The sequence below is a fragment of the Dermochelys coriacea genome, chromosome 1 (assembly GCF_009764565.3).
Source record: "Dermochelys coriacea isolate rDerCor1 chromosome 1, rDerCor1.pri.v4, whole genome shotgun sequence".
Taxonomy (NCBI): Eukaryota; Metazoa; Chordata; order Testudines; family Dermochelyidae; genus Dermochelys; species Dermochelys coriacea.
Window position 1 is genome coordinate 152,880,419 of NC_050068.2, and position 280,720 is coordinate 153,161,138.

The 280,720-nt window shown below is 45.0% G+C and overlaps 2 protein-coding genes and 6 long non-coding RNA genes across 15 annotated transcripts; 5 read left to right on the top strand and 3 right to left on the bottom strand.

Annotated features, from left to right (window-relative positions):
• Positions 1-11,768: 11,768 nt before the first annotated feature.
• On the bottom strand, positions 11,769-80,870 carry BCOR (BCL6 corepressor). 8 transcript variants are annotated; one of them, XM_038387111.2, is made up of 15 exons: positions 80,356-80,870; positions 59,597-59,727; positions 57,959-58,037; positions 53,979-56,801; positions 53,241-53,294; positions 52,655-52,838; positions 42,358-42,639; positions 41,669-41,920; positions 32,321-32,649; positions 31,488-31,625; positions 24,272-24,438; positions 16,217-16,362; positions 14,589-14,666; positions 14,221-14,371; positions 11,769-12,888 (listed from the first exon to the last, which is right to left on the bottom strand). In XM_038387111.2, the coding sequence occupies exons 2-15, from the start codon at positions 59,680-59,682 to the stop codon at positions 12,594-12,596; spliced, it is 5,064 nt and encodes a 1,687-aa protein (XP_038243039.1). In that variant the 5' UTR covers positions 59,683-59,727; positions 80,356-80,870; the 3' UTR covers positions 11,769-12,593. The 8 variants fall into 8 exon arrangements, with proteins under 8 accessions (XP_038243039.1, XP_038243033.1, XP_043361732.1 ...); XM_038387105.2 differs by having other exon boundaries at positions 41,669-42,022; XM_043505797.1 differs by lacking the exon at positions 80,356-80,870 and adding an exon at positions 64,078-64,214.
• LOC122458227 lies at positions 65,193-68,712 on the top strand. Its single transcript, XR_006278143.1, has 2 exons — positions 65,193-66,608; positions 67,136-68,712. It is a non-coding gene; the product is annotated as an uncharacterized LOC122458227 (long non-coding RNA).
• Positions 80,871-81,619: 749 nt separating the features above from the next.
• On the top strand, positions 81,620-83,125 carry LOC122458229. Its single transcript, XR_006278148.1, has 2 exons — positions 81,620-82,477; positions 83,007-83,125. It is a non-coding gene; the product is annotated as an uncharacterized LOC122458229 (long non-coding RNA).
• Positions 83,126-89,876: 6,751 nt separating this feature from the next.
• Positions 89,877-104,823, top strand: LOC122458165. The gene is made up of 3 exons (XM_043505495.1): positions 89,877-89,972; positions 90,881-91,831; positions 103,501-104,823. Exons 1-3 carry the CDS (start codon positions 89,877-89,879, stop codon positions 103,534-103,536), a joined length of 1,083 nt encoding a protein of 360 aa, XP_043361430.1. The 3' UTR covers positions 103,537-104,823.
• A 3,965-nt stretch (positions 104,824-108,788) lies between these two features.
• On the bottom strand, positions 108,789-132,334 carry LOC122458228. Its single transcript, XR_006278147.1, has 2 exons — positions 132,280-132,334; positions 108,789-110,584 (listed from the first exon to the last, which is right to left on the bottom strand). It is a non-coding gene; the product is annotated as an uncharacterized LOC122458228 (long non-coding RNA).
• Positions 120,447-127,557, bottom strand: LOC122458226. Its single transcript, XR_006278141.1, has 3 exons — positions 122,886-127,557; positions 121,818-121,883; positions 120,447-120,729 (listed from the first exon to the last, which is right to left on the bottom strand). It is a non-coding gene; the product is annotated as an uncharacterized LOC122458226 (long non-coding RNA).
• Positions 132,335-132,751: 417 nt separating the features above from the next.
• Positions 132,752-137,450, top strand: LOC122458230. Its single transcript, XR_006278149.1, has 2 exons — positions 132,752-132,812; positions 137,187-137,450. It is a non-coding gene; the product is annotated as an uncharacterized LOC122458230 (long non-coding RNA).
• A 91,381-nt stretch (positions 137,451-228,831) lies between these two features.
• Positions 228,832-235,793, top strand: LOC122458234. Its single transcript, XR_006278158.1, has 2 exons — positions 228,832-229,144; positions 232,061-235,793. It is a non-coding gene; the product is annotated as an uncharacterized LOC122458234 (long non-coding RNA).
• The last annotated feature ends 44,927 nt before the right edge of the window (positions 235,794-280,720 follow it).

Here is a 280,720-nt window from a genome sequence, read left to right on the forward strand (position 1 = left end):
TAATGCATGTTTGGATGAAAGTAATGGTATAAGATATTACTGTATTATTACTAATCAAGCTATGAGATATCTTTAAAAGACGTGAGCATATTTAAAAAATAAGGAACCACCTTCCTCCTTTAATGGATTAAGGTGCACTATTCACGAGTTTTCCACATTGATACTACATAATCATATTCTAAGTCATTTAATGCCCATCCCTAGTGTGTAAATAAATCTGATTTTAATTATATTGATTTTTGATTTAGGTATTTGTATTTGATTAGCCAACAGTGTTGCAAAACTGATGGCATGGTAAATACGAAACTTTATCCATTGTATAAAGAAAAGGAGTACTTGTGGCACCTTAGAGACTAACAAATTTATTAGAGCATAAGCTTTCGTGAGCTACAGCTCACTTCATCGGATGCATTTTCCACCAAATGCATCCGATGAAGTGAGCTGTAGCTCACGAAAGCTTATGCTCTAATAAATTTGTTAGTCTCTAAGGTGCCACAAGTACTCCCTTTCTTTTTGCGAATACAGACTAACACGGCTGCTACTCTGAAAAGAGCATTATTGTCAACTTTTATTTTCACAGGTCTTGTATATCATGCCAGCCCACAGAGATATGTGTAAAATGCACTGTTAAAATGAATACCTGGAATCTGTAGCTGTTGCCTTGAAGTTACCCGGGATACATCATTAAATCCGTAGCACTGGGGTTAGGATTTGCTGGCTCTGACTGCTATGGTTAGTAACTCTGAGAGTCTACATTTTAAGGTTAATACCAGGAAATCAACTCTCCTTGTGTCATGGGGTTAAAAAAATACCTGATAAGTAAATTTATTTGACAGGTTTATTTCTTTTACAGGGAGGCCTGGCACTGGAGGAGTCTTCACTGTGTATTTTAAAAGTATATCTTCCATGTTCACTCACAGAAACCGACTAAGATGCTGAATCACTTTTGGGGTTTCAATGAATAGTGACAAAAAAGGTGAAGAATTAAGATAAGTAATAAACTAGCCCTTTATTGTGATTAAATAATAACTATTGGGCAGGGACTATCTTTTGCACTATGGCAGCAGTGCCTAACACACTTTGGGTGTTTCTGAAGTATCAGTAATAATATTGCAAATGTTGTGCTGCAACACACCATAACCTTGTTAAAAAGCAACTCGCCCCTCAAAACTCCACTGAATTTATATATATATATATTACACACACACACACACACACACACACCTGGAAAGGGCAGATTAGTTTATTTTAGCCATGAACACTCATCTCAGAAGTAAGCCCATCCTGGAACTGGGCTTTTTTCAGGGCTCAGTCTTGTTTCGTTTTCATTGAAACTCCTTATATATTCTGGAAATAATGAAAATATGAACATTTCAACAGCCTGATGCCCAAATGGGTAGATTTTCTTTACTTCAAACAGCAGTTGTGTGCTATGAAATAATCTTGGTGACAGATAAACTGTTTTGTCTACATCAAGATAAGATCTGTTCTGAATTGCCAGTGTCTCCCAAATAACAAACCCTTTCCTTTTCTGTGCTTTCCAGCACCAACAATCACTGCTTGCCTCGAGGAAGGGCATTTACTTTGAAAATAACAATGTGCCTTTATAATGCATTGTATTGACATCTATTTATTGACTTTGCTAATCAAACTTATTTCTTTGTTCTCTGGACACATCTACCATTTCAATCACTGTAGAGACTGCACACCTTGCACCACTGGAGCTCTGACAATTTACACCAGCTGTAATTTACACTAGCTCAGGTCCCTGCAACACTCAGTGTCTAGAGTCACTTGTGACATGGTTCTGTTTTGATCCCTTGGTGCTGACAATGGCCATCCCCTGGTAAATTGCCTTTAATGGTGAGGAAAACTACGTGAAGCCAGCTAGTGTTTGATGTCACTGGTGAAGTGGCTGTGCTTAACTCTATCCCTAGAGTTAAGGATCTGAATTTTGAAATGGTTCTAATAACATCCAGGGTAAGGCTGAACTGTAATTGTAGTTCTCCGCCATGATGAGTAGGTTAATGAGACCAACTGACAACTTGCCAACTCCACCTACATAAAGAACTCAAATAAGACCCCCACACCACAATTTACCAGGAATTTAGGGATATCATCAAATCCTTCCCCAAACAACTGGAAGAGAAACTCTACAAACTCATCCCCCACGAACCCACCCCAGGGACTTTCTACATGCTTCCCAAGATATACAAATAAGGGAACCCAGGCTGACCCATCATATCGGCCATGACACTCTTACTGAAGGAATATCAGGACTCATAGAAATAATCCTCAAACCACTCACCACACAAAGGGTCAGTTTCCCCAGGACACAACTGACTTCCTCCACAAACTCCTCAACATTAACAACCTCCCTCAGAACACCAGCCACACCACCATGGATGTCACCTCTCTATACATCCCTCACAATGACGGCATAGCTGCCAGCTTCAAATATTTACAAGACAATGGACAATCTTCAGATATCCACCCCAAACACATCACCAAACTCATCGATTTCATCCTCACCCATAACAATTTTACATTCAAGAACAAACACTTTGTCCAAACCCTGGGAACAGCCATGGGTACTAAGATGGCTCCCCAATATGCCAACCTCTTCATGGGCCACCTTGAAGAAGAATCTCTGGACAAATGCACCATAAAACCAATGACAGGTTTCAGAGTAGCAGCCGTGTTAGTCTGTATTCGCAAAAAGAAAAGGAGTAATTGTGGCACCTTAGAGACTAACAAATTTATTAGAGCATAAGCTTTCGTGAGCTACAGCTCACTTCATCGGATGCATCCGATGAAGTGAGCTGTAGCAAACGAAAGCTTATGCTCTAATAAATTTGTTAGTCTCTAAGGTGCCACAAGTACTCCTTTTCTTTTTTCATAAAACCAATGATATACCTGAGATACATGGATGCTATTTTTATCTTCTGGATGGACGGCTTAAACTCCCTCATAGATTTCCACCACAATCAGCTCCCACAATGAAGCCCTACAAACAACTGTATAAAAGAAACCCACAGATCACCACATCTACCTGGATAGATTCAGTAACCACCCCAAGCACACCAAGAAATCTGTGATCTAAAGCCAGGCACTCAGATACCATACCACAGAATATGCTTCTAGGAGAAAGTCTGGGATATACACCTTAACACATGTAAAACTGCCTTCACCAAACAAGGACACGCCACCAGAGAAGTAGATCACACCATGGAATGGGCCACTCAAATACCCTGAGAGAACCCTGCTTCAACACAGAAATAAAACCTTTTCCGATTGCACACCCCTAGTTGTCACCTATCACCCCCACACTGGAACCCACACGGAGTAGCATCAAACACCTACCCAATGGGGGCCCCATCCTGAAATAAATCTTTCCTGAATCCCCTCCTCTGGCCTTCAAACAATCCTCCCCCTCTCCCCCCCTCCACCCCTAAACCCCTAACCTCTCCAACTCATCCTCAGAGGCAAGCTCACACAGCCCAGGATGCACCAACTCAGAAATGCACCAGCTCCTGCCAGAACATCAGATGTGAAACCTGCAGACATCTCTCCACTGGTACAACAGTCCCCACAACACACCTTTCAGGACCCTGGAGTCCTACACATGCCTGTCACAACATGTAGGGTACCGCATCCAGTGCACCCAATGCCCCAATAACAACTATGTGGATAAAAGCAGACAATCACAACACTCTTGAATGAACTCACAGTAAAATGATAAAAGACAAAAGCCCTCTTGCCTGTTTTTGAACACTAGTCACAATGCGATCACGCTATATCTGACCCATTATTCCTCAGCCTCAAAGGAAACCTGCACAATGTTTTTGAAAGATGAACCTGGGAGTTTAAATTCATAACTTTGCTAGACACTAGAAATCAGGGGCTGCACATAGACACTGGATTTATGGCTTATTACAACAATCTGTCACCCCTAACCCCTGCTTTTTGTCCTAGAATTGCAGTGGTGTTAAGGGGCCTCTCTACCTTGAATGGGCTCTTAGGCTATGTGCTAACTACTTACACTAAACAATCTGCTACACCTTGCATTTAGCTGTGACACTCAGTCTTGAAGAAGAGTTGTGTGTGGCTCAGAAGTTTGTCTCTCTCACCAACCGAAGGTGATCCAGTAAAACATATTACCACCTGGATCTTTGTTTCTCTAATATCCTGGGACTGACACAGCTCTGACAGCACTGCATACTGTAATCACATAAGGCAGTTTCAATCCTCTTCTGAAACCTTGCGGCTGTATCTACAAACTCATCACTGGCATTGTGACTGAGAAGAATAAATAAAATATGAATAACTCAAAGCCTCACTTTAGGTTCAATTTTTGTACTTTACTGTACAATGTCCTGTGGTAATATGGCCGGGGCAATATGGAAGGGGTGAAGTGGTACGCGTAGCTGTGAGATTGGACCTAGCCATTGGTGGGCCAAGTGTTGAGAAGCAGGATTTTGGGGGCTAAACACAAAAGTATTTGGAATTGATAATCTCAGGGTGGGGGGTGGGGGGGAAAGGGGTGTCATGTGATGTCTCAAACAGTTTAAAGCCAGGTTTGTGCCTTTGTAGTGTTATAGTGATTTTCAGCCACAGATCTCAATGCAAACCATTATCATCATTTTACAGAAGGGGTATCGGCAGGACAGAGAGGTTACATGATTTGCTCAAGATCACACAACAAATCTGTGGCAAAGTTAGGCTTAGCAACTAGGTCTCCTGACTCCCAACACCATTCTCTATCAATAAAAACATAGATGCCCTTTACTCAGACTACTTAAGAGCTATTCAAGACTAAACCAGACTATTTAAGAGCCTCATCTTTTGACCATTCTAGCTATGGAGTTACATTTGCATAGTATATTTGCCAAGGGTTATTAATGTTGATGGGTTGTTAAATAATCTGCCCTTTTCATTTCAGAAGGCTCTCAGGACAGGCCTTCATGTAAATTGTACATCAACAACGGTTTTATGGCACACAGGCACAGGGCTTTCATTACAGAGCCTTTTCCCTGAAATGTCTACAGCTACAAACACTGAACTGTAGCTCTGACACCATGAATGTCTGGTCCCTGTGTTGACTAGCTCTACATCGACACCCACAGTACATTAAAATGGCTCCAACCAAGGAGCCCAGGAATCAGCCCTTATAACCACTGACACTGAACTGTCCCAAGGAAGAGCTCTGTGTCAGCTCGAAAACTTGTCTCTCTCACCAACAGAAGTTGGTCCAATAAAAGCTATTACCTCACCCACCTTGTCTTTCTAATAAACAAGCTGGAATTCCTACCTCTACTGGAGAAAAACCTAACAGATTAGATGAAGATAAAACCATCTGCACTTGAAAACAAAATTATTCTCCTTTAGAGAAAAAGCATGGAGATGTAAAGGTTGAAAATGTTCTTTAAAACTGCCCCACCTTGCACCATGCCCCCAAGGATACAACCTCTGAGGGAATGCCTACACTACAGCAGCATACTAGACACTTCCTACATAGATGGAAGGGGTTTGTTCCATCAGCGTAGTTAATCCACGTCTCTGAAAGGTGGTAGCTAGATCAATGAAAGAATTCTTCCATTGCTCTGGCCTCATCCCAAATACAGTGATTAGTATGCAAAATTTTTCATTGCTGAGAGATGTAGCTAAATAGATCTAATTTTTAAGTGTTGGGGAGACCTGAGATTACAGTTCTAGAATATGTTCTTCACAGAGGGTGAAACTACATCCCACCAAGGCCATAAAGTCCTTGGGTATCTTGAGATTAGTCAGCAATAGAAAACCTCAATCTTGAAAGGTTTGGGAGTGCAGACTGGGCTTGGTTTCATGTCTAAAAGAAACTTCACTTCACCTTTGACCTGTGACTGGTACAGAAATGGTGGGGGCTAAGACAGAGGGCGCCAGAAAAAGGAAGAGCTGTAGGGAGCACTTTCCAGTCGAATAGTTGGATAGCTCTGCAAAATCATCTGGAAATTCTAAGGAGAGAAAAACAACATGTGACAATTGAGCAGAACTTTGCAGTAACCAATGTGTTCCCATGTGCCCAGTAATATTCATTATCTTATCAAAGTCACAAAGCCAGAAAGAAACTCAAATACAGATTTAATGAGGCAATGGTGAATTTAGAGTTAGTGGGGCCCTGTGCTCAGCTTCATTTTTGGGGCCCCTCCTTGGGACCCAGCCAAGAAAAAGAACATTCTGTCTTCTCTCTCTCCCGCCCCAGTTTTTCATTCTTTTTTTCCTTCATCCTCCTCCTATAAGTAATAGGAAGTAAATGAAAATAAAGTGAGGTACCTCGATTGTTCTTGTAGTCTAACTTATTTTTCCATAAACCACTTGAAAATCGCGGAGGGTCTCGATGGACCACTTAATGATCTTTCCAAATATTGTTTGTACCGTTAGCTAACGATTGTAAAGCGCTTTGGATAAGAGCACTTTGTAAAAAGACACTGGGGTGCAGGGTCTGGCCAGGAGTTAGGGTGCAGGAGGGGGCTCAGGGCTGGGACAGGGGATTGGGGTGTGGAGCACTTACCTGGGGCAGCTCCCATTTGGTGTGAGGGGTGCAGGTTGGGATGGGGGGGCTGCAGGAGTCAGGGAGGGCAGGGAGTGGGGGGGTGCAGGAGTCAGGGAGCTGGGGGTGTGGGCTGGGGTCTTTGGGGTGCTCCCAGCTCCCTGCCCAGAGCAGCTCACGGCAGAGGGCGGGGGAGGGTATGTGTAGGGGGAGTGTGGGGGCCTCGCCTTTGCTCTGCCCTGCCCCGATTCCACCTCCTTCCCCAAGGCCCTGCCCCTGCTTCTTCTCTGCCTCCTTCCCTGAGCACGCTATGACCCCACTCCTCCCTCTTCCTCCCGGAGTGACCTGAGCACTGGCAAACAGCTGTTCAGCGTGGGGGAAGCGCGGGAAGGGAACGCGGCATGCTCTGGGGAGGAGGCGGGGAGCTTAGCTGTCAGTGGGGGCAGAGCCTGCAGCAGGAGCCCCAGGACCAAGCTTCTGTCCCCGCAGCTGCCCAGCCCTGGGGCCTCCTGTTATTGCGGGGGAGGAGGGCCTGTGCCAGGGCACCCTGTGTTTTACTGTAAATCCGCCTCTGTAATGAGGTATTTAAGAGGGATTTCAACATGCACCAGGCCAATGAAGGAACCATCCCATCACCCTCATTTCTCAACCTCAGCTGAGTCCATTTTGTTCTTCTTTCTCTGTTTCTAAAATGCTGGCCTTGCTCAGGGAGAAAGAAAGCTGGTGTTTTTCTGTGTTTAAATCGGCCAACAGACAAAGAAAGTGTAAGTAAGATGAAAGTGACTAACACAGATTACTAGCTGATGAACCACAATACAGCTATTCAATACATAGCCCTTCATACACATCCCATCTCCTCTCCCCCAGCATGGGCCAGTAGAGTTCAAGTGGCTATTGAATTTCTGAGTTTTTAAATTGATTTTCTGCAGAACTTAAAATAATAATGGTGCTTTAATAGCATATTCTTTACACATGGGCATTTTCCCTTATTTCGCTCACCCACCCTGCTTGGCATGTTATCAATGGTCAGGGATGAAACACAATTACCCAGCACCCTGCGAGTTAGAAGGGACACTGCAGCTAGCACCATCTCCCCAATCCTGACTGGTGTATAGGCCTCAGATCCTACCTGTGGCTGAACCTTAGATTTCTGAAGGGCCAGCCACTCTAAAAAAGCTGAGCTTTATTTTACACTGAATACATTGCCACCACCATAATGGTGGTCTAGTCATATGTACTGCTCTCCCTACGTGGGACTGACTTAACAGAACAATAGTAAATGTCAACAGGTTCCATGGAGGGAGTGCCTGACTGCAGAGATATGGGTGAGTGGTGCAGGTCCCTGCGTAGCTGTGAGTGAAACATTTCCCCGTGCCAGCAAAGGACAGGCTATAGTGAAGTGAGAGTAAGATGAAACTGCGGAAACACACAGTGCCTGCTGAGCCTTACAGTTCAGTGGTGAGTAGCTTCTTATCAGCGGCGCTGCGTGCTACAGTCAGGCTCCTGGATGGGTGTAGCTGTCTCTCTCCATTTTAAAAACAGACACCACACTGAACATGTAACATCTGTGAGAACCCTGACAATTGTTTGACAAGCGAGATGGACGTGTTACACTTCTCTTCCTCTGCCCTCCCAGCACTGATGTATACTTTAACCATGCTGGACAGGGCAAAAGCAGTACCAAACTTGTGATTGTAAGTTCAGTTTGCTGGTCTGAACCATATAGTCCAGTAGCAACTAATCTGCCTATTGCTCACCCCACTGTTGAAGAAATTCTGCTGTACTCTTGCTGATGTTGCCTGTATAATATTCATTAGCCAAAGTTAAAAGGTATAAATTGATTCTTGTATTAAATAGATATTCCTGTTCAATTATTGACAATTTTGTGAATGGCTTAGTATTTCAATTATTCTGATTTTTTATATTACATTATTTTATAGATGCATATTTACTTTAAAAAAAACCACACACAACTACATCTATTAACATATTTAAGAGGAAAAAAAAAAAAAACCATCCAGGCTGCTGTAATGTACTGTGTAGCATTACTTTGGGTGCTTCCTAAGCTAGGAAAATCTTGTTTAATAATAATTTCCTCATGAATATGTAAATCTGCATCAGTGTAATACTTCATTTCTGTCACTATTAATGAGTTGCAAATTAATGTGACAACAAAAGGAAAATCTATTTAGTGGCAGAACCGTATTGCATACCTGGTGAAAGAGAGCAGCCAATTCCCATCACTTCAATCTCATGGAGTGTACGTGTGTGTGTGGGTGGGGAAAGTTAACATCTAGACTAACACTATACTACACTATTTACCCAGCTGTGAGTTAACACTTGTATAGCACTTTTCACCATTTTCAGAGCCCTTTACAAAGCATTATCATTCCCATTTTAGAGATCCAGGAAACTGAGGCACAGACATTGCTGGGAGGAGAACAAAGAAATGTACCATGTAGAATGAGGCAAGAATTATAGCTGTATAAAGCATCAGAAGTAACAAAAGGTTTCTAAGAGACTTCTTAGTGAAATCAAAGCTGAAAGGCAATGCTTTTTGTACCAGTTCATCATGGTTGTTACTTGCAAGATGATACAATCTCTCCACTCTGCAGTCAAAGTGAACCAGTTTGGAATACAAAACTAGCATGATTAACCTAGGAGTGAACATTATATTAATTTTTTTATATATATATATATATATATATATATATATATATATATATATATATATACATACACACACACACATACACACACACACACGTATTACATGCAACATTTCTTTTAGATCTGTTGGGGTGTTTTTCATCACCTAATGAGCCAAGCTAATCTCATGGTGTGTGTCCTGGCTGATTCCTCCCCGAAGCAGGTGTATCTCCAGAATATGTAGAAATGAAATAGTGTAAATACAAATCTGTCCCAATAAAATATCAAATATTATATAATCATATTTGTGGCATCAAATCTTTTACCATAAATTCCCCTTTTCTGCCTGTGAATCAATATTGACGTAAAAAGATAGTGCTCACAGACAATTTTAAACAGACACTTTTTAAAACTACTTTACATTATACAAGTTAAAAATAGTAAAGCCTTTAGTTTTCTTTTATAAACTGAAATAATATGAGTGTTTAAAGACTTTCATCAAGTATTACAGAATCTGTAGGGGACTAGAGCTACTGCTGCCTATATTTACCTTACTCTGACTTACTGATCAGTTCACATTAATGCTTAGTCCACAGATCAGTTCTCAAGTACATCTTGTGCTTGGCAAAGAAATGAAGGGGGAAAGCCATCTTCATACTTTCTCTATTGTAGGATCAGCATGGCCCCTAGTAATGGTTAGAGCAGATTCAGGGCTGCTCTATTTTACCCTCTCCTTCCTGTGGCCCCGTCTCCTACACTGGGAGCTACTACAGGACTGCTTCAATAGCTGTGTTGTGTGGGTACTCCCTTACATGGAGTGCACTCCCCAAGGGCCATTTTCACCACCTTGAAAGGTATCTGGTGGCTTAGATCTCAGATTCTTTTGTGCCAGTTACTATGTCTATAGCTAGAAGTGTTGCTTTCAAAGTTCTTTGGAACAGAGCTTCAGCCAGGCGGCAGAATTCTGGAGTGTGTGTGGATGAAACAAAACCCCAAGCCAGCACCCTTTTAGGGGAGAAAGACCCCAAATGGAAGATTGCATGTGTAGCTGGGGACCTAAATATTCAGCCCTGTTGGGAGTCGGAGGGAGCAAAAGGTAGGTTTAAGTATCACAGAGCTGAGCTTCCTGCATCACTCGAAGGAACCATTTCCAGGATCAGGCTTGTTCCCCACCTAGCCTGGATCAGGGTGTTTTCTAGACTTCCTCAGCTATCACCAAGTAAACGCCACCAAAATAAACTGTACATTGAGAGAGCTGTGAGAACAAAAGTAGCCACAGGCACCACCACAGCTCCCACCTGGTTTGTAAGCTGCTGAATCTGACTAATTACTGATGGGAATTGAGGGAAACTGTCGTGGGCAATGCCAGATTCTGAGCAACATGATTCCAGACAAGCAGGTGGGCAGACTTGCAACTAGAGAGCAGCTCCACTGCCTCCGAAAGATGTTGATCGAAGACACCTGGGCCAGCAAGGTCACCACAGCACATTCTGGCAGGTGTTTAGAAAGGAAGTGGTCCTACATGCTGCATCATAGAGAACAATTTTTTTTTTTAAACCGCATTAGGGGATAAGTGTTATAAGGAAGTCCCCTACCTTTGCTGTATTTACATAGCGTAGACAGGTCCTTAATGTGCTCAAAACACTTTGTTACAACAGCGCAGGTTTCTAACTGAAATTGAAAAAGTCCTGATGTGGACAAGGAGTGGGTGTATACTGAGCATTATGAAAGGACCCCATTGGCTGATGCTGAAGGTTCTGACTAGGCAGATATTTATTCTGAGCACATTTCAGACCATTCCGAAGGAGGTGGTTCAGAAAAGGAAATATACTTTCATTTCCTGTTTACCCACTGAACACGAAACCCACAGAGATTTCTCTCTTTTACACTCCATGCCCAGAGATGTGGTCTCTGCCAATACACCATAAAGTGGTATACTGCTGATACATACCCAGAAATCACCAGCCAATCAGCAAGCAGCTGACCAGAGAAAACAGGTCCAAGAAACGTGTTTTTAATACTTACACACAACTTAATTTCTATGCTCAAACCCTACTCTTGACGTGGAAATGAGAAGAAATGTAATCAGCAATTAAGAACAAGAACTTGCCACTTTCAGTTGCTGGCAGACAGCTGAGCAAAGCAAAATGCCTGTTTCCAAAATCCAACTGCAGATTATGCATTCAAAAGAGGAGCTCTAAAACATATACTTTTTTTTTTTTAATTAAACAGGGGAACTTGCATTTTAAATTTATTTGCTTTGGTGCAAATACTGTAAAACTGCTTCAGTGAGTGCGTTTCTGCTCTGACCTTCCACAGGCATCTTGACTTCCGCCACATGTGGGTGCTGGGCCTATTTCTACTGTTTTTTAAACATCTGTCCCTGTAAAAGGCTCATGAGATATTTTTCTTTTGACCTTGATCGTAGAAAGCTAATATAGATTCAACATCATATTTTATAAATGGCTCCCCAGCACCTGCGACATTCCTGCTTGGCTCCAGTAAATGATATCAGATCCTCCTTTTACAAACTTTAATAAGTTAGTTTGATTTATAAAATTGTGCACAGAATAAAACTCATTTCAACATCTTCATTTTCTCAGTTTTATTGCCTTTAAGAAATTTTTTGTAAAATATAAATACAAAGGCAGGAGAATTTACTTACAAAGTTAAAACACAGATTTCAAACGTAAACACACAATTCAGAAAATTTTAGTTTATGTACAGTTTCAAGCAACTTCAACATATGTTAGTTTTTCAATATTTTACAAGATACAGAAAAAATAGTTCAAAGTCTTCTTTAAATAAAGAGCATAAAATGTTTAAACATATATAAACAATCCGGTTTGATGTGTGAAAACTAAATTTCACAGCTTTTAAATTAGGATATAAAAGTTCATACAATTAGTTGGTGTATATGGATATGGTTTTAATTTATATTACAAGCTATTGAATTATATTCAATAGTGCTTACCTGGCCGAAGCAGGTAATTCTGTAAACAAAAATAATATCATGAAGTGCCTTACCAAATTCTATCTCCCAAACAAGCCACATGACTTTGATCACATCACCTATAAAAGTATGTTCTGTGTAATCAGTGCTTTGTGTGAAACAAAGTCAATGTGTGGGTGTGTTATATTTTTTAAATGTGTTCCAAGTAAAAACAAAAAGTATCCCAAAGCCTGTGTGCATTTAAAGAAACATTATATAACAATTTTGTAAAAACTGATTAAAGTTCTTAAAAAAAAAAAAAAAGTCCCAAAGTCCATCAAAATGGAATTCAAATCTCTTATATAAAGGAAAAGATATTTTAATATTTAATAGTGTCCTTTCTTTACAGAACAATTGCATTTTTAACACATATACATAAAGAATTAACTTTATATGGTACTATACATTAAATGGCCTGGTGGCTCACCAATGGATATCAGAGAGATCATCATCATCTGGATGCAACCACTCAAGTGAAGATCCAAGTAAAGTCTGAAGTTCACTTGTAAACTCTACTAAGTCCAAGAGTTCCTTGCTTTCTGGATTAAAAGCTTCAAGGTCCTTAGCACAAGAGAACAACTGACTCAAAGACGTCTGTTTGTAAAACTCTGCCTCGGTGATTGAGACAACTTCTACATTAGGGAAGTTGCAACGGAATATGCGGGATGACATTTTCAGCCTCTTAACTATGTCTGACAGCAATAGCCAATTTCGTGGTCTGCAGAACAAAAAAAAGGGCTTAAATAATTGACCATGAAGTTATAATCATCCTGGTTATGTAAGCAGTAGCTTTACATTGTGTGTCAAATCCTGCTCACCATACTCCTGCAAACACTTTTACTGGCATCAATGAGACTAGCTGTGGGATTAGAATTTAGCAGTGTCCAGCTGCATGTAGACAGACATACACGAATACTAATATCATCCATGGCTTTTGGGTGACTGGCTGGTCGCATGATGTATCAACATAGGCCCTGACTCCGTAAATTGCGGTTCATAATTTTACACAGGTGAAGAGTCACACTGACTACTACTCACATGTGTAAATGTTTACACAATGAAGCCTTGCTTTTTAGCAGTCAAGAGTTAGCTTACAGTTAAATAATCAGTATTTTGGACAGCTATGCATTCTAAAAAAAGCAATTAATGGGAAAAAAGTGGATTTTTCAGATTAATACTAAATATTAAATATTAAATTCAATTTTTATGTGTGTCAAATTTTGATTAATGGGCATTATTTAACCACAGTCAGAATAAGCTAGTCCGACATGGCTTATAAACTCTTCAGAGATAATAGGTTGTGAAAAAACACTGTAGTTTTAAATTATGCAACTGTTGCAAACTATGAACAGTTGTTTACTGAGCTGATTCACATTTAGGAGATACTACACAACTAAAACAGTCCAGGTTTCTGCTTGTGATTAACAGTGTTCCTATATCTGTATACAACCAACATGCTATAAGCCATTTCTCCATGTGTTTGATCCAATGCATTATTCATAGGTCAAATCCAGCTTTGCACTGGAGCATTAAAACTGTAGTAATGATGCCATGTTGTCACTCATGAAGTGTCTATTAAGTGATAAAGAGATGCAAATTCACAAGGAAAAATTTCAAGATAAAATGTTAACTTACTTAATATTAATCTGCCAGAAGCAAATGTGTTATTTTGGGACCGTCAAGATCCTTTTTTGGGTGATGGGAGGACGTTTGATATGTCTTGGGTTAAAACAGTTATTCACTCTTTTCTGGCATGTAAAGCCAGCTATCTATGCTAACAGCATTTTGTAAAGTACTTTATACTATGGCAAATACAGTTAGCACAAGCAGAATGTTTAGACTGCAATTTCTTTGCGTACCCTTACACTTTTGGAACTCCACCCGAGAACTGACATATCAACTTTCTTCCCTACCACCTCACAGTGCCACACGGTATGAATAATTGTACAGAAATATAACAGTTTAAATTGTGCTATTCTAAAAGCAGCATTCAGGCACTGACTCCTGCTACCCCAAACAGATTATTTCATAAATTGATATCAGTTCTTACCCCTGAGAGAGAGACACTTGGATGTTGTAACATGGCAAGAGAGGCCCATCTGAAAATTCAAATTCAAACACATCGCTAAAGCCATCTTCATCCTCATCACTTGGGCCAGGGGGATTTGCCAGGATGTCAAAACCAGATTCATCTTTTGGATCTAGTTTTAAAAAAAAAAAAAAAAAAGGCAGGTCCAATCAGCATTAGGAGTATATTGAAAGGCTTGCTTTATCATCCTGTAACTGACGCAGTAAATAAAACTAAACACTTCCCTTCAAAACTTCCTCTGGCACATAGCAAAAGAAACCCCCCCACATGCTAGATAATGTTTTGAAACTTCTTCACATACAAAAAATAAAAGGATAACATTTGCTCACCACACACAGAGCTGCCATAGAAATCCCAGTACAAACCAGGGTCATCCACACTTCGACCTTGCAGGTCAGTTAAATACTCTAGAGAGGGAAACAACAAAAACAAATCAGAATGGAAAGTTGTATGATACACTGCCCGCTAGGCTTGCCAGAGTCACAATATGCATTCTTCATACCTCCCATCTAAAATCCACAACGTATTCTTGATGCACATACCATGAAGAATACCATTCTCGTGACTATTCCTGGAATATACTTTTCTCATCTCGCCCCAAGTCCCCAGGGGTCCCTTCCACCCCCCTCAAAATCCTCATCAAAACCCAACCCTTTGCAGAGACAAATTTTGACCCATGAATTCCTGAGCTTTAGACTGCAGCACCTTAATTTTCTGAGAGATGCAATCTTGAGCCTTGAAAAAAAAAAAATCAATTTTTTCCATTCTCCACAATTTTCAAAGATAAGGAATTTGGGAGGTAAGTAGCAGACATGAGAAGGGAAAAGGTTTTCACACTACGGGCTGGTTTTCACTGTGGATCCAGGCTGCTGAGATCGACGCAGCGGCGGTTGATTTAGCAAGTCTAGTGAAGACCCCCTAAATTAATGGCAGAGCGCTCTCTGGTCAATTCCAGTACTCCAGCTCCCTGAGAAGAGTAAGAGAGCATCTCCCATCGACGCAGTGCAGTGAAAACACCAGAGTAAGACAACCTAGGCTATGTCGACTCCAGCTATGTTATTCAGGTAGCTGGAGTAGCATAACTTAGATAGACTTACCCCAGTAGGGAACACAAGCCCTAAGGTTACATAACCATGAGGCAGTATTTAGTTTGTGTATAGCCTTAATTTTGTGGCATTTACCAGTGAATAAGACGGAAGTACATTAGGATTAATTTGGGAATGCCAACCCACTGGACTCCAATACAGTCCTAAAGCAACTAACGATTCCGCAAATAGTACCATTTTGTATTTATACACAAGTACTTAAACTCGTTCATTACAAACAATAAAAGAATAGGATATTTTTCAGTTGTGAGCCAATGAAATGACAAAAGGATTTTCAAATTGTGTTTACCTTAACAGGGAAAGTGAAGGTATTAAAATACTTCCACACCTACCCACTCCATTTACATATTCAACTCCTTCATATCATAGCTTTTTAAAAAAATAAAATTGTAGGTTGAACTTTTATAAAGGTGAAAACTAAGGGGAGGGGGATAAAAAACATTCTCTAAAACTTGACACTAAAAGGTAAAAAATCTGTATCACGTGAATAGCGGTAACTAATTATACTTAACATATTGCTATAACATTTGGTAATTTTATTTTAAAGCAAAATTTTATGTACCAATAGAAACTACACTGATCAATGTCCAATTAGCTGGTCTCCAAACCATAAAATATGATGGCAACGTATCATACATCCCACATAGCATATAAAACGACAGTATTCATAGACACGTTTCTGATTTCTACCACTCAGTGTTTTCTTGGCAGGCAAAATATAAAGTCACTTAAGTGTGTTCTAGTAATTGTTATTTACATTGAACAATAAAACTTTGGTTGTTTGGCACCTAGGAGGCAGAGACAGGAAATGTCACATTACATTCACAATAGCAGAGTATAGAGTTACTCACCGGTTAGAAACGTTTCCATCAGTTCACTGTGTGTCATTTTCACAATAGTTCTACCTGAGTAGGTAGCAAGTGTTGGATCAGCGCCATAAGAAAGTAACAAGCGGACAATTTCTAAGTGATCGTTTTCTACTGCATCATGGATAGGCCTAGAAAAAAATGTTAGTGTTAAAATTTTAGAAACAGTGGGCCAAGTTTACCCCCTTTCCCCAGTGTAAATAAGGAGTGACTCTCCTGACTTCAGATTATATATGGTATACACACACTTAATACACACACACACACACACACACACACGACAAATTAAAAAATCAACATAGAACTATCAAGAGATCTACCAGTCACTACCTTGCACCGTTTGCCTGTGCATCATCATTTCATCTTTCCCCACAGTTTCTTTTCAGAGCAAAAGCAATTTGGAAACAGCACTTTTGCTATACACCTGTGCATTGCCTAGCACCTCTCAGTTGTTACTGTAATAATTACACTGATACAATGGAGTGCAGAATTTGAACAAATTTGTATCACCACAATATACTTCACTATAAGCAAAGTACAAAAACATTCCAAATTTCAGCCAATTTAACTTAATTGGATGTGCTGGGGAGGACACTCTTACATATCTACCCAGAAGATAGCTGAAAGACAAAGTTACCCAAAGGTTCTAACTTATGTACATAGGAGCCATCTGTTAAAACTTGCCATGAATTAAAATGGCACAGTATATTTACTTAAGTGGTAGTTTATATATTCACAGCATGATTAATAAATTCCACTTGCAGAATACTATTAATCTAAAAGTCAAAAATGCTGCATTAAGATTAATATATAGCGTAAAGTTGTACAATAAAGTTAGAAGTTTTACAGCAACAAACATTAAGAATGTAAAGAAAAACTAAAAATATCCTTTGAGCCTACAGAAGCAGTAAATTATTGTGCATGCCTATAATTCTAAGTTAAGACCCCCCCTAAATTGTAATTAATATCTGTCTTTAAAAATACCAAGTCCATGTAACTGGAGTTATTTGAAAGTCAACGTACTACACCATTGATCTAATGAGCAATAGGTCTTAAAATCCCAGCTTTTAGAAGGAAGTGAGTAGAGGAGGCATGTAGATCCAGAAGAGGTGTTTACTTTCAACAGACTCTAAAGCATAGTAAATTCACTTTCTCCAAGAGGTAAGAGTCCTTTTATAGACTTCTACTTTTAGACTACCAAAGTGGAGCATTGTTACCGCTAAACATGACACACAAGGGAACTTAAGCATTCAAACTCAAGTATTTCCAGACACAAGAAAAAAATAAGATACTGTTTACAATTAGTATCGCATATAATCATTACTTTCCAAAACCCTCAGAAGATTATAGTCATTAAAAAATGTGAAACCAGGAAAAACAGCAAACATCCTTAACTCTGACTCTGCGTCCCAACCTGCTGTGCCCTCCTCACGAGTAACTGAGTGCGAGATTCACCCCCATGCAGAGGGCCAACAAAAAAAAAGTGTCGAGCACCATTTACATCCTCAAAATGGGGCTTAACTGGGACTCTGGTGATGCACAGGTTTTGTGCAAACCTTCCACACAGGGCTGAAGTCCTTCCTGGATTAATATAGTCATCTTATGGTGCAGTTTCTACGTAACTTCAGGAGAGGATGTGAGTATATCATAATGGTGTACCATCAGAAGAGCTGGAAAAGGAAGGTACGGTGCTATCTTCCAGCAACTGCATAGGTTTTTCTGGTGGATGAAGTTAACTGGGTTGTCCAATTTAGAGCGACAGGTTTCAGAGTAGCAGCCGTGTTAGTCTGTATCCGCAAAAACAACAGGAGGACTTGTGGCACCTTAGAGACTAACAAATTTATTTGAGCATAAGCTTTCATGAGCTACAGCTCGCTTCATCGGATGCATTTAGAGTGTAACTATCAAAACTGTGCGCGCTTTTTATTCAAGTCTACACTATACAGTGTCTTATACTACCCTCATCAGAGTAGCATCCAAGTACCTTCCAGAAGCAAACGATGCAATGTGACTAACATCCGTCACATGTAATTCAGTCTCTATCTCATTCCCCAAATGGAAAATCGTGTTAGTGTGGTATCTTATTTTTATAAATTTTATGAACACTTTTCTGTGTGTTGATATTAGACAAGCAAGTGGAAGATGTGCACCTTGCACTTTTGTAGAAATTGGTGAGGTTTGAGGTGGTTCTTGGTTCCTGTGGAAGCTGGTCTCCCAGTTTTTCCACAGGCCACTGAGAAAACTCTGCCTCTACTATACAAACGAATTTACCCTTTCAATGGACAGCTAGATGGTTCTGGAGGAATGGAGTTGTCAAGTCTGGTCCTCATCCCACAGCTTTATGAGAACTTTTAGATATCCTGGCCCCAAACCAATGAATGCCTTGAAAATGAGGATTAAGACCATGAAGTTGATATGGTATTTTATGTCATATCATAGATTTTTAAAGCCAGAAGGAACCATTATGATCATCAACTCTGACCTGCATAACACAGGCCACAGAACATCACCCAGTAATTCCTGTTTCAAGTCTGTAGCGTAGTGAGCAGAGAACCAGTTCAATCTGCTTCTGGTGGCCCATGCAGCTGAGGCTGTTACGGAGAAGAAGAAATTTTGGAGTTTCTTGCTTCTACGCTCCTCTGGCGCAACAGAACTCTGTACAATAAGCGCAAAGCCTGTCTATGCTGGAGACAGAACTTTCTCAAGGGCTGGTCTGAGACAGTGGAGTGAACTCCCCCAGAAAGCAAGGATCACCACAAACCTCACCATTTTTCACTCCAAACACAAGGTGCATTTCTTTGACCTGGCTTTCTCCAACCCAAAACACATAGCAACATGCATTAAAAAGAGACAACCAAATATAAAACCCTACCAAAACAAGACACTCCACTACCCACGCTTTTCCTGCTGGGGAGAACAAGAGAACAAACAACATGTGAAAGATGTGTAGCCAAGTGGCTTAATGTACTACTAGAAGGCATTCCAATACTATGGTAATGAACATGGTGTAAGAACATGCATAGAAAGAAGAGAAGCTGAAGTCTGAGTCATTGGCCTATATGTGATTGTTGAGCTATTGTATACATCTGTATTGATAATAGTTCAGAGGTTGTCCCTTCTGCTATGTTGAAAATGCACAAGGTCTGGTACCCGTAGGGGACTAAAACAGATACTTGCTGGCTAGAGGGGATGAACACTGATAGCAGGTCAGAGTTAGACTGTTTGCAGACATTAAGTACAAATTTTCTATTAGTGATTTATTGGAGCCTTAAACTTTGAATTCTTTGGCTTTCAGTGTCTTATGATTTTCTAACAATTATTTTTGATATTTATTTACAATCTTAACTATGTTTTAAAGAAGTGGTTTGTCTGAGATGTTCCTCAAAGCCTGTCCAGACAAGGAACATTGTGCAAAAGTTGCACTAGTGTTACTAAATCAATGTAGTTGCCCTGAGGGGGCCTCCGCAGGGGAAGCAGCATCAGATCTGCTGTACTCTTCTATGGAAGCGTGCTACTCCTGCTCCATGGGTCACCCAGATTGTGAAGAGGTCTGTCACAGCAGGTCTGACTGAGCATAGGAAAGATCAGAACACCTGCTGCATTCAGTGTCACTCCTCTGGGGGCAGCTTGGCTGAGGCTATGAGCAATGGGCTCAGAGGGCCATCCCTGCTCCTCTATCTCCTCCCCGCTACCAGCCTGTGATGATTGCAGCTTGCTGTGCAGAGCAGCTGTCTAATTCCCTTCCCCCCCACCCCCGCAGCAAGTGACCTGGAGGAACTGCTTCCCCTACTTTAGTGCAGCAGGAAGCCTGCACAGGAAGCAGCTGCTCTTCAGGGCCTCAGAGCCCTATCTTCTTTGCGCGCACACACCCCAGTGGCAAGCAGAACCATCTGAGCTTCCTTACCCTCCCTGCCACGGAGAAGCGCCTCTTTTTTGTCTCCCGCAGCTGCCCGCAGTTGGGTGAGAGAGAGGGAGGTAAGGAGGCTGCTTTTTTAAAAAAAAAGTAGAAGGAATGACAAGTGAAGGTGGCTTGAGAAAAAAAAAAAAGACCATGAAGAAGGGGAGGGAACAACACAGGGAAAGGTTGAGAGGGACACAGGAGGAGGAGGAGGAGGAGGAAATGAGAAATGGAAAAAGTACACCACTCAGAACAAGAGGAAAATAGATCTAGAGATAGGGTAGATAAAGAGGAGGAAAGATGGGAGAATAAAATATAGACAGTCGTAGCACTGTAAGCATACGGGGTTAGCAAATGAAGTCCCTACCAAAACAGTGTAAAGGCACAAGCAGGTACTAATATTTATACTGATGAAGGGGAGCTATAAGGAGATTTCCTGTTTCTAGTGGAGTTTATTGCCCACTCTGTAAGCTGCTAAAGTACTTCTGCCAGGGATGACAACTTTTACCTCTGGTCTATAAAGATACACCAGAATGCATGAAATAGTTATTTTACAAAAAGTTCCCTTGGCATCCCCATACAGGGCTTTATTCACTACCACCTCCCAAAAAGTATTTATTTTATGGGAATTTCAAAAGGAATTGCTACCTATACCTACGGGTACAATTAAAGTGGTACAACCTGAGTGTAGACAAGCCCTTACAAAGGCAGGAGGCCCCTCCCTTTGGAACAGGGGTGGGCTGCCAAAGCAGTAGCATCCTACACAAAAGCATGGATTCAGATTCTCTCCCAGGTATCACCTCTTCTTCTCTCCCCTTAAATTAGGGAAATTTGCAAGCAGGGGTTTATAATTCCATCACTGGGTGCTCGCAATACACATGCTATTCAAGTTTTGTGCTCAGTCTTTACGACGCCATCAGAATTCCCTTGCTGCAACGGTAGCCCTGTAATTTAGTAGTTTGTTATTTGATTAGGCACTATAGTGTCTCTGTGCCATATTTTTATTTAAATACATACCTTTATATAAGGGGCTACCCTATAGAGCATATGAGGCGCAACCTGCTTGGAGGGTGGCTACTCCAGTTGAAGTTCCTCTAGTAAAATTAGCTGTTACAGGAGATCATCTTGTCAAGATTAACACAGGAAAAAGCATAGGAGGACACCAGTTTTGGCATAGTCCTTAGGAAGAGGACTGACTAAATTCAGCTGCTAAAAGAACAAAAAACTGACCGTGAAGGGTGAGTCTAATGTCCTAGAGAACTGACCACAGAATCTGTGATGAGAGAGAGAGCCTTAAAGATCTCAATCTTTTCTACAGGTTTCAGAGTAGCAGCCGTGTTAGTCTGTATTCGCAAAAAAAAAAAAAAAAAAAAAAAAAGGAGTACTTGTGGCACTTTAGAGACCAACAAATTTATTTGAGCATAAGCTTTCGTGAGCTACAGTAAAAAATGCATCCGATGAAGTAAGCTGTAGCTCACGAAAGCTTATGCTCAAATAAATTTGTTAGTTAGTCTCTAAGGTGCCACAAGTCCTCCTTTTCTTTTTTGCGAATACAGACTAACACGGCTGCTACTCTGAAACCTGTATTTTTCCCTGTAAGCTTGTATGTGCCCAAAAAAAAAAAGGGGGGGGGGGAAGAGAGATTCTCAGCCACCTTGTGTTTTTCATCTCTTCTGCTACTGAGTAATGTTCTCCACTTATCAGATCAGGAACAGCAGTCAAATACAAAATGTTGACTGCCTTATTTTTTACTGAACTAAATATGCATTATTGCCCTCTGACGGGGAACGCTGATGTTGCCAACCAATGATTCTCAGAGTTCCATCAGATTGCTGAAGTGAGTTTGTTAAGGCCAACCCACAGTGACACATCTACGTGCACTATCTGTTTCTCTGGTTTTCAGTGGAAAATGCATCCGATGAAGTGAGCTGTAGCTCACGAAAGCTTATGCTCAAATAAATTTGTTAGTCTCTAAGGTGCCACAAGTACTCCTTTTCTTTTTAGGGAAAAATACAGTTCAGGCTCCAAGGGAGAAATGGCATTTGTCTTATGACCAGCACTATCTTAAACTCAGATACAGGCTTGGCTATACAAGCCAAAAGGGAGGAGGAGATGATCCTCCTTAAGGAATCCTTCACAGAAACTTGTGCTCTGTATCCTGCTGAACTCCAAGAAACAACCCAGGCAGATCTGATTTGGAATACGCTTTCCTACTCAGAAGCCTTTGAAACAGCTAAGAGAATCTGCCACCAGGAAGCAAAGGGAACCACAGGATGATTTCTGAGGGCAACACCTATGAGTAAGCTGTTAGACAAGATGATGATAAATTGTATTTTAAGACACATTTTTTCCAAAACACGTCAAAGGAATATGCACTCAAGAGCTAGTCATATGTACTAATATTTCTTCCCTGTCATAACTGGAATAATCTCCATTTGTGACTTTGAACTTATACATACTAACAACTGTTTGGAAACTTTCTTAAGTCATTTTTCTATACGGATTATTCTGGCAAGTGAGCTAGAAACCATTTAGGATTCTTTTTTATGGCGTGACTGATTTAGGGAGTCCCAGAGATGGTAGAAAACAGTTTGGTGGAGGGTTTTTTGTTTGGATGTTTAAGATCTCCCCCTTTCTCTCCCCTTTGTATTTTTAAGAAGTGGATCATGGGAAAGGAATTTTTACTATTCAGCCCTAGATTAAATGTTTCTCCAGAAACATCTTTCCAAACTGATGGGCTGGTAATGACAGACCATCATGGACTTCTAATGGACCATCTCTAGCAGGACTCTTGGAGCTTTGTTTTTCTGAATCCTCCTGCCAACTATTTCAAGTTGATATGCAAAAACTTTAAAAACAAAAAACAAAAAAAAGAGAGACAGAGTCACAGTTATGCTAATTTTATGTCCTGGGTAGAAGGTGGGATCTGATAAAACATTCAAGTTAACTACCTGCAGAAGCACCTTCCCCCTAGGATTTTTAAAAGAAATAGAATATAAAGTAACCTGCCCCCAAGAAATCATGCTCCTTAATATATTTAAGAAAAGTTGTCTCCAGATCAGAGGATGAACCATTTACGATTAAATTAGATAAAGAACTTTCTTAGCACAAAGATATACATTCAAAGCTTGAGAAATCATGCATGGCAACTTCCTCAACCCCCACTTACAGAAAAAGGCTCAACATCTACTCAAAACAGGAACTAAATGCATATGGGGATTTTGAGGAAGGCAAAATATGCCAGCAGAGGAACCATCAACTCAAAACACCAAAGGAACAGACCTACCTTAAAAATAATCTTGTTTGCTAAATTAAAAGGAATTTGTTTTAAATTAAAAATAAATCAAATTAGAGTATCAAGACACACAAATATAGCTAATGCAAGAGGGGCTCTCAAATAGGAGAGAGTTGCTGGGCACAAATTTTAATGGAGCAAACACACAACTTTAGCAAAAATAAAGGATGTGGAACGTATAAAGAGGATCATAGCCTTCAGGTATCGTTTCCTCTGAAACTTCAGAAAACTCCAGAAAAGTATACTATTTCCTAGAAAAATACCAGTATATCAAACACTATTAAAATTCATAAGTAAAACAAGCGGTAAATCAAACAAGCCACAATACAAAAATGTGTCTCCCACAGTGGAAAAGAAAGTGACAGGAGTGTGAAGATTCTCTCACATCAGTTTTGGACAACAGGGAAAAAAAAAAAAAAAAAAAAAAAAGAAGAATTGGCAGAGGCCAGATGTGCTAAAGAAACATGAAAAAGGAGTACTTGCGGCACCTGTAGCTCACAAAAGCTTATGCTCAAATAAATTTGTTAGTCTCTAAGGTGCCACAAGTACTCCTTTTCTTTTTGCGAATACAGACTAACACGGCTGCTACTCTAAAGAAACATGGTGTAACTATTTCACAGGAGTTCTAAATTTCCCTGTGTATAAACTTTAGCTAACTCCAGAACTTACAAGACCAAAGAGTGATAGATCTAGAAAGGACACCAACTTTTGGAGAAATTAATTTTCTTTAATCATTCTTTCAAAACAGCTAATACCACGTATGTGACATTTATCCCACCATGTGTTAGTTCATTAATGTGCCACAAAGCACTAGTTATTTTATCTTAGTAACTATAACATTGCTAACCTGGTTCCATCCTGAGCGCTGCAGTTAACATCAGCCCCATACTCTAGAAGATGTCGCACAATGTTCAGCCAGCCTCTGGCGCACGCCTCATGGAGGGCACAATAACCTGCATTGTCACGATGATTTACATCGCAGACCCTGTTTTCCAAACAATACAGAACCACTTCCTGAAAATAGAGAAGGGGGGGAAGAATAGATAGGTCATGTTATTTGTTGCTGCGGAGATGTGCATACCTTTAACATGTTTGGGTTATCTCTGTTTGAATGGGCTGTCTCAGGTTGGAAAGAAGTGTGTGTGAGAGAGAGAGAGTGGGGGGGGAGGAGGAAAGAATCGTGTGGCTCTCATCCCCACAGAAGTAAAATTTTAAAAAAAGTCAAAGACCGCTGTTTTTTCACAAGCAAGGCAACATTGTATTGCGCAGCACTAAGATCTCTATGCACACCAGTGGGATTTTCTGCATTAACTAATGGTAGAAAACAGAGAAAGGATGTACCCATTTCACACTAAATTATGGCTTCTGTTTCCTCAGAATTTGCTTGATGTAAACTGTTAGAAAGGTTATTAATCTTATCCCGTGTATTAAAATATTTATACGAAAATGTTCCAAGCACAGCAGCAATGCATTCAATGTTAGCTTGATAAAGAAAGTTTGTAAAGACATGAAGGACAATGGTTTCCATTAGAAAACTAATCATAAGAAAATCCTAGCTCCAATGAAGTCAATGGAGCTAGAATTTCACCCATAGTGATTTTCTTCATTCAGAACTAGAGCCAGATGCTCATTTCCAATAAATAACCTATCACTGTGGGAAGCCATGTGGATTTAACACAATTCATCTTGCAGTCAAATGTACCATGGTTGAAGGCCTAGGCCATCCTCAGCTCTGTGCTCTCATGCAACCTTGAAACAATGACTGCTCCATCAGTCAACCAAAAATCTGGGAATAGTGCAAGTTTCATTTATTTGCGTGAGAGGCACAAACAAATGATGCAGTAAGTAAAATAGCTCATGTGCTCTAAGATTAGCTGCAATCCATTAATTTTGCATTCTCTGCCTTTAAAGGTCAAGCAGTGAACTATCCGCATGTTTATTTGGAAGCATTGTGGGGTAGTTTCCTTTCTCAGACAGAAAGAAATAGAATGCTGGGCTCAATGCATAATATTCTTTCAGTTTCAAAATCTACCAGAAACCCTACAATAATCTGTGCTCTTGGTATACCTGACCTGAGAATTGGTATCTAGGATACAGCATGAAGCTGTTCTTTTAGCAGGCCCTCACTAACCAGACTAAAGTGGATGGCAGTAAGCTAATGAGCTGTCTATCCCAGCCATGGAAAGAAACCCAGTCACATGACATTGGGATCAAGTGCATCAGCCACTTACTGCTGGTGCACAGATCAATTTACCTCGATCTCAGCAGTCTGGTTTCTCACCAACCAAAAGCTTTATTGTTCCTATTAGTAATTCTGAAGGCCAAAATCAAAGAACTATGGTCTTTACCTGAATTCCCCCACGTCTACCTGAAAGGGTCTGTATAATTAATTCTGGAACTTGAATTTGCTTTAAAAACATAAAAAATGTTGATTGAAAATTTTCAGACTAAGGGGTTTTTACTTTGGTAGAAATTCATGTGTGCGTGCAGACACACATTTTAAGGGACATCATAAAAGGGATTGATAAATGCTACAACAAACCATTTTCTTTTATAGTAATTTTTCCACTGCAACAGGAAAATAGTTAATAATGTTGGTTTCAAATATAATACTGCTCAACTGTATATAGTTAACACACAAACACAATGGGCCAAATTATGCACTCAGATTTGCATGTGCTTATTCGAAGGTGGAATGTGGCACAATCCTCTTTAAAAGATGAGTAGCATGTAGCCCACTTACTGGACTAAGTACGAAGCCGTTATTGGTTGCAAACTAGCTGACTTTTAGCTAACAGCAGTTCCTATAATATTGAGCTGTAGTTTTAAAATGCAGTTACCCTTTAAAACAATTTTTAAGCCTCCAAATTTAGTTTTTATTAATTTTATTTTTATTTTTGTAAAAAGGAAAGACTTTCTAGGACAAAACATTTACTGGACCAAAAGCTAATTTTGTTGGACAAGTTCATCTTAAGAGGCAACAAGAAGAAGGTTATTAACCACAAAATGTAACCATGAAGACCATAAAACTACATTGTTAATTAATTATATGCCTCATTAACATTTTTTTTTAACATCATTTACTCAGCTCGTAGAAAATTTAACCATCACTGCTGAACGTATGAACAAGTGGCAGCACAAACATTTTGGATTCATAAGCCTCCTTCTCTTTAACCTTAGAGAAAGATTGTGAAGCTCGCATGGCCTAATTTAGACATATTCATGTGGCCCATTTAAACCAGTGATCTGAACATCACATGCATAATAAATCCAAAGAACCAGCTAGCTTGCCACCAGCAAAAGCTATACCATAGCTGTTTTCACTGCCTGCAGTTTCTTTAGCTAAATAGTAAATAGTAATGTTAAGGAAAACACCACATATTTAAAAAGCTTTAAGTTTTAATTCCATCCTCATTATAAAATGTAAGCAAGATGCCCACCACAACTTTAACATTTAAAATAAAGATGGCAGATCTTCCCCCCATTCCCAGATCTTAATGGAAATCTCTCCCTTTCCACATGAAAATGCAGGTCAGCTTTCTCTGTGCAACATGTTCTCTCGCCCTAGACCTGCAGATGGCTATATGGATTATCCTCCACCCAATCCAGTGTGGAAGCCACTGGATAAAACAACACAGCTGAAGTCTGGATTCCCTTTTCTGCTGAGCCACTCTGCACCATGGAGGTAGCCTCTTCTCGACCTTATGGGGGGAAACCCAGGGGAAGCAGCCAGCACAGCTCCAATGCAGCCTCATGGAAAGGGGACTAGGGGAGAACAACGTGTGGCTGAGAGGTGGCACAGAAGCACAAGGCTCTGGGAAGATGGTCCTAGCCTGCAGGGCATCATGGGGATCCACAGATTGTTCAGGCCAAACCTCCTGCATGATCCATAACGAGGCAAACCCCATCCTCTGTCTCCACTGAAATAATGGGGAGAGTCCCCAAGGGGAATTTCTGTCCTCTTCTCCCAGGCTCCTCCTGCATTTATTGCCCTCCACTCATCAGCTATCAGGGGTCTCCCTAATGCTGCTGCCTCTCCTGGCATGATGTAATCCTGAACTGACTTAGGGCGAAGACTGTTGAAAACTTTCAGGTACAAACACGAACTAAAAGCACCAAGCAGAATGAAAAGGAGTATTTGAGCTCAAATCAAATTCAGTACGCAAGCCTTTAGTGTGTGGCTTTCTGCTCCCTACAGGCAACAACAACAGCAGCAGCAAAAAAGATTGTACTTAAAATTGTACTTAAGTCATTTAAATAAATATTTATTTAATGGATCTGGTACAGAATGTACTGATAATACTAATATCCTAGTTAACTAAGGGCCTAATCCAAACCGCCTTGAAGTCAATGGAAAGACTCCCATCAATGTGCTTTGGATCAGACCCTAAAGACATAGGGCCAAAACCTACTCCTTTAGCCTATTGCTTACGTAGCCCTATTGGCTGCAGCCAGGCTACACATCTGCCCAGATGATAGCCAGATTTATCACTAGATACTTTATCCCTGTTTCACGCACACTCACATACACAAATAAATACTCCAATCCAGGGTAAGTGACAGTCAGTCCTCTACACTGTACTACGCAAGAATTAGAATTGAAAGTGTTCAAATATGGTCAAGGAGGTAAAGTAAGCCTTCATTTGAAGACAAGCAAGTGGACAATCTGGGTAGGGGCTTGCAAAGATTCTAGAGCTTCCAATGCTACTCGGCCCTATTGCAAAAAGAGACCCCTTTGCTGCCAAACATAAACCACTAAACTTTCTGAAATTCCAGGCATGTTCTTTACACTAGTCATCTACAACAGGGTCTGATGGCAGGATTATAAATCATCATTCAGAATGGCAAGGTGTTGTGGGAGAGGGAAGACAAAAACACATTACCTGCTAAGAAAGCATAGAGGGAGAGAATAATTTTATCAAAGGCTTGTAAGCAGTGTCAAATACATTGCCTTCATTTAAAATATTGCATCAGCGTTGTACCCCCTTCAGTATTATTTGGATTTGTTTACACTGCAGTAAAAAAACCTATCACATAGCCATGGCTGGCCTGGGTCAGGTGAATTGGGCTTGTGAAGCTCAGGCGGTGGGGCTATAAATTGGACATTTGGGTTTGGGCTGAAACCTGGGCTCAGAGACCCTATGAGGGGAAGAGGGTCTCAGGGGCTGGGCTCCAGCCCAAGTCCAAACATCTGCACTTCTATTTTTAGCTCTGCAACCCAAGCCCGAGTTAGCTGACCCAGGCTCTGAGATGCGATGCCACAGGTTTATCATCGCAGTGTAGACATACCATTATAAACCTGAAGGAATCCTCCCCACTTTCAATGTCATGTGGCTGCGCAGAACTGGCAAGGGAATGAGTAATGACAACTGAGAGCCTCTATCTACAAGGACACTGAAAAGGGAGTTCCAATAATTTTTCTGGATGAAGCTAAATTCCAATTTTCCAATGAGCCTCTCCTACTGTTTCACTGAGTACAAAGAGCAAATAAGAGTTAGATGTAACATAAGCATAATGGGGTTCTTAGACTTATGCTATGATCATTCAACTATACGTCTACTGAAGACTCCCTCCATGCACATATAATTTATTTCAGCAGATGCAGCCCCAGAACATGGACTACAAAAGGAGGACCTGGTCCTAGGTGGAGAGGAAGCTAAAAAAGGGCCTTGTCGTCTTGCTTTGCACAGAGCTCTGCAAATCACAGAGCTAGTCCTGCATAGAGACAGATGAAGTGTCTTTTAAATATATATTTGGAGTTATTTGCTGATGACTTACAGAATGATACACTGAGTTCTCTCAGTATAGTTGGACATATGCTCTCTAGATCAGGGGTGGGCAAACTACAGCCCGCAAGCCAGATCCTGCCTGCCAGCCATTTTAATCTGGCCCTCGAGCTCCAGCTGGGGAGTGGGGCCTGGGGCTTGCCCTGCTCTGGCACTTCAGCTGGGAGCAGGGTCGGGGGGCTGCTCCGCGCAGCTCCCTGAAGCAGCAGCATGTCCCCCCTCCAGCTGCTATGCATAGCGGCTGCTAGGGGGCTCCACTCCGTATGCTACCCCTGCCCCAGCACCGCCCCCGCAGCTCCCATTGGCCGAGAACCATCTGGCCTCGCCTCCACATTGGAGCTGGAAGCAGGGGGACATGCTGCTGCTTCCGGGAGCCACTTGAGAAAAGCGCTACCCGGAGCCTGTTCATCTTACTATAGGAGAGAGTTTTAGGCTCTGATTCAGGGCCATCCTTACCCATACACAAAGTATGTAGCTGTGTAGGGCACTAGGAAATTTGGTGCACCAAATTTCCTGGTGTCTTGCGCAGCTGCGTGCTGCTCCGGCCCGCCCCTTCCCTATCCCAGCCCCGCCCCCACTCCCCTGAGCTCGGCAGCTGGGCTGGGCCAGCACTCACCAGCAGCCAGAGTGCAGCGACCCGGCCTCAGCTGTACTGCCGGTGAATGCTGGGCAGTGGTTCCTCCCTGCCCTTCAAGCCAGCCCCGCCGCACCCCCCACCCCGCAGAGACCTGGAGCCAGCCCTCTCGCTTCCACACACCCCCCCCGCAGCAGCCTGGGGCCCCAACCCTGCGGCAGGGCTGCATAGGGCCCCAGAATTGCTAGGGACGGCCCTGCCCTGATTCTACCCAGACTTATGCATGTGTAGTCCCATTGGCTTCAATGAGACGACTCAGAGCGCTCATGAGCGTCACACAGCAGTCTGATATGGGAACTGTGGTTCAGAGACTCAGCTACTGCAAGAGCAAGAAAGACTCTGGAGCATTAAAAAAAAAAACTCCTACATTTAAAATTTCAGGTTCCATGGGAACAGAAATAATGCAAATTATGAAGATTCCCACAGCAACTTCATAATAATATAACTTCTAGCTAAAGTAAGAAAACCCAGAACTAGATTTGTCTAGGCTAAATGTGTTTGTCTAGGCTAAATGAAAGATTTTCCAGACTAAATTCAGCCTTCCAAAGTTGGAACAGGCTTCTGCCTAAACAAAGGTTCCAAACAAGACAAAATCTTTATGGGCTAGAGCAAATCTTTCAAGCTGGACAGGCCTCTGCTGAAACCTGGCTTCCAGGCTGACTCAATCTTCAAAACTGGAGCAAGCCTCTGTCTAACCCAAGCTCCCAGGCCAAACTGCCTCTTTCAAAGCTAGGTCAAGTTTTATAGCTCCTTATCCCTGCTCTAATACCATCAAATCAGTAATCACACTTGTGATGAACCACTTTTGTCACAGCAATACTTCATAAGATTGGGACCCTAATATGATATTACAAAATGCCATTATATTTTCTCCTCCCCCAATAAATAAAACCATATTTCTGAGACCGCAAAGATAGTGGCTTCAACAACTGATTTTTGTAGAAGACAAGTCTGTTTGTTTAGAGCAGTATAAATGCTGAGAAGCGTCAAACTCTAAAAAACATTCAGAACACTTTCTGCAATATATCCAAACACGCAAGTGGACACACCAAACATTACGTTCACGCTCAAAATATCAAAGCTGTCCATTTTCTTTTGTAAATTACATGCCCTTAGGAAAAGGAAAGCAAAACCACAGCTCATTAAAGCTTTCCATATACCACACGGAACATTATATTTGTGATTTTGTACAGTGTCAGATAATATAGCGGTGGGGTTTCAACCCCTTATAAAACCTTCCTATGGAGGACTCTAGTTCTCAAGGCCCTGCATGGCCCTCCATTCCCAACAGGCTGTAACAGGAGTTCAGGGTGCACAGCGCCACAGGTTTAGGCCTGCGCTGAACACTCTATAACCAAGAGAGTTATCCAGCTTTTGCCCCTCACCATCACTGTAAACATCCAAATTAAATGATGCTTTAATGCAAAATAATAATAATAATAATCACCACCAACACCCCAAAAAGGAGTAAAAATGCATAAACTACAAATCTGTTTGTAGCTGCCTCATCAGTGCACCAGGATTACATAAACTAGAATTACAAAGTGACTTTAGTCCTGTGTACAAATAAGATTTTTTTTTTTTTAAAAAGAAAGCAAACAGCTCCCGCATCTCAATTCAGAGTATTTAAAAGGGATTCTTGCCTCATATCCCAGACGAGCTGCCCTTTGCAGAAGAGTTTCACCAGCATTCTTATTGACAATAAGTCTTCGTGCTTCAGGCGGCATGGGACGACTTGGGGTGGTCTCCTGAGGGGTGCTTGCAATCTGCAACTGCGAGGGCTGAGAGACAGGTAATAATGAGGAAGTCTGCTGCAGGCGATCATACAGCTTCTGCTCATATGATTTGGCTGGTGAAGAGTCACAGTCTGAAGTAGGCTCTGGTCACTTTCTGAATCTTCTTGTTACTGTGACCTGTCAAAATCATTATTGGATTTCCCCCCCCCCCCTCTTTTTTTAACAATACACTGATGGGAATATATTTGGCCAGTTAAGAATTCCATTTCTGTTCTCATTACAAAAAATCTACTACTGTTACTAAATTTACAACTGCTCAGTCTTTATGCCCGCACTAGGCTTTATCTCAGATAGACAAAGAGAACAAATTCATAATATGCAAAGAGTAAAAAGGGGGAGGAGTTTGAATAAAATTACAGTCCACCTTTGCTAGAACATCCTTCATAATAATGACCCTTTGGCTAGAATGACCCTGATCCCTAGATCCACCTCGACCCCTGCCGCGAGGGCTGACAGCATAGCTGGAGGAAATCTCAGCCACCCTCCTGCCCCGGAGGCAGAACTTTTTCCGCTATAAAGAACCCCTAGCTCTAATGAACAAATGATTTGGATCCCAATGGGTTCATTACAGCGAGGGTATCCTGTATTTGTACATGGCACCACAACATGTTAGCTTGAGTAGGCTGGCTCTGCTGTACACTCTGTGTGGTTAGTGGATGATTAAGTTTAAATAAAGGTACCTTATCTTCAGCGTTTTCAATATCTGTGGTGTCATCGCCTGTCAGGGATGACCTCCTTCTCCTCTCCTGTAGTGCCAAGTGTTTGGTTTTACATTGACGTTTCCCTGATGGCTTCTCACACTCAGAATATCTCTGCAGCAGGGATGTAGCTTGGAAATCCTCCTCTTCATCTGTGCACAGCACATCTGTATTCCGGATCTCTTTAATTTTCTGCTGTTTGGCAGTCAACCTCGAGGCTGGAGTACAACTTGGTTGAGTCTGCCTTTTGCTGTTTGCATTGGTGGATGAAAGGCTCTTCACTGGCGGAGAGACCATGAATAGAGGCAGTCCTGAATGGGAGGAAAGGCATTACATGTTGCATGGTGTGTTGAGAGGAAAATGCATAGTTAACACTTAACACTAACTCCTTTCCTGTTTAACAGACTCACCAATTACATTTTCAAGTCATTAATATTTTAAATTTCCACATTCAAAATGTAAAGATGCTAAGTTTAAAATAGTTGTAATTGTCTGATAAAACCACTACAGGAAAGTCTCTATCACTATTGTGCCTAGGTATTGCAGAGGCCTATCGGTGTACCGATATGCAACCTACACACTGGAACTTCTAGCCCAAAAGGCAAAACAAGGAGCAGAAAGTCTCAACTGTGAATTTCCTGGCTTTGGTGGGTGTAAATGACAAAATTAGTTTCCTTACCTGTAATTGTCTTATCTGACTGGGAACTCACCTTCTTCTTCAGGCTGGGAACTGCTGGGCTTTTCTGCCTTTTCCAAGTTTAAGTGGTAGGCAAGAGGTTTGTTGTTTGGTTGGGGGTTTTTTTGGGGGGGGAGGGGGAGAAAGAGGTTGGGAGGGGAAGATATTTTGTGTTCTAGTTAAAGAACATAAGAATGGCCATACTTGGTCAGACCAATGGTCCACGTAGGCAATAGATAGGCAATACCAGATGCTTGAAAAGGAATGAACAGAATAATCCTCAAGCAACACATCCCACCATCTAGTCCAAGCATCTGACAGTCAGAGAGGGTCTTTGGCGGAGACCATAGAGGGAAGACTCAAAGGACTCTATCCTCAAAGACAACAAAGGATGAAGAAACCAGCATGTCAGTGTTTTAGCCCTTTCCAAATAATTCTGAAATAGGCTTGCTGTGACTTTCTGCCTATGAAGTAGATGGATTCCTAATGGAGTGAGCAACTAGATCTTCAAGACAACTTTGATTAGATGCCTTGTAAAACTGGAAGATGAATTAAATAAACTATCTACATACAAAATATTGTGATGCTTTATCCCCTTTCTACATTTCCCAGAGCATTGGGCTTCCTCAGGCTTTAGTTCTACAGAAGTAGAATTTCACATGTAAAGTGTGTAGTTTTTCTAGGGTGCAAAGAGGTCTAGGATAAAGTGAGGGCAAAGAACATGATAATTTTAAACAGAAATCTGAATTTCTCTTAGGAACAGAATTGGGGCTGACCTCTGAACCACCTTCTTTGGAAAAAAATAAAGCAAAGCTGTCTGATGAAAGGGAACAAAAGTTTCCCATCCTGATGGCTACAAAGAAGGAAAACTTCAGTCAGATGTTATTGAACCACTTTCTGAATCACTGGGGGAAGTGAGAGAGATTGCAATTCTTCTTCCTAGATCCACAGGTTTTAAGACCAGAAATGACCATCGTGATCATCTAGTCTGACCAACTGTATAGCACCAGGCACAAAACTTCCCCAAAATAATCCCTATAGCATCTCTTTTAGAAAAGCATCTAACCTTGAATTAAAATTTTTCCATGACGAAGAAGCCACCACAACCCTTGGTATATTGTTCAATGGTTAATTGCTCTCACAATTAAAAATGTACACCTTATTTCCAGTCTGAATTTGCCTAGTTTAAACTTCCAGCCATTGGATTGTGTTACAACTTTCTCTGCTAGTCTGAAGAGTCCATTATTAAATGTTTGTTCCCCATGCAGGTACTTACAGACTGTAATCAAGTCACCCCTTAACCTTCTCTTTGTAAACTAGATAGATTGAGCTCTGAGTCTATCACTATAAGGCATGTTTTCTAATCCTTTAATCATTCTTGTGGCTCGTCTCTGAACCCTCTCCAATTTATCAGCATCCTTCTTGAATTGTGAACACCAGAACCGGACACAATATTCCAGCAGCGGTCACACCAGTGCCAAATACGGAGGCAAAATAACCTCGCTACTCCTACTCAAGATTACCATTTATGCATTCCAGGACTGCATTAGCTCTTTTGGCCATGGCATCACACTGGGAGCTCATGTTCAGCTGCATCTTCCATGACCCCCAAATCTTTTTCAGAGTCACTGCTTCCCAGGATAGAATCCCCTATCCTGTAAGTATGGCCTGTGTTCTTTGTTCCTAGATGCATTTATCCATATTAAAAACGCTTTTAATGTTTTAAATGTTAATTTTTAATGTAAACTGCACCCAGTTTACGAAGTGATCCAGATGGTTCTGAATCAGCGACCTGTCCTCTTCATTATTTACCACTTCCCCAATTTTTGGGTCAGCTACAAACATCATCAGCAATGATTTTATATTTTCTTCCAAGCCATTGATAAAAACATTAAATAGCATAGGGCCTAGAACCGATCCCTGAAGGTCCCCACTGGAAACAGACCACTGGATGATGATTAGGGCCCTACCAAATTCATGGCCATGAAAAACATGTCACGGACAGTGAAATCTGGTCTCCCCCCTTGAAAGCTGGTCTTTTGTGCGCTTTTACCCTATACTATACAGATTTCACAGGGGAGACCAGCGTTTCTCAAATTGGGCATCCTAACCCGAAAGGGAGTTGCCCCGGGGAGAGGGGGGTGTCCCTGCAAGGTAACTTTAGGGGGGTTGTGGTATTGCCCCCTTACTTCTGCGCTGCCTTCAGTGGCCAAAGAGTGACGGCTGCTGACTGAAGCCCCAGCTCTGCAGGCAGCAGCACAGAAGTAAGGGGGGCAATACCATACCATGCCATCCTTACTTCTATGCTGCTGCTGACTCCGGCTCTGCCTTCAGAGCTGGGCTCCCAGGCAGCAGCCACCGCTCTCCAGCTGCCCAGCTCTGAAGAAAGAGCAGCACAGAAGTAAGGGTGGCAGTACTGCAAAGCCCCAGCACCACAGCTCGTTTTTGGATCAAGCGCCCTACAATTACAACACTGTGAAATTTCAGGCTGAAATCATGAAATTTATGATTGTTAAAATCCTACGACTGTGAAATTGACCAAAATGGACTGTGAATTTGGTAGGACCCTAATGATGATTCCCCATTTACAGTTACATTTTGAGACCTAACAGCTAGCCAGTTTTTAATCCATATATGCCATGTTAATTTTATATCGTTCTGGGGTATTTTTCTAATAAAAATGTCATGTGGTATCAAGTCAAACACCTTACAGAAGGCTAAATCTATTGCATCAACACTAATATCTTTATTAACCAAACTTGTAACCTCATCTTAAAAAAAAAAAAAAAAAAAAAAAAAGATATCCTGTCAAAGTAACAAATGTTGATTAGCATCAATTACATTGCTCTTGTTTAGTTCTCTATTAAAACAAATCTTGTAACAACATAATGGAGGAGCTGTCTGGGTTCAGTGTTAGGCTGATGAACCTATAATTACTAGGGTCATCCGATCACTGAGGCTCTGTTGTTCCCAAGGGCCTCAAATCAGGGCTGTCTGAAGTGATGATGCTTTCAGAAAGGGAAATGTGGATGAAGCAAGCTGGAACTAGAATAGAGAGGACATGTGGCACCCAGGATAGAGACCTGCACTTCAATCTAGAGTCTTAGGAGAGCCATCTAGTAGGTTGTTCAGAATCTCTTTCGGGATTGGTCTTCTTTCAGTTACCTATATAAACTCAATTTGCACAGGCTTTCTGGATTTGAGAAAAAAGTCAACCAGCTCTTGAGAGTAAAATGGCCAAACGTGTGTCAAACATATGGCCCATGGGCCAGATCTGGCCTACCTGATGTATTTATTGGCCCATATGATGCAAAAATCTATGCTTTAAAAATATATATATATATTTTGAAGTTTCTAGGTTTCTGGGCTATGAAAACCTTCCAAACATGAACAGCACATAACCAATGGGGTGTTGTCTTCCTGAATTTGCAGACAGACTGAAACAGTAACTTAGGTACAAACTCTCCTTCCCCTAAATAGTCTCATTCGTGTAACGTGTAAAGCCCAATAACATCCTTCAATGTCATCATTATCTATTTAATCACCAGTTGTTTTAATGGGGAGAGAGGGTGAGAATAAAACTGAATGGGGATGCAGTGAGAAGATGGTGGAATTAGGAATTGCTGCAGATAAATAAATAGAGATAGAAGAATAGAGAAGACTCTCAGAGATGGGGAAGAGGGAGAGAAACACAAAAAGGGAGGACAGAAAAGGAAAAGACAGAGGCTGAAAAAGCAGTGGTCCCAAACAGAAGGTCTTCCCACTGAGTGATGCTGAATGCAACAATAAGGTGCTGATCAAATGAAGTTTAGTTACTACAATAAAGGCTAGGTTCTACTCTTTAATTTTGCACAAACTTCCCACTGATAATCACAAAGATCCTAAATCTATACATCAGCACATGAACTATTACAAGTTGTACGAGTTAAAGGGCCCTGGTGAATAAGGTCACAAGAGATTGGCAGTATCCACAGCAGACATGCACATCAGTCTGGGAAATACAGGGCCACCAAAGGGTGATCAATCCTCCATCCCTGTCTGATCTTTCTGGCCACTCTGAATTTGAGGGGAAGAGTGGACAGGAATATCCTCAGACACCCAGACAAGGGAATAACCAGGTATTGACCCTATGTTGGCGCCAATTTGGTTCTCTTTTTGGTGGACTGAGTTGCAAATGGGTCTGCTTGTGAAAGGAACCACCTCTGTGTAATCTGACTGAATGGTCACTAGTTTAGCATCCATCTTAGAACTGCTGAGCCAGGCAGACTGTTGGACTTGCTGTGGATGTACAAGACTGAAGGGTAGATTCTGGTATTCTAGATACAGAAGAATCCTCCTGGCCTCTCTATTCTTTTGGGTTTTTTTGTCTTGCCCACGTGGCAGTAATAAACCACAGTGGTTCTGTGATTATCCTCCATATAAGTAGCTGCAATTCTCAGAGGGACTCTTGAAACAAGGTCTATTTCATTCTTCACTGCCAGTAACTCCAGGAGGCTAAAGCTGAGCTGGGGTTCCTGGGAAGACCACTTGCTCTCACCCACATCAGGACCCATCTGCGCTCCCTATCCTGAAAAGCCAGCATTGGTCACCATGCGGATTGCTAATAGCTCTAGCAAAGGTCCGCCCCAGAAGAGAAAATGGAGTAGACACCATCATTAAAAAGGGACTTTCAATGGACAGTCCATATCTTAAGTCTGGAAGCTTCAGTGCCTGATCAGGAAGGGGGAATTGCCCCATAGGCCACCTGGTGCCAACCAGTTGAAAGTACTGGCATGCTGTTGACTAGAAGGGCCTGGGGAATTGCTTGATGTGGGCTAGAATTTGGTCAAATTTCTCCTCTGGAAAAACCATGAGGCCCAGGTTGATTTTGAACAGGGCTCCCAAATGCACGAGTCTTGAGATCAGATAAGGAAGCTTTTCTGGTCATGTTCTATGAATCTAAGATGTTCCTGGACCAAATTTGGCAAGCATGTTGTCGTCACTTCATATGACTGAGCAGTAGGTTACGCATGTAGTGACAGATCTAGATGCCCCGTTGTCTCAGTCAAGCTCCCCAGGTGGCCATCACCATTACAAACCCCACAAAGAGGATGACATGTCCAGGGGCACTGCCTGGAGCTGATAATGTTTGTTCCCAATTGCAATTGCCCCAGCAGTGCAACACATGGAAGCTATTGGGTCGCAGGGACATATAAGATAAACTTGCTTGAGATCCATGAATCATGAGAAAAGTTGGGGGACTATTGGATCAGAAGAGCTACGGCCAACTTTCTCCTCATGCAACTTCTGTGCATGGAGAGGCCTATCTAGATAATGATGGGGAAGAATTTCCAAGCCCTGGTAAATGGAGAAAAACAAATCAAAGAATTTACAGTTCAGTGTGGATGGAAGTAACAGTTGCAGCAAAAATGACTTGAAAGCCCTTAAGTGTCTCTTGAGAATGGGTGGGTCGGGCATAATTTAAATCAGGTCTAAGGTGCTATTAAGGGCTTATTCTTGTTTCACATTGTCAAAGGGCGCCAGGATGCCTCTGGAAATAGCACTGGAATCTAAAACCACATATTTCTTCAAGCCAAAATGTTAAAGAGAAGAGAAGATCTGGCAATATCATATCAGGCATTGCAAAGGAAAGCTAGCATCAACATTATAGAACCCAGCTTTCTGGCCTCCCCTCTTTGGAGTCCTACAAGACTACTACCTGAAAGGGGGTTTCAAAGAGGATGGCTCTAGACTGTTCTCAATGGTAGCAGATGACAGAACGAGGAGTAATGGTCTCAAGTTGCAATGGGGGAGGTTTAGATTGGATATTAGGAAAAACTTTTTCACTAAGAAGGTGGTGAAACACTGGAATGCGTTACCTAGGGAGGTGGTAGAATCTCCTTCCTTAGAGGTTTTTAAGGTCAGGCTTGACAAAGCCCTAGCTGGGATGATTTAACTGGGACTTGGTCCTGCTTTGAGCAGGGGGTTGGACTAGATGACCTTCTGGGGTCCCTTCCAACCCTGATATTCTATGATTCTATGATTCTATGAAGACCTCTTCTTCTGAGAGCACAAGAAGGAGCAGAAGATGGACAGGTTTGTCTGAGCCAGTGCCACACACACCACAGTAGCTCACAAAGTAATAGAAAAGAGGCTCTGACTCTTCTAAGACAGCTGTCGAACTTCAGGTCCACTAAAACCTACCCCATCGATTAACATCAAGATCTCCATCCCCACCGTGAACAATCCTGACTGAGATGAAGGATAGACAAGATAATTTTTGGGACTATTTGGTAACTTTATCCAATCGGACTGGATACCATTTTAGAGATCTTATTGACTGGACTTTTTTGTTGGACCACCTGGCCTTAGCAATTCTCAAGAGATTCGGTATGGGGCAAGTGGAGCAGCTTTTCCTATGCCTCATCGTGACGGGGTCCTAGCTGAGGGTTGGTTGAGTTGCAGGTTTGGTTATCTTGAGGGTGAAATGTATCAAATCAACCAAGTCTGTTAGTGAACAAGCAACCTGGGACATCTGATTCAGAGTGCTCAGAGCAGGTGGGAAGCTCCTCTTCATCCTCCAAGAACTGGGGCAAATATTAGAGCTTGTCTATGTTTAAAACACTGCAGCAATGCAGCTGCACCACTGCAGCTGTAGCAGTTCTGTGAAGACTCTACTGATGGCAATGGCAGGGATTCTCCCATCGCCGTAGGTAATCTGCCTCCTGAGAGGCAGTAAGTACTTAGGTCAGTCTCCCATCGACATAGTGCTGTCTACACTAGAGGTTAGGCCAGTTTAACTACGTCGCTCAGGGGGGTGAAAAATCCTTAGCAACGTAGTTATATCGACCTAATTTCCTCATGTAGACCAGGCCTTAGTTACATCTAGGAGAGTCCTCAGAAAAAACAGACTAGATTTGCTTGGGGGTGGGAGGGGGGAAGGAGGCAATACTTACAGCCTTTGATCTGCAAATCCTGAAAGGGAGAAGAAGAGCTTCATCCTCTACTTTTAAGAGTGTGATGGAGGGAGAAGGAAGAGCTATGTGAGAATATGTGGAGGGTCTGTAAGCAGAAACAGCCACATGGTTTGGGTTTTCAGGATGCCAGTCAAGGCAGCACAAAGCATGTTGAGGATATCTAAGTGCAGCTGAGATTTTAAGTTGCTTAGGTTTGTGGAAGCAATGCCTCCTCAAATGACTGAGGTAACTAATCACCTGAGGTTTGACAGCCAGGGAAGGGGAGAGAGAAGACAAAAATGAAGCAGCAGGTGAATGGTGGGAGGGAGGGGCAGAAAAACAGGGTAAGAGCCGTACTGCTTCGCCCCTCCCTGGAATACTGTGGGCAGCTGAAGCTGGCCACTGTGACAGTTCAGGGGAGGTCTCTGGGAGCACACCTCTTCCACCCACTGGCTCAACACTTGCTGGCTGCCACGATGATGGAGCAGAAATAACAGAAGTGAGCAAACTCCAGACTGGAGTAAGCGGGGAAACAGTCCTGCTTAGGAGAAGGCACCAGAATGAAGTAATAAAACAATCAGGAGAAGACTGCCAGCATGTGGAGCTAAATACAGGAACAGGAGCCTTTGATGCTGCTGGTTGGGCCTTGCTCAGCTATTGAAGCAGTTGTGGAAGTGGGGAGGAATCATACTGTTAGTCAAGGGGAATCCCTAGATTCGCTCAAACCCCCCCCTTCACCACAACCTCTCGGGAGCCCTTTGAGGGCAGGTCTACACTTAAAATGCTTCAGTGATACAGCTGTAGCGCTTCAGTGAAGAGCTTCTCCTGCCGGCATACTTAATCCACCTCCCTGAGAGGCCGGTAGCTATGTCGACAGGAAAAGCCCTCCCATCAACATAGCGCTGAGGTCGATATAATTGCATCACACAGGGGTGTGGATTTTCCACACCCTGAGTGACGTAGTTATGCCGATGTAAGTTTACAGCATGGACCTGGCCTAAGATGCACAGTGAACTAGAGGAGCAGGAGAGAACTAGCAAAATATCCTGAAGAACAGAGCCCTCAGTGAGTCACTGAGGGAAGCTCAGCGCATGCGCATGGAAGAACACTGGGGAGCAATGTCAGGGCAGTTCATCAGGCGTGTCTGTAGAGAAAGCAGACAGGCAGACCGCACTAAGGGAAAAAAACAGGGGTAAACTCTTGACTGCCTAAGCCTTTGAGAAAGCAGAAAAACTCAGTAGTTCTTAACCTGATGGAACAGCAGATTCCCATGACAGAGAATCAGAGTCTTCATGCTACTCATACTGGACTTCTTGTTTGTTTTTAATTATACCCAAAAAGCACTAATCCATTTAGCTATACATACAGTAAGTATTTTTACATGGACTAAACCTGAGATTTTTTTTTTCCTAAATCAGAACTATTCCTGAATTATAAGAATGCCAAAACATCTGCAGACACAAAGCTTCAACTTTAAAGTCATTTAAACCACAATTTAAAAACAAACAAACAAAAACCACACACGCACCCCCGTCTGACAAATTTTAGCTAGTGATTTTTTTTTATTTGTTTTTTTTTTTTTTTTTTAAATAGTGGAGCTGTAAGTCCTTATACATGTGGACTTCTATAAAAACTGCTGACGATTCCTTAAGAGTGGTGGCAGCATGCATCACTACTAATGCTATGCCAGCTGATGTTTCCCTAGTAGTCTCTGCATACCTTGTTCATTGTCACTTGTTTTGAGGGACTCTTCAGACCAACTTCTATTGCTTTTGACCTCTGACCTTTTCCTGGTGTGCCTTTCTTCTGTGCAGTCTTTGACCTTTGCAGTGGCCTCTGGCTGAACAGCCTCAGCTAAATCTTTCCTGCTTTGCCGGCCCAACTTGCCGGATGGGGATCTCTCTGGTGACACCTGCTGCTCCCATAGTTCCCTAAGATGCTGCAGGTGACGCTGCTTTTTGGGATGGAGCCCTGTTAATTCAATGCACACCTTCAGGTTGGTCACCTCATTACAATTGGGCTCTTCTAAGTGGTTAGAGGAATTGTTTGTCATTTCCCTCTCAGGCCAGTCATCTAATGGAAAAATAACTAAAAATTAATCAAAAAGCCCCCTCAACTTAAAACAAAAGCTACATTTCACTTGCGGGGCATATAGTCTCAGCTTTACCACCACACTATGCATTTTAAAAAGTTTGGTCATTAAGGGTCACATGCACTAGGGTCATTTGCATTGCTATGGCTACAGTGTCCAATGACTAGTGCTTTACCCTCAGATACCAAGAGATTATTTTAAGTGAAATGACAGTGCTCAGATTGGTAACTATCAAGTTCATAAATGGAGACATTAATTCATAGGGATACTCCTTTCACAAGAAATTCCTTAAGGGAGACCAAAGCAATGGGGTTACCTTTGGAGCTCCTCCTCTTTTTTGCCTTTGACACAGCTTCATCCTGCAGTTCATCCACATAGTTTTCATTTTGGCTGGCCCCATTCTGTACTTTCTCGCCAGAGTGTTTACGCTTTCTATCCAGACGTGGGCATGGATGCTGACTGATATCTTCTGTTGACTGGTCCCCTATATTTTCATAGAGAGAATGTCTCTCCAGATAATATTTCTCAGTTGGAGCATCTCTTTCCTTTGAGGTTTCAAGAAAATGATCTTGGTTGTTTTCTGCACTATTAAAATCACCTAAAAATAATTAAAAACAAAACAGAGTCTATTGTGAAATAACTCATTTCTGATCTCTTCAATTTCTATCTCCTAATAATATATCCTTATGGATTTCTGAACCAAACAAAAAATAGTTTATTTTAGATCTAATTTTGCTACAGTCAGCTGTAAAACAGCAACTTTCCCAGCAGTCAAGTTGAAAACCAAGCACATCTTCAAATTTTCGGCCTTCAATTTTTAGCCAGCATCCAATCAGGCACTTCACCATACAAGTAGCCGTAGAAATGCCACAGTATACTTACCTTTCTCTTTAATTCAGGGTTTTTCCATGACTTTAAAAAGAATCACCTTTAGATATCAAAAGCACATACTCTTTTGAAAGAGTAACCTTAAAAATCAGATAGCAATGCAAGCTTCATTTCTGCAATGACTTTTATAAAATTAATTTCAGCAGCTCTGATACTTTAAGTCAATGCAAGACTAATCATGCCAAACTGCAGAGCCTGATTACAAGAATTTAACCCTGCTACTGTGTGTCCTTGGACGTACAAATGGAAAAACACAAGTGAATGCACATTCTAGCACTCACTCTTTGATAGGAAAAACACTTCAAGAATAGCTGTGAAATGATAAGACTCTACCTGAATTTATTTTAAGGTTATATGCAGCCCTGTACACCGTAATAATCTCCCAGTCACCGTATAGCAAGTTCCCACCATCTCTTCCTTCAAAAAAAATCCAGCACTCGTTTCATGAAGCTTTCCAGCTACAGTGACCATATAAGTCTTGAAAAATTTACCTGATGCTACTTGAGTAAGCAAAGAGTCCTGTAGCACCTTAGACTAACAGACTGTTAGTCTACAAGGTGCCACAGGACTCTTTGCCACGTTTACAGATCCAGACTAAACACAGCTACCCCTCTGATACTTGAGTAAGATTACTAGACAAGGAGAAAAACGCCTATGCTACCATGTCCCTTCAAATTTAAGGGCCTGATTCAGGATCAGCTTAAGCGCATGCTTAATTTCAATGGGACTTAAACATTGTACAGGGATTCTTTGACTAGAGATTATTTCCTGAAACAGAACCTAAAAAAACAAAATAAGTGCGTACTACTTATTATGCACTATACTTAAGTAACATATCAATCAACTTTGAATTTTTAATACTATACACACACACACACACACTTTTATATATTAGAGTTTACATCTCTCATAAGTCTTACCCTTCCTGGCTCGCTCTTCTGTTGTCTTCCCCCCCCCCCCCGCCCAAATATTGTTTATAGTCCATTTCCTCTTTTCTTTCTCCCCCATCTGCCAACATTTCAAATCCCTTTTGCTTCCATATACATTGTCATGTATTGCTCAGCCCCTCTATTTTCAGTTTCTCTCCCATTTCTCCCCCTCAAAACTGCTCTCACATACACACACACACACACACACACACACACACACGAAGTCTACTTAGTTTCTAATTTATCCCATCAATCTCTTCTCTTCAACCACATCTACTCACCCTCTACCCTCTTCCTTTCACTCACCCTGGCCCCATTTACCCATCTCCACCCATCCCATCTACTTAGTCATGTTTGTCCCATCTTACACAGGGCTTGACACATTTTCCAGAACCCCAACTATCTGTGAACTAGATTAAGGGTCCCCAGTCTCCTTTTGGCAATGCCCAGGCAAGAAGCTAAGCCAATCCCCATTGACTGGGAAAGGCAGAGGGTAAATTGAGCTGGCTTGCCACCATTCCATTCGCCAGTACTTCTCGGTGCCTGCCTCCTTTGCTCCTGAACTTAAATTTATTTTTAAATGAACGCTTAGCCCTTTAGTTCCTAGCCCTCATGATTGCAAAGACAACCTTCAAAATGTGAATCAGCTACAAACCAACGCAATCACGTCTGCCTGAATCTGCAGACAGAATGAAACAATTATGTGTAGTGCACAGTATTTCCTTAAATAGGTGCTGGTTCTGAAGTCTCATGTTGACATTTACATAGTCTTCATTATTTACTATTTTACTGCTGTTCAAAGCACACAAAGGAGGACTATCCTATTATGAAAATCTCAAAGGTCTTCTACAAGCAGCATCTCATTGTGCAGGGATAGTAAATTTGTGTGTCAAGGTCCAAATTTCTTGGTCAACATATAGTCAAGGTCCAGACTCCAGAAAAAAAAAAAAATAAAACCCAACAATGATAAATAAAACAAAATAATAATAATAATAACAACAACAATGAGTAAATAAAAGGATTTCAGGGTCCGTTCAGTCTGGTGGTCTGGATTTCACCCATGGTCTACCTATTGACTACCCCATCATAGTGTGTCATAAGTGACTAGAGCTTGAGAAAGGTCTTCTTCTCCCGAGGAGTTTATGCTCGTTTTCCTACCAGAATGGTAGGAACCTGGACCCTGCTTTGGCATCATCTTTTGTAGCCTTGAGCTAATAGGTTCCTGACAAAGCCAAGCACCCATATAGTCTGGCTGTTGGAAGGAAGGGGGCGGGGGGTGAAAAAAGTGAATGTGTTCCCCCAACCTCTCCTCAGAACTCTCCAACTACTACAAGGATGGTATCTGGTCCTTCCTTAGGTTTTGTCTATGTTCTGCCACACTACTGAGCAGCTCCAAAGCTACCATCTCCTGCTGACCACAGTTCTTCCCAGCTGAAGCAAAGCTAAATTGACCTCATGTTTGTCAGTTTTACTGCTGCCCTTAGAGTTTCCTTTAGCAGCAGTGATAGTGAAGCAGCCCCTGGTCAGTTTCCACTTACTGCAACTTGGAAAAGCTCTAAGCAGCAGTTAAGGCGTTTCAGCTGTCTGCAGGCTCCAGAAAAAACACTGCATAAAAGTTTAAACTCCATTTAGGTTACAAACTCAACCAATAAAAGGACAAGAGGTAAAAGCCAGGGGCACTTTCTCAAGAAAGCACTATATTTGTCCTGTGGAATGTTCATGCCCTGACCATACTTCTCTGTGGTTGTTTGGTGCTGTGTGAACCCATTTTTTAGATTGTTCATCTTGTACATAACACTGATACGTCTTTTCCTTTTATAAAAAATACAAAGATTGGAAGAGTGGAGCAGCAACCTTAATTTATTATACTCTTTCTCCAAAAAGTTACCGTCCAAAATCAAAATGCACTTGTAAATATTAGACACCTGCACATGTGATAACAATGTACTAAGAGTATCCAGCCACATATAACATCAGCACATCAGATTTGTTCTGCACAAATTTAGAAGAAGTTGGACCGGCAACATTTTAAGTTATCACTTCAAAAATGTCTTTAAAAACATAAAATAAAATCTGATAGTGATCTACACACTCTCTCTCTCTCTCATCATTTTGTGCTTAACTCCCTGAACAGACAAGTCAAAGGGCATTTCAATCACATTTCTAGTAGTTACATTTTTTAGGTGTTCACCCATACCAGAAATTATGTAGCGTCTTTTAGATTGAAAAATCACTGTTATGGAACGGTCTCCCTGTTGATAATGCACTTTGGAATAAGAAAGGGCAGGAACACCCTGATTACCTCCTAGAGATCCCTTGTAAGGACCTGGAGGAGCAGCAGTCCTTATTATGACCATCCAGAGATTGCAGATGGGATTTGCAGGGAACAGCCATTTAGCACCCCCTCGTTACTAATGAAAAAGTGACATCAAATTCATTCAACTCCCTAATTCTTTTATTTCCAAGCAGGATCTGACCTAGAAACCCAGAATGCCATGCCTTGCAAAGAACTGCCCCAAGAATGAAGAAGTGGCAATGTTCACTTTAGTCTCATTATCATCAGTCCTTCCTTCACACAGTTTTTCTGGTGCATTGTTTCTAGAGAGACGAGCAAAATTACCACCAATGCCAGTCCACATGTCTGTGGCAAATAGCTGATGGGAGTAGTTCCACTCATTCCTGTCCTCTCTCTGATTCTACCACACAGGCAGTAGGAAACTCAGTGATGCTCCCGTGATGGCAGCATGATAACCTATTACTGCCAAGCTAGCAGGCCAGTCCTTTACTGACCTATTTTAAAAGATTAGGAACATTAGATGTTCAATGTATATAAAATGTGTGACATTATAATCTGCCTATGCCAATATTGCAAAGTGAGGGAAGAAATATTCAGGCAGAGTTATAAAGTTTTGGGAAGCATACTGACTATGCTGTATTTGCAGATTACCAAAAATACACTTTTCTACAATTTCACTTAAAAACTAAAGACTCATTTCTGTTCAGCAAAATTCTACAAGTGCCTAAGTGAATGACAAATCCACAGGAAAAACCCGAAACAAAAGTCTGGGCTGTCAGATGGCCCAAAGTTTGGCACCATCTTCTCAGGCACGTACCCTGCATCAAAGCATTATCGTTATGGGGTCTAGTTATGCCAAATGCCAAGAGGTTGTTACTTTTTGTTTTTTGCTCAGAACAACTGCAGTATTTTCACAGAACACAACTCCTGTGAACTCTATTCATATTTTACCACCAGATTCCACTCTGTCCTGAATCTGGTTTGGAAAGCCATCTGGACCAAAAAGACACAGGACTCCCAAAATCCAGGTATGAATATCAAAGAAAAGTGCATTAGCACAAGGACAGTCTCCCCTCTTTGGGCCCATACGCAGAGTTTGGTCTTCCTCAGGCACTCATGCCTCCCTTGTACCCTTTACTCTGCTAAGAAAGCAAACAGAAAAACACACTTTGGAGTTTTCAAATCACCACTATTCAAATAATAAGCAGCAGAAAGAGACTAATATAATAATAAATGCTAGTTTTCATATCAAACACATCACATAAGAAGGTTGACTCTAAAACAACAAACGCTGCTACAGTAAGGGCAACACTTTCCTGACATCATTTGCTAACCTCAGTCCAGTCATACTAACTCAGCAACAAAAGCCATCTTTTACTATCCTTTAAAACGGGAAACTGTAAAGGACGACGACTCTACACATATTGTTTTCCACTTGAAGCAGTATCCCCAGTGCACTGGTAACACTATGTAAGAAAGAAATGGTTATTAAAAACTTTTCTTCATTTTCTCCATCTTCCTTTTCCTGCCAGCACAAACTCTATTTAACGCCACATCTCCCATACAATGTGAACAGAAAACACATACCTTAGTTTTTAAACTGTAGTTCTTTCTTTATAGATAAAGTGGCAACTAGAACCAGCTTTTCCTCTCCTCTTCAGTGACTTCTCACTGCAGGCATTTAAGTAAGATGCCTTTTAGTCCTCATCCCAACTTTTCACAGGACACTTTATCTGAACATGAACTAGCATTCATCACCAAGATCACAACAAAAATAGAACAATTCAGCCAAGCCAATTGTCAGGATAAAGCAAGCCGTATTCTGACTATCCCATGGGGGGAAAAAATTCACATTGTCCCTCTCGGGATGTCTTTTCCTGGATATTTTCCATCCTTGTTCCCTTCACCTAAATCCATTATATTCAGAATCATGAGGCTTTTTTGCACCACTGCCAGTCATTGCAAGGTAATGCTGACCAGGCCAAATGGCAACAACAGAATGTTTGCTGTTTTGATCTTTCATTACTCAGCATGTATACAAGCAAGAAACTGAAGGATTACCTATGCTGTGTGCTAAGGAACATAGACAGCTAGCAAAGAGGCTGCAGATCAGTTCTTAACATCTGAATTTTAACCTCCTTGCAAATAAAAGGTATTATACTTCCATGCACAGAATTGCCATAATCTCCTCCTCACACCCATATTCCCCAAAAATCTCTGAACATACCAGTTTTTATTTTTCTCTATTAAACAGCATCTCTCTACTGTAATATCAGAGGAGCAAAACTACCAGTTTGTCTATCAAGACATTTGCAGCTTGTAGAATTTATTTACCCTTACATATTTTTGTATGATGTTAGTACTGCTCAAAAATTATGGTTATTTACCAACATGCTTGCGTCACATGACCTACACTGAAGTAAATGTAGGTATCTGTATGCTTAAATCACTTGATCACTGAACATTTCTATGACTCACGACACACGCATCCAATAATTTATTGTGTTTGTGCTATGGAAATGCTCCATAGAAGCATTGCCACAGCAACATTTACTAGTCACCTTAGCAACAAAGCAGCTTCACTACTGTTCGCATATTTCCCGCTGAGTCCTAAACAAGATGGAAGAGTACTAAGACACTTACAGTTTATGCCTCTATTTAACCAAGTTTGAATCTTTGTACTCTTCTGCAGAGAGAGAGCGCCTATTCCTAGCAATAGTCTGCATTCTAAACACTGAAGAAATGTCTTAGAAGTCATTAGACAATGTGAACCAGTTTATTAAGTTATCATGGAGTTTTTTGGGATGGCAAGGCTTTACCCATGTGCCACTTGACTAAACCCCCAAGACAGCCCAGGCTGTCAGATGGCTGTACTAATTCATTAAAAAAAGGCAGAGTGGCAAAAATATTCATTATACTATTATTATTGCTGTAGGAGGCAAGGGTTATAGAAGTAGTGTCTGAAACTGCCACTAGATCTTAAGGCAATGATCCTGTATTGCGTTCTATGCACAAAGACTACTGTACCCTGCACAGGGCCCCACTGACATGACTGGGGCCTTGCAAGGTCACAGCAGTTGAGCTGCATACCACATTACAGGATCAGGCTTTAAATTGTATTTGTTTTTCTTTCAAATTCACGTTAGCCAGCTAAAGGTTCACAGCAGGGTTCAAATTTAACATTTTACCAGAAATTACTGATTAATCAAATAATTTTGTTCATGAATTTCCTGCTAGCATCTGGAAGGTCTACTGCTGTAATATTAGATAGAAATTTATGAACATTATATAAAACAAAATGTAGCATCTTTTCAGCATCAAGATCCAACATAGGAGGCAGAGCATAAGCTAGAAGAAGTTCTGAAATACAGTTGTTTAAAGTTCTATTCAATTTTAAACCTTTCAGCAGAGATTAGGAATTGGATGGGGGGGGAGGGGCGTGAAGGAATGAGAGTATTTACATTTTCTCCTGTGAGCATGGTTGTTGAAAGCCACAGCTGGTAAACTGAGGAGAACACTAGGCAAAGTTTATCACATCTTTGCCAGTTGTTATTCGGTTAGAGAGACTGTCAGGATTCCCCAGCAATTCAAGCTGCACCAGAGCACCAAAAATACTATGCTAGAGGTATTCAAGAAGTGCAAAATTCATATCCCTGATTTAATCAGCTGCTATATCAAAGAGTAGAAGGTGAAACAGGGCAGTAAAAAGTTTTACTGAGACCAGGGCTATCCTATAAACTTACACCGGTATCACTAAGTCACTCAGGAGTATGAAAAATCCACACCTTTGAGCAACTCAGTTATGCTGACCTAACCCCCGCTGTAGATAGTGCTATATTCTCCCATTAACATAGCTACCGCCTCTTACGGAGGTGCATTAAACTACACCAATGGCAGAAACTCTCATGTCGGCTAGTAACATCTTCACTGAAGCTCTACAACGGTGCAGCTATGCCGCTGCAGCACTTTAAGGGTATGTCTCACTACAAAAAATATGTTGACTTAAGTTACATTGAAGTACAGCCAATGCAGTAATTAAATCACTTTTGCATAGCCACACTATGCTCCTTGCGTCGGCGGTGCACAACCTCACCAGGAGCACTTGTGCAGATTGTACTGTCGGTGTGGGGCATTGTGGGATGGCTTCAGAAAGTCAGCAACAGTCCATATAAGCAATGCACTGACACTGTGTCGACCTAACTGCTACGCCTCTCACAGAGGTGGAGTTATTAAGTTGGCATAGCGGACCAAGTTACATCAGCAGGAGCAACATTTTAGTGTATATGCTTACAGAGTTAGGTCGTAAGCTACCTTACATCGACCTAACCCTGCAGCGTAGACCAGGGCTAAGTGCAGACCTGCCTTGAGAACCAAATTAGTATCTGCAGGTGTAGTTGCTGCAAAGCCCATCATGTGCAAGTGAAACTCCCTTACTAAAAGAAAGCTGCATTTGGCAATTTTAGCAAGCCTATAAAACTTCCCATTAATTCATAGCTAATTAATTGCGCACAAGAACGTACTCACAAAACGTCATAATACCCTCCCCACACCCAGCAATTCTTTACTAGTTCCAAATGCATTTCATCCAATGGAGTCTCATGAGCCAGAACACTGCTAAGTTATGGATTTGAGAAAACTGCAAATTGTACGGTTTGGTTTTATTTTTTGCTATTTTCTGCATCATCAAAAGTGTAATTTTAAGATTACATTTATAATAGTGAGGGATAATCCTCAAACAAGTGAGATGTGCATCTGAAGAAACTTTTCTCTCTCCTTCCCTCACCCTCTGAACTATTCCCCGTTTTCTCTCTCATCAACCAACTCCAGCTTGATCTACTTTTGGCAATAGCCTGTTCTTCCCTTCACCCTACCCCTGTGAGAACTTAGGTGACCTGCCCTCCCTCCAACAGTGGCATCCAGGTGGCACGACCCAGATGCTGCTGCTCTTACATCACTTTGATGTTTCAGAATGTGTGTGGGATTTAATGGAGGGCATTACAAGTATGCAGTGCACTCTAAGGTGTGAGTAGTGCTGGGAACTGAAAGCTCTAGCAGCAGCACCCTGTAGAAAGTCTATCATGCTTCTGACCAGGCAACGGGATACTGTAGAACAACAAGGCCTCATTGCTCCTGAAAACTCACTCAATACACCTTAGGGAACAGGACGACGAGTTTATAGAAGCTACGCTTGGTTGCCATTTTGATATTAGCTGTAGGTTAACAATGAAATCTTCACTGTTACTTTGTCAAGCTACTTTTTTGTTCACATTTTATTTTAGTGGCCGCAACACCACAGTAACTTGACTTAGGTGAGGAACTGAGCAGGTGCAAATCATCATCCTGTCCACCAAAATTATTAAACAAAGACCAGGACAATAACTCACAATTATTAAATTGCTTAGATGACATTTTCTACCAGCCCTACTCATAAGTTCCCGATAATGCACATCAACCCAACAAATTATACATATACTACAGACCATCCAGTGTTCTATTAACGTTCTTCTTGAATTGCAACTTTGAATTTTCTGCAAATACGGAATAAAACAGTGATCAGATCCTTAATTAATTTATTACAAGCTGTTGCAAGGAAAACGGTTTGGAGACTGATGGAACCCACACCACTTGCTATGAATTAGAACTAAATTTTACAAATATACATTAAAAAATTAATATGACTTAAGAAAAAAAGTGCTTTGTGCTTTTTGCAATAGAGCTCAATGACAGTACTTCCATACTCTGTCCCACGCTACTGCAAAGTCTCTTGCCCTTGGTCCAAACAACAATGGCATCACCAACAGACAGTTTCACAGCATGGTGACTGCCCTTGAGGACTTCTGATGGTCTAACACATACATACCCTGCCACAGTAATAAGTGGAGGGGATGAGACAGTTACACATGCATTTTCAATTTCACAGCTACAGTTTATTTATAAATGAAGTACATGTGGTAGATTATATTCTTGACTTCCCCTGCCACCCTTCCATTTTGCCTGTCCCCATATAGTGAAGGAAAGCTACATTATGGGAACTTAACAGTGCCATCCGTTTTTAAAAAGAACGTCACAAAAGGGAAAACCAGAAAGTTCTACTTAAAAACTGATGGTGCAATAAGAGCCTGGGTTTTTAGTTTAATCTGTTAAGGTACTTGTTCATCTACTGCAAAGTAGATCCATTTAGAGCGATAACTACTATGACAACCTGCCGAAAGGTGCAACTTTCAACTGACATTCATAGATCAAAAAATATGCATGGAAAATGGCAGAGGTCACAACTCTATATATGAAAATGTGACTAGATACGGTTATGTACATTTGTATTAGTTACTGCTGTCACTATTAATCATTCTTTTATTTACAACATTCTGTAGTGATAAAAATTCTACTAGTTTCCATGTATTACGTAGTTTTAGGACAAACTGCTATAGTATATACACACACACACACACACACACACACACACACACACACACTTCAAAAAGCCTTCTAAATGTGCTTACATCTATCATTGTCATTTTGATCAGCAATGGCATCTTCCAGAGTGACAGACTTTGGCTTCTTTTCATTATTTCCTTTCAAGTTTTCCCAGTCTGCCTGGTTGAATCTGCAGACCTCTGAGTCTTTGGTTGCTGTGTGGCCTTCTCTCTCTTTCATCTCCAACTCTGAGAAGCGCATCATTGCACGCTAGAAAGAGAATTGATATGAAAAAAATCTCACAATAAAAGCTACTCCATTTACCTTACCTTATATGAAAGTATTTCCAAAGAAAAATCTGCTCAAAACCAAGGTTTGAGATATATATCTAATATATAAAGTTTAAAATATCTCAGTTGTATAAAAACATTCAGAATTTCTAGTATCTATATGTAAAAATCCACACAATTCTTTCATATATAAAGATATACTGTATATAAACAAAAACATTCCGTTTTGGAGGTATAAGAAACAAAACAAAAACATAAAAACAGAAACTGCACAATGAATAAAGACGACCATGGCCCACAAACTTCCCTTTGTGTATTTGGAAATGAAATTTAACTCAAAGGTTTATGTAAGATTCTAGTAATAAAAATTTGAAGAACTGACCTCACAGTAAGCAGCAGGTAGACATAAAATACTGTCCTCTTGTAATCCTTCCATCTATGTAATTAAAATGGGCACTCAATGGATCATTTAAATAATTTCATCCATTTTTATAAGCATAACCAATTCTTTTCTTAACAATGCACAACAATTTGGTTTAACTCATCTTTTAATTAAAAGTAAAGTATCTTAAGGAAATTCCTATACAATATCTGTCATCGCTCAACATCAAATTCAATACTGCTTCTATTCCTTTACTACATTCTTGATTGGTGAAAAGGTTGCATAAAAGTTGCATAACACCCACCAACACATGGCTGCTACTCCTCTCCATCAAATGTCACGTATGGTATACTAATCAGAACTTCTGGATACCCTTTGCTATCTTACAGTACAAGCCTACTGAGAAGCTAAAGCAACCACTAGTCTAACATATCATGCATTCTTCAGCTTCCCTAACTGCAGAATATTTAATACTTATGTTATCAGCACTTTATCAGTTCTCATTTAAAGCATTTTTTAAACTGACTAGTGAATACATATAGTTCACATCTACTACTATTCACATAACCTGGCTTCACAGTTTTATAAACAAAAAGTTATTGTTACCATTTCTGGCAACATCTAGACCAAATAACATATTCCCCACCTGTGTAGGATATATCAAATTTAATACTCGACTGTGACTTTATAAACAAAAACAGAAAAAAATGCTTTGGTAGTTAAACCTCACAGACTCACCTGCAGTGCCCGCTGCTCTCGGCTGAGTTGACTAGAATCTGCATACAGTTCAGTTGTAACACACTTGAATCGATCACCTACATAGCCAGCAGAGTTTGCAATTCTTTTTGCCAATTTAGATGGCTTGGGTTTCAAAATTTTGCCATCAGTAGATTCTAGATCATCAGTTCCATCTTTGGTATATGTCTGATTAGATTCAATATTTGACTGTATATTTCCCATACAAAGTTGTTTTGCACCATCCTGTACTTTGCCAAAACACATAGCTGGACCATCACTCCCATGAGTATTCTCTAAGAAAGCAGAGGAAGGCTGAACTGGTAATCTTTCTTTATTTTGGCTTCCTGATACATCCTCTTTCCTTAAATTGAACAGTGATGAATTCTGAGCCTGTTTAAAATTATAGGTTTCGTGGAAATCATTTCTTCCAAACTCTTCTCTCATTACAATAAAATCTCTGTGCTGCAACACTTGTTCTACCTTGCGCTTTGTGGCGTCACTAGTCTGATTACTGCTTTCAGTAGTAAAGCCAGTTTTTGCTACATTTGTTTCACTTTTCACATCTTGTTCATCTCGCAGAAGATCTGAAAAGATGTGTTTGTCACTTTTGGGCGCGTTCTTACTATGACTTGAACTTTGGTGTGATTTTGTGTTCTTATCAATAGGTACTTCATAATGTGTCTTTGTACTGGTTTCCAGCATCTCTGGCAATCTATTTCTTGTAGCAGGATCCTCATAGCGGAGTCTTTCATGTGACCTAGATCTTCTTTCTGATTTTTCATCCTTATTTATTTCCAAAACTGAATGCTGTAACAACATAGGATGTACCATCCCCATCCCCAGGGCATCCTGATAGGTCATAAACTCTCCTCTAGCAGCTGGCAGGGTGTATGGAATGCCAGGTTTTGGTGCCAGATGCCCAGGGAAAAGACTGCCATTGGGTAACAAAAGTGGATGAGGATACACAGGTCCTTTTCCATGTAAAGATAAAGGGCTTATAGCTATACCCTCTGGAACAGGAAATGGGAGATAACTTCTTGGATACGGCAATGGTGGAGATCGGAATGCCTCATTTGGAGGTAAAAACATGGAACTTGATGCAAGGGCATTCTCATTTGCTTTGAAACTAGATTCTTGATTATTGGATTTAGTCACTTTACTGCTATGTTTTGCAGACGTTGCTAAAGGTTGTCCTATATGCTGTATGACAGACGCAGTACTTTCCATAGCACTCCTGTTTGTCTTGGTGCAGTCTACATTGGCATTTGGAGCTGGTGAAGCAGATGCTGGCCGACCTCCACTTGACACAGACCCTGAAATATTACTGACTACTGCTTCTGTTCCACCCATCCTAGGGCAAGAAGAGCTTCTCTGTTGTGGTATCACCCAGTCTAATGCTTTGTTTTTCAACTGCATGTTTTTACCACTGGTATCTTCGTTCGGACTTGGACCGGGAACAACCCAGGATGAGGGTGCAGTGCTAATTATTTCAGGTCTATAAAGAGGACAACCATTTCCTGAAGGAAAAATCGTTTCTTTCTGAACATCGCTTCCAGGTAAAACTATTCCACTTCCACCTCGGCTATGAACTAAAACAGTTGGTGCCATTTTTTTAATAAGGTCAGATTTGGTTGTCTCTGCATCAACCACTTTCGATGACAAGTCTAGTGGTTTGTCTATGACATCTTTGGCAGTTGTTTGTTTTTCTAGTGGCAGAGGTGACCGGCTGTCCTTTCTATCGTGACCTGTTTTTCTTACATGTGTTGTAGCTTGCTGTGAAATTTCACCAGTGTCGTGTGTTTTGGGAACTTTTCCATTAGACAGTCGGGAAGGAGGAAATTCATTACTTACACTCACATATGGCTTTGGGAGTGTAACTGAAGAAGGAGACGTTGAAATTCTGGAAAACTGTTTGTGATACTCTGAGTAGGTATCCCCAACTTGTGTGGGAAGATGAACTCTAGGAGATGGTCTCGGCGAATGAGATAACAAGATAGCAGGGTCTGTCGACATATTACCAGCAGCTGACTTTGCAGATGGGACTCTGGGCTGTTTGCTGTTCTGAATATGTGGATAGGCATGAGAGTCAACAGGATTTCCAGGACTAACTCCCATCTTCCAAGACAAGCTTTTATCTGGACAGTGTACTAGTGGGGGAATTGCTGGAGATGCTGAAGCAGCTGAGATCCTCATTGGTGAAGCTAAAGATGATGGAATGTGGGGAGTAACGTAGTGAGAAGGCGGCAGGTATAAAAAACGTTCACCATTTGTACATACAGGTGAATATGTCAGATGTTGTGGTAAGCTGTATGTGGACTGCTGAGGTAGCAATGCCTTATACATGTTCAATGAATACTTATTTGGTGAGTCAAGAAAAGGATATAGAGCGGGCGTTGCACCCTCCATATAAGGATTTACCCAGGGAAGCCTTAGGTAACTAGCACCATTGACATTAAGAGGACTTTGTTTATCACTTGAAGTTCTGTCCAAGCCTAGCGTTTCCCCTGTTGGAACAGAATTTTTTTGTATTCCAGGTGGTGTTTTATATATAGCACTGAAGCCATTTGGGGGTTTTCCAGAGACAGATGCATTTTCTATTGCTTCGGAGGGATTCGATTTGAACTGTATCTCTGGATTTCTTTCAGGAGTAAATCCAAGACCAGCTATAGAACTTGTAGCATCCCGTGCTTTCTCTGAGCCAAGTCCACATAAACTGGAATAGACAATACTACTGGGGACTCTAAGTCCTTCCCGCATAAGTCCAGACCTGTCCATGCTCAGAGCTGCAAGACTGTCAATGCGATGTGCTGTAGTTGCATCCACCTTTGCAGAATAAGAAATGTGTTATTTTTGCATGTTGTTAAAATAAAATTACTCAACACTATAGATACATCTTTAATTTTCAAGAGAAACAATACTAATACAAATACATTGTTCATTGTTAAAATGTATGTAGGTTGATGAACTGGTGAACACAACTGTCGGAAATAAATCTAATTAATTAAGATGTTGGCTGCTTCGTATTTGTCTTGGAGATCCTGACTAGCTGTAAAGGGGCACCATTTAGTAAAACAAGTTTTTAAAATGAATAATTTGACAGATGTGTTGACCCTTTTACACTTGGAACCTAACTACATTAATACTGCCTTTAAATAATCATCTCCTTAAATTTCCACTGCTCAGCAGAAACCCTTACTACAAGGCAGATGACAGCAACTATGTCATCCCAAAATGCAATCCCTTCAGGGACACAAGCCTTTTGAAATATCCAACAGGCATCACTTTTATAAGTCTGTCTGCAAGGGAAAATCCAAGATAGGAGGCTACATGTGCTCCACACCCAAACTCGCCACCCCTTTTCTACAAAAGTAGTAGTAGGAGAAAAAAAAAAAAAAAACAAAAAAAAAAAACCAAAGAAACAATCTTAAACTTATTAACAGAATTATATAAAGGGGTTGCCAGTGATGGCAAGGGGCTGGACTCGATAACCCAGGAGATCTCTTCCAGTACTATGTCTCTATGAAAAGTACATCAATGAAACAGTGTTGAAATTTTTTGATTTCCACTTCCAACTTTTTAAACAGATTAATCAAAACACCAGCTATTTAGCGACTTTATAAACTAATCCTGCCAGAATCACAAGTGTGCCACAACACATTATTCCTAATGGCTTAGAAATAACAGTGTTGGTGTTGTACCACTCTGCATGCAAAAGAATTAACAAGATAACAGAACAGAATGAAAGAAATTATTTCTACCATGAGGCCTTCTTCACACTTTTGAAAAATAAAAAATAACCTTTTACCACAGCTTGAAGAAGGCCTCTTACCTGAAGGAACTTGTGACTTAACTGTAGTCCTTGCTGCACTTAAAATATTTTAATCATTTATTTAAATGAAACGTCACACAAAAATGAAATTAAAAAAAACAAAAAACAAAAAAACAGATGTTATTTCAGTCTAAAGCTATTAAACTCTTACCACACTGTGATTCAGGTGATTTTCTTCCCTTAATTCCAATCTGCTTTTCGGAGCATCGCCATCATTTACTGGAATTTTCCTATTAAAAATGTAAGCTTACTATTTGAAAATATTCCTTGCATATAATATTAATAAAAGATTGTAAGGCTCCATATTTCAATTTTCCATAACAATCCCATATGAAATTGTCTCTATCCTCTACATTAACTCACAAAAAATAATGATATTTAAATACTGCCTGAGAACAGATTCAAGGTAAAAAAGGTTTTGACATTACATTAAGAAAATATTTTAGTCCACTTCAAAGAACGTATCCCAGAAGGCAGGTGACTTCTTTGTTAGTTTTTTTTTTTTTAATTCATATCTAGTGATAATTATGTCATTTAACGTACCATATTCACATACCATCTCTAAAATGTTAGAGAAGAGAAAATTAAATACACACTAACATCATGCAAGTGTCACCTATTCCATGCTAAAGAGGAAGCTCCACATCTGCACCATACCAGTGTTACAGGGCTGGGACTTTTTAATCACGGAAAGCACTGATAAAGAATACACTTTAGTGCCAACTTTCAAATCCCACAAATAAAACAGCTGACATGAAGCAGAAGGAAAGTTTCATCATTACCCAGAAGAGACAGTTTCAACCATCTGATATTTAAAGAGCTAACAACAACTTGAAAAAAAATTGAAATTACACTTCTGATTTTTTTAATCAGTTACTGATACAAATAACCCCTACTATTACTATACCTGGAAGCAATTAGGAAAAACAATAGCAAAACTTTTTTCCCCAGTTTCTTTACTTTGTGTTTGCACAGAGCTGGCAAATAGTCACTTTCACTGTTTCCCCCTGCATAGATTGCAAACCCCCTGCTTCTGAGGGGCTGTCAGTCAGCTACAAAGAAGAAAGTTGTTTAAAAACAGAGGAGGAGTGGGGAAGAAACAGGAAAATATTATTGTTAAAAAAAATAAAATTTAAAAAAAAAATCCACAAAAGTTGGCTGGGCTACTCAAAGCTAAGTGTAGTCTCTGAAAGTACTGTTGTGGCTTATTGTTTTTAAATAAACTCGATTTCAAGTTAGTGGTGTCCCTTTAGCCATAGAGTCCACTTGGAAAATATGCAGTAAGAAGCATAACTAAGATTCTAGAAACAATGGTAGAAGAAAAAAAATAACATATGGGATGACAATAAGGAATCCAGTACCTAGATTAAAAAGGCTATTGTTTCGATTTTTAATCACTGCAAGCCATTTGTTTTAAGGCACCGAGAGGCAAATCAGATGGGACTGGCCTGCCTAGCATTTAGAGTTAAAAGAATATGTATTTGGATTAATACTCCTTCATATGAATGAAAAAATAAATTAAGTGTAAAAGTGCATTTAAAGGCTGCTTAGGGGAGTAATATTTTTTAAAGGGCGCTACTGCTTCACTGAACCAGGTTGCCTGTTAAACAGTAAATCACTGGCTGGTCTACTGCTGTCACGCACATGTCTTTTTTCCCTCCTAATGCTGGCCTGATCTCGATGCAAGAAGGCAGCTATCTACTCGGGCATTAGGAAAGGGAATGAACTCTGAAATCTCACATCACAGAATCTCAGCGCGGTTTAATTTGCCAGAAGCTTAAATATTTACCTGTCTTCATTAATTCCACACATGCGGACCCTTTCATTGCTCATCCAGCTATGAACGTTGCTATACAGGGGAGTTGCAGAAAGCATGTCGTCGTCTTAAAAAGCGCTGCTTTTTCTTCAGGGTTTTATATTCTGTTAAAACAAAAGTTAAGAAGATTGGTCTAGGAGGAAGTGCAAACAGCACAGTGGAGCAGCCAGCCAGCCTCCCTCCGTGTAATTAATAATGAATGCAGGATTGGTGTGGGGAGTGAGCTGCCTACGCTAAGGGACAGCTACCCTGCAATAAAGGAGCAAATTGAGGGCATTTATAGGTCAGAGGAGATGGATCTTTTCCCTAGTGCACAGCCACAAAATTAAGAATCATTCCAGGCTATCGACAATTTAAAAAAAAAAAAAAAGTTTCTCCAGTGCATTTAATTTGAACTGAGAAACAATTCGACTGGCAAAGCCTACGCGGATCCCCAAAAGTGCTCCATGCACCTTACGTACACCCAAATAAGGAGAGATTCTGCGCGCTGGATAGTGCGTTTTAAACTGGGGAGAAAAAACAAATCTACGCTAGGAATACCCAAGAGCAGAAAGTGCATTATAATAACAAGTATATACCTTCTATATCACCCACCCTACTAACTGCTGAGAAAGCTCGTACAGTACGAGTTAAACTGAAGAGGCGCTTCTGCGGAAAGGAGCTAAAAGGAAAACTCCCTTCTAACGTTTGCACATGGGTTAAAAACAGCAAGTGGGTTGCTGAGCTCCCCCCACCCCTTGATTTGATTAAGCACCAAAGCCTGATGGCTTTTGCATTGGAGCTGCTGCGAGTGCTTTCAGTGATTCAAATGACGCCTGCTTACTCCAGGGAAGGGAAGCATTAGCAGGCTCGCTGGAGGAGTATTAGCAGCCCGCGAGCATAGGCGCGGTGTGGCGCAGTAGCAAAGGTAGGTGAAAGGTAACCGGATTGTCGCGTCTAGCGACGGAGGGGGAATGCCTTTTCTTCCTTTCTTCCCTTTCTAATACCATCGCCACCCCCATTAAATTCTAGTTTGCTGCATGAGTGAAGTGTCAGGACAAGCTGCGTTTTATTAACAGGATTATCGCGGCGCATGATTTATTCCAGTGCAGGATTTTAATTGCTCTTTGGAGGTTGAGTCGTTTCTTTTGACTGAGCTTCAGCCTGCATCCTGCTGTTAAATGCTGGGTTAATAAGTAGGGGGAGACTTTAATGCACAGGATATCCCTCAGCTCTTCCTCTCTTACAAAAATAGAATCCTTCAAACGGGAGGCACGACACTCTTTTTACACATGCAGACAAGCCAGTAATGGATGGTTGACCATGGGGAATTTAATCCATAACGTCTCCCAGAGCATATATGCTTGTCGAGTAAACTCATTTCCTTTGTCCGAGTCCACGATATGCAAATGATTACTTTGCTATTTAATGGGGAAGAATCCCAGCTTATGTGTTTAACACAACACTTCACACCCACTCAGAGAGATTCAGGAAATAAAACGGTAGGAAAGCCCCGTGTTCTCAAACATTTTTCCCTCCTCTCCTTAGAGAAGTCTTTTGTGTAAAGCCCTATGCCTGGAACAAATGTATATTAATGAAATAGCATGTTTCCCCTCCTCCCTCCAGAACGGTTAGCTTTCAATAATGAAGTCCACAAAACCTGCGGTGAGGACACAAAAATCTGTAGAGATCAGATAGTGCGCTATCATTCAAAAGGAGTTATTTCACTGGAAAGACGGTTTCTGGACAGATTTACTGGTTTCCAGATGCACGGCTCGTAATGTTTTCAATAGAGCAGCAGCATGGAGAGAGTGATTTAGGGTTTTACAGACGGTTAGTAGCCGCCCCGTGCGCTGCCTCATCTGTAAGGAATGGACACAAAGTCCAAATAGATATGGCTGTGTGTAAAGGGGCCCCCTGCTCTCCCTTTTTTAAACGGAGGGCACGAAAGGCAGCCTGATATTACTCATTAGCGGAACTGCTAATGCTCCTCGTTTCCTCGCTGGAAGTGTATCATTATTAACATCAGCTGCGGTGCCTGAATTAAAGCCTGTCAAGCCCCTGCCATTTGCAAAGAATGAAATACTAAAAATTACGTTCGCGGCTTCAAGGTTCACTCGCTGGATCCGGCAAGACGAGAGAGATCAAACTCAAAGGGCCCAATAATAAGGCAGCCAACGCCCGAAGTATTTAAAAAACACACCCTACTTTTCGACTGCAAGCCAAGAACCTCCCCTCATCCCCCAGCTGCACGAAGTTTGCCTGAGGCCGAGGTGTCCGTGCCGGCAGGCTGCGTGCGGCTGGAAGCACAGACCTGCTACTGAGCGCTTGCAAAGAAATATGTTGCAATCCCCTCTCCAAAGCACCACTGCAGTCCCCTGAGTGAGCGAAGACACGTCCCCCGCGCGCGCGCACACTCACACACACTCGTTTCGCGTGTGCAGCTGAGCAGCTTCTAGAGGGCGTGCAATATTAATGCCCTCCAACAGGGCTACACTGATCCCAGTTACCCTTTCGGAGCGGAGGCGGTGGCTTTGCGATCGCTTTCGGGGGCGCGCTGTGCTGTGGATACGTACGTGTGTATGTATTTATAATCGCCGCCCTGATGAACTTTTTGTGAACTGTTTAAAAGTGGAGGTCTGTTGAACAAAACAGCGGCGCCACTGCCAGCCATAATTTCATTGCAACAAGCAAGGAGACTTAACTCTTCCGACTCCTTTTTTCCCCTCTGCAGCCAAGGGGTCGCAAGATGAAGGAGGTTTCAGAGTAGCAGCCGCGTTAGTCCGTATCCGCAAAAAGAAAAGGAGGACTTGGGGCCCCTTAGAGACGAACGCATTTATTTGAGCATAAGCTTTCCTGAGCTACAGCTCGCTTCATCGGATGCATCCTAACCGATGAAGCGAGCTGTAGCTCAGGAAAGCTTATGCTCAAATAAATGCGTTCGTCTCCAAGGGGCCCCAAGTCCTCCTTTTCTTTTTAAGATCAAGGAGGGTGACCCACCGCCCTCGGCGATGGCTCCCCTCAGCGTTACAAATAATCCACCTCCCCCCAGCGCCTCATTATCAGCAGGCAAATCCCTCTGTCGCTTCCACGAACCTCGAAGCCTTTAATACGCAAGGGGGGCGAGGGGGCTCCTGGCCTCCATTTACAGCGGGTCCGCCACCCTCCCCGCAGGGAGAGGGAGAAATCCGGCTCCTCTGGTATTTTCCTCCGCGGCTCGCCCCGATCTCTAGCCTGGAGCGTTCGCGGCCGCGCTCCAGAACACAGAAGCGTGCGCACGTGTGACTACAGCCAGGGCAATAAAGGACGCGTTTCAAGCCTGGCCCGCCCCACTCGCATCCACTTTCCCGAGACATCCACACCACGCCCGGCTATTTCCAAGCTGGTCTATCCAGTCCGGAGTCGGTCGGTGCGAGACCCCGCCGCCTCCGCACGAGAGTCAGCGCTGCAGCTGCTGCCATGCAGCTCTCGCGTACGTACCAGCACGGACTGGAAAGCCCCTTCCCCTCGGGGGCAGGAATTGCCGGTCGCTGCTCCGCCAACTCCTCGGAAACTAGCCTGCTACCGGGGTTGCCCAGCAGCATTCAGCCTCATGTGAGACGGGGTGGAATTTCCTCCTGGAGGTGGCTGGCGTGTCGAGCCCTTTGGTGCTATATATAGAGCATGATACACGCACAATGGCAGAGCACTGCCGGCGTGTGAAAAGCACTTAGAAGCACTAACCTGGCTCCTTTTTCCTCTTGCCCCCTTCCCCTCACTGCCAGGCAGCCTGAGACGGCAGCGCTGGTGCCCGGAACACCCAGTCCTCAGCGCTCTCCGCACGCAGCCAGAGCTCCGCGATGCAGAGACAGGCACAGACACACACAGCGCTGTTTGGGCATTTGATTAAAAAAAGGGAAACGTTTGGGTCTCCCTCGCAACGTCAACAGACTTTTGGCAGCCATTGACGCCAGCAGCGGCGGCGGCGGCGGCGAAGTTTTGTTAACACACTCCTGGCTTGGAAACTAGAAAAACCCGATGCCGGGGGCCAGGGGACGCCGCCGCTCGTTCTTGCCTCTTGGGCAGGGAAGCCAGTGTGGAGTGGTAGCGCCTTGCCCCTCCCCCTGACTTCCCTTGAGTCACTATTGTGAGGACGTCTTCTTGATTAGGAACAAGTGGAAAAGGTGAAAGCAGGGTAAGGAAAGGAGAGGACGCCCGGCTGGAGACTGGCAGCTGCAGAGAGCCAGGAAGGGGAGAGAATGCAGCGGCGCACGAGTTCCCTTTTGGCGCCTTTACTCTTTCCACCTCCAGCTCCTTCTGGCAGCTCGCCAGTTTCCACTGCAAAAGCCACAGACCCACCCTCAGTGGGACTGCAGGCGGCTAGAAAGCTTCATGGGTTAAAGTCTGCAAGTAATGTAGTAAGCAAGTGGTACCGACAGAGCGAGAGGTAGTTAAACAATCTGGCCTTCGGAAGTGAAACTAGTGCAATAAATTACCCCGTCCTGATTGTCTCCAGGCCACTGGAATGATCCTTTCTAGGTCTGTGAAAATCCTTAAGAGAAGTGAAAAGGGATTGGGGATTCATAGCGATCGACTTCGATTAGACCAAACTGGTCAGCCGGACTTTGATTTATAGAGCAGCACTCCTACAGTATTTAAAAGCCTAAATACGGACAGCTGCTTGTAAACGTGTTTAGCCACCTCGTTTCTCTTATACGTATGGCTAATATATTTACAAGTTATACAATTACCTACACCAGTGTTAGAAATTACTTTAAAGACACCATATTGCGCAGTTTGATACCGAGTGTACAGCTTTGGCAGCGGCGGTCCAATATTAGACCAGCGGTTAAAGGGGAGGCGTTTTTTTAACTAAAAAATATCCGAGGTATATTTTGCAAGATCTATATAGCATCACTGATTTGACACACATTTGGCAAGCCAGGCTAGGAAGCAGCAGGCTAAGTAGCCGCCGCATGGATCTGGGGATTAGAAAAAGAAGTTTGACCTTTACCCGGGACGTGTGGCATTTCATTTAACCATAAAGCTAAGTACAAATGTGCCAGCTAGGTCTCTAAACCGATTTAAAATACATATTGAGTCATGCATAACACTAGTGCATTTCGGTTTAAGAAACACACACGAGGGTCGGTGTCTATTTTAAGATTTTAAAACAATCCCTTTCCTCTGCGTGTTGACTCCTCTTTCCTGCCGAGGCTCCCACACAGTCACGTGTAGCGAGGCTATCAGGACTTTCTACCGTGTAAACAAAACGCGGCGGAGCCATCTGAGGGCAGTCAGAGCTGCTGCTCGGCATCAGCTACATTGGGAACAGGACGGGGACAAGGGTGCGCCCAGAGGGACTCCACCCACAGACAGACAGACAGACGCTGCAGCCGCGGGAGGGGGAAGTGGGGAGGCAGAGATGACTGTGGCCTCTGTCTGCGGCTCTCCAGCTGCTAGCGATTGGATTCGCGGGGGAGGGCCGCAAAGGGCAAGCCCCCGGCCCTGGGGCAGACAGGGAGGATCAGAGGGGTAGGAGGGATTAGACACTAGGGGGCCGAGGAGGGTGTTTCCCGCTGGGGCGAAGGATACGAGGGGCTCCCGGGGGCGGGGGACATGGGCAAGGAAGGCAACGAGGACTTCATTCACTGCCAGGCCCTGTCCCTCCATGCCTGGCCCCAGTGACGATTCCCTGCCCCGTGAGGGAGCCCTTCCGCACGCACCACTTCCTGCGCCTCGGTGCGGGATCAGGGGCGCGGGCAGGGGGACCCTTCAGCGCCAGACGCGCCCGGGAGGAGGCAGAGCAGCAGCAGCGCTCGGTTCACGTGCGGCGGCTCCGCTCGGTCTTTCTCGCGCGTCCGAGCCTGCCCCAGAAAGTAACTCCGCGGCGCAGCCCCGCTCTCCCCCCGCCCGTAGCTGCCTACGCTACCAGGCGAAGCGGTGCCGAGCTCTCACCGCCATTTGCAAATAAAAGTTTTAAATTAATGATAAACCTGGGGATCGGCGGAAGGGCGGTGGAGAGGAGGCCAACGAGGGAAAGTTAAAATGGCTGGCGAGCCTTCAAATAACCCTGGCCGTCTCACCCACATACGCGACACGGTCCCAGCCTTCCCTGCCAGCGCTGATCCGCTGGGGAACCACCCCACCTATTTTAGGGGGACCCCCGCGGCCCATGGGGCGGGGAAGGGAGCAACCGGCTCATTTTGGTGAGTTGACAGAGGTGCCGGCGTCTGCAGGTTAATTAGATCTGGAGCGTGGGGCACATGCTTGACCCTCCCCTCCACTGAAATACATCGAGGAGGTGCGGGGAAAGGAGGCTATTTTATTTGCTGAAGCAGAGACACGGCTGGCACCCAAGCTGGGGTTGCTTAGGGTGAAGAGGGGCCTTGACACAGGGGAGCTGACCCTCCCCGGCCCACCCTGGCAGAGTGTTAGAAGGGTCACCGCTGAAACGTGTACTTGGCGAGCGGTGCGTGGCGACAGCAGTTCCATTGCGCTTCTGCGTCTCTCCCCCCGCCCCCGCCACACATTTCCCTTGTGTGAATGGCGGAGCCGAAGCGGAAAAGGCTTCGGCTCCACGCGGAGAGGAGGGGGGGTGTTCTAGAGTATAAATCGCGAAGGGCAGCTTCGCATTTCATCCTGCCACTTCTCCAGGAGCGACATTAATAACGCCCCCCCCTCCTCCTCTGGGGAGAGAGGCAGCTAGGCGGACGTGCTTGCCAAGAGAAGGCAGCTCCTGCACCATACGCCACAGAGCCACTAGATCGAAACCCCTTTTATCGATGGCCCTTAGCCGCCGTCTTGCCCCCCTTTCCAAGCGATAGTTTAGGCTCCCTCTGTCACCGACCCCCCGTCTGCATCTCTCACTTCCTAGACCGTCCGCGCCATTTTAGAGAGACACAGAGGAGCGAGGCTTTCCGCTGCTGCTGCCGCCAGAGACAACAGGCAGCAGCCGCGCCTGAGCTGCGCAGGAGAAGCAGGAGAGAGATAGGTACAGCCGGCCTGGCACAAATGTGCATTTCAGGTAATTAAGCGAACATTGCATCCGCCGAGCGGAGTCTCGGGGAGAAAGGAGAGCGCGCAGGGCCGGGCTCCCTCACCCCATTAACCCTGCAGAGTCCTTACAGCTCAGGAGCTTTCCATGTCGGGTTGATTTAGCATGGCTATTGCTTTTAAGAAAGAAAACAAGCAAACACCGTTAGCCACCTTTCCCTCCACACACACGGCTGGCTTTGGCGACGCTCGCTGTGCACATCTAACTCAGCTCCCTGAACAAACGCATTTTCCATCCCACCCTTCCCACTTATTTTGCCGACAGGAAACTTCAGGTTGGAAAAAAATACCCCTACACAGTGAATAGATAAGTCCGCCTGTTTCTGTGAGAACCGAGCGAAATGGTGCACTCATTTCCGCAGCATTATCTGGCTATAAATACCACCGTTCCGGGCCCCTTCTTCTCCCCACACAGCACCCCCTGCTAGAATGATTAATGGGACATACGCCCTTGGTTTTCCTCTGACCGCCCCTGATCCACGTTGCTTTCTCTCGCAGTCACCAGCTCACGCTGTACCGTACGGTAGGGGAGCACCCCCCGACCCCCCGCAGTATCCACAGGGGACGTTAGCAGATATTGATCACGGAAGAGTTGATTTTGCATAATTGTGGCTGACAGTGCCTGTGGTTCCCTCATTGACGGAGCAACAGCTTTGAGAGGCTGATGGATTAGGAGCAGCTCCCCCACCCCTTTCCCCAGACAGACACACACACAACCTATCACCAGGAGGAGGCAGTTTGAAGGCGAATCTCTCCGGAGAGTAAAGCAGCTACTCATTATACAGCAAATGGCCGGCGCGCCTGCAGCGAGATATTAAACTTGCTCCTCTGTCTAACGTTTTATCTAGCTCAACTAGCCTGAGATCCTTCTGCTCCCCGCAGGACTTTGTCTATGCAGCAAGGTTTGTTTGGAGGGGGAGGGGGATCATCTGCACGGTTTTAGGCACAAGATGGACAGTTATATTCAGCGATCATTTAAGAAAAGCGCTTGGGAAGTTGGAGCGGCTTACAAACAATTCAGTCGGCGTATGCTTAGCAATACTTGAAGAGTACCACCCGCGCCTCCAAATGTATATCGTGTTTACAATGCGAATGTTTCCCCCTCCTGGGAAGTACTTTCCGAGTACTTCTGAAAATCACGGAACATTTTAGACAGCAGTTATAAACAAGGAGCTGCGCGCACATCTGTACTTTTCTACATAACTACTGGTCCCAAGCCCTCACATCATCTTCTCCAGACCGTTTAAAGAAATAGTTATCCTATAGAGAGCAGATAGGCATGTGCCAGTCATCTGATTTTAAGACTCTTCTTCAAACAGCAGAATGGTACGTTTATTACGTGAATCCGAAAGTTACTGTAAAAGCAAAGTCAGGCTTTCTATACAAAGTTTTGAGATGTTCCTCTGGGTTAATTCCCCACAGTTGTACGACCGATGTCTGTGTGAGTCTTCCTACAGGGAAACACTAAGGACCATTGCAATCTCTGCTTTTTCGTCTTAGAATTCGGCACCAAAACAAAACATTGAAGCAACTGCTATGCAGATGGGCGGCTATGAATTTTTGCTGCTGCTTAGAGCTTTAATTACTCGCTCTTGATCCGTGGGACTAGGGCACTACACCGCCAAGGTTAAAATGCCCTGAACAGCTCTGAGCAGATGTGAGCGAGTTGGCAGACGCGCAAATGAGGTCTGCCTCTAAGCACGATAACAAGTGACTAATACATTGCATATCTCTGAAAGAAAATTATTTTTCTCTAATTTGCATTAGCTTTTTTTAAAACCAGCGACAGTCCCTCCGCAGATGCAGCACTATAATCCTGGAAATACTGTTCCGTGACTTTAAAAGATTTGGAAGAAGGAAGAGAGTGCCAGTATTTTGGCAACGTAGACTTTGTTTATCTTTCCGCCTTAGCTTCAAGGCGAAACTAGTTTCGCAAGCAATGTTCCTACAGAAATGGCATACGTCATATAAAAGATTAATTTATAGCATTGACGCTAAGATTATTGAATTACTATTGGAGTAATTTCCACCGTCAATAGCACAAATTTATTCATAAGGACCCAACAGCATAAGAAGAAAAAAAAAAGGAGACTGAAGAAAGATAATAAAGGCAGTCACCCTTAAACAAAAATTATACACACTATGTGAAATTAAGTCTTTCTAGAGAGTTCCAGGCCAAAGGAAAACAGAATTAAGAGGTTACTTTGTGTGTAAAAACATAACAATTCTCTGTTGCAGTTAAAGCTACCTAATTTGAAAATACAGGCCCGATCCTACAGTTCTTAATCATACAAAACTCCCTCTGACTTTTGGGAGACTTCCATAAAGGCTGCGGGCTGAGTTTCGATACATAAGAAAACCTTAAGGACAGACAGAAATAGGTAGTGAATTTCTTTCAAACGCCTTTGTTTTAAGAGTGATAGCCTGATCAATTACTTTCTCATTTTTACTTGTTTGGAGCTGTTTTTGACCCAGAATCTTACACACTTTCCTGACAACATACAGTCTAGTTGAGCTGAGAATGCCTACAACTGATTTCAGGATAACAACTTTGTTTTAGGTTTCAGAGTAGCAGCCCTGTTAGTCTGTATTCGCAAAAAAGAAAAGGAGGACTTGTGGCACCTTAGAGACTAAAATTTATTTGAGCATAAGATTTCGTGAGCTACAGCTCACTTCATTGGATGCATTTTACAGCAGCACCTGCATTAAAAACAAACAATGCAATTCAGCAATATTCAGCATATTGTTTTGAGAAATGCTATCCAAGTTGGAGTCATCTCACATAATCAGCTCAGTCTAAGGGAAATTCAGAATATCATCCTCCCATGTGTACAATCGCCTGCACCACAGGGCCTGCTTTTCTTCTCAGGGAATGCAACGGGAACTTTGCTATTGCCTTCAATAGGATCTGGCCCGGTATATGCAAATTTCAGCACTTCCAGGAAAGGGAGCACGGCTTAGTAGCCAACATATTTTTTTGCCAAATTCCGAGCTGGTTTAGACTCCAAAGCAGCCCGCTGTTGTCAGTGCGTTTGCCCTTGCTGACGGCCAGGGCAGAATTTGACCTTTAGACTCTCTCTCTCTCTCTCTCTCAAGTTTAACAAAAGGAATTGAATTCATATTTATAGTCTCTTGTTTTAGAGAGACCTTCCACTCCAGGAAGAGCTTTTCCCCTACAGGTGTATTACTCAACTGCGATATCCAGGGGTCTGTCTGAAATTTAGCCCAGGTCCGTGCACACAAGTTGTGATGAGAAAAATCACACCTCTTGCGAACTATTACATTAAAAAGCACCTCCCTCCCCCCCCCCCCAGTTCATTAGTTCTTAATCCGCGCGGCCGCTATCTGTGCGAGCGCTCTGCAGTGCTACTGCTGCCTACATAGTGAGAGCTTTGTTGTAGGTGCCGAAGAGGCGCGGGCTACTCCCGCTCCAACAGCTGTCACATTATTTGCACTAGCTGTAAACAGCCTTCACACACACCCCCCCCCACCGCATAGTTAAATCCAGACTAACAATCCACAGTTCGAGATCAAACCAACAACAGCAGCATTGTGTCTGCCTTCAGTGCTGTAGCATCAACTACTGCAGCTGGTTTAGTCCAAACAAGGAACCCCCTCTACCCCACTCCTACTGTGGAGAGGACTCCGTTTATTTCATCCGATTTTTCCAACAGAATCTTGCTGCTGTCCGATACAGCGGAGTTTCTTTTATTCATTTCCCCACCAGACGATATTTCGGTTTTTCTCCAAACTCCAGACAGACCAAGCACGCGCGCGCACACACACACACACACACACACTCTTCTCCTTGATAATAAAAGTTTTGTCACAACTTCAATTGTTTCTGATTTCCCGTCAAAAGAAACCCCAAAGTACAGCTGCAGCTTTGACTTCTCGTGTAAAGTACGCCATGCCTCTCACTATGTCTCGGTCATTGTAGCGTTTGGAAGCTTAAGGCCCCTTGTTCTGCTGCAGAAATGTCACGACTGAATGGATACCAGTAACTGCCCCCATAGGGGTGAGGACAAGTTTCCTTTATTTTGTATTAAACTGACTTTCCATAACCGTCAGTATCGGTGCAAATTGCGCCCCAGCTTGTCTTTAAGTATAAACCTCACTTTATGACTTAAGACATTTTTGTTATAAAGTTTCCCCCATCATTAAGGCCTATAGTAAGGAACAATCCTCTTTAGCTGCATTACAAAACCGAATCTACAATATGGACCAATCCAGATGGCTTTGCTCAGGTTGATATCCCCAGTGACTTTTTGGAGTGAGTAAAGTAACTACGATTAGATTTTAAGATATTGAGTCAAATCCGTTTGCCTTTAGTTTGACATAGCAAATTAAGAGGGCTGTGCGTCATACTTACATGACTACCCTTGGGTTTCCTGCACCCTTCCACCTCCCTCTTGCTTTTGAGCTCTGCACATTTATTGATTATCCCACAATGGACATCCCTTATTGTCCCAAACACTTGAACAGAAGAAGTACTTTATTTTCTATCTCCATATATCCAGTTAAAATAAACGGTCACCTCTATTGATTCCACTCAAGTCTTAAGAATGTTTCTAAACGGAATCTTAAATCATGCACGTGCAGTTTCTCTTTTCCTACTTTAAAAATCTACTATTCTGATGCAAATCAGACTTTCCTTGTGAAATACTCTGTACAATAATTAAACAGCAGGTTAGCTATAAGTTGCCTGCTCTTTCATGGATTACACTTGTGCTAGTATCTCTCCCATTCTGTGTAAATGTTCTGTTGCGAAGGGAAAGATGGAGATTTCGCCAGAACTGACTGAAAGTATATCTTCTCCCTTTAATTTATTCTTGGCTAAATTATGTATGATTAATTGGAATGTATATCTTTACAGAAATGTTTAACAGTAAGCGTATTTGCCTAAGAGTTTTTAAATAGATTAAATTTGATAAAGAGACTACGAGAACCGGCCCAGAGATGCACAATATATAGCTTTGTGACCGGCTGCAAGAAAAGACTGACGATTTTTTGTTTCGTTTTAAAGAGCATTTTCATCTCGGCCCAAGTATTGCTAAAGGTTAACGTTTCTCAAGGCAGGCACAGTGGCTACTACTGACGTGGTAGGTCTGCATTGAACTTCCCAACCAGCTTCCCTGTAAATTATTCCAGTAGGTATTTGCAGGTTGGTGGCATCGACTATTCATTGCCTGTACGGAGCTAAAAATCTGCTTGCCTGGTAAAACCCATTGCTAACAAAACAATGTCAGCAAAGGCTGCAACACATTCTTGTGAGAGACCAGCGATTCGTGCCTACTGAAGCTCTTTCAGCACAAAGGCTTTTAGAGGAAGAAGAGAGAGAGGGAGGGAGGGAGAGCTCTCGTGTTTCAGGGCTGCTGTCCCCTGGGAACCAAGAACCAAGTGTAGCTTCAATCAAATGCTCACTTCTCCTCCGGGAGCTCAGTCGGAAACCTGATCTCACTAGCTTATGCCTGCCTCCATGCATATAGGCTTGCTTTTCTTTCATACCAGCAATTTGTATAAAGAGGAGAGCCAATACAGTTTATTGAAAATGCGATCTCATAGTAACGGGTTCTTTCTATAGCTAAAATAAAACAACCTTGAAATGTCTGCTCAGGAGGGCCCTCCTCTCTCTCCCCACCTCACTAACTTATGAGGAAAGTGATAGTTTAAAACTTACATCTCACATATTTACTTCCCGACTGGATCTTCTGACTTCAGCTACCAACAGCTACTTTTTAATGGGCCCTTTTAAGGTCAAGTCACATAGCCATGATAGTGTTTACCATTAAACACATTGCAGCTCTTTTTAAAAAAAAAGGCAGATGTATTTTGGGTCAGCTTTAGCTGAAGTCTACCTCAAACATGCCTATGCCAACCTTCCACTCAGGCCCTCTGGCCAAGCTGTGGGAGCTCAGAACTTGCCCATCCTCCCGCAAAGATGTAGGCCTTGGGGAGGACTTGCTAAAACGGCTGAAGCAAATGTTGGCCACACATATGGTAGATCATAATTCACTGGACCAGAAGAAGTGGAGAAATGAGGAGAAGACCACTTCCTGCTTCATAGTACTGTTCTGAGCTACTGAATTGCTTTGGCTGGAATTAGGACATGGTATTTCCCCTGATTTTATATCCAGGCAGACCTTGGAAAGGGAAGGTATATGAGGCTGTTTTGAGTACCAAATGGATAGCTCTATGGTTAATTGTGTTAATGAAGCCCCTACATAAACCTGTAAAGTATTCTGATTGATATATTTGGGGATGTATGTAAAAGGTATTGCTTCCTGAGGGGCCAATTAAATTTGACCCTAACAATGTATAATAGCTGGGAGTGACATGTTAAAAGTAGTTCACACAATGAGGGCTAATTCATCCCTGTATCCAAATGTATGAGGTAAGGAGATTCAGAGTGCAGTTTGTGTGCAAGCACACACACTTCTGTTCACAACTATTTTAGTAGGCACACTATAGTACCCAGATTATAGGTGATTTTAAATACCCTCCTAAATGTTCAATAGTATGACTCTAAAAACATGTTACTGCCTGTCTTAGCAATAATATGTGCATTAAAAGGTCCCTACTTCTATGAATTTAGATTCTATTGCACCAGTGGGTGGATTAAGGAACCCTAGTGGTACCTATCCAAAAGTCCTAAACTATCATGTGGAAGATTTTGGGTCACAGCAGCAGCAGATCTTCCAGTGAAAATGGATTTCTCTCTGTCCCTTCTAATACCATTCAAAAGTTTTCTGAGAATTCAAAGCAATACTGAGAATCTGCCTCTCAATCCTTAATTCACTTCCGTGTGTCTATATGCTGCAGCATAAAAAAAACACCAACCAAAACAGATTAGCTAATATCCGACCTTAGCAGAGGAAGTACAACTAACCAAATATAAAACTGGATGAATTTTATTCTTTCTTCCTTCCCTTTGGTGCACAAAAGAAACCCGCACACAGGTAGTGTTTTTGTTTGGGTATTAGTTCTAATACAAAGCATGAACCTAGATGTAATTTTAATATTTTCTTAGTTATTTAGGTAAAATGTCTATATGGTTTAGTTCCTATACTATAGAACTACTGACTGGTTGGACTTATACAAAAATATGAAAACATTCCTGATGATGTGTGAATGCAAACATCAATTACTTTGGAGTACTCATTTGTTCAATTGTCCCATTGTCTGGACTTTTAAAACTAAGAACACAAGCTTAAGTATTTTGTGGTATAAAGCTATTTAAAGGCAAGGGTCACTAGGTGATACATTCCAGAGTATTTTAAATGAACACTTAGGGTAAGAGTTTAATCTATTTTAAAAGTTGTGACAGAACTCTTACAAGTAACTGCTTAATGGAAGTATTGACATACCATACTAAAATACATTGAGACTTCTGTAAAGTGAATGACAGCATATAGCTTTGTTATGTTGTTGCAGTTTTCAGTGGCATGAGAGTTCTACATGTTTGCTAAGCATAGTTTAAGGGAAAAATTAATTTGTGGCTTCCTGGATAGAGCACTGGACTCAGACTCAGCAGACCTAGGTTCTAATCTTGTCTCTTCCATTAATCTGCTGGGTGAGCTTGGGCAAACCACTTCACCTCTCTCCTACCTCAGTTCCCCCAACTGTAAAATGGGGATAAGGATGCTGACCTTTTTGTAAAGCACTTTGAGATCTACTTATAAAACACACTATATAAGAGCTAGATATTATTAAAAGTGATCTTGCTGATACTAAATTAAGGTGATAAAACATGCATGAAATACTTATTGGTGTGAGTGCTGAGGTAGAGTGGAACTTTTAACCTACTCTCTTTCTTAAGGGTCACACTCAACTCTATACAAAGAATTTCCAGTGTAGTTGGTGGAGTCTATTTTCTACTTTAATTGTCCTATCCAAATAAAGCTTGTGTGTGTTTACTGTCACCCTAACAAAACAAATCACAAAAGGGTTTGGGGGAGGAGCTTTTAAAAAAAAAAAAAGCAAGGATTTTATTATACAATTTTTTAAAAAAAAAAAGGTAACAATCCTTACATGAAATAGAATTGGCATATATACTTTCATTCAGAACTGGGTATTTACATTCCACTTTCTAAGAATATGTATTTTTTTTAAAGGGACTAGCAATGTAAACATCTTTCCCCTCCAAGTTTCAGATTCTTGAACTCTACCTTACACTTTAACAGGTCTTTTAGTTTGTACCTAGACAATAAATTTAGTTTAATTTAGCTTCCGGTCTTTAATTTTAACAGGTCTCCTCTCTGCATGCAAATCAATATGGCAATTACCATCTAAAAGCTCGCCCAGCCCCAGGTCAATGTAAATTGATCATTGTCCGCCTTCCACAAAATAACACCAGGAGTCTGTGGTGCATAATGAGATTATACTGGAAACTGTCTTTCAGATCACAAATTATATTTTATGCTGTCAGGGTCTTCTCCAAGCGGACTTCCTTGCATGCCTAATCACAGGGCACCAAATCTATTAACATATAAAGGTAAATTTCATACAGAAAAATAGCACCAAAATAACCTCTACACCATCTCAGTATGTGTTTGCTATTTCTAAATATATATGTGGGCAGGTAGTAATGAAAGAATATTAACCTGTCCTACTGGTAAAAGAGATATTTTGAAAAATCTTAATAGTACTAGTTGAAGGTTCTTTTGTTGTCCGGCAAAAAGAAAAAAAATAGAAGCACCTCCTGCAAATTAACAGAACTTCTCTCAGGGAAATATTTTCTGTGAGCTGGTGGCCTTCTTGCTTTCTGTCCCTAACTAGTCAACTCATCCATTAAAAGGTGCTACACATGACAGAGAAACATTCATTAACTTCTGCGTGAAAGATCGTTCGAGCTAAAGGTTCACGTCCTGACAGCCGAACAGGTCTGAGGGAAAGGTCGATTCAGAGTAATACTCCCATATCAGCCTCTTCGGTGAAAGGCCACAAGGGATTACATGTAGGCAGTGCTGCTCACGGGCAAGGGAACTCCCCCTGCCTTCAGATGAGGCCTCCTCTGCCTCTCATTATACACACACGGTAAGAGCTTTTCGACGTAGTTAAAATGGGTTAGTCTGGCTCGCTGGAAGGAATCGACTTGATCTCTGGAGTGGTTAGATTACTGCAAAAAGCAAGAAGCATAACCTTCATTCTAGCTATCAAACATTCATTCTAGCTACCATTCATTTTTAAACATCAGTTTAAGGAGGAAGTATTAAGCCTGCCGTTCCTATCCTGTGCACTGCTGTTTAAAGGCCCACACTAAAATGTGCTATAGATGTAGGCGTGAGAGACGGTATCACATGTCAACCGTGTAATGAAGTGTATTGCACTATCCAAGTCCTACAAACAGATAGCTGAGTGGCCTTTTGTGTACATCAGCAAGATTAAAAGGCCTGAGTAAAACAGGAATTAACTCCCTTGTCAATGGAATTACAATATTTTTACACACCCCCCCCCACTACCAGGAGCAAGATGAGGCCTTAGACCGAATTAGTCCTTTAACCACTCAATTTTCAAAGTCCTATGGTTCTTTGGAAGAAAAAAGTCACAGATTTTCATTCCTATAATTTAGACGTTAGTGTGGGTATTGTTTATTTTTTTTAAATGGCAGACTTACATTTTTTATGTCCACAAATTAAGGACCAATGGGATTTAAACCTTGTGTATTGTTTTTCAATCCTAGGACTAACCAAAATTCTCCATCGGTGATTCTACCGAATCCTCTAAACACTGTCTTAGAATGGCTATGAACCATCCTGATTTTTTTTTAAAAAAGCCCCTGTTTATGAAGAAAGTGAACTGTTTGGGGCAGGGTTGTTATGAAATTAGCCAAATCGCAAGGCGTCTATAGATGAGGATCACATCCTAGTACTGAAGGATAGGGAGGGACTCAGTGTGCATAGCACTCTAGCCTGTGTCCACCAGACTAGTATAGACCCCAGAAATATATTAATAACCACTCAGTACACTGCAGTTTGAGCCCTCAGTTCTCATATGTTAAGTACTTCTTTAACATTAGAATAACCTCAGAAGAGATCTGTGTGGTTTATTACGAGGTTATTTCAGTTCAGCCTCCAGGTTCTTGACTTGGTTTTCATGGGCTCTTTTTGTGGTGGTGGGCGGAGGGGGGGGAGGGGAGAAGAGGGAAATTCTGTAGGGTTTATTGGTACTCGTCTCTATTAGATATGCAACCAATCTACCGTTTCCGGTGTTGCTTCTATCTAATTAGAGATGTATTTAGATGTGAAGTGTAAATAAACGCAGAGCTGCCTGCTGCCCTGGCTCTGCGCTGACTCCTCGGGAATATTTCCAATAAGGCTGGAGCGCCCTGAGCCAGGGCTCAAACAAAGAGGAATGAGGATGGTCTGCGCTGCAGGCAAATCCAACACAAACCAGCTTTTATCTACGGCTCTGGAGCCTTAACTCCTTTTAATCTGCACCGCATAGGCTTACACAACACGGTCGCCTGTATTTCACTGACAACGTCTTATTACAAAAGGAAAACCCATACGCCACTCAAAGTAACCCAAACAGGAACGCAAGCCTTAGTCCCTGTTTGCCTTTTCGGGCCACGAGGTATGACCCTCCCTGTGAAGTCCGCTGTGCTTCAAAACAACCTGAGGTAGGTTTGCCTGCCTTTCAGTGTATACATTAAACAAACCGAGGGCAGCCCGGTGCTATAAAACAAAGTCGACTCCCTCCCCACCCCCAGGTCATTAGGGCTCCGGGGTGGGAGGGAGAAGTTGATCCGATCTGAAAAGCTCTTGCGGAAACTCGCTTTCCTTTCGGTATTCGCCCGGAGTGGTTGTGAATCTCCGCTGTGGGTTTTCCATCGTGACCCGGGGGAGGGGGGCGGAGAGAAGAGATAGGGAAACACGAACTGCGTGCTCCGCTCGCTCGCTCGCTCTCTCTCGCGGGGCCCCTTGCAAGCCAGGCTCAGCCTTTGTGCGCCCCTCTGTGTTTGTCTGGCCCCGCACCAATCTGACACAGGGTTAACGCGCTCCTCGGAGTTTCTAAACAGAGGAAACTTCTGGGAACGAAATAATCTGGCACTCGCCTCGTAAACTCTTTTCCTGTTGTGGGAAACAGCTCTTAAAATGCAATTAGATGCATGGGGTAAGCCCACGATCCACAGCGCTGCTCCCTTTCCCTCCGGCCTCCTTCCAATCGTTTCTCGGGTTCTTTTAACCACACCAGCCATCTAGATTTTCCTCATCTTTAAGGGTTAACAAAAAATATCGTGGTGACCTTTTCCTCTCGGTCTCCCCCACTCTCCCTTTCAGGCTCCGGTTCTTGAGCTCGCAGGGAGCCTGAACGGCTGTCTAGACCGATCTATCACAGACGGACAAACAATACCAGGAGAAGCCCTTTCCCGGTCCCTCAGCCTCCGCCACTCACCTTAGAAATGGCGAAGGAAATAAAGAAACAGTGTCCGCAACATAATCCTTCACTGTACATGTGTAGCCTTCAAAACAGCCCACCTTCATGCCTGACAAATAGGATTTTGTCTGCTCTTTTAGCGTTTGCTACGGCACACACTTTTTCTATTCCACGACCATAACACTTAGCTCAAAGTGCCAGGGCCTTCCCCGCCCTTCGAGAAAGACAGGGTCAGTGTGGAAGGCAGAACAAGAACAACCCCCTCCCCCAGCGAACAAACCTATTAACCTGAAAACTTAAATGTTTCTTAATCACGCCCTTTCACACCCATCTATAGTCAACCGAAGTGTTGCTCTGTCTCTAGCTCTCCCTAAGAGTTGCGTATTCAAGGGGGATGGTACTAGAGGTGGAGGTCCAATCCTGCAAAAAACTGGGGAATAGCTAATGAGCTGTGCAACTCATTGATCCAGAGCATACTCTCAGTCACATATTTGTGACAGCAATTCAAAGAGCTGAACTGCAACCCCTGCCTGAAGGCCCCCCCCCGCGCCCATACATCCGCCTTCCTAATCCCCCTAAAAGCAGTTAAGGTACCCGTAGCCTTGTCTTCCTCTCAGAAAAACCGACGGCTTCCACTTAAAAACTGAAAGGAAAATTAATCCGTGTGCACCAATGCAATTGCACTGAATCCTAGACAAATATATAAGCACCAACGTCTCAGTGAAGAAGCTACATTAATGGACTCGCGTGACAGAAGCAGCCAGACACGATTCTCCAAGGTTAACAGAATGTAAATGTTCTGCGATATGGGGAGGGGAAATGCAATTCTGTTGGCAAAGCTGAATTAAACACCCAGTAACATTTGATTTCGGTGGCTGGTGTCTGTTTCCAACGCCACGGCAAGAAATACTCAAGACTGCACTTAACACCACCTTATGGGGAGGATTCCTCCTTTTTATCTTTGTTCCCAGATTGTACTAGTAGGGTCGGCTACGCAGCCCTTTGCCAATCCCCACTTTATAGGGAGCGATGACCTCTTCACCACGGAAAAGTTAATAAAGCCTTGAAACAACCAGGCTTTGCTACCACATTGTAGGCGGGCTAGGCTCTTTTCGTTTTTAATACAAAACACGAATGCAAAGCTGCAGGCTCCGAGGAGCAGATGAAAGCAATGAGCGGACTTTCTGCAAAAGATTCATTAGAAGAAATTAATGCTGCAACAAGCTCTGAGGCAAGACCATTAAACACAATCCCACAGTTCGTCAGTGTTACACCAGTCATTGGTTCCCCCCCCCCCCCTCCTCCCGCCCGCCTGCAACCTCGGATCCTACACACATCGCGGAAAGAAGAAAGCAAGGAAGAGAGAGAAAAAAAAGAGGAACGCGAAACCTTCGCAAATATCGTCCCTGGACTCGCTTCACGAACATCAAATACATGCCCCATATGCTGCGCAGACCAGCCTCGGAGTTGGCAAGGGCTTGCAGAAAACAGACCTGTCTGTCCTTCCCCGATTAGCCTTTGATAGCAAGTTCCTATCCTCCCTGTAGTTTTCTTTCCACTAAAAACTAGATTTAAAACGAATAAACTTCTACATCAGACTGGACCCCACACCAGCAATGATCTTTGAATGGGTAACCACGGTGACTGGCTCCCTTCCTCCCCCCGCCGCCCCCAGCTTCAAAGAACAAAACCCTTTTGCATTCGCAAATCAACGAGAAAACCCCACGCAGCAGCTCCTTTAAAAACAGCGTTAAAAGTCCACCCTTTACCTGGCTCTGGAACAAACAGCGCCCGAAAGCCCCTGCCTATTCCCCGTGAATGTTGCTCTTCTCGCTTGGTCTTCTCCACCAGATGCACTGGCGTAGAGGGGAAGCCGAGTACGTGCCCTCCCTCCCCCCTGATTTAAAAAAGTGTCCCCCCAACCCCTTCCCTTGGGAGCAAGCCGTGGCGGCTGCCAGAGGTGGGGCTTTCACAGCCCTTTCCAGCTCGGAAAGCGAGACACGACGGGAACCCCCCACCTCCTCTTTCCTGCTGCGGCGCAGGCAGAGCGCGACCGGCCGCTTCCCCTTTGCTTACCCCACCCTGCCTCCCCGGGGGCATCTTTAGCGGCCAGCTGTCGACAAACTTCCACTCCGCGGCACCCACGCCCGCGAGGCTCGCCCCAGGAGGCCCCCCCGCCCCCAGCGACGGCTGCCTGCCACCCATTTCAGCGCTTTGGGCCCCGCCACAAAGGGAGCCCTCGCCCCACGTCCCGCAGGGGAGCGCCAGGGCCGGGCCGCTCCCCAGAGCCCCGCCGCCCGGGGGGGGAAGGGACGCTCCGGACTCCGCGCAGCACTGACCTTGCGCTCCGGCTGGGAGAGCAGCAGCGCCGAGTGCGGCCGCCCGGGTCCCGGGGCTGTAGTCCCCTCCTCTCCCCGGAAGGGAGGCTCAGGCTGGCTTGATGCAAAAAGTTTGCTGCTCCCCTCCCCCTCTCTCGGGGCGTGTGTCCGCGCTGCGGCGCTGGGCTGGGGCGCTCCCTGCCGCGCGGGGGGCAGCAGCAGAGGCTGGCGGGGCAGGTGGCCGCGGCGAGGGCGGCGCCGCCTGGGCTCCGCAGCGCACCAGGGCTCACTCGGGCTGCGGGCGCTGGGCTGGCAGCGCCATGTTGCTGGCTGCTCCGGGCTGAGTGTCCCCTGCCGGCGCCGGCTGCCCGCCTACATCGCGCTCCCGCCGCGGGGCCGGCGTCTCCAGTGGCCTGGCCGCGGCTTTGTGCGTGTGGCTGGGGATTTAATCCCCCTCCGCCGGGAAAGCCGCTCTTCCTCCCCTTGCCGCTGGGAGCCCGGGCCCCGTGTGCTGCACGCCGCGCTCCCCTCACATCCCCCCGCTCCTCCTCCTCCTCCTCCTCCAGCCGCCGCCTCCGCCTCCCCCCCAGCGGGCGGGCGCTGCGCTCAGGGAGCCGCCGCCAGCAGCAGCAGCAGCAGCAGCAGCAGCGCCGCCGCGCTCTCCCGGAGCAAGTTACCCCCCGCCCGCGTTTCCCTTCCGAGGCTTTTCTCGTCCCTTAATTGATTCTCTCCCTGCCCCCGGCCCGCCGCTCCTCGGGGCTGGCTCCCCCTTCCCGTCCCTGCGGGCTGGCGCACGGCCCCCGGCCCCCGCCCCAAAGCTGAGGGCGTCCCGGGGAGACTCCGCGCTCTCCTCAGCCCGCCGCGGCTGAGAGGAAAGTGCCTCCCCCGCCCGCGCCCGCGCCCGCGCCGCGCCGCGGCTCCCCTCGCTCGCTACCCAGAAGGCCAGTGGAGCACCGCAATTACCATAAAGCTCCGCTCACTCCGCTCCGCCAAGCCGTCAGAGCCCGGCGGCGGCCGCAGCTCGCTCAGTCAGACAGCCCGCCGGACGCCGCTCAGCCCCAGCACGCTGCCGCCGGGGAGCTCCGGCCCGGCCCGGCCCGGCTCGGCGCGGCTCGGCTCGGCGCGCTTCCCGGGCTCAGCCCCGCTCCCGCGCGCGGCGTGGGCTCTCGGGCCCTCTCTCGGCGGCTGCCCCCGCCGCACACCTTTGCGTCTCCTCTCCCCCCCCCCCCCCGTCACTGCTCCACGCCGTGTCGGAGCAGCCCCCGGCTCGCCGGTCCGCCACCCAGCCACTCGCAGCAGCCCCCTTCCCGAGTGGCTGTGTTGGGGGGGGGCTCTTCCTCCGAATCGCCCCCCTTGCTCAGGTGAGGGGACCCCCCCCCGCCGGCGAAGCGCTCTCTTTCTTCAGCCCCACCCGCAGCACCCCTTCCCCAACTGGAAGTGCCCCTTTGTTCCCTCCCTCCCGCTCGCTCTCCTTGGCACTCCCGAAGTACACGCTTTCCTTATCAACCCCCCGCTGCCCTATCAGACTCTCCAGTCTCAGTCACCCCCCCCCCGCTTTTCCGTCCCAAGTGCTTTCCCCACCTCCCCCCACGCCACAACATAGCCTCCTTTTAAATTCTCATTCACAATCGTCCTTCCACAATCCAGTGGAAGATTGCCTTTATCCCCCCCCCCCGCACACACTTTCCACTTCGCTGCCCCCCTTCCCGCACCGCGTCCCTCACCCGGCAGCCCTTGCCCCAAAAATGTCTTTCTCCACATCGCAACGCTCAGCTTCTCCTTCTCAGCACACGCACCCTCCACTGGACTGCTCTACTTCTCCCCACATTTCCCCTCTGATCCCTGTTTTTAAAAAGCACCGTTTCTCAACGGCTTTCCTTTCGGCGTGGAAATGCCACCCTAATTATAAATCTGTTGCCTGACCCAAGTCGGAGACTCCTTAACGCATTTTCATAGCGTGTGAATTGTTTGGAAATAGTGGGGTGGGGTGGCGCTTGGAGAACGCAGTTCTCCTTCCTGGATTTTCTACTGCTGATTTAAGATTTCTGCATAGGTTTTGGAGCCCTTTAATCGTTGGGTTGGTGGTTATCTACTGCATCTATTTACTTTGGCAGGGCAGCTTTTGGCTCAGGCAGCTCAGCTGGTACATTTCATGTTCTTAACGCCCGACTTGACAGATACTCATACATTTGGTTGCTCTGCGTTAGCGGTATAGGTATACAAAGGGCTCGGTCATTTTTCATAGTGTTAGTAGCTGAAATTAACAGCAGAAGAGAGACTACAGCATAACCCTACCCCCATTTAGGGATGCTGAGGGGGAAATCCTGCTCGCTTTACTCACACAAGTAATCTTTGGATCCCGATACTGGCCCCATAGAAGTGACTTGGAGTTTTGCCATTGCATCTAATAGGAGCAGAATCGGGCCTTTATTACTACTATTCTTTATTAATTCTGTCCAGATAGAGCACGGTTAACGTAGGCAATTTAACCCATTGTATTTTTCATCTCTACGTGGAGGATTCAATGTGAGAAATTTAATAACGTGTTTACTTTAGTACTTTTACGCACCCTTAACCTTGACTAAAAAAGGTGTCTATTCAATAGGGGGAACAAAAGGTATTGGGTTCATAAAGGTTTATTTTGTAATGACAGGAGTGACTTGTCTTTAAAGGTGGAAAAACAGAAGTTCCCTAAAGAAGACTGGACTAAAAAACAACTGAAGTTGTGAATCTTAGTTATCAACAGCGTTTTACCAGTCAGATAAAAAAAATTAAAAGTTCTGACAATAGAGTTGGTATTCTGTGAGATTTTATTCATACTCTTTTAGCTTTTGGTATGTGTCTATTTAAAAATATCGACCCTTTCAAAGCAGAAGTGAAATATCAACTGTTTGAAACCCGAAACTCTAGACACACAACTGAATTGCCTTCAAGCCTCTAAAAACAGCTGATGCAAATGAAATGGGATTTTTAAGTAGTAGGTAGATATCTAGGCTTAAGAAAAGAGTTGCAAGTGCCTTACGCATCTACTGAGCATCTGAAATGTTTTCCACTGTGATGATACCTAGAGTTCACATTCAAACACTGAAAAAAGTTTCTATATTTTATTCCAGGTTTATTAGGTTTACATCTGAAAACTATCACACAGGTTTTTTAATCTCGGATAACAAGCAGAAGGACACCTGGCCTATTACCTTGTAAAGCTATTTTTTTATAAAGACGTTTTAGGGCTAGACATTAAAAGTTATTAGACTGAACACACATGAGTTACAGACACAGAGCTGGAGGAAAGGCCTCTGGTATTTTTGTTCCCCTGGGGAAAAACCTAATTAAATTGCTTTTTTTTACTTGAAAAGTAGAACTATAGGTTCCCTCTCCTTGTGGGTAAAGTCTGCAATTGGATTGAGTTAATTCTCTGTAAAAAATATTTTCTTCTTTACATTTCCTGATTCACAGTGTATATGAAATCTACATGTTGTAATGAAACAGTTACCCCGTCCTTAGTTTAAAAAGGGCCCTGTTTCACACGTATTTTTAGAACTATTCCGTTCAAATTATCTTGAGAAAAGACCAAACTGATCACTCTTCTATTTTTTTAAAACTACTTTCTTTAACTTTGTTCGTTGTTCGGAGGAACAGAAACGTATTTGTTCTTCTGTCTGCTTTATTGTTGTTTTTTCACGTCCCAAAGCTTTGCAATTGGAGAGTGGCAGATGTGATCCACACTTCCCTGCGAAGCCATTGGAGCTGCAGTTCAATCCCTCAACCGGGTTGGCTCGGTTCTTCTGAACACACAGGGCTGCATTTCCTTCAAGCCGATGAAGGCAACGCCTCGGTATATTCGGAGCCTAGTGTTGCCTACAGACTATCAGGCCGCCTTCCCCCTCCCACGAGCCCTTAAGGGAGCTGACCTGGAGGTCAGGCCGCTGTACACTGCACTCAGTGAAGGGAGGATTTCAATGAAAGCTTAGAGAGAGCGCCGCCGTACACAGACGCTGGGGTCGTTGCGCTGATGTTTTTATAAAGTATGGTGAGAATGCGTTCACAAACACAACTGTTCCAATAACGTTAAGCACTTAACAACCTCGTAAAGACAAATCCATTGTTAAAGGTAGAATGGGACTTCTAACATGAGGCCTGAAAAAGGGGGGTATTTCACTCCCTCTTTCATTTACCTGCCATTCCATGAATCACAATAGTACAAATAATACCTTAGTCTGAAATCTGTGTGTACCTCGGTTATCATTCTTATTTCTAGACTAGAAGGTGACAATCCCATACCAGCCCTCAAAGAAAATCTTATGGCTAGTGCACTAGATAGGGACTTTAATCTCTGTGTGCCTCAGTTCTCCATCTGCAAAATGGTAATAATAATACTTCCCCACCTTACAGAGATACTGTGGGATACATTAAATAATGCATTTGTGGTGTTCAGAAACTATGATTAGTGCCATGAAAAAGCCTACAAATAACAGATCACTATCCTGAGCTTTGAATTGTCCTGCCAGTGTGTGTCTTAAACCAGACCTTTATCCTTGCAAATTGTAAGTCTGTTTTTAATGGACGTGGAGAAATCTGAATAACAAAGCAAGACAAGCTTCAGTCAGCCTTATGCAGGGTCTATACAGTAGTTCTTTCAGGCCTGACACAATGCCAGCATATTGTTACAATATCCTACAGACACCCATTGAAATCAAAGTGAGTTTTCATATTACAGCTCCTATAGTTGTATTTTGTAGCACAGGGCAATTCTGTTCATATTAGATCCATTTTTAGTTCCTTATGGCTACTGTCTGAGATTGTTTCCAAAAGGAAATGACCAAAATATTGCTTCACATCTTTCCCCCACCCAATAAAACAGTATAGATGATTTTGACATCTCCCAACTATGTTTTAAACCATCTTAACTAACAACAAAAGATTCAGTTTTATAATTTGTGTTCCAGGTTTAGGTCTGATTACTTGGTACCTCACAGTTAAAAACCCTGAATAATAACTATTATAATGGAAAAGTCTATGGCTCCTACAGATCAGCATCATTCAATAACCAAATAGGAAAAATATGTTTAGGTTTTATCGAAGTTGTAACACTCATCCTCATCAGAGAGAAAATTTAAAGTTGAGGCTGTTTTTCAATCCTTAATTTATAATATTAAGGAAACAAACCCAGCAAAAGCCTTAAGGATAGTGTGTCAGCCTTGTTTGTCTGTTTCCTGGCTGTTTTTGGTACATGGCAGAAACCACACAAAATTGTAACAAACTAATTTAATACTTCCCACCTTCCTGAAATACTCTGTAGTCACCAGACTAGTACCTCCATCATCTTATTTGATGATGTACCCAGACTAGTACCTCCATCTATCCCTCCATTCTCTCTATGTAGGCAGTTTTATGTATCATATACCTGATCAGCTCTTTGAATAGGTCAATTACATAAAGATACGTGCTTCCTGGACAAAGAAGGCTGTCCCTTCGAGTTCTTCTTTTAGGAAGCATATTGGGAAAACCATGATTCATATCTCCAAAACAAAACCATATATAGCGAGTGAACAGTAGCCACTTCTTGAAGTTCAATATTTCAGCCATTTTGACTGTTTGTTGGTTCAAAACACTAGAAATAGTTAGGGAAGGCACTGGTGAGCAAAGAGTAGCTTTTTCTGCTGGCACACTGGAGAGCAGAGTTGTGTTATCAGACTCTGCCTGTCACTTCTGGGGTGCCGGGGAAGCAGCAGCATGCCCATCCCGAGGGGGAGGGTTCGCCTCCCAGTGCTCTGACAACCAATCAAGGAGCGATGTTGACAGGTTCTGAAAGGACTACTGTCTGAAATCCTGTCCAGTTTTCCTGGCAGGAAGATGCAGCTGCGAAGCAGGGGGCTGAAGGGAGGCGGGGGAGGAGAATTCTTAAAGGGAATAAAAAATAGAATACGCTATTTCGGTTTTACAGCCCTTTTTATACTCGAGGTCGCAACGCAATGATCAAAATATTGGCAGCATACACGGACTGGGCATGCAGACACTGAAAGTACTACGGAGAGCATCTGAGCTCGGAGCATAGCAATTCAATCTCTGTGCGCCCTAATCGCTTGCTAAAATTCGTGTTTAAATTAAAGCCCTTTGCGTCTGAGTCTGCAGCTAATTTTTGCAGTTGATTTATAAACCCTCCACGTTGGGGTTTTATACTGAAAAGACTGATCAGACCCTTCAGAATGTACCAGGCATCTCTGTAATGCGCAATACACAGCGCCTGGAACCCCAGCCATTAGCGGCCTGCATGTGACACAGACAAACGACCAAATATCCACCAAGCTCCAGAGTTTAAATATCATACAATGGAAGGTGGAAACGCCATTATTTTAAAGCGTGTTTTTGCAGACACTAGCTTGTATGTTAATAATTTGATACAATCGGTGAATCACCTCCAGCTACCTTGTTTTAAAGGGAAAGCCATGAGCTAATCCTGTTTCTGAACAGCCAGTACAATTCTGCTATTGGTTTGATAAACAAGGAGTTTATTCTATCTATTTTAGAGGTGACTGTAAGTTCATACTTTGGAATTAAATGTGAAAACGACAGAATGCACCAATGACTCGTCCTTGTGGGCTGACTGGTATTAAGTGACTGGATTTTCAGTTCAGCTGCAAGCCCAGCGGCAGCGGTTTTCCTAACTTGGATGCACACGTTTGAGATGGATATGTGCAGCCTTAAAGCACGGTGGAGGGAAAGCATAGGAGGGTTTCTGTGTTTGTACAGGTTTCAGAGTAGCAGCCGTATTAGTCTGTATTCGCAAAAAAGAAAAGGAGGACTTGTGGCACCTTAGAGACAAATTTATTTGAGCATAATGCATCCGATGAAGTGAGCTGTAGCTCACGAAAGCTTATGCTCAAATAAATTTGTTAGTCTCTAAGGTGCCACAAGTCCTCCTTTTCTTTTTTGTGTTTGTACAGAGAATATCTCCAAATTTTTAAGCAGAATTATTTTCATGGAAGACACCGAGAGATTCCTTAGTCCTGTACTTAACACTTCTCAGTGTTTTTAGCAATTAAGGCAAGAGGGGGGTGGGTACAAAGATAAGCCACTTTTTTTTCCCTGCAAGTGTGAAAGATAAGATAACAGTAAGCTGGGGCAAAACGTCCGTTTACAACCTCTCCCCAGCGATTTGGATCTGTCACCTCTTATCTCTGAAATGTTCATTTCGAAAACAGCTTCAAAAAGCCAAAGGAAAATAAAAGTATTTTCAGTTTAAAAAAGGCATTCACAACCAAGTTCCCTTCCACCGGTTTCTATAACTAAAACAAAGCAGTAGCTCAGTCAGTAAAGGTTTCAGAGTAGCAGCCGTGTTAGTCTGTATTCGCAAAAAGAAAAGCAGTACTTGTGGCACCTTAGAGACTAACAAATTTATTAGAGCATAAGCTTTCGTGAGCTACAGCTCACTTCATCGGATGCATTTGGTGGAAAAAACAGAGGAGAGATTTATATACACACACAGAGAACATGAAACAATGGGTTTATCATACACACTGTAAGGAGAGTGATCACTTAAAGGTTTTCTTCTAAATGTGTCTGTTGGAAGCCAGAATTATTCACGTAATTGATTAAATTAAATAAAACTAGGAATAATTAAGATTTACTGTGCATCAGAGCTTTTGTTCTCACTCACTACACTGAGCTACTAGCCAGGCTTTTATTTTAGTAGTTAAGGGATTTGTCTTTGTTTTACTAACCACTCACTGAGTTGAAACTAAACAGGTAGTTGTATTTGGGAGGGTCACATAACAGTGTCAACATATGGTGATTGTTAATACAAAATAAGAGCCTCTACTGACTTTTTACAGGCCTTTTTAGAGTTAAAAACGGGGGAAATGCCATAGGACTAGCTGCAGATTGAACTAGTGCAGAAGAAGATTTAAAAAAAAAAGTCGTTCACAAAAGAGAGGGCTTTCTCAGATGTATACATCTAGTTAAGTTCTACAATTTCACCCTATTTTATATGCTATCTGCTTCTCATTGGAGCTAACACAAGGCGGCTTCTTCCCATCCCCTGTTGTAGGCACATCCCCAGACACCGAGGTCTGGAATAGAAGTAGAAGGACATGCAGCCCCTTTCTCCAGCCGGACAGGCCCAGACACGCAATTTCTCCATTGTAACTTTTAGAGACATTCAGCACCTCTGAACTTGCAAGACAGTGCGGAAAGACGCAGGAAAGACAGCCCCCACCACCAGACACACAGACATAGGACAACCTGCCTGGAATATGAAGTGACACTCCTCAGAGCACAACCACCCCCATTCCATCTTTCCACCGGGACAGAATCGGGCCATGTTTATCCCTTCACGCATCCCCTAGGCCCAGACTTTAAATCCAGGAAGAGCCGCACACTGCACATCTAGAGCCAGGCATCTCCTCCCCCTCCTCCCCTTCCCACACATGCTGAGAAGAGGGCCCAGGCATGAAGACATCCTCTCCCACCACTCCAAGAAGCCGAGGCCACAGGGCCTGGTCCTGCTGAGTCTCCGCCTTCACTTCTCTCCCTCCGGTCATGCCCCGCAGGGTGCAGCTCGCAAACCCTGGCTCAGCCCAGACAGACAGCGCAGCCCTCCGCCATAACACACCCTCCCCACACCCCGTCCCCTCCTAGTTGGGAGCGCACACACGGAAGCCCACCGAGCCCCGCCGGCTTGGCAGCCCCGCCGAGGCAGTTGCTGAGGGCGCAGAGCTGATCTCCGTGCGGAGAGAGGGGAGTTCCCTGAGGCCAGGCGCAGCCCCAGTCTCCTTCTCAGAAACCCGCCGCAGTTATTTTCTCGTAGCGAGTGGGTCAGCAGCTGATGACAAAAAAACACCTCGCTAAGCCCTAGCCCTAGGCGATTAGTCATCCCCAGAGTTCCCCTAAGTCACAGCAACTTGGCAAGCCCCCAAGCCCAGCCCTTAGCAGGGTTCCGCGTCTCCTGGCTCCCCAGGCACCCTCAGCTACTGAGTCTGGGGCGACTGCGACAGAGGATGGGGGGCTTCACGGGGGGCAGGAGGGGGTGTTGGGCTCCTTCCCAGGCGTTTCTCGCTCTCAAATGATTGCGAAGCGTTTTCTCTTCACAGTCACATCAGCAGCTAAAGAAGCTCGGCGGCTGCAACCCACACGACTCTTGTTCCCTGCATTTATCCTTCAATAAAAGCCGATTCCTTTATTAGAAACAGGAGACTTGTCTCCTACCCGCCCCATCAAATCCCAACCGGCAAGGCGCAGCCGACACCTCCCCACCCCCAGACTCACACACACAGCCCCTGGCCAGGGGCAGCCCGCACTCCCCATCAACTCCCCAACCTGGGGCAGCCCACACTCTCCCCCATCAATCCCCCCCACCAGGGCCAGCCAGCCCTCCCCGCATCCAATGCTCCCCCACCAGGGCCAGCCAGCCCTCCCCGCATCCAATGCTCCCCCACCAGGGCCAGCCAGCCCTCCCCGCATCCAATGCTCCCCCACCAGGGCCAGCCAGCCCTCCCCCCATCCAATGCTCCCCCACCAGGGCCAGCCAAGCCTCCCCCCATCCAATGCTCCCCCACCAGGGCCAGCCAAGCCTCCCCCCATCAAATCCCGACCACCTGGGTCAGCCAGCCCTGCCCCCACCAAATCCCCCCTCACCAAGGGTAGTGGCTGCCCCCGTCTAATCCCCCCTCACCAGACGCAACCCACGCTACTTTCGTTCCCTGCATTTATCCTTCAGTAAAAGTCCTTTCCTTTATTAGAAACAAGGAGCTGTCTCTCCCACCTCCTATCAAATACCCCTCGGCAGGCGCAATCAACACCCCCACACCACATCCCCCCTCGCCCCCAGGCGCAGCCCTCCCCGCAGAAAAATTCCCCAGCATGAGCGGCAGCCCCCCCCATCCCCCTTCACCAAGCGCAGCCAACACCTCCCTCCCCTTCTCTCTCGCTCTCAAATCCCCCATCACTAAGCGCAGCCAACCCAACCCCCTCCTTCCCCCGGCTCAGCCAACCACCCATCAAATCCCCCTCACCAGGCTCAGCCCCCCCTCCCCCGCCCCGTTTAAATTCCCCACCCACCCCCAGGCAGCAGCAGGTCCGCGAGGCGGCCGCGCGCTTGGCTTGTGTGTGACTCGTCGGAGCCAGAGCCGCCGCTGCCTGACCCGGCTGCGCCAGGCTTCCCCGGGCGAGCCAGTGTGCAGGGCGCCCGCGAGCTGCCTGCCCCTCCTCCCGCGCCCCGGGGCGCGCTCCGTATGGCCCGGGCTGCCGCGCCTGGCTCCAGCGGAGGCAGGTGATTCTGCCAAGCACAATGAGGGGTTTGAGCGCTGGATAATAAAGCGCTATTCAGGGGGCTGTGGGCGGCGGTGCCGGCTCAGGGGCGGTAGCTCTCGCCCGGAGAGGACCCCCCCTCTCTCCCCCCCCCCCCCACACACACAGGGTCGGGCCCCAGAAGCGGAGAAGTCGGAGCGCACCCCACCCTCGCCCCGCCGGGGAGGAGGCTGCAAGGGCTGGCAGCAGCCGGAGCGGGGCCTCGGCTCCCCCTCCCCTAGCAGGGAGCGTAAAGCTCTAGGGTTGCAGCGCCGGCTCCTCCTTTCCCTGCTGCCGGGCGGGCGGGCGGGCGGGGATCGCCCAGCTGCTTCCCCGCGATAAGGTGCAGGGTGTGAAAAGCGAGAGGAATCGGGCCTTGGCTCTGCGCCCCCCGCTGTCGGAAGCGGTGACCGCGCAGCCCACCCCTGGGTACGGCAGGGCTCGGGCTCGCCCCCGGGGCCAGCTGCGCAAAGCAGGGAGCGCGGAGCTCCCGCTCCAGGGCCGAGTGCCCACGCAGCAGCGCTGTGCCACGCAGGGAGGTCGGGCCCGCGAGGCCGCAGCTGCCCCCCACCCCGGGGCCTGGCTGGCCGCGCTCCGGCTGGGGCAGGCGTTGTTTTGCGACCTGGCTTTGCAGCGAGAGGCTGAGCGCCGGGATCACGCGGAGGGAGGGAGGGAGCTGCGGGCTGTGTGGGCGCGGGGCTGGGAGGGCGGCTCCGCCTGGCTGCCTGCTAATCGCACGTTTTCCGCTGCTAAAAAGAAACCGAGAGACACCGTGGCCGAGCCGAGCGCTGGCTGTGTGGCTGTGCCAGGAAAAGATGGCGCTGTCTCCCCTCCCCGCCCCCCGCTCGGCTTCCTCTTCCTCCCCGCCAGGCCAGCTGAGCCGGGCAGGTTTCCGAGCCCCCTTGGTCGGCCGGACCCCACTAGCCTCCCAGCCGCGCGGCGCGTCTCCGCCTTTCCCAGCCCGGTATTGGCGGATCCCCTTTTCTCTGCAAGGCTCGCCTTTGTCTGGCGCGCTGCTCTCTGGCCGGGGAAGCAGATTGGACTGGGGGGGGGGCGGCAGCTTCCCTCCCCCCCATTTCCTTCCTCTCCCCACGGGCAACAGGGAAGGGGCCAGACCTCGCGGCCGGAACCTTTGGCGGGGGATCTGGCTGGGTTTGAGACACAACGTGACCTCGCTGGGCTCCAGCTGGCTGCTGCTGCTGCCCTGGGCTTTGTACGTGACGGGGCTCCCCCTCCTCCAGTCTCCATGGTCTCCAACACCTTTATTGACGGGGGAAAGATCTAGTGTGCGTGGGGGCGAGTGGGCAGGAGGGGTGCAGCGCTGGTGGCCTGCTAGTGCAAGAGGCACGCCAGGCTCGGAGCAGTTTTACCTGCCTGGAGTTGTTTTATGGGGCTGCACACAAAAGGCGGTCCTGGCGCTTTGCATTTGGCCCTGTTAAACCTGCTCTGCTGGGCGGACTCGCGGCAGGACGGTGTCACCCTCCCGGGCAGACGGGCTCGCTGATCTAACAGTTCTGGGATTTCTCTCCCCCTCTACGGCGCCCTCAGAGTTGCCCAAGTGCTAACTTTTTTTTTTTTTTAAGTCTGCACATTAAATTCAGCGTTGCTCTCTCCGAGTCCTGTTCTGTTAATTGCACATGGCATTGGGGCGCTGCTCGCCAGGGAGGCATGAAGGCCTCAGAGATTAGTTGCAGGCTTGTTCCAGCCCTTCCTAATCGGACTTTTCTTAAAACAGCTCTGAGTTGTGACTGATTTTTCAAGGCGTTTTCGCGGATAATATATGCTCTAGGGACGTGGGTTTTGAGTTAGCCGCTTGCCCAAGCTTATAGCTACGATGTAGGGAGAGGTCAGGTCTGCAGGGGCTTTGTGTGCCTGCAAATCTATTTGTGTAAAGATGATTTGCATTAAAGGAGCACATATTCGCTCCCCCCCTTGGATGTAAAATGCACAATCAGTGCTGGTGTTTCTGGGCAGAGGCTTTGTACCACAGTGTGATCTCACTGAAGGTGTCTATTTTGCCTTCTGTGTACAAAGAGAAATAAGACACTTTATCAATTATTTCTGGCGCCACTATCATAGCTAATTGTGTTTTATCGTCGTTTAAATCTGGATAGCATGTGATCGTTCTCACATTCCCTAGTCTGACCAAAGGTCTTTTATTTTTTGTGCATAGTCCGTTGTGACTTTAAAATTAGCCTGTCTAAATCGGCGGCAGCGAAAGGGTTTGCATGTGGCCTTTTCAAATGTTTCCTTTAGCCGAGGCCTACTTCATCTATTTGGTGATCAAGAAATGGTGTGTGGAGTGACTGAACCTAATAACTTATCCACTTGTTCATTTCAGGGACATTGATTTCTGGTTCCAAGACACTCTGTTTTAGCACTGGCTACTGCTACGGGGCATTTTACAGATGGCCTTTAGCCTAGACAAATATAAGCAAGAATGTGAAAGTTATTAGCCAAATAAATAAATCATTAACTTATGCACAGTGTTATTTTAGCATAATTTCCAAAGAGAAATTATACCCAAGTGGCAGAAGGAAAAGCAGCACTCCGGGATACTTTGTCCTATGTGTTGGGTTTTTACTTCCTCCATTTTAAATTTTGCCAAGAGCCTGACTGGCAAACTCAGTTGCTAAACGAAGGGAAATTCTACATCGTCTAATCATGCGCTGTTTAGAAAAATCCTCGAGACGTTTCACTAACCTGGTCTCTCATTCAAGATTGAACATTAACAAATCTCGACCCCCTGCGGCACACCCGGAGGCCTTGCCTTTCAGACCTTTGTCTGCTTTTGGCAAGGCAGACACCAAGCCCTTTCCTCCTTAAATGCAGTTGGGCTAATATGATTACAGCAGGGCTAGTTTTAGATAATTTTTAGATTAAAAATTATGCGGACTAACCCTTGGAGCCATATTACTGAACTGATACGCTTACAGGGGCAAGTGGCTTGTCTGTTGACTCAGTTAAATGTTCAAAATCCCATTTGCATTTGCTTCTCGGCATATCATAAAGGTTTGATCAAACTCCCTGCGCCTAAGGAAACAGGGGCAGTAAATAGCCGAAGTTTACACAGCTAAACAAGCACAGGGTAGGCAGGTTTTGCCTGCAAAGTGGAAGGGGAAAGAGTCACCCAAACCTTCACTTAACTACGCTGCACCCTGCTCAAAAGTCTCCAAAGAGCTGCAGTAAAACCATGATTTGGGAGAACTACCAAGCCGATCTCGCTTTGATATTCGTCGCCACGGGGGGTTCCTCAGCTGATCTGTAACCAGGAAAATGGGAGCTGCTCTCACGCTCACCATAATAAACAGCGAACGCATTTCTGCGGGCTCCCAGAGTAAATACTGCATAGAAAACAGACTGTGTTGGAAAGCAGAAATCTTCCACTTCTTAGCACTTAGCAACCGAGGGAAGCGTTGTACGCTCTCCCTTGAGCCAGGCTCGATGTGATTTACTTTCTGGTTGTGAGGCAGATATTCGCTTGTCAGTTCAAGGGCAGGACAGAAACGGTGCGAGCGGAGTTTTCTGGACAGAAATCTCTCCTTTCCAAGGCTCTGCTCTAGCCCCAAAAGCCACTCTCCGTCTCCAGCACCTTTGTTCTGCGCGCAGCTGCCTTTAGTTTCACCGTTCTGCCCTTCTACCTACGTTTCACTCCCTCCTCCGAAGGGTTCAGGGGGCTGGGGCGGGGGGGTTGATTATAAATGACAGGGGAAATAAGAGCTGAAGCTACAGCGAGCAAACAGAAGCGGGCTCTGCTCTCAGAGGGCCCAACCCTGTTTATAGCCATGGCAGTTTTGCCTGTGTCATGAAAGTAGGATGGGGCTCTCTACACGCAGCCTGGATTTCCCAAGCAAGAATTAACATATTTAAGTCACTTGGCCTGGCTATTCGGTGCCAGGTTTATCTTTGTGTTAGAGGGCTGCTTCTAAAAAAAAATGTCGAAATAAGTGCTAATGACTTATCTGTAGGGCCCTACCAAATTCATGCTCCATTTTAGTCAATTTCAGGGACATAGGATTTTAAACATCATACATTTCATGATTTCAGCAATTTAAATCTGAATTTTCAGAGTGTTGTAATTGTAGGGATCCTGACCCATACATGAGTTTGGGGGGGGGTCACAAGGTTATTGTAGGGGGGGTTGTAGTACTGCCACCCTTATTTCTGCGCTGCTACTGGTGGCAGCCTTGGTTCAGAGCTGGGCAGCTGGAGAGTGGCAGCTGCAGGCCAGGATCCCAGGTCTGAAGGCAGAGCCACTGCCAGCAGCAGTAGCAGCACAGAAGTAAAGATGGTATGGTAGAGTATTGCCACCCTTACTTCTACACTGCTGCCTTCAGAGCTGGGTGCCCAACCAACAGCTGCTGTTCTCCAGCTGCCCAGCTCTGAAAGCAGCACAGAAGTAAGGGTGGCAATACCATGATTCTCCCTCCCCCCCAAAAATAACCTTGCAACCCCCTGCAACTCCCTTTTGGGTCAGGACCCCCAATTTAAGAAATGCTGGTCTCCTCCTGTGACATCTGTATAGTATAGGGTGAAAGCACACAAAAGACCAGATTTCACGGCCTGTGAGATGTTTTTCCTGGTTTTGAATTTGGTAGGTCCCTACTTATCTGATATCACAGTCACTTCAGGGCTTGTGCTAAAACCAATCTGAATACAAGAGCACCCTTTAAAGAGCACTAAGGTTATGGCAAAAGCCAAGGAACTAACATTTAGGACTTAACCTCCTTATCTCATGCACCGTTGTCTTTGAAAAAAAATCTGCTTCCAAAATGATGAGAAATTAAAATTATTGGGATTTTTGCCTGAATAAGGTCTGCAGGAGGGACCAATTATTTAGGGGCTGACTCCAGCTTGAGACAAATAGTATATTGCTTCCCAGTACACTCATTGGCTTGAATGGGACTAATCACAGACTAAAGTACTAGTTCAGCAATGAGTAGGGCAGAATCACAAATCTTCAGCAAGGCTGGGTTTTAGCTACCAGAGTATGACTTCTTCCAACTTTTACATACATTTCTTCTTGGGAAAGCATGCAAGGTTGAAATGTCTCTGCAACAAGTCCATAGACATAGGCCAAAACCACACTTTTAAAAAATGGCTAAGGAGCTATTATTATTGGCTGTTCATCTTTATTTCATGGGTTGTTTTGTTCTTTTCACATCTGTAACATGGCTGAATGGATTCTAAGCACTACATCTGGGGTGCAGAGGCACAAACAAACACACCTGGTAGGAAGAAAAGGAGTACTTGTGGCACTTTAGAGACTAACAAATTTATTAGAGCATAAGCTTTCGTGAGCTACAGCTCACTTCATCGGATGCACCTGGTAGGAAACACCCTTTCGAAGGAAAACCTTCAACTCAAACTGTTTTTTTCCAGCTATGCTTCTGAACAGGTGAGTTTGTTATGAACACAACGACCCGTTAACTGTAGCAGGGAAATCGGGATTACATCATATATCTGTTCTGGGGTGAAAAGAACAGGAGTAGTTGTGGCACCTTAGAGACTAACAAATTTGCATCCGATGAAGTGAGCTGTAGCTCACGAAAGCTTATGCTCTAATAAATTTGTTAGTCTCTAAGGTGCCACAAGTACTCCTTTTCTTTTTGCGAATACAGACTAACACGGCTGCTACTCTGAAACAAATTTGATAGGCACTAACTTTATTCATAAAGCAATGCTCAACGACCAGTTATGGGATAGTTCCATTTAGTAGATTGTTACAGAAAAGATTAAAGAAAGTGGCAGTGTGACGCTGAAGGAGCAGAGATCCTTGGGTGAAGTATTTCTCTGCACTAATGCGAACCTGCTATTTAATCCATTTATACAAGTCTTCGTGTGATTGTGTCAGCAAAGTGGTTGGTGAGGACTGGGAGGCTCTGAGCACTGGCTAGGAGGAGGCTATGTTAGCAATGTGTTTGCTACGTGACACATATGTCACCTAGTAAGAGCACAGAGTAATCCACAGAGGTACCAAATGGATAGTGACAGCCGGGGGCGAATGTGCTCCAGTGTCCTTTCAGCACCGGTAGTCTTCGCTGGCTTGGCAGCGATGTGTCTTGCAGCAGCGTGGTATATAGCTAGCTCTCACTCTGTGGCAGGAGCCTCTGACTGGCATTTGCTTCAGTCCTCGCTGAAAAGGGAGGATTCAGCTGGCATCCCAGAGATGACACACTCAGACTTCTAGACTTTTGTCGAGTATTTGTAGAAACACGGCGCCTTAACGAATCGACTCTTTGGAGCCCCCCTTGTTGGACTCTGAAACTAGAGGTTCTCGCCTACTTCTTGCACCATTGAGTTCTGAGAGAAACGTTTGACTAATTCTATGGTGCCCCACGGGGAGACTCTTGGGGGAAATGATCTGCCTTGTTTAAACTGCATTTGTTGTCGCATAAACACGAGATGTTGCTGACTACCACGCCCTCTGCTATCAGCAGCTAATTCAAACTATGCATTTAACCTGGAGCCTTTTTCCGGAGCACCCTGATTATGGGTTGGCATTCCAAGTCATTAGCAACAAATGGAGCTGGTTCTTCAACAAGGCAATGGCCCTCAATGATCTAGCCTTCCTGCATTTTCTGGGGCCCGACGCTATGCCCTGCATAAGGCTTGCAGTTCTCCCAGTCAGGCCTGGAGTGCTTCGGAGTAGGAACAGCTAGCTAAGCTAATCTATTTTTAATTCTTTTTGTCCCATGAGGTCAAAGTTATTTTTATAGCCACATCTCCAGATCTCCCTCTCTGGCCTCCAAGGAGGTCTTAGACCAAGTAAGTAAACAGACACCACTAGCCCCAGATATTAAGTCCAGTTGAAGGCCTATGTCATGCCCAGGTTCTTAAGCAGCAGGCTTGTCTTATTATTCTCCAAATCCTGCAATTATGCAAATGTTCAGGATGTTTTCCCCTTTGATGTGAACTTCCTCAAAATTATCCCTTCTCATTACGGAGCATGAAAATGCCTCTTGGACATGTAAAATGAACTACAGAGCTCTTTTCATCCTCTTGTGTTGTGTTCCTAACAATAGTCTCTCAAGTCCTGCAATTTCAAATTCTTTGAAATTGATTGAAATAAGCTTCCCCAAAACTTCTCTGCCATAACTATGATAGGGGCCACTCTGTGCAGCCTGGAGGTTTTGTTTGGGGAAGGACTGAAGGATCGTGTCCTGACCTAGGTCATTGACTTGGATGTAAATTTTACTTCCTGCTTACTCCTCCAGTTCCCAAAGGGCGTGGACTCTTGCATTGTTATTCTGAGAGCAGCATAGATTTATGGTAGTATGTTATGACAAGTTGATCTGTGTTCTCAAATTATGTACAACTAATGGGTTTACGCCCCTATCCAGCTAGGAATTCACATTTGCTTGTGCTGTTTTCCATCACCATTGACCTCCCTATCTCTCCCATGTGCAGTGAGTGTAAGTTGATACCCTCTTATCTACTAAGAGAAGCTCATGAACAAGTCACTAGAGAGCATGAAGCTGACCAGAAGTTGGTGGTCAGTCATATTAATTTTATCCAAAGTGGACAATTTGCTTGGTCTGCCTGCCTGGTGAATCAGGCTTCCCTGACATCATTCCCTACTTCACTGTTTGCACATGAAACACTCCAGTGTGTGTTTAAGACATCAAATCACAGAGCTCAGTCTCTGAGACACTTTTAACTCAGTGTTTTGTTGCACCAATTACAATCTCTTGTTCTATTTCTGATTAGGAAGATTAACAAGGCACTGAATGTACCTTATATTTAGTATCTCCACAGAACAACAGGTATGATTTACAAGACCCCTGAGAGTCATAGCAGGTTTTCTTCATATAAGGGACTAGAAACCAAGCTGTGCCTTGAAAACTTACCTCCTTCCTCCCCCTTCAGAAAAATGTTGTGGTTTAGTAAAGACAATTGGTTGGAGGTATTTTTATGAAACCTCAGGAAAGTTAATAGCTTAAATAACCTCAAGAATATCTAGGAGTCTCTCTATACCCCCTTACTCTTTCCCCTGCCACTCATGCAGACAAGCTGCTTTAGGCTAAATACCATCCTGTGAGAGAATGGATTTCTATCTTTAAAACAGGTCAAATTGCTGTTTGCCTTTTTCTGCTTCTTTGTGATGTATAAAGAAGGGCTGGAAGGAAATTTTATGGGGCAAAGGGGTGGCACTCAGGGGTGTTGGCTGCTTATTTATTTATTTATTTTCATTAACATTTCAGCTCTTACATAACCTGTAATATTATGGCAGTTAGAGAACTAGTGAAATTGTGGCATCACAAGACAAAGCTGCACAAATGGGAAGTGGTTTTTGTCAGACTGTTCTAGAATTCTTTGTCCAGTTTGTTAACCACTATTTAACTCCATTGCCCAATGAATGTTTGAAAGAGAAGTCTATTTTAAACAGATGTAACACCCTTGCCTATTTACAATTAAGATCTGAGTGTTCACAATACACATCTTTGAGACCTTTTGGGAATATCAGGGATTAAGAGACTTGAAATAGCTAATTCACAGATATTAAGGCCAGGAAGGACCATTATGATCATCTACTCTGACCTCCTGCATAACACAGGCCAGTGAATTTCACCCAGTCATCCGGCCCATAACTTTTGCCTGAACTTTTAGGAAGGCATCCAATCTTGATTTAAAGACTTTAAGCACCAGAGAATCCACCATATCCTTAGGTAAATTGTTCCAATTGTTATGTACCGTCATTGTTAAAAATGTGCCTCTTATTCCTAGTCTGAATTCATATCATCAGCTTCTAACCAGTTTATCCAATTATGCCTTTCTCTGCTAAAGTAAAGAGCTCTCTAGTATCAGAAATCTCCACCTCTAGATACTTGTAAATACCATGTCAAATCAGCTCATATCCTTCTCTTGGGTTAACTAAATAGATTGAGTTTCTTTAGTTTGTCACCCTAAAACAGGTTTTCCAGACCCCAAATCATTCTTGTAGCTCTCTTCTGAACCCATACTCATTTCTCAACATCCAGTTTAACATGCAGACACCAGAACTGATCACAGTATTCCAATAATGGTCTCATTAATGCTGGAAACAGAAACAAAGGCACCTCCTATATCTACTCTATATTCTCCTGCTGACACAGCCAAAGAGCTGTAGCTCACGAAAGCTTATGCTCAAATAAATTTGTTAGTCTCTAAGGTGCCACAAGTACTCCTTTTCCAAAAATAGTGTTAGTCTGTTAGCTATGCTATCACACTAGGAGTTAACATTCATTTGTTTTCCAGCATGGCCTTTAAAGTCCTTTTCAGAGTCACTGCTTCCCAAAATACAGTTCCTCCATGCTGGAACTGTAACCTACATTCTTTGTCTCTTAATGTATGGCATAGCATTTGGCTATATTGAAACATGTTGTTCAAAGTGAGTCCAGTTTACCAAGTAATCCAGATCACTGTGTAGAACAGACCCATCCTTACAATAATTTATCACGCTGCCAATTTTTGTATCATCTGCAAACTTTTTCAGCAATTATTTTATATTTCCTTTCTGATATTACTAAGATTTAAAAAAAACCCAGAAAACAATGAAACAGAAAAAAAACTTTGTTTTGAGAAATAAAGTAAAGATAAAAAGAAAAGTAGTACCTGTGGCACCTTAGAGACTAATACATTTATTAGTCTCTAAGGTGCCACAAGTCCTCCTTTTCTTTTTACGGATACAGACTAAGACGGCTGCTACTCTGAAAGTAAAGATGTCATTCAGACCTTCTTTCCCCAGGATAAAGAAGCAAATGAGTCCAAATCCATGTTTAAAATCCTTTAGAGATCACCTTTAATAGTTGTTCTCTGCAATATAGACTCTATTAAAAACACTGACTTTGTTTACAAGTCACCCATCTGCATGCAGGATATTGTTTTCAGCATATTGGGCATCAGTTGATTAAACTAAGGAGCATTTGTTTTGCGAGGTAGGCATTATTTTACAGAGGTTGACCACCATAAACTTTCACAGTGGCTGCAGAAGTCTGACAGACAGAGTGAAATGCTTTTCCCTCAAAACTAGTTATTTACAGGGCGTTCAGCTTAGTGCTAACCCATGAGATTCCTTAATCTATTGAAGCACAAAGAAGCAATTGCAGAACTCCTGCATTTTTTGCCTTTCCTCATCAGTAACACCTGAACCCAGCTGTAACTGTAAATGATAAACATGAGAAAAGAGGTGATAGCTGACATTACTCAACAAACCCTCGTTATGTTCATCCTTTTTATATTCTGGGTCATCTTCTGGACCTAAGTGTGACCTTATCTAGGGGCTCAACTTGCCTGTCCAAGTATGTGAGAATATCAGTCAAAGGTTCCCAGAGGATAGATGTCTTAACTTCACAGCACCTACTTCCCTACTCCTCTCTTTATTCTCAAGCTACACCTGCAGTTTTAACTTAAAGACAGCTGAACAGGTCACCTCAATGGATGCCAAAAGATTAGATTCACCTACATAAAATACATTATGATTGAACTCCAGCTGCCTCTTATTATTTGTATAACAGTATTTCCTAGACACTCTTATCAAAAATCAAGGCCACATTATGCTAGGCACTGTACAAACATACATTGAGAGAGTCTCTGCCCTGAAGAGCTTTCTTATAAATTACTGTCCTGAGTCTCATAAACAGGCTTCCTCTCTGCCCTCATACAAATGTTGCTTCTTTAGCATACACAGCTTGGACATACATTAATATTTATAAAAAAGTACTTGTGGCACCTTAGAGACTAACAAATTTATTTGAACATAAGCTTTTGTGAGCTACAGCTCTGAAACCTATTAATATTTATATTACCCTTTCTACCAAATATGACGGAGACTAAGTTTTGTTCTAGATTGGTTCTTTAGCTCTTTTTAGAAAAATTACCCATTCAGGGAATGAGTATACACTCTTATATCATGGTCATACACCATCCTAGAGACGATTACAATCAATACTAACCTTATTGGCCTAGGAATTGCAATCTAGACCAAGAGTTCATATATTCACAATGGACCAATAATGCATATATACTATGTCAGAGGTCTTAGTACAGATTGGAGACTTTGGCCAGATCGGTTGGTCTGGTGTGGCTGCACCACTCACATGGTCTGGCAGTAAAGCTGGTTTAGCTGGCCCAGGAAAGCTCACCCTACATAAGGGTGATCATCCAGCGACGCAGAACTAGAGTCTCCTCTGCAACTCATCTTTCCTGCCGCTTGTGTATCCATGTAAATGGGATGTGGCTACCGGAGAGGGGACATGGTACACCTGCATTATGCAAATCCCCAGATGCATCTTTGTCCCCAGTGTAAAGTAGAGGAGCCTCAGGCTTCTGTAACACCGCACAGAGGGATCAGCCAGCACAGGGCAGCACCAGGATCAGGGCAGTGCAAATGTGAGGTTTAAGCCACCTTTTTGTACACACACCTGTTATACGCTCTGTGTAGCATAACTACCCCAGAGGTTCTGGGCCATTATATTTGCACATGTAGGGGAAATTACTTTTGCAATGACACATGGTACAGCTTTCAGCTCCTAACAGCACCAATCATTCAGATACCCACAGTTTATGATGACTGAGTCATACAGGTCTGGTCTTTCTACATACAGCCCAAACTTTCCTAGCTAAGAGAAAGGTTGTATCTATAGATATATTTGTCTATCCTGATCATGGACATCCTCTCACACAGTTGTTATCACTGCCCTCTAAATCAGTGCTACTCAAAGTGGTGGTCTGTGGACCAGTACTGGTCCTCGAGCCATTGGCTGCCGGTCTGCGTGCACATCGGAAAAAAAAAATGCTGGTCCCCCACATCAGATAGCTTGAGAAGCACTACTCTAAATTACTGTTATGCAGACCTCACATTCAAAGTAGGTTCTTAGTTTGCCCTCCCTATAGAAAGTGAACATGGCGTAGTCACCTTTGTTATAAAGCCCCATTGGGTTGGAGGTAAGTCACATAGACTCCACATTAATTTCTATGCATCAAAATGCAATTTGTAATTTTATAAAGCTAAAAAGCTAAAAACTAGAAGACGTGCAGTTTTGGGTCTCTGTATGCTCAGGATCATTTCTATCTTTTCTAGTTTACCTATTGCTGCACATAGCCAAACTGCTCATTACAACATGTTCTTTCTTCCATTCAGCTATGAGGAAAGTTATTCTAGTGTGATTTACTGTTTCTGGGCCTGCTCCTGCTCCCATCTAATTCTCTGGAGGTTTTGTCAGTTTCATGGAGAACAGGATTGGGATACATGTGTCTAAAGCCAATATTGGCATACCCTTGTTTAAATATCTTACATCAGAGGGGCCCACAGGTACCTAGGCCAGAAAAACTGTTCCCCGACAAGCTATTGTTTCCTTTTTAAAAGCACTGGAGACCTAACAGTCTCTATGAGGTCTACTCATCCAACACAGATCTGTACTGTTCTCTGCAAGCTGTTGGCTGGCTGATGTAAGTGCCACTTAGCCAGTACAACTTTGCAGAACTTTAGCCTTCACTGTGAGTGAAGCTCACCCCTGAAGGCTAGCACTAGACCTATGCCTCACTTAAGTCCTGTTTTGAAGGTGTAAATGGGTCTTAAGAGATGCATAGGCCATGTGCTTGCTCTCTGAACAAAAGTGAGTTTCACCCTGTCTTTATTTTTAAAAAATGTTCAGTGTTCTCCTATTAAAATCATATAAATAAATAGAACTCCAATTTATCTGAAAAATTAATTAAGATACACATCAACAAGTTCAAAGTTTTTCTGTGCCTATGGAGGTGTCTGAGCTTAATCCAGTCACCTCATAAGAGAAATTAGGCCAGAAAGAAACTAATGCTCCATTTAAATAAATGGGTAAGCATTGGTCTTTGAACACCTCTATTGAGACTGGTTGTACTTTAAGTTGTTTTTCTTTAATTTAGGGGCAGACAATGTCCACAGGCTTCAGAAGAAGATAGTCTGTTCCTCAAAATGGTGTACATCTGATCTCCATGCTTCTTCCCTTCTGTTTTCTCCCTGTACTGTGAGATCAGACCACTTCAGCATGAGGATAGGTGGGGCCTCAAACTGAGATCAGGCTTTCAAGTGGAGGAAACAATGGGCTGGACTGGGAGGAGTGGGCAGAAGAATCAGAGAAAGGGGAAGGAGATAAGAAGCACATGTTCCTTGGTGTCGGGATGACTGCAGAGTGTCTGTCTTCATCTGAAACTCCTGACTGGACCTGGCATTAAAATGAAGGTAATAGCTCACAGTTCCCTGCCAGATCTCAGAAGAATCTCAAGGAGATTTGAAAATGCCATCAGGGCATCAGGGGACAGTAGTGGAGGACTATCTGAACCACTCCATTCTGAACCATTGTAGTACAATCTGTGCTGGCATTAAACCAGTGCAGGCTGAATTGGATCAGTTGAACTAGCACCCTGTTGAAAGCATGTTTAATCCAGGGATTTGGAGCTGTGCTCTGGCTCCGCTCCAGCTCCAGGCAAAAACCTGCAGCTCCACTGCTCTGGAGCTGCTCCGTGCTCCAGCTCCGGGCTCTGCTCCAAAGCCCTGGTTTAATCCATCCAAAGCATGCATATAAACCAGGTGGATCTGATGTGTTTTACAAGTGTGCTAAAAAGGACCACATGGTTCTTGGCAAGGTAAATTTCTCTAGAGTAGTCAAGGCCTAAACTCGTGGTATAGGCTAGGGTATTTAGGTTGGACTGTTAAGGCCAGGGCAAGAATTTTGAAAATTTTCTGCCTCTTAGTCTGCCATTTTCTTTCTAAATGCTACTTCTTTTTGATAATCATCATATTTAAAAAGAAAATAGACAATTTTTATTGTATTGGGGCAACCATAGTTATATCTGATGATGTTGTATGACCATGGCAAAATAACAGCTCTCTTCAGGAGGCCAGAACAAGGTGCATAGACCCTAGAGGTGAATTTCAGCCATAGCCCTTTTCATTACTCAAATGTTCAGCTACTGTCTTATCAGTGAACACTGAGACTTGGAGTGGACACTGCCGAGAACAAGAAAGAGGGGCGTTGTCTTCTACCATCTTGAAGAAGGTTCACTGCCAGGGACATGCTCTGTTGCTCATTTACTCTACCTCCAGATTCTTCATGTGCTCCCTCGCTCACGGGTGTGTGTTCTCACACTCTAATATACACACATCTATTTCCGTGTCAACATACACACGTTTGTTTCCATGTCATAGATTACATTACATTTTATCGTAGATAAAGTTGTTTTAACACCTTTTTTGTGTTCATGGCTCTATCTTAAATTGATGCACATAGTTTTTCTCTCTCCCAGTCAGTGGCAGCAACATATGATCAAGGATCAACTGTTCCTGCAACCTGTTCAGTTACATTGCACACCTGGTCTTTGTGCTTTAGACAAAGTCAGTTTCCTCTCCCATTACAGCTATTTCTACAGCTCTGGCACAAGACACATCTGTGGCACAAGCGCTAACCTGGGGTGCAACAAGGGCCCTTAAGTTATTTGTCTCTTAGCCAGGCTGTCTGTTCTGCTCTGCTGAGGATGACCCACTCTTGCTAGGTGTTCTTAAGCAATGTATAGAAATATGGGGCTGGTTATAGATTTTTGTCTCTCTCTCGCTCTCTTAGGTTTAGTAGCTGTATTCATAAGGCGCTTTTGTTTGTTCATTTGCAAGGATTTGTCAATGGCTGATGTCTTCCTTACCTCCAACCCATAAATACCCTCTATTCTTTAAACTGGACCCTCTGTTATATAGGTAGCCTTATATGAAGAGGCAGGGATTTCTCCCCTTCCTAGAAAAGGGCTCTGAAACACAGGAAGGAGAGAATCCTCCTCGCAGCACGGTAACTGCTGGGGTGCCAGCCAGTAGAGAATGTTGTCCATTCACAGCTAATGATCGCCCCAGGCACTTAGTGATGGAAAATCCGGGAAGGCTGCAGAACTTGCACAGCGCTGCCCAAAATAATTGTACGGACCAGTTCCACGTGTCCAATTTGTGCAAGAACGTTCTCTCGCCCCCTTTATGTGTTTCAGCAAAACTAGGAATTTTAAACAGGATTATTTGTAACAAGTGCGAAGCTAACCAGCAAGCTCCTCCAATGTGCTAGGCAGGCATGAGAAGTCACTTTGCAAGGGACATATAATTCACACGTTCTGCGCTTTCCCCCTGAACCTTCGCATATGGAAAGACAGAGGAGCGCTGATAAAACTGTAATCGAAGGAAAGATGGAAGCAGGGAGGGATGTTAGCAGGAACACTTGGGTGCCAGACAAAAAGGCCAATGGCAACTCTCTGACGATGTTCAAGTGAAATCATAAGGCTAAATCTCGCCCGTGTTATTGCAGCCAATGTGATTCTTTGCAGTACTGGAGCCAGCTGAATTTGGCCGTGAGTCTATTTCCCCTGAGATTTTTTTTCTGTCCAGTTTCTTTAAGCCTCAGCAAGTTAACATTACAAATTAGGTTTCAGAGTAGCAGCCATGTTATGCATCCGATGAAGTGAGCTGTAGCTCACGAAAGCTTATGCTCTAATAAATTTGTTAGTCTCTAAGGTGCCACAAGTACTCCTTTTCTTATTACAAATTAGAAGACCCACCCCCCCCCACTCTATAGCACTTTCCTGACATGATCCAGTGGCCTAGTTTTTTTCCATCATAATCCTTAAAAAACATTAGATTTTCAGTGATGCCCTATCGAGATAATCAATCAACAACCAGAGAAGTCAGGTTTGTGGCCATTATATCTGCTTGCCTGAGTTTCATAGCAATAAGCCGCTAAAGGAACATGCTGTTATCCTTTGATGTGTGACATTGTCTGTGAGAAAAGCCAAACTACTGTCTGTGCATGGAGTCTTTTCAAAGGAAGAGTTTTGATTGTACTAGGTCCTTGTTTAGGTAGCTAAGAGTAGGAAGTAGCAAGCTTGGGCTACCTCAAAGGTGTTTATTTTAATTATCTTTTGGCTGTAACTTCCATCGTTCTTCTTTGTATTATCGCTGCTAAAGTTTATTTGCAGAACTAACTCGAATTATTTTTTGTTTTTGTTCTCCACCGTGTGCTTGTGTTACTTTTGTACCATGTGCCTTTGTCAGTAACCACCCTTCTATTGCTGTATTTACTTTATCTCAAGTTAATTCTTAGTTCAAGAGGACAGTGTGTACATTAACCCTCTGGGTGCTTGTCTTTTTTTTAGCCAGGAGATCCTTCTGATCATGTAGAAATTCACAGATGTTTAGGTCAGAGTGACCATTCAGTCTGACTGTATCCACAAGCTGATTTCATCCAGTGATTTCTGCAACCAGTTGGACACTCTGTAGTCAGATGGGGTCTGATTCTCCTCTCACAGAGATCTAAATCCGAGTGACATCATCCATGGCAATGCAGTCACTCCAGTGTAGAAATTGGTGTGAAGAGACTCAGGCCTTCAATCTCACAGGAACTCTTGTCCAGTTTGGCTAGTTTGAATTCTACATGAGGTTGAGAACGTTTACAGATTTGAAACAGCTGCTGGTCTTGCTTTGGCTTGCCTGCTAAAATATGCATATCTCCTTTTAATCTGTTTCATATTCACAAATTAAGCACTTAGTTTAGGCAATAAATCATTAGGCAGTTTACGAGACTAGCATGAGACAAACAAGTGAAAAGGGAAAACAATCACCTAAAAGTATATTAAAGGTAACTGGAAAAACGCGTTTGGAAAACCCTGCCTGCATTCCCGTGGGTATATAATGCACAGAGCAAATCCTGTAAATTCTGACATCCTGCCAAGAAACACTTTCCCGCGCCCCTTGGACGGCGCTTGTCCTAAGAAAACTGCAAGCAAAGAAAATGTGGTTGATCCAGACAGTTGTCCCCCGCTTAAAGCAGGCTCCATAAATTTAGAAGATTCCAGTCTCCTGCTTTGTTTGCCCAGGTATTGTCTCCCCAGGATTGTTATACCTGAAATGTGCTATCCAAGCAGCAGGCTGGAAATAATGACTCACTCGAAATGCGCGATAACCGTGCATGACACATTCACATCAGACCGGCCTATTCGTTTTTTCTTCTCTGCAAAAGTGCAGATTTTTCTCAATATTTCATGACATTGCTGCATATTCCCCTGTGTGGTTTGCATCTGAGGCGCTTCCTGATGCCCAGGGACCCCTGGACAGCAATTGTCGAATCGATTAGCTCCACTCTTAAAGGAACCCGAGAGGAGACAGAAACCGAACAGCGAATTTCTCTCCGGAAGAGACCCCCTTTTGAGCCTGCTTGCCGGGATCGCAGCGCGTCTTCTGGACTTCTCAAAGTTCCCTGCGTAGGAAAAGCTCTGAGGCAGAGATGTGGCTCACTCCCGGAGCCAGCCTCACATTTGGCTGCCTGGCCCCAACACAAAGGCTGCCAGCAGACGTGCTGGGAGGAGGACTTGGAAGCAGCACAAACCAGGAAAGGGGTCAGATTTTCACCTCAGTACATTTTCTGCCATTATCCGATTCAAACCCGCACCGTACAGACTGGGGCGCCCCTTTTACACGGCAACATTGTGTAGAAAGACGGGATCTCAAGCCGAAATGCAGCCTAGGATGGTGAGTGCGATCTCCCACAGGCTCCGTGATTTCCCAAACCGCAGAACAGACCCTCCCTTCCAAGTGGAGTCCGGGCAGCCTGCTTTGCCTGGCCGAGGTGAGGAGCTGTCAGGCTGTAGTTTACCTGAGCCAGAATCCGGCATGGGGAGAGACGCGCACTAGGCCGGGCTCAGCCTCGCTCCATTTCCACGTTACCCCGCGGTCTCCCCCCGACGCCGATGGCAAATGTGAAGGGCAGGCGGCCCGCACCATTCGGTTTGTAAAGCTGAAGGCTGATTACCCTCTGCAATCAAAGACGTGCCTGAGCTATCCGCCAGCAGTAACTCCAGGGTCTGCGTGGACCTGTGACTTACTCCTAATCAGCTGGTTTCAAGGTGTGAACAAGTCTAATCCTATGTACCTATCTGAGCCACCTGCAATTGCAACCCCCTCCCCCGCCGCAAAAGCCACGATGACAGCCTCATGTAATACTTTTTAAATATTTACGACATCGTTCCACGGTAACGTTATCCATCTAGCTCAAGGACGGGTATTTCCAGAAACCTGCCAATGACCAGGGAGCCCTGCCCTTCGGCCCGAGACAAAAGACCAGTGGCAATACTCTGGTTGCGGAAACTATTTCAACAGAGACGTGGGTTTTTTGGTTGGTTGGTTTGTTTTAAAGGGCTCCGTGCCGGGTTAGCCTTTTAACCCCGCATTTCCTAGTTCAATCCTGACTCCAGCACGCCAAGCACTCCGAAGGCAAATACTGTACAGCGTTCCCAGCCCCGACGGAAAACATTCAAGGGAGGGATGAAGAGATCGGGGGGGGGTCGGCACAACGGAGAGGGCGCGGGAGGGGAGAGAATGGCGATGTAAAGGGACTCACATGAAAGAGAGGAACACAGACCTGTGACCGTCCGCCTGGTGAAATTCGATGAGATCTCTTTGCGAAGAGGCGCTGTCACAGACTATTTATCTCTCGCCAGAGTGGAGGCTCCGGTTCCCACATCGCCTGTGAGTAACAATGGCAGCGATCGGCAGCTTTTCACGCGCTTCACTGAATGAATGGATTGCGGAAGATGCCCTGTGCTCCGCTCAGATGGCTTGGCTGATTCATCCCTTTCGTACAGCGCCCGCTCGCTCCTGCATCTCTGCCAAGGGGTCTGACCCGTTTGCCTGAACAACCCCCCGTCCCAATTTTCCAATTTCTTTGACTTTGGAAGTCTGCCAGAAATGTCGGTGTGGCTGAAGCTTGACACAGCGATCGCAGCCCGGAGTGCTTCCCCACCACCACCACCACCCGCCTCCACCTCCCAGCCTGATCGCCTAAATTAACTTTAAGATAGTTTGGCCATTTTTCAGTTTGAAAAGAAGGGAAAAGTGCAGGTCATTGGAGTATATTGGGGGTGGGTGAGGTTTCTTTTTTTTTTTTTAATTGGAAACGACAGGTATTGGGGCTTGAAAAGCATTTGCTGCACAGTGCACTTGGGCTGCTTTCCCCCCAGTCATTATTTCTTTAATTCGCGCGTTTGTTGTCTGTGTGCAGGTGCCACAAGTACTCCTTTTCTTTTTTGGAAAGCGAAGAGTTATATCGACTGTTTTGTAGTTGGGGGTATGCGTAACCCAATGGACAACAAGTGTCTTAGAAGCCCTTCCAAACTTTGTCGTCAATAATCCACAAACCAAAGATTCGACAATACGCACGGACCCATTGTGGTCTATAGCGGTGGTCCTCGGCTCTAAAATACGCTTAATACGCTGTCAATGTACAATAAATAGTTTTTCTTTACATAACATTAATTAGTTGGTGCCTTTAAGGTAATCTGAGCATTCATTTCCTCTGGGAAATGGGATCTGACTTACATCAATAAAAGTAAATTGCTATGAAGCCCCATCATTCCCATTAAAGGCGGAAGGTACATGACAAGTGGGTGCGGTAATATCTTGTATTGAACCAACTTTTGTTGGGGAAAGAGACAAGCTTTGGAGTTTACACAGTGAGGGCAGACAATGGAAGATTCCAGCAATACCTAGGCTCAAAGGACAGTAGATGAAATCCTAAACCTTTACCCAGTGGTTATCGGCTTGGATGGATTTAAATGAGGCCCTCCCCTTTTATAGTCGGATCGCATGTTCATTTTATTCACCGTCAAAACTTGTGGTTCCCTTTCTATGTGAACCCAGCATAACACTTTCAAACGTCCTGCCCATTTTCTGCTCAGTTTTATCATCCGGTGGGTTTGTGGCTGGTTAAAGCAGTGTACAGCGATTAGGCCCCTATGGTGGGAGTACGATGATCAAATGCTGTCTGTTTAATTAAACGGAATCCTCTGTCGACACAGATTGAGTTGTATTTCACTTTGACATTCCTGTGACACTCCTGTAGCCGCCTTTCCCCCGCCCTTTCTTGATGGGGGGGAGAGGCGGACCGGGGGATGAAGAGGAGTCGCAGATGAAAAAGAGACAAATCGAGACCTGAAGCCAAGAATAGGGGATCAGTTACAACTAAGAAACAAGGACGCCTCAGCACTTTTTCTATTCTGCGTTTCCAGCACAAGGAAAGCTAATTCCTCCGCTGAGGGCCTCAGTCCAGCATTTATTTGACACACATGATGCATGGAAAACCAAACACTATTCTCAGCGCAGCCATTAGTTTTCGGCTGGCAAAGGTTTTGATCCAGGTGAATTATGCTGATTTCCAAATTTCTCAAGTTCAAGAAAAAAAAAAAAGGAAGGGCGGGGGAGGGGGTTTGTAACTTTTTCAGACCGATCTCCGATACAACTGTCCTGCTGGAAGCTCTATCTAACGTCTCTCCCTCCCCCCCCCCCACGCCCCGGCACACACTTTGCCAGATACCCCCTCCTCCTCCTCTTGTTTCCTTCCTCTCTGCCCCCTCCTCCACTCCCCGCTTTGTGTTTCCCTGCCGCGCCGCTCCGCGGATGCTGGTGGCCACAGAGTGAAACTGACTAAAATCTAGAGCTCGGCGGCGCTCTGCGGCAGGCTCTAGCTTCACCGATCGCAATTCTAGTCACTTTCACTCGCGGCTAGCAGCGCCCAGCGAGCGAGCGAGCCAGCCAGCCAGCCAGCAACGCAGCAGCAGCAGCAGGAGGGAAACGCTACCTAGCGGGTGAGAGACATAACATGGAGAGGGGAGAGTCACGGAGACAACATGGAGGGGGGGAGGAGGGAAGAGACCATATGGAGCAGGAGGGGGAGGGAGGCGACATGGAGAGAGCGAGAAAGAGAGCACAGGAAGGGAACGGGGAGCGAGGCAACATGGAGGGAAGGGGGAGAGCGGAGCGACAGCACCAGGGTTAGAGAGCGGAGCACGAATTGCCAGGGAGTGCGTCAGCGAGCTGTAGCTCACGAAAGCTTATGCTCAAATAAATGTGTTAGTCTCTAAGGTGCCACAAGTCCTCCTTTTCTTTTTGCGAATACAGACTAACACGGCTGCTACTCTGAAAAAAGGTTCAGGAAAGTTTGAGAAGTAGCCTACGTGCCCCCTGATCTTGGGAGGATGGTGACTCTGGTTGCGCGGTGGTGGCTGCAGATTTAAAATAATCCGGGGGCCTGAGCCAAGGCTCACTGTTCTCAGAGAGGAGGAGTGTTTTTGTCCCGTCCCCCCCCTCCTCACTCCCCCTGCTGTTCCCCAATACAGCCTTTCATCCTCCCATGGAGAATTTTTCACTTCCTGGCCTGTTTCCAACTGTTGTTTCGTGACAGAAACATAACAATCAAGTGAGAGTCTTGACTTGTGATTTGCACAATATCTTCTAGCCTAGGAGTTCAATTTTACACCACATTTAATACAAACATTAAAAAAATCAATACATCAAGGGAATTGTTAATGAAATAGTGTGCAGTCATCAGATAGAAGTTCTGCAGGAAAAGTGTCTAATGTAGTAAAGCGGAATAGAATGTTGTTTTTTAATTACAGGTTTCAGAGTAGAAGCCCTGTTAGTCTGTATCCGCACAAAGAAAAGGAGTACTTGTGGCACTTGAGAGACTAACAAATTTATTTGAGCATAAGCTTTCGTGAGCTACAGCTCACTTCATCGGATGCATAATTGTTCTCTTAAAATAAATCATATCAAATCAAAATATATTGACACATCCTTACAGCAGAACAGGAATCTGAATAACTTGACTTATCCTTGCACGGGAAAATGCCATCAGAACAGGGATCAGAACATATTAAAAAATCAGAATGCTGCTCTAAATCGCAATACAGGGATTAGGCAGTATTTACATAATTTTACAAGAAAAAGACATGTAGAATCCTGCTACATTGGCGTACATGGACACCAGAGGAGGAATCTAGATTTTATAAAAGATTATCACATAAAATCTCTGTGTATGGTCTTTCCTTCCCTCTCATCCAGAATCTCATCATCTGCCATTTCACTGCTGCAACATCCTATACTCTGGCCTTGACAAACTCAATAATACCGTTTGCTCAAATCCATTCAAAATGCTGCAAATGATCATTTCTTTAGTTCTAGCTTAGACCATGTCTGCCCTCTCTTTGCATCTCTCCACTCTCACCTTTCTCCATCCCATCAGCCATAAACTATTTTCACTTTCAAAGTCTTCCATGGCCTATTCCCACCAAATATCATCTCTCATACCTTATGGAGATTTTCTCCAATACCCTCATGATAGCAGCCTTCATCTCCCACTTCTTAAATTTTCAAACAAGCAACTTTGTGCTTTCTCCCATGCTACCCTTCTCTCTTGGGAAGAGCTCCCTCTAAACATCTGCAAAGCTATCTCATCATTTTCTTTCAAAGCCCTCCTTACAACTGTCCTTTGCCAGTGATGCCAGCAAAATACTTGACAACAGTTTAGGTTACTGATGAGCAGTGACTCCAGCCAACCATACTGACCAATATTGTCTCATTGTTTTCTTGTGCTCTTCCTGACTGTTTTATCCAGCTGTTGTCTAGTCTTAGTTTGTAAACTCTTTGGGGCAGAGTCTATCTTTTGGTTCTGTGCTTGTACAGCCCCTAGCACAGTGGGGTTTTGTTCCCCGACTGGGAATCCTAGGTACTACTCCCATACAAATAATCAAATAATAACAACTAGTGTAATACTAAAGTCATGGGCTCCTAGCACACTTTTTAATAATCCTTAGGAGAGCCAAGGATACACAAGATGCTTTCCTGATCAGAACATTAAAACACTTTAAAAAAAAGCTGAATATTGAAATTGAAGGCATAATTTGGACAGCATAACTACAGACCACGGTATATCTGGAAGTGTAAGGCACAAAACATTTACTTTAATATTGCACTTATCAAATAACTTCTGAGTACATGTAAATAAACATGCAGCTTTTTTCATCATAACACACTATGCCACTATCAAACTATAATGTAATATATTACCAATCTGGCCAAAGTGCAGTACTCATGATAATAAACTTCATATCAATACTGATCGACTTAGGAAATAACTTTTCAAAAACAAAAACATCAACACACGGTTACGGGGTTTCTTCAGTTATTGCATCAATCTGAATTTCTCTGCCCTCAGAACAAATTTTTCAAATGCTTCCTCAGCAACGTTGGAGCTTGATAAAACATGTTAGTAAAATGATTGCTACATTTCCAACGCATTTACCAAACACAAGCAAAGTTCTTTGCAGTCTTGCAGTAGTTTCTCTCATTTTTTCCAAATGCAAAATATAAACTTGTAAATGGAATGGTTATAATGTTATGGTTCTGGTGTAGTCCAAAAAGTGAAACACAAGGTTTATCGTGGTCACTACCGATTCAAATCCCGGGGGCTCCTGGAACCAGATACCTCTACGCGCACAGCACATGGTAGTAAAACTGCTTTGGATCTCTTCTGATTCCATATTTACCGGTGTAATAAAGGACTACAGGAAGCTTTGAATGTGCATACGCATTAGAACAAGGGACACCTTATTTCCCGTTTGAGAGAAATTGGCTTCGGTTTAGCAATCAGTTTCACATTGTGCCATGATGGAGCGAGATTCCGGAGCGAGATCGGCAGCTTGGTCAGCTAAGTGAACGATTCCAGCACAGCCGTTCCCTGACAGCCGCACTGCGCAGGCGCAAAATTGCCAAGGCAGAAGAAGGGAATTCTGTACCAGCTCCTTATCTCCACTATCTTGCATTAAGCTACAGACTTTGACTTTTGCTTTTCTTGCACTGTACAATCATTTCCCTCCCTGCATTAACTCCCCTGCATGTGTAGGTCGCTAACTACATGAGATTGCCGTCTCGGTGGTTTCGCGTGTTGTAACACCATGTCTGGTTGCTATACCAGGAACTACGGAGATAACCGGTTTGATATAAAAGAAACTTTTATTCCGATCTTAACTTGCAACTGGTCGTGTCCCCCCACCCCACCCCAGCCCAGCCCCCGGGGCCATGACAGAAGCCTGCCAAGCACACGGAGCTTTTCTTTTCTACAAAAAAAGCAATTTTTATTAAAGTATTCGCAAGTATTTTCATTTCTTTTTGACATATATTGTCGAACATAATGTTGGTGAAACAGGAGCGATCGCTATGGTGCTGTTATAAACGTTACAGACACGGCTAATGTCATGTGCATGAAACCTTCTTCCCTGTTGTTCCATAACAAATCTCTCTGTTACGGCTCTAGATTTATAACGTGGCTTTACTAGGTTATTTCCCCGACCAGTCAAATTATTTCCTGCCATTATGTTGTTGCCTTCATGGTCCTTCTCGGGCTGGGGGCTGCAGCAGGGAATTGTGTGTGTGTGAAAGAGAGAGGGAGATTTGGTGGCTGTTTCTTCCCTTGAAAGGCATTGACGTTACGAGCAGCTAACAAGTTGCTCATTATGGGCTGGGGGGGAGGAGGCATATACAAGACTAAATGATTGCGATCTGGAAAATTCAACAAGCAGCTGATCCAATTAGCAGAGCCAACCAAGAAACAAGAGAAGCCCTCAAACAGAGGGTCAATGCCATCCTGCAGGAAAGGGAGGAGGAGTGGGAGGGGTGCCCGCAAAGCTGGGTGCAGCACCAGCTAAGAGTGCCGACGCTTTGGGACATCCCCGTCGACTCTCCTCTCTGCCGGGTGCTCTGTGAAGCACTGCCAATGCCCGTCTAGAGAGAAGAGCTGCAGCCACGTTTGCCATCCCCTGCTTCTCAAGCTCATTGCTTGGCAAAGGCTCTGCTGCCGCTGAAAGCACCGCGGACAAAGCACAAAGCTTAACTGAATCTAAGCGTCGTTAGTTGGCAGGTCTCTAATTCAACAGTGCCACAAAGTCACCCACCACCCTCCACTCCCGAGGCAGCAAGAGTATGGTCTGGGGGCCACGGGGGAGGAGCAGGATCTGGAGGTGGGGGGAGCAAGTGTGTTGGGGGGGTGCGGGCGCGCTTCTGTAAAATGCAACGTATCCGCCCACTCCAGCGAGCACGCTGCCATATAGTGATACAAGCATTAAATCAGACGTTTGCCTCAAGAGAAAGAGCCCAGGGCGATGGCCTTTGACCTGCCGTACTCTCAGCTACCTGACCCTTGTCATTTCGCGCTACAGCCAGAGCTCTTCCAGCTCCGTGCAAGGCTCCCGTCTCAGATGTGACCTCTTTAAGCGGTGCTCGCCTCCGCTAATGCCTACAGCGGCCTCCTCTCCGTCTCAGAGGGGAAGATTTAAAAGCCGACCAAACCAAGCTGCTTTTCCAGCAAATACAATAATAAGGTATCTTGAAATAACTCTGCGGTTGGTGAGTTTCCAGCAATACCTCCTAATGGCACTCACAGTACACAGTCTCTCTGTGTGTGCTAGCTGGGAAAATCACCCAGACACAAGCACATTCCTCCCGTTTTAGGGCTCCCTGGCTGCTCTTACAGTTATTGCCTTACTCTGGGGTAAGCCTTTTTAGGGTAACTAAGCTTCCCTTACAAAAACCCCGCTTTGGAGCACCCTGCTTAGAAGTTTCCTTTCCAGTAAGTGAAGCCTGCCGCAGGGCCAGTGTGATAAAGAGAAGGCAGTATAGCCACCCCTCCGAAAGCAGGCTTTGTGGGCGGCCACTGGACAACGTTTGAGCATCTATTTTGGAGAATACAGCCCTTCCTTTAGCTGTCGCCCAGGGAAAGCTGCGGTGTGGCAGGCGGCTCGCCTTGGGAGAATGCTGGCGAGAGATTTGTTGGGGCGGCGGGGACATAAGGCGCAGAAAGGGAGAGAAAGAGACGGAGTCCTTGAGCTGCCCACAAAGTGGCGCCTACTCAGCCAGCGTCCAGACGATAAGCTTCCTGCCCGCAGCAAAAGGGCAGACGTGGATACAACGGACAGGCTAGAATGGCCAGAAGAAAATTAAGACGGCAGACAATGGTATTGCACACCGATTTACAGAGGCGAACACACGCCTGCAGCTCCTCCACCCAACACACGTACAGGTCCAGGTACATGCTACCCACATGTTCTCTATATCATACACCGCCATATACACACGTGTCCAGACACATAGCGCGTCTATACGCAGACCCCCCCTCCCCCCCGCGTACCATAGACACAGAACCTTATCCCCACCGGCCACACACACAGAGAAAAGCTGTCAGTTCCCACAATTAAAACAAATCGCTGCTCCGGGTCCCTTCGCAATATACTTGGCACACTGGGAAAGAAAATGAAGGACTCAGAGGAAATCGCCATTTTAGCAAACAAATCCAAGGGCTTCGCTGCTTGGCACCCTATTATATCCAAGGTGCAGGAATCCTCCTTCAGTTCTGCTAGTCGTTTGAGGTATCTGAAGAGGCGACATGGTTGAATGGAATTTCCCCCATTAGAAATACTAGGACTTTAAGTACAATTTAAGATGTATTTACTTTGTTCCCCCCCACACACACACGTGCTTGCTTGAGCCACATAAGTGCACTTTTAAAAAATGAAAAGCAGTGCGCTGTAACTGTTCCTGCCTTCTCACTGGCTTCTCTTTCGAGCTGCCAATACCATTGTGAGCGAGCAGCAAGGCCAGCTAGCGGAGTATAAGTAATTAGTATGATATGTCCAACGTGGACCTTAGTGACATTGTTAAGGAGGTGAAAGCTTGATGCTTATAGGACCAAAAAGCTGGCCTTTCGCTTTCACTCAGGATGTGTGTAACACAGAGAGTCCTTTCTCAGCTCGCCTGATTTTAACTTCCTCTAAATCTCTTTCTTGCTCAGAAAACAGCAACGAGAGACCAAGAGGAAACACGCTGCTGCTGTGCAAAATGTGGACCATGTGTGGGAACTATTTACTCAGAGCGTAACTGCAGGCACCAGGCGCGGGGGCTGGGACGTCTGTGGGTGCGGGTTCATTTTTTCCCTTCAGGCCAAAAATGCAAAGCGTCTGTAATCGTGCTTTTAAAATACTTCTCTTCTGATGCGTGTTGTTTTGTATCACAAGGACTTAGAGATCCGTCTTTGTGCTCCCCATGCGCTGTGGCGAAGGGTTCAAACAACAAAACCTTTCCAGTCCTGCAAGGTAGCAGCTGAGTTGCAGGACTGAAAGCTCCGCCGCTTGCCCAATTGGCTGCCGTGCAATACTAAAAATAAGTAATAACAATAACAATCCCCAGCCTTTCCTTTTCATAGATTTCATTTGGATGTAGCAGGAAGTGCCTCTGGCCTTGAAGCAGCCTATTGCCTGTCCTTCCCCCCCCTTTCCCGGGGAGAGAGAGAAAAAGGTCTGCAGCTGACAAATATTATCCGTTCTTTTAATCGATCGGAGCGTATACAGATGTGATAGCTCGATGCGCGCTGCAAAGCGGCTGATCCATCGTTTTCGCTTCTCTCGGAGACTCTGGTTCGTCCCCCCCCCTCCCCCCTTTGTTCTCCTCCCCTTTCCCTCTCTTTAAATAGATTTCAAGGCGCTGCGCTGCCTGTTGGAGAGCAGCTGCTGAGCTCTCCAGAGAGAGAGAGAGAGCAAGAGCGAGCGAGCGCTTGCTTCCCTGTCAATAACCTCCCCCTTCTCCGATTTCCAAACAGAAAACAAGCCTCAGCGCTAGCAACCTGCGCTCTGCCTCCAGGAAGGAGTTAACCACAGCCACGCCATGCGTTGCACACCATCGTCCAACACAAGCTCACGTTAAAGGGGCAACTTGGTGGCACCCGCAGCCAGCGGCCTTTTAAAACGGTTATTTGTAGGTAGCAGCGTCGGGCTCAATGGCTACCGAAGGGAGCCAATGAACGGGCTGGGTGTGTGCAGCGAAAGGGTTAACCTCCGCTACCCTCCTCTCTCGCTAGAGACTCAGCTCTCGCACGAAGCGTTTCTGGGGAGGAAGGATTTAACCAGGCCTCGCGCTATGGCTACCGCCACCCTGTCTGTCGCTTAAATTATGACCCTCCCTCGGTCCCCTGTGCGGGCAGTCCGACTGCTAACAGGCAGTTGCAATTAGTTTTGGAAAGGTTAGCCAAGGGCTCGGGCTCTGGCAGACGGGAGGCATTACGAAACCGTCTTTGTAGCTGCACTTACATACAAATTCTCCCTGAGCGCAGCAAGGCAGGACCAGGATCAGGGGCTCTTACGATGAAAACGTGGAGAACCTGCACAGTAGTTTCTGCTGAGTCAATGCAGGGCTTGCATTAAACGTGTTTGCTTTTTTTGGGGGGGGGGATTAAAAATCACCTGCTCCTCCAGGTCCCTCCCAGGTGTCGGCCGCTGTGTTAGAGACAGAAGGGTGCAACCCGTCCGCAGAGCTGCTTTGGGCGAAAATGTAGTGGGAGGAACGAAAGTGTTACCCGGAGAGATGTTGTGACAGATGCTTGTCCTACGCGTGCTTGTGAGGGAAGGAGTTAAAGGCAGGCTATATAGATCGAGCTGTTCCCTTCCCCGGCCGGCTGTCTGAAGGAGCTGCTGCTAGAAGCCGTCCATCAGCAACCAGTCCAACCTGCCAGTGATAATGTGCGATCAACACCAAATCACCCCCGCCAGGCACGATCCATCATCGCTGCAATGCAACGGGCCCTTGTATGGATGTGCCTGCCCCGGGGCGGGGAGAGGAGGCTGCAGCAGACACCAGAATTGAAATTGCAACAACCTCCCGCCGTCTGCTTGCAAAGGCCTGCGAGCAGCGCCCCAGCTCCCAAAGTTACCCGGCCAGGGAGCGCGCGCGGGGCTCATCCGCCAGCCCTGCACGTCCCCCCCCCCGCCCCCCGCCCCCCGCGGCTGACTCCGGCTGCCAGCCAGGGCTCCCCTCCCCCCGCTCCTCCCGGGCGAGCCTGACTGGCGTAAAATTAATAATTAATCGGGTGAAATTGATTAAAGGGCTCGGAGCGCGGGGGCTTGGGCAGGAGAATACTAATAGTTATTTTTACAGCTCCGGATCCACCCCCCCCGAGGAGCCCCCACCCCTGCAAGGGCCCGGGGCTGCGGTGCCAGGGGCAGACCCGCCACGTCCCCTCGCCCCCCAGGAAGGGGGAGGCGGCGGCGGCGGCGGCGGCGGCGGCTGGCTCCCGGCCCCGAAAGCATGGCTGCGCCCAGAGCCGCTGCCGCAGCAGCAGGGGGCGGAGGCTGGCCCCGGGTCTGGCTCGCGTGTGTGCGAAGCCGGCTCGTCAGCGAAGCTGCCCGAGGGCGGCGCTCAGCCCCCCGGGGCCGGCCCCTCTGCCCCCCGGGTCAGCAGGGGACGCGGCGGGCCCGGGCACGGCTCCAGCCCGGCCGAGCCGGCGGCGGAAAGGGTTAAGCGGAGAGAGGGGGCCCGGCTGTGTCGGAGCGAAACCGCGCCGCGCACCTGGGCTCCGCTCGGGAGCCAGCCGCCGCCTCCTGCCGCTCGGCTCCAGCTCTGCAGCCGCGGCGAGAGCCGGCACTTCCCCTTCCCTCCGCGCGGCTCCTGCGCGCCCTCTAACCCCGGTGACCCAGATAAAAGCCTCCCCTCCCCCTTCCACCTCCCTCCGGCTCCCCCCCCCCGCCCGCCCGAGCGCCGCGGCCGCTCTTCGCGCACCATGTGCGGCTGGAGCTTTTGTCTGCGGCCCGGGGGCTGGGGACGGGCTACGTTCAGAGCCAGGACAGGAGTCTCCCGGCCCTGCCCGCTCTACGGCAGGCTAGGCGTGGGCCCTGTTCGCTTGTATCTGTGTCAAACCGCCCTGGGCTTGCCAAGGGAGTGGAGCTTTCGACACTTGTGTTTGTTTTATGTAATAAACCATAACAGTAAATCGTGCCTTCCCTCGCCGGGTAGAGCAGAAATCCAGAGCAAGCCAACACCGCCGTCAGAATAGGTTTGATTAATGACCGTTCGATTGGAAATCTCTTCGACTCCGCCCCACACAGCAGGCTGTGGGAGACTTCCCTTCCCTGGAGGCCCTTCCTGCCCCACTTTGTTTGCTCTTTTAGGTGCAAGTATTTATGGAGAACTTTAATCGTAATTTCTCTCCCGGCTCCCTCCTCTCCCACAAGGTTTCAAGATGCCTCTAATCTTGTTACTGCATCCTCCGCTGACTGCCAATTCTAGACGACCCATGATAACCCTGAGTCGAGACTATTCACAGAGCGTCTGGGGCAATTTGTGTACATATTTTATGATTTAAGATAAAAGGGACCCAGACAGGCATAATGCCTCTTACAGGGTCATGCAACCACATGGGGTGATGAAAATGGAGCAAGCAGGCCTCACCCAGAGGGGTTGTGAAGTCATCTTTGCTGATACTGTGAAATAAAATAATGGAGAACATTCTGACTATGAAGTACCTAGACGGTGGAAATCTTTCACACAATAAATAATACTGGAAGACCTTAACACAAGTGTTGCTGATAATGCTCAAACATTCCTTTTAAAAAGAAACCCTTAATCTCCTGGTCAGACTCTGATAGTATTGAACTAACCCATTTCTAAGAAATGAAGACAGCCATACCTACAACTGGAACCAGTGACAAAACTAGCAGAAAAACCTAGAGTGTAAATCTGTCTCCTTAGTGGTATTTATAAGGGGGCTCACCTTAGTATGTAAATGCAGAGTAAAAGAATACATTGATATCACACTTGGTTAAATGGGAGTTGTGGGGTTCCCTGAAGAGTATATAACCAACACAGGAGGTCATCTTGGGAGATGCAGAACTACCTTTAATGTTACTGATCCTGCATTCCTTGCATAGGCAAAACTTCAGTTGAAAAATTGTTTGTTTTTCTTTGACAAAGGCAAACAGTCCATTGCACTGTTTTCATACTTAGTCAAGTACCCTGCACAATCAGTACAATCAAGGGGATGGGCTGCAGGATGACTCCTCCTACTCCCAGCTGCCTACCTTGGCTATTGGGGAAGCAGCACTTCCTATCTCCAGTTATCAAAAGGCAAGGCACTATTTCTGGTAAGATGAATTATTTTTGTCTCCTTTCCTCCTTGGTTTTCTTCCTGTTTTTCTATTTGTTTATTGATTCCCCTTATCTAATACACATTGTCTCATCACCCTTATCACATTTCTTTTCTCTCCTTCATCCCATCCTTTCCCCCACTCCTTAGTTAAACCAGTGCAAGTTTTGTATATAGCAAGGCCTGTTCTGGTGACCTTGCTCTCTCCTTCTGTGGCACACCCTTATATGGCACTAAGGTGACTGCTGGAGGCACCATCATCTCCAAGGGGAAGTGTTTCTAGTGGTTCGAGCCAGCACAGACCTGAGAGCCAGGAATCCTCTCGTCTGTTCCCAGCTCCATCACTGACTCCGTGTAGCCTGGCCCCCTCTCTTGAACTCCTACCTCACTTTATTCATCTGTGTACAATTATAATAATTTACTTACCTCACAGGTGTGCTGTGAGGATAATTGATATTTGTTCAGAGCTTTGCAATCCTCCCAGGAAAGATGCTGTATGATTTAAAGGGTGGAAAAAATGTTGTTTTGTAGCCTCTGCAAGGCACTTCCTCCTCTTGTGTAGGTAGTTTGTCTGTGTGCAGCTGATTCAGTGCCACACCAAGGTGCCTCAGCCCTATGACTCTGTGACATGACAGGGCTGGGGAGAGGTGCCTCTGAATTTTTGATACCATACCGGCCATTTATTTAGATCTAAGGTCAGCTCTGTCGAAAGGTGGGGCCCTGAGGACACAGATCCATAGTTACTCAAGTCCTATATTCACTGGAAAATTTACTCAAGTCAGGTATTAGTGATCTAAACGTCGGGGGGCCACCGGCAAAGCAATATAGAGATACCCCACCCCAGCCAACTTCTTACCCAAAGTGACTGGGCTCTTCCCACAAGAACATATCTGTGAGACCTCCCGCGCAGCACTCTTTCCGCCTGCCTGCAGCTCCCGTCAGGCTTTGACAATCTCTCTCCCACATGCGTGCTTTTAAGGGGACTTCTGGCCAACCGCTCCCTTCCCCCACCGGGATCCCGAAGAGAGCAGGCAGAATCAAAGCCTAACTGTTCACGTGAGAAATGAAGACAGGGCTATTGGGATATTTATTGTGTGTCGCATCCCTGCCGCTTGGCTTGAGGCCGGAGAATCTGGCTTGGCCCCTGGGGCCTGAACCCACCTCACAAGAGGCACCAGGTTATGGGCATCTGCAGCAAAATAACGCCATTCTATTGGGGGATGTCAGAGCCCCCCTGGAATGATGTCCCTTGAGCCCCCCTCCAGAGAGGTAGGTCCACAAAGTGGCCTGGGACCTCGACCGATCCCCCTAGCTGAGCTGAGGAGAAACAAGTGAAAACGAGGAAAAGAACATAAGAAAAGTTCACGAAGTAAACAGCTATTTGGAAAAAATAAATGAGCTGAGCGCTGGGTCTCTTCTGAAATCGACATAATTATGGGCGCTACCATTAGGGGTCCGTATAACTGATGTGATCTCCACAGAACAGTCCCAAACCTTCTCGTGTTGTCTCTGCGAAGAGATAAAACTTCACTGGCGTAAAGATGAGTGTCTGTGCTGGGTAAATGCAGTTCTTGGCTCTGCTGGAGAACCATGCCCGTTCTCCTTTCCCCTTCGCGATTTCATCCTTTCACGTTCTTTACCAGCTGCGTTTCCTAAAAGAAAACCCGTGCGTTTCTAGCTGCCCGCCTCAGTTTGCACTGTGCATACCTCAGACACAGCCAGCGTGAATCCATTACGCCTCGATCCCATGACACAGGTTTATGCGGATACCCTCTGATTTACATTTTAAACACAGCAAATGCACTGTCTGCTAGCATGAGAAGAAAACCCAGCGTGTAACTTCAAACGACCTTCAAGGAAATGCAATTAACTGCTCTAATTATCAGTACTCGCCTTGTAGAAAAAAAGACACAGGTGCTCGCTGCAACGCGGTTCCATCTGGTTAAACAGAATCGTCCTACCAATGGATGGACTCTTTCTCCCTCAATCTGGGACCTGCTACGATGCCTCTACATTTAGAAACCTCCTCACTTCCTTCATCCTCCTCTCCTCCCCCTTGGCTGAGGCAGGAGAGCGATCGCTCACGGCGGCTAGGCTTTGTCACACGAACACACACACATACACACAGAGACCACATTGCTCGCTGCTGCCTGGGAGAGATGCATAGTGTTTATTTCCCGGATCCCACAAAGCAGTCACCTTCTGACGCGTCTCTTCCCCTGCTCCCCCCACCTCCACTTCTCTTCCTGCAGTCTGAAGGGAAGGACCGTAGGCCACAATGATAATACAACATTTAGGTTAATAGGGCGTGTTCTGATCTGTTTTCCCCCTCCGCCCGCCCTTCACTCCCTAACGACATTTACTTCTGCCTTTATCGGCCCCCTGGCAGCCCCGCCAGGGCTCTGAGTCACTGTCTGAGCTACCGGATCTAATACAGATTCTGGAATAACCGAGCCAGGAGCAACCACTAGCCTCCAGCCCGGGTACAAAGAAGCGAATCTTTGTCCACAAGTGGTTCGCTTCAGACAGTTGAACGTGCAATGTCATAATGGCTCCTATTGCGGGTAGACAAGGGAGGTGCTCTCGGCACATGCAGATATGGCAGGAGAGACGGGACCGAGAAGATAAGGACAACTCGGGCTCCCTACCAGTCCACTAGGAGGCGCTGCAGACGCCCCGTTGCCTTTTGCAAGAGGATGGAGTCATCTGGGATTCGGTGGCTTCTCATCTCATTACAGGGCATTAGGAGAAGCAGGCAAATATACAGCTATTAAAATTAATCGCCTTGCGCCGTCAGATGAACATAATAGAAATTATTTATAGGCTGCCTACAATGCGTTTATCGTCATGGAGGCTGGAGGTGCTGGGTGCGGGTCTACAGAGAAGAATATGCGCAGCCTACAATAAAGGACAGCTGAACGGATCTGCGCTGGATCTTAAGGGAGCGCTGGAAAGTAATGAGCCCAGAGAGACTAACAGGAGCCCTTGTGGGAGCTACAGCAGCTCAGTTAGTGACAAAGGACTTAGCTTATATTGGCTACAAGTCCAACTTTAAGTTTAGAGTCCAAACACTGCAGGTCAGCAAAGGTTGTGAGTAGGTGACCTCAACCAGTTAGGCGAAAAGTAAACTGCAGACATTTTTCGGATGACTATAAGGAGATCTACATAAGCAAATACAAAACCTAGGCTTTGTGTTAAGTGGTCTCAAATATCCACTCTAGTGGATTTCTTTAGCAGGCAAAGTCCCGGCTTGCTGGCGTGCAGCAATGCAGAGACTAGGAGATCTTAAGCATCTAAGAAACAAATTGCGTCTTAAAATGGCTGTAAGTATTTTGTAATTACCGTACAGTGCAGAGAAGGTGTTCATGCAGGAAGGAATTCACTTTTCTGACTGCTGTAAACTCTGAATGTTTGCAGATCTCAGATAACAGATTAAGTGTTAATTGCTTGAGACGGCCAGCCATTTAATTTAACACTCTTTAGAAAACTCTCTTACAGAATATATTTGCTGCGGCTTTATCTGGGAAAAAAAGTTCTCTCTCGCCTGAAGAATCTGTATTTTAGGTGCCAAGAGGGATTTGTAATGTACTGCGTTTTTGAAGCAGGGAAAAGATGCCTATAGACCTCCCCTCCCCCTACCGTTCAGTGCTGGCGTTGGTGGTGTTTTGGCAAACAAAATTGGTCTCGGTTTCGAAAGGGTAAACAGCTGTTAAATGAATCAAGGTCCTCTGGTGACAACATGAATGAATGCTATTCCACTGGCGGCGGATAGCCTGTGTAGCAGAGTGTGGCTAGAGGAGTCAAAGTACAGCTAGCTCAGAGAAAGAAGCAAAACCAGTCCCAGTTTACAAAGGCTTGCGGAGAAGGTGCGAGAAAGCCCAAACAGACGGGAAGCGCTGCTCTGCTAAGCTCTAGAGGTTAATAAGTACACCGTCCCCTTTCCCTGGTCCGCCTGAGGCCAAGACTCGCAGCTCAGCGGGTAACTGACAGTCCCAATCCAAAATTGAAACATGTGTTAACAACGCCACGCATCCTAGGAGCTTCTCGGGAGATCGCCTCCTCATGGTCTTTCTACATTACTTGAATCCAGCTGAGGAAAGTGTCACGAGGCTCTTACGGCACGTTTCTCGTCTACCTGTAAATCAACCCAACTGCTGTTTAGAAAGAAGCAGCCTCTCTGTTTTGTAGCAAAAGTAGCAGGGCCATTTTTTTTTTTACTCTGTCCTCCCAGCGTTGGTTTCAATGAGGGCCCAGAGGCGAAGCATGCTGGTATTGCCCCCTCCCGGTCCACTGCTGTCCTCCCTATTAATTATGCCTTGGAATGTTGGCACAGATGCTAAACACTAAATCGCATTAAATTGATTACGTTCTCTTCTCCTTCTTTCAGAGCAAACAGACACGTTTTAAGCATAGCCCTTCGGCTGATGTAGATCGTTATAGGTATCCTTTCAGGGCTTGTTTTTATTTCCAATGCATCCATTCTACAGGCTGGACAAGAAGTGATTGGAACGTGCTTTCTATGAGGCCTGGATCCACACGTAGGGCCCAATTCTGCAAACGCTTTTTCCTGATGTGCCCTTCATTGACTCCAGTGTGATTACTGGCGTCAGTAAAGATTATTCCCTTGGGTAAACGTTCCTAAAAACCGGACTACTTCAATAACTACTTTATGGAGATGTCTCGTGAGCAGGATCGGGCTCATGGTATAGGTTATTAGAAGAACTCACTTGTCCCCCTGCATGTTTATTGAAGATCGTTGTATATACAAAGACTGATCAGTAAACAAACCCAGGCTTAGCAGAAATGAATTTAGTACACTAGCACCTCTGGGATCCTCATTCATTATCACTCATGCTACAGAATTCATGTTTTTCTTTTTCCTTTTCCCAGAGGAGAAAGGCCGCAGATTTTGCCGACGTCCTTTATAAACAACAGTGACTGCCACCGGAAAGCAGGAGTGATCGGAAGAAGAGAAGAGGTTCAGAGGGACTTAGGCCTATACAGACAGCCGGGCTTCTAGGATTTTCAGGGAAGTGCAGACCCAAAGGGAGGGTTTCACCTCTCTTCCCAGTCAGTCACTTGGTGTTCTTTACATCTTCTCCTTTTAGCACGCCATTTTCTAAAAGGGGAGACTCTATTCGGCAGCTGGGGGGAAATTCGGGGGCCCTATAAGCCCCCTAAAGTAGGAACTGATCAATTTTACTTTTGTTTTCAAGCTGCCCAAACACAGTGCACAAAAGGTGAGGATCAGCTGAAAAAAAGCTGGACACCCCCCTCCCTCTTTCTGAACAGACCCCCGGTAATTAACACGGAAGTGAGCCCACACTCTTGCCCTAGTCTGCTCGGCCCTTACGCGGCTGTGCAGCGCGGAGGCAGCCCGGAGAGCCGACACCCCCTGGAACTGCCGCAGCCAGGGCCGGCACCGGGCCGCAGAACGGCAGCTCCCGCGCCTCGAGCTCCCTCCCTTCTCCCCCAGGCGCCAGCAGCGATCCGAAAGGGCAGGAGGCGGAGCCATAGCGCTAGGCACCGGCGCGCAGGGTAGCGAACTGCCCCTCGTTACCGCGGCCCCAGCGCGAGCCGCGATGCCTCTGCGCTCCTGGGGGCTCGGGGAGGGATTGCGCTGGAAGCGCCCCCTGGGGCTGTGACTGCGGAGCGCGAGCCAGCCCCGTCCGTGGGCGAGCTCTCGCCCTTCCGCGGCAATAATAATAATGCCGTTCTTGTGGGGAGTCGGAAGCTTTTACCCGGGCATGAAAACACACCTTGGCTAAGCTGCCGCTCCGTTAACAGGGCAGCGGCTGGAGGGTGCAGGGAACAACACGGAGGCGTTTGCCATCCGAGCGGCTCCAAGCGCGGTTTAACGACCCGGGGAAGAGGGTTGTGCCCCGAGCATTTGCAATCGACTGTGCTGCTTAGCGGAGCACCGCGTGGGGCCTCCTCGTGAGCCGGCCCCATCCCAGCGCGGGGCTGGGGGAAACCCGGGAACCTTCGCTAGGGCCTGTGCTTGGGGCCGTCACGCCCCGCTGCTCGGTCCGGTCGAGCTGCCTGCTGCCAGCCAGTACTGAGCGAATAGGTGTGTGCTGGGGGGGAGGAGGGTGAGCCCGTACAATGAGCGGGTTCCCTAGCCGGCCAAGGGGGCTCTTCCCCCTCCCTCTCACGACTGCAAAGTTACAAGATTCTTAACAGAGGGGTTTCAGAGCAGCAGCCGCGTTAGTCTGTATCCGCAAAAAGACAAGGAGGACTTGGGGCCCCTTAGAGACTAACGCATTTATTTGAGCATAAGCTTTCGTGAGCTACAGCTCGCTTCATCGGATGCATCCTAACCGATGAAGTGAGCTGTAGCTCAGGAAAGCTTATGCTCAAATAAATGTTAGTCTCTAAGGTGCCACAAGTTCTCCTTTTCTTTTAACAGAGGGGGTGTGCAGAATAGCAGGCAGCACCCGCAGGACCTACTCCCGCTAGGCGACACACGCCCTTCCTCCCCTCCCCTTCGTTATTTAAACCCGGACTGCACACAGCGGATTATGCCTTCTGCGCTCAGATGCAAGCGGCTCCTGGCTCCGGATCGCTCAGCCAAGCCTTTATCCCTCGTGCTCCCTTGGCTGGCTGTGCCTCCGGCGAGAAGCGCGGGGAGACACGCCAACAGCGCCCGAGGCGCAGCGGCTGAGCCCACGCACATCTCTGAGGGTGGCTCTAAGGTCTGGTCACGTCGGCCGAGAGACTTGGCTGGGTCATTCCTCCCGGCAGCCCCCCACCCCCCCATACATTCCTCACGGACCGTGCTGGGCTGGACAACTTGCAGAATGGTCGGGCAGTGGAGACACCGCGAAGCCTGCGGCTGACGGGAATAGGCTCCCCGGAACCGCAGACAAGCACGATCCTGCTCCCATTCAGGCCCGCGGGGCTTTGGCCATTGACTTGAATAGGAGCAGGGTCTGTCCCGGAATCGGATAGACGGATGGTCCCGGGCTCCGGCTCCGATGCGGGAGCGGCGCCTGTGGAGCCAATGGCTGAAGCAGCCCTTATTACCCTGCGCTGGAGACAGTCTCATGCAAAGCGCCGGCTGTTGTTTAGATACAACCTGCGCTGGGAGCTGTGATGCACGGTGCCTCTGGCGGGGCACTCGCTACTTTTTAAACGGCATTGTCTCGCCTATAAGTATTGGACTGGTTTGTTTGGTTTGAACACAACGGTGTTTACTAAGCATTTATGCAGCCCTGTATGATCTCAGGGAATCGAGCTCAGCGGAGAGCAATCTCCTTAGAAAGCTGCAGGTTTATTTTTACTTGAGGCAAAAAGGGGCCCAAACCCACCTATAATTGTTTGTTTGGGGTGGTGAGTTTTCCTTGTAATCAAGCTTACGCAGAAGAACAGATTCCCCCCCCCCCCCCCAGAAAAAAACGACCGAAGAAATCCCCTCCTGGCGTGAGGCCGTGTGTGGCAAATGTTAGGCTGGAGAGAGATTTTATTGCAGAGTAATTATCCTCGATCCCCTTCCTAGTAGAGGTTTATAAGTAAAAACGGTGCCAGAACGCTATTTAGCGTAGCGAAGGCGAAACTGCTGTCAAGAGGCTGCTGGGTTTACACGCCCCCTGTTGGAAAAGACCGTGTAATTAGGAAGAACTCTCTCACCAGAGGAGGCTTGAGTTCAGGGCCTTGACGGCAGGGTGATCACTTACGAGGGAAAAGAAGAAATAACTTCCCTCCTTTCTTAATGAAAATTAGTTAGAATTGAAATGACAGGACAGAAGATTGATACGCAACATGCAGCACCCGTGGTTTGGCTCGTGAGAAAAGCTAAGTAATGAACAGAAACTCCTCCCCTTATTGGCAAACGCTTTGTAATCACTAGTTACACTGCGTTAGTTTTTGATCAAAACACATTAAAAAAATAGCGCATCTGTCTCGCACCTCTAACCTCAAGCCTTAGTATTTAAAGCCTAAATACGGGTGTGAATCAAAAAATAATTTTTTTTTTTGCGCTAGACCAAAGGCACTCCTATTATTCAGGCAGGTTTCAGAGTAGCAGCCGTGTTAGTCTGTATCCGCACAAAGAAAAGGAGGACTTGTGGCACCTTAGAGACTAACAAATTTATTTGAGCATAAGCTTTCCTGGGCTACAGCTCACTTCAGCAGATGCATAGAATGAAACAAAGTAAGAAGATCTATTTATACATCCAGAGAACATGAAAAGGTGGAAGTAGCCATACCAACTGTCAGAGGCTAATTAATTAAGATAAGTCATTTAAACACCTTTTTCTTTTTATCGTTTTGGCAAATGCAATTAATAATCCCTGTATGAGAGATTTCAAAAGGCTGCTTACTCCTCTCGTTAACCTTATTCTGACACCTCATTGTTAAGGACAAAAGTGACTTATACTGGGGGCACCGATAAAAACTTTCTTTTCAACGAGAATGGCGATACTTCACAGCCACTTCGTGGTTTATTGCGAAAGAAGGCGACTGTTTATGGTTCCACAGCATTACATTGGGCCACCTCGATTTTTAAGCCGTACTCCCCCTTGATTTAAGGCATGTAAATTGCAGCAGTCATGTTCCACGCATTCATCAGTGTTTAAATGATAAAACTAATAATCACTCTAAATAATCTGTTAAGTGAGCTGTATGCTCATGATAACACCCCCTATGTACTGTACATTAGCCAGGTTCCTTACATGTCTCACTGCATATTAAACTTTATGTTGGGTCTCAGTACTCCCAGTTGTTTCTTCAATTCATAGCCCTGTAGATGTCCTTAAGTTTGACTGTCTTTAAATTAATGCACGGAAGAAATACAACCCTACTTAATCATGGTTTCTGGTTCTTGGAGAGCAAACGGATAAGTCATCAATTTTTTTTGTTTTAAGAGAGAGACAAGAAAGTTGAAACTACGGACAACAGACTGGAAACTCCACACGTAAGAAAAGCAATGCACTGACGAAAGAGGAGACTGAATTAATCCCTGCAGTAGAGAGCAAATACCTAGCTTTGCGTTCTTGCCTATTAATGTGCAGCTGTATTTAAGAATGCCAGAGCATAGCTGCCTGACCCTTAAATATTGTCTAGTCAGAGGCTGTAACCTCAGGCATATGCAAGGATGTGTACACAACACACACACACACACACAGTGTTCCATTAAAATTATAAACCCCGGTCACTGGGGTCTTGCATTATTTTTTTTTAAAAAAAACACCTTGGATGCGAGGTTTATAACAACGTAAGATAAACCAATACGTGGGGAGAGGAATTGCAATATAACCTGCATGTGCCGGTGGTGAACCCAGGAGTCCCAACACGAAAGAACAATTCAACAGAAGTGGCCTTTCTCGAAGAGGGGAGTGAGCATAAACAAATATGCCCGGAGGAAACAGTCCGGTGATGACTCCAATTTTTCCACAAACACATGGTTAGTGATATGTCGCATAGCCGAGACACACCATTGCTTTCCTCCACTGACAAAGCATTTTTGCGATATTCATCACTGATCTCTATGCTGCCCGCTTGAAATACAAAATGTCAACAACGGTGTTTGAAATACACGTGAAGGAAGGGCTGGAAGCGGGCGAAGCTAGCGCAGATATTTCAGCAGCTTTCTCTCATCCTATTCCGAATTCACTTTCCCCTGTCCCAACATGCCCTGCAGGCAAACGCAACGCTTACGGCTTCCCCCCTCTGCTGCCCCTTCAAGTAGGCTTCTTCCAGAGTGCACCCGGCGTGTTCCTCCCCAGCAATACAGCTAAGCGCATTAGTGGCAAGCAGTTTCATTTGTGCTACGAAGTTATTTGCTATCGCTTGGGCGAGGGAGGTGTTTGTTTGTTTCATGGCTGGAAAATGAGCTGGGAGCTCACACACTGGCTGCAAGCCTGAGAGCGGCGGGATTTACACAGATCGTGGGGGCTTAACTATCAAACTGTGTGCAAGAAAAGGCCTCTTTGAACCAATGCCTTTGAGAATGATCCATCAGTACCTTTAAGAGTAGCCAAGGCCAAAAGCTGCCCTGGGCTGCAGGGGTGTGTAAGCGAAGACACAACTGAGCTCTCGGAATACAAAGTCTGATTGCCAACTCAGAACAGCATTTAAAGGCCTCTCCCCCAAACGTGCCTCTTAACTCTGCCCTTCAGACCCCAGCTGGAGCACGCAAGTTTCTGCACAGAACAAGCGATTAGGTAGCAAAAACCAACCGCACACACGCATGGGGAAACCAGGGCACCTCTCCCGGGTCGCAGCCCTGCCTCGCTCCCAGCTGCAGAAAGGAAACCCGCCCGCTTTCTGCCTTTCGCTTCAGCTGCGCCCCCAGCTTCCCCCCCCCCCACATCCCCTATTCTGAGCCGAGTGCGTCTGTGGATGCAAATGGCGTCTCGCCGCCTCCCCACCCCCTCGCCCGACACCGCACAGATCTTCTGCCAGACGCAGATGTGCAAGCAAGCCGCCCGGGGGAAGGGAAGGGAAACTGCAGGAGCCACTTCCCCAGCCCAACCGCCTGCTATGGAGTAGCAGCCACCGGATGGTGGCCGCCCGCACGGGCAGGCTGCGGAACTGGTGCTCCGCCGGCGGCAAGCGACAGAGCACACACAGCCTGCGTGCGCTGGGGTGGGTTGGGAGTGAGGGGCCCGAGCCCAGCGAGGTGGACACTGCCAGTCCGGCTGCATTAACGCTCCGGGACGCAAGGGGAAGGGCGCTGGGGAGCAAAAGGGGAAGGGCGGGTGTCTCCGGATGCGTTGCTGGAGCGGCCTTGCCACCCGCGGGTACAGGCCATGTGTATTTGCAGAGTGTAAGGTAATGGGAGCCCTCGGGTCAGCGGCAAGGCTTCAAACAGCAGCGATCGGCTGCGAAAGCTGCTTCACCTGCTCTCCCGTCCCCTCCTGGCTGCTGGCTGCATTGCAAACCTTACCGTCTCTCCCTGCCGGAGCCTGCCGTACAGGCACCTTGCTTCGCTCCTTCTTGCCACGCAAAGGCGTGTGTGTGTGAGATAATCCCCTGCCACTGCCTGCCGTGTGCAGCTGTCACACACATGCCAACTGGCCCTGTCAAGGGAGGACAGCCCCGTTTGTTTGTTTTATGAAGCAAGCGCTCGCTGCGTTCTCCCCGCGGCCCTGCAGGAAGCTCCCCCGGCGCCGCGTATTTCAATGCAGAAAGTGTGTGTGTGTTGGGGGCAGGGAAGCGGGATCTCCTCCGTGCCCCCCCGTTTAACCACCACCACGGGCGGCCGGCTCTCGCGGAGCAGCCCCTCGTTTCGGCGACAGACCCGGGGAGCACGTTCCCCTTCGCAGTGAATCGCGGCTGGAAAATGAACCTCGGAGCCGGATGCAATTGAGACCCCCGTGCTGGGGGGGAGGCAGGGCCCGGGGGTGCGCGGGGGGAGGGGCTGGAGCAGCCGCCGCCGCCACGGGTCCCTTTGATCCGGAGACGGGCGCAGTCTCGAAGGTAACCGCGGCCACCCCCAGCCGTGGGCCGCCCTGGCTGCTGCAGCGGGAGCTCGGCCCTTCCCGCTGTGTCTCCGGGGAACGGCCCCCCCCCGGGGCCCAGCTTGCCCCTGCCCCTCCCCCTCAGGGGCCCAGCGGAGCGCAGCCCCGCCCGCCCGGCCTCCTGCCGGCCCCACCCCGCGCCTGACCCGCCAGGCTCTCGCAGGGGCGCGGAGCTCGCGCTCTCCTGCCGGCTGCTGCACGTGACCCGCCCCAGCCTCGGCTCCTGCGGCCCGAGCGGCAGCCGCGTGCCGAGCGCGCCCGCCTCAGCCGCCCCCCGCCCGGCCGCGGCAGGGGCTTGAAGGCGGGTGTCGGGGCCGCTGCCTCCCCCCCCCCCCCCGGTGCGTTCGCCTGGGCCCGGCGAGCCGCCCTTCGCGCCCCGCTGTGCACGGCCCTTGGGGTGGCCAGCCGGGGCCTCCCGCTGTACACGGGTGCTCTTGGCTGAACGCAGGGATGAGATCTACCCCCCCCCCCGCCTGCCTCTGTGTCCCTCCCCCTGGTTCCCAGGGCCTGCTGAAGAGGAGGGTGGATCAAGCCTAACATTGAACTTAAGCACTTCCCACCCTTCGGTGGGGACGGGGCACCCGCTGGGGCTGCCCTCTCTTCCTCCCGCCACGCTCCCCGTGCCTGAAATTGTTGTCCCCAAGAGACGTTTTGTCACCTTCCCTATGAGTCACAACACCTTCCACTGCTGTTCGCTGCCTGAGTCACCCCCAGTGCCCCTCGCACTGCGACGGGTGGGTGGCTGGAAGTGAAAGTGCCCAACCTCTGTTAACTTCAAGTCATCGGAGATCGGGAGTCGGACCCCCCAAGATCACGAGATTCTTTTAAACAAACAATAGTGTGGGTTTTTTTAGGTCCGTTTCTTGATTTCTTTTAACTCCCGGGGTGTGTGCCTGTGACAATTAGCGTTGCCCGCTCTCCCACATGTACTAGGTAAGGGGATTTTGGCCTCTGCTGCAGGAGCTCTCACCCTCACTTCTGCCACTCTCCTGCCCAGCAATTAATCCTGTCCCTCAGTCCCCCTGCCCCCATCAGTGCTGTTGCCGCCCAATGCCCCTCAATTCAGCTCCCCCTGCCGCCATCATCACCACTCCATCATTTCAGCCCCTTACCCAATTGACTCTCACCCTCCTTACTTCAGCTCCCCTGCAGTGGGCCATAGTTCAGCCCTCCCAGCCTTACCTCTGCTCTCAGCTCTTTTTACTCTTCTTCACCCTCCCCAGGCTTGGGGGTGCTGCAATGGGGTCCCCTCTTCCGCTTCCCAGCCTGACCGTGGGGAGCCCGGCCACCAGGGGCTGATAGCAATTTCTAAGTAAAATTAAGCCTCGCTCATGATCTCATGCTAGAACTCTCAAATGTCAATTTTGCTTTTGTTTTGTTTTCAGTCAGGGCTGAGTTCTGTTGGGAGATCATCGCATCTCTCACATTAAAGTTGCAAGAGTTGGCATGTTTGCCTCAATGGCGCTGCTTGGGTGGACGGAGTGAGCAGCCCAGGATTTTCAGCCATAAGATCAGCAGTGTTTGGTGGCAGTGGCAGTAAGATGATGGACCATCACTTTCAGGGGCCCAGCAGCCAAGCATCAAAAGGCCTTTTCCGCAACATTGTTGCCTCTTCCGCTCTGGAGGGCCTACTCTAGAGGGGGATACTTGGGGTTGCGGCTCACAATACACTTTCCATAGAAGCACTCACCACCATTTTTAGTTGTAGTTTGTCCAGGAGTGAAAGTAAGATGGCTGGTACTGGCCCATACCGCTGACTTTAAAGCACTGCTGCTGGGGGGTGCAAAAGGAGCAGCTGCCCCGGGGCTGGCGATTTAAAAGGGCCTGAGGCTGCATCCGCTGCTACTGCTACCATGGCAGCGGCCAGAGCCCTGGGCCCTTTAAATCGCCACTGGAACCCCAAGTGGCTCAGGCGAGGCAGCATGGATGGGCTGGCTGGGGGACACTGACCCCCGGCCCTGCCTCTTCCACCCGAGGTCCTGCCCCTTCTGGGGGGGCCAGAGTCGGACCCCGTACCGGTAACAGCTCAGTTTTACTTTCACCCCTGAGTTTGTCCCAGGTCACAGTTCGGCTAGGTGTTGACAACCCTCAATCTTCACTTGCGTCATTCACAAGTAACTATGACCTGATCTGGTAGGGAAGGGGACAGGATACAGGAAGGCCCAGTACCTCTCCACTCTTACCTCCCACAGGTGGTTGGTTGCTGATATTACAGTGTTGATGCTTGGTGTTCCAATTTTAAAACCCTTTCCAGACTTTTGTGTAAAGGATCTGACTTCAATCCACTGAATTGGCACTGATGAAGAGAGTGAGTTTTTAAACAATCTAAGATCAGCTCATGCTCTAATATATTATGGAGGCCTGGACTAAAACTATTGGCTCTCCTATGACACTGCTTGACCAAAGCAAATTGCTCCTCCTGCTGGAGAAACATTCTGGGCTGTGTGTGCATCTCTTTCACCCACCATAAGCAAAAACACTTCTTTGCTGCTTTTTCAAATGCTCTTTGGTACTGGAAAGTGACCAGCATCATGATTCTGGTCCCAGTGAAATCAAAGACATGTTCAAATGGTGAATATTTTAGAACCAGTCCTGCAGGTTGCTGAGCACCTTCTGTAAAGTGCTGAGGAACCTCAGCTCCCTTAAAGCCAGTGGTGAGCTGACAGTACTCAGTGCATTGTAGGATTAGGTTCTCAGGGCTTGATCCAGAGCCCATTAAAGTCAGTGTGAAGATTCCTATCAACTTGAATGGACTTTGTGTCAGGTCCTTAAAGAGGGTCATTTCTAATCTCTATGGCCCAGACGCACAAAAAAATGTGGACACCTAACTCCCACTGTAGGTGCCTAAATCCAAAGTTTAGGTGCCACTGAGAGCCTCCAAACCCCTCCTTTGCTGCCACCTAACGACACAGGGACCTATATTTTTGCCACGAGGGTCTCCCTGGCACCAAGTTTATGTTACTGGGGATACCCACAATGCCCCACTCTATGTGTCCAAGCTCCAGCAGGTAAAGATAAGTGGGGCACTGCCTACCAGATTAGGCCCCATACAAAATCCAGCCAGAGGAACTACTGCCTCCCTTATACCATATTACCAAATGGTTAGAGCACTCAGCTAGGACCAGGGAGTCCCAGCTTCAATTTCTCCCTTTGCCCAGTGGGGAGAAAGACCCCTGTTCAAATCGTCTCACCTTTCAGGGGAGTGCTCTAGGCACTGAGCTATGGAGTAGTCTGCTGTGTGTGTGGGGCTCCATCACTCTCTCCTGTTGAAGCTGTTCAACTTTGGCTAAATAATTAAAGAGTAATTGGAATAGGGAGACTGGACCCCTGGTCTCCCATCTCCTAGGAGAGTGCCCTAACCACCAGGCAATAGACACTTACTTATGCCCAATGATGCCTAAGTACTTTTATGGATCTGGGCCTAGCTCACTAGTTCATACTGGACATAGGTTGGAAGTAACACAAGGCTTGTGTAAATGAGTTGGTGGACTTCAGCTAATTCAAAGTGGATAGTCATAACTGACATTCTTTTGGGCAATCTTGGCAGAAATACCAAGTGTTCAATAAGCAGAGAGAACCTCTCAATTAGAGGCTTATGATTTCCCGGGGTGCAGGCTTCTAAACTAGACTGTCTGGTGACAAGTATTAATCTGGCTGCCAGAAAAGAATATCTGGACAGTTTGTGTCTTGCAAAGAACAGGATCAGGGGATCTCAAAACAAGTCTCCTCTGTGGCGTATGCCCAGATCAATCCTGTACTTAACTCTTGAAATAGTGCCACCAATTCAAGATCACAGCGTATTGAGAGCAGTAGCATGAGAAAGTTAGTGCGGCAGCCACCCATGCTGCGGTTATCCTGTGGATAGGTTTCAGAGTAGCAGCTGTGTTAGTCTGTATCCGCAAAAAGAACAGGAGGACTTGTGGCACCTTAGAGACGAACCGATTTATTTGAGCATAAGCTTTCGTGAACTACAGCTCATGAAGTGAGCTGTAGCTCATGAAAGATTTTGCTCTAATAAATTTGTTAATCCTTTGGGTAGTTTCCAGCGTTACAAATTCAGCAACAATTGTGTACTCTGAGATCAACATTTTCAAAAGTGGCCACTAATTTTAGACACTTCGGTTTTTGGTATACAGTCTGAGACCCTTAAATGTCACAAGTTGAATACTCACACACTGATGCACTCAAAGTCAGCCACTTTTGAAAAATTTGTCCTAAATTTACTTAATAAAAATAAGAGGAACAAAGTGGGGGAGAGGGGGATTGTTTTAAATTTTTCTGTATATCAGAAGTTTACACACTTAAAAATAATTTCCTTTGCTACTTTTGCTAGGTATGGATGATATTCATTGTTTAAGCTCTGATTTCATTCTCTCAAGCCATCTGCTCCTCCTACTTGATCCTGCTGTGTCATAAAACTTCATGTTATATCACCGGCATTTCCTAGGCAACAGAGTGTGATGGCATAAATACAGCATTATGATTTCATAAGAAAATGAGAAGCTAGATGGGAAGAGGAAAAAACCTCTCGTTGCAGATGTTGGCTTCACTAACACAGTACAAGCAAATAAAAACAAGCAAAGGATTTTTAAAATAATTACTTATGCTTGTGTTATGTTTGCCACCGTCACTAACTTTACTTTCGTTGTCTCTTAATATTTATTCCAACCAAAAACATTGTTAAAAACCAGTTAGGGTTCTTTACATAAACATAGCTCTAACATAACCGTAAAAAGCCATGACATTGCTAGTGTAGCTCTTCTCTAACCCTTGCAATCAACAACTATGTTTTCACCTTCTCCACATTACCTCACCCACAACTAGCATGCCTCCTCCCTTCACCCCCACACAGAACGTGTAACCATAGACTAACCATGTGGAGTCGTTAGAAAAGGATGCAGTTGTTCATAATGATGAACGGGTTGTTGTCTTGAAGTAGACAGAGTGGATGGTGTAGGTTTTTAGATGATGGTTAAAAGTGTGCTGTGCTGGAGGATTGTGAATGGTAGGGAATTGTGATAAACATTATTGCAAACTGGGAAGTTATTGCCTGTAATATCTGCAGTTTTGCAATTTAGATGCTGTAGTTAGGAAGTATGGTGTTGCATTTTGTTTCTTACCAGGTGATGTCAGGGGAACTGGAACAATTTGTATAGTGGGAGTGCTGAAATCTATTGAACCAAACTGTAAACCCTGTATATGATGGAAACAACTTCAAGCCAGGAGGTGTGGTAACATCTGCAGCTCCCCTAGTTCCAGCACCTATGGGGGGTGATTATGTTCAAAGTAAAGGTTGCATGTTTTGGGTGGAAGGAGGAGACATGTAGGTTGTGAATATTGGTGTGGTAGTGTGATGAAGGTAAAATCATGGTTGCATGGGTGAGCACTCAACTTGGGATGTCATGGCTTTTTAATGTTTGTAGTGATGGTAACTTTAACTGGTTATTAACAATTTTTTTTGTTTGGTGGGATTTCTACTTTAAAAACATTGATAGATGATGTGGATAGCTCATATATTCTCATCTCTACGCCTCTTCAAAGAGACCTGCTAACCCCTATGGCCTCCACATATCACCACTCTTCCTATTAGCCCTCCTCACAGCTACACTTATCCCCATATCTCCATGCAAAAACCCTGTCTCTTTTCTCTCTCCCCACTTACCTCCCCACACGCACCCTGTACTTCCAGACCATGATCTAGATTGCTCCATCGCTCCCACGTCTACAGTGCCTGCCATGCCCCCTATTCCTCTACCACAGTTAGCTTTTAAAACTCTGATTTGTGTCAACATAGCTCTGTTGATACTTATACACATTGGCAAATCATGGCATAACTAGAATCAGTTATCCGAGGAAGAGAACAATAACTTCTTACAGGCTTAATTTTAAAAGTTAAGCAGCGGCCTATGACTGGAGATGCTCTCAGAGGCACATGAGAGAAGTTTGGAGTTTATGATCATTTGGCAAAGACGTGAGCAATATTTCAAAGTGGAAACATTTTAGAAAGTTTCCTCTATGAAAGTTAGTAAATATCTCACACAAAAAATATAGAAGATTCAATTGCCTTATGCAGAATTAGTCTATAAAATCGGAAGGAAATCAAATAATTAAAATGTGAATGAGGGATTTTCGTTCTATTTTAACTGCAAATCTCAACACAGCCTTAACTATGGAGTCATTACTGATTCCTCCACAATTATTAGACTGAATTAGCTTATTTTAGCAAGTACACACAGCAGTTCTCCATAATCTGAACCTTTGTCAGCAGAGGTTGCTAATATAATTTACAGTTGAAGTGGGAAGTGGTGAGCCACCACCCACATCAAATAAAACATTCCAGATGGAGAATATAAACCAAAATGGGATGTGGAAGATGAACAATTCTGAATTTAAACTATACTCACAGTCCTTCTAGTTGCAGACACATCGAGAGCCCAGTTCAGCTGCCTCTGCTCTGGATTCACAGTGGTGTGAGGCCATTGAAATTAATGGAGTTATTCCAGTTATACTGGTGCAAGTGAGAGCAGGATTTGGCCCTGATCTTGAGCAACAGGCAGACTTATCAGTATAGTAAGGTAGCCACTTGTTTATACAACTCCGAATGGATGTGATGCATTAGCCAGTTTTGTGCACTAAAATGTTTCCTGTCTCACCTAAAGGCTGAATTACAAATTTGCCTCCACCTCTCTCTATATCTTGACCCACATGAACAAAGCCGGACAGCGGACCATAACAAAACCCAGGATGAAGCCAAATTAACATTAATATACACACTTTACACCCATGTAACCCTTTTGCCTCTCTTTTGACAGCCTAATGTGGCCCTAGACCTTGCCCCATAAACGAGAGGTAAGAGGCCAGGCACTGCTCAGTTGTATCAAACATTTTAAATGACAGGTTTCAGAGTAGCAGCCGTGTTAGTCTGTATTCGCAAAAAAGAAAAGGAGTACTTGTGGCACTTTAGAGACTTGTTAGTCTCTAAGGTGCCACAAGTACTCCTTTTCTTTTTTAAATGACAGGCTCCCAATATGCTAAGCTTCATCAGGCTATGGAGGATTGGATTCTCCTTTGTCTGAGACTCTTAGTGAAGGAAAATATTTGCAGAATGCCTGTATAAAAATATTTGAGGAGCCAACTTTCTATTCAGGAGAATAGACATTGGGCATCTAACCACTGCAGTAAATTGACATTCACAAAACCTGTACAGCTCTAGGAGATTCAGCTTTGCATTCTCCTATGCAGGCAGTCACCCACCCTGAGGTTCATCTGTTCCTGTCACCATCTATCATATCATACTCATGTGGGATACGGTTGATGAAGTTTAGGTTGACAATGAATAGCACTGTTTTTTATACATGTGAAAACCGTTAGGTGGTTGAAAACATGTTTACGTTGTCCCTTAGTCCAATCAAGTACTGTACAGCTGTAGCCTATTTGAAGAATAATTAACCTTATGTTTGCTGTCTTATTGCTTAAATCATATTCCTTTCTACAGCTAAACTTTAAATAATCCATGTGCAGAAAAAGCTACAAAAGACTTGTAACTACTGAGCACTTCCCAGTAAAATCTGACGTCAAGTTTAATGTAAATAGTAAAAGTGTCCTAACAGTGTATTAAGTACATTCATTAGAGGTAAGATTGAATTTCCTGGATTTGCTGTGAAATCAGAATTCTTTTCATCCTGAGATTGTCAAAACCGTTCACAATTTGAAGCCAGGTTTCCCAACAGTCCATTTCTGGGGAAATTTTACAAACTCACACTAAGCTCAAGCTTGTGGCTGACCCTGCACAGTTGCACAAGAAAGAAAAAAGTGCAGTCTTTGTGTATTCACCCAGGGTCTATCCCCAACCACAATGGCAGTCTCGGAGCTTCTCTGAGTGCAAGAAATTATTGTACGGGTAGGCCACGGCCTCTCCAAAGTGGATGGGAGAGAAAGGGCTGAGTTCCTGTCCCTGCTCTACACCACTCAGTTTGGCTGAAGCCATGATCCTGCACCTATCGAAAGCAGTGGGAGTGTTGGCATTGATGTCAGTGGGTGCAAGGTGGACCCTGAGAGCAGAGGGGAGCATATGTTTGTAAATGGAGTAGCAATGGCTATTTCTCCCTGCAGTAGTCACTGGAGCCCCAGGATGCATTGTGCCTGTTTCCATTAGAGTGGCACTTTGCTGCATGAGCTCCAGTTTAGGGTTGTGCTTAAAAGGGTATTCCTGATATGGATTTAAGTGGGGGAGGGGAAGTGCTACAAGAAAGTAAAGCCAACTCTCTATAAATTAGAGTCTTCAGGTACATATTTTATAACCGCAGCATGTGCTGGAGTAAGTGTTCGCTAAGACAGTTGTTTTCCTGTTCTGTGAGGAAAGAGCAGTAGAAACACCTGCAGGTTAATGCAAAAACAACAGCTTTTATTGATAGTCATCAGTGGCCAGACCTGCTAACACGGCTGCTACTCTGAAACCTAACTTTATGACTGTCTACTTTAGGGAACTTCTAACCATCGCTAACACCAGCTCAGCTAAATCTCTATCAGCTCTGCTGGGAGCTCTCATGTAGATAGGGTTTTGGCTTCTGACAGGTTTCCACACCTATAGTGATTAGGTTTGCTCCCTGCAGAGTTAGTGCTGAAAACAGTGTTGGCAGCTAGAATTTCAACTACTATTTGGGCCCCAACATTGCTAACATTGGCTTGGAGTTAACACTGGGAAATGTTTGAAAAAACACTAGTGTGGAGAGGGCCTCTCTCACGTGAGAAGTCCTTTATTTTAAAGCCCAGATCCGTGAAACACAACTAAGATCTATGAGGTGAGGGGGAAAGAATCGTAAGAGATTGAGCACAAATGATCTCCAGATCACCAGAAAGGCAAATTCTCACCACAGATACACAGCTAACTAATTTCTATTTTTTAACATACTGAGAAAACGAGTAGCCAGTATCAAATCATGCAAGAATCTATGAGCAAAGTTACTGTTGAGCAATGTATAATCCATCAGAACACCATTTTACAGTGTCTGTCTTTGTAAAAGGCCCCTTACTGTAATCTTTCTGAATTAAATGTGTGTGACACAGTAGAAGGCAGGTTTCTGTATTTTATTGCACTGTTGCATTTAAGTTTTTTTTCATGTAAAAATGAAACATTCTGTTGCTTATATTACCAGGATTGTTTGTTTTTAACCATGTCATGTTAGATAGGGCCCATGATTCGATTTTCCCAGTCGTGTCAAGTATATCTATTACAACTGATAGTCCCATAGACTCCTCGTGTGAAATTGGATTAGATTAGAACAGTGGTTCTCAACCTATTTACCATGTGGGCGGCATCCAGTACTCCCTGTATGGCCCTGAGGATGTCACATGGGCCACAGTTCTGCGCTGACTGGGCCACAAGCAGCCTATCGGCCACAGGTTGAGAACCACTGGATTAGAACATGTTATGCTTAGCGTATGTAATCAGATAGTACACAATTGAAGCAGTCCATTTTAGTGCACTGAGATTTACTCAAGTTTAGCACCAGAGCTCAGAGTAGTGACATGGGCTGTCACTAAGGCCAGAAGGAACCGTTGTGATCATCTACCTCCTTCAAAACACAGGCCATAGATCCAGGAAGAGACGTTGCAATACTGTGCGTCACAGCACCTAACTTCTAGACACCTAGAGAATCCAGGAACAATGCTGTGATCTACAAAGTTGAGTTAAGGTGTGTCTACACTACGAAATTAGGTCGAATTTATAGAAGTCGGTTTTGTAGAAAGCGTTTTTATATAGCCGATTGTTTGTGTCCCCACACAAATGCTCTAAATGCATGTAGTTGGTGGAGTGTGTCCACACTACCGAGGCAACCGTCAACTTCCGGAGCGTTGCACTGTGGGTAGCTATCCCACAGTTCCTGCAGTCTCCACCACCCATTTGAATTCTGGGTAGAAATCCCAGTGCCTGATGGGGCTAAAACATTGTCGCGGGTGGTTCTGGGTACATATCGTCAGACTCCCCCTTCCCTCCCTCCTTCCGTGAAAGGAAAGGCAGACAGTCGTTTTGTGCTTTTTTTATTGAGTTACCCGTGCAGATGCCATACTACGGCAAGAATGGAGCCCGCTCAGCTAAACGTCACCGTATGTCTCCTGGGTGCTTGCAGACACGGTACTGCATTGCTACATAGCAGCAGTTCATTGCCTTTTGGCAGCAGACAGTGCAGTATGACTGGTAGCCATAATCGACATAGTCCTGGGTGCTCTTTTAACCGACCTCAATGAGGTCGGGGCGCCTGGGCAAACATGGGAGTGATTCAGCCAGGTCATTTCCCGTTTAAGTTTCGTCTCATGGCGATTGAGTCCTACCGGCAATGCACTGTCTTTTAATCAGCAGCCAGCAGAAGATGATGGCAGTAGTCATACTGCACTGTCATACGAGCACCCAGGAGATTCAGTTTCTCACAAAGCCACCCCCTTTGTTGATTTTAATTCCCTGTAAGCCAACCCTGTAAACCATGTCATCAGTTGCCCCTCCCTCCATCAGGACAATGGCAGACAATCGTTCCGCGCCTTTTTTCTGTGCAGACGCCATACCATGGCAAGCATGGAGCCCGCTCAGATCATTTTGGCAATTAGGAGCACATTAAACACCACACGCATTATCCAGCAGTATATGCAGCACCAGAACCTGGCAAAGCGAAACCGGGCGAGTAGGCGACATCAGCGCGGTGACAAGAGTGATGAGTACATGGACACAGACTTCTCTGAAAACATGGGCCCTGGCAATGTGGGCATTATGGTGCTAATGGGGCAGGCTCATGCGGTGGAACGCTGATTCTGGGCTTGGGAAACAAGCACAGACTGGTGGGACCGCAGAGTGTTGCAGGTCTGGGATGATTCCTAGTGGCTGCGAAACTTTCGTATGTGTAAGGGCACTTTCATGGAACTTTGTGACTTGCTTTCCCCAGCCCTGAGGCGCAAGAATACCAAGATGAGAGCAGCCCTCACAGCTGAGAAGTGAGTGGCAATAGCCCTGTGGAAGCTTGCAACGCCAGACAGCTACCGGTCAGTCGGGAATCAATTTGGAGTGGGCAAATCTACTGTGGGGGCTGCTGTGATGCAAGTAGCCAACACAATCAAAGATCTGCTGATATCAAGGGTAGTGACCCTGGGAAATGTGCAGGTCATAGTGGATGGCTTTGCTGCAATGGGATTCCCTAACTGTGGTGGGGCCATAGACGGAACCCATATCCCTATCTTGGCACCGGAGCACCAAGCCGGAGAGTATATAAACCGCAAGGGGTACTTTTTAATAGTGCTGCAAACACTGGTGGATCACAAGGGACATTTCACCAACATCAACGTGGGATGGCCGGGAAAGGTACATGACTCTCACATCTTCAGGAACTATGGTCTGTTCAAAAGCTGCAGGAAGGGACTTTCTTCCCAGACCAGAAAATAACCGTTGGGGATGTTGAAATGCCTATAGTTATCCTTGGGGAACCAGCCTACCCCTTAATGCCATGGCTCATGAAGCCATACACAGGCAGCCTGGACAGGAGTCAGGAGCTGTTCAACTACAGGCTGAGCAAGTGCAGAATGGTGGTAGAATGTGCATTTGGATGTTTAAAAGTGCACTGGCACAGTTTACTGACTCGGTTAGACCTCAGCGAAACCAACATTCCCACTGTTATTACTGCTTGCTGTGTGCTCCACAATATCTGTGAGAGTAAGGGGGAGATGTTTATGGCGGGGTGGGAGGTTGAGGCAAATCGCCTGGCTGCTGGTTACGCAGAGCCAGACATCAGGGCGGTTAAAAGAGCACAGGAGGGTGCGGTGCGCATCAGAGAAGCTTTGAAAACCAGTTTCATGACTGGCCAGGCTACGGTGTGAAAGTTCTGTTTGTTTCTCCTTGATGAAACCCCTCGCCCCTTGGTTCACTCTACTTCCCTGTAAGCTAACCACCCTCCCCTCCTCCCTTCCATCACTGCTTACAGAGGCAATAAAGTCATTGTTGCTTCACATTCATGCATTCTTTATTAATTTATCACACAAATAGGAGGATAACTACCAAGGTAGCCCAGGAGGGGTGGTGGAGGAGGGAAGGACAAAGCCACACAGCACTTTAAAAGTTTAAAACTTTAAAACTTATTGAATGCCAGCCTTCTGTTGCTTGGGCAATCCTCTGGGGTGCAGTGGCTGGGTAGCCGGAGGCCTCCCCACCGCGTTCTTGGGCATCTGGGGTGAGGAGGCTATGGAACTTGGGGAGGAGGGTGGTTGGTTATACAGGGGCTGTAGCGGTGGTCTGTGCTCCTGCTGTCTTTCCTGCAGCTCAGCCATACGCTGGAGCATATTAGTTTGATCCTCTAGCAGCTTCAGCATTGAGTCCTGCCTCCTCTCATCACGCTGCCGCCACCCTTCAGCTTCAGCCCTCTCTTCAGCCTGCCACTTACTCTCTTCAGCCCACCACCTCTCCTCCTGGTCATTTTGTGCTTTCCTGCACTCTGACATTGTCTGCCTCCACGCATTCGTCTGTGCTCTGTCAGTGTGGGAGGACAGCATGAGCTCAGAGAACATTTCATCGCAAGTGTGTTTTCTTCGCCTTCTAATCTTCGCTAGCCTCTGGGAAGGAAAAGATCCTGTGATCCTTGACACACATGCAGCTGGTGGAGAAAAAAAAAGGGACAGTGGTATTTGAAAAGACACATTTTATAGAACAGTGGGTACACTCTTTCACGGTAAACCTTGCTGTTAACATTACATACATAGCACATGTGCTTTCGTTCCAAGGTCGCATTTTGCCTCCCCCCAGCGCGTGGCTAGCCCCTCCACCTTCCCCCCTCCCCGTGGCTAACAGCGGGGAACATTTCTGTTCAGCCACAGGCAAACAACCCAGCAGGAACGGGCACCTCTGAATGTCCCCTTAAGAAAGGCACCCTATTTCAACCAGGTGACCATGAATGATATCACTCTCCCGAGGATAACACAGAGAGATAAAGAACGGATGTTGTTTGAACGCCAGCAAACATACACTGCAATGTTTTGTTCTACAATGGTTCCCGAGTACATGCTACTGGCCTGAAGTGGTAAAGTGTCCTACCATGGGGGATGGAATAAGACTGCCCTCCCCAGAAACCTTTTGCAAAGGCTTTGGGAGTATATCCAGGAGAGCCGCGAATGCCAGGGCAAATTAATCATTAAACATGCTGGCTTTTAAACCATGTATAGTATTTTAAAAGGTACATTCACCAGAGGTCCCTTCTCCACCTGGCAGGTCCGGGAGGCAGCCTTGGGAGGGTTCGGGGGGTACTGGTTCCAGGTCCAGGGTGAGAAACAGTTCCTGGCTGTCGGGATAACCGGTTTCTCCGCTTGCTTGCTGTGAGCTATCTACAACCTCATCATCATCATCTTCCTCGTCCCCAAAACCTGCTTCCGTGTTGCCTCCATCTCCACTGAAGGAGTCAAACAACACGGCTGGGGTAGTGGTGGCTGAACCCCCTAAAATGGCATGCAGCTCATCATAGAAGCAGCATGGTTTGGGCTCTGACCCGGAGTGGCCATTTGCCTCTCTGGTTTTGTGGTAGGCTTGCCTCAGCTCCTTAAGTTTCACATGGCACTGCTTCGGGTCCCTGTTATGGCCTCTGTCCTTCATGCCCTGGGAGATTTTGACAAATGTTTTAGCATTTCGAAAACTGGAACGTAGTTCTGATAGCAAGGATTCCTCTCCCCATATAGCGATCAGATCCCGTACCTCCCATTCGGTCCATGCTGGAGCTCTTTTGCGATTCTGGGACTCCATCATGGTCACCTCTGCTGATGAGCTCTGCATGGTCACCTGCAGCTCGCCACGCTGGCCAAACAGCAAATTGAAATTCAAAAGTTCGCAGGCCTTTTCCTGTCTACCTGGCCAGTGCATCTGAGTTGAGAGTGCTGTCCAGAGCGGTCACAATGGAGCACTCTGGGATAGCTCCGGAGGCCAATACCATGTAATTGCATCCACAGTACCCCAAATTCGACCCAGCAAGGCCAATTTCAGCGCTAATCCCCTTGTCGGGGGTGGAGTAAGGAGATAGATTTTAAGAGCCCTTTAAGTAAAAAAAAAGGGCTTCGTCGTGTGGACGGGTGCAGGGTTAAATTGATTTAACGCTGCTAAATTCGACCTCAATGCCTAGTGTAGACCAGGGCTCAGGCACATAGATGTCTTATATAACGAAAGGGGAGAGAGAGGTGCCTGAGAATAGGCTCCACAAAGCCAGCATGCCAGGTGGAGAGTCACTTACACTAGGCAGTGGGAGATGCCAGCCAGATGGGTGTGTGCTAAGCCCTGCCCCTCTCTACGACAGTTGCTTAAATCCAGACTGCAGGGAGGCACCTAGCCAGAGGTGCTGGAGATGCTGCCGCACCCCTAGCTTGAAATGGTTTCCATCGTCTTCAGGGTTTACAGTGGGGTTCAATGGCTCTCAGCACCCATGCTGTACAAACTGTCCCAGCCCCCTGCCCCGAGCTCTGTTTAGCAATCGGAAAATGGGCACTTGCTTGATGGCCTTGAGTCAGGTGGCTAAGGCTGCCTAAGGCATTTCTTGTGGGAACAAGTTAGGCACCTGCCTTGCTCCCCACACAGCAGCCAGAGCAGGAGAAGTAGGGGATGGACACAAAGAAAGGATCTGAATGGGGTGGGGATGCCTCCCAGCCAGCATTCTGGCCACTGAGCTATGAGAAATCCAGATGTGGGGCTCCCTCAATCTCTCCTATTGAACTGTTCCACCACTGGCTTAGGGAGTCCCTCTCTCCAGCCCATGATTGAGCAGAGAGCAGGACTCTGTAGCCATGTGGTTAGGGTAACCTGGGAGGTGGGAGACCCTGGATCCAGTCCTCCTGTTCCACTCACTTGTTATTCAGAGAGAGTGGAATAGCTTCAACGGGAGAGACTGAGGGAGCCCCACATCAGGATCTCCCATAGGTCAATGTGGCTAAAGTGCAAGGTGGGAGACCCCAATCCTTTCTTCCCATTGGGCAAAGGGGGAATTGAACCTTGGTGTCTCACATCCCACATGAGTGCTCTAACCATTGGGCTAAAAGTTAATGGGGGCACCATTGCCTCCTCCAGCCAGATTCTGAATGGGACCAATCTAGCAGGCCCTCTGAGCACGCCTGCTGGATTAGGCCCCACACGTGACTTAGGAGGCCAAATGCCTGTCTTCCCCTGGTTTGTGGATTGCTCTAGGGCTTAGGCGGGAAATAACCGTCTGGATGCCTAGAGTGAGGCAGCACTGCGCATGCTCAGAGGTGGAAACATAGGTGCTGAGGGAATTTTTTACCCCGAAAACTTAGATATCAAGTGAGTTTAGGCATTTGCAGCGTTCAGCAGGAGTTTTGTGGAGCACAGTGGAGCCACAACTGGGACATAGGTGCCTAAGCCCCACACTTGGTGCCTAAGTTCTTTTGTGGATCCCAGCCGTAGTACTCCTGGAGTTTGGAGCCACTCCCTTCTGCACCTTAACCAATTAGCAGAAGTAGGATTTCTGACTTTCAGAAGAGTTGAATTAAATGCTTAGGTGTATTGCTTATTATTCCACAATGTCCAGTAGCAAACTAATCTAAGGAGACTTATCTCTGAGTCCATAGTCTACTTTCATTGCAACAGAATACATAGGAGTGCCTCCCTAAACTTACCCAAATCTCCCCACTGTATTTTCCACTGAATGCATCCGATGAAGTAGCTGTAGCTCATGAAAGATTATGCTCAAATAAATTTGTTAGTCTAAGGTGCCACAAGTCCTCCTTTTCTTTTTGCAAATACAGACTAACACAGCTGCTACTCTGAAACTAAATATTACTTGGAGCCTGATTGTGAAGGCTAAGTGATCCTGCAAACAAACAAAGAAACAAACAAAAACTAAGAAAAAAACGACAATGTAATGATTTATCTGCATCCTCTCCAGAAGTATGATCAGTCTTTGGTTTAATAATACAATACCCCTGACTGCAGCCGAGAAGAGTTTCAAAACCTGGAGTATCAGTATAAAAGAACATGTCTGGATATAATGACTTCTACCTGTTGCTGCCCTATGGTTGAAACACAGAAGACAAATAATCTCATTCATAGGGAGGCACGGTTTCATCCAACATCAGAGTTTAAAATGTACAGACAGAAGCAGCAGCCTCAGAACCAGCTTCAATGCGACTGTCAGTGTGGCGTCTTCAGAGTGATTTGGCGGTAGGGAGAGCAGCTTCAGAAAGCTAGAGGATCAACAGACGGCCTACAAAAGCCTTTCAAAAGGTCCCAAGGAAACACTGAAGGCAGCTTTGTATGTGCAGGGACACCCAAGACATGACAAGAGTCTCAAAGGTGTCCATCTTGGATATTTGTAAAACAAACCTCCTTCTAGGAACAGGATAATAACTACACGGTCTGTCTATTTGATGTGAACATTGCTGAAATACTGAGGATTCTCCCTACTTCCCTGTGTTCGAAGGAATTTAAAAAAAAATTCATGGTGTGCTTCTTGCAATTCCCAAACCCCATGGAAATAGCCTCCTATTCCCCCATCACCACTTGACAAAAATGGAAGATTAATGTCACACAATAGTTTTTATGTCACATTCTCCATTTCTTTCCCCCTTAAAAAGATAAAAATATTCATTTACACACAATTTCCCAGGCTTTAATGGTGCCCCTGTGTTCCTGAGAGCGGTGTTAGAGTGGAGTCATTTGAAAGGGGGGAGGGAGGTGTGAAGCCTTTGTAAGGCAGGGAACTGGGGATATTCAAAACTCTCCATCCCCCGCCCCCCATTAAAATTGCCACTTGGTGCATTTTAAAGGTAAAAAAAATCACCCTTGTGAAGTGTTTTTATGAGCTACAGCTAAGTCATCCCCAGCAGGGATTGTATCAGCAAATTCAGAGGCAGGAAATAATCATCACAGGTATAGAACCCCTCCAAGCTCCCCCCTTTTAATTTGAATATTGCCTGAGCATGCACTTCATTTTTGTTCTCTCAAGGTTAGAAGAACTCTTCTTGTATTCAGGGCCCAGCACACTTTATTAATTGTGGTTTCCTGCTCAGCTGGAGGGCAGGGGGAATGAGGACTGGGCAACGCAGTCCTCCTCTTCCTCCGTCCTGCTGCCACAGGAAGCATTCAGGACAGCCTGCAAGTTGCCCAAGTCAGGGCAGAATGGTGAGACCTGCAAGAATGCAGGGTCCCAGGCATGTGCTTGCACTGTATATGGCTAAGATACATGGCATATCTGTGGCTCCCAATGTTTTGGAGAAGGGAGCTGTCAGCTTCTCAAAGTGAAAAACCTACCACTGCTAGGCCCAGTTTTGCTCCCACTGAAATCAGTGCTTTGCCTTTGACTCCAGTGAGAATAGGCTCAAGCCCTCTATATTTTTGCATTAGTTTCTCACTACTCATTGCAAATACAGTAGTTTGTCCTGTAAATGTAGCGCTTTTTTCTGTTCACAAATTATGCAAAGTTGGTTTTGTACAGGTTTCTTCATTAGTTACAATTGTTTGAAAAGTAGTGTGTGTGAACTGTTTCTAGCCAATTGCTCCCCAGCAAGCTAGTCACTAGAGGTATTTACTGTTTGTTATTCATGCCATATGATTGGTCACCTACATCACATGGCATGACCTATGTCCAGGACTAACAGAGCTAAGCTCTAGAAACAGGAGCTCTCTTTTCTGTTTGCATGCTGTCTGCAAACATTCTGAATTGTTCATTGACTCTATTGTGTGCACAATAAAAAGTGTTCCAAAATTGATGCAAAAGCACTTCTGGTGCAAATACGCTCACAAGCACTTATTCACACCAGTGCATTTTACTTTCCATAGACGTTCTGGGGGTTAAAAACCTCATGCACCCACATGTTCATGCAAAAGGGCAGAAAAGGGGTTGCAAATAGCAGCAAAACCAATGGAGAGTTTGGTTGGCAAGAATATTTGTGAATGCTTTTTTGCTTTGCTGTCATGGATTAGACCATAGAGTAATAATATAGTGAAAACTGGACATCCCTCCCAAACCAGCAATTGAAAGCACAAAACATGAGAGCAAATTACATATGCTTCCTGAACTATCTGTCCTTTTGATCTCCCAATATTCCCTGATTTGGGGGCAGGGTCAGAAGGGGTTGTATAGCTTGTGAATGCCATTGCAGGCTCCCCAAATTACATACGCTTCCTGAACTATCTGTCCTTTTGATCTCCCAATATTCCCCGATTTGGGGGCAGGGTCCGAGGGGTTGTATAGCTTGTGAATGCTATTGCAGGCTCCCCAAGAGAGGAACCCCCATCAATGCCAATTTTTGGTCCAGCGGTAAAGGGCGGATTAGCAACAGCAGATTAATTCCTTCCTGTCATCTCCACAGGGGGGTTAAATGATCTCAGGAGCAATTTTTCTTGCCTAGAACATGGTAATCCAGAAACACAAACACCCTGCTAATAGCTACAGTTTCTATGGTGGTCTAATGAGAGGAAAGAAGTTCCAGATTTTGAGAAGGGTCATCAGCCAAAGGTATATTTACTTAATGACATGGTTATTTCCTGCAAAGAAAGCCTTATTTTACGTGAAAGATGTAGCTCAGAGGAGCAGTTAGAAGCATTTTTAAAAAGGCATGAAGGAGAAAATGCCTGTGTTAATTACAAATGTAGTCCTATGTCCCTTAGAAAATGGAATGCATTACATTGATTTGGGCAAAGGAAAACACCTTACCTGTTGTTGGACTGTGTTACAAACTTTTACTAAACCAAGCAGCTACACTGAAAACCAACAGAACAGTTTCAGTGAACCATGGTTTTCAAAATGAGACACTCATTTATGCATCAAGATCCAATCTTACAATCACTGTGCACTCAACTCTCATCGAAGTTTATGGGCCAAATGCTCTCCTGTGTTCCTGGCCCATGGAACTGTTTTGGCACTGTTCTCCATTGATTCCCAGCTAGAATATGATCTAAAACAGGTTAGATCGGGGTGGGCAAACTACAGCCTGGCGGCCACATTCGGTCCTCCAGCTGCTTTAAACTGGTCCTCAAGTTCCTGCTGGGGAGCAGGGTCCAAGGCCTCTCCATGCATGCATGCCGAGGCTCCCAGAAGCAGCAGCATGTCCCCTCTCCGGCTCCTACACTTAGGGGCAGCCAGGGGGCTGCGCACGCTGCCCCCACAGCTCCCGTTGGCGGGAACTGTAGCTAATGCTACAGAGCCACCTGGCTGCACCTCTGCATAGGAGCCAGAGCTGGGACATGCCACTACTTCCAGGAGCTGCTTTAGGTAAGCGCAGTCTGGAGCCTGCACCCCTGACCCCTTCCCATGCCCCAACCCCCTGCCTAGCCCTGAGCCCCCTTCCACCCTCTGAAATCCTTAGTCCCAGCCTGGAGCACCCTCCTACACCCCAAATCCCTCATCCCCAGACTCATCCCAGAGCCCGCATCTCCAGCTAGATCCTTTCCCCTCCCCCTCCATGCACCCCAACCCGCTACCCCAGCCCAGAGCCCCCTCTTGCACCCTGAACTCCTCATTTCTGGCCCCACCCCAGAGCCCGCACCCCCAGCCAGAGCCCTCACCCCTTCTGCCTTCTCCCAATTTTGTGAGCATTCATGGCCCACCATACAATTTTCATACCAAGATGTGGCCCTTGGGCCAAAAAGTTTGCCCACCCCTGGGTTAGACCATCAGGGAGACATAACTGTCTCCCTGATGGCATCCCTCCACCCCTGCTCTGCTATGCCAAATAGATCATTGCGTATCAATCATCCAACATGAGTGAGGAGATAGTCAATGAGAGTTGTGAGAGTACAGCAATTGCGAGACTGGGAATAGTATTTACAAACTCATCAGTATCAGAATACAAGCTGTCCTTTTCTCCTGATTAATTATCCTCTAACCAATGTAACCACAGTGTCATAACTTCATTTAGATAGCACTGTAAATTCACATGGGGCTTTACATACATGTAGTGGGACATGTTCCCTATTCAAAGTATCTTACAATCGAAATCTGAGAAGACAGCGACAAGGCATGGAACAAGAAGTCAGATCTGGGAAGGTTAGTGATGAGAAGAAAGGAAGTGTTCTGGAAAGAAGTGGGTTTTAAGGAGAGTATCAAAGAAAGCAGAATGCTTAGGCAAAAAAAAACAGGGGACAGTTCTGCGTAGAGAGCTGCGTGAATGAAGATGCTAAACTGAGGGGGAGGGAGAGGGGTGTTATGGAGAGGATAGACCAGTGGTTCTCAAACTTTTCTGCTGGGGACCCCTTTCACATAGCGAGCCTTTGAGTGTGATTAAATATAATTTAATTTATAAATTAAAAACACTTTTTTTATATATTTAACACCATTATAAATGCTGGAGGCAAAGCGGGGTTTAGGGTGGAGGATTGCAAGCCCCCATGTAATATCCTTGCAACCCCCTGAGGGGTCCTGACCCCTAGTTTGAGAACCCTCGGGATAGATAATTAGGAGGAGTTTAAGGAGAAAGGGGCAGAGCAGAAGGAAATTGGAGCAGAGCTGTAAGGGTGGGGTTGAGATCATGTATCGCTTTAGAGGGGAGGATGAAGAGCCTGAATTTGAGTCAATAAGAGACAAAGCCAGTGATATAATTCAAAGAGGTGGTGTGACTGCAGCAGTGGGAAAGGAAAAAGAAAGGAAGGGAGAGGTGAGAAGCAGGAAGGAGATTTAAGTAGTGGGAAGAGTGCAAAGAAGGGACAATTTAAGTCAGAGTGAATGTTTTGGTTGCGAGGGAAAGAGAACAGACAGACATAACAAGGGTTGGGAGTCTGGGAGATGAGAAGGATGGTGGAGTTGATAGGGGTGACAGAGAAGGGGGGAGGTGGGTTGAAAGGGTTTAGCAGGAAAGATTAAAAACAAGTTTTAGAAAGATTACATTTGGGGGAGCTGTGACGTAACCAAGGAATAACCAAGACATCTCAGAGAGTTAGAGCTATATGCCTGGAAAAATAGGTGTAGATCAAGAATCAAAAGGTAGAAAGCTAGGAGTCACAGGGACTAAGGTAGTGGCTGAAACCATGGGCGGAGCGGAGGTCAACTAGAGAGGAACTATAGAGAGAAGGGACTGAGAACAGAAGCCTCAAGGAGTATAAGGGAGGATGAGGAGGCAAAGGAGATACAGAAGGAGCAGTCACTGAGGGAGGCAGAAAGTCAGAGTGCAGAATTGTGCAAGCCGAAAGCATAGGAGAGAGTGATCAACGGTATCAATGGCAGCAGAGAGATTAAAATAACCTCCCTCCCCCCAACAAAAATGCTCCCATTATCCCATCTGCACCACAGAATGAGCCATGTCAAAAGACCCTCTTAAAATATTGCTGTCTCTTGACACAGCTAATGCACAGCTCTGTTTGTGATTAAGGCCTGGTCTATACACAGACATTGCACCAGTGTTAGCATAGGTGGGATATCAGACCAATGCATTCTTTAAACCTGTGTTATATCGGGTTAGCTTGCACCTATAATTTACCTGCAATTTAGGGCTTGTCTACAGAAGGTGCATTGGTTTAAGTTACATCAATTTGCAAAATGGTGTAGAATCCTGAGTGGGCACACAAATTAATATTAATTTAAAACTGGTTATATTGGTTCAGCTTGCCCTGTAAGTTTACAAGTGCAAACTAAAGTGATAGAAACCAGATATAAACTGATGTGTCTATGTGATGCACCAGTTTAACCAATTTGGTCTGACATTACCAAAAGCTCCATGTAAGCTCAAAAGTTTGTCTCAACAACAGAATCTGGTCCAATAAAGGAGATTACCTCACCCATCTTGTCTCTCTATCACACCTTTAGTTAAATCAATGCAGTTTCTGTGGATAGACAAGCCCTTTGTGTGGAGTGGAGAGGGGAGAACCCATACCAGAGAGAATCAAAAATAAACTGGAAGAGTTAAACTGCTCAAATAAATTTGTTAGTCTCTAAGGTGCCACAAGTACTCCTTTTCTTTTTTGCGAATACCGACTAACACGGCTGCTACTCTGAAACCTGTTAAACTGGAAGAGAGAACATCATTCTAGGCAGTGAATGTAGATGGAATGCTCAACAGTTTAGGAGACCAAAGGAAGAAGAGAGAAACAGGGTGGTAATTAGAGAGGTACAGAGAAGGGAATTATAGGTCAGGCTCCCAGTCTACCCGCTGCCAGAATTACCTGAGAATAACGGGAGTTACAATTATTTTGGGTATGGGGACAGAACTGGGCTTATCTCCCTGGTCATGGATTATATGACTATAAACATGTTGGCAAAGGTAATGCACAGTCTTAGTTGGGAGGGCTATGGTCCTTTCAGCAAAGTGCTGTCTCTTAGATCCTGATACTCTGAGGTCCCAATCCAGCAAAGCAATTAAGCATGTGCTTAGTTTTAAGCATACGAGTAGTCCCATTGAAGTCAAAGCACTGTGAATGGGACTACTCACTTACGTAATGTTAAACACAGCGTTAAGTGTTTTGCTGGATCCGGCTTCATGAGAGCTGGTTACACAGCCTCTTTATCAGTGATTTGAATGATATTGACACCTAGTTTGGGCTATACTTAAAAGTTAAGTTGCGGTAGTTAAGTCAAAAACCTCCACACCCATGACAAAGTAGCTACGCCAACCTCACACCCAGTGTAGATGCAGCTATGCTGATAGAAGAGTGCTTCCATTGACATAGCTAACTTTGTTTGGGGGAGGTGGTCTTGCTACACTGATGGAAAACCCCTTCTGTCAGCACAGGCTGTGTTTACACTACTTACATGCTTGTATAGTCTCTGTAGTGTAGACACAGGCTAAGTTAGAGAGAGTCAGAGAGCTGGAGTGGAGGGAAATTAGATTCATTTAGAAAGCATGCAACCTACATATATTTAATATGTTTCAGAGTAGCAGCCGTGTTAGTCTGTATTTGCAAAAAAGAAAAGGAGTACTTGTGGCACCTTAGAGACTAACAAATTTATTTGAGCATAAGTTTTCGCGAGCTACAGCTCACTTCATTGGATGCATATATTTAATATGATTACTCTGAATTTCCAAAGAGTGGTATTTCTGGCCTTGTCTACACCTAAAATGTAGGTTGACCTAGCTACGTTGTTCAAGGATGTGAAAAATTCACAACTCTCAGGAATGTTGTTAAGCTGACCTAAGCCCTTGTATAGGGGCTGCTAGGTCAATGGAAGGATTCTGCCTCTCAAGGGGGTAGTTAAACCACCGTGAGGGAAAACCCCCTTTTGTGCAAATGTTTACACTATGGTGCTACAGCGACACCGCTGCAGTGCTGATGCTGTGCCCTGTAACATCTGTAGTGTAGACAAACCCTAACTGAAAGGGTTTATATCCTGATTGCTCTTGTAAAGTTAAGAGATTTCTGCTGGGCTGTTAACCTAACAAATCGATAGTGGCACCCAGTGGCCAGAAGGGTTAATAAAAAATGTACCTTTCTCTCTCAAGATTCTGTTGGCATCTAAATGCAAAAAATCACTTGCTTGGCATTACATGTACTAAATCCATCAGCCAGAGCTATTCTTGATCTGTTTCATTTGGCGGTATATACTCTCTGTTCACAAAGACATTAGCCGGCAAGGTAAAATGCTGAGCCTTCATTACAGCACATGGTGGGCTACAAAACTATTGCATTTTGGTTTAGTTGCAGGGATAGTTAATGCTTATTTATTCTGTGAGAGCACTAAACCTGCACAAATGAAAATTACTCCTGTTGTAAGAGTTCCAGGGCTTTCCTCAAGAGAGCACTTTCCAAAATTTGCTGACTTTCAGTACTTATGGAATTTCAAGAGCCAAGTGATCCATAGGAATGCTAAAACCCAGCTAATAAATGAAATGAGCACTTAACCAAACTGATGAGAAGGATTGTGAAAATTCCATATCCACAGTTTTTGGATCTTTAGCCTCCACTTAGAGTATAAATACTGAAAAATGTGTCTTGAGAAATGAGTAATTTTTTAAAAAAACTGAATGATAACATGATATTCATTGAATGTAACAACATGTCTGCTCCTGCAGGCCGTGAGTAGAGATTTCAGTAGGACAACTTGTGTGACTGGGGTTTCCAGGATTTTATTTATCCCTAGGTTACTATGGCCTGGCATTGATTACATTGATGGCCTGGCAAGCAGCAAAGATGAACTTGCCAACCTTGTGAAACGACTGGATGAAACCTCCACAAAATATGGCATGGAAATCAGTGCAGAAAAAACCAAACTGATGACAAATAAACATGACGGTATCAGCTCACATATCACTGTCAGTGGACAAGAGCTGGAGACAGAGAAACAGTTCAAGTATTTGGTGGCAATCATCACTGATGAAGGATCCAAGGCAGAAATTTGGGCAAGAACTGTGCAAACAACAGCAGCAGTGGCAAAGTTAAAGCCAATTTGGAGGAATAAGAACATCTCCATTGAATCCAAATTGAAACTGCTGCACGCATTGGTCATCTCCATTTTTCTGTATGGGTGCGAGACATGGACCCTTACAGCAGAACTTGAACGGAAAATACAAGTAGTAGAGATGAGATACTTCCATAAAATCCTGGGCATTTCCTACTTCGACCACGTCACTAATGAAGAGGTCCGCAGCATTGTCACCCATTGTGACCTCCTGATGACCATGAAGATGCCCAAGCTGAAGTGGTACAGCCATGTAACAACATCATCTGGCCTATCCAAGATCATTCTCCAAGGGACAGCACAGGGCATAGGCACGGATTCTGTGGGTGCTCCAGGTCTGGAGCACCCATAGGGAAAAATTAGTGGGTGCTCTGCACCCACCGGCAGCCAAGCTCCCCGCCCCGCCCCCCTGCCTCACCTCCTCCTCTGCCTCCACCTTCTCCCAATGCGCCACATCTCTGCTCTTCCATCCCTCCCAGTGCTTGCTGCCGCCAAATAGCTGTAGCAAGCTCTGTGAGGGAGTGGGAGGAGTGGGAATGTGGCCCGCTCAGGGGAGGAAGCGGGGAAGAGGCAGGTCCGGGGGGGGATTTGAGGAAGGAATCAAATAGGAGCAAGGAGGGGGCAGAGTTGGGGCAGGGACTTTGAGGAAGCGGTTGGAATGGGGGCAGGAGGGGGTGGGGCAGGGGTGGAGTCAGGGCAGGGCCGGGGGCAGAGGGGGGTCAAGCACCCACTGGCACCAGAAGTCGGTGGCTATGGTATAGGAGAAGAGAAGAAGAGGTAGACAGAAGAAGAGATGGATTGACAACATAAAAGAGTGGACGGGAATGGACTTTGTAGCAACTCAAGCACTAACACACAATTGTCAGGGGTGGAGACAATTGGTTGATTGCTCATCAGTGATGGTGCCCCCAACAACCAATGCGGTTGTGGGAGTGGTGATGATGATGAGGTTACTATGCAGACAGAGAGAGAGTTATTTTTCCAATTCACTTCTTGAGTTATGGAGAACTGAAGACTCTTACACCAGACTATTTTGTTTCTGCTGCCTTTTTCTCCCCGGGCCTTTAGTTTACAACATCCAGGATCAGTCTGATTTCATCGATTCTTCTGATAGAACACTGACACCAGTCTGTCCTATATTAAACTCAGAGCTACTTTTGTTGAGAAACCAGGTGCTATAAATCCATTCTCTACTCCCTGTCTGTTTGCTTCTGTCAAAGGCAGACTGCGGGAGAGGGAGGAAAGATGGTAATGTAATTCCCCCTCTCTTTTAAAGGGCCAAGAATACCGTCTGTGCTAGGGTATGAATTACACACCATAGGCCCAATGTCTGTTTCCACTATGGGCCCTTTGCAGTGTTCCAGAGGGGAGGTAAAGTCATCCTAACCAGCTAAACATTCATCTGGCTAAGAAAGAATCCCATGGTGATACTATGCCATGCTCCCTTGCAGATCTCAGAACAGACACATGACAGGGGATAAGAAAGTGTGGCTAGAGCATTTTTGCATTCTTGCTATTTCCAACTGCCAGAACAGCCCCTTGGGGCTGTGGGCAACAAGGCAGAAATTAGAGGAGCCCCAAAGCTGCTTTTGTTTATGTCAGCCAATCCCTAGAGAACCCCATGATCAGGGCACTTTGAGGGTGGCATAAAGCCACCTATGTCCATCCAGCCTCCAACTTCCAGGTCTTGTGCCAAGCAAAGATTGCCTGGACAATGGGCTAGTCTACACTGGCTAATGTGACTTGTGTAGTCGTGGCAGAAACGAACATCTGTGAGCAGAGTGCACAGGAGATACAGTGGAAGGGGTACAACAGCAGTGCTGTGGGAAAGCAAAGGAGCTGCCCGGTGTACTACAAGACCAGGGAGGGCAACAACAGAGCTGGTGCTTCTACAACAGGCTGCAAGTTATACTTGGTAGTGACTCTGCCAGCACCCTGCAGACCAAGTTTGTGGATATCTCAGTGGAGCCCAAGACAGAGACCCCCTGCTGTGAACAAGGGGGAAGGGAGTAGACATGGCGGGAGACTCCAGCAAAGCTGCGAGCCAGGCCCTGTTTGAGACTCCATCAGTGTCTAGCCCAGTGGCTCTCAAACTTTTGTACTGGTGACCCCTTTCACACAGCAAGTCTCTGCATGCGACCCCCCCCTTATAAATTAAATAACTTTTTTTACATTTCACACTATTATAAATGCTGGAGGTAAGGCGGGGCTTGGAGGTGGAGGCTGACAGCTCATGACCCCCACATAACCTCGCGACCCCCTGAGAGGTCACAAACCCAGTTTGAGAACCCCTGGTCTAACCAGTCCCACCAAGGGAGGGCACATAAGCTGATGAAGGGGAAGGGACCTTGGGCAACTTTGCATGCATTTTTTCCTTACAATATTTAAAATGTAAAGATGACACCCAGCCCAATCTCAAATTAACTAGATTCAGGTAATGACTTTTCATTGTTTTACTCCTACTAGAAGAAGTAACGGTACAAACAAATGTTGAGTTAGCATCTGCTTTTCACACCCCTGCAGAGTTAGGCGGCAGCAGGGGTGGGAGGGGGGCTGCAGAGCACTGTTCATTTGAATAGGGATGTCCCGTTTATCCTCCTGAGAGATCTTAGTGAAACCTCTGCAATCCCCTGCCAAAGGGTTTCTAGGGAGGGCTGCCTTATTTCTTCCTCCACAGTAGGACACTTCCCCACCCCACACCAGGATGAGTTCAGCTGGCATCATTGCACTAAACAGGCAAGTGGCATATGGGCCCAGGCAGCCTCAGGATGTCAGGAGCAGCTGTGTTCTCAGTGCCTTTGTGACTCTCAGGAGCGAGATAGAAACTAAAACCACCACCACCGCCTGTAGCAAGATACAAACTTCGGAGGTTGTACGCCAACATAACGTGCGTCAGCCAACGTTTGTAGTGCAGCCGTGGCCTAATGTGTCATGTGTGGTTCATTCTGTCTCATCTTCTCCCCAGGGGCGGGATTGTGTGGGAAGTGGAGTGTTTTGTTTTGTATGATTGTTTGGTTGGTTTTTTATAAATTAAAGGAACAGTTCAGTGAAAGGGAATGAAACCACACCGAGTTTGCGCCCCAAAGGGAACACATTCATCATGTGTTCCACCAAATGCATCCGATGAAGTGAGCTGTAGCTCACGAAAGCTTATGCTCTAATAAATTTGTTAGTCTCTAAGGTGCCACAAGTACTCCTTTTCTTTTTACATTCATCATGGCATACATTGTCTACCACAAGGCTGCAGTGCTTCCAGCGGTTATTGTAAATGCAGTCTGATTCATTAGCACAAGGTGTGGCCCATGTGTGCATACTGGAAGAACAGGGTGCAAACATCCTTTGTGTCACATCAGCACTTCCCACCACAGCATCAATTATGTACAATCCAGACCTTTCATTAAGAAATTACATTTCTGTATGACCTCTCATGTGTTTAGAGGTGAATATTAAAACCTTTCTGGCCTTGTCTTTTTTCCTAATACAATAATCCACTAAAGAAGTGCTAAATTAATTCTCTAGAGATTTGGGTGTTTTTTTAAACTCAAGCAGTTTATAATACATAGGGGATTTAATGTAACTATTCATGGGGAAGGGAGCTGTTGAGTTTTACAGCCGTCGGGGCACACAGTTGGCTAAACATACCCCTGCATAGGCTTCCTCTTTAGAAGTATCCTTACTAAGGGCTGATGAGGGATGAACAGCAGTTGCTCTCCATGCAGTAAATGCATCCTCTGTGTTTATAAATGTCAATTATTTGGCCAGCTCTAGTCTTTTAGGCTACTTTATTTTTTGGTTATTACTCAGAGGAAGAATGGAGTTATGGTTCCCTGGCCCATGTATAGTGCAATTTAAATAAGAATGCTCCTTTGGGTTGTAATATTTGGAATCCCAGCTTCACAGCCTCAGCAGAGATGCCAAAGTTAGCATTAGCATAGAGAGTGAACTACTCTTTAGCCCCTAGAAGTGGTCTCTCCAGAACAGGTTTGAGGCACATTAGCAGAATGGTGCATAGGTGCTAACACTGTCTCTGCCAGTGCTGTACCTGCTCTGTAGATAGTTTCTAGAGCTGTCAGCTTTTAAAGAAAGTGTTTTCAGTTCCAGTTAAATGTAGCAGGCAGTGCTGAAGCTCCGGGGGATACATGCTGGCATGTCCACCTCGCACTCATGAACCAAGCTCAGCCCAAAGATCAGGCAGCCGATTTTATGCATTTATCCATTTATGCAAGTGAACATAACACCACACCTCAGATGGGTTGTTAGGCATGAGGTCTTTGGCCTTGAACTGCAACCACATGGCAACATGCCAGCAAAATACACGGCCTGTCATGTCAGACTGCTATTTCGAAATTAATCTGGGTCAATATTATTTAAACCACGAAAAAGAAGTTAGGAATAAAAAAATACAGGATCAGCTCCTCAGCTGATGTAAATCAATATAGCTCCACTGACACCAATTTACCCTATACATTCAAACCACTTTACAAAGCCTCACCAAAAATAGTCTCCAAGGTGCCACAAGTACTCCTTTTCTTTTTGCGAATACAGACTAACTCGGCTGCTACTCTGAAACCTGTCAAAAAATGTTGTTAACTTACAGTTAAGATTGCTTAAACTCATTTCCTAGCAATGCAACCCCTTGAAATCCAGGAAATCACCAATTAAGCCAAAATTCACCTCCTTGTCAACCTAAGTTCTAAAGGCCTTCCTCACAAACATTGTAACACCCTCTTCTCCCTCCACCCCACCAACAAACTCCCCTTCAATTCCAGCAAGCACCCAACCACAATGTGCATGTCCTATTCCTCGGCATCACACACACACACACACTCATCCTGATCTCCATCTTCAGCCAGCGTCAGATGAATTATTTGTGGAGAGATGTGCAGCAGTAACTTCTACTGTATTAGTTCCAGCTAGGGAGAGTAGGCGGTGCGACGTCCAGTATGGCATTTCAGTGCCATTGGATGTATGCGTTTGGGCCAGTTGTATAAATTGGAATCGAACAGAAGTATATTTTTGAACTGTGGTTGACCAAGTGTGTTGGGTATAGAGTGGATTTACTGGGTCTAATTCTCCAGTGTTGCACCAGAGTGACTGTTGCAATATGAAGTGGGGAGGGGGTCTTAGATAATTCTAAATGAAGACAAGTAGCATGTGACAAAATCCACCTCTGTGGAAGAGGACATCCCTAACGCAGTTGGAACTATGGCGGTTCCAACCCTTCAGGATTATTCTGGAGTGTCTAGGAATTAAAGATTAACCTTTAATTAAAAATTATGTCCTGTGATGAAACCTCCAGGAATACCTCCAAACAAAACTGGCAACCCTATGCACAGGACGTGAGTGGTTGCAAGACTGGAGAACTTTGCACTGCATCTAGAGGATGTCCAGAGACTGTGGCCCTTATTTTAGCCCAGAAGTTGCCATAGTGGCTTCAGAGCTGCTTCACATCCTGACTAGGGTGGGTTCCAGGCCCTCTCATACCAATATGGTACCCCACACAAAGCCCTGGCTTTCTCCAGCGGTAGGGCATGGGGGTGAATTTCACCCCAATTATTTTGTCATTTGTGATTTAAATCTTGGAAGGCTTATAAATACCCAGCTCTGATATAGCACTTTCAGTCAGTAGTTCTCAAAGCCCTTTACAAAGGAGGCCAGTAGCATTATCCACATTTTATAGATGGGGAAACTGAGGCACAGGAAGGTGGTGTGACTTGTCCAAGTTCTCTAGCAGCAAGCCAGTGGCAGAGTCAGAAATAGAAAATAGGCTCCCTGAGTCCCAGTTCAGGGCTCTATCCACTAGGCTAGACTGTCCTGAAATATTGTATTGGCAGATGTTCACACTTAATTTTTTAAAAAGAGAAAGATAACAGCCGGACACTAAAATCTGCTGCTTGTCAATGTTACGTAATGCAAAACACTATGTTAAGAGAACCCTTAAGCCTGCAATAAAGAAACCTCCTAAGAAGTCAGGAAATGCAAGAGTTAAGGCCATACAGCACCATTAACTTGTTTGCATGGTGCATCTGTAGTACTTTATCATTCACAGATTGTAGATTAATAGATTTTAAAGCCAGAAGGGATCAGTGTGATAATCTAGTCTGGACTCCTAGGTATCAAAGGCCATAGAACCTCACTCAGCAATTCCTGCTTTCTTCAATAAGTGCATGCTCTGCTTTAATATTCTTCTGTTTATATTGTCTAGTGTAAAATACACACAATGTGGGCAAATTAACACTGTCATACTAATCTTAACATTTGAAAAAGTCAGGATATTTAAAAGTTAACTGTGGGGGGCCCTTAAGCTTGCATTTATATAAAGGGTTGGGGGGGGGAGTTGGGGTTTTTTTGCACTGACTTCCTTGCTTGTTTTTAAAAGAAGGAAGTGGGAGAGAAGAGAAATTGACTGTGCTAAATAATGTTACCATTTAAATAGTCTAATTAGGCTTTGTGATTCACACCTGTGAGGCAATTGGCATGGGGGTGCAGGGAGGTCCTGCCTTTACAGCTGCTATTGTTTGGCTGGAGACAGCTTGCTCCAGGGTTGTTAACAGGGCAGCAGCATGTCAGTATACAACAAGACAGCTGAATCTTTGCAATTGAGAGTATTCTAAAAGAAAGCTTAGAACTTGAATATCCCAGAGATTGCTGCTAATACAGGGTGACAAGATTTCCCCTGCCTACCCCCACCCCCCTTCACCATTTTCTCTTGCCCTGGTAAATAACTTGGTTCTTCCCCCCCCTCCCCGGCCCCTCCCAAGGGAGCGAGGACTTGGGGGAACTGAAGTTTTTGCTTTGTTTCATGACAACTGTAATCCCCTCAGTTAAATTGTCCAATCAGTATCCCCTAGGATCAGCCTGGACAGCGGGGTTTCTAATTAAAACAAAAATGGGAAAAATATTTTTTTCATCTTTGTTGAACGTAAGAATGGTTGAATGAGATTTCAATTTTTCCTTCAAAACTTTGAGCTGAGGCCAAGCATGGAAACTCCAGCACAAAAAAGGAAACGATTTAAGCGACATAGGAGCAGCTAAAAACAGTAGTTTGATTGGAAATCATAGTCTGAATAGTCAGAGCAAATCTTCTGATAGTGGAAGATTTGTTAAGGGTTTTGCAAGCATATACATATATAGAACAAAATGGGTGTATGTATGACAGATGGATAGATTAGATAACTATAATAGATCTTCCATCACGTAATTCTTGATATTGCATTATAGTTATCCTTCCTCTCCTCATTCAGGACCACAAAGGTCAACAAGGAGATCAGCCATCAGGCTGTCTTTACACACAGCCTATGTGCAGCAAACCAAAGCGCTAACTCCTGCTGCACTTTAGAGATTGTGCCTCAGTCCTCATCACTGCTGATAAGGGACGCAATAGAAGCACATTTTTGACTCTGTCCATGATGCTGAACGGGAGGAGCATTCCTCATGCTATTTCAGGGGAGAGGAAAGCCATCTGATGGATCTGCTTCCCACTTCAGACCGACTGTGATACCACAGTAGGGGTTAGAATTAAAGCCAACCCAGAGTAGATTGTATATGAAAGGGAAAATCCTGCCCTCTTCTTTGGGCATGGAGGGTCCTCTCATAAAGGAGCTAGTGCATTTCCGCAGCAGTGTGAGGGGATTCTGGCAGGCAGTCCAAGGGCCGTTCAGTCCTTATACAGTATGAAACACTGCTCGGCAGGGGCTTCTTGTGCACTGTGACATGGAGTGACAGGAGACAGGCACTGATTGGCTCCTCCAGTCCTTCCTTGCAGGTTCCAGGGCCAGCTGCAGTTCCTGCACAGCCCAGGAGGCCCTGCCCCACACCAAGTTCCCCAGCATTCTGCCAAGTTGCCCAGGCTAGGTGCCATGGAGAAGATTTTGGCCGAAGTCCATTTAGCCATTGGAGGCTTGGAATCTCCAGCAGCAGATTGGACAGACCGTAACGCAAGTAGTTAATTTTAAGAGACTTTTGTTCTTCTCACCAGCTGCATAAATACCTTCAATCCACGAAGGGGGCGCAGGACCCAGCGCTGATGCAAGATGTACACTAACAGTGCACTGGAATAATCTGTTCTGGGTTTTTTCTGTGTATTGTTTGTATACAGTTAGCCAAATCCTGGACCCCTGCTCCATTTCATTTGCACTACTTCACAGAACTGCCTTAAACAGGACACCTGGGGATTATCACAACATAAGGGAAATCCCTGGATGGCGTAATGCCAGGATAACCAATTCTACACCACCTGCTCCCTGCCTGCAGGCATTCCTGGACACTGTGGGGGCATGGTCGGGGCGGGGAGAGTTACCAGCAATTCCCAGCTGGTGGATCTGTCCAGAGGGACCCATTTTAGCTAACATCATTTAAAGCAGCTTTCAGGCTGTTTTTAGTTATGTCCAGGACTGGCTCAGCCCCTTGTTGGCCCCAGTATCAAGGGAGAAGGAAGGTAGCTTAAGTTACCTTCCCCATTCTCACCCCAGCCCTCTAGCCTCGGTTCTATGCCAAATGCAGCTGAGTGGGACCCAGGGATCTGTCCCGGGAGTCCCATCTTCTGAATGAAACATAAAGAGCAGTGTTCTCGCTACATGTTAGCTAGTTTCAGTCCTTTAGCAGTGTTCAAATCCTTTTCTTTGTTTCAAACACTGGAAATAAGAGGATTAAAACTCCACTCTACTGTTTGAATGCTGCAGAGGTGTCCCGGGATGGTACTGGCAGTAGTGCTTATGCCCCTGTTTACACAAGCCCCACCCCAACAATACATTTGTCAACAAATCACTGTTAGTAACTGTACTTTATTAGTTCAATGAGAGTCTGTGACTAGCTTATTGACAGCAGCTTTTACTGGCCCCTTCCCTTTCTTAGGAATGTTTTCCAATGCTCAATGCTTTCTTGGTTTCTCTTCAGCTTTCTGTATCCTACTGTACTTGTGTTCCTCCTGACTTGTTTTTTTTAGTTTCTTGTTTTATTTGCTTTTGCCATCCTCAGCCAGTCAAAGGGTCTGCACATAAGGCCTATAGGGCTGCTGCTCCTGCTCTGTGGGGTTTGAGTCCATTCTTTATTGGAAATAGGGCTGCGTGAAACGCCAAGCCACGTGAAGCTAACCTGGATTTAATTTCAGTACAAACCTGAAACTCAGGCTCAGCTCAGGTAAATCGAAATGTTCCCCAAGGGTCTGATCCAAAGCCCAATGAAATCAGCAGAAGCGTTTCAATGGGCTTTGGATCAGACCCCCAAGGCAAGCAATCTTCCATTTTCTTTCTATGAGGGCAGGGTCTCCTAGACGAGAATACATAATATTTATAAGTTAGGAAGATGCCTAGTTTCACCCACCTGTGGCATCTTCTCATTAATCAAACTGTAAGCTCCTATAGCTGTGCCACTGTAGCATAGATACAACCTAAATTAATTTCTCATGGATGTGACATCCCCTACATTGTGTTCACCCCCAACAGAAGATATATTAAGAGGTTGCAATGCCATGTTGAGTAAATGTTTGAGGCATCAATTTAAATGCCACCAAAATTGGTTATATTCTTCATGCTATGGGACATCAACGTTGGCTCGTAGAAAACCCAGGTTGTCATCATAATGCAGCCTTTTCAGGCTGATACAGAATAAACACTCTTAAGAGATAAAGGAACATCGTTGAGGCAACAGCCCCCGTGGGGAATGTTTCTGAAACCGAATGGTGGTTGAGTAAAGTGTAGGACTGGTGTCCCTGAAAGCTACATTTAAGCTCTTTCCATTCTGGTTGAGTTTTAAACATTACTGGTGGGATGAGAGACAAGCAGCAGCTGCAATGTAAATAAGGGATGGAGCCTGATTAATGCTGAGGTTTTGAAGAAAAAGTTTCAGCAGTCTACATAGCAATGACTGACCTCAACTCAGGTAATGCTAAAAGCAGCACAATTCTAGAAGTTAACAGCTTCAAAGGCAAGAGTCCCCAAATCAGAGTGAAGATGGGGACAGGCACCACGGACATTCAGGAGTAAGTGCTTCAGTCAGAAAGGAATTAGCATGCAGCACAAGCTACCAAAAGCAGCGGCAGAAACTGCAACTCTAACCATATTCTAAACTAAGTTAGGTACTTAGATGAAATAAAGAGGATACAACTGCTATGTAAAAAGGACGTCTGGCATATTAAAGGCCACATGACAACGGCACCCTTCCACCCCAAAGTTACTATGGTTGTCACCACTCACATAGTCCTTCCTCTGCACTCCTTGCTTCTTTCCTCCTACCCAAAGTAAGGTTTCAGAGTAGCAGCCGTGTTAGTCTGTATTCGCAAAAAGAAAAGGAGTACTTGTGGCACCTTAGAGACTAGCAAATTTATTAGAGCATAAGCTTTCGTGAGCTACAGCTCACTTCATCGGATGCATTTGGTGGAAAAAACAGAGGAGAGATTTATATACACACACACAGAGAACATGAAACAATGGGTTTATCATACACACTGTAAGGAGAGTGATAACTTAAGATAAGCCATCACCAGCAGCAGGGGGGGGAAAGGAGGAAAACCTTTCATGGTGACAAGCAAGGTAGGCTAATTCCAGCAGTTAACAAGAATATCAGAAGAACAGTGGGGGGTGGGGTGGGAGGGAGAAATAGTTTTACTTTGTGTAATGACTCATCCATTCCCAGTCTCTATTCAAGCCTAAGTTAATTGTATCCAGTTTGCAAATTAATTCCAAGTCAGCAGTCTCTCATTGGAGTCTGTTTTTGAAGCTTTTTTGTTGAAGTATAGCCACTCTTAGGTCTGTGATTGAGTGACCAGAGAGACTGAAGTGTTCTCCAACTGGTTTTTGAATGTTATAATTCTTGGCGTCTGATTTGTGTCCATTCATTCTTTTACGTAGAGACTGTCCAGTTTGGCCAATGTACATGGCAGAGGGGCATTGCTGGCACATGATGGCATATATCACATTGGTAGATGCACAGGTGAACGAGCCTCTGATAGTGTGGCTGATGTGATTAGGCCCTATGATGGTATCCCCTGAATAGATATGTGGACAGAGTTGGCAACGGGCTTTGTTGCAAGGATAGGTTCCTGGGTTAGTGGTTCTGTTGTGTGGTGTGTGGTTGCTGGTGAGTATTTGCTTCAGATTGGGGGGCTGTCTGTAAGCAAGAACTGGTCTGTCTCCCAAGATCTGTGAGAGTGATGGGTCGTCCTTCAGGATAGGTTGTAGATCCTTGATGATGCGTTGGAGAGGTTTTAGTTGGGGGCTGAAGGTGATGGCTAGTGGCGTTCTGTTGTTTTCTTTGTTGGGCCTGTCCTGTAGTAGGTGACTTCTGGGTACTCTTCTGGCTCTGTCAATCTGTTTCTTCACTTCAGCAGGTGGGTATTGTAGTTGTAGGAATGCATGATAGAGATCTTGTAGGTGTTTGTCTCTGTCTGAGGGGTTGGAGCAAATGCGGTTATATCGTAGCGCTTGGCTGTAGACAATGGATCGAGTGGTATGATCTGGATGAAAGCTAGAGGCATGTAGGTAGGAATAGCGGTCAGTAGGTTTCCGATATAGGGTGGTGTTTATGTGACCATCACTTATTAGCACCGTAGTGTCCAGGAAGTGGATCTCTTGTTTGGACTGGTCCAGGCTGAGGTTGATGGTGGGATGGAAATTGTTGAAATCATGGTGGAATTCCTCAAGAGCTTCTTTTCCATGGGTCCAGATGATGAAGATGTCATCAATGTAGCGCAAGTAGAGTAGGGGCATTAGGGGACGAGAGCTGAGGAAGCGTTGTTCTAAGTCAGCCATAAAAATGTTGGCATACTGTGGGGCCATGCGGGTACCCATCGCAGTGCCGCTGATTTGTAGGTATACATTGTCACCAAATGTGAAATAGTTATGGGTCAGGACAAAGTCACAAAGTTCAGCCACCAGGTTAGCCGTGACAGTATCGGGGATACTGTTCCTGACGGCTTGTAGTCCATCTTTGTGTGGAATGTTGGTGTAGAGGGCTTCTACATCCATAGTGGCTAGGATGGTGTTTTTAGGAAGATCAGCAATGGACTGTAGTTTCCTCAGGAAGTCAGTGGTGTCTTGAAGATAGCTGGGAGTGCTGGTAACAAAGGGCCTGAGGAGGGAGTCTACATAGCCAGACAATCCTGCTGTCAGGGTGCCAATGCCTGAGATGATGGGGCGTCCAGGATTTCCAGGTTTATGGATCTTGGGTAGCAGATAGAATACCCCAGGTTAGTGGGGCCACGATGGAAAAGTCTGTTAATATACACTGGGATGTCTCTGGAATCCTCCATAATGATCTCTAGGAAATTTTCCTGTAGGAATTCTGCAATCCTCTGAAGAAGGTTCCTTGGCAGAGCTGCCTTGTTTCTCACCTGCTGTAGGAAACTTTGCCACACTACCTGGCAAATTATTTCTGCAGGGACCAGATAGGCACACAGGCAAGCAGCATTCGGACCCAGTCTGATGCCACACACATGCAGGAGATGTTACCCCTAGGAAGGAAGTATCGGGTTCAATTATCCTAGCCTGTGGAAAAGGGTACCAATATTCAGAATAGTAACCCCCTTTGCGAACCATCCTTTGTCCCTTCTTGCCCATTCCCCCTTCCCAGCCCCCCGAGGTGAACTCTCCATAATTGGGACTCACAGCAACATGTGTGCTAGCCAAGGGACAGTGAGAAAGAGATGTGTGTAACTTTTGTGATTCATGGCTGTGAGCACACTCACAATACTTTCTCTGTTCATTGTTTCTTTGGCTTCTGTGGATGTGCCCTCGAGAACACCCTCCTCCACACCGGCATAGCGCCTCTGTCAGATAATGCAGTGAATCAAGAGGAGTAAGGAGGAGATGTTTCTCAAGGTGCTGCCGTCAGCAGACGCAACACATAGCAAAACAAGAGCATGGAAGGAGACAGTTAACGAAAGACTGAGGCTGGATATCTGGAAAGGACACAGGGGCAGGAGCAGATGATAAAGTTCCTGGAGGGCCAGACAGAGATGATGAAGTCCCTCATTACCCAGTAATCTGAGTACATCCGTACACGACTCCCCCTGTAGTCAACAGAGAACTCCAGTCCATGCCCTCACCACACTCCCCAACTGCATTCATCACATGTTCTCGGTCCCTCACTGTACCACGCCTGGGGACTGGTTTCCCAATGAAAGCTGGAATTACACTCAGCTGTGAGAGTAACCCTAACCACGAGACTGTTCCTGTTCCTCATTGTCATGTCCCCTGTTTGACTAAAAAATTTTGTTTTGTCCTGTTATTAAACTTGAGTCTTTGAAATTCGAGTCTTTATTTGTGATGTACATACATCAGTCAGTGCTAATGTTGAAATGCAGTGGCTATAGGTAGGAATATTTGCTCAGTACAATTAACACTCAGGAAGCAAGCACTACAGGGGTCATTCAAGGCAGCAAGTAAACATTGCCTGGCCAAATGCATCACATAAAGACACATTACTGGGAATCATTGTCAAAATGCTCCTTCAAAGCCTCCCTGATTCGAATCAGCAGTCAGTTAATCAGCCTCATTTGTCCACCCCTGCAGAAACTTTTCCCCTTTCACTTTGCAAATATTATGCAGAGTACAGCAGTCCGCAATGACCATCGGAATATTTTCCTCTTCGAGCTCTAAATGGCCAAAAAGACAACACCAGCAACCTTTTAATCAGCCAAAGGCACATTCAATGGTCATTTGGCACCTGCTGAGCTTGTTGTTGAAGAGCGCCTTGCTGCTGTCTAGATTCCCGGTGTAAAGCTTCATGAGCCAAGGAAGCAAGGATAGGTGGGGTCTCCCAGGATCACTATTGGCATTTCCACGTCCCCCATTTGAATCTTCTGGTCTGGAAAGAAAGTTCCAGCATGCAGCTTCCTATACAGTCCAGTGTTCCGAAAGATGCACACATCATGCACCTTCATTGCATCACCCTGCATTGATGTCAATAAAATGGCCTGGTGATTCACCAGCGCCTGTAAGACCATGGATCAGCACTTCTGGTTGGTGTACTCCATCACAAGATGGCCCGGGGCCAAAATTGGGATACGAGTTCCATCTATCGCTCTGTCGCAGTTAGGGAATCCCATTGCCTTGAAGCCATTGATTATTTCTTGCACATTACTGAGAGTCACAGTCCTTCGTAGCAGGCGGTGATTAACTGCCCTGCACATTTGCATCACCGCAACCCCCAGGGTGGACTTTCCAACTCCAAACTGATTCGCAACTGACTGGTAGCAGTCTGGAGTTGCCAGTTTTCACACAGTGATCCCCACTCAATTTTCCACAGGTAGAGCGGGCAGCTCTCATTCTGATGTCTTTGCATCACAGTGCTGGGGCAAGCTTCACACACAGTTCCCCATCCGAAAGTTCTGCAACCACTGCTTGTCATCCTATGCGTGCATCACAATGCGATGCCATCAGTCAGTGCTTGTTTCCTGAACCCAGTACCGATGGTCCACCCTGTGCAGCTGCTCCATGAATGCCAGCAGCAATCTTGAATTATTTTTTTTTCCATGGCACAGAGCAGGGCAGGCATCACCAATTCACTCTCTGTTTTGCAGCTCATGAAATACTGCAGGACCGGCTGTGTTGTGTTCAGAATGCTCATCACCAGACTAGTCAGCAGCTCAGGTAGAGGTGGCAGGTGCACAGTTTACAAGGGCTGTAGCTCACGAAAGCTTATGCTCAAATAAATTTGTTAGTCTCTAAGGTGCCAGAAGTACTCCTTTTCTTTTTTCTTAAAACTAAGTAGGAAACCCATGGAATTATGGGACAGAAAGAACTGCATCATGGGACAGCGAGCATGTCCCTGTGATGCACCATGATTGGTTTCCAGAGCTCCTGACAGCAGAGGGTGACAAGTTGCATGGTGAGATAGCTACCCATGATGCAACGCTCTCTGTCAGTGCAAGAGCAATGACTGTAGACATGCTTTGCTGACACAAGGAGTCTTGTGTGGATGTGCACAAGCAATGTTATGAAAGCCACTTATGAGCGTCGACATAAATCTGTAGTGTAGACATGTGACAGACCCAAAACCTCCTAGTGCCTTATGCCTCTAACAGTCATTTCTGTTACTGAGTCCAATATCCATTTATAAGGCAATCAGCATTGGTCTGCAGCACTAATAACCATATTTAGCCTTTCCAGAGCTCACACTGTATCTCGACTGAAATAGAAAGTATTTTTTTAACCACATTTGTCAGGCAGCTGCACAGTTCATGTCTTGACTATGCCCAGCCCGGGAAACAGTTATCTTGAAGTGAGCTGTAGCTCACAAAAGCTTATGCTCAAATAAATTGGTTAGTTGCTAGGGTGCCACAAGTCCTCCTGTTCTTTTTGCAGATACAGACTAAAAGGGCTGCTACTCTGAAACCTTTTTTTTTTTTTTTTGTGGCAGTGAAGACAAAACCAGTGTTTTTGCCTGAAGGTTAACTAATATATGTTTCAGAGTAGCAGCCGTGTTAGTCTGTATTCGCAAAAAAGAAAAGGAGGACTTGTGGCACCTTAGAGACTAACAAATTTATTAGAGCATAAGCTTTCGTGAGCTACAGCTCACTTCATCGGATGCATTCGGTGGAAAATACAGAGGGGAGATTGATATACACACAGAGAGAACATGAAACGATGGGGTTTGTCATACACACTGTAAGGAGAAAAGGAGGACTTGTGGCACCTTAGACTAACAAATTTATTAGAGCATAAGCTTTCGTGAGCTACAGCTCACTTCATCGGATGCATTCGGTGGAAAATACAGAGGGGAGATTGATATACACACACAGAGAGAACAGGAAACGATGGGGTTTGTCATACACACTGTAAGGAGAAAAGGAGGACTTGTGGCACCTTAGAGACTAACAAATTTATTAGTCTCTAAGGTGCCCCAAGTCCTCCTTTTCTTTTTGCGAATACAGACTAACCCGGCTGCTACTCTGAAACCTGTAAGGAGAGTGATCACTTACGATATATGTTGGAGACGAGGCATTGTGGTTTTACCACAAGCTAAGCTTGATGCCAGCCCTTGGCCAGGGTATGGTGCCGACCTCACCTGGCTACCTTGAGGGGGAAACAAAACCAAAACATAAAACCCTAGCGGTGCCTTGCCTCCACTTAGAACTTCAGGGTGGGCGCTAGCACTCATCCCGCTAGACAAAGAAAAGGAGCGACCTGGGGCACCTTAGAGACCAACAAATGTATCCCGCTGTAAACAGCAAACCCACCTTCTGTGTCCTGAAGGCAGCCGCGGGCATTCAGAAGTTTCAGCCGGGAGCGGCGGCGCCTGCTTATCTGCCAGGCAACATTAGCGAGGGGCTTGTTGTAGCCCAGTGCTCCAGGACATGCCTTGGCTTCCTGTGCACTTCCCATTGCAAGGCAAGGGGCTGGAACGCGAGCGCCAGAGCCCGGCGGGGCCGATTGTCAGCGCGCTCAGCCCCCGCTGAGAACAATGAGCGCCCCGGCCGACCCGGCTCCTGGCTGGGAGAGGCCGCCTCTCCCCGCCGCCCTAGGCTGCGGCCTCCGGGGCCCCAGGGGGCCGCGCGTTCTCGGCCGACGGCCCGCCCCGCAAGAGCCCGTCGGGTGCTCTGCAGGGCGCCCGGGGCAAAGCCGGGTTCTTTGCTCCCGCCGGCGCCGGGCTGAGCGGGTGGGGGAGGGTCTGTCTGACAGGGCGGAGCCTTTTCCTCTCGACCCGAGCCCCCTGGCGTGCGTTTGCTGACCGCCTCACGTGGCCCCGGAGGCGTGGAGCCCGGGCACAGCGGAGCCCCCGGGCGTGCAGCGCTGCAGAGAGGCGCCGCCGCTGGCTGAGGGGAGTGACACTCCCGCTGGGTCACCGCAAGGTCGTTGTGCCGACCGTAAATCTGCAACGCTTGCCGCGTGCTGCATTCATCTCGGTTCACGCTCTTGAGGAGAGCTTCAGCACCAGCGAGCTCACGTTCGGCGACCAGTGGCTCGCACAGCCCTGCAGCTGTGCCTTGGGGGACCCTGCCAGAGACAGAAGCAAGGGCCCGATCCTGCAGAGCCCTCGCTCGCGTGAGTAATCCTTGCTTCAGGGGCATTACTAGTGTAAGGCCCGCTTGTACGAGGAAGAGTGGTAGGCTCTCCATCTAGAGGCACGAGCGTATACCCTACAAAATGCCCAGTGGGAGGCCGCCTATGGTAAATGGCTCCAGGATCAGACCTTAATACAGTGCTGCCGCCGCACAGACCAACAGAGGGGATATGGTCACTGCAGGTCTCACCCTGCTGCGCTGCTTATTTGCCTCCTATGCCATCAGTTTTAGTGGGACTAGACAAGTGAGTATTAGGCCCTGCTGCTGGGATGTTTCCTAGGGCTGGGTTCTCAGAAGTCTAGTGATGGAGAAGGGGGAAGGAGAAAATTTACTCAAACTGATGCAATTAATGTAATTAGTGCTTTGCAGTTTTCCCAATCCCTGTCTCTTTACCTTAGAGACCTTCATTCATCTTAACAGCTATTTACGTTCTTGATTACTTTTAATGAGCCGACGGAAAAGAATAGATAGCCCACTCTTACTTGCTCTGTTCTATGGCATGAAAATATTAGCAGCCGCTTAGCCAAATGGACTGAACACAGAGCTGGGACCCAGGAACTTCTGAGCTCTAGTTACAGCTCTGCCCCTGACTTACTAGTAAGTCACCTAACTTCTCTGTACTCCATTTTATCCAGATGGAAAATATGGATGGAAATACTTAGTGATTCATATCAAAGGCCTGCTCCTGTTTCACGGAAATCAGTGGGCATTTTGCTTCTATTTGTTAATGTTTGCAAAGTGGTTTTGAAAACGTAGCCACGACTGTTTTGAAAAACTGTTAATTGTACTTGAAGGTGAGAGTGGGAAAGTATTGTGTTTAAGGAATCAAGCTAAACAAGGAAAAACTGCAGCCTCTTTAAAAAATGGGGGGAAAAATTGTTAGGAACACACATTAATAAAGCGGAACAATGCTAATCTCGGAATGGAGGACTTGTGGCACCGTAGAGACCACAGGTACTCCTTTTCTTTTTGCAGATACAGACTAACATGGCTGCTACTCTGAAATCTAGGAATGCTTTCCTCTAATTAGATATTAAAAATATTTGTGACTGTTCGTTTCTGAAAGCCCAATGCCACCAGAGGTCAGAAAGGACCTTAATTTGTCAGAAGTTGGTTTGCAGTAGGGGATCTCTTTCCTGACCAGTCTGACACTTTGTATTAGTTCCTGCTTGCTAACTAGAAGGATGAATGGCCACTTTCCAACTCCATCTTCAGGTACTAACCACCTACTGTCATGCTCCACTTCCTTCTTTGCCAAGATCAGGGGACTAGAGACATCTAATGGAAGCTTTCAGCATAGCAGGGTATTTGGTTCCAGTATAGCACACTTTGTTTACGGAACATTAGTTCCAATATTTAACTCCTACAATACCCCCACAGTGAATGTGCCTGGGGCCTGTGAGATGGCACTGATGTGGCTATAGACATCTCTGCATATGGTATCAGGGCACCCTATGGAAAAAACAAACTACGTAAGTGTCTTACAGACATGCACAAATTCATTCAGACAGGTTTCTGCATATTGCAATGCTCTCTTTCAGCTCTGTTCTACCCTACCTTGAAGGGCATGCAAGGGGTTCTAGGCAAGAGAGAATGTTAATCAGTTGCTACCAGCCTTTAAATGATATACCCAGATCAGATAAAGTCCATTGTGAAAGATCTATGGTGCTGCATGTAAGAGAAGGGGAAATAAAAGAAAAACTGGAGATTAAAGGAAAAGAGAACTGGTTAAAAGGGCAAATTCCTTTTATTCTGCTTTTCAACTGTGTGATATCTTTGAGTGAAATGGAGAAAGTAAATGAAAGCTACTAATGCATGAGCATGTGATCATAGAAAATATACAGTCTTTTATCAGCCTCTGCCAAGTAGAGAGATAGGTGCTGTTCCCAAAGGCCACGTTGAGCCAGCTGGATAAAATATGCAATTAAAAATGCTCCTTCAAGAAGGGGATCTATAGCTGTGCATTTTACTGACCTGCTTGGAGAATCCTTCAGGAATTGCACACTTGATGACCCATGTAGAATGGAGATTCAGCATAGGATTTAGAATAGAGCCTTTCCTTAGAAAAGCTAGTGATTTACATACTAGCATGATTTATAAAATCCAGAAGCCAATTTTTTTGTGTTTAAAAAAAAAATCCATAAGCTGCTGGACAAATAATGTTAGGCCAAATAGGAAGCAGAATTCTGAACCAGCCATTGCACCCACCCTTATGCAAAGGAATCCTTTTATTTGTATATAGCTAAAGCCTGACAAGTGCTGAACATTGAAATTCCCATGGATTTAAATGGGTGCTGCCTGTGCTCAGCCCTTCTCAGGAGTTGGTGCATTGGCAGGAAGGGTGGTATAGTGGTTAGAATCCAGACTGACTTGCTCTAGTCTCAGTTTTGACCATGGGCAAATCATATTAACCCCGACCCAATGCCTCAATATACCCATCTGTAAGAAATAGACAATATCAACCTCCTAGGAGCATTGTGAGGCTTAACTAATTGTTTGTAGCATGCTTTGAGATACTTGGATAAAAGACATTACAGCTGTGTACACCAGTAGTAGAATTGTACAGAGTATTTTTTGGGAGTGTTTTAACTTTTTGAGCTCTAAACAAGGCCAGCAGAAGGCCCAGCACCTCAGTTTGTGCGAGCAGTATTAATATTAAACTGGCTCTCCACTCGGAAAGCTGTGATAGAAGGCCTCCATTAGCTAATTGGCACATTCATAACATCTCTGGGATCGCAGGGGGGTAGCTGCACATTGTTTGAAAGAAGATAGTGTGTACGCCTCCTTCACCAGCCTTGCTCCACTAGCCCGTTTAGAAGATGTTTGGGTTATGGCCCTCTCCCACACATTTGTGCACATGAACTAGGCTATCCACCATCCAGCCCAAAGCAATTAAGTGACTTGCCCAAGGCCACACTGCAATAATTGACAACGGGGATTAACACTCAGGAGTCCCTGGTATCCAGTCCTGTGTCTGAGCTACTAGGCTATGCCGCATTTCATAAACAAAGTGATGTGAGCTTAGTCTATCCAGCGCAAACTTGGTTTTGACTAAACTACTTTGTGATGCTTTAGCTTCATTTAATACTGTAACATCCCCAAATCATCATATTTGCAGGTAGTTTAGTGCCTGGTTCAAATTCAATGGAGCCTTTCTATCAACTTCAGTGAGCTTTGGATTGTGCTCATATTGTGCACTTGAGAATCACATACCAGCTACACTAGCCTTAAAATATATACAGCTGTAAAACATATGAACCATGCCTATATTTACTTGTTAAGTAGGGTATTTTGTGTTTCAATGCTACGTTAGTGAAAATGCACTACCACAGTTCTCCAAAAAGATACTCTAAGCACCCTTTGGTGTGTCCACTAACCATGCAAAAAGAAATACCCATTGGTTTGTGCTAGTGCAGGTACCTGCTGTGCTATTACCAGTCACAAGGAAAACATCCAGGGCCAAAATCAATTCCTCTTGTAACACCACTGAAGTGAGTGTAGTCATAGCAAGGATGAATCTAGGCCCCAGTTCCTAAACTCCCATGAGCCCTTGGAGTTGTGTGAATTTAATTCCTATTAACTTTCAGTGGGGGCTGCTGCATACAGTTGATGGGACAATCAGGTCCCTATTTACTACATTGGGTATTGACAATTCTGGGATAAAATGATCTGACAAACAATATCTGAGAATTTAGCATTCAGTTTGTTACAGTTCATGGTTATCTTCCTGCTGGCCTGAAATTAGCCAGGTGTCTAGTACATGGAAGAAGCAGATTTGTAATGATGGCACAGTATTTTAGTACATGTGTGGCTGGTTATTCAATATGCAATACAATGTAGACCTAAGTGGCAATAAAAATATTCTTAAGAGAAAGAAGAAGACGATGTCTATGCAAAGATTGAGATAACAGCTGGATTCAAGCAGGCCTATTAGGGTAGCATTGCAGGACTAGCCAAGGGATGAAAAGAGGCTCTGATGTTTTCCTGGGCTGAAGCTCCTTTTGATGTTAAGAAATTTTAGGATTAAAAAATGTTTTTTTCCTTTTCAAAACAGGCTGCCCCAATATCTAACCTGCACCTGGACAGAGGACAAAGATGTCATAGCTTTCAGGACACTGCACATTTGTCAGCATCCAGACCCCAGTAGAACAAAGGGCTGGATTCATTAACAGGCTTAGCCATGAACATGTTCCAACCCTGCCCCGCCCCTGACTCCTGACTCACTGTTCAAACAAAAAATGAATTGTGATCGGATTTTTCAGCCTTTGAGGTCACTAACCAGATCACCAGCATTTGGGAATTTTTGATGGCCCCTATATGAATGAGGCTTCACAAGAATATGAGCTTGGATATTAGGCCATTTTTTTTAGTTTCAAAGCAGTGTAAAAGTGATACAAAACCACAACCAAAGGAGAAACATGAAATAATCCCAAAGTAAAATTGTGGAGTGAATTCAAGTCAGGTCTGATTGTTCACAAACAGTGCTGGAGCTTTAAAAATCCCACCCATTCCGGAGAAAAGGAGTGTCATTTTCACAGGAACTCAGTGTTATTCAGTGGAGGTTACTCTGCAAGACATATGGAATTTCAGGGCTCTAGCCCTGTACGACATTTATTCAGCACATTCACATTATTCAGCATCTAGGGTTTGATCCAGCAAAGCACTTGCTTAATTTAGAGCACCTGAGTAATCCCATCGCTGGCAATGAGACTTTTCACATGCTTCAAGTTAAGCACAGGTTTAAGTACCTTGTTGGATCAAGATCCAAACACTTTAGAATCTATTATAATACAGTGATTATCCCATAGTAGTCATCTGTATGGTCATACAAATGACCATGACGCATACAGATCTCATTTTAGACAATCAAAAAACCAAAACATTTATATTAGGCCGTCTTTGAGGTAATGAACAAATTATACACATGTCAATGTGTGTGTATTTTCATTATAAGGAGTACTTGTGGCACCTTAGAGACTAACAAATTTATTTGAGCATAAGCTTTCGTGAGCTACAATGAACTGTAGCTCACGAAAGCTTATGCTCAAATAAATTTGTTAGTCTCTAAGGTGCCACAAGTACTCCTGTTCTTTTCGCGAATACAGACTAACACGGCTGCTACTCTGAAACCTATTTTTATTATGTATATCTGTACAAAACCTATGCTACCACTTGATATGCTCAATATAAATTTTCAGTCTTTCATATTCGTCAGCATATGATGTGTGGCTACCTGTTACAGTTGCTTGCCATTATTAACATATTTCCCTATGTACATTTTTTCAAAGACTAATTTCCTCTAGGCAAGAGCATTATCGGTTTAATATATCCAATAAGGCTCAGACAGAGCACTATATCCTGCATTGATTATTTCACCTAATAAGTTCTTTCCCATCTTTAAGCTCTATGACTTAAGACCTATGATTTCAGAAATCTACTTGCCAGGATCAAGTTGATTGTAGAAGAGTATAAGAAGCTTGTATGGCACCAAGCTAACTGCATTTGAAATAAGCCACCTGCTATTACAGACAGGCAGATAGTGGGGAAGACATTTTGGCAAATCAGAAACTGAGTTTCAGTTTGCCATGTTCCTGCACTTTCAATATTTGCTATGAATGAGTGGTGTTTTGGTCATTCAAATGTTGGCAGAAGGTAATGTTTGGAGTCTGGAGCGGAAAATCAGTTTGTGATTAAACACTTTTTTTTCAGAAGAGGGAGTACTGCATTAGCTAAACCATGGCCTTTAAATTAAATCAGAGATAGAAGCTCCTGCTGTTCCTACCTCTTCACACATTTGGGGGGGGGGGGGATGTTACAGCGTCCTCTTTCTTTCCAAGGCAAATCTCCCCTCAGCCCCACCACCCAGCAGTAGTACCCCATAGCCTGCTCTGGTTACACTTGGCAAACATACTGCATTATTTTCCACAGCAGACTGCAGAGGCCTCTAGGCGAGCATGTAGTTTCCACTGATGTGAATGGGAATTACATGTGTGCAACTGACAAGATAAAATAGTCCTCAGACGTTCACAGGGGACACAGTGACTTTCCACTACAGATACTGTTTGCTGCAAAAAAGAAAAGGAGTACTTGCGGCACCTTAGAGACTAACAAATTTATTTGAGCATAAGCTTTCGTGAGCTACAGCTCACTTCATCGGATGCATTCGGTGGAAAAGGATAGGTGCAAGGATAGGTATATATTTAATTTATAATTATAAATCAGCGGCACTGCGATGGGTACCCGTATGGCCCCACAGTATGCCAACATTTTTATGGCTGACTTAGAACAACGCTTCCTCAGCTCTCGTCCCCTAATGCCCCTACTCTATTTGTGCTACACTGATGACATCTTCATCATCTGGACCCATGGAAAAGAAGCCTTTGAGGAATTCCACCATGATTTCAACAATTTCCATCCCACCATCAACCTCAGCCTGGACCAGTCCACACAAGAGATCCACTTCCTGGACACTACGGTGCTAATAAGTGATGGTCACATAAACACCACCCTATATCGGAAACCTACTGACCGCTCTTCCTACCTACATGCCTCTAGCTTTCATCCAGATCACACCACACAATCCATTGTCTACAGCCAAGCTCTACGATATAACCGCATTTGCTCCAACCCCTCAGACAGAGACAAACACCTACAAGATCTCTATCATGCATTCTTACAACTACAATACCCACCTGCTGAAGTGAAGAAACAGATTGACAGAGCCAGAAGAGTACCCAGAAGTCACCTACTACAGGACAGGCCCAACAAAGAAAATAACAGAACGCCACTAGCCATCACCTTCAGCCCCCAACTAAAACCTCTCCAACGCATCATCAAGGATCTACAACCTATCCTGACGGACAACCCATCACTCTCACAGATCTTGGGAGACAGGCCAGTCCTTGCTTACAGACAGCCCCCCAACCTGAAGCAAATACTCACCAACAATCACACACCACACAACAGAATCACTAACCCAGGAATCTATTCTTGCCAACTCTGTCCACATATCTATTCAGGGGACACCATCATAGGGCCTAATCACATCAGCCACATTATCAGAGGATCATTCACCTGCGTATCTACCAATGTGATATAAGCCATCATGTGCCAGTAATGCCCCTCTGCCATGTACATTGGTCAAACTGGACAGTCTCTACGTAAAAGAATAAATGGACACAAATCAGACGTCAAGAATTATAACATTCAAAAACCAGTCGGGGAACACTTCAATCTCTCCGGTCACATGATTACAGACCTGAGAGTGGCTATCCTTCAACAAAAACACTTCAAAAACAGACTCCAATGAGAGACTGCTGAATTGGAATTAATTTGCAAACTAGATACAATTAATTTAGGCTTAAATAGAGACTGGGAGTGGATGGGTCATTACACAAAGTAAAACTATTTCCCTATGTTATTTCTGCCCCCACCTCACCCCCTACTGTTCCTCAGACGTTCTTGTTAACTGCTGGAAATGGCCAACCTGATTATCACCACAAAAGGTTTTCCTCCTTCCCCCCCCTCCTTCCTGCTGGTAATAGCTCATCTTAAGTGATCACTCTCCTTACAGTGTGTATGATAAAACCCATTGTTTCATGTTCTCTGTGTGTGTATATAAAACTCCCCACTGTATTTTCCACCAAATGCATCCGATGAAATAAGCTGTAGCTCACGAAAGTTTATGCTCAAATAAATTTTTTAGTCTCTAGGGTGCCACAAGTACTCCTTTTCTTTTTTGCGAATACAGACTAACACGGCTGCTACTCTGAAACCTGTTATTTGCCGCAAAGTATATTTGGAAAACAAATATTTAAGGTGATAAATAAATACACTGGAAATTGAAGACTGCATATTTGCAGATCTTGGACCTGAATCTTTGGTCTGTGAGCTGTGCTCAGTGCAGGATCCTAAGAGAAGAATGGGGGCTTTACAGCTCTCTAGTTCTGGGGCTGGCCAGTGCCAATCCAGCCTGGCATAAGTTAGAGCAACCTCAAGGAAAAGTACTCTACTTTACAGCCAACTGCCCATGGCTGGTAGGGGTATTCCAGCAACCACAGATAGCCAGAGCATAAAGGTATTTTGGCCATGCCCCTCTGGACAAGGAGCTGAGGAGGGGGTAGCTTCTACACCATGTGATGATGCCTTTTATGCTAAAAGAACTCGCTGGTACAGTAACTCCTTGCTTAACATTGTAGTAGTGTTCCTGAAAAATGCGACTTTAAGCAAAACGATGTTAAGGAAATCCAATTTCCCCATAAGAATTAATGTAAATGGGGCGGGGGTTAGGTTCCAGGGAAATTTTTTTCATCAGACAATAACTGTATTATACATTTTATATTTTATATATTTATATATATATATATACACACACACACACAGTATAAGTTTTAAACAATTTAATACTGTACACAGCAATGATGATCGTGAAGCTAGTTTGAGGTGGTGAAGTCAGAGGGTGGAAGATGGTGGGATATTTCCCAGGGAATGCCTTACTGCTAAATGATGAACTAGCATTCGGCTGAGCCCTCAAGGGTTAACCCATTGTTGTTAATGTAGCCTCATGCTCTACAAGACAGCATGAATGGAGGGAGGGGAGCCAGCATGGCAGACAGAGACAGAGACACACACCCTGTCTGTGGGAGAGAGATAGATGCACATTGCCCCTTTAAGTATGCTGACACCACATTCTAAGTGCATTGCCTTTAAAAAGATCAGGAAGTTGAGACAGTAGCTGCGTCCAGCTCTCTCTCTCCTGAGCCCTTTTGTTGTGTCTCCCCCCTGCTCTATATGGAGAAGGGGTAAGCAGAGGGCAGGAGTAGGGGGAAGGGGGACACCCTGACATTAGTCCCCCCTCTTCCCCCCTCCCCTACGCAGCAAGCAGGAGGCTCCTGGGAGCAGCTCCAAGGCAGAGGGCAGGAGCAGCACAGGGCAGTGTGGGGAGGGACACCTGAACTGCTGGCAATTGATAGCCTGCTGGGCGGCTGCCACACAAGGAACTTAGGGGAGCTGAAGGGGGGGCTGCCGGTCCACCCTGTTCCAAGCCCCCACCAGCTAGCTCCAACCGGCTGCTCTTCCTGCAAGCAGTGGACAAAGCAGGCGGCTGCCAAACAACATTATAAGGGATCATTGCGTAACTTTAAACGAGCATATTCTCTAATTGATCAGCAACGTAACAACCATACAATGTTAACTGGTTTCAGAGTAGCAGCCGTGTTAGTCTGTATTCGCAAAAAGAAAAGGAGTACTTGTGGCACCTTAGAGACTAACATTTATTTGAGCATAAGCTTTCATGAGCTACAGCTCACTTCATCGGATGCAAATACATTTGCATCCAATGAAGTGAGCTGTAGCTCACAAAAGCTTATGCTCAAATAAATTTGTTAGTCTCTAAGGTGCCACAAGTACTCCTTTTCTTAATGTTAACTGGGACGACTTTAAGTGAGGAGTTACTGTATTTGGTTAAGAGGCTTTTCATGGCCCCCTTTGCACGGAGAGAGTGCTGCAATGAGGCAGAGGTGGAACAGAAAATCTGTTCTGGGTATGAAGATGCTGAATGGGTTGAACAGTTGTGTAATCAAACACAAGAAAAATATGAAAAGACATTTGAGAGAGAGACTTCTGACATGCTGACAGGCTCCAGTGCTAGCTTGCCTTCTGTACTGTCTGTCAAGTGCCAACACCAGTACTGAATTGGGAGAGAAAGGGGGAAAATTCATTCTGATTTCATGATAGGTGCCAAAGAGAACAAACCTTGGTTCTGCAATCCTAATGCAGGCAAATGCTCATTGACTTGCATGGACATTTTGCCTCAGTAAGTATTGCAGGATCAAGGCCACAGAGGTCAGGGTACTTGGTCTAGGTCAGGACAGTACTTGGCTTGTATCACTTTTTCCTTAGCAGGTGTCTGTATGTCTGGGAGAGGAGGAAAGAAGGCAACTCAGACATGACAGGTTGCTACAAGAGATTAGATATTTTGGGGATTCTTATTAACCGTTTCTATGCTGTAGAATGGCCTGATCCTGCAGCATGTTGAACAATGGGAGTAGAAAGCACTCTGTACTTTGCAGGATCAGACCTTTCATATTTACTTTTGGTATCATGATACCCAGCTGTGGTTAGCATTTTTTATAACATTTTGGTTGAAGGGCGTATTAACGCATTCCCACTAAAATGAGCCAGTTGATGGACTGCGTTCAGTTAGAATACAAGTGTTGCTTTTACCTCTTCACATCACATTAAACCTTGGCCGTTAAGCTAAGAAGAACTTCATGAGACCCCACTTGCTGATATGAAAAATAATTGCCTTCTCATACTATTTTTGCCAATTCTGTTAATCTGCAGGTTTGCTTCAGACCAGACAAAAGCCTTCTGCAGTGGCCATTTGCTCACAAGGACCTGGATTTGACAAACACTTATGCACGTGGATAACTTTATGCATGTGAGTAACCCACTGCTTTCAGTGGGACTGCTCACATGAGGGAAGTCATGCATGTGTATGTTCGCAGAGAAACTTTAGCTCCTAATCCTGCAATTTGGAAGGAATGAGAGCCGACTCTCCACTCTCCAGGAAAAGCGTACTGAATTCTTATTCCAATAAATGCATCATTCTTGCTGAGAGAATTGTCCCTAAAATTAAGTTTAACAACTTAATCTCACATATAAAGCATGCCTTGTAAGGTATCAGGGGAAAGATTATGATCTGCTGAAAGTCATTTCTCTAGCCATGTGTGTATATTGCTAATGCATATGAAGTTATGAGAATTGTGTTGTATGGTGGTCACTAAACATGCTGTAAATTGGGGGAATCAGCCAGACATTAGCTCCCCAGAGGCAACAGCAAGGAAAGTAACCAACACCCAGGTGGGGTATCAATCAACCCAGCAACAACCATTGTCCAGCCAGGGAACTAGGATTAAATGACTCACCTGCATGAGGCCACACCAGGGGAATTGCTCAGCCTTGCCTAAAAACTCAGCAAGGCCCACCCAGACATTCCTGGACTTGGGTTTTCCAAGCCCATAGACTGAGAGTATAAAAGAGACAGAATGGACCATACTGGGCCTTTTCTCCTGCCCCCACCTATGCTGCAATCAACTAAGGCACTGAGAAGAAGACAAGACTCCAATAGAGGAGATTGGTCCAGGTTTAAGGAACAAACCTCTATATTAAGGACTACGATATCCAATGGGGTGAGAAACTGCTTAATCTAGATGTTGCCCAGTTTAAGAGAGTTGAGAGTTTAGACTGCGTGCTTATATATTTTATTTTATTTTGGTAACTAACGCTGACTTTTTGCCTATCACTTGATATCACTTTAAAATCTATCTTTTATAGTCAATACATTTGTTTAACTGTTTATCTTTACCTGTGAGCTTGTATGAAGTGTTTGGCAAATCTCAGGTTTTGCAAAGATTGTTGTACAACCACTTTCCATTGCTGAAGTGGTGAACCAATTAATAAATCTGCACTATCCATCTTGAGCAGTGCAAGACAGTATATTCCTGAGGTATAGTGCTGGGGGGATTTGACTCTGGTGCCTTTCTCTGTGTGATTCATGAGTAGCTCTGGGAGCACTGATGCAATCTAGCTGGGTGTGTGGGGCTCCACATGTGGTTGTGCTGAGTGATCACAGCACCTGGAGGGGTTTGCTGCTGGTCATTGGCAAGGCATTGTGAGAGACAGGAGAGAGCTGGAGAGAGCTAAGGAGACACAGCGGTCCCCCAATCCCAGGTTGCACCCCACGGGGATCCCATCACACCTATATTTCTTATTTGCGCTAGCACTACTTCAGCACATGACAAGAAAAAGCAGCATAAGTAAAGAGACAACTAGGAGCAGGCCAATGAGTGTAAATACGTCGTTTCCTAGTCACAGCGTGGTTTCCCAAGTATTTGACAACTGGGTTGTACCTTTAAAGTCATAACGTGTTACCTGACGACGTCACTTGATTATAGCCTAGACATAAATGTACAATATTAGTTCTAAAAGAGCTAATTAGACTCGGCATTTTCGTGTCGTTCTTTCATAAGAAGTGGGATTATTGCAGTGTGTACTGTACAGTGATCACTTTAGTTTTTAGAATCTGTTTCTTAGTTTGTTGTCTTAGCTTTTTAAAGGCTAAAGCTAAGACTTATCTCAGTGACTAAGATTCAAAAAACAGCAGAAAGGTTTTGTTCAGCCTTTGAGGGGGGAAAAAAATCTTTGAGCAAGGACAAAACATGAAGTATTTTATCCAAAAAGGTGGATTTTTCAAAATGTTATGAACATGTGAAAACAGGAGGGTACAATGGAGAGTGTAAAACAATCTCAACAGTGTTGTTTGTTATCAAGAACCCATTATAATTAATTTTATCTGTAGCTGCTATTAAATTGCTACAGTATTCAGAATTTCAACCCTATATCATGTTGGGCTGAAGTTTCACCATGACACAGATGACATGACTCAGCATGAAAGCTGTCAATACAAATTCCGAGACACAGTAGTGGGACCATCTATTCTCTCTGAGAATTCAAGAGTGAAATCAGAGATGCGATATAAGCTACCCTGTAACTCTAGGTACTACTGGGGGAATGCCGCACAAAAAAAATTTAAAATTCTGCACAGAATGTTTTAAAAATTTGCAATTTTTTGTCAAAACAACAATATAATCATGCCAGTTTCAATTATTTTGGTAATTTATTTCAAAATACTTATTAGCAAGTATGTCTGTAACAATACAGACAACAAAAAAGATCCAGGAAATGTATTATGATCAATAGATTCCTTACTAGGCATATTAATACAGAACTTTGTAGTTTAAATGAATTATTACTCAATACAGAAATGTATTTCCCTCACCCCTCAGAAGAAGTGCAAAATCTTGGGGGAGTCAGGGGTAATGGAGGAGCTGCAGGAGAGGGAAGTAATTGCTGGGAAGGAACCTGGGAGTGAACCTGGGTGTGGGTGGGAGAAGTATGGAACAGGGTTTGGGGTTTTTTGGGTGGGGGGGATTTTTAAGGAGTTGGGAAGCCTCCCCCATGCAGATCCTGGTTGACCCCTAGCCTCTCCCATTCAGTCAGGCACATCTGCCCCTCTCCCTGTTTGTCCCTGCACCCCTATTTGGACAGACATAGCTGCACATGTCTCAATGTGGCCCTGCACCCCCACTCCTATTTAGCCCTTGGCTCAGTGTTGTCACTCCATTAATTCCTATGATCCTGCCCCAGTCTGTTCCCCCCCACATTAGCCCCTCTTAACCCCAGTCTATGTGACTCCCCAGAAGCAGTGTGCCCCTCTCTGTCGTCCCCCCCCCAATATCCCATGCCTCCTCACCTGACTCCATGGGCAAGGGGCTGTGAGGAAGGCCATCTGTGCCCCTCCTTTGCCATTGCTGGCTACTCTGGATTGTGATCCAGCTGCCCTCTCTTCTGGCACCACATCAGCCCCGGTGGGTGTAATTACAGCTTCCCTTCGCCTCCCCGCCAGAATCAATTATTCTGAGGGGGGGAGGGGAAAAGAAATCTGCAGGGGACCAGAGATGACCCGTACCTTCTGATAGTGGTGGGGTGGGGGAGAACAACTTAAAGGTTTGGCCACCTCCAAAGAGCTCAAGTCACACATTCCTCCATGCAGGGCCCCCTCCTGTACCCTCAGTGTCCTCTCCTAGAAAGCAGTGGGTCCTCCCTGCAGCTCCCAGCTGTTGCTCCTGCCTCTCCCCATGGGGTACAGCTCACCGGCTCTGGCAGCTGCCATGCAGGGAGGGGCCCAGCTGCACCATGTGACAAAGCAGAGCCAGCAAACCCTGGCAGAAAGCTGGGGAGGACAACGTGACCCCGCATGCATCACCTCTGCGGGGGACATTCATTCTGCACTTGTGAGTGGTGCAAAATTCCCCCAGATTATCTAGAGGAGCTCACAACAGGCACTGCTACATAAGGGGCACCATGGGCACCAGGTTTGTATAATTTTTGGTGGTGCCCAGAATGGGTCCAAGCAGAGCCATCCTGTCCATAGGACGGACTGGGGCAACCAGCCTGGGCATCACGCTTTGGGGGGCCCCGTGCTTCAGGAGGACATGGGGTTCAGGGCAGTCTGGAAGGTTAGCAGGGGGCCTGGCACTGACAGCAGTGAGCGACCTGGCCTCAGCCCGCGTTGCCCTACCCCACGCCACCAGCTCCCAACATTGTTCGGGGGAGGGGCGGAAGCTGGAAAGAGGCTGGGGGGCTTGGGGGAAGGGGTGAAATAGGGGCAGGAAGTGGCGAGGCAGGGATGGAGCAGGGGTGGGAAGAGGCAGGGCAGGCTGGGGCCAGGTCGCTCACTGAGGCCAGCGCCAGGCCCCCTGCTAACTCCCCAGGCCACCCTGGACCCCACATCCCCCTGAAGCACAGGGTCCCCCAAAGCACGGGGCCCAGGGCAGTTGCCCCGGTTTGTCCTATGGACTGGATAGCTCTAAAAATATAAGTCCAAACATTGGTGGAGCTGGGCCCATGTTCCTGAATATTGGTGGAGCACGGGCACCACGGGCCCATATAACTCACTGCCTATGGCACCAGGCACTTTTGCCACCCCAGGCACTGCCAGCTTTGCTGGCTGGTCCAAGAGGCAGGGCCATTCTCCCCATTTTTCAGTGAGGAAAGTGCATCCTTCAGACATAGCCCTGTCTTGTCCTCATGCTCAATTAGGATGACCAGATGTCCCCAATTTTATAGGGACAGTCCCAATACTCAGGGCTGTGTCTTATACAGGGGCCTTTTACCTCCCACTCTCTGTTCTGATTTTTCATACTAGCTCTCTGGTCACCCTACACTCAATGCATGCCTGTTCTGGGACTGTGCTTGACCTTTGCACAGGCAGACAAGGCTGAGGGAATCAGGATCATACGACTGGAAGGGACCTTGAGAGGTCATTGAGTCCAGACCCCTGCAGTTGTGGCAGGACTAAGTATTATCTAGACATTCCATGACAGGTGTTTGCCTGTATAGGACCAGTGCAGTCACTTACACCATCCCATCAAACAGGGGATACTGGGAGGTGGATGCAGCCATTGCTAACACCACTCCACCAGAAGGCACTGAACTTGGGCCCAGAATTAATTGACTGGTGGGACAGAATTAATTGATATCATTTTTGTATTGTGAGCAGGACCACAGTAATTAGGGCCGCAGAGTTCAGCCACTAGGAGATGAGGCTCTTGGGAGCAAGAACTAGATGGGGTGATACCAGAGAAACCCCATGTTGAAGTCCCCAGACTCCATCTTCTATCTTTGGCCTCCATTTTGAATAAGCAAGAATCACTCCACTTTTAGATGAAAGCTGCAAGTCAGGTAGCTCTGAAATTGGCAGGGGAGAAATCGTCAGGGAAAACAGTGATGAGGTAATTGTTGACCATTAGGCTGGGCACCTTCTGAGTACAATAGAGACAATGTTGCAAAGTGGCACGAACATCTGCAATAAGTCAGTTGTTGATCATGAGATTGGGCACATTATAAATTATATTGCAAAATGGCAAGTAATGAAGTAATTGCTGATCAGGAAGCAAGGTATGTTAGAAACAAATGTTGCAAGTGGTATGCACTCTGGAGAGTTCTGGCAGAAAGATATTAGCAAAAGCAAGCAAAACAACATGGCAATCAGCCCTGTCGGAAGAAGATATAAGCAGAGACGCAGAGGACAGCAGCGTTCCCTTTGTTCACTGTGCCCGTTTGGTACCATCCATCCAGTCCAATAAAGAGGGAAAAGACCAGAAGCAGGAGAAGACCACAGAGGAAGACTCTAAAGACTGCTACCAGGAGCTATCAGCAGCCTGTGAACGAATGATCACTGTAAGCAGGGTGCAGGCTCTTAGCATCACTTCAAACTATGTGGTAATGTAGTTTGAGGCACTCTCTAGCTTCTTGTGGGGGATCTGTGTTTCATAACATCAATATTGTTATTGTGATAGGGATTTGTATTATGATGTTTTAGTTTGTTGTATTAGGGATTCTTATTCGCCCCAATAAAGGGGTGCTTTGTTTCAGAAAGTAAACTGGTTGTGTCAATCATCAGCTGAAGGCTGTAGCTGTGTCCTCAGGGGTAAGAGGTCCAAGCTGTTCTAGGCAGCGTCTAAAACAGGAAACCCCTGCCAAGCCCAAGATATCCCTTGACCACACTGGAGACTCATACCTAATAAGAACAGATTGGTTATAATAGGCGAATAGATGGGCTGGTTTAAGGGACCCCTTGGCAAACCTGGGAGGGGGCAATAGGGGAGCTATTCTGGGGATACCCAAATTCCTGTTTCCAGGGTAACAGAAGAATCTGCCCAGCCAGAGATCAGCCAAGAGGGGCATGGCTTGGGTAGAGCATGACACTTGTGTATTTCACCCTGGTGAGGGCTAGCAGGTGTTGAGTAAGTTTTCAAGTGTTACCTCCTAACCTACCTTATGCACCCACACAGGACCAAACAGTGCAGTCCTGTGCACTTTCTGGTATTATACACAAAACCCATCAAGTGTCCAAAATACTGGAGGGGATAAAAAGGCAGAGTGTCCTTTGTAACAGTAGCCACTGGAGAGATGGCTACTGACTGTCAGAGACTGGGATGTGGGGGGCAGGGGTTGAAGGGGCTTGCCTAGTGGCTGGAACAGGAGCCTGTAGCCAGGAGTCTGCGCCCAGGGCAGATGCCAGAGCTGGAGCAAGAAGTTAGGTGTTGGAGCCCAGTGCCAGAGTCAGGTTACCTGGAATGAGGCAAGACAGGGAAGAGCGAGGCGAAGCACAGCAGAGACAAGGCACAAACCATCGCAGCTATGGCCAAATGCTTTAGGTCACCACCAAACTGCTGCCGAGCTTAAGAGCTGGCCTGATGACTCTACCCACCAATCAGGTGATGCAGCCAATCAGGCTACTACAGGCCAGCTGTGCTTCTTAGGTTGCCCAGAGACTGGCTCTGCTGCAGGCCCTGATTCCTGACACTGACCCCATCAAATACTCAAAACCCTGAGTGGATGGCTCCTTCCCCTTGCTTTTGTTTACAGTAAACTTAGGGGTTGGAACTTTCAGCACAAGAAGGAAACAATTAAGTTACTGCCCACTGTATAATAATGCCATAGCAGCTCCATGCAGGACTACACCTCTTTGAAGCATTATGCCACCCATACCTCCCCATGGTGCAGGCTAACTCCACATAACCCCTTCAGTGGGGGCATCTGGCCATTGCTGAATTAGAATGGAATGTATCTTTGAATTGCAGATGTGCACACACTTACCCTCTGATACTGCAGTTCTCACTTAAGTAAAATTGCCATTACATTCAATGGGAATTTTGTCCAAGTAACAACTGCTGGACTGGATCCTTTAGAATCCTAAGGAGATAAAACAGCATGGGGGAAAGCAACTGAAACATCTATTCAATAGCTAATACAGTAATTCAGTTGCAATTCTATTGCATGACACAGCTTTAAAAAAATTCAAGTGAACAAAAAACCCAAACAGAAAAATAACCTCTATTCCTCAGCATCAAGATGACAGTGAAAGCCTAATTGATATATACCTATCATCTCTTTTCTCAGGAGGTTTGATTACATGATTTTGTTTCTTTAGGTGCCTTCTGTATGTGTGATCACTTGGAATACACTTGAGACAGTCTCTTAAAATTCAGCGTATTAGGACAAAAAATTAAGGAAACTTCAGGAACTACATCTATTTAAGATAGGGATAAAGTTCCTGGTTAACAATGGAAAATTACAGAGAGAGATCCATATTACCACATAAAGAAAAGGAGTACTTGTGGCACCTTAGAGACTAACAAATTTATTAGAGCATAAGCTTTCGTGAGCTACAGCTCACTTCAAAAAAAAAAAAAAGACGAGCTGCAGGAGAAGAGGAGAAGAAAAGGAAGAGAAAATGATAGGTCTTTCGACAAAGATCAAGTACAAACTGAGCTAATCAAAAACTTATTAAAAAGCATCACATCTGTTCCGATTCATTATAACAGTTCCTGGTAGTGACTGCTATGGTTAAGGTTTCAAAAACACTTTCCATTTTAGTTTCCCTGTTTGCACATAAAGCTGACAACTTTTGCAAACATTCAACATTTGGACTGAGATTATCACACAGTCTCTGGTCAAAAAGATGTGTGTTTTTATTATTTGTATTTGTATTGCCCCAGTCATGGAGCAGGGCCCCATTGCGTCAGGCACTGTATGAACACAACACAAAAATGGTCCCGATCTCAAGGGGCAAGAGACAATAGATGGATGTAGACAGGTAAGTACAAAATTATCTCATTGTTTCCTTGGTCAGCATGACATGCCATGGTCTCTTTTTAGGATTTATTTTATTTTGGAAGTTTGATCCAAAAGATGGTTTAGACTTATGGGAAAGTGGGAACACACATTTTTCCACCATTAAAGGAAAGCATCTAACTACAGTTTTTTAAGAATGGATTTGGGAGCACTATACAAAATGAAATGAAGTTTAACTTGAAACCTGGTACGGCCACTACAGACTAGTGTCATGGTTTGGTTTGGAGGAGGTAGGGGAAATATTAACAGGTTGGGGAAAAAAGAAGTCACAGAGCATCTCCATTCTAGGGAAAACAAACAAACAAAAACCCATAGAAAGGGATTAGGGGAAAAGGAAAACCCCATTGTAAACCTGCATACAAACACCATGCACCTTATCTGCAGTATTTCCAGAGCCACAAGAGGAACCACTGCACAGAACATGGCAGTGGCCTTCAAGTAGCCTTGCTGGAAGCCATGGAATGAAACAATTCCCGATTGCTGCTGGCAATCACGCAGTAGCTGAACATGGTGGAGCACTGTTTCTGGTCCTGGGAAATGAGCACTGACTGGTGGGATCACATTGTTATGCAGCTATGGGACGACAATCAGTGGCTGCAGAATTTTGTATGTAAAAAAGGCCATTTTCCAGGAACTGTGTGTTGAGCTCTCCCCAGCTCTGCAGCACAGGGATGCTAAAATGAGACCTGCTCTGACTGTGAAGAAGTGAGTGACGGATCGCTGTGTGGAAGCTTGCAATGCAAATTGCTACCAATCAGTGGGGAATCAATTTGGAGTTGGTAAATCCACTGTGGGGGTTGCTGTGATCCAAGTATGCAGGGCCATTAATTAACTTCTGCCAAGAAAGGTAGTGACTCTGAGCTATGTGCAGGAGATATTGGATAGTTTTGCTGCAATGGGATTCCCTAACTGCGGTGGGGCGATAGATGGCACGCATATCCCTATCTTGGCACCAGACTACCTTGCCCAAGAGTACATCAGCAGAAAGGGATACTTTTCAATGGTGCTGCAAGTGCTGATCACTGGGGACATTTTGCCAACATCAACAAGGGATGGTCTGGGAAGATGCACGATGCCTGTATCTTAAAGAACACAGGTCTGTTCAGAAAGCTGCAAGCAGGGACTTTCTTTCTGGAACACTAATTAACCACTGATGACGTTGAAATGCCAACAATGATCCTGGAATATCCTGCCTACTCCTACTCCTTACTCCCATGGGTAATGAAGCCAGACACCAGACACCTGGACAGCAGCAAGGATCGGTTCGACAATAGGCTGAGCAAGTGCAGAATGGTGGTTGAATGTGCTTTTGCTGTTTAAAGGGTCACTGGTGAAGTTTGCTCAGTGAAAGCAATATCCCCACTGTGATTTGCTGCCTGCAGTATGCTTCATAATATCTGAGATGCAAAGGGTGAGAAGTTTCCACAGGGGTGGGGCATGGAGGCGGATAGGCTATCTGCTAATTTTGGGCAGCCAGATACCAGGTCTATAAGAAGAGCTCAGCATGGAGCAATGCATCTCAGGGAGAATTTGAAAATCCGTTTAGTAATAACTCTCAGTAATGTGTGCTGTTTTTCAGTATTGTGCCTTCCAATAACCTGAAAATTGCTGTAACTGCTGGGTTTCATTCTCAAGCACATCCTCCTCTCCCCTGGTGCCTCAGTTTCCCTGTCTCTCTCCTCCCCCTTCCCACTATGCTTTGAATTAATAAAAAAATTCATTTTCAAGACATGCACTTTTATTGCACACAGATCTAGACACTGAAAGATCTGATAAAGAATTAAACCTTGGAAAGACAGTGGAATAAAACTGGGAAGGGGAAAAAACACATTCATCTTGTCTTTAAAAGCTCAGCAGCCTCGCCTCTCAGACATCAGCGTATGTGCAGTTGTTCTTTGCACCATCCCCTGTGGTTGAGTGGAAGGGATCTTGCATTGTCCCCCTTGCCTACTGGAACGTGTGGTGGAGGAGACAGGGAGTACAGTGATGCAGGAATACCGTTCTGCAGAGGGAGTAGAGTCTCAAGGTGTTTCTCCTGAAGATCAGCTAGATGCCTCAACATGTCACAATGTCCATGTCCAGTTTTTCAGAAAGAGAAATCCTCCACGGTCTCTGCTCAGTGTCCACTGTCCCACAGGCGATCATAATCTTAAACACGTCATCGCTATTCTCTTTCACCTTCGTCTTATCTGGGAGAGCCTCTCTGCCAGTGTGGAGGAAGAATTGAAGGTCACACTTTCAGCTATAAGCCATTGAAAGCAGAAAGCAACCGTTGTCAGTGCAGACCCAGGGTCTAGTGCAGAGTTGTTATATATATATAAAAAAAAAAAATCACTCCCCTGAATCCACGCAAGTGTAAAGCAGAACACTTTCATTTACACAAGGTATTCACTGGGTTTGCTACCCAGCCATGCTGAATTTGGCCCTGGACTGTCAGCAGCATTGAGTGGGCAGCCAGCAGCAGTATCGGAGGTGAGCAGGGGGCCATGCCACCTCCCCTTTGTAAGAGGGACATTGTCTGGAGGTCAGGGGGCCAGTGTTCCACCTCCTAAGCTGCAAGTCCTGGCAGAGGCAGTGCTGGGTGGGTGTTCTTCCAATGCTCTGTAGTCACCACCATTTTCCACCACCTGCCCTCCATGCCCCACACTCCCCACTGCCGCCGCTGCTCTCCAGCACCCAGGGCTTGCAGTATCTGAGGTCAACGCAGACCCCTGCCATCCAAATTACAGTTGTGTTTTGCTAAGTGTGGGTGAAGGGGCAGAAAAATCACAAGGGGGGAGGGCCCGGCCCAGCCCAGCCCAGCCCAGGTGCTACTATTTGCAGTTCAAGCAGTTGAAACAAAAATTACCACCATCGCCCCTAGGTCCTGAGGGTAGCAGAGGTGGCAAGGGAACAGCTGCTGCAAGCGTCTGGGTACAGGCCGGGTCCTTATGCTGCTATGCTGTGTACTGCCATGAATGAATACTGGAGTGGCAGGATTCTATGGAGGATTCCCTGGCCATTCCTGTGAAAGTAAACAGTCTTTTTCACAGGGCATCCTCTGCCTAGCCGGTGCAGCCACTGGAGAGCAGACAGCAACTCTACTTCAACTGTTTTTTTTTTTTGATAAAAAAATAGCATACAAGAACATGTGACCCCAAAATATCAATTGGAATTGCGTACTCACCAGAGGTTCCTTCCCCAGTATCCTGATCGGCCATGCTGCAACTGGCTGGCCTGCGCCCGGGTTAAAAACAGCGCCTGGCTCTCTAGGACAATGGCTCCCCCACTGACCTGTCTCCCATGCTCCTCCTCCTCCTCCTCGTCCAAGACCTTCTCCTCAGTGTTGCCTGCGTGGGGGGTCATGGCGGGAGTCGCTGCTGAGAATAGCATCCAGCTCCTTGTAAAAGTGGCATGTCTGGGGTGCTGAACCAGAGCGACTGTTCACCTCCCTTGCCTTCTGGTACACCTGGCGCAGTTCCTTGATTTTCCTGGGGCACCGCTGTGTATCCCTGGTGTAGTCCTTCTCCCCATGCAATCTAGTCATAGATGTCTACATTTCTATGGCCGGATGTGAGCTGTGACTGCACAGCCTCCTCTCCCCACCACCTCCTGGATCCTCCAGGCAGGAGCGCGTTTGGGGCGTGGAGACAGCGGGATCAGCTGTGCTGGCAAAGCTGTCCACACCGAACAAACAGAAAATAGAAATTGAACATTTCCTGGTCCATTAAGAAGGGAGGGGCTGTTTCCTGTGTACCTGGCTGCTGGACAGTGGAGTTGAGAATGGTGACCAGATCGGTCACTGCGGAGCATTGTGGGACATCTCCTGGAGGCCAGTTAAATCAACGTAAGCAACTCATTGTCTACACTGCCACCACATCAACCTAACTTTGTCGAATTAAGCACTACGCCTCTCGCGGAGGTGGAGTAATTAAGTCGATGTAGCAGGTGAGATACGTTGGTGGAAGGGACCTGGTAGTGTAGACTCAGACATTATTAGGTTGACATTGACCTAACTGTGTAGTATAGACCAGGTCTCAGAATTTCCAGACCAGTTGTGAGCTCTAAAGAACAAAACAGCAGCAGAGTCAGAAACATATTCCTGGCATTCAATAGCTGTCTGACATGAGCTACTGTGACCATTTCAGTGATAATGCAGCAGAAAACACTTATACATAGCCAGTGTTACACCTTTCTCAGGGCTCCCTCCTCCCCAAGTTCTTGTTTAAAAGAGTATGTTTAAAATATTGCTGCAAATAGGACCAAACAGATGAGTTTGTTTACGAGACTGGATATTTGGCATTAGCCATTTCCCATTTGATACCCGAAGGGTTTGTTTACCAGGCTTGATATTTCACCAACATTTCATTTAAAAAGAAATCAGCATGATCTCTAACGTTAAATAAACCTGTGCATGTGGAAACCAAGTGTTCTAAGTATCTCTATTCTTGTAGCTGCTCCTCATTTAAGTAGACTCCACTCTACTTCAAATATTTTGTGTAGAAGGAATTCCCTCTCACAACTATGAGTGAGAAAATAGTATGAGTGGAATCCAGGGAATTCTGTTATCAGCTAGACAGTAAGATGCACCTGTTTTAGAGAATAGATTTTATAGTCCTTGTACATTTTCTCATTATTGGCGAAGACTGTGGTTATTGTTGCCAATTTGTATTTATCAATGTTATTTTTCTATGCCAACACAGTGGACAAGGCATGTATGCAAAGCAATATTTGCATCTCTGTGAGCCTTTACTAGTACACATATTGTTAATATGCACATAAACCTGATGTCATTCATATTTAAACGCTGCCGTCTGAGACTTACACTGTCAGAGTTGAGGAAATGGAAATAGTCTGATTTGTATAATTTGTCTCAGTGGAGACAATAGAATAGTTTTAATTTTTGTTTCCTTCACATACTTTGACACATGTATAGCTACCGTAATAAGCTAGTTCAATTTTACTCCCATATAGGAGGAGTGACTAGATGCTCAATACCCCCAAAAAACTAATGAGCTTTCCCTTCTGGCTGATCTTTACAGTCACCCACTCCTCAGTATTTACAGGCTATCGTGCTTCATTTGCACTTCAACCCTCCTCCTTCCCTCCCCCGGCCACCATTTGTATACATCCAAGGCCCTAAAGAAAGACTGCTCCCCGTTAAAAGGCTATTACAGATATATATGCTATTTAAGTAACCTGGAATGTGTTTTTCATGAGGGAGAAAAAAAATTAACATTTCAATTTCCAAAGAAGATTTAAATAAGATTAGACTGTTATTCTGTATATTTTATTTTACAGATTTCATCCTTGTAAACGTTGGTCTAACATCTGCCAATTTCTCCTGTGCTTCGTCTGGCAGTTTCTTGTGAATTCTACTTTAATCAGTTTCTCTCTTTTATTGGAATGATACTTTATCAAACAAACAATCTGTCTCTTTCCATTTGAATCCTTCCCCAAGTCACATTGAGCCTGATTCTTCACTGCATTGTGCCTTGTCTAGCCATTTACTCCTTTGCAGGGGGGGTGAAAAGTGGTCGTGTTCTGCTCTGATGGCATTTCACACAGGGTGTTAATGACTCCTGAAGGCTGGGGGCAATCAGGGCTATTGGTTCTTATTCTCCTGTAAGTTGCGCCATTTTTACGCTCCTGAAAGTGGTAGCGTAATCAGGAAGCCTTTAAAAAATAATAAAGTCACAAACACCCATTCAAATACACAAACAAGAGCCCCAATCCTACAAACCCTTATGCACATGCTTAACTGAGGCACCACAATAGTTCTATTGACTTCAGGGGGACGACTCAAGGTCTTAAATACGTGCTTAAGGGTTTGCAGAATCAGCACCAAAAAGAGGACTATCCTGGGGTACACTCATCACTAGGGCACCTCCTCCTAGCTGCTTTGGGAATTAGCTCCTTCCAGGGCCTTCCATTGGTCCTTCACATGCCAGGCAGCCTCCATTGTGACAGGTTTCAGAGTGGTAGCCATGTTAGTCTGTATCAGCAAAAACAACGAGGAGTCCTTGTGGCACCTTAGAGACTAACACATTTATTTGGGTATAAGCTTTCTTGGGCTAGAACCCACTTCATCAGATGCATGGAGTCCGTGCAACTGATGAAGTGGATTCTAGCCCATGAAAGCTTATGCCCAAATAAATGTGTTAGTCTCTAAGGTGCCACGAGGACTCCTCGTTGTTTCAGCATCCATTGATCATTCACATGCCATGCAGCCTCTTTCTCTCTCTGCAACTCAGAGAGCTCCCTCTTTGTGAGTTGGCCCTCCAGCCAGGTCACTATGTGTTTTCCCACTTCCAGGTATCAAAGTCCCACAGCACTAATGGTCCCAGGCAGTCTTCAGATCCACTGCCCTGACTGTGCCATTTCCCCAGTGGCTGGTAGGGGAACCCAGGCCTGCCCTTTACTCTGGGTTCCTGCTCAGCTAAGGTCTTCAACGTCCCATTTTACTGCCATTTCCCTGAGCCTTTTCCTACTCAGCCTCTCTCAGGCTTTCATTCTTCCACCCTTCTGGATAAACCCTTCCATCAGGGCCTGGATCCCTGGGTTTCTACACTCCCCCTGAGTTTCCTCCTTTCCCTCACTAATGTCCAGAGCATGACTGCAGGTTCCCTCACTGCAATCCTTTTCTGCTGCCAGCTTCACACTAGCCCTACCTGTTCCATCTAAGCTGGGCTCTGTCATTAATCTGGGGTTATTTAGGCTTCCTAAATCATCTCAGATGCAGCCTATCTGGTCAACTGGCTCCTTTGCAGCCACATGAACCCTTTCTAGGCTAGTGTGGGGTGAACACCCCATTGCAAGGACCCATTCTATTTTAAGGTCAGACCTTCATCTGTTTTTCCAGTGACTAATTCTGATCATAATGAAACCTGCTCTCCCCCCCCACCCCAAATTGTCTTTGCTGGGATTTTACAGCTGTAAACAAAGGAAGAATCTGCCCTCCAGCATTTATGTGTAGAACTGTGTTATCTGTTTTATTCAGAATGCAAGTTAGTTGTTGGGCAGAAATTGTGTTTTCCCCTATATTTTGTACAGCATTAAGTACCCTGTTGGTAATCAATAATAATCCTAATATTTTCCCCAGGAATACATGGACTGACTTTCCACCTGTATGGTAATTTGATTATATTTTGTATATTTTCATGTCAACATGACCAGAGGTGAGGCTTTGTTGGTCTTGAAATGAGAGGTAAAGTACAACGAACTTTTATCTAAAATTAAGAGTTTTAAAAAGCAGGAGAAGAGCTAAAACAAAAACACCTTGAACAGTGACAATTTCAGTGTTATTAAAGAGCATGGGGGATTAAAAACCCAGCTGCAGTACACATTTTACTAATTTGTATGTGGAGTAACTGGAACAATCAACCTCTCCAGCCACATATATGTATTTCCATAAAATGTTGTGGGATGGCCAGAACTGACTCCTAATTAATCATGCTTCATCATTTGGTGAGGAAAGCTCATTCAGACTGAAATTTGACCATTGTTTTTAATTTTGATGCAGTTTTTCATCCTGATAGCTCTTCTGCCTGACACTGAATTACCTTGGTGCAAATTAAATACAATAAAATTGCTAATCAGCCCATTAGAATATGCTGACAGGGTGAAATGTATTAGCTGTAGGATAGCCTTCCCCACCAATGCATTTTGCGCTAAATCTGCATGATATCCAAATTTATTCAGATGTATATTGCCATTTCAAAACACTGCATGAGCGTGCACACTTACCTATGAGTAACCAGACCATCCGCTGCATAGCCCCATCACCCCATACAAACTCTGGTGAAACAAAATTTGTCTCTAAGGATGTGGAGAAAATATTTGACACAAAAGAATGAATATGCTTTTAGAGCAGACACTGTGTAGGAGGATAGCCACCCTGTAAGCCCTTACTTATTTGAGTAGTGCATTGACTTCAAAGGGACTATTCACACAAGAAGGGTTTGCAGGACAGGTCCCAAAGACAAGTGTTTCCTTATGGGATCTGTGCTCCCATCTCTTGAGGAATTTTGAAAACTTGCCTGTAAAAAATCTGACTCAATTTTGAATTAAGAATTCTAATTTTGGACTAATGTAATTACGAAAGCAAAATTTGTGCTTTAAAATTAAATTCAAAACATGTTTCTTTAGCACGTTTGGTCATAAACTAACACAAGAGACTTTGAACGTCTTCATATTATTGTTTTACAGTCCCTAAATAGTCAATCTAATTTCTTTGTACATCACACCAACTGAATACAATAGCTATGTATGGGCCCATCACCATAGTATCTAGGCATGGGTGGCCATTGCCTCATAGGGTAGTTTAGCTCTCTACCCTCCAAGAAGGAACAGAAATCCAAACCAAACAAACCAGCCCTTCCCAGGTTTCATCCTTCTCAGGTGTTCCTCCCGAGGGCCCAAACTCTGTCTAGTGCATTGATGGTAGAATTTTCAGCAAACACCACCAGTCTGGTCACTCTGGTCCAAGGTTCACCACCAAGCTTTATCATCAACTTGCATCCTACCGTGAGGAGCTTCCACTGTCCCTCTATTAGAAACTCTGACCTTGGGCCTCTCACAGGAAGGAGATGACTGATCTAGGGCTCCTTTCACACATCTTTTCTGCCCAAGATCAATTATTTGACCCAAAGACACATCTCTCCACTACCGCGTTCCCCAAAAATGCCCCCAAACCCCAAAATAAACCAACCACCTGCCCAGGGTTTCTTACCCTGCTGTCTTCCTCCTGCCTCTTCGGCCTCCTGCTCCCACGCTCCTTCAGCAGCCTCTTCCCCAAAGCCCCTCCCAAGCTTTTTTCCTGAGTGGCCGTATCCAGAGTTCCTGACCCTTTCCCAGGCTCCCTCACAGGAAAGGAGCCCATAGCCTGTTCCTTCTGGGCTCTCTACCTCAACATGTGCCTTCTCAGGCTCTCCGATTGGAGATACTCAAAGCACCTCACCCAGGAAAAGGAGTTGCTGATATATAGCTTCCTTTCCAAGCATTCTTCTTCATGAGATCTACAACTCCCTTGTCACTGGGAGCTACCCTTCACTACCCCGCATATATCTATCCCGGAGAGAATCCAGGAATCAGATACTGTTGGGCTTTTATTGGGCCTACATGCTCTGTCACAGCCTCCTGTACAAAATTACAATGCATAATTTAGGCCTCAGAGAAGGACCTTATCCACCTCACACAATCACAATAAGCCACTATGCCCTGTGGAATCAACGTGCATGGTTGTCTTCCTGGAGAAACTCAGCTGTTGCCATCGGAAGGGTCTATTGCTGTGGGAAGGCTTGCTTAAAGACAGAAGTCTTTACTCCTGAGGGCATTCTGTGACAAAAAATTAAAAATTCTGCACACAGTATTTTAAATTCTGCAAATTTGATTTGTTGAATGAATGCGGAAGCACCAGCATGGCATTGGGAAACATTGCTAGATCACTGTGCATCTCCGCCCTGGGACACGGACACAGCGGTGACGCTACACCCCACCTTGACACAGCGCAAGGACCGGGCCTGCCCCAGAAACACTCCAGGGCCTTGCTCCTCTATGCCAGGTGCACCAGGTGTGGGCAAGTAGGCTCAGCAAGGCAGGATCCAAGTGTGGAGGGGCTTAGTGTGGGGGGATCCAGATGTGGGTTGAGAGGGTTCTGTGTGGGGCAATCTGGTGTGGGTAGCTCAGTGTGGGATCCGGGTGTGTGTGGGGATCTGGATGCACAGGGGCTTGTTGGGGGGTTCTGGGTGCAACAGTAATGGGACTCTATAGGGGCATCCAGGTAAAGGTGGTTGGGGCTCAGCAGGGGTGTGTGTCTGGGAGTTGCGGGGGATAGAGCTCAGCAGGGGGATCTGGGTATGGGGAGCTCAGTAGGAGGGTCCAGATGCTGGGGGAGTAGGGCTCATTGGGGTGGTCTAGGTACAGCAGGAGTGGGGCTCATCAGGGGGTTCTGGGTACGGGGGTGAGGCTCGGCAGAAGGGTCTGGGTATGAGCATAGGCGCCAACTCCATGGGTGCTCCGGGGCTCGAGTACCCACGGGGAAAAATTGGTGGGGGCTCTGCACTCACCAGCAGCTCCCTGCCCTGCCTCACCCCCACCCCAGCTCACCTTTACCTCCACTCCGCCTCCTCCCCTGAGCATGCTGCTTCTCCTTCTCGCCCTAGCTTCCAAAGCTTGCCGCTGCAAAACAGCTGTTTCACGGTGGCAAGCGCTGGGAGGGAGGGGGGAGAAGGGGAACACAGGGCTCTCGGGAAAGAGGCACAACTGTGATGGGGATTTGGGAAGGGGTCCAATAGGGGCAGGAAGGGGGTGGAGTTGGGGTGAGGACTTTGAGGAAGGGGTTGGAATGGGGGCGGGGTCAGGAGGGGATGGGAGGAGCTCAAGAACCCACCAGTGCTGGGAAAAGTTGGCACCTATTAGTATGAAGGGGTCTGGATGCATGGGGAGCAACTCTCTGTACAATGATCCCTTCCCCTGCAACTGAGGAGTCATGCATGCAGGAAGCATGTGGGGCGGGGGGTGCAGTTCACAGAGTTTTCTACAGCCAGGGGAAAAATCTGGAGGTGGGTCTGACAGCCCCAGGTGCCGTGCAGGGGAAGAGGAAGTCCTGTCCTCCCCAGCAAAGCTGGGATTAACAATTGAGCCTGGCACCGGGTAGAAACCACCAGCCTGGTGCTCCGCAGTCCCACCCCCTGCCCCACAGTGATTTACCTCTCTGCCGGCTGCCCTGGGCACCCGAAACATACCGCTGGGGAGGGTCATATCACTGCTTTTATGGCTTTCCTGTCAGAAAGTCATTTTTCTGTGAGGAAGCAAAGAAATCTGTGGGGGACATACATTCTGCACATGCGCAGGGGCACAGAATTACCCCAGGAGTAAGTCTTGTAGTTCTTAAATGGGGCAAGAACCAAGCTCCTCCCAGTACTGTGTAATAGGAAATTAAAGTATCTTACAACTTCTAGAAATCTTATTGTGAAAGGACAGTTCTCTTTGCCAGCAGCATCAATTCAGAATCATCCATAGGGCCTAATCCTGAGACAACAGGCATCACAGTTATCCAGTTCAGTGAGAGACAGGCACTTAGGTGCTTTTGAAAATTTCACAAGGCACCTATCTGTATCTTTACACACCAAAAAGAAAAGGAGTACTTGTGGCACCTTAGAGACTAACAAATTTATTAGAGCATAAGCTTTCGTGAGCTACAGCTCACTTCATCGGATGCATTTTCCACCAAATGCATCCGATGAAGTGAGCTGTAGCTCACGAAAGCTTATGCTCTAATAAATTTGTTAGTCGCTAAGGTGCCACAAGTACTCCTTTTCTTTTTGCGAATACAGACTAACACGGCTGCTACTCTGAAACCTGTGATTTTACACACCAAAATACCTTTGAAAATGTGTCCCTCCATGCATATCAGGATCAGACCCATACAAAGCAGTGTCTCTGTCATGTGTGTTGTGGGTTCAAGAATATTGTACAAGAAGTGTTAGCATTCGTTATCTTAGTTAATGATCCCTTACAAGAAAGGGCACCATACAGTTTATATGGACGGCAGCAATTCTATTCAGACTGAAAAGGGGTGGTTTACATTTCTCTAGGTGCTCACTCAGCTTAATGATCCTCGCTTCTGTCGGTCCTTTACTTCAGTGATGGCTACCAATGTATGTGAGAACCTTCTGAGAATAAAAAGAGTGACATCTCCATCTTTCTTCCCAGCCAGCAAGAAGCAGATTTAGTGTTGTGGGGGTTTTGTTTGTTTACTTTAATTATTATTGACTAGAGAAGACAGTGTTGGTGGGAGTGAGGGTACTTAGGTGCATAGGTAGGATTTACATTAAGTTCCGAAGCCCCTTGCCTGGTAGAGGAGTCTGTCACATTTTTCAAGTCAAAATTGAACACTCACATGTTAACTGCGGGAAAATTCGTGGTTGTGAATCAGTTCAGAGTCCTGGAGGCAAAGACAGGATGATGAAAATGAGGGATGAAAAATAAACATGTAAGAAATAAGAATGAGGATTATTCCATCTCCTTACTCTTCTTGTTTAATGTGGAGATCGGACCTTTGAAAGGGAACAGGGATGCCTTTTGGTCTGCAATGTCATCAGAATGTGGACAACAGTCAGATCTGTGGGCCTGAAGCTGCTGCAAGTGACATCAATAGCAAATCTCCCATTGACTCCAGGGAAGTAGGATTTGGTCTTTTTATCAAACCCAGCTATCATGGTATCCATACTTTCCTAGGGTTTGAAAGAGACCAGGATGTAGATAGGAGCAAACTGGTTTAGGGTTAGTCTGGAGAAGATGGAAATGTTACTGATAGACAAGGCAAACCATTTTGAGAAACAGGCTAGGGCCTGCACCTATACCAGCACCTTTCAAAGGTATCTATCCAAACTTTGCTAGTACAGTATGTAGCTGCGAGATCACACTGGATACCTCACTGCTATTGGGTTCCCAGGTGACAACAGCAAAATGTAATAGCATTAGGTGAAAAAGGTGAGCCAGTTGTATACTGGTTTTCTCCAGTGTGAACCTTACCTCAGTGATTTATGCCTTTGTGACCTCAAGGCTAGATTATTACAATGCATACAAAAATGAGAGGTGGAAAAGACCTGCCAGGTAATATAGTACATCCTCTTGCCATTGAAGGAGTGTTGCCTACAGTATTTTTACTAGTGCTTTGTCCTGGCTAGTTTAAATGTCTCAGACATTTCCATGCTGTTCCACAGGCTAATAGACTTTGCTGGTGGGAAGTTTTTCCTGATATTCAGTCTTAAATTGTCTCTTAGAATTCATCCCATTCCTCTTTTGTGTCATGCTGTAACAGGATCGCACTCAGCTCTCGCGAACGCCCCCTGGCCGAGTGACTATGCCTGCACTCTCTCTGTTTGAACTCTCCCCTCCGGCCAAGTCATACACAATCTGTCTGTGAGATAAAAGCAAAGCAAACCCCTTTCAGGGTACAAGTCCAACAGAGGTTTCAGAGTAGCAGCCGTGTTAGTCTGTATTCACAAAAAGAAAAGGAGTACTTGTGGCACCTTAGAGACTAACAAATTTATTAGAGCATAAGCTTTCGTGAGCTACAGCTCACTTCATCGGATGCATTTGGTGGAAAAAACAGAGGAGAGATTTATATACACACACACAGAGAACATGAAACAATGGGTTTATCATACACACTGTAAGGAGAGTGATCACTTAAGATAAGCCATCACCAGCAGCAGTGGGGGGAAAGGAGGAAAACCTTTCATCGTGACAAGCAAGGTAGGCTAATTCCTCTCTCAGTTTGTCCCTGCTCCGGAATAGAGCAGTGCCCCAGGGCTCCTTCCCTGGAGGCAATGTCTTCACCCTCTCAGGGTCTTTTTGCCCTCAGCTCTTCAGCTGGGCTGCTACAGTTCAGTCCCCCTTCTGGAGTGCCTCAAAGTCCAAACCACTTCCCCAGGAGCTGCTGGGGGGGAGGGAAAGCCAGGTCTGCCCTCTACTCCAGGTCCCAGCCCAGGGACCCTATAGATAGTAGCCTTTTGCAATGGCCCTTTAAATACACTGATTCTTCTATAGTTCCCTAGGCCACTTCCCTGTGTCTCCAGCACATTCTTCACCCTTACCTCAGGGCCTTGTCCTGGAGGAGTACCAGCAGACATCCCAGAGCACCATCCACTCTCCTCCAGCTCTAGCAAGGAGCTGAACTTGCTCTGGCCCTGCAGCTCTTTTTATACTGACCTGTTGGGCCCTGATAGGCTAGAGTTGCTGTGTGGGAAGCAGTCAGCTCAGTGGACCTCTCTACTGCCCTTTTCTGGGACAGGGTGTGGCAGGGCCACAAGGCCTCCACCAGGGGGCTTCAGGGCCTCATAGATTTTAAGGTCAGAAGGGACCATTATGATCATCTAGTCTGACCTCCTGCACAATGCAGGCCACAGAATCTCACCCACCCACTCCTGCAATAAACCTCTCACCTATGTCTGGGCTATTGAAGTCCTCAAGTCATGGTTTAAAGACTTCAAGGTGCAGAGAATCCTCCTGCAAGTGACCCTGCCCCACGCTGCAGGGGAAGGCAAAAAAACCCCCAGGGCCTCTGCCAATCTGCCCTGAAGGAAAATTCCTTCCCGACCCCAAATATGGTGATCAGCTGAACCCTGAGCATGTGGGCAAGACTCACCAGCCAAATACCCAGGAAAGAATTCTCGTAATAACTCAGATCCCACCCCTTCTAACATCTCACAGGCCATTAGGCCTATTTATCATAAATAGCACAAGATCAATTAATTGCAAAAATCATGTTATCCCATCATACCATCTCCATCTTGAACTTATCAAGATTAATCTTGAAGCCAGATAGGTCTTTTGCCCCCACTGCTTCCCTTAGAAGGCTGTTCCAGAACTTCACTCCTCTGATGGTTAGAAACCTTCATCTAATTTCAAGTCTAAACTTCCCGATGACCAGTTTATATCCATTTGTTCTTGTGTCCACATTGGTACTGACCTTAAATAATGCCTCTCCCTCCCTAGTATTTATCCCTCTGATATATTTATAGAGAGCAATCATATCTCCCCTCAGCCTTCTTTTGGTTAGGCTAAACAAGCCAAGCTCCTTGAGTCTCCTTTCCTAAGACAGGTTTTCCATTCCTCGGATCATCCTAGTAGCCCTTCTCTGTACCTGTTCCAGTTTGAATTCATCCTTCTTAAACATGGGAGACCAGAACTGAACACAGTATTCCAGATGAGGTCTCACCAGTGCCTTTTATAACGGTACTAACACTTCCTTATCTTTACTGGAAATACCTCTCCTGATGCATCCCAAGACCACATTAGCTTTTTTCATGGCCATATCACATTGGTGGCTCATAGTCATCCTGTGATCAACCAATGCTCCGAGGTCCTTCTCCTCCTTGGTTACTTCCAACTGATGTGTCCACAGCTCATAACTAAAATTCTTGTTATTAATCCCTAAATGCATGACCTTACATTTCTCACTATTAAATTTCATCCTGTTACTATTACTCCAGTTTACAAGGTCATCGAGATCTTCCTGTATGATATCCCAGTCCTTCTCTGAATTGGCAATACCTCCCAGCTTTGTATCATCCGCAAACTTTATTAGATTTCAGAGTAGGAGTCGTGTTAGTCTGTATTCGCAAAAAGAAAAGGAGTACTTGTGGCACCTTAGAGACTAACAAATTTATTTGAGCATAAGCTTTCGTTAGCTACAGCTCACTTCATTGGATGCATTCAGTGGAAAATACAGTGAGGAGATTTATATACACACATAGAGAACATGAAACAATGGGTTTTATCATACACACTGTAAGGAGAGTGATCACTTAAGATGAGCTATTAACAGCTGGGGGACAGGAGGGAAGGAAGAAAACCTTTTGTGGTGATAATAAAGGTGGGCCATTTCCAGCAGTTGACAAGAACGTCTGAGGAACAGTGGGGGGAGGAAATAACATGGGGAAATAGTTTTACTTTGTGTAATGACCCATCCACTCCCAGTCTCTATTCAAGCCTAAGTTAATTGTATCCAGTTTTCAAATTAATTCCAATTCAGCAGTCTCTCATTGGAGTCTGTTTTTGAAGTTTTTTTGTTGAAGGATAGCCACTATCAAGTCTGTAATCGAGTGATCAGAGAGATTGAAGTGTTCTCCGACTGATTTTTGAATGTTATAATTCTTGACGTCTGATTTGTGTCCATTTATTCTTTTACGTAGAGACTGTCCAGTTTGACCAATGTACATGGCAGAGGGGCACGGCTGGCACATGATGGCATACATCACATTGGTAGATGCGCAGGTGAACAAGCCTCTGATAGTGTGGCTGATGTGATTAGGCCCTATGATGGTGTCTCCTGAATAGATATGTGGACAGAGTTGGCAACTGGCTTCATTGCAAAGATAGGTTCCTGGGTTAGTGGTTCTGTTGTGGGGTGTGTGGTTGCTGGTGAGTATTTGCTTCAGGTTGGGGGGCTGACAGTAAGCAAGGACTGGCCTGTCTCCCAAGATCTGTGAGAGTGATGGGTCGTCCTTCAGGATAGGTTGTAGATCCTTGATGATACGTTGGAGAGGTTTTAGTTGGGGGCTGAAGGTGATGGCTAGTGGCGTTCTGTTATTTTCTTTGTTGGGCCTGTCCTGTAGTAGGTGACTTCTGGGTACTCTTCTGGCTCTGTCAATCTGTTTCTTCACTTTAGCAGGTGAGTATTGTAGTTGTAAGAATGATTGATAGAGATCTTGTAGGTGTTTGTCCCTGTCTGAGGGGTTGGAGCAAATGTGGTTGTATCGTAGAGCTTGGCTGTAGACAATGGATCATGTGGTGTGATCTGGGTGAAAGCTGGAGGCATGTAGGTAGGAATAGCGGTCAGTAGGTTTATTAGCACACTCCCACTTTTTGTGCCGAGGTCAGTAATAAAAAGATTAAATAAAATTGGTCCCAAAACCAATCCCTGACGAACTCCACTGGTAACCTCCCTCCAGCCTGACATTCACCTTTCAGTAGGACCCGCTGTAGTCTCCCCTTTAACCAGTTCCTTATCCACCTTTCAATTTTCATATTGATCCCCATCTTTTCCAATTTAACTAATAATTCCTCATGTGGCACTGTATCAAACGCCTTACTGAAATCGAGGTAAATTAGATCTACTGCGTTTCCTTTGTCTAAAAAATCTGTTACCTTCTCAAAGAAGGAGATCGGGTTGGTTTGGCACAATCTACTTTTTGTAAAACCATGTTGTATTTTGTCCCAATTACTATTGACCTCAATGTCCTTAACTACTTTCTCCTTCAAAACTTTTTCCAAGACTTTGCATACTACAGATGTCAAACTAACAGGCCTGTAGTTACCCGGATCACTCTTTTTTGCTTTCTTAAAAATAGGAACTATGTTAGTAATTCTCCAGTCATACGGTACAACCCCTGAGTTTACAGATTAATTAAAAATTCTTGCTAATGGGTTTGCAATTTCGTGTGCCAGTTCCTTTAATAGTCTCGGATGAAGATTATCTAGGCCCCTCAATTTAGTCCCATTAAGCTGTTAGAGTTTGGCTTTTACTTCAGATATGGTAATATCTACCTCCATATCCTCATTCCCATTTGTCATGCTATCATTATCCCTAAGCTCCTCATTAGCCTCATTAAAGACTGAGGCAAAGTATTTGTTTAGATATTGGGCCATGCCTAGATTATCCTTAACCTCCACTCCATCCTCAGTGTTTAGCGGTCCCACCTCTTTCCTTTTTTTCTTCTTATTTATATGGCTATAGAACCTTTTACTATTGGTTTTAATTCCCTTTGCAAGGTTCAACTCTACATGACTTTTAGCCTTTCTCAATTTATCTCTACATGTTCTGATCTCAATAAAGTAGCTTTCCTTGCTGACCCCTCCCATCTTCCACTCCTTGTAGGCTTTCTGCTTTTTCTTAATCATCTCTCTGAGATGCTTGCTCATCCAGCTTGGTCTACAACTCCTGCCTATGAATTTTTTCCCCTTTCTTGGGAGGGAGGCTTCTGATAGCTTCTGCAACTTTGACTTGAAGTAATCCCAGGCCTTCTCTGCCTTTAGATCCATAAATGCTTCAGTCCAATCCACTTCCCTAACCAATTTCCTTAATGTTTTTAATGTTAGCTCTTTTGAAATCAAAAACCCTAGTCGCAGATTTATTTTTGTTTATCCTTCCATTCAGTTTGAACTGAATTAGCTCATGATTACTCGAGCCAAGGTTATCCCCTACAACCATTTCTTCTATGAGGTCCTCACTGCTCACCAAAACCAAATCTAAAATGGCATCCCCTTTTGTTGGTTCAGCAACTACTTGATGAAGAAATCCATCATCTATCGCATCCAGGAAAATCTGAGCCCTACTATTATTACTAGCACTTGTCCTCCAGTCTATATCCGGGAAGTTAAAGTCTCCCATGATCACATAGTTCCCATTAGTATTTACTTAATTAAAAACATTAAAGAGGTCTATCCATATCCAAATTAGATCCTGGTGGTCTATAGCACACCCCAAGCACTATCCCAGGGGAGGCTCTAGTCGCTTTCTTCCCCAATGTGATTTTTGCCCAGACAGACTCTGTCTTATCCATTCCATTGCTTTTTATTTCTTTACAGTCTACCTCATCATTGATATACAATGCTACTCCACCACCTCTGCCTTTATTTCTGTCTTTCCTAAACAGCACATACCCTTCAATACCTGTACTCCAGTCGTGACTACTATTCCACCATGTTTCTGTTATCCCTATAATATCTGGTTTCACTTTCTGCACCAGTAGCTCTAGTTCTCCATTTTGTTACCTAGGCTCCTTGCATTGGTATACAAACATCTTAATTTTTTCTGTTTGGCCTCACTCACTTTCTTCACCCGATTAGGCAGGGACATTCTAGTGCCAGTATGATCTATTAGACTTGTATCTACACTACCCTTCCTCCTTATGTCCATTCTCCTATCTACGGCTGTATCCTTTCTTACTTCGTTTTCTTTCCTCTCAAAGTTAAAATCTGATGTGGCGGTTACCTGAACATCTCCCAATCATCCCCCCCAAATTCCTAGTTTAAAGCTCTTTTAATCAGTTGTGCAAGCCTACATCCTAGAAGTCCATTTCCCTCCCTACTCAGATGGAGTCTATCCCAAGAGAACAGTCCTCTGTCCATGAATGCCTCCCAGTGGCCATACATCCCAAAGCCCTCCTTATAGCACCACTGCCAGAGTCGTCTATTGAGCATCATAATCTTGTCACACCTTTGTTGCCCTTCTCTAGGAACAGACAGAATCCCACTGAAGATCACCTGAGCCTCGATTTCCTAGTTCACCCCGTCACACACCCTCACTAATTATTTTCCATCACTGGGTCCCAATTCTCTCACCACAGATAAAGGAACTCCCATTCTTGTCTCAGGGTGTTCTCAGCACCTCACAGGAGCCCACTTTGAAAGCACCACAGAAACATACAGTGCTCTATAAATGTGAGCACCTTGCGACAGAGACTAGCCCTTTTAGAAAGCACCTTGTACAACATGGGTGCGATGGCAAAAAAAAAAAAAAAAAAAAAAAGTATACCTACAATCACAATGGGCCCAATCTTGATGAATGTTTGCAGGTTTTACTCAGATAATCTCCAACTGACTTCAATGGGAATTTGCTTGAGAAAATACCTAGTATGAGCCTCACAGTTTGAAACAATAGTGTCCAGCCTCATTCCCAATGTGCCTGATGAAAAGAATCCTACCACTGCCCCTGAAGCCTATTCCACAGTTCCCTATATATCTCACTCCTAGGAAGGTTTTCATATTAAGATAAAACTTTCATAGTTTCCTCCCATCATGCTAAGACACCTTGTACCATGCTAAATAATTCTACTTCCTCCTTGGTGTTTACATCTTTGATGTAGATGAGTCTCATGTCACCCCTTTAGTCTTCGCTTTGCCAAGCTATACGTACTGAACTCTTAACCTTTCCTCACCAGTCAATCCCTTCAGCCCCAACTGAATGCAGTTCTGTACAAATGATCTTCAGCAGATATCACTGTAATTTAGTTGTCTTCTCCCTGGCCCCCTTTTCACACATTTTACCACAGACTAACAACATATACCAATTCTGTAGCAGTTGAAGGAGATAATGAACTTAAAGTGTAAAACCAGAGGGCATCCTCAGTTTAACTCTGCTAGCAGGGAATCGTTGTGGTAATAAAAAGGCTGTAGCATATGGCTCTACCCTTCTCTAAAGAAAAAGCTAATTGCACAACAATCATTTTTGTACTATGAAAAAAACCTCAGTCAGTAACAGACAGGGAAATAATCCTCTTACATAACAGGTCAAATAATATACTATCAAGGTGCTTTTAACTTCATTCAAATTTGCCCCTTGATAAGTGACATTTTAATTACGTTATTACATAATAAAATATTACATGCTTAGAAACTTATGTCAAATCCACACATCATTAATGCTCCTAAATTAAGCATGGATGGTAGAGCTTAATCTCAGATAAAGAATATTCTGTTGGACATTTTTAACAGGCATGTTTCAGTGTTTGCGACTGACTGTTCAATCTGGCAAAATAACCAATATACTGACCGTAATCCACTTTCTAAAATGAAGAAAAGCAACAAATGGTTTTAAATCTACATTAAAATAATGGTCAGATTTAAATCCAAAGATACCAGGAAGAATAAGATTTCCATGCTGTCTTTAACACAGCTTCATCCTGCTTAGTCCTAGCCATTCACATGAACTTGTAGCCCAAGCGTGGGGGTGGGTGTCAGAATGGCGGATGAACTGCCATGAGCAAAATAAGAACGGCCCATCTCGTGAAGTCAACTTACCTTTTTTCGGGTTCAGACGAGTTAAATTAAAATCACTCCACTCTCCAAACCCAGCTCCATCCCACCCAGGCAATCAAGTCTCTCTTCCTCTTTTTGAGGATAAGGCACCATCTCTGCTGGGCACCACCATTGCTCTGTCTCAAATTTGGCACGGGTTTCCCCTTTAGCAGTGCCCCAGAGTGCGCCTTGGAAACCACAGTGCTGGTCAAATGACACTCAGGATATGGCTTTTGCAGCATGCTATGCATCTGGGTGGACCCAAGCATGACAGCCCCAGTGTGGCGTGAAATGTAAATAGTAGCAGTGTCCCTCAAAGAAAACTTTGCTACTAGAGAGGGCAGAAGGAGGGTCACAAACCTTTTCTAAAAGATATTGCACTGCCAGAGAGGCAAACCCACTTTTCCCTCTGAAGATTTAACTACTACTGGAGGTGGGGACTGAACCCACAATTAGACCTCAATCAGGGAACTAAGGACTGTTAGCAGATCCCATGCTGGGAAAAAGAGCTGGGGGATTGTCACGGAGACCTATGGGAGGAACCAAGGGGGGGTGTCTTAGACATAAAATAAGCATGTGGCCACTTAAGGCTTCATGCCTAAAGGAGCACCACCAGCAGCAACCAAGAAACCATTTTGTTTATTTTCAGTCAAGCAACTTTTCTCCCTTTGAGGAATTGCTGCTCAGCTGTCCCCTTGCTATGCCTTTCCCACCTGCCCTCATACTGGACAGAAGCAGGGGCACCTTTCTGAGGATGAAATAATTCAAACAGGGGACTGGAACAGTTGCTGAGCCCAACGGGAGGAAAGAAGCAGAGAGTAATGGGGGAAAAGGGGCACCAAACCCCATCTTAACTGTGGACACAAATGGATCTAGAGCCACGTTTGCAAGTGTATTTCAAACAGTCTGGGTGTCCATATAAATCTGGATGCTACTCTGAACAAAGCCAAATCTTTTGTGGTGTGCCCATCACTACTATATACTGTATTGCTACAATATCTAGGCGCGGAGAGGGTGAGTTAGGGACAAAATGGACAGCCTTATCTCTACATTTCTTTGCATATCTAACATTTGGATTGTGCTGGCTGATATATAAAGTGATTTTATTCATGGCCTGGTCTTATCTCCTTAATCCTATTGTTATTTTTACAAGTCACTATACATAAAAACTCCAGTCAATCTGTGCAACAAACAATGCAAAATCTTATTTGTGACTTTTACTTCTATTTACACCAATAGCTCTTTGTTGAAGCAAAATGCATTTTAAAAGGATGATCTGTGCTAGGCGAATACCCATGCAATTAACAAATTCCAGAGGCACAACTGCAAAATTCAGCCACTCTATAGTAAACAACCTGGGTCAAATTAATCTAAGCTATAAGCACTGCTAAAACATTTATCACTAAGACATCTAGGTGCTGTACATGGATTACAAAAAAAAAAGTGGGATTTGTCCAGAAGGGACTATCAATTTTCCATTAATTTTCTGTCCTTCTTGTTGGTTTTAGTAATTAGATTAAAATAATGAAAGTTATACAGTGATCACAAGTTTGTAACTCACCAAGTCTGAAGTACTGAAATCCTTGATGTTATTTTGATGCAGATTTTGCACTAATATTTTGTTTTGGTGTGTCTGCCTGTCTGTACAGTGTGTGTTTTCACAACGATAGGATTGTATGCAATGTTCCACTTGCATTCTGTCTCTGATAACGGAAGCTGTCTATAAAAGTGAGGTTGAGTCTGAAAGAGGACTGGAATGACAAAGAAAAACAAAAAGGCTGGATTCGCTCCTGTATTTGATATCTGCTTTGCATTGGAGAGTGGGAGGCTGTCTAGAAGCTGGTTATGGCGCCCTGATTCTCTGGGTTGGTCTGTGCCAGCTCCAGCCCAAGTATGGGGGCTGCTCTAACTTACACTAGTGATTGTAAAGGACCACATGCCAGTTGGAAGCTGGCAGCGCAGAACTCAGACTTGCTTGCTGGTGTCCCCTGCTCCCAACACACTTCTTCCTCTCCTAAAAGAGTGGGGAATGCAATTGGTGCAAGAATTGAGAATCTGGTCCCAAATCTGTGGTGTCCTTACCATTGACATCAATTTCAGTTTGCATACACACAAAAAATAGGGTGGAGGATACATATTAAAAAATGCTGGTACATGAGAATCTTATGACAATGTTCCTTTAAAAATGATAACAGCCAGAGTGAGAGTAGGAATGGTTCTGGAAAGCAAAGCTTATAATAAAAGGATTATTTATTAATACTGTTGCTGGAAATTCCCTGGAAACTGTATTTTCCATAAATGACATCTGCATGTCAATCTAAACTCCCACCTTTTTATTTCTTAGCAAAACATTGTATCCATTATTGTTCCTCTTGCCGCTTTGATCCCTTCTCAGCACTCTAATTTCCTCTTTCATATGCGTGCTACTCTGAGTCCCAGCCCCTCCTTTTTGCACTAAACCCTCCTCACATTCTCCATCTCATGCTCCAATTCCTTCTCAACGCTTCCCTCCCACACTGAACCCCAACATAGTTAGCACCCTGATTCCTTCCTTCTCTCTCTGCTCTCCGCCTCTATATTCCCCTTTTGTGCCCCCCAATACATCCCTCATCCATGGACCCCTCTTTTTCTGCCATATTTCACTGCTCTGTGTAAGGCTCAAAATGTGCCAGTATTGCTTGAGACCAACCCAACAATAGTTTGCTCCCACCTCTCACAGGTGTTACTTGTGTACGCATGGACCATATTTCCTTGATGGCACCACCTATACAGCTATAGAGTTTGCCACACTCTTGCAAGGATTGTACTAAGTAATTTCCTCCCCATTTGTTTCAGTCATTGAAAGTAGAGCCACCCTCCCAGGACTTGAATAGATTCCTTTCTGAAGAACTGGTGACATAGCTGTTGCACCAGCCTCATGCTGTGGAAAGAGCTGCTGACATTCTGGTAAAATTTGCCAAGGGCTGGGGCTGCATATTTTTGTCAATCTCACACAATGACCTTGGTCAGGCCACATCAGTACATGGATGGGAGATCTCCAAGGAAAATCCAAGGTACTAGATGAAGTGGCATTACGGATTCAGTAAACGCCACCCTAAAACAGCAGAGAACCTGTGGCCTGGACTGCTTTTAAGTAGCAAAAGTGAAAAAAAAAAACCCAGGGGTTCTGACTCTTTGTGATACTAAAGATACTATGACACTTTTTGTAAGTGTAAATAGAGTATCCTGGCCAAATTCTAATCTGGATAGTTGTATTTTGTCTATATAAAATAATCCTTATAGTGTCAAATAGCTACACTATCCTTCCTCACTTGAAGACCTAAATTGTTATTCAGTGTTCTATATACTACTCATCAGTTGTGGTGTTCTATCTCAGAGATGGATGGCTGTATTTTAGTGATGTGGTCAGAAGATTACTGTAAACAGTTTACAACGTGTTTTGGATTCTCTGGATGAAGGACACTACATAAATATAAGACATTATTTGATCGGATTCCTCTCCTACTCTGTCTCAGTAACTGCTACCACTGAACTCTGCATCTGGTAAGGTTTACCTCTGCATTCCAACTAAGTGTAATATCAGCCATTCTGTGTTGACAGGAAACAGTAGGGCAGATGACACAGCACAGCAACTGATAATAGGCAGCACAATTTAAAATAATTATAGAAATCAATATAAAACAAAAATCTCTCTCTTTAGGAAGTAAAAACTCTACAATGCTCAAAACTGCTACTACTTCAGTCACGTCTTAGCTAACGCATGAATTTAGCCAATAGTTTTGGACCAGCACAGATCTGTTTAAAATAAAGTTGTTTCAAAAGTTTGTGAAGTATTTTTTATAGTTAATCCTTTCATGCCCATACTGTTCTTCTTTCCTGATGTAGCACCCTGAGTTAGTCAATCAATGGCCACAGAAATCATATTATCTTAAATAATGGTTGTGTCAGAAAGGAAATATTAGGCTTGTTTTGTGAGAAAAGTACCATGAATTTGTTCCCCCCTCCCCAAATTTCCTTCCCTGACTACAATCCTCCAGCTACAGAATCCATACAATTGTCATTGTCACTCCGATCTTATTGTCTCTGCTCCCTCAGGCTACTCCAATCCTGTCAACTCCCTGTGCTGCTCCAATCTCTTCTAAACTCCTTTGTGCTTCACCAATCCCTAGTTAATTCTTCAAGCAACTCCAATCCCTCTTTTCTATCAGCTTCTGTGCTCTGGGCTACAAATTACTTTTTTTCCACTCAAAATTTATGAAGAATATTTCACTTGCCTTTAAACAGGAAGTGCACTTTGATAAATAGACTGAAAATATAGATTGCAAAATCTCAAAGAGATTTGGAGGTTTGGTTTGAATAATCAACTGAAAGTTTGGGAGTCAGATTCTACACAGATTTTCACAGTGCACATCCCCAGTAGATTTGCATGAAGTAGGGTAAATTGGTACAGAAGCTAGCCTCAAGATATTTTTCTGAATCCGTTCAAGGCTCACTTATTAACTTTCTCTCAGTCCCTCTTTGCATCTATCCAATCAAATCCTTCATCTGATGTTCCACTCTCTCCCCTAGATCCCAACAGGACCCCTAAACCCTAACTCCTTTAAAATAGTCAGCCCTTTACCTTTGCTTACATTTCCTTGGACATTTGAGATATGGCTCTCTCTGCTGGCCTCCAGCCATCTACTGTGCTCAACTCTTCAATGCTCACAGGGCCCCAGAATGTATTATCCCACCTCTGATCTCCAAGAAGCACTGGAATTCACCAAGTCTGAAGACAGTGACCAGCTCAGCCTAAATCATCATCATCATCTGTATTGTGGTAGCACTGAAAGGCCTGATTCAGGCTCAAGGGTCCATTATGATAGGCACTGTACAAACACCCAGTCAGAGACAGTCCCTGTCTTGAAGAGATTACAATCTGAAAGGAAAAACGGATGAAGGACTGAGAACGGGATACAACATACAAGCAAAGTTCTCAGGATGATGACAGGCACATGTCTCGTTAGTCCCATGTTTTGTTTTGCTTTCTAAAATAAAAACAAAGTAAGTGCCTGGGTTCTTTTTCTGCATGTTGTAAACTATGATAGACTCAGAAATGTAGGGCTAGAAGGCGCCTCAAGAGGTCATCTAGTGAGTCCATCCCCACACACAGGATTAAGTGTATTTAGACCATCACTGACAGAGGTTTGTTCTTACACGCCTCCAGCGACAGGGATTCAACAACCTTCTAGGTAACCTGTTCCAGTGCTTAACTATACTTAGTGACTTCCCCCCCATCCAATATCCAATTAATCTCTCTTACTGCAAATTAAGCCAGTAACTTCCTGTCCTACTCAATGGACATGGGGAACAATTGATCACCGGTACTCTATTTATAACAATCTTTTACATATTTGGTCATTGTGTCCCTCTTCAGTCTTTTCTTGACTAAATATGCCTGATTCTTTCAACTTTTCCTCAGTGGTTTACTAAATCTCTTATTTTTATGCTCTCTCTGGACTCTCTCTAATTTGTCACATTTTTCTTAAAGTGTGGTTCTCAAAACTGTACACAATACTCCAGATAAGGCCACACCAATGAAGAGTAGAGTGCAATGATCACCTCCCATGTCAGATATATTAAACTCCTGTTAATACATCCCAGAATTACATTTCCCTTTTTCACAATATCAGAGTGTTGACCAGAGGGGCTCCGGAGTGAATTTAAAGGGCCGGGATGGTAGTGGCAGCTGGAGCCCTGGGGCCCTTTAAATCCCCCATGGAGCCCAGCCGCCACTACCCCAGGGCTCAGGCAGCAGGGCTCAGGTGGGGATTTAAAGGGCTTGGGGCTCTGGCAGCTACTACCACAGCAGAGCCCCAGGCCCTTTAAAGCTCTGCTAGAGCCCCGGGGTAGCTGTGGCAGCCGGGAGCCCCCAGGTCTCCTCGGTGATTTAAAGGGCCCGGAGCTCTGCTGTGGTAGTGGCAGCTGGAGCCCTGGGCCCTTTAAATCGCCCCCAGGCCCCGGGGTTCCCAGCTGCCTCTGCAGCTGGTAGCTCAGGGGTGATTTAAAGGGCCTCGGGCTCCCAACCGCCACTACCGCAGCTGGAGCCCTGGCCCTTTAAATCAAGATTTAAACGGCCCAGGGATTTAAGGCCCCGCATCTTCTGGTTAAGGCCACGCCCCTTCTGGTTGAGGCCATGCCCCCTGCTCAGGACTCCGGCATACCAGTATGTCCTCTAACTTACTTTCACCCCTGGTTTTGACTCCTATTCAGTTTGTGATCCATTAGAATCCCCAGATCCTTTTCAGGAGTACTCTGTGTAACCAGTTATTTCTTATTTTGTATTTGTGCATTTGATTTGTCCTTCTTTAGAGCAGTCCTTTGCACTGGTCTTTACTGAATTTCATCTTATTGATGTCAGACCAGTTTTCTAATTTATCAAGATCATTTTGATGTGCAAAGGTTTCATCCACCCTGGTTCTGTGCCAACACTACTCCTGGACAGATTTCTTGAGGAGATCTTTGTTGGGGTAGCCTTCAAGACCTTATCCAATTGGTTCCCAAGAACTCAGCTCTACTTTGAATTCATCACTGAGGTCTCATTATTAGCATACAATCGAACTATACTTGAGCTGATCAAGATCAAGCACGGAGAGTGGGTAAAGCAGTTTTAGCAACTCTCATGGTTTTGTCATGAGTCTCATGATAATTGTTTTCCTTAAAGCCCCAGCTCCTGGAGTCAAGTGGAAGTGCTTTCAGCCTTCGTTCTTAAAGAAAATAAGTTTCTAGTCCTCATGGCTATGGGGAGAGCTTCAAAATGTGACCCCAATACACCCTAAAGGCTCAGAAAGCAAATAAAAAGAATGCCACATCTATCATTTTTACATAATCCCCTGATTTTTGAACATTTGGGGTTGGCAATATTGGTAAAGGGTATACCACACACCCAACATATAGCTTCATAAATCAGTCTATAGAGACACTTACACTGAATACTATTGATTGATACATCATATCACTCACTTTATGACTGATCTACTTATTTTTGTAGACAATTCCTAACTAGACCATGAGCTTTCATGCAGTGCACTATGCATTAGGCCACAGCTGCAAGCTATTACACATTGTTTACTATTCAACTATCTTTTACATATTTACAAGGCTACTGTAAATTCATGCTTTGTTCATTGTTTCGTGTCCTTGCTCAAAATAAACCTACAGTCTTGAGGTGAAGAATGATAAATATCCCAGGTCTCCCATAGAAACAGTGTGCTAGAAGCACAGAGGATTAAGGCAGAAAACTTGGCCCCGTGGCCTGAGGTGGTGGCACCAATATAGCAACAAGTTAATGGGTTGCATGAAGCCCAGTCAATTGCTTCCTGTCAGTTACCTGCTGCCAGAGGACCCAGAGAGGGGGGAAGGGCACCCTCAGTCCACAGTGCTTCCTAAGCCCTACAGATCACCCCACAACATGGTCGGAGCAGGGGTAGGACAGAGGAGCTTGGGAGTGACTCAGCTGGCATGTAGAGTACACCAAGTCTGCTGGGGGAGGGCACATGAAGATTTTTGGGAGGGGACAAAGATTCTATGGATCTATGCCTCAATCCAGACCAGACTAAGAAGGATCTTTTTTCCCCTCTCTGTCTCTGGGAGTGTTACACAAGGTTGTACAATATATGTTGATGCACTAGCCTTTCCTGTATTTAGACAACAAGATCCTGCACTTTCAAGTAAACACCATGTTGAGGCTTGTGTTTATGAGGTTTTGATTTGCATCCAGAGTGAAAACATGTTTGTCAAGCATCAGCCTGATGCGATCTGAAGCAGCTGAAATATTAAAATGCACAAAAAGAGAATATATAATAGAAATGCTGGCAGACCTTTAATTATTGCCATGCTTGTGGGCACCTACATAATTCAAATTAAAACCCTCTCCCCTTCCTTGCATTTTTAAATAAACCTCATGTAGTTTGGACTGAAGGACTGTCCTTGCTTGTCCTTTTCTCTCAAAATGGTTGGAATAATATGCCTGAATACAGAACTAAAATTAAGGGCACTCTTGTCCAATTGTTGGTACAATATTAAAAAAAAAAACTAGATAATATAGGCTGGGTTTTGAGGGGCATTGTTGATTCCACAGTCCCCAACTCCTCCACTTAGTAAGGGTCGGAATACTCATTAATAGTAAGACTGAAGCACTGTTGCAGGTTTCCCTACAGCAGCGCTTTCAATAGTGCTGGCTGGCAGCACAGCAGAGTATCCTTGCTGAACGGGGCACAGATGCTCTCATTTTCCTCTCCCTTTCTATAGGCAGATTCTTGAGGCCGATTCTTTCCTCAGCTGCAATGGCAAAGATCTGGAGCAACTCCACCAAAGTCAACAGAATCACTCTAGATTACATGGGTGTAACTGCAATCGGAATCTGGCTCCTTATCAAATATTGTGGCAAGAAAGTTAGCTATTTAGGTTAATTTCTGCAACTAAATTGGTTTATATAGGATGAGCACAGCACCTGAAAAAGTATAACAGGCCCTACAAAACAGCAGCTCCCACCTCCTCCTGAGGAGAATGGTGGGAAAACATGGAGGAGATATACTTACACTCCTAGCTGGCAGATGAAGTATATTCACATCATGCAGCTGTTCTCTTGCAGGAAATGCATTACCTGTCTCTCCCGTATGTATAACCTCATACAATTCATAGTGGCTGACTTAATGCAGCCTTTCTGAGAGTGATGAAATTATCTACAACACTTATCACTGTCACGCTGTCTGGAGTAGCTCACCACGCGACCATGAGTGCCTACCTCAGGGCAGACTGTCAGAAACCACTCAGATACCTCAAACTGGTGGTGTGTTCTATAACTAGATTTCACCAAGCCATCTTATGAACTCTTGGATCACTGTACCTATCTTACCATGGAGTCAAAGACAGTTCTCTAAGGGTATGTTTACACAGCAACTAGACTGCCAGGCTTGGAGTCTACACAGGAATGAAACAGCCCCATAGCCCAAGCATGAGTTGGCTAGCGCAGGCCAGCCATGGGTGTCTAGTTGCTGTGTAGACATACTCTTAAACGCTCCAGTCTATCTTGCCTCCCAGACAAACTGGACTTAGTGATAAATGGTCACATACCACCAAAAATAAATAAATAAAAAATCACACAATATTCAGGTTGCTTCCAGTCCCAAGAGACTAGTCAGTCACTTACCCCAGATCAGTTGGTATCCTAGATCTTTCCCCAAAGACAACATCTGTAGCCAATCCTCTAATAAACTACCTAAAGGGTTATTAACTAAGAAAAAGAAAGGAGAGAGTTATTTACAGGTTAAAGCAAGTAAACATATGCACACAAATGAGTTGCTATCCAAATCCCAAGAGTAATAGAGTTGTAGTGATCTGTCAATCCAAAGCGTCTTTTAGGGCAGACCTTGGAGGTAATCGCTGGGGATTTATGGGTTCAGTTTGGTTTCTCTGGCCCAATGAAAGTTCAAGCAGCAAAGAGATGAAAAATCTTCATGTCACCTCTTTTTATTTCCCTCTTCCAGCATTCCAAGTGATGGGATGAGGCTTTCTGCACCTATTTCTCCACGAGTGGGGCAATTAACAATGGTTTTATCTTTTAATGGCCTACTTGAATTTTGATAGTCCTTCTGGATGGGAGGGGATTCCCGTGCCTGGGTTCACAAGTTCAGAGCAAACATTTTCAAAGTTATAAAGCAAACTTGCATACAGTAACTCCTCACTGAAAGTCGTCCCAGTTAATTTTGTTACGTTGCTGATCAATTAGGGAACATGTTCATTTAAAGTCGTGCAATGCTCCACTCTTACGTTGTTTGGCTGCCTGCTTTCTCCACAGCTGGCAGCCTCCCTATGCCCCCCACCCCCGTCCCCATAGTGCCTCCCGCCCCCCGGCAGACCCCGCAGATCAGCGTTTTCCTCCTCCTCCTCTCCCCCCTGCCTCCTGCCCACAGCAATTAGCTGGCTTGCGGCATTTATGAGGGAGGAGCAAGGACTTGGCGCACAGGCTCCCCCTTCCTCCCCTGCCTCCTGAACAATGCAAACCAGCTGATTGCCCCTGGCAGGAGGAGCCTATGTGCCAAGTCCTCGCTCCCCACCCCTCCCTCCTGCCTCACAAGTCAGCTGATTGCCCCATGCGGGGGTGGGGGGAGTGAGGACTTGACATGCCTCCCCCCTACCTTCCCTGCCTCCTGCCCATGGCAATCAGCTGGCTTGCAGCATTCAGAAGGGAAGGGGGAGGAGCAAGGACGCAGCGTGTGAAATAAAGGGGGAGGAGGTGGGGGGGAAGAAGAGATGGATCAAGGGTGAGGGCTTGGGGAAAGGGGTGAAGTGGATGAGCCAAGGGTTGAGCCCCTTGCCCTGGGCAAAGTCAGTGCCTGTGCTTGCAAGAACACCAAGAGGAGCGGCTGGACAATCCATCCTCTTCCATTCTCTGACTCCACCACCTCAACCAAGCTTCATACTCAGCAGTGATGATTGTAGTATTAAATTGTTTCTTTAAAATTGTTTAAAACTTATACCTGTATTAAATTGCTTGTTTAAAATTATTTAAAATGTATATAAATGCCTTTTTTCTGGCAAAAAAAATTTTCCCTGGAACCTAACCCCCCTATTTACTTAATTCTTATGGGGAAATTGGATTTGCTTAAGATCGTTTCACTTAAAGTCGCATTTTTCAGGAACATAACTATAATGTTAAGTGAGGAGTTACTGTATTTTCTTAGAGTGTGTAATACAGACATTACAAGTGAGATTATGGCAAGCAGTAATTTACAGCATTTCATAGAATCTAAACATTAAATACATTCTTATATGACTAATACCAATTCTGAGCAAAGCTAACATACAGGTGGACTGGTCTGGTCTTCAGCTATGAGTTTGTTAGTTCTTAGCTAATGCCTGCAGCCGGGGCAAGAGCTGGTACCTGGTCTGCCAGCATCACAGCCACAAACTGAGAGTCCACTATGCTAACCAAAGCTGCATCATTTCCTTACATGTTTTACAATGTAATTTAACTTGGGCACTGTTATTTAGTTCTTGTTTATTTCAGTATTGTTTGAAAGAGGCCTGGTCTAGTTCCCCAAATGCAGGACTAGGAGACAAATTCCTGAGTCCGTAATCTTGGCTGAGACACCAAATCCTTCTGTGGCCTTGAGCAAGTCACTTTGCCTCTCTGCCTTAGTTTCCCCATGTGTAGAATGGAGATAATGTTTATCTACCTCCCAGAGATGTTGAGAATTCATTAGTCAACTGGTCTGTTTTTAAGTGAAAAGGGAAGAGCATTTTACAAATGTTAAATATTGTTTCCTTGGGACCACACATACAGCACGGATACTTCAGAAGCTCAAGAAATGTGAAGTTGAGAACACTGGGTTTTTCACCCTAGCAGGACCTGGGCGGGCTGAAGAGAGGACACACACAGTGATGGGGTGTGACTCACTACTGCGGCACCTCCTGCTGGCTGTATGGGGAATTAGCACTGAGCACCTCTTCTGGTGGTGTCTTGCCCACTGTCACCTCTGTTCCTGGACCCACGTCACACCCAGGACCACAGCATTCTCTTCAGTGACACTACCCTCTGGCTGTACCACACTATGTTTCCCCCACTTCCGGGGGGACCTGCAGCCTACTGTCTGGCCACTACCTTCAGTGGCAAACTGCAGTCCACAGTCTAGCCACTTCCCACGTGGCTCCAGCACCCTCTTTGCCCTTGCAGGGCCTCAGTCTGCAGATCCCTGCAGCCTGCCAGGGGCTGCCTTTAGCTCTCTGGGTCTCTGCCTGAAGAACTGCTCTGTCCAGGGTGCTTGCTGTCCTCTGCCTGCAAGACAGCCAGTCCTCCTCCCCTCTCAAGCTCCTGCTCTTTTCTGCAGCCCTTCTTATATGGGCCAGCCTGGCCATTCCTGTGATTGGCTGCCTCCTGAACAGCCCTTCTGTCATTGGCTGCCGCCTGAACAGCCTCCCTAGGGCTGCATTTAACCCCTTTTCTGCCAGTGTGGGGTAGGCGCCGCATCATACACCCTCCTCCTTAAGACCAACCACCTGGGTGCGGGGGAAAGAGAATTACCTTCCCTGCTTCCCATGCAGCTTCAACCGCAGGATATCCCTCTCCTGCCTCAGTTTCTCCATCAGGAGGCACCATCTGCCTTACTCCTCCAGGGTCTTAGTCCCTATCGTGTCATGTTCTGCTCCTGTGTGAGTTCCCTTGTCCATCAGGGGATTCTTATCCATCCCTTTCCTATTACCCCCTGCTAGGTGTGAGAGAGGGCTCCTCACCGGGTCCACAGTAGTCACTGCCAATCCCTCTGGGCAGTCTCGGACCCCGCCCGGCTCTCAGGCATCCCCTTTTTATCCCATCTTCTCCAAAGGGGGCATTGCCTTTTTAATATGGCTCACTTCATGGTGCCGGAAGCAAGCCCTTTGCCTCCCCTTGGCCATGGGCCTCCCATCGTCCTTCCCTTGCTCAGACCCTTCCTCTAGGCTAGCTTCAGCCCTGCAACAAAGAGGGCACTCCCTCTTCAGGTGCCCCTGTTGCCCACGAGTCCAACATGCCCATCTGCTCCCTGTTCTCCTCACAGGGAGGACTCTTGGGCTCCTGCCCCTTCCCAGTCTCTGGGAGAGGCTTCTGTCCCCACATCCCGGTAGGGCACACTCTCTTCCAGTGTCCATGTTGCCCACAGGCATAACATTCACTTGGCCCAGCTGCCGGCCCTGGTGCCGAGTTTCCTCTCTTGCTCTCCCCATGGCCTCTATGGACCCCACACTTGCAGCAACTTGAATAGGTACAGCTGCTGCTCTGTTAGTCGCTGAGGCCTGCAGGTACTCCTGTGCCTCCCATTGTCTCTGCTGGGTTGTGAGTATCTGCAGCAGCAGGGTCTGATGCCACCCTTGCTGCTTGTCGGCCTCTTTTCGCAGGGGCACCAACTTTGGAGTCCAGTCCGGGAAGCCACAAGAACCCTTTGCAAAGAAGGCCTCTGCACACCCCGACTCCATTGTCTCCAGCTTCTGTGTCCCTCAGTCTTTCAACTCTGAGACAGGCAATCATCCCCACAGTCCTCTATCTTCCCCTTATATCAGGGGTGACCAGTGTGCCCACATTCTCCACCATGTGTGACAGGCTGCGACTCACCACTGCGGTGCCTCCTGCTAGCTGTACGGGGAATTAGTGCTGCACCCTCTTCTGGTGGTGTCTCACCCACTAACATCTCTGTTCCTAGACCCACGTCACTCCCAAGACCACCGCGTCCTCTTCAGTGACACTGCCCTCTGGCTGTGCCACACTATGTCTCCCCCCACCCCTTCTGGGGGGACCTGCAGCCTACTGACCTTCTGAGCTGGGCCAGCCCAGCCCTGGTTGGCTGCCTCCTGCGTAGCCTCCCTAGTGCTGCTTTTAACCCCTTTTCTGCCAGTGTGGGGCAGATGGCCCATCACACTCACCCACAGAGGGGAAGGGGCATGCAACATGTAGCAATTTTTACTCTCCTAGTAGGTGGATATTGAAGTGTTCCAATTCCTAAGAGAGGGTGAAGGATTAATGACATGCTGAGGATAACTAAGGGAATTAGTAATGGCGTACAGGGACTCTCCTGTAGGTCACTCATTCAAGTCCAGCTAGATAGATAGTGACCACAACCTGTTACTGTCTGGTGGCCAATGTGAAATCAGTTGGTTGCCAAAGTTCAGTTCCAAGTGGATGAGAGTACACACCACCAAACATCCTACCAGCACTGGAAATCTCAGCAGCGAGGCCCAGGAGTGGGTGGGCTCACCGTCCCATCTGTATAGGTGGCTCTTCCAGAACAGGATTGAAGCACATTGGCCCAGCCGTGTGAGGAAGCTTGTACAGCTACTACCCATGCCATAGCTATTCTGTGGGGGAGAGGAAGGACTTCAGGCTCCAGGTTTATTAATCCAGAACCTTTCACCAGCTCTAAATTTTGTTTCAAAGAATTACAAAGGAAAACAACCCACTCTGTCCAGCTAACATATTGAGACCCTGTCTCAGGGAACTGAAGGATGCCTGGTGTACATGCTAACTGCTGTCACTGGTGTGCAGGAAAATCTGTGATCAGATGATTGGAGCATGCTGCTGCCCTTGCTCTTGTCTTGCCAAAAAAGAGACAGAGGGAGCAATAAAAAGTAATAGCTTTCCTAATTTGGCATCTAAAGAGAATGAGAGAGACAAAAACAATTACACATGCTTATCTTTCACCAGTGCCATCCTGCACCCTCATCAAAATGAGAGCTGCCTCATCATGAAGACAATACTAAAAGCATGTTTGAATGACACTGTCACTTGCAAAGGGGAAGCCATACTATGGAGAACTGGCACAAGCCTAGGAGAGGATGAGGGTGACACATGCGTACCACTGTTCACGTTCCCTCTCCACGTAGCTGCAGCTCTTGTACATGCTCACACCTGATCCCACCTTCTCACGCCCCCAACCTCCTCAAATACGCCTGCATATATTTGTTCGTGAATTGCTTCATGACATGCTTTGCTCTGTCTGCAATGCACTTAATGGGCCTGATTCTTCTCCCTCTTACACCACTGTAAATCTGCTGATGCCAATGGAGATAGACAAGAATAAAACTGGTGAAAGTGAGATCAAAAGAAGGCCCAATTCACAGTGATTTTTTAAATATATCTATGTAGACTATGGGCTTGGTCCAATGCTCACTGAAATCAGTAGAAGAATGCCATTGATTTCCAAGGGTTTGGATCAGGTCCTAGACGAGGGAGTATCTTTAGACACAAACTGTAGGCCAGACCCACAGTTGATATAAATCAGAGTAGTTGATGAAATCAATAGAGCTTTGTCAATTTACACCAGTTGAGGATCTGTCCCAGTGCGATGAACTTTTTTCAAATGACAAATCATATATTACTCTAAAGACAGAGAAAAAGCCATGAAATCTGTTCTTTATGTTACTTTCTCCACGTCAGCAATGGCTGCAGTGGCCCCAGATGGACATGTTATGTGACCACAAACACCAGGGTAGACGGTGTGACTGTGCGTGGCTGGGGAACGGGCTCACACAATCAAGAATGGGGTGTGAGGTGTTCACATGACAGCCTCTCAATTATGATGCGCTTCATAAAATGGAAGAGTTTGAGAACCCTTGGTCTAATTTATATTAGGTATAACTTAGGGTGCAGGGAGAGGGAATCAGTTAAAAAAAGAAAGCTGACAGATGTCATAACTCTGTTGGATCTTAAAGCAAGTCACTTTTGCCTGCTATTAAGAAAGTTGCTGCTCCTCCATGAAGCCATCTCTTTATAAGGTTTCTAATGCGAATGCCTTCTCTTTACAGAGTTGTTCATGTCTGTGCAGACCCATTCCGTCATTAAAAGAGCTTGTTTTAAAATAATTTTGCCACAGAAAATGATGGAAAGGAATCACTTACAGAAGTGCAGTTCTCCACCCACTTCTTACCACTGTAGTGTGCTCAAGTAGAATCCTATGCCTCATTGTGTACCAGAAGAAGAGGGGTTATATATTATGGCCAAGATTTCAAAACAACAACAAAAGTGGGAGCCTAAACTTAAGAGCCTAAATCCATATGTGGACATCTAAATAAGTGGCCTTGTTTTCAGAAGGGCCGAGCATCCACTAGTTCCCACTGATTTAACCTCACAGTTCCCCTCTTCCTTCGCACCAAGCCCCTTCTGTACATGGTGTTTGTACGATTGCGATAGTACTGACACACTCATGTGCACCAACAAAACATCCTGCCCTGGTTCTTGCATGGAAGAGGGTGGGGAGGAAAAAAGGATACTTTAATCCTCCCTCAAGATTTTTGCTAAGCAGCACAACAAAAGGCCAAACCCAACCGAGTATATCTTCCATGGTACTGAATATTTCTTCCTCTTGATACAATTCGTTTTACCCCTTGGCCAAAGGCCAGTACAAGGCCTATGTACCACTTCAGTTCCACTTAAAGCCCTCAAAATACAGTGTAAGTGGGACTCACGTGGTGCATAAGCCTCATGTTGGCCCTCTGCACTGCAGTGAATGTCACTTGGTAACGCCTTTGTTTTGTGAGACATTTGAGCCTTTTATTTGGCTAACTGGATTCTGAGGCAGCTCACTCTACTTTGTTCAGTCTCTTCTCTCCGCACTGGAGCCCCTTCAGTGGCCTCAGAGAACATCCTGTACCCTGCTGAGAGATCCACTCACAGGAGGACACAGCAGCTGGAGTGACAACGTGCAGGGTCCTTCAATCTGGCCAAGGAGACTGAGAATTAAGTAAACAACTTTGTCTCTCTAATATTCTGGGACTGCTACAACAACACTGCATACAAGCTGGAAAAGAGGTGAGACCAGGAGATGCATCATCTGAAAGAAACAAGAATCACCCGTCACTGAAAGTAGGAGGCCTTTCAAATATGTAAGTGCATCACTGAAATCACAGCAGAAAAAAGTGGTTTTAAGAAAGGTATTTAGTCTATTTAGCGAAGGGGCCAAATTCATCCCTTGTATAACTTTATTGAAGCCAATGGAGTAACACCAGAGTTGGATTTGGCCTACCAGGATTAAATCATGGGTACCAGTGGGTAATATTAATTTGAAATATTGGGGGGGGGAAGGCGGGAGGAATGATCCACTTAAAATTCCAGGATAAGTTATTTTTTGGTCAAATCCACAGCTATGTTGATTAGCTTTACTCTGGTTGCTAAGCAACATGGTCCTTTGTCTATAGCTACACTGTTTTGGAGGAGAATGCGTAGGGATAAAATTAAAACAGCTTCTATATTACAAAAATTCGGTGGCTTTCCTCAACTAAATAGAAACCAAAATCTGTCTCCTTGACTTTCACCTCTCTTTATCTATATATATATCCAAAAAAAACAAAAAAAAAACAAAAAACCCCACACACTCTGAAGACAATTTTTTGAAAAAAAGCTCTAGAGGGTTTAATCTGAGAATATGTATTTTAAGGATCTTCTATGCCTGAGAGAGAAGCCAGCACAAGTCACAAGCTCTGTAAATGCAACATCAATATTCACTGGCTGTATCCCTAACTGACATTTTTTTAAAAAGAAAAGGAGGACTTGTGGCACCTTAGAGACTTACAAATGTATTTGACTATAAGCTTTCGTGAGCTACAGCTCACTTCATCGGATGCATTCAGAAATATTTACAAGTTTGCTGTTGTTGGTTGAAAAGATTACTTTTCAGCCAGATAGTTTGGCTTTTCCAATTCACCTTAATGAACTTCAGAAATCTATCCCATCCTGGCTCAGAAACTACATACTTAAACAACATATAGTTGTAGAAATGATCAAAGCAAAACCATATGACTGGTTATGAAAACCATGCATCTATAGATGCAGCATTTGTAGCAAAATTCATCTCATGAACCTTTGATTTCAATATATGCAGCTTTCTTTTAGGACCTAGAGCTCAGGAGTACAGTAGGAAACAGCTTTTGGATCAAGAAATGCATAGAGAAAATTATATTTCATGAAATTTGTGAAAATCCATGAGCTTAGAGATATCTAAAATAATCATTTATCTGTAACAAAGAAATTAAAGTACTCTTATGTTTTGATACAAGAAGAGAACTAAAGCCTGGCTGTATAAACAGGGGATGGTAGGTGAAACATAACACATCACACAAACTACTGTGAATTTGTGCCTTTCTTCCTCAGTTTATGTTTTAGTTTCCTCTTCAAAACACATATATGGACACACACACTTTGATACAACAGTAAGTATTAAAAGAAAAATACACAATCCTTAAAGAGCCCAGTTTTCTTTTTGGCAGATAGGGCCATGGATTTAATTCTTGATTCACAAAGGAAACACCACAGGAAAATGTTCTTTGCTCACTAGCATGTGGGCTGACTGGAGGAAATTTCCATATCCAGAAAAACAGGCATGGGAAAACAACACTTCTTTTAATGTTGAAACTCCTTTTACACTGATCTCATGAGGAACTGACAGGTTTGAAAAGGAGAGAATTAGCCTTTTAACACACAGCCTCCGCAGACAATCTCACTGTTCCAAGCAGCCAGCAGAGGAGCCTGCCAAGCCCCAAGAGGGAGCCAATTACAGATCTAAATTCCTCTACTTGCATTCTAGGTTACCCGGGAGTGCAGACATCAGTCCTGCCTTCTGGGAGACGTATGCAAAGGAAAAGACTCTGAATTTGTAATCTTCAGGCCACAGAGGGCTCAGGATCCTTCTTACCTACGATCATTTAACTAGGGGCCAAATTCTGCTCCCAGTCACATCAGAATTTAGCCCTAAGATTTCTATGTGATTCAGACAGATTTGGCAAGTTATGCAGCCCTGTAATGGATAACATCCAAATAGGATTCAGCCTTTCCAAAAACCTGAGGATCTTGGCAAGCCAGGAAGATATGCAAGAGGGGAAAAAACCTGCAGCAACAGAAAGAGAAGGGTGAGCACCAAAGGACGAGGATAGGGAGGAGTTGTTACTTATTTAACAACTCAAGTAACAAAAAACTCATTGCCAGCTAGGGAAAAATAAATTTCAAAGCTACAAGTAGCACACAAGGTTAACCATTCTTCACTGCCTGAAATCCTCGTCACATACTCATGATGGCTAGCTCCTCCGGTGCTCATACTGCCCTAGCCACACTTCTATTATAGCTCAGAGCTAGCGTGGGTATGTCTGCTCAAGCTGGAAATTATATCTTCAGCTCCAATGTATACATACAGAGGACTGTTAGTGAGTGCTCCCAACACTGTGGCTAGCATCAAAAGGAAGCAGGGGAGCTCACAACTGAGCATAAGGGAATTCCAACAGTTTCTAATCTCTCTCTCTCTCTCTCTCAAAAAAAAAAACAACCAAACAAAAAAACTAATACATTTCCATTGCAAAAAGACTGGTATGGGACTTACCTTGATAGCCTGGTTCCCAAGACTCAGGTAGGACACTGCAGGGCTCCAAGCTGGCTGCTGGATAATTTACACTAAAGCCACTGATACTTAACACAATCTTAGATAGAAAAGCAGTACTTGTGGCACTTTAGAGACTAACAAATTTATTTGAGCAGAACTTTCGTGAGCTACATCCGATGAAGTGAGCTATAGCTCACAAAAGTTTATGCTCAAATAAATTTGTTAGTCTCTAAGGTGCCACAAGTCCTCCTTTTCTTTTTGCAGATACAGACTAACACGGCTGCTACTCTGAAACCAATCTTAGATAGAGTGCATAAAACATTGCTGTTCTTGATCAGCATCTCTCCTATTGGAATTAAATAATCTCTCTGTACATATACCCCCACCACTATCCCCGCCGTGTTCTTCTTAACTCAATTTCCTTCTTCTCTAGGTCTAAGAAAACCATCATGTGAAAGTGTGAGGAAATCATTAGGTATGGCTCCCCCTTATGTACTGGAATGTGATTGTAGCAGAGAAGTCACACAAAGCTCATCAAAGTCAGAAGATTGTTCTCATCAGAAGGATGGCCTAGTTAATAGAGCATTGGACATAGATGTAGAAGACCTGGATTCAGGTTATGAGTCAGCCATAAAGTTCCTGTGTGACCTTAGGCAAATCACTGAACCTACCCTGTACCAAAATAAAATAGGAATATTTTCCTACCTCAAAAGGTATTAAAAGGCGGAAATCTATTAATGATTGTGAGGTTCTCAGATACTACGGTGATGAGGGCCATATGAGTACCTAGACAGGACAGAACATCTCATAAGATTCACATGCCATTGGATCGACAACCTGCTGCACTATTTTCCTTTCTGCCCTTTCACATGTGGGTGTTCTAACTTAGTGGCTCTCAACCTTCCCGGACTACTGTAGCCCTTTCAGGAGCCTGATTTGTTTTGCGTACCCCAAGTTTCACCTCACTTAAACTACTTGCTTACAAAATCAGACATAAAAGTGTCACAGCACACTCTTTCTCATTTTTACCATATTATTATAAAATAAATCAGTTTGAATATAAATATTGTACTTACTTTTCAGTGTATATATATAGAGCAGTATAAACAAGTCATTGTCTGTATGAAATTTTAGTCTGTACTGCCTTCACTAATGCTTTTTATGTAGCCTGTTGAATATCTAGATGAGCTGATGTACCCCCTGGAAGACTTCTGAGTACCCCCATGAGTACACTTACCTCTGGTTGAGAACCACTATTTAACTTAGCCAAAACTTCTGAGTAGTTATAGTTATCTAAACCAGAGCTGGAAACCAGGCTCTTTTGGGTTCAAAGGGATGGCATAAGAGGGATAGCTTCAGATCAAGCTAATCAAATTTGAATCCACTCCCCATTTAAAAAAAATTTGCATTCAAGGTTTTGATTTTGCACATCTCTGCTATAGTATGTGTGGCTGTTATAAAATAAGGGCATTTTCATAACAGTGTGATGAAATTTAATGTCAAAATCAGTTACATGCAGAAATCTATGCGTACCAAAATGAGGATATTTTTCTCTGTGTTACAGTGCACATTTAAGGCTTTGAATTCAAGTCATCTCAGGCAGAAGGATTGATATTTACAAGGAAGCTGTAGCTAGGTTGTCCTGATCAGCTGCAAAGAGCAATGAAAAAAATGTGATAAATAACCAATGACAGGTAGTGCTAAAATATAAACTCTGCTTCCTAATCAATACATATACGGGCATAATGTCCATCTTTTTAACAGATATATTTACTATTCTACAAACAATTCATTGGCTTTGATTATGCTTGTGATCATCTTTGCAGTGGGGACATGTGTTAGGAGAAGCACACCATTCCCTGATTTCCTTTTGAGTTGTCTTCGGAGAGTTTTTTGCTTGTGTTTGAGTCCTTTCAGCAACCAAGACAAATGGTGTCTGTCCGCACTCTCTGCCCAGAATATGAGACTCTTAGCTGCATGCCCAATGACTTCCTACTGGTGATCAATGGATAAAACTGCCCTTTTACTTAAGGCTACCCAGGATGACACTACAACAGTCTGCAGAGCAGGCTGTCTGAACAGGAAAAGTGAAGGGTGAAAGGAGATGCAGAATGGATTGTCTATCCTAATGGTCTCACGAGAAATCCTGGGAAGGGCTGGGAGTGAGGGGGAGGAGGCGGAGAAGAGGAACTTGTGCAATGCTCCCTTGTAAAGTTGCTGCTCTTCCACAAAATCTTACATGCAGTGGACAGAGCAGGCAGCCAAATGACGTTGTAAGGGAGCATTGCACAACTTTAAACGAGCATGTCTCTAATTGAGCAGCAACATAACTTTGAAATGTTAAGCGGGAGGATGTTAAGTGAGGAGTTACTGAATAAGGAAAAAAAAAATGTTTTCTCTTGGTGTTTTTTCCATGGCACCATCACTGCATCACCACAGGGGAGTGACATTGACTGGTGCTGCTGCAGGAGGTGGGGATTTCTAGGCACAGGGAAGTCACAGCCTGGCAAGCAGCCACCCCTCACAAACTCTGTTTGAGTTTGCAATACTCTATCTTGTATTTTAGCAGCCAGTAATCAGGAAATATTCCTTCATGCTTATGCTGAACAAGCACCTGCCATCCAAAATGGGTCATCTGTAGTGTGGGCAAAGTTCTCAGATTTGATACAGTTTAGCTCATTTTGAGAAAAAAGTCGGTTTCCAGGACACAGTACAGGAGCAGACGAGGGGAGCACAAAGTTGCAGCACACCAGCAGCAGTGGTCAGAGGCTTTCTAGGAGAGCAGCCTTAGGGGAAGTTCTTACAGCCCCTTTTGGAGGTGGTCACATCATACACTCCCCCAGCTCTGGCCTTAGACTGTCAGCTAAAACACTGCACGGTAGGGAGGGAGACATGCTCCCACTCCATACAGCCACTTCCCCTTAGGGGCATAGAGTGCTAGAGAGGATGCTGTGATCCCCATCACAATGTGTTTGTGCAGAACAAAGCACTGGGTTTCTGCACAAGAGGAAAGGCTCACAGCCCCCTTTCCCACCTTGGGCACTTGTCTACAACTGCCACACTCTTGAGGTCCAAGCTACAATAAAGACAGAGCATCTGTCATTCAGAGGTGCCGTAGACAGTCCCTGGACTTTACGAGAGCTGAAGTTCAGAAACATGCTCATTTTTTCCTGGAGGCTGAAAAGGTTTCCTGTTTGTTCTAAGACAAGTCTAGTTGCTTTGGGAGCAGGAGGGGGCACATTCTGTGCTACTTCACCACCTGTGTGCAACCATAGTAAAGTCAATGGAGCTGCACAGAATGCAAGTCAGTGCAGATTTAATCACACTGAGCTCTGGAACCAATGTCTGTTTGCAGACTTCAGATAGTTGTATTAATCTATTGAGAATACAGGGAAGAGAGGAAACTGCTCTGCTGTGACATACCTGTATGCAAATGTAAGAATCTGCTACCAGAGAGACTGCAATGACATTTTCACACTCAGGTAGGTCTATGCTGAAAAAAAAAAAAAAAGCCCCACCATAGCAAGTTCCAGAGCCCAGGCCAACTGACTCAGGCTTGTGCATTTGGGTTAAAAATAGAGTAGACATTCCTGCTGGGTTTCAGAGCTCAGTCTCCTCCCCAAACCCAACCATCTACACTGCTATATTTAGGCCCAAAGCACAATCCCATGTCAGCTAACCTGGGCTCTAAGATTTGCTTCCATGAGTTGTTTGGGTATTTTTTTTAAATAAAGAAATACAGCATAGACATACCAGGGTCTCTGGCTTACAAGTATTTGTCAGTTTCACTGAGGACCCCTTTTAAGTGTTGGGTAATGCTGCTGAGTTACTCTGCATTTTACAGGTTTCAGAGTAGTAGCCGTGTTAGTCTGTATCTGCAAAAAGAAAAGGAGGACTTGTGGCACCTTAAAGACCACAAGTCCTCCTTTCCTTTCTGCATTTTACAGAGGTTCTCAGACTTTTTGTATCAGCAACCCCTTTCAGACAACAAGCTTCTGAGTGCGACCCTCCTCCACTTATAAATTAAAAACACCTTTTTATATTTAACATTATTTTAAATGCTACATTTATAACTGTACAAGTTAAAATGAATTTACCTTTTCTCACTGCTTTTAAATTAAGACTAAAACATATTTTTATCAAATTAAAAAATAACTTTTCTGCTTCTAACAATAAAATAGTTACTGTTTAATACTAGGGGAGGTACAAATAAACTGTCAATATCACTTTTCACAGCAGACTTACTCGTGCCCCATTGCCACCCTTACTTTTGTACTGCTGATGGCAGGTGCTGCCTTCAAAGCTGTGTGGCCAGAGAGCAGCAGCTGCTGGCCAGGTGCCCAGCAAGAAGGCAACACTGCTGCCAGCAGCAGCACAGAACTGCAGAAATAAGGATAGCAATGTCATGCCATGCCACCCTTACTTCTGTGTAACGTTTGACCTTTGTGCTGGGAGGCGTGGGCTCGGGGGGGGGGGAAAGAGGAATTAAGGCAAATTTTGGGGTGACTATAGTCCCCGAAAGCCCCCCCCGTGCCACCCCTGCCTGTGTGTGACTGTTGAATTATAAAAAAATTATTTTAAAAAGAAGTCGATCTCAGCATTCTGATTGGTCGGTTTAATGCAGCTCTCAGCTGTTGAACAATCAAGCCCTCGAATGTTGTCTCAGTCCCACCTGAAGACAACAAAACTGCGCACACAATACTACAATCCCCAGAGTCCAATTGCCTTAAAGTGGTGATAATACAAATGTATATTTTGTTTAGCAACAACGATCGCTGCATTGTACGTTCACAATACTTTTTGAAGTAAATACATTGCGACAGAAAGGTGTGTCTCATTTTCTAAAACACTGGATTTAAATTATCTATTTTATAGCAGTTGCTCTTTGTTTCGTGCATGTACTTGCCACCCCCCACATAATAATCTCATGACTCCCAGTTTGAGAACCCCTGCATAAATTAACAGGATTAACTAAAACAATTGTGTCTCAATTTCTTAAGGCAGTCCTAAAATGGCACGTGGAGTTGCTGCATGCTGTCACTGCCACATTTCACCCTAGAGGTGGGCTACATTTCAGTGGAGGATGAAGCAACTGACACTAACACATGGGTTTATCCTTTTGGGTTAATTTGGTACTTTCTATTCCTCCTATGCTGAGCAGGGTAGTAAGGGTCACAGAACAAGCAGCATATTCATAAGCTGACAGAAAACCTTAAGACTCAGTGCTGTTTGTTCAGATACCTTTTGAAGGGCCCTGCAAACTGCAGTGTTCCAGAGATGAGCGCTGGCAACTCCCCTTTCCCTCCCAGGAAATCTCGTATAAAAGGAATTTCTCTCTCGAAGCAATCATAGCACACTCAAAGCAGGGCCAGATTAATCTTTTGTGGGCCTGGCACCAAACATATTTGTGGGCCCCCATGAAGGCAATGGAGTATGGTGCGGAGAGATCACTCCCCGGAGTGAGGGGCCAGCCAGAGGCAATAGGGCATGGCATGGCAGGGAAAGCCCCGCTCTGCCCAATGTAGGGGGACCAGATGTCCTGATTTTATAGAGACAGTCCAGATTTTGGGGTCTTTTTCTTATATAGGCTCCTATTACCCCCTGCCCCCGTCCTGATTTTTCACACTTGCTGTCTGGTCACCCTAGCCCAGTGCAAGGTCACTATTTACAAACCAGCAGTTGCCAGACTCATAGTGGTCGGCTCGGTCCTGTGCTGCCAGCATGCTTCTTCCCCTCGGAGGTGGGCCCTTGCCACACCACCCACACACCCTGTCCAACACCCCCTGACTCCCAATGGCAAGAGGCCCCCCAGACCCACCCACAAATGCACAGCACCCTGCCTACAACTCCACCACAACTGCCCAGCACCCACCCCCCAGAACCTCCACTCCCTAGTGCCCCAACACACAGATCTTCCCCACCCCTTCACAGCCCAGCACCGCCCCCCCTATACTCCACACAGACCACTCCCCCACGCCCTGCCTGCCAGCCGCACTCACCAGCCCTGCTGGGAGGTGACTGTGTCTGCCAGGCTGAGCTGGCAGCACAGCCAGGGCTGGTCCCAGGGCCAGGAATTACTCTGGCCCCTCGGAAGTGGTGCGATCAGCCAGGCCAGGACTTGCCCCAGCCGGGATCCCTCAAGACGCATTTGCCTGGAGGGGCCCAGCCAAACCCTCCACCCTGTTTCCCCCCCCCACCTGGCTGAGACTGGCCTGGCTTCTGCACCAATCCCATGCTGCTCAGTTCCGGGGAGACAGGTGGGGCCCCACCGGTGGTGGGAAGCAGAGACTGCCCAGAGCCAGAGGTGCACTGGGGTCTGGCCAGGGGACTGAGACGAACAGGGGGTGGGGCCAGGGGATGGAGAGGAACCCTTGACCAGCTGGCGGGCAAGCCGAGAGGAGCAAGCGGTGGGTGGGGGGAGCCAGCGGGGTCTCGGGCCACAGTGCAAGCGGAGCAGGCTGGGGCCCCTTCTAAGCCATGGAGCCACTGGAGCCATTGTAAACCCGGCACTGACTCAAAGCCGTGGAAGAAGCAGCCTTATCTTGGGACGGCCACTAAAGAAAACCTAATGTAATGGTAGGAAAGGTGGACATTCATGGGATTGCTTGAAAAGCGGCGAGAGAGTTTAGGTTAGATTATTAGATGTCTAAGAGGCAAGTGCACACTCCAGCCACGTATTCCTCTCTTTGGACAGCCAAGGCTTTTCTTTCCCTTTAAGCCCAGAAGAGGCAGCCATTCCGAGATGGGGGAAAGTGGCTTTTCAACACAGCTGTTTCCCAATAGCAGTTAGGGGAGGAAGCAGGTAAGATGAGTCACCAGTTTTTCCTCCTCCAGGTGGTTTTCCATACAAGGGCACAAAAAATGGTTATTGGCTAAAAGGATGTGGAATGGGGAGGTCAGCGGGCTGCTACTGGATGTGGGGCTAAATCTTTACAAAAAGGAGAGGAAAATCTTCTAGCCAGGCAGGAGCTCAGAGGAGAACTGAAACCAGTTTGAATAAGCTACTGCTTGGGAAAGATTTAAGTTTTGTCTCTGTAACTGAAGTTATGTGGTTTGTTTTTTAAACATCTACTTTTCATAAAGTGTGCTGAGAAGAGATGGCCAATGACAGCCTAGTTTATGGACACCACACCTCTCTGTTCAGACTATGGCATCGGAGGCATGGTGTCGTGTGGCCATGGTTTTTGTGGTTGCAGAAGAGCCCAGTTCCAAAGAGTCTGAAAAGCAGAGCATATCAAGGGGTGGGACAAACACCTGCCCTCTCATTTCTTTGCAGACAGCTGGCATTGCAAACTTTAAAACAAGGACTTCACCTCTTGGTTGCTCATTCAAACACGTCCACAGCTCAGCAGGGAGTAAAACAAACAGCACATACCTTACTGAAAACAACCTTCTCCACGCACTGGGAGAGTGCCCTGAAGCAGCACCACTCTCCTAGCTTCAGACTAGCATCATTAGATAAGACTCTACTATTGGCTGCACCTGGGAGAACTCTCCTGCACCCAGGTTTCCTCCTTCTGGCTGGATGTGCCTCATTTGGCTAAGGAAACTGTGGAAGGAATGAATCAAGATGGTGGAGGCTCTCTTTCCAATCTTCAGTACCACCTGTCACAGCACCCACCTGTCCTTCACACAGTAAGGATGCTGTGGCCAGCGCAAGGTTTGATATTTATTATCCAGTTCCCCACTGCACATAATGAAATCGCCCAGGTACCCAGATCACACCATCAGCACATGATGTTTCTGGAGCAGCAGAGATTCAGACAATCTGTATATAGTCCCACCTTTCTGCCTCCCAGTCCAGCCCCTCTTATTAAAAACTTGGATCCACCCCGGTAATAGATGCTGCTTACACTCAAAACTTCTCCATCCTGAACTCCAACTATTGTTTCAAGCTCTTTTGTTTCTGTACTGCTGTGTCTAACACTCAGAATGTGGCCAGATACAGATTAACACAGAAATAAAACAGTTAATCTTATTTGGGCAGAAGTCTCCTGTTTTCTCAGCATGAAAGGAAAAAAAAATTCCATACAACTAGTTTTCGTAACCAATTTGCTGACAGCCAGGTAAAGGATGGCTCTTCAAACATGTACCTTTTGTGCTAGAGAAAACAATCTATTAGACGTTTTAATTGGTTTCATCTGGGTTTCATTACATGGAATAATCGAGAAACACACATTCTATATTGCAGAAGCAAGTTACTCCACCCCATCACCCAAAGGTAGAAGGGTTCTCTTTATTCCTGAACCCCTATCCCTCCATCCATTGTCTGTGGCACATATAGGGATAGAAAGTGCATGAGTCCTTGGTCTGTGGACCAATTACCCTAACCAATTCCTCTTCCACCCATGAAAAGTCCCTTCATGCCCAGGGATCTATAAGCAGCAGCTGAAATCTCCAGATAAACAGACCAATGCAAGTTATAGTTACTGTTAAACAACATATTGTATATTGGGAAAGAGGAGAGAAACAGACAAAGTATTTACTTTACTCATGTGTAGACATAGGTACAGGAAGCTGCAGCACCAGAGGTCAAGCAACATATGTTACAAAGATTAAAGACTGACAGTGGTGAAGTTAGATGACAGAGTCCATGTCTGCATATTTTGCTTTGTTCTCTGTCCCCCAGTTTATGGTGAGCTGACTCCAAGAGAACAGCACTCTCTATTCTCCCCACTATGTCCTCACAGTCATCAACCCCTGCAGGCAAGGACTGTCTCACACAGAAATTGCACTGGTCTAACTCAATTTCTGAGTTGACTTAGTTACATTGGTGCTGTCGCCTATGTAGGGTTGCCAACTTTCTAGTCGCACAAAACCGAATACCCTAGCCCCACCCCTTCCCCGAGGCCCTGCCCCCCCTCACTACATCCCCCCTCCCTCCGCGGCTTGCTCTCCCCCACCCTCACTCACTTTCACTGGGCTGGAGCAGGGGGTTGGGGTGCGGGAGGGGATGAGGACTCTAACTGGGGATGCGGGCTCTGGGATGGGTCCAGAAATGAAGGGTTCAGGCTGCAGGAGGGGGCTCTGGGCTGGGGTAGGGAGTTGGGGTGCGGGAAGGCATGAGGGCTCCAGCTGGGGGTGCAGGGTCCGGGGTGGGGCTGGGCATGAGGGGTTTGGGGTGCAGGAGGGGGCTCTGGGTTTGGGGGGGACTCAGGGCTGGAGGTGGGGCATGGGCTTACCACGGGTGGCTCCTGGTCAGTGGCACAGCAGGGGGGGCTAAAGTAGGCTGCCTGCCTGTCCTGGCATGGTGCTGTGCGCACCCTGGAAGCAGCCAGCAGGTCCAGCTCCTAGGCGGGGGGGCTAGGAAGCTCCACGCACCACTCTTGCCCATAGGCACTAAATTTAAATCCTCATCTGCAGGGTCGGATTTCCAATTAGGCCTGTGCCTAGGGGCACCCGGCATTGTGGGGGTACCTTACCTCTCTAAAACTGTGTGCAACACAAAAGTCAGCTGCAGGGGGGGAGGGTGCTGAAGATGCTGTGCCTAGGGGTGTGTAAGGTGTAAATCCGGCCCTGCTCATCTGTTGTGGTACAACTGAAGCCTGAGGGTAAATAAGGCCATGGATATTTTCAAGAGCCCCACTTGTGTGGTAGTTTAATCTGAGGCGATTTAGGTACAGGCCCAAATGAATGCTTAAATCAAAGCAGAAACATCACTGGCCTCAGGATAAGAAAAACATTTTAAACATAGCTGGTCTGAAAATAAGTATTTGTCTAAACTTCCAGATGGCAAAGTGTTGCCATTTCTCAGGTGATTCCTTAGTGCTGCTTATCGGAGAGGCTTTTCTCTTTCTCTGCCTTTCCACCTTTCAGGAAAGCACAGACAAGTGCTCGGAGCACAGTCTTTCTTTCCAATTCCCACTGCTGCATGAGAACAACCACCTCAGCTCCCCAGCTGTCAGTCAACACAGAGGAGAGCCATGTAATCATGTGCTGATTACTATGATGTGCTATGAGAACAGTCTCACTCAGATGATGTATTTCAAGTATATTTACTTAGATTTCCACACATGCTATCATAGTTCCAGATGACTTTGTGCATGCCTCCATGCCTGGCAGAGAGTGCCCTATTACCTAGTGAGAGTAAATATGCCTCCTAGGTTGTCAGCAAAGCAAAGCTCTAATTAAATGATTGAGAGTACCAGACAGATTTCTGAACTTCTGTATATCCAAGCTCCCAGTTCCATGCAAGACTGTGGCTAGGATGCAGTGTGGAGAAGTCTGGGTTTTTGTTCTTGTTGTTGGTTGCTTTTGTTTTGTTCTGATTTTGTTTAGTTGTTTTGTTTTTAACTCACTTTCTTTTTGAGCTGATTCACGCCTTCACAAATTGTCAATTCACTTGTCAAGTCAGGATCCATTCAAACCCAGTTAAGATCATTCTGAAGGCGAGAAAAAGACAAATATAAAATGGTTTCATAATATAACCAAAGCCTGCTCAGAACACATCCCAACAGTGCAGTTATCGTACCACACCCCCATCTCCAGGGCAGGCCTCAAGCATAAGCAGGACTGCTTGGTGCCTCAGAAACTGACAAGCCAGCCCAACCTTCCCCATCTCTGGCAATTAATTAAGAGGGAAAGCAAACTCAGGGATTGGTCTCAGAGCATGAGACCCTATAAATTGTTAGGTCAATTTCCCTCCACTCCTCAGAAAACCACACCCCTCCTTGTAATGATATATTGGAGTATATGAATTAGATAAAAACATTTTCTGAACTAATTAAGTCAGATTCAAGTTCCTCTTAACATGGCTATCTTATTGACCTAAGTTTACTTATATGGCCTCCATTACCTTAGGAGCTGAGCATCTCACAGGTTTTATTTGTATTTATCCTTTCCACACCCATGTAAGGTAGGGCAGTGCTATTATCCCCATTTCCCAGGTGGGGACCTGGGGCACAGGGAGGTTAAGTGATATGCTCAAGATCACCCAGGAAGTCTGTGATGGAACAGGGACTTAAATATTGAATAAAGACTTGAACTCAGGTTCCCCAGATCCAAAACTAGTGCCCTAACCACTGGGCCAGCCTTTCTCTCTAGTACATGGGATAACCTATAGATTGAAAGAGAAAAAGTAGAGCTTTGTGACGAGACTTAAATACTATAGGACTTGCTTAAAGTTAAAGTTTTGTTTGCTTGTTTGTTTTTTAAAATATCTTTTCCCCACAGTATGACTAGGTTTGTAACAAGATGTATTGATGCACATGTTTTTACTGCCCCCTAATGCTCTCCTGCTGGTAATAGCTCACCTTTCCTGATCACTCTTGTTACAGTCTGTATGGTAACATCCATTGTTTCATGTTCTCTGTGTATATAAATCTCCCCACTGTATTTTCCACTGCATGCATCCGATGAAGTGAGCTGTAGCTCACAAAAGCTTATGCTCAAATACATTCGTTAGTCTCTAAGGTGCCACAAGTACTCCTTTTCTTTTTAGGAACTATGTGATGTTTCAAACAATGTCACAAAGGCATACGTCATTGCACCTGGCACTGGTAACTGAATAACCTTTACTGTGACACATATGTAATACTTACATCTTTAATTAAATACATTTATATAAGAGAGGGAAGGAATCTTGCGGAGGAAAAACGTTATAAGCAATGTGGATGGTCCCAGCTAAAAGACAACTTACCTGAACTAGCAAACAATAAAGATAATCAAAGCATTCATTTTTAAGGAGCTGTCACTTTTTACAAAATAATATGTACCTTGGAATCTACAAGGGAACTGAATCGGACATACTGTATGAGTTCTTGTGTATTACAGGGAAGAGGTTTCAGTCCAGCGAGAGAAGGGGTGCAGAGTTTGTCTCTGTGCTTCCTAGTTGGGTTGGGAAAGGGGTGAACAGTATTGCCAACCCCAAGCATTCAAAAATCATGATTCAGGCCCCCAAATCATAAGACTGGCTTAAAAGTCACAAGATTTTAAAAAATAAATGTGGAGTCTTCCGGGTGCACTTGTGTCACATTTTCACGCTTTTATCTGTAAGCATGAGGGCTGGAAAAACTTACTTAAAGAAAGAAAGAAAGAAAGAAAGAAAGAAAGAAAGAAAGAAAGAAAGAAAGCTGAGATTTTCATGTATTCACAAGACTCAGGGAGCTAGGGTTTAAGAAAGATACCACATATTGCGAGACTCGATAAAATTGCAAGAGTTGGCAACTTTGGGTTAAACTCAGACTCTCACATGAAAGTCAGAATGTGCTGGCTGGGAGGACAGAGTTTGTCTTGAGGAGGAAAATTATGACATTTGTGGACACAGAAAAAACAACATAGTTTAGGCCTAAATTGATATCCATACCTGTTCTCACATCTAGAATCAGCAAGAACTGTACATGTTGTAAATAAAGCTAGATTCTATTCATCTCATGCTTGTGTTTACTTATTTATTTCCTAAAACCCTACTACAGGCTGGAAATGCAATATTCCCAGAGCTGCTCAGGAATTTTACATCAAAATGTTTTTTTATGGAAAATGCAGTTTCTATAAAACCAACATTTTCTGTGGAAAAATTTTGATTTTGCGGATTATCAATTTTCTACTGGGAAAATCAAAATAAAATATTTCACTTCATGTCAGGTTGACCTAAATAAAAATGTTTTGTTTTGGTCAGTTCAATATCAATCAGTGTCTGCTTGAGTTGCCACAGTGCCACATGAGAGTTGTAGTTCAGATGCTTACTATGCTTATTCTTTCCTTCATGGCTAGACTACATGTCCCAAGATGCACTGTAGTCTACCTTCTGATTGAACTGATTCGTGTCACAAGACCATAATGTATCAATGGGAGATGCAGTCTGACTCAGGAGCCCAGTCCACACAGGAGAATGAGAGTGTAAGACATTAGAACTACAAATCCCATGAGGCACTATGGCAGTTTAGGGGACAGATTAATGTCAAACTGAGCTGAAATTAAATGTTTTGATTCAATTTAACAAACCAAACAATCCATTTCAGGAATGTCAAAATGAAACATTTCAAATAATTTGGGGGGGAACTTTCTGTTCCATAAAATATTGCAATATGTCATCTTTTTGTCCCAATTCAGAATGAAAACAAATGTTGAAATAGCAGAATTTCCCACAGGACAGAAATTCCCAATTTTCAAACAGCTCAGTCAGGATTATACACAGTATTAAATGCATTAGAAGCAAAGTATTAAATGCAAAGAAGCAGTGTTGCACCTGGCAAAGGAGGGTGAACAGCTCCCAGAACTGCTCCCACCACAGCTTGGAAGTGGGAGAGGGAACCCTGCTGCAGCCCTCCAGGCCTGGGAGAGGGGAGTGAAGAATCTCAGGAGGAGTAGAGGTGAGGCTGAGAGGTTGAGCTGAGGGGAAGTTGCGGGAGGGGGTTGAACCGATGAGGACAGGCTAATGGGGTGCTGAACTGATGTGATGGGGGTTAGAAGGGCTGAACTGAAGGGGGCTTCTTCAGCAGGGGCCAGAATCACCTTACCCAATACATTTGGGAGAGTGGGCAACACTGTCTCACACACACACTGGGGATAGGCAAGGGGAGTTCAAAACTCAATAGACAGCCCCAAAACAAAATCAACACCTCCCCCCTGACCCATATAATCTTTTAAAAAGCCTCATGATTGTTTGGGCCAGTCTCCTGATATTTTGGGGACTGACTCATGATTTTTGATCTCTTCAGGTTGGCAATCCTGAAATAGCCAAAGGGACAAGTAGAATTTGTGTAGTTTGTCACAAATAATATATTAGGAACAATAGACCTCCAGTGGACAGTACTGTCATCACACAAATCTTCTGTAAAAATAATGAAAATTTACAGCAAAATATAATTAAAGGGAATGGTCTAAACTTTACAAATTTCACATCAGTCTATACAATAGGCATTCCCAGCTCCTGCTGATGCCTCAGTAAAACTAATATTTCTTCCATCATACATGCATTGCAATAGCCTAAGGGGAAACAATCCAGAGGTCTCTGAGAGTTGAAATAGTAATTTGTTTTGAAGAAAAATAGGCAAAAAGAAAAGGAGTACTTGTGGCACCTTAGAGACTAACAAATTTATTTGAGCATAAGCTTTCGTGAGCTACAGCTCACTTCATCGGATGCAGAAAAATAGGGAGTGTCAGGCTGTTTGAGAAATTTGAGGGAAAGAGTCTTTATGCCTTTGTTTTAAACAAAGAACTGGGATTGAGTTTTATTTTCCATGAGAAAAGTTCTGGCTAGTTTTGCAAAAAATCACCAGTTTTTCACATGACAAAATACAGTACTTCTGTGACAAAGCCTGTCATTGGTTTCTTTATCAATTTTGTCTTTCAAAGTTTTGTAGCTCAGAGATATGTGCTTTGTCCTGAAACTTTACAGTGCTATACAAAGGATTTATAATAATAAATGTATATGGCTCTTTACAAACATAGATAGGTCATTATCCCTGCCCCAAAGAACTTGCAGATTAAGGAGAGGTCTACACTAGTGTAAGGCCAATTTTCAATTATGTTATTTTGTTTTGACAAAGCTGTTGTTTGGCCTCCATGTTGTTATCCCCTTCTTGTTTGCGCCCTTTTCAGTCCAAGGCAGGAAACTGCAGGGTTATATAAATTTTATCTGCCTGGATACTGTTGGCAAGTCCACTCAGTAACCAGAAAGAGCAGGAAAGAACATGTGATCAGGGTATAGTCAATATAAGGACTTGTCACACAGAGACTGGTTGCTGTCCATCCCAGTGGCATCCCAGTGCCTACAATCCTAGCCGAGACCTCGAGTCAACCCTAGAAGAAAAATGACCAGCTTACCTTTGGTTCCTGATTCCCAATGTTATCATTCCTGGTTCCTGCATCATTCCTGAGGGTTCCCAAGTTCCTGTGTTCCAGTGATCCTGTTGTGTTCCTGTCCTTGAGAGTGGTCCTAGTTCTGTCAAGATCATCAGCTATAGTGATGTATTACATAATGACAGGTTTCAGAGTTGCAGACGTGTTAGTCTGTATCCATAAAAAGAAAAGGAGTACTTGTGGCACCTTAGAGACTAACAAATAAATTCGTTAGTCTCTAAGGTGCCACAAGTACTCCTTTTCTTTTTAGTGATGTATTAGTTTCCTTGATTCATTGTACCTACCTGTCCTGTATTATTCTAGGGTTCCTGGCTTCAGGCCAGAATACAGTTAACAAGTGAGTGCTTTTGCTTTGTTTTATGTTTTCTGTTTGTGGGGTCCTTGTTAATAAACCTTGTTCTGTTTGTACTTTATATCTGCCTCTTTGGTATTAATCATACCCAGTTTTAAATACGGGAGGGGGACAAATCTGTAGTGTGGAGGTTTTGGGGTAAATCCGTAGCTCCCTTTTGAAATAACCTGCTTAGGGGTTTAACACTAGAAGCACTACATCGGTGCAGCTGCACCACTGTAGCGCATCTGGTGAAGATGCTCTATGCTGACAGGAGAGTGCTCTCCCATCAGCATAATTACTCCCTCCTCAACGAGAAGTGGAAGCTATGTTGGCGGGAGAGCATCTCCCACCGACATGGCGCGGTGTGGACACCACTTAGGTCACTATAATTTGCGTTGCTCGGGGGGTGTCTTTTTTAATCCCTGAGCGATGTATGTCAGATCGACTTAAGTGGTAGTGTAGATCTGCCCTAAGATCGACAAGACAAACACAGACAAGAAACAGGACAAAATGAAGGGGAAAGGTCAGGAAAGGGAGATTATTGCTGATGTAGAGCACAATAAGGAAGGACTCCTGGAAGGAATGGATTTAAGAAGGAAATTGATAGAGAGAGAGGGCTCCATGGATAGAAAATGGGAGACTGGACAAGGCATAGAGTGCAGAATAACAGCTGATCCAAAGCACAGAATGAATCTTTAAGAACATACAACTGTTCAGAAAGCTGCAAGCAGGGACTTTCTTTCCCAGCTGAAAGATTACCATTGGGAATGTTGAAATACCAATAGTGAGCCTGAGGGACACAGCCTTGTTCTTTCTCCCCTGGGTCATGAAGCCAAACACCAGCCACCTTGACAAAACTAAGGAAAGATTCAACTACTGGCTCACCAGGTGCACGATGATAGTTCAATGTGCTTTTGATTGATTGAAGGGGCACAGGCGTTGTTTACTCACAAGATGGGATCTCAGTGATAAAAACATCTCAATGGTCATAGCTACCTGCTGTGCCCTTCATAATAACTGTGAAGCAAAGGGGGAAAGATTGCTGCTCGGGTGGAGGGTGGATGTGGAACAGCTGTCTGCTGAGTTTGAAGAGCCAGACACAAGGGCTATCAGAGTGATACAGCACAAGGAGGCTTTGAAAAAGCACTTTAACAGCAAGCCCAATGCTTTGTGATGCATTGTGTAATGAATTCTGATGTACTGTGCTTGACCTGGCCCTGCAGTTTGGTGGCCTTTTAGGAACTGTGCGATGCTTGGTGCAAATCTATTAATATAATTCTGTTAATGGACCTATTAATGTTGTGGTGCTTGCTGTACATTTATAAGTATTACACTGTGTTTGTCATTGATACTATGAGTTGTGTCACACTGTACAATAACGAGTAAATGGGTGCTTTCACTACGGCCAGGCATTCTGCAGCATATGTTGGGAACTAATAAAGATGAATGATTTTCCAAACATTACTGTTTTTCTGAGTAATAAAAACATTTCAAAAAAAATTCTGTGCAAGTTAAAAGCAAATACATTAAAACCTCAATAAATGTATGGATCAGAGCTTAAACAAGGGGAAGGAACATTCATTGACATGTTGGCTATGCATGCCCCAACCGTGGTTAGTGTATGTGTAGTTGTGGTTGTCCTTAATGTCCCTTGGTGGAATGGTGAGCCTAGGGATGCAGCCCCTGAGATCATGTGGAATGTTGAGGGTGAGCATGGACGAGGAGGTGCTATATTGGAGATCTCTATGGATTACAAAGGAAGGTGAGCACAGGATTGTTGAACCTGTAGGCCCACAAGAGTCTACATCATCTGTATTTGCTGCCAGAAAAGCCACATTATGCCCTGGTGCATCTACATCTCCAACTCCTGGGCCTTTCTCTTGTCTGCTCTTTTCTTCTCCACACAGCCTGCAGTATTCATCCTCCAGGCCCTTTGCTCAAGGTACGATGCAGCACTGGCTTGCAGGATCTCATTGAACACGTCATCCCAAATCCTGTTCTTTCTCCTCCTTCTCTGGCTCAGGTGTGGCGAGTGAACCCCTCAAGGCCATAAAGGCAACAGCTCCAGATAAAATACACAGAGGTACCACTGTCAGTTTAGTCACAATGGAAAGCAAAACTTTAGATTCAGAACTTCCTTCCCTTGCGCTGCTAAAGTTGTAAACAAGACATGCTTATTGATGCTTCTTCTTTGGGGTGCTTGTGCATGGCACCATTCACAGTACCAGCCATGTTGACTATGGCCTGCCAGAGGTAAGGGAAATGAGGAGGGAATTGCTCGGCTACATTAAACTATGAGAATAGGAAAAATGCACTGAATACTGGCACCTTTTCCTTCAGGCGGTGACAATTTTAGCTGATTTCACTCCAGAGGGTAACAAAGGCACAGAGAGCACAGCTGCTGCTGGTGTTCTGAAGCCACCTAGGCTCATATGCTGCTAGCCTGTACTGCAAACACACCTGCCAAAGTTATCACTGACTGCTGTGGGAAAGCGTCCTAACGCAGAGGAAGATCTAAGGCTGCCATCCATAGAAATCTTTGGCAGAGGATTGAAGACCACCCCCAGGAATGTTTCATCAAGATCTTGATGCAGATGTGGATGCAGGTAACTGAAGACCATGTTTTCAGATTGTGGATCGATGCGGATCCAAATTTTATATTTAGAGCCCTTCAAATCTACAGATATCTGTGGACCATATTTGCGCGGATTCAAATTTTGTATCCACACAGGGCTCTAGTGGTGTACTATGTTGGCATAATGGAGAGCTTACATCAGTGGGAGATTAATTTAAGTGTGGACCCATGCACAACTAAGTTGATGCAAGGCAGCTTACATTGACCCAACTTTGTAGTGTAGATCAGGCCTAAGACAACCAGTTTTAGCAGGTTCTATAATGGGTTAGCCTTTGTTTGGGTATGGTACTGGTTGAGCAGGCCTATTAATACACATTCCCCTACAAAGAAGCTGCTGCCTCCCATATCTTGCCTCTCAGGAGCTCTCAGAAGAGGCTCTAGATGGGAATTCTCCTTTCTATACTGCCCAGGACACTCCTGAGACCCTGCCTTTTCCTGAGAAGGGCATGTGACTGAACACACCCCTGTGTTCACACACTGCACACTAGTGTAATAATCTTAAATAAAGCATGCTTTGTGAGGAGTCATTTGAAAACTAATAATTTGCTGGTCAGTACTGTCCTGATAACATATATGTGGCACCATTGTACGTGAAGTTATAAGATTTTCCTGTATGATGTTATTAACACATGTTCCAAACCCCACAGCCCCACCCAAGTGAAGTCGACAAACAGATCTGTCCTAAACAAAGAAATGTGCGCTTGCCTTAATTTGCATTTAAGCAGTAAACAGAGTCATCAAGCAGGAAGGGAAAACAAAGGAAGTTCAAACAGGTGGGGAAAAAGACAGCAGGAAATATACTTCCATATAGGCTCTTTCTCTCCTGGATCTCAGCTGGAAAAGTTTTTCAAGAGGGGATCTGAAACTATTAAAAGGAGGTACAAACATTCCAAGACACCCCTCCTCTCTCTTTCTGTCTGTCTCTGGCATCGCACCTAAGACAACAAAAGAAAACAGTCATTGAACTCTGAAGGCAGGGTCCTGACCTGAAAGTTTGGTCAGTAATCTACTGAAGCATGTGGTAAGATTCAACTTTGCTGAATCTAATACTGTTTGTTAAGTTAGGCACTAATATGCATTTTATCTTTATTTTTCTTGTAATCATTTCTAACTTTTATGCTTCATTACTTGTACTCATTTAAAATATCTCTCTTTTTAGTTAATATACTTGTTTTACTGTTCTATTTAATCCAGTGTATTTAAATTGAAGTGTCTGGATAACTATTTAAAGTAATAAGATGGCATATCATCCCCTTAAGGGAATAATGGACTTAATATATTTTTACTGTCCAGGAGAGGGACTGGGCAGTACAAGACATACATTTCTAAGTGAAGATCTGGTACTGGGGTGTGTGTTGGGGCCACCCTGCAGCATAAATAAGGCTGGTCAGAGCCAGGGAGTAGCTGGCAAGCTGCAGTTACACCCAGTGCATGCATGTTGGAAGGCTGTTTGTGAGTGGCCCACGTGGGAACTACTACAGCAAGACGTAAGGCACCTGAGGTTGCAGGCAGAGGTGACACAGCCACCCCGCTAGTCGTGACTGTGCCCCGGTATGTGACAGGGCAATATCACAAACCCATCTGTATGGATTTTCTCACTCTGTCAAGGTTCTTTACATAGGGAGAATCACGTTTGGAAGCTTTCAAGCTTAATCAGTGCTTTTGTAGCTGGTATGTGTGGAAGATGGAGTGCTGTGCGCATGTCTGTGTGGAAGAATAGATTGCTGTGTGTAAAATTTAGTCAATTTCAAGGACAGAATGAATTTCACCAGCAAACAGTCAATTTCACTCCAGCACACTCATTAATTAAGTTTGCTGGTGAAATTCATTCCCTCCTTGAAACTGACTAAATTGGCTGGTGAAATTAATTCCATGCAAACTCCATGAAATTCAATATTTTGCAATTTACACTACTGTGAATTTAAAAAAGAAAATTGTGATTTACATTAGGCCCTACCTATAATCAATGGCTTATCATTGTTTTTCATTAAAATACATATGACCTACTTTTATTTTGTTATGCTCTGGGGACAGAATGGTTTTATGAGACAAAGCTTCAGGTGTCTGTCCATCTTACCCAGTCTACAGGGCCAAAGGCATAGGAACTCAGAATGATGTCTTAAGCTCATGTCTGACACTGCCATTCTCCTCTCATGAGCGAGAGCTGGATATCTACCATAATTTAGGATGGAAAACATTAGGTTATCCACTTTTACATGGAAATCAAATTCTCCCCCGTGTAATCCTTAATCAACAGCTCTTTGAAATTCTGATTCTTAAAGAATGTACTGTTGTCCATTTGTTGACATGAAAACTCCATCGTAAAAAGCAAGGACTGGTATTTCTTCTACTTCTCTACACTGGAAAGCAGACTTCATGCACCAAGATAATTTATTGTTAGAGCTGGTGCAATTAACAGAATTTCTTCATAAGACTGAAATAAGTTTTATTTTATTTGTAACAGTGTTTCCTATTTTTGTTAAACTGCTCCCTCTCAGCTCCTGCCCCAAGTAGAAATTCTGTCAAGAAGATTATTTTTGGCCAAGTCTCTTTCAAAAAGTCAAAAATCAGTCATCTACCTGATAGAAGGCAAGCTTGAGGAACACAGTAAAGGATGCTGATGGTAGTTTCTATGTGCATCGAAAGGCAACAAATGAAATATTAAACTAAGTAGCATTTAAATGAGTCATTTTAACTTTAGCTTTTTAGCATTAGACTCTCCTCTGCCTAGTGGTACACGAGGCAACTCATTTTTCCCCACAGCTGTCAGTCCAGAGCAAGATGTTTCATTCCATCGTAAGTTGTCTCCATGATGGCGTCATCCTTTTGATTGTCCTGCAATCGATCATTCTTTGTCCGCCACACTTTCCTTTCCCTCCAGGTAGGATCCAAGCTAAGACATACCATGTGCTTCTGCCACAGGGTAGCCTGATGGCATGGCCAAACTACGGTAACCTTCTCTATCTGATTACTAAGTCCACAGTGTGTTGACCCATGCAGTGCACCACTTCCACTTTGGTTATATGATCTCTCCAAAAAATTCCCAAGATTTTTCTTAAACAACACTGATAGAGTGCATTTGACTTCCTGTTGTGTACTTCCACGTTTCTGAGGTGTACAGTAGGTTGCGAGGACAATAGCATTGTACAATCTCATTTTAGTGTATTGATTTGATGTATTTGATCTCATTTGATGTATTTCCTTATTCTTCCGGACATTTGATCCATTGGGTTTTGCTGAACCTTGTCTTCCCTTCTTTAGTGAGCTGGCCATTAGCAGATATTGTACTTCCAAGACAGGTGAAATAATCAATTCTTTTGTACCCTTCTATATCAATCACACATCTGGCCATTGTTGACAGCCATCTCTCCTGTCTCCATGTTCTTGGTCTTCTGTTTACTGATATGAAGTCCCACTTTGGCCACTTCTGCTTTGGCCTTTAGTCTGGCTCCTACCCTTTGACCCTATCTGGCTTGGGTGGACCTACCAGGAATTCTACTCCTGCCATCTTAACTCTCAGTGTCACCAGGGTGCACATGTCTTCCCACCATATCAAGGCACTGTTCCTGGGGAAAGATTTAAACGAGTCACTTATCACAAATTGTTTCTCAAGGTGCACAGAGTAATCAAAATCAGAAAAATACAAGGAAGCTTGGCTTTAGAAAAATAACCTTGTCCTTCTATACCATTAACATCATAAAAGGCCTTGGAAATCCACTACAGTAAGAGTTTCTCATGCACACAGAACAAAAGTATAAATGCTTCAGTCCATTTTTAAAAAATAATGGGGCAAAGTGATTCCTGATGTAACTGCATTTATTTAAATCAATGTGGATAATTTGGCCCAGTGGGTTGTGAAGAGAGGAGTTGTAGAAATACCCTGGTAAGCCCTTAAGTAACAGATCACATGGGTACATAGAATTCCACTCCACATTTTCCTGCTGAGTTTCTTTGCTGGAGTGATTCACCAACATAAACACTCAAATAACAGCTTCAGCTTACAAAGTCCATTTTATTAGATTCAGCACCATTTTTAGGCAGCAAGTGTAAGCCGAAACTCCTCATGATAAGCTGTGTCTCTCCCTTCCTGCCAATGCCTTACTGTCAAATTATTATGGGATCTCTTCCAGCTTCTCTTAGGTCCATGGTACGTGAGATATTTGAAACTGCACTGGGGTCGGGGTGAAAGTAGGCCAGTGCGGGCCAGTACAGCGCACCGGTAAGAAGTGGCCGCCGGTAGCCACCCGTACGCAGCCGATGTTAACATCACTGCCCCTTTTGCCCCCACCCTCAGACGGCAGGAGCAGGGCCCCAGGCTGAAAGGGTGGGACTGGGAGTCAGCCTCCCCCAGCCAGCCCATCCACGCTACCTGTGGCTCCGGCGCCGATTTAAAAGGGCCTGGGGCTCCAGCCGGTGCCGCTGTAGCAGTGGTGGTAGTGCGAGCCCTGGGCCCTTTTAAATCGCCGGGCCCTGGGGCAGCTGGCCCGCCCCTTCTGCCAGAGGACCTGCCCCTTCCAGGGGCCTGGAGCTGGGGCCCCGTACCCATAAGTCTTCTGTGTTACTTTCACCCCTGAATGCAGTCACATATTTCTGTAGCTGTTATGAACAGCTACAGAAGGAGGTATGGGCAGTAAAGACATGCCCGTAACTCATTCTTATTAGTGGTGCAATAAATAGGACCATCTTATAGTGAAGTGCCTTTTCCTCTCCCTACCCCCTCAGAAAGAAAATACCTAACTAAAGCAGAGTTTCATTGTAACAGGAGAGGGTCTGCTTGGCAAAAATACCCCCCTCCCCTTCACCATAGGAGTCGGGGGGATTTCTCTTCACTCCTTGTAGTTGCAGGAGGCGCTGGCAGCTGTGCAGGTGAGGTGTCTGTGGAAAGCCGTAGCTGAACTCTCACTAGGAGACTGGCAGCAAGACCACGTACCACCGATTTTTCCTCTTTGCCCCTAAAGGGATAGTGATGACTTCTCCTTCTCCCTGTACCTCTTTGTTCTTTTGAACCTCCCCCCGCTATCTCCCATCCTCCTGATCCACTCCCCCGGCCCCAGGACTGTTGCTGTGCTGAGATGCCCTACACTTGGGACATGTCAACACCATGGAGACTACAGGGGCATAGCTACAGTGCCCTTGCTATGCCAGCTTAACCCCATGCGGTAGATGCAGCCTAGGCTACAGTGACAGAAAGGAGTTTTCCGTCATGGTAGGAACCCCACCTCCACGAGCAAAGGTAGCTAGGTTGATGGAAGCACTCCTTCATTCACCTAGCTGCATCTACACCAGGGGCTAGGTTGGCATAACTGTGGAGCTCAGGGATGCGGATTTTTCTCACCCATGAGAGCCGTGGTTATGTTGACTTATATTTTAGGTCTGAAACGTTGGGCAGAGGAGGAGAGAACAGCAGCTTAGGCAAGCAGAGCCTTTAGCTTGGCTCCCCAGCACAGTGGCCCCTATTGCTGGGTAGCTGGCATTGCAACTGCAACAGTCCTATGACAGCCATGACAGGACTGTAATACCCAGGACAGTCTCAGCCAAATCAGGACAACAGGCAGTTATCGTTTCACTATAATCAGGGTGCTGCGTATCGTGTGATTCCACTGCTGTGGAATTCATTCCTTGCTGCAGAACTGTGGTCCAGAATATCCGCTTTCTAACCCTTAATAGTTGCAGACATAACCTCAAAAACAGGAACTGAGTGCCAACTGACACAGCATCACCCACTTGAGTCTACAGAGCATCTGAAACAACAGTTCTGAAAGATGTGACCCGCCCCATTCATCTCACTAGGGGCCCTAGGGACCCCTTGACTCAATGGCTGAGTAACATGACATTTTTCCCATATGACAGCTTTCAGAGTAGCAGCCGTGTTAGTCTGTATTCGCAAAAAGAAAAGGAGTACTTGTGGCACCTTAGAGACTAACAAATTTATTTGAGCATTTATTATTATTTATATATTTATATATAATTTATATAATATATATTTATATATTTATATATAATATTTATATATTATTATTATTTATTTCGTGAGCTACAGCATCCGATGAAGTGAGCTGTACCTCACGAAAGCTTATGCTCAAATAAATTTGTTAGTCTCTAAGGTGCCACAAGTACTCCTTTTCATTTTTCCCATATGACAGCCACAGAATAATTTTTGCCACAGGATTCACCATTTTGCGATACAGAGTGCCAGACATTTTATTTTCTGTCTCCCTGCTCTGCCAGAACCTTCCTCCAGCTGCCTCTTAGGGCTGGTCTACACTGAAAACTTACAGCAGCATAGCTATGGTATGTGAAAAATCCACACCCCTCGGCAATGTAGTTAAGCCAACCTAACCCTCTCTGTCGTCAGCACTATGTCGATGGAACAATTCTTCAGTCAACCTAGCTATTGCCTCTTGGGAACGTGGACTAACTATGGGAGATGCGAGAACCCCTCTAGTTGCTGTACCGAGGGTCTGCACGAAAGCCCTACAGTGGTGCAGCGTTTTATGTTAGCCTTTGTCTCCATCTTTCCCCACAGAAGAAGTTAATTGGATTACAGTACATGCCCTGCACTATTTGATACAGTCAGGCAGAGGGGGGTTCAGGAGTCAGAACTGGAGTCCAGCTTGCAGCCAGGGAGTGGGGGAAAAAGTGTAAGCTAGCAAGCTGTCCTGCTTTGAGTCCAGCAGCCAGGGCCTGGAAAGCTGGGACATGAGTTCCTGAACCTGGCTACAAATTCATCTCTTCCCAAGCAAGTGTTTTGGGGAAGGAGGTTCTGAGCTAGATCACCTGGAGAACATCACAGGAGCTGACAGCTGGGAAGCCAGGGAAGTGACATGCTGAAAGCAGCTCTAAGCACTCCCCTTTCCTGGCACACGTGTAGAGAAGGTCTGGAGCCTCCTCAAGCAGGTGCTGAGAATGAGCTCATTTCTGTAGTTGGCCAGCCCTCAGCCTGGGGCTTGGGTGTAGTCTCATTACATGTTTTGCCTCTGGGTCCCGTGCAGGAGCGCCACTCCTGGGCAATCTCACTGTTCCCAGCTGGAGTTCAGCTCATTTTCGGGGTCTTTTCAGAGTCCAACTACATGTAAGCGGGGGAATAGTCCTGCTCTTGTGGGGAACTTTCCTGGCTTCTGCACTACCCCGGTGAAGTGGGCTAGCGAAAGGATCTGAGTCCTTGCTCCCACTTCCTTTACCCAGTGGCCTCACTGCCCTTGAGGACTCCCCTTCCACTCTCCTGTCTGGCAGAGTCCTCATAACCCCAACAAGGCTGGGCCCAGGATTCCTGGGGGGCTCAACCCTGCTGTGGTCACTTAGGACAGGGGCTAGGGTGTCCCCCCTCTGGGGTACTCTCTCTGCACTGGACACTTCTCTGACCCACTGACCATTACATACAAGTTAAAGCAAATGCAAGTTATTTAATCAACAATTAATTTTAAAAAGAATAAGGAATAATGGGAAAGATTAAAGGAAACACATCACCCCGCTCTGTGGCAGGGAACATCACAAACAGTGTCTCTGGAATGTCGGGGCAGGTCACAGCCTGTGCCTTGTAAGTCCCAGGCCTTCTTCTCAGGCCCTGGCTGTGCTGCAGGGATGCTGTGGGTTGGACCTCGCTCTGGTGGTGGCCACACGCTCTCAGGCTCTAGGTGGCAGGACCCTTCTTCCCAGTATCGCCCCCTCCCTGTCGGGGTTACGATCCAAGCCTGGCCTGCAGAGCCTCCTGGCTGAGGTGTCTCCCTGTGCTGGGCCCGCTGCCCAGGGTCCCCCTCGCTCTCCCCAGCTGCTCATCGCACCCAGCTCCGGACTGCTCCAGCCCCAGCTGCACCACTCTGTCTCTGCACTGCTGCCGCTGCTCTGCCTCCAGCTCCCTGGACTGCTTCTTTGGCCCCTCTGCCTCTGGTTGCTGCAGCTCTGCTCCCAGGACAGGGGCTGCTCTCTCTGGGCTGCTTTTCTGGTCCCTCTGGATCTGGCCCAGCTCAGCTCGGCCCCACTCTGTCTGACCCAGGCAAATCCAGCTCACACAGAGGACGGGAAGCTCCCCGGCCTCCTGACTCTCTGATTAGCCTGCCCGCCCTGTCATTCAGGCTGACCTGGAGCATTGGCCTCTCCCCATTGTTCTGGGGGCTGTCAGTCTCAGGGTCCTGATTCCCCATCAACCCTTCCCCCTTTTTAGTACTGGGAACTAGCAAATAAAACACCCGCACTGAATGTTAGTAAGGGGGCAACAGTCCCCTTACATACAGTTCACTTGTCTCTAGAAGCATTCCTACTACCAACTTCCTTTCTTTATAAGCCTAGCCCAACTCCTCCCCCAGCTGGGTTTCATCAGCTGTTAGGCCTCATCAGTCCCTGGCTCTCCTATAAAGTTAATTGGTCTATTTTACCTGTTTAGGCCTTGTATAGGGTAGATAGTCCATCATAACCCAATTTCACCTTTTTAAGCTCCCTTTCTCCAGGTGGCACATGTTCTGCAGGTGCCCCCAATTGGCACCATCTGAGTACAGGAACCCTTGTTAGCCTTTCTACCAGTGGGATGGGGGCATGTCCCATCACACCTTCCTTCCCAAGAACAAGCTCCCTTCCTATTGATCAGTGACCCTCTTGTTCACTCCCTGGAGCAGGAAAGTTGAGTATGGAATTTGCTGTTCAGCAGATTCACCATAATGTTCTAGCAAACAAATCTATTTTTAGGAGACTCATCAGAAGACTGAATTTTAGGTAAACATTCATAGAAAAACAGTTCTGAGTTAGTGAACACAAGTATTTGCACAGGAAACCCAATTCTAAGAGTTACACTAAGCAGGGCACAGAAATGTATCTTGTGATCTAACCAATGAAAACTAACCAATACCACTCAAATTTCTGAACTGCAAATACTCTTAATCAACTCCTTACAAACAAGCGACAGACCAAGAATTATTTTCAGAATTTATCAGTAAATAATTTTGTTAAATTAAGATGTTTTTCAAAAATTTTAAATTGTTCTGGGGCAGTTTATGAACACAAAAAAGTGAACATCATCAAATACATTTTACTATGAATTATTCTTTCAGCTCTCCTTATGAGTAACTGAGTAGTCTCACCCAGCTAATGTCCAAAAAAGTACTGAGTACTAAAAGAAAATAACCCCTAAAATAAGGCCTAATACATCAAGTATTGTCTCAAAAGCCTGCCCCACTGCCATAGTCTGAAGCAGAAAAAATGCCAAAATACGAGAAAGAGAAGAGATAAAAGATCAGTGAAAAGAATATGTCTGTTAGCTCAGCTGTGGAGTAGGAGAGCATAGCTATCAAAAAGCGTGATCTACAGCTCTCTTTAAAATAACTCATTTCCTATGATCTATTTTTGCACTGGGTGGAAATATGATGCTGCCCCATAATCTATTTTAGCATTTAAGTTCTCAGACAGGAAATCATTAATGACAAAATTTAAACAGTATGCAAACTATGGTATGAGTGAACAGTCCAATTCTGCTTCTATTGAAGTCAATGGCAAAACTCCCACTGAGTTCAATCAAAGCAAGATTGGAGCCACTGGATGATCTTGAACCATTTTGGCAATGGAAGTTTTGCCATTTACTTTAGTGGGAGCAGAATTGGACCCCTATTGTAGAATCAGACAGATAGCCAAACACATGGAATGAAAAAAGAAGCATAGACTATTTGTTTTTATTAACTAAACTTTTTGGAGTATTGATGCAGAAACACAGTGTGTTGAGTATCATAAATACCCGGAGGAAATATAAAATCAGAGTGCAGCAGATATTCTGACAGTCTTCCAAAGTCTGGTTTTATTAGCTGGAATAAAGTGCCAAGTACTTCTCCATGTCATATGGTAATTGATAGTTTATTCAAATGGTAAAGAGAGGAAGTAGTCAGTTTACTTTTCTGCATGCATTGGGAAACCTTGTGCCTGTAATTGTAAAAGCGTGGTGAAAATGTATGCATGAGGTATATTTGTATCTGTCTTATGTCATGTCACATGTTGTAGAGCTGTATATAGCTCTTAAAGCACATGACTTCTCAAAGGCACTGATCTTGCACACACTTATGCACATGCTTAGCTTTAAGCATGTAAATAGTCCCATTGACATAAAATATTTGTGTAAGTATTAGCAGGATTGAGACCTAACTCAGGGCTCATCTACACAACATGGATATTCAGGAAAGCGAATTCAAATTAACTAAAGGTGTGAATTTAAAGAGACTAGTTAAAGTACATTAAACCCCTTCATGGACACTCTCATTCAGAATTAAAATGGCCTTCATTCATTTTAGCTTTAAAACAAATCAGATTAAGACTACTGTAATTCTGAATGAGCGTCCAGACTCTGATTCAGGACAATGCTCAAACACATGAATCCATCCTATTCAGAAAACCACGTGCTTAAGTCCAATTGACCTCAATGTAATTTACACACATGCTGAAGTGCTTTCCTGAATTGGGTCCTCAATTAGTGATTTCTATATTTCAGATCACTGGAGAAATATAATTTGTGGTTTAGGGAAAATCATAACCCCCAACGACTTTAATGCAGGATGAAATACATTTCCTGTGCTGACCTCCAGATAATATCAATTTTGCCAATGTGTGTTCAACACATTTTTTTTTACATTCAATAGACATTTTTAGTAGGAAATCTCTGATCAACATACCACAAAAAATGGTTCTGTAGGCTGGAATTATTTTTCATTAGAAAAAGGAAAGGAAATTACTCTTCCTTTCTGCAGGAAATCTTTACAATGGTGTATTCTTTTCTTAAACCAAAGCTGGTAAATCAGTCTATTCATCTGTATTGGAAAAGATGGGTTTCCAATAACTGTGATTATCCAGGATTTTATACTTGAAATTGTACATTTACTCTTAACCCAATTCCACAGAAGTATACTTACAGTGTTTGATTCTGAAACATAAATAATACTCAAGTGCAACAAAAACTTGTGAAAATATAAGAATTTTATGCAGTAAGGCTCTATTTAACAAGATAACTAACCATCTATGTAACTTTAAGCATGTGATGCTTAAACTTATGTACATGTTCAATTACTTTGCTGAAGTGGGGCCTAAATGTTATTTCTAAATTATATTTTATTATTGTTATTTATGTAGCATACATTCTGTGATAAGTGCCAAGTTCTACACTGTTTATTTTAATAAAATAAAGTAAAGAAGAAAATGCAATGTGTAGAATAATGCTTCCCCCCAAGCAAATTATGCACAGAGCCTGAGAAGCTAATCACAGAGTCAAACAGATTAGGCACACAGCCGAGATTCCCCTTACACAGCCTGGTTTAGCAACAGTCAGCTCATACTTGAATACAGCCTGGTTACTGCTCCTTCCAGCTCATTTTCAACCACAATGGCCTCATTCTCCCCCAGCAATTTTGGAAAACAAAACACACCCAATCTCACCCCGACTGATGTGATGGAATACTCCTTCAGCTGACAATGGTCTCAACGACCACAGAAGGATCAAGACTTAGTAAACTTTGCATATCTGGCTGCCAAGTGTCCCAATTTTGGCTAGACTGCCCCAAATTGGAGACAAATTCCTACATGCAGTCTGCTTCTAACTTGTGCTGCTAACGAGAGAGCATCTTTTTCTGTTCAATTCTATTCAGGCACTTATAGCACACTCATCTCCATAGGGCTAGCCAGAAGGGGCATAAGGTACAGCCGGGGCATCCAGGGGAAATGCTGATTGCCCACCTTAATGGCCACCTAATGCCCACTGTCATGTGCAGGACTTTGTACAGGTCCCTTCCCTCTACTGCCTCTTGAACTGCTGTCTACTTTTTCCTAGGCCAGTTCCCTACCTTTCCTCTAATAATAGAAGAATAAAGGCAAAGGGAAAATGTGCAGGAGAATAAAGTTTTCCCTAGATATTATTCTATATCGTTACTATATTTCTCAGACAGGCATGGAGCAGCATATTGCAGCGGGTGCAGTGGTGCCTCATTGTAATTTTGCCAACACAGTTTCTAGGCTGTCCCTGGTTCACTTTTATTGAAAAGGCAGCAAAGATACCTGTCTGGATGATCCAGAAAAGCATCACCAATTTTGATGAGTTTTGGGGACTCGGGCCGCCATCAGGTACCAGTCATCTTCCTCCTTGTGTTTTGTATTTGCTTCACAGTAGAGGACCCACCAGTGTATGTCCCTGTTAGCATCAGCCCTTGAAAGGAAAGCCTTCTCTAGAATTAAACCTTTGCATATCCGGTTTGAATGAGGACTGGTGGGTACTTGACGCATGGGAAGTAAAACAATGGCCCCCATTCACAGATAGGTGTGTGTCCCAATGTACATATACAGCTGGTGCCATTTAGTTGACACCAAGATAATAAGGACATCCACTTCACTGGGATACATGGTTGGAAGCCCTGTCCATGAAATTTATTTAATAGCCTTTAAATTCTGTTTTATTGTGACACCTCTGAGACCACGTGCTGGATTCTAGAGAAGGCTGGAAACTGATGTGACAGCTCATTAATACTCAGTTAACACTGTTCTGTACAGCACAGCATTTACTTTTACATTTAAAATGTTCAGGGGAACAATTCAGGTGGCGTTAAAGTGAAAGGGCAATTGTTTAAGATGCATGAAATATTCAGAATCAACCAGTTTTTACAGCACTGAAATAATGAAGATAGAATGCACATAAAATACCATTTACAAATGTACACCCTGTTGGTAGCATTGTTTTTGTTCATAATGCCTCCTGATGCCTGTGCTCTATGAATCCCCAACATCAGCTATCAGGGACAGGTGGCTAATTGGAACATTCTTTGCCCATGGAGGTGTCCCTGTTAATCAAATCCTACCTTCTGCCTGAACCAGCTTAGTCCAGAGTCTATTTTATGTTAAAAAACATATAACCCCTTGTTAACTTTAAGACTGCGGAAAGCAGGGAAACTACCTTTCTTTGATGTTTTACTGATGGCTCCAAAGGCCATAATGAACTCTCTTTGCAAATAAAGTAGTTAAAGAGGAAGTGAAAATGTCAAGCTGCATTTGATTGCCAGAAGTGTGGCTGTTTCCCACAATGAAAAAGAATAGCCATCTGCCCCTGAATCCCCCCACCCCCACTGTGAAATGGGGATTTTGCAGTTCACTAGTTTTCTCAGACAGAACACAGGCCCTTCCAACTCTTGGAAGTAGTACCCACCCATGGCAAGAAGTGGAGTAGTACGGAACATGTTGAATTCACCTGAGTTTGCACTGCCTTCTGCCAGCATACACCAAGGCACGGGGCCACCAGCACAAAGCAGCTGTAACCCCAAGTCTACAAGGAACCTGCAAACAGTAGTACAGCCTGAAAAGTAGGTAATGCTGGCCAGGGAGGGGGAAGAGCATGACAAGGGTAGCCAGCAGATACACTGACTGCTCAAACCATTCCCCAGTGAATCCCTTCCCTCAGTGGTTTCTGCCAGATGGGTTCCTATAAAGTGCTCAGAGGAAAGAAAATCTAGCCTCACACAAAAAACCTCCACTGGAGGTGGGAAGAACAGGTAGTGTTTTCAGTCTTCCCTTCCGCAAGCTGGATTTCACTTGGAGTCAGGGAGCAAAGTGAAACTCTCAGATGGAAGGAGGTGCAAATTGCACTTTCCTGTGCTGGCAGGGGTTAATCCAGCCCAATAGCTTTTTAAGGGTGGTGTTTAGGGTTGCCAACCCTTCAGGATTGTCCAGTAGTCTCCAGGAATTAAAGATTAATTTTTAATTAAAGATTATGTAGTGTGATGAAACCTCCAGGAATATGGCCAACCAAAATTGGCAACCCTAGTGGTGTTCACTCCATTATTTTGCTAAGTCAGGATATCTGTGGACACGAGGATACATACAGTAAATGTGATTAAGCAAAAATCTGTCCATGAACCAGATAGGGCCAATTTTTTTAAAGATGACCATTATATTTGTGCCAGCAATTTTGCACACACAAACGGAGTCATCAAGCAGTCTTCTACTGGATTTACATGCATGAATTCTGTTCATATGAAAAATGGCAAATGTCCATTTAGGAGGTGGCTTGTTATTATTTACTGGTCACAGGCAGTGTGCTTGTCCTTCAAAACACCCAGAGAAGATGCAATCCTTGCCATAAAGAGTTTTTAAATGTAAAAGGGTCTGGAAGTTCCTTTGGGAAACTTAGTTCTGTAGTCAATGTCACCTAGAAAAACAGCAGAATGATCTCTCACCAGACTAAAAGAAAGTAAAGAAAGATAATTTCAGACCCAAATTCCTTTGTAGCTGAATTAATTTGTTAGTCTCTAAGGTGCCACAAGTACTCCTTTTCTTTTTGCGAATACAGACTAACACGGCTGCTACTCTGAAACCAGGATCTTTCAGATAATAAAGTAATGAAGGATTTTCTGACAGTGTATATTAGGTGGACAGAAAGATTGAAGGAAAGTGAATCTGATGCAATCTAGGTTTATGCTATTGTTTGTAGATGAGCACTCTTTATTCTGTGGTTTCACAGCTGTTTCCCCCCAAGAGGGCCTTGCATCTACTTGTCACAGATGACAGGCTGCACTGTGCCAGAGGCTGGATCCCTTCTTGCTGGCAGATCAGTGATGAGTCTTCCAAATAACTCCCTTCTTGATTATGTAATTATAATGTATAATAAACAATGTATTTATTTAGAAATTTTATCAGCATCCACGACTAATATACCTGGGGATCTTCTATCATTTAAAAAAGTATAAATAAATAAATAAATAAAATACAGATAAATCCTTAAGCTTATAGACTTAATAAATACTACAACATCTTTCCTGCAGACAAAATGACAACCTCCTAATTTCAAATATTAAATTGTTCCTGAGATTAATCAATAGTCTGACATAAAAAATACATTTTACACTCTGTTTTTATTCCCACCAAACCTATGATCTGGAGGGAGGAGGGTGCAAAGGCAAGGGCCTTCCAATGAGATGGGGCCTTCCTACTTCTCCTCATGCTGCAAAGAAATTTTCTTGATCATAAATCATAAACCCAACTTTGTGCCTCCATTCAACCTCGGAAGCCAGTGCTTCATGGGCCATGAAGAACAATAATCCAGGGCCAGATACACAATATCCTCCTTGCAAGACTTCTGCCCAGACAAGTAGTAATGGAAGTGCTAATGGAAATCAGGGTCATCAACTGTGACTCTGATCCCTGCCCTTCTTGATTAGTAAAAGAGCACTACTCATACCTAAGATTTAGTCATGGGTATTTTTACTAAAAGTTATCGACCGGTCACGGGCAATAAACAAAAATTCACAGCCTGTGACTTTTACTATAAACACCCCTGACTAAATCTTAGCTGCCCTGGGGCCCCGCTGCTCTGGGAGACCCCAGGCCAGGCCAGCCGTCCGCTGCTTAGGTGGTCTGAGGGACCAGCTGAACTGGCCGCTGCTCCAGCCACCCCCGGGGCCACGCTCTGGCCGCTGCTCCGGCCACCCTTGGAATTGCTGCTCAGGCGGTCCCCTGGGACCAGTGGCCCAGGGCCGCTGAGCAGCAGCTTGTGTGGCTGCCCCCTGGGGCCGCTCCAGCAGTGGTCAGTACGGCTGGCTGGGGGGGCCACTTCAGCTGCAGCCGATATAGCTGGCCCCTGGGGTCAGCCACACTAGCCACTGCAGCTCCAGAATTTCACAGAGGTCATGGAAAGACACAAAATCCGTAACTTCCGCGACCTTTGTGACATACTCGCAGCCTTACTCATACCTCATGTGATGATGGGAATCAACCACCTACCTCTGATTCCTCATCCAGGCCTTGTGCCCCTCCCCACCTTGACTTTTGGGCCCAGTCTCCCTGTCATGTCCTTTTCCCTGTTTGCCTCCTTGCCTCCTCCATCCCCCAGGCCTGGATCCTCACACCCCTTGCATTACAGTCAGGTGGTTCCTCCTTCTCCTCCACCACACTGCTTGGGTGCCAGCCGGGGAAACATTGAAAGCACAAGAGAGAACATCTTATCTCCCTGCTCTCAGCTCCTGTGCCCACCAGCACCATAGACCCCAGCAGGCAAGAGGAGCTTTTCAGGACAGTCCTGATCACCCCCTGCACCCCCAGGTTGGAGCATGCTCAGTGCAAATGGAATTTGAAGAGAATGTAGCAGCAAACCTCTAAGAAGTTGCTACTGAGCATTTGTGAACTGAAATTTTCAGAGGCACATAATTTGGCCAGATATGGGAGGTTTCTCACAGGAAAATCAAAAGGCACTTCTCTGACACCAGAGAAACCTCTCCTGCCAAATTTCAAGTCCCTGCTGCAAACCACAGAGGCGCTAAAGTGTCACAATGAAACAAGTTATAAGAATTTTATAATATAGGCAAAATAACATAATTTCTCTTACCCTCAATCTGAGAAATGGCTGAATCATTTTAGCTGAAATTTTTCTCCAAAATACCTTCAGACTGAGGCTGACACCAGGCATGGAAAATTTCAGCCCAAATGGTTAAAGTCTGACAAAATTATAAGCAACTGAAAATAGGAACTTTAATAGGAAGTCTCAGGCAACCTTTAGCACAGATATGGCTATATATCTTGCCTATAATATCTTCAATATCAGGGCCTCAAATACTATTGTAATGGTTGCTATTAAAATACCTCAAAAGTAATGTCCCTATATTAATTTTCCCTTTTGTGGAAAAATACCTATAAACTCGGAACATGAGTTGAGAGTGCTCAGCACCTTGTCAGGTGGCTCTATATGAATGGACTAATTGCTGTCAGGCCTTGGCATTGACCCCTGCACATAGGAAATAAAATAAGATAGAAATGGCAAAGCAATGTGGAAACATGCTGGTATTTTACTAAAATAGGCTTGCAGCTGAAGAACATAGATGCCACCTTTTTGTCTTTAAACATTATATACCAGTCCCCTTCCTACAGCCCCTTGAATTTTCTTCATTGCCTTCTGGACAGGGAGAGGGAGAAGGCAGAGAATCCAGAAGTAACAGCTGAATTCTCAAATCAAAACCCAATGAGCTGGAATACTCTCATCAAAATAGATGATGGTGCCTGTATTGAAAATCCTCTCCAAGAAATGGCTGGCTCCCGAAGTATGGTAGGGCAGCCAACCATCTCTTGGAACACAGTTGGTATAAAGGAGTAACAATCCAAGGTTGCATCCATGCCAGACTTCCAGGTGTCAGCCAGATTTGTACATGCACCACTGGGATATTTAATTTCCGGCCCCTTGGCTCTATGAACACAGACCTTTGCTCAGGGAGCAGCTCCGCTCTAGCTCATCCAGTAAAGGAAATTGACAGTAGTGGAGCAAAGATTTTAAAAAGGTCTTTGATGTGGCATAATTAAAGGGGGATGAGCCTAAGGGAGGAGACTACAGGGTGGTATTGCCAACAGCTGCCATTAGGAACAAAGCTCTTGTGATAGCAGCTTCACTGCTGGGAATTAACATGTGCATGAGCCAGTCTGACATTCCAGCAAAGGGCAGGGGCATCCAAGCACAAAAGCCACCACATGCCCTGGATGGCTAGGCCTGCCAGCCTGTCTGCTGTCAGGGGCGGTGAGTTATATCTCCACGTGGGGCCTTGGCACCAGCAATATTCAGAGCCCAGTGGCCCAGCTCCATCAATATTTGGGGCCGGGTGTCCCCCCCGGCCCACCTGCCGCCCCCCCATGCCTCCCCCAAGTGTCCCCCGGCCCCGCTTGCTGCCCCCATGCACCTCCCCGGGCCCCGGAGCAGAGCATCCCTGGCTGCCTCTTCCGAGCAGCTCCATGCTGCCTCCCTGCAGCAACTGGTCCTAGTGCCCCCTATCTCGACTGCCAGGTCAGACTCACTGAGCCTGCCCTTCCACCTCAGACCCTTCCTTTTTCCGGCGGGACCCTCCACCAGCATAGGGGGCCCCCCTGCCCACAGTCACTGCTCCTGCCCCATGCTGGGCAGGGAGGAAGCCCCATCCCTTACCCCCCGTGAGGCTACAGTGAGGGGCAGCAGGGGGGAGGAAGCGCACGCAGCACCTCCCGGCACCCACCACGGGGGAGGCGAGGGAGATTTCTGGACCTGAGAGGGGTCCTAGGAGCACATGAAGAGAAAGTGGTGGGGGTGAGTGTGCTGCTCGGGGGGCGGGAAAGGGGGGCTCCTCCCCCAGAGCTCGCTGCTGCCGGCAAGGAAAGGGCTGGGGGGAGTCCTCCTCTCTGGCCCCTGTCCCGGAGCAGCCTGCCTGCACCCCAAACTCATCCCCAGCCCTGCCCCACCCCAGAGCCCACACCCCCAGCCAGAGCTTTCACCCCCCCCACACCCTCAACCCTAGCCCTGAGCCCCTCCAACACCCCAAACACCTTATCCCCAGTTCCAGCCAGAGCCCTCATCCCCCCACACCCTAACCCTTTGCCTGAGCCCCTCCAGTACCCCAAACATCTTATCCCCAGTCGCAGTCAGAGCCCTCATCCCCCTGCACTCCAACCCTCTGCCCCAGCCCTGAGCCTCTCTAACACCCCAAACCCCCAGCCCCAGACAGAGCCCTCATCCCCTTACATCCCTACTCTTGCCCTGAGCCTCTCCCACACCCCAAAGCCCTCACCCCTGCACCACCTCCGATCCCCAAATTCCCTCCCAGAGCCTGCACCCTACACCCCAATCCCATGCCCCAGCCTAGGGCCTGCACCCCAGACCTCCTCCCCATCCAAATTCCCTCCCAGAGCCTTGGGCAGGTGGGGGGTAGAGATTGGGCAGGGGTGGGTTCTGGGTACCACCAAAAATTATACAAACCTGTCGCCCCTGTCTGCTATAGGTAAATGGTTGGATTTGGTTGATAAAACAGTGGAACAGTGTCAGGAGTGAGAGCACAAACAAACCCACATTGTTAAATGGGATCATATAAACATTTAACAAGCATGTCTGATCCAGGTTGTTCAGCAGTTGTTTGAGTTTCTTTATCCTGAAATACTAAAACTGGAATCTTTAGGGAATAAGAAGAAAATAGAGGGCACTGAGAAGCAGCATCCAACTCAGTGTATATGCTTGGTTTAGTGTACAGTACAAATTCCACCGACTCTGTCTGGATCTTTATTGTTTTCCCATCATACAAATTCCCAATCCACAGCTCAAGAGCAGCTTTAGTTCCAGAAAGAGCTGTGTATAAGGTAATAAATTATTTGAAAATAAGATAAAGATGTAATGGTCCCAGCCTCACAGTACAATGAAAGGATATCACACTGAGTCCCAGAGTGGTCCCTTCCTGCAGTCTGGTTCTAGCCCAGTGAAGGCTCAGCTTGCTATAGAGTGATACTTATTTTTGGAGCGTACATCTGCTTGGGCTACCAGCTGGCAAAACTTACACTGACTAAGAAGGAGAGGTTCAGACACCCACAGTCAGAGCTGAAGTGTTGTGAAGGGATAGATTGAAGCGGTAGATTGAATAAATCAGCTGATCTGTGCCCTCTCTTCCAAAGGGGAGCCCAAAATTTTCCAAAAGGGATAGTCCTCCAAAGTAATTAAGCCATTTCCCCCTTCTCAAGTAGGAAAAGAGCATCCACCCCAATACTATCAGGAAGCACTCCACGTTCTTCTTTCCCCTACGTGTGGAATTGTGGCCTTGAATTTTAGGTCAATCCAGACCACCTTTCATCTTCATCCGTGGTGGACAAGAACACAAAAGGGCCTTGAGGATACATACAGGAGATCTATTAGCAGAACCAATAGACCATAGTTGGACTCCAAGCAAAAGCCTTAGATCCAAACACCTCTAAACTTTGGGCTGTTTGAAATCTAGACCTGAATTTTGCCACTGGCCCCAATCTTTATAACAGGTTGAACCAAAATCTCAGATCCAAACACTCCCAAATGCTGGGACAGATTCCAATACCTTTAGTCACATTGAGTAGCACCGTACTCCACAAAGAGTCCTAATCTAAGGGAAAGGGTTAGAAAGGGAACCAGAACTTGGCCCTCTTCAGCACTCTACATCAGGATTCAGATCCATGTCTTGTAACTTGGGTCAGTCCCTGAGCAATCCGGTTCATCTGGTTATACTTTTTCCCCTAATTAAGTTATATGGTTAGAACACGAATGAAATACTTCAGTAGTAAAAAAAGACATTAAAAGCCTTTCTCCAATACATGATTGAAATGAATTTCAAAGTTGTAAAATTCAGGCTACGGTGTGATGTCATTTGCATGCACTAACTTTATTCTGACACTAGGCTGAATCAAAGAAAGAGGGCTAATGAAGTATACGAAGGCAGCAGTGTATTTTTGGCTGGAATTAGCACCTTTAGTACTTTCTGTTAGAACAGATAATCATCTCATAAGCTTTTCTTTGATGTGCACTTTGATTCCATACATAGAGGTTAACGCCGGGACATGAATTAATTAGTAACATGGTGAAAAAGCTCCCTAAAAGTCAATGCTCCATTAATATTTAAAAATTCCAAACAAAATTATTCTTTACACAGCCCTGTTTAATCTCATGCTTTGCCTTGGAAGCTGAACCTAACTTCTGAAATGAAAACATCATGCAGAACCGCATGCTACAAATCTGACTTGAGTGCTCCTCATGCCCATTCAGGATCTTACACTAGAATTTGTGTGTTTGATTCAGCAGAAAAAAACCCCTGCCCTTCTGAATTACTTCAAGTACAGATACAGTCAGAAAAGAAACTGTGTAAAAATCATAGACTCATGGAAACATAGCCCTGGAAAGGACCTTGAGAGGTCATCAGGTCCAGCTCCCTGCAGTGAATCATGACCAAGTAAACTAAACCATCCCTGCCAAGTGTTTGTCCAACTTGTTCTTAAAAACCTACAATGACAGGGATTCCACAACCTCCCTTGGAAGCCTATTCTGGATCTTAATCTTTCCTCATAGGTCATTTCTAAGTCTTTTATCATTTTTGTTGCTCTCCTCTGCTCTGTCCAGTTTGTCCACATTGTTGCTAAAGTGCCCAGAACTGAACACAGTACACCAGCTGAGGCCTCACCAGTGTCGAGCAGAGCTGGACAATTACCTCCCGTATTTCATATATAACAGGTCTGATAATATACCCCAGAAATGAAACTAATCTTTTCGCAACTTCATCACATTGTTGACTCATATTCAATTTGTGATCCACTGCCACCCTCAGGTCCTTTTCAGCAGCACTTCCATTTAACTAGGAATTCCCCATTTAATTTTTCCTTCCAAGTGCAGTACTTTGAAGTTGTCTTTACTGAATTTAATCTTGTTCATTTCAGACCAATTCTCCAGTTTGTCAAGGTCATTTTGAATAATCCTCTCCTCCAAATGGTACCTTCTTTCTCATCATAATCGCTCCCTGTGACTATATAGTGACTCAGAGACAAACATAAATGTTTCTTAGTTTTACTTCTGTTAACCCAGCAGACGCTACACAATTCTGGGAAAGTGAGCTGGATTCTATTCTGGCTCTTGTATCAGCAACAGAATTCTCAATTAAAAGTACCAACTGCAGAATTTTTACTACTAGTGATGATGAATGAGCCAAAGAGAACCCAGTTTCATTCTCATAACTCAGGTTGAACATGCAGGAATGGTAATTAGAAAAAAAAATCTTTTGATTTGTAAAAGCAATGAAAACTGACATTACTGAGAGACAATAAGCATTAGTTGTTTTCCTGGGGTGATGCTTACATTTGATGGCCTTATTCAACCTTATTGGACCTACACAAATCTTTAACTTGTTTTGTTTCATTACAGTGACCATCTGTCTGTACCTTTAAAATCACTAATGCTTCAATATCATGCATATCAAATAACTTAATAATGTGCCTTATAGAAACATCTCAGTTATAATATACAGGAAGCTGGCTGAGAATGTTGCTATTATTATATATACACGCACACACACACAAAAATAAGGGACACATTTTTCAGAGAAAGAATTTCCTGTTTTCCAACCAGCTCTAATTATATATTGTGACCTAATAGATGGAGGAGGGAAGCTCAGTTTTGACTTCCAAATTTGATTTCTGACTCTACAACTGACTCAGTGAGTGATCTTGGGCAAGACCCTTAACCTCTCTGCATCTCAGTTTGCTCATCTGTTGAATGTGGATACTACTTCTCCTGCATCACACCAGTGTTGTGAAAATTAATTGATTCCATGCTTGTAAAGACTTTCGGATCATAAGATGAAAAGTCTTACAGAAGTTCAAAGAATTCTATTTTACAACATTTATAAATAAATAAAACAAAACTATTTTTAAATCTTATTTTTAACATAGACTTGGAACAGCCTGGTCTTAAATATGCTTCTCTTGTGGAAAATGGATTGGATGCCAGGGCTATAGCCAATGTTTTCTCCCAGGTCAGTAGCTCTCTCTTGGATAAGAAATGTGAGAATGTGGCTGTAGGCCAGATCTCTTCTGCAGAAAGGGAGCGGAGCACCAGGCCTCTGGCCAGTACTTACCCACAAAATCTGCACTTTTCTCCTAGAAAGCTAATAGGAAAATGCATCTGCAAGCCAATGAGTTTTACACTGCTGAGAACTCTGCAGCTGTCCCACTAGGAAATTAACATGACACTGGGGCAGAGATTTGGACATAAGCTCAGAGGCCCTCCTGTATCTTGAGGGAAGGCAGACAGGGAGTTAATAACTTTGGCCAGTCTTGTATTTAATACAGGCTATAGCTCTGCCAGACCAAATCACTTAAGATAGAAGACAATTTTGGAGCTTACTCTTCACTATAAGGCCAAAGATGGGAAGCCCAGGGTTCAGACCAGGGTTTCCTGACCTGGCTCAGTGTGTTTATTATATATTCTGCAGTACAGGGAGGAAGAACTATGTCTGCTGTTTCTCAGTCAGGAAGGGTCTACTAATCAGTAAACTGCACGTGAAGAGGGGATGCAGTTATCTTTTCTGCAATATGTTTGTTGCAGCTTCTTTCCCCCATTGCTCTCCTATGCAAAATAAACAGGGTCATCTGCTAGCCACACTGTTTCTGCAACAGTTCAGATAGGATAAGAAGAAAGGTATGTAACAGAGGAAGGATGGTCCAGTTATTAATGCCCTTGCCTATCACTTGGGAGGTCTGATTTCAGTTCCCTGCTTTGTCACAGACTTCCTGTCAGTTAGGCACCTAAATGCCTTTAAAAATCCAGCCATTTTCTGGGCCTCTGTTATCCTTCTGTAAAACGGGGCTAAAAGCACTTCCCTACCGCACAAGAGTGTTGAGATGATAATGCATTAACCTTTGTGAGGTGTGCAGCTACTATCGTAAGTGGGGCCATATAAGTTCCTAAAATAAATAACACCCATAAAGCAACTGTATTGCACAGCTGGTATGTATTTTAGGAACTTACATGGCCCCACTCCCAATAGTACCTGAGTACCTCACAACCCTTAATGTATTATCATCACAACACCTCTGTGAGGTAGGGAAGTATTAGCCCCAAGAATATGCTTTATTTTTGTGGCAGATTATTTTTCTTTTTCAGAAAAATCAGGCAACAGTGTTCATAAATGTTGGCAGATGCATTACTGAACATAACTGTAAGAGTTGACAAAAAGGAACATTCAGCGTATCAATTCGTTTCACAGAGTGTGGTAGGAATGGAGATGTAGAGTAGTAATTGTCAGTAACAGAACCTTTTTGTGTCCATACATCAGTGCTAAAAGCTTCAAACTAGGCAGTCAGGAAATAAAGAAAGCATTTGGAGAAAGCTACACTGTATGCTGGCTCGTGGCTATCTGCCCGTTTGAGTTGTCTATATTATAATATTATTTTTCCTTGTCTGAAGACAGAAATAAAACCTTCTAACTATATTTAAAGAACCATGTTGTAGCCCAAATGATAAAGGAAGAAGGAGATGGCCTTAGCTGGGCCAACTGGAATGTTGAGCCTATAAATGCTCATATAAAGCTGCTGGCAAGCAGTGATTGGTGCAGCTTGCAAAGTTTGTTGTATATACATGGCTCTGGATCAAAACCCCAAACCCAAAGACCCCATAACTTTGGGAAAGTTCTGATCTTGATTTGAATCTGGACTTAGCACTTGGGTACATTTTCAATGTGGAAATTGCATTTTGACTTGACTAAGTATCCTAAAGTTTGATTGTGATCTGACTCTCTTTGATCTAGAAATTGGTCTTGAAAATTCAACAGGTGTTTTGTGCAAGGATTCATGTGTGTAGGGGTGCGATATCTGGTACTGTTTGATTTCATCCAGATTAGAAACATCATGATGGTCTTACCTGAGGTACTTGGGTACTTTTGGCATGATTCAAAAGTGGGAAGTAGAGAGGACTGTGAAAATTAAATTTTAAAAGTTAACTACACTTTCCAAACCTCAAAACAGTCAGATTTGGGGGTTTAGGTTAGGACTGGTTCTTATTTTATCCAAACCCTTTGCTTATCCCTATTGGTAATCTTCTTTCTGCACCACTAGGTCAAATAGAAATTAGCGTGCTTTGCGTATGATAGATGGATAATTAGACTGAGAAACTGCAATTGCAGGGAATTTCCTGGTATTTTCAATTCAGGGCTCATGCCTGCAAGGCGCTAAGCACTCTAGCCCAATCCAGCACAGCACTTACATGCATGCTTGAAGATAAACACATGAACAGTCCCGCTGAAATCAATTGCAAAACTGAGCACTAAACATGCGTTAACAGCAGAGGTGGCTGACATAGTTCAGACCCAAACCTCCAGGCCAAACCCAATATAAATATTTTAGGTTCATAAAAATTGAGGTAACTTTTCCCTCCATTGATTTTCATTTTTGCACCTTCTGCACTCTGGATCCAAAGAGTCCTGCGCTTTGTGGATTGGACAGTGCCCAATAACCGTGGGAACTGAAGATAACAATGTGCTAAAGCACTCGCTGCCAGAGTCAGACAGACACAAGGGACAAGAGACTACATTTTTCCTGACTTTTTCCAGCTGGTTCAGAGAATTCAGCTGAAATGCAGCCACTTTCTGAGAAACCAAGTGGAAATAGCTGCTACGGAGCTAGGCTGCCCCTCCTGTTCACATGGGAGAGTTTCAACCAATCAAGTACACAGAAGAAATACTTAGTGACTTGCACCATGAAAAACTGAGGGCCAGATTCTCTCCTGTGCCAAGAGCATAGGAGAGAGAATGGACCATCAGAAAGCCCATGCTGATTCTTAAACTGTCTGGCCCTAGCCCAGGCTAAATTAGAGCAGGCTAGGGGGCGTTTCAATCTTACAACAACTAGCTATACAGGTGACCAGGCGTCCAATTTTTGAGTGGAACACCCAGTTGAAAAGGGATCCTGGCAGCTCCAGTCAGCACTGCTGACCGGGCTGTTGACTGGCTGGTTAGCGGCGCTGCACAGAAGGGCTGGGCTAGCATCCACACCCTGCGGCTCCCAGAAGCAGTAGCATGTCCCCCCTCTGGCTCCTAGGTGTAGGGGCAGGCAGAGGGCTCCATTGGCAGGGAACTGTGGCCAATGGGAGTTGCGGGGGCGCCTGCAGATGGGGCAGCACACACAGCCACTTGACCGCACCTCCGCATAGGAGCCAGAGTGGGGACATGCCGCTGCTTCCGGGAGCCACTTGAGGTAAACGCCACCCAAAGGCTGTATTCCCAACCCGCTCCCATGCCCCAACCCTCTGCTCCAGCCCTGATCCTCCTCCCACCATCTGAACCCCCTCAATCCTAGCCAGGAGCATCCTTCTGCACCCCAAACTCCTCATCCTCAGCCCCACCCCAGAGTCCGCACCCCCAGCTGGAGCCCTAACCCGCTCCCACACCCCAGGTCCGAGCCAGCCCAGTGAAAATGAGCAAGTGAGTGAGGGTGGGGGGAGCGAGCTACAGAGGGAGGGGGGATGGAGTGAGCAGGTGTGAGGCCTCATAGAAGGGGCAGGACATGGATGAGGCCAAAGAGGAGGGGTGGGGCAAGGGTGTTCGGTTTTGTGCAAGTAGAAAGTTGGCAACCTTATACCTATATGGTCCCTAAGGGACCAGTTGAGAATTGACATAGTGGAGTTCCACCCCTTTCCAGCTCTTCCCAACATGGCCTCTATGCCAATGGCACCAGAACTGGGGAGGGGTGTTGAGGGGTACGTGGCCCCCCACATTTTAACATGGGCATAGGCATAGTATGGGGAGCAGGAGGAGGCATTGCCTCCCCAAACTGCAAGACTCAGGCATGTGCAGATCGGCGCCAGCAGAAGCTGTGCTTAGTGGTGGGGGAGCTGATTTCTTCACGCCTGCCAGAGCCTTGCAGTTTGGGGGGAAAACGCCATGCCCTATTCCCCAAACTATGCCCATGTTAAAAAGTGGGAGGGCATGGCCCTCTTGGCCCCTGGTTTTGGTGCCAGTGGTCCGCCCATTTTTACAAAGGTTTGAGTATGCCAGGCAGCGGGGAGCAGTTGGTGTAGGAGCAGGCTTTTCTGTCTTTATGCCAGCTGAGAATGCCTCTTTGCTAGACTGAGTGGCACAAAGGGGATGGACTGGGGCTGAGACGCAGCTCAGAGTCTTTACCAACCTGGACCTGACGTTGCAATATTGCCCATTCTAAGTATAAAGAATACTGCAAATACTGATGTAGAGGCAAATGTCATGGTCCAGAAAATGCCAATATTTTAAAGCTGCCCATTGTAATTTCCCCATGTGGAAAACCTCAATTACATTTGTGATTAGTTTGTTAGCTTTAAAAATGGGTTTTTTTCAGCTGCCTCTAATACTCTTGGATTCCATTAGAGAATTAGCTGCATAATTTTTCTGTGTAGATGCTGAAGCGATTTACTCTGTTGTAAGATTTGCTGCATGGAAAGTTCTAGTCTGTGATTCAAATGCTGCCATCCAATTAGGCATAGACGTTTTCCTTTCAGTTTGGCAAAAACACCAGAATGATTTCCCAATGACACAGATGCTTCATCTGCACAGAAACCCTCCAGATGCTCACACTGTCACACAAGAAATTCTTGCCTGGTCCAGGCTGTTGAAGGCTGTCCAGCAATGCTCCACTGATCCCAATAGCATTTACAAAACAAAGCTCAATCACATTCCTCAAAAGAAAAACAACATTTAAATAACATGAAAGTGGTGACACCAAGGGGGCTGAGAACATCTGGACCCTCAAATTCATGGACAATGAAGACTATTGGCGGGGGGAGGCTCCAAGAGTGCCAGATGTTTTAGAGTTTTTGCTGCTTTGTACTTAATTTCTGAGAAAAATAAGGATTTGTTTTGTTTTTGGAAGGAAATGATTGTAAGGGTTTTCAGCCCCTGATACAAAGCCCATTGCAATCAAAGGGAGTGTTTTACTGACTGCACTGAGCTTTGGATCAGGCCAAAAGTAGGAAAAAGTATCAGTGATAAAAAGTGTCTTTGGAAACACAGAAATTAAAGGGATGCTGTCAGCTTAATTAAGACCCCAAATGCAGCATTGGGGGAGCGGGGGAATCTAAATCTCTACTCTACCTTACTTGTAATCCTTTCTGTTTGCTTCGAGCATTTGTCACTGGTGTCCAGAACCCAAAGCCCGCAGGGTGGAATGTGTTCATGAACATACATGTGTGTGCATGCATATGGACACAGCATGCAAGGAACAGCCATCACAGAAGTAGCTACCTGAACAGAGTTCTGAGTCTTTCAAGTGCTCAACAACCAGACGGCAGGCCCCTTTGGGAAGCTGCCACCATGATGTCCCACAGTGAGACGAAGGGAAGAAGAAAATGCTGTCTGGACCCCTCCATGGTGATGTGAAGCAGCTGTTTCCAGGACCTCTGCAGGAGGAGGAAGAAATCACTGGAACCCCCTGCAGTGGCAAAGAAAGAATCTGTTCCTCCAAAGTCACTTCTCAGTAGAGGGGTGGGTCAGCCACGCCACAAAGATCTCTTCAGCTACAGCTGGGGGACAATTTCCCTTCCCCACTTGCTGCTACTGCCAAAGGAAATGGTTTTGAAGCATCCCCAAAACTTAAGATGGGAATTGATCAGGGATGGTAGTTTGCTGTGGGAAGGGAGTGAGCATGGGTGGCAATTGGTCAAACCATGCAAGGGAAGCAGTAGAAAGGGACATTGGAAAATACAGGAGTTTTCTCTTCAGTTTATTTTCATTTTGGAGGGATTGAAAAGGAAATAGTTACTGACTGGGGCCCTGATTCAGCAAAGCACTTAAGCATATGTTAAATTTAAAGCCTGGTCCCATGGATTTCAATATATGCTTAAAAGTTAAGCATGCATGCAAGTGCAGAGTCAGGGCTCGGAGCGTAAATGGGAGTAGGGGTGAAATACTGGACCAAATCTAACCCTGATGCAACTCCACTGCTTGTACCAAGGCTGAATTTGACCCACAGGGTATAAATGTGAGGATTTTTTATTTAAAAATATTTAATAGTGATATAACACTAAACAGATTTATTTACTAACATTCTCATTGCAGTTTTTATGCTTATGTACTACAATGGTAAGTGCCATATAAATGCTTAAAGAGCTCTTTCTGCATATTCCCACCTCCATAAACCATTGTTCCTTTAAGAGGTGGAAAGAAAAGTTAGCTTCCAAACCAGAAGTAACCGAATTCTGCATTTGAAGATAGCATGGCTCCCAGGGCAATGTATATGCATTGATATGAACTGACTGTGACCAGAATACTAACAATACCAATTTCACTTTAGACCAGAGATTCTCAGGACAAATTTTTTGGTAGCCTCAGAGTGCGGCCACCAACTTTTGCTGGTGGCCGCTCTCACACTTTTTCCTAAAATACTTAATTAGCTTTAGGAAAACCAAATAAATATGCACATATACATGTCCAAATCATAATTTATTTATTGCTAGCTGGTAAGTCTGTTGTGAAAAGTGATATTAACAAACATACAAGTTTCACTTTTCACAGCAGACTTACTCAGCCCTGGCAAGCCTGGGGACAAATTAAGCCCTGGATGGAGGGTCAGGGAAGAAAGTGGGGGGCCAGGGGAGATGGGGGTGGGGGATTGGAGCCTGAAGCCCTGCAGCCAGAATGTGGGGCCTGCCACTGCGCAGCCAAAGCCCAGGGCTGGAGCCTGAAGTCCCGCAGCCAGAGCCTGCCTCCCCGCCATCCAGGGCTGAAGCCTAAAGCCTGACTCCACCGTTGCTGGGAAGATGGGAAACCCACCGGCTGCCTGTTCCTCCACCATTGTGCCCCAGGTATCTCCAAAGGAGGGCAGGGCCAACCCCTGCTGGTGGCCCCAGCAACCAACATCAAGGTGGTGCATCCAGGTGCAAGAAGGAGGGACCGATGCTTTGCCTTCCCTCCTCCAATCACAGCCAAGAGGCCGTGGCCACAAGAAAAGCTCCTGGTGGCTGTATTTGAGAAACACTGCTTTAGACCAAGTTCTCCTGGGCAGGATCCTTATGTTTTTGCATTTAGCAGTACAGCCCCATGCACATATGTCACACTGTAGAAATAAATAGTAATTCTCATTAGTATCAGCAAAAACGGTTGTAATGCTAATGAAAGACAAATCAGCAAACAGATTTTATTTTAATTTTGTACTGATTTCTTTAGTGATAAAGTGAAACATAAAACAGTTATTTCAGATTATGATTCTGAAACTGACAGCGCCTCTTTATCTTTACAAACACTGGAGTCATTCTATTCCTTGCCTTGTTTCTGGAATGTATCATATGCAAACATATTCCTCTAATTAAGAAAGAGCATGATCTAATGAGAGAGTTATCTAATGTACTGGGTTCAGGGATGAGAGCCAGGAATTTCTGATTTCTACTCCATGATCTGAAATGGTCAATGGCCAAATCTTCTCTGCCTTAGTTTCCTCATTTGCAAAATGGCAATAATAATACATACTTCACCTTCCTGGCAGGGGCGCTGTGTAGATCAGTTACTATTTGTTCAGTGCTTTGACCATGTGAAATGATACAAAAATGAAGTGTTATTTTATTAAATAATAGAAAAAAAATCTTTAAATTTCATGTAACTTTATATGAAAATTATTTGCTTCAGGGAAGTTGTGTCTTGAACCAGATAGATTTTTTAGTATTTTCAAGAACTATATTGTGTGATAACTTTATGTTTTAACCTCATCATTAATTGATTTCTTAAGCCATATCATTTGGTGTTAATGATGCAAACAATATTGTTTAATGCATTGATGCTGCCTGACATGTTATTGCTCTGCTCTGTGAAATGGAAGTGCTTTTTAATACTTCTTCCTCTTTCTAAAATGTTATTATTTTATTTCTGATTACAAAAGTTTTACAAAAACCAGCCCTTTCAGAACACATAATTTCTAGATAAAATAAAATTATAACTATCTTTAAAAATCACTGCAGTGACCTAAACCTCTGAAGTAAGACTTTTCCAAGTCTGGTATTTGGGAAAAGTACTGTCATTTATTATACTACAATATCCCTCTGTAACAACTATACACAGTACAGCTTGAAATGGTGTAACTGCCATGTCATCATATTGGAATGTAGCATTTGTTTATAAGGGACTGTTTCAGGCAGAAGCTCTGCAGTCAATCAGGGAATGAGACAGAGCAGTTTTATGCATAATACTATTTTCTTTATTCAGATAAAGCCCCATGTGCAATGTAAGAAAAAAAGTGACCCCTGCAATTCTTTACTACTGTCATATGCCAATCGGAGCAGAGGCTGGAGCAGTGTTTTGTTCAGAGGGGAGCAAGTGTCCGTTATGCTCTGAGAAGCAACCGCTGCACCCTTGCTATGGCACTCACCTGAGAGGTGGCAGATCCCCATTCAAATCCCTTCCCATAGGACACAGGAGGGACTTGAACCAGTGGTCTCCCACATCCTAGGTGAGTGCTCTAACCACCAGGCTAAAAAGAAAGCTGCCTTATTCCCACTCCCCTGACTGTTCTGTGTGGAGTTAGGTGGTGTCTGAGCTTCCCTACCAGATTGGGCCCTGCAAGCAAGTTCGGCCGAGGAACACCCATCTTTCACCACTTTGTGGCACTCTAGCAGAGACAGGTGCTTCCTTGCAGCCTGGACTTAGGCACTTATCTCATTGGCATCTTCTATGGGCTAGCTTAGGCAGCTTCCCACTTAGAGTTCTGGCTTTTGTGGATCTCATTCTAACACTCGCCTCCCCCTCCCCCGGCCATTCACTGTAGAGGAACCTAGGTGTCTAACTCAGGCTTTGTGGATCACAGTGCTGTTCCTGACATTTTCTAAGCACCTACGTCCCTTTGTGAATCCAGGCCTCAGCATTTTTTATTTATTTTTTTTGGAGAGGGGAAGCTTCAATGGATACAGGGTGCAAAGTAGGGAAACCATAAAGGAGTTTCAGAGTAGCAGCTGTGTTAGTCTGTATTCACAAACAGAAAAGGAGTACTTGTGGCACCTTAGAGACTAACGAATTTATTTGAGCATAAGCTTTCGTGAGCTACAGCTCACTTCGTCGGATGCATTTGGTGGAAAATACAGTGGGGAG

Excerpts from the sequence above, each read along its gene's own strand:
- BCOR (XM_038387105.2), bottom strand. The coding sequence starts at position 59,682 with ATGCTTTCTGCAACTCCCCTGTATAGCAACGTTCATAGCTGGATGAGC. Across the intron at positions 24,439-31,487 it reads CAGCTCGTCTGGGATATGAG|GAAGTGGTTCTGTATTGTTT; the intron begins GCAAGAATCCCT and ends CTCTATTTTCAG. Across the intron at positions 16,363-24,271 it reads AGCGCTCAGGATGGAACCAG|GCCTATCCATGATGCAGTAG; the intron begins GTTAGCAATGTT and ends ATTTTTTTCTAG.
- LOC122458165 (XM_043505495.1), top strand. The coding sequence starts at position 89,877 with ATGCTCCCCCACCAGGGCCAGCCAAGCCTCCCCCCATCAAATCCCGAC. Across the intron at positions 89,973-90,880 it reads CAAATCCCCCCTCACCAAGG|GGTTGCAGCGCCGGCTCCTC; the intron begins GTAGTGGCTGCC and ends GTAAAGCTCTAG. Across the intron at positions 91,832-103,500 it reads CTGCTGCTGCCCTGGGCTTT|GGGCAGACAATGTCCACAGG; the intron begins GTACGTGACGGG and ends TCTTTAATTTAG.